This window comes from Pseudonaja textilis, chromosome 1 (genome assembly GCF_049901715.1).
Source record: "Pseudonaja textilis isolate UNSWEBS1 chromosome 1, rPseTex1.2, whole genome shotgun sequence".
In the NCBI taxonomy this organism is placed as follows: Eukaryota; Metazoa; Chordata; class Lepidosauria; order Squamata; family Elapidae; genus Pseudonaja; species Pseudonaja textilis.
The window spans coordinates 17,961,589-18,194,625 of record NC_141990.1 but is presented as its reverse complement, the minus strand read 5'-3'; the positions used below and the strand labels follow the sequence as shown (position 1 = coordinate 18,194,625).

Genomic DNA, 233,037 nt, shown 5'->3' with positions numbered 1-233,037 from the left:
GGAGGGCAACCGGGGTCGGGGCTGTGGCCAGCCAGAACTTACTACCGGTTAGGTGACCCACACCAAATTCTTGCTACCGGTTTGCCCGATCCGGTGTGAACCGGCTGAATACCACCACTGACACACACACACATGCACACACACACAGCAGAAGTCTTTGGAGGAGAGACGGATCAGTCTGTGGTAGCCAAAATTCAGAAAGGGTCTAGTAGCATCTTTGAAGATGAACACATTTTATCAAAAGGCAGATGCTTTCATAATCTGGAAAGGTGACTGCAGCCTCTTTGAGTTACAGAAGAGGTGAAATCTCCAGATGTCAGGCTTGCCCCAGCTAGGTCCCTAGGAAAGAAAGACCCTCGATCCCATTTGAAGTGATAGGATTAATGGCTGCAAACAAAGCAGGCCAAAGTTCCTGCGCGAAAGACTACAAACTTCCTGGCCCTCCCTCCTGACTGGCTCATCTTCAACCGATGGCATGCAGTATGGGTGTTTTGGGAATCATTTGGATGTTTGGTGCAACTCACATTCCTTTCCTAGGGTCTGTGTCCTTGAAGCCTACAACAGGCTGGCTCTTCACACCTCTGGTTTCTGTCAAGCCACACCCCCCCCCCTTTCCCTATTGATCCCTTAACACCATATATGCCAATTGCCTATTTCCTCTCTCTCCCCGCTTTCTAACTGATGGCAGAATGGCAGTGAAGCCAAAGATGGTAGATCTGACACCAGAGTTGGTTGTCTGGAATTGTTGCAATCCTAGTTTGAATTTGTGGCAGGGGGCACAGGGGTCAGGGACTGAGTATTGTACAAGACTTTGTGTGATTCTTTTGTGTGTGCATTCTTCTTTGGCTGACAGGGATTCTCTTAAAGTCAGATTGGTTTCCCTTTCAAGGAAATAGAATTGTTTCTTTTCCTCTTCATCCGGCCGCCTGCCAAGGAAGGGACAGATCGTTCTTCCCACGTTTCTTCCCAGAAGTCTAAACTGATGGCTTAAAAAGTGCTTTCAAAATGAGATTGAGGACTGTGTGGCATTAAGCCAAAGGCTGTCCTTGCTATTCCTACCTTAAATGGAATAAAGGACCTTGTTCTTTGAGGCCTTCTTTCATTTAATTCAATTTGAGAGGGGTGAGAAGCAAACTGGCTATGCAAAAGTAAATATTTAGCAGTAAATAAATGTATGATTCATCAAATTAGCTTTCCTGCAAAGTGGCTTAGATGGTTTTTCTTCACCGCATTCTCGGAAAGAATAACCGACTGACCCAAGTGTAGCAGCAAGCAGTGAGACTGAGTGAGTGGGTTGAGCCAAATCTAATTATTGGCTCCAGCCTTTAAGACTTATCCTGAAGGCAGGTTAGGGTTATTTGTGTTTACATCTAGAACTATCTTCCCTAGCAAAGAAAAGAAGCAGGGATCCACATTATCTTATGCTAGGGGTGTCAAACTTAAGGATACAGCCTGTGGGGTGCTTAGATCTGGCCCAGGAGGCCACCCGGGAAACAGTGAAAAACCAGCCCGCAGTGCCTCTGCCAGTGAAAACAGGGTCCCAAGCTCTATTTTCAGGTACAACAGCCTCCTGCAATTCTCTACCAGTGAAAATGGAGCTCGAGAGGGCCCAGCACATGATTGATGTTTAGCTGGCCACACCCTCCCTAGCCCCCCCAAGGTCAAACACAACCCTGATGCAGCCCCCAATGAAATCGAGTCTTATACAGTAGAGAGGCCATAAAATGAACTGGGAGCTTTTTACATTATATCACATTTCTTCAGAACCTGATATTTGTCTGGGCGTGCCCTGGAAACCAGTCCATCATCCTCCAGGACCATGATGGCAAACCTATGGCACTAAGGATCTCACACATGGCCAATTATTTTCTCCTCTTAATTAAATTGCATTAAAAGAATGAGAAGGGGAGGGGTGTGTAACCTTTTTGTTTAAACCCACCACCTAGAGGATCAAAGTGCTATCTGAAATCTCAACACTAGTTGGAGCGTAATATCTGTTTCTTTTTAAGATGGTAACTGCAAGGATATGTCATATTCCATTTCCCCGGAACAATGTGGAAGGCATTTGCCCTTGACTTCTGCCAGAAGGGGTTTTGACTTCCTAGCCTAGTTACAAACCTTGATGGTAATCAAGTACTACTATATGTCTGATCTTTCTTGGCTTTTCTGAGATTAGTGAAGTAGTTAAATGCAGACTCTAGCAGTAATAGGCAATTTGGCATCTTTATTATTATTATTTTCTTTTGGGAAGTTGGTATATTGCAGAGCAAACTACAGTAACCACTGTGGCCTAATTTTGCCTTTCAGCAGTATTTCTCAACCTCAGCAGACTTCAGCTGTATGGACTTCAACTCCCAGAATTCCCCAGCCAGCATGCCTCTGGGTTTCAAGTGAATGTTGTGTGTCCAGCTTTGTCCCAAGAAGTTAAAGTAGCTTGGAAGGTCAAGAATATCCTAGAAGGATGAGACCAAAAATAATGGTGTATCCTAGTCTATTGTTTGAAAATAGCTGAAAGCTGAAGGTTGATTGGAATCTATTAGTGCATCTCTGGAGGATTTGTCCTAAACAAAAATGCTCTGTAGATTGAAGATAGTGTCTTAGTGAGGTCACACCAATTAGCACTATGCACAGTTGCCTTGTGTCTTAAACTTACTTAAAACTTTTGTTTTGCAGAACTCAGCTCTAAAAAGATAACAAAGGATATCTAATATGAGAATTGCATCTCCTGCCAAGATTTTTCTGGTGACTATAAAGGTTGCATCTTCTGCCAAACAGGTCCTTCCACTCTAGAAAGCAGGCCTCATAAATCATTCAGACAGCTTGTCCATCCAGCTCCGTACCTAATGTCTTTCCTGGGAAAGAAGCCCTTGAAGATTTAAGACTTGACCTTCAGCATTCCTTCCTTGAGATGTTGGAGATTTGAAACAGAGTCTTCTTGTTGCAAATCGGCTGTCCTAATGCTGAGCTCTCATCTACCCACCTGCTTTCCATCCAGTGTCTGGGGCAGCTAAGAGCCAGGGTGCTTATCCTTGATTGTTGCTGCTCACAAGTCCCTTGGCTTGACTCCAAGACACACAAAGGAAGAACACCATGAGGAACACCATGTCCTGCTGCCAAGGATGGGTAGGTCTGTTCCAGGAACTTCAGGAACTATGACATAAGGCCTGCCAGCAACTCTTTCTCCGCCTACATATCAAATGTTTGGGTGAGGGTCTCCTAGCATGGAATGCAAGCAGCTGTTCTCCTGTGCCTTCCTTCTGTCTCTTTCTTTGTTGATGCCATTTTCTTTTTCAAAACCATTTTTTAAACAAGCATTCCTTACCTGATTTGCCTTAAGACCATTTGCCTCGGCAAATCAGCTAGCTTGGAACAAAACAAGAAATGGACCTGTGCTAATCCTAAATAAATGCATTTCAAACAGATCTTAGCATCCTTTGCTTTCAATGCTGAGATGCAGAAGCAAATCAAACAGAGATACGCAATGCACCCCCATCATTTCTGAATGAACGCATTTTGAGTAAAAAAGCAAATGCAACCCAATGACAAAAATAAGTTTGTCTTCAACCTTTGCGAACAAGAGGACTCCAGAGCCTTGAAATATTGATTTGACCTACACGTTATTCATTATTTTTCTTGGGTGGCTGCCAGGCTGCAGGAGGAAGTACTTGAAAAGGGAAAATGGCAACAGAAACAGATTCAGTTGGACTCAATAAGGAAGTTGTGCCAGTTCAGGGTTGGATAGTTTACTTAGTATAACTCAACAAAAGAACGATAGCATTTGTGCATGTACACACACATTTTCTCTCCTGGAAACTCTTAAGTTTCCATCGTGTTTTTTAAAAATTGCTGTCTTGTTATAACGCTGTCAACATTTTTTGCTAAATATACCTGTACAATTGCTGGAATTCCTCAGGCTGAGGCAGGAGTGTAACTACCGGTTCAGTGATTTACGTTTTGATTTGAAACCATTCTTCTCTTTAGAACTGAGTTGGCTTTTTTTTAATGAGCCAGCCACATGCCAGTCTGTAATCACCTATTGGTGATGTATTTGAACTCACAACCAAACCTAGCCATTTCTCTAGAATTCTGGGAGTTGAAGTCCACCAGGCTGAAAGTCACCAAGGTTGGAGACCCCTGCTCTAGAAAGCTACAGACCTACTGAGTTGGTGGTTGGTGTTAGATCGGGTACAAACGAGATGTGAGACCAGTGTACTTCAAGCTCTTTATTTTATGTTCAGATCTGTACAAGATCTTGGAGCCGTGGCAGCACTTCATATAGAGATTGCTCGCGGCTCACCGGCCAATGACAGGGCTTTGAATCTCCCACGATCGGCTCGGCCAATCGCGGTTGATTCTTAGAAAGCCAATCACGGCTGTTCAGTGGACCAATCGGGAAACGGTCCGTGTGGACCAATCAGATTTCAGCGTTTGGAGTATGTTAATATAGAACAGTTGGTTTTTGTTTTCTCCACACGAGAGACCTTCCGTCAGCCCACTAGCAGTTTTTACTTTCTGTTTTGCTACGAATGGAAGGACATTTTTTATTATTTTTGCATGTGCTGCTACTTAAGGCAGCCCCGTGATTAAACTTTTTGCTCTTAGTATCCGATGTTGCAAAATGGAATATGCAGATTGTCTTTGGACTGCTTTTAAGAGATAGGGGAATAAAAACAGTAGTGATGTAGGAGGGCCTTAATGCAGCCCACTATGTTCCTAAGAATTTTTTTTCCCTTCATTCAATTGTCAACATTGAACATCTCTCTCTCAACAGAGGGAGAGGGATACAAATCATCTACCTCCAATCTACAACACAGTCCTTTCAACAGTTCCAAGAAGGCTCCACACCAATTTGCACCACTCAGGTGTCCCTGATGACTCCAGGTGACCTTAACGGCTCTCTAAAAGGAGGCAAATGGCCAGCTGTCTGCCAGGAATATAAATCCTTCAATTCCCCACCATCCAATCAGAGCCGAAGAAGCTTCTTGGATGAGAAGCAAAATGTCTTCAAAGAAAAACCAGAAAGTCCAGTTGCCTCTTGAAAAAAATACCTTTGGGATCTTCATTCAATTGTTGGAAGAAAAAACTGGTCAAATTCCAAGCTAGGAGAAACAAAATGGTGGCTGGCTACAAGAAAAGAAGATCTCTATTTGGTTTCCAGAAACTTCAGTGACAGCAGCATGTCTCTGAGGTGGCTGACCCCTTGGCTGGATGAGTGAATAGATTTTTATAGGGTTCTGGGGTTTGGTGATTGAGATGCTCCAGGGGATTGTGCAATGTAATGAGCCTTGAATCTTTAACTATTTCAATGGTTGTGGATTAATCCTTTTCTGTCCTGTTCTTAGAATTTGGATGGGGGAGTGTAAATTCTTAATCCCATCAGCTCCAGCCTGGGGGAGCTGTGGCTGAAGAAGTTTTGTTTGTGAATAGTTTCTCAACAGATACAAAAGTATCTCATTCATAAAACTTAACTGTTGGATAGTTTTTCTGATAGAGGAGAGAAGTGAATGATTTGATCCTAGGAAAGCTTTCTTTCTGGGCTTTGTGTGTGTGTGTGTATGTGTGTGTGTTGACTTCCTATACAATCCTGTTCGATTCTCTGAGACTGCCTGGAAAGTATTTTCAGAAGTGGTTTACCATTGCATCCTTCTTCGGCCTGAGAGAAAGCGACTGGCTCAAGGTCACCTAGATGGCTTTGTGTCTAAGGCAGGAGAAGAATTCAGTCTTCTGCTTTCTAACCATTTTTTAAAGCTTTTTTTTTTTTTACAACAAACATACAAAACAACAAATAAAACCTTTTCAGTTATACAGTGTGTCGGTTTGGTACATATATCTTGTGCACAATATCTGTAGTCTTTTCCTCTTAAATTTACATTCATATTGTATTGATTAGCTTTTCATGTCATATTATATTATTAATATACCATCATTAGCTTTTTAATTTCAATTCCATGTTATCCTTAAGAGCAAATCTCAGTTTTTACTAATTTTTATTCATAATATAGCTTATTCAGGAACAATCAGTTATAACATATCATTACTATTATCTTATTCTTCAATTTCCTACTTTTCTATCATTAATAAAATAAATCCCAAATCTTATAGTACTCTTTTTCTTCTTGCTCTCTAATTGCTAATGTTAATCTACTCATTTCTGCACATTCCATTATTTTCTTAATCACTTCCTCCTCTATTGGAATTTTCTCATTTTTCCAATTTTGAGCAGATACAATTCTAGATCTGCTTTCTAACCTGATGCCTTAACCACCCCACCAAACTCTATTTGGGCTATGTTGCATTTGTATATAAGTAAACCTGAAAAATGCATATATATATATATATATATATTGCATTTCTTTCAAGCAAACCAGCTTACTCTTTGAGAATCTTTATTTACCATTAGATACCATACCAGTATATTTATGTTTTCTTCCCTCTTCTTCTTAAAAACCTGCTCTGCAATGGTTATATTTCTATTTTCATGCTCTTTTTTTTATTCCAGTGATGGAATAAAAAAAACCAATGATTTTTTATTCCAGCATAGATAATCCTAAAAGGGTCGTGGTGGCTCAGTGGCTAAGACGCTGAGCTTGTTGATCAGAAAGGTCGGCAGTTTGGTGGTTCGAATCCCTAGTGCCGCATAACGGAGTGAGCTCCGGTTACTTGTCCCAGCTTCTGCCAACCTAGCAGTTCGAAAGCATGTAAAAATGCAAGAAAAATAGGGACCACTTGGGTGGGAAGGTAACAGTGTTCCGTGTGCCTTCGGCATTTAGTCATGCCAGTCGCATAACCACAGAGACGTCTTTGGACAGCGCTGGCTCTTCAGCTTTGTAATGGAGATGAGCATCGCTCCCTAGAGCCGGAAACAACTAGCACGTATGTGCGAGGGGAACCTTTACCTTTACCCTTATAGATAATCCTGCAAGGACTTTGGTCTAGATGCCAAATTCGAGGCCTCTTCTGGCTGTGATTTCACCTCCAATGACCCATTTTGTTTCTTGCTAGGAAAAATGTTTCTTCTTGGCACGGGGAATGGTGACTCACTCCTGTGTGAAACTCCCACTGCCTCTTGCCCTGCTTTTAACAAAATGAGTTGGCAGAGGGGCTCATTTGTTCCTGCTTCACAGGGCTCAGGACCCTAGGGATGCAGAGCGCGGAATAACATTTGGCAAGGGCTCTCCCCTGAACCTCTGTGTCCTTGCCAAAGGAACACAGACAAGCACACTTGATCTTGCAGGGAGATGTGGGAGAGATAGCAAGGCACTGCCAACCCTCCCTAGGTTTACTTGTGGGTGATCCCTAAATACAGCTGAGATTTGCAGGAGAGGGAACAGCAAACAGAATGCGTTGAACAGGAGGCCTTAAGATAAGATAACCTTTACTGTCACTGTTTTCTGTGAACACACGGGCGCACATTTAAAAAATGAAATTTTAGGAGGTATTAAACAGGGTTTTTTTTCGTACGGCTTTTAAGCTTGTATAACAAAATAACAGAGTTGAAAAGGGACCTGGGAGATCTTCTAGTCCAACCCCCAGCTCAAGCAGGCAAAAGCACTTCTGAAAAATGTCCCAAAGGTGCTTTTTCAGGAGGCAACTGGACTTTCTTGTTTTTTCTTTTGAAGACATTTCACTTCTCATCCAAGACGCCTCTTCAGCTCTGACAGGATAGTGGGAAATGGAAGGATTTATATTCCTTGCAGACAGCTGGTCATTTGCATCCTTTTGGAGGGCCATGGAAGCAGTTGGAGGTTTATCTGTCTCCTCAGGGTCACCTGAGTAGTGCTCCTGGTTCCTATAGTCTATGTCATGCCCCTGTCAGAATCTGATTCCGAGGGGGAGGCCAAGCAGCTGACAGGGAGTGGGAGTGTAGCTCTGTTGGCTTTGGAAGAAACTGGGGAAGGGTAAAGTCCGGCTGGACAGAGCAGGGGAGAGGTAAAGCAGGGGAGAGGGAATTCAGAGGAAGACTCAAGGCCAACCCCTCTTCATCCTAGGGCACACAGGGAGGAACAGAGAAAGGAGCAACGTGAGTTGTGTGGCTTACGGGGAAGGAAAGGGACCTGATTCCCTTCCTTAGCTGCAGCTGGGAACACAGTGTTTAAAAAGGGAAGCTACACACAGCAAAGTTGTTGGAAGCAAATCTGTTATTGTCGAGGCTTATCTGGGTTCCTGGCGTCTTCCCAACTGTGTGTGTTTTGTTGGCCTTTCAAGTCTGCAGTTCCTTATCCTGCCCTGTCAAGTTTATTCCTGCAGTGTGGTTTGTGTGGATTTTTATTTACAGTTTGTATGTACTTTGTTTTTGGACATTTCTTTGCTAACCTGAGGAGGATCAGGGAGAAGAAAGAGGGAAAGCGGCAGAGGTGGTATTCAGCAGGTTCTGACCACTTCTGGAGAACCAGTAGCAGAAATTTTGAGTAGTTGAATCCAGTGGTGGATTCAAAAAATTTTACTATTACTTCTGTGGGCATGGCTTGGTGGGCGTGGCAGAGGAAGGATACTGTAAAATCCCCATTCCCTCTTCACCTTACTAACCTGCTTTCCAGCTCCGTTCTCCTGTGCAGGGCAACCAAAGAAGACCCAGCTGATCATCTGGGACTCGGAAGGCAGAGAATAGATGGGGGTGGGGCCAGTCAGAGGTGGTATTTGCTTGTTCTCCAAACTACTCAAAATTTCCACTACCAGTTCTCCAGAACCGGTCAGAACCTGCTGAATACCACCTCTGCTCGTCCCACATGTACAGCAGAGGTGGGGATGGGCCACGCCTTCTCCTCTCGACCCCCCCAGTGTATACGATGCCCCTCCATTTTCAAGTAAATTTTAAAGAAAAAGTAGTGTCTTATACATGGAAAAATACGGTACTTGTTTTTGTTAAGAATCCTTCAGTCTATGTGACCCTCACAGCACTCAACACTCAACACTTTTCGATTTGGAGAGTGTGGGCTGTTTATGGGAATTTGCAGAGAGTTGAAGTCCACCCATCTTAAATTTGCTGAAATAGAGAAATACCGATAAGAAATCAGCAATTTGTGACTCACTGCAGTTACTATTAGTGTATTTAGTGATGAGTATACCTACTCAATATTCATGACTGCCCTTTGAGGTTATTCAATTCTGCATAAATATATTTATTTCAGTGAACAGTTTTATGCTCCTTCCCTCCCTTTCATTGGGTTAAAATATTATCATTTTTGACTCCTAGCAATTGCATTGATACTGTAGGAAGTTAGCACCCACCCCTCTCCTAGAAAATTGAAATAGCCTGGGAAATATTAAAAAGGCAGAATATTTCCTCTAAAAAGAGTAGAAACTCAGAAGCAGAAACTCACCTCAGAAGCAGAAACTCACCCCCACCTTTGTTAATCATCATCCAGCAAGGCTCAACCAATCCTGGAACTCAGGACAGCCTACAGAGTTGCCCCTGCATGGCCTCATGGGAGTCTGACAACCAATTAGAAACAAGCTTCAATTCAAATCCCAACAAAGGATATAAAACTCTGGTACTCTCAGCATATCAGCCTTTTCTTGAAGTATGTGATCATCCTTCCTTCTTTGGCGCTCCAGGCCATGTGGTCCTCCTGTCCACCATTAAACGTCCCAAACAGCCTCCATATTTCCAGTGTCTTTTTCCCCATTTGGAACTGCACCCAGACAGATATTTCTTCCAACAATACTATAATAATTATATCATGTTGTGTATATAATAATAATAAAATTCAAACAGACGAGCACCTACCAGAAAACATCTCAAACTTAACAATTGTTGGTAAGATAACAATCTGGATAATGAACATTGAAATACTTGGAGATAGCAGAACAGAAGACAAAGAACTGGGGCGGGGGGAAATCACAAAACACAAAAGCCTGCAGACAGAAATAGAATGACTGTGACAAAAAAAGCAAAGGTAGTACCATACATATTGCCTTGGTTGCAATCCCACAACACCTGGAGCATCACTTGAACACCACCGGCATTGACAGTCACCATCAGTCAATTGCAAAAGTCAGCTTTACTTGGAACAGCTTACATCCTGTGACGATACCTTGAGCACTGTCAAACAACCTCTGTCTACCACAGGTCCTTGGGAAGGACTCGATAGGTGGATAAAAGTGCCAAACGCACTCTAAACATTTGGCAAACTATACAACCCATCATCATAATATAGATAAAATACTGTACAGTATGTTGGAATAGAATACTGCAATACATACAATTTGGCACTAGGGGGAGCTTTTGTGCTTCCTGGATAGCTCTAAGCCTTTAATGCTGGCAGGGTTGTCTTGAAAAACTGCCTTTATTTCGTTCTGTCTCTATGATAGAAAGTCAAGGGTGTCTATTGAGTTGCACTCCAGAGGAACGTAAAAATGTTGTCTTATAGAAAAGGATTAAAAAGAGAAGGGCTCGGGGATGGTGCAGGTTTCTATAGTTAATTTAGGTTTGAATCAAAAATCCCCAAATTTTGAAAGAAAAAAAAAATCAGAAATACACTTGCCGTGTATTTTCCCCACTTAAATTCTCCTCTTGGATTTTATACATATCCAAAATTTTATAGAAATCCTATATAAATAACTAAATCCAAATAAATATTGAATAATTGTGCATAGGATGGTTTAATATGAGGTTTTCATAATAATCTCTGATCTTCTGCTTTCTATAATTCAAATTGGAATAAATATATGCAAGTAGACAAAAGCCAATATTCTCTTGCTTGATTTGCTTTGGTACTGTGGGAAGTTAGCACCCACCCATCTCCTAGAAAAATGAAATATCCTAGGAAATATTAAGAAGACAGAATATTTCCCCTAAAAAGAGTAGAAACTCAGAAGCAGAAACTCACCTCAGAGAGACAGAAACTCAGTCCCCACATTTTGCTAATGGGCCATTAAGGCCTAGGCCAGAGAATTCTACATAATGCCCATCTCGCCACCTGGCCTGGGAATATTGTATCAGCCAACACTCAGGTGAAGCCATGTGATTCAGACAAAGCCTACAAAGTTAGTTACGACCCCCACCCCTGGGAGTCTGACAGCCAATGGGATACATTTCTTGCACAGCAACAGAAAACACTAAGGTGGAGCCCAACAGAGGGTATATAAGGGTCTCCCAGCATCTTGGCCTTCCCTTCTCTTCTCAGCTTGAAGCATGTGATCATCTTTTTCACTTTGGAGCTCCAAGCCATGTGATCCTGTCCACCATTAAACCATCTTTCCAAACAGCCTTCATGTTTCTGAACCTAGAAGTATAATTCTTTCAACAGTACAATGTCAGCTTTCTCCACCAGACCAGCCTTTACCAGTTTCTCCCCCAGTAATAGTGACTAGAGCTGGGAATTCGGAAGACCAGAACAGCTGGAAAACTACACTAAACACAAATGCATTGAACACGGTTTTTCAAACTTGGCAACTTTAGGATGTGTGAATTTCAATTCCCAGAATTCCCTGGCCAGCTTGGAGACTATGGCTTCCCTCACTCCACTGGTTTTTGTTTTTTTATGACAAAGCTTGTACAAAGATACACGTCCTTTCCATGTTTCCTTGATGGACAGGCTTGTGCATACATAGCATCCCAATATTCTGATTATAACGGGCATTGATATAGCACTATCTTTTCACTTGAAGTTGGATAGCTTTCTCCAAATGCTGTAGGCTGTATTGGGTTGGTCCAGCTCTTCTGCAGAAACAAATAAGGATGCTGATCTGAACAGTTTAACCAGAAAGGAAAGATAGAGCGATACGCTGGTGGTGAATACCAAAATGAGGCAATAATGACAATAGCTGAACCCCCAGAAAAAGGAGCAGGCTACTTGAATCTGGGCAAGATCCTGTCAAGAACATCAGCTCAAGGCTCAGTGAGTTATGGGTCTTGGAATTCAGCACATCTGAGTGGCACCAGAAGAGAGAAAATTGGACTAAATTCACCCCACTGCTGATAATACTGCCTTATGGTTATATTGGCAAGGGTGACTTTTCCAAAGAGTGCTATCAAGGACTGTGGTCTTCCTGTTCAAAAAAGAAAAAATATCTGAGAAAACAATGCTATACAAGGCAAGCTTACAATTATTTTGGCCAGCTGACTTTAAAATAATGTTGCATTGTGGAACAATTTCTGCAGAATAATGCGCAGACCACTGGACGGTTCTGCCCAGTTCCTGTGGAAATGGCTTGCTCAGATTGATTTATGGTTTGTTTAGGTGATCCTTGGGAGCAAATGTACCAAAGTGGAAAGCTGAAGCATCCAGCAATATCCTGTAGGTGTCAAATTGTTTTTTAGATAAGGGTAATAATTTCCAAGTAGCCTGCCAAGACATTTTTGTCTATATCACACACACACACACACCAGGTTTAATGTCAATATTGAAACTTAAAGTCTTAGCTGTATCTAAAGATGACTGAAGAGGGGGTCAAAATCTGCTGTTTGGGACAGGAACGTTCCACCCACCCTTTTGGTTCATGCAGAAGTTCCACATATATAGAAGAGATGAGGCTTATATCGTGATGTGCCCACATCTTGCAAATTTGATTCTCTCACACACACATACAGGTGTCCTTGCTCTAGATATATCTGTTTCCATTCAGAAACCCTGTTCTCTCCCACCCCCAGCAATAAATAAAGCCTCTTCTACTTGGGGAAGGGATATGCTCAAGATTTCACATTCCAGAAGGCAACTTCTCAATGTATCAGGAATATCGACTTCCTCTCTCTTCTGCATGTAGGCTGTTCTGGACACTTAGGAAGGGATACTGGGATCCGAAATGTGTCCGGAAGAGAGCCACTAAGATGGTAAATGCTCTGGAAGGTAAAACAGATAAGCAGCATTCCTCAACCATGGCCACTTTAAGACATGGGGACTTCACCTGCCAGAAGTCTCCAGCCAGTCTGTTAATAATTGACAATGATGGGTATGTTTAGCCTGCAGGGATCAATCATGGTAGCTCTCTTAAAGTATCAGAAGGGTTGTCATTGTAGAAAGTGGGGCAGAACCATTTTCCAAGGCAAGACAAGAAACAAAAGGGTTCAAATGCCATGGAAGTAGGTTACACAAAAACAAATACCAGAAAATGGTTCCTATTCTTAAACTAAATTAAGAATAGTTTAGCAGTGGAGCTGTCCCAGGAGGCGAGGGCCTATTTTTTGCTGGAGGTTCTTAAATAGAGGCTGGAAAACCATTTGTCAGGGATGCAATGGTAGGATTCCAGCTCAGGGAAAGGGTTGAGCTAAATCAGGGCTGCCAAACTCTTGCCCCACAGGCCAGATGGGTCACGTGCTGGCCATGCCCACACCTGGTTTTGCGAAGGGGGGGGGAAAGTCCCGATACGTCACATGATAGAATAGAATAGAATAGAATTCTTTATTGGCCAAGTGTGATTGGGCACACAAGGAATTTGTCTTGGTGCAAATGCTCTCAGTGTACATAAAAGAAAAGATACATTAGTCAAGAGTCATAAGGTACAACACTTAATAATAGTCATAGGGTACAATAAGCAATCAAATCATACTGGTCAATATAGATTGTAAGGATACAAGCAACAAAGTTACAGTCATACAGTCACAAGTGGGAGGGGATGGGTGATAAAGAGTAATGAGAAGATTAACAGTAATAGTAGTGCAGACTTTGAAAATAGTTGGACAGTGATGAGAAAAGTATTTGTTTAGCAGAGTGATGGAGTTTGGGAAAAAACTGTCCTTGTGTCTAGTTGTTCTGGTGTGCAGTGCTCTATAGCGTCATTTTGAGGGAAGGAGTTGAAACAGTTTATGTCCGGGATGTGAGGGGTCTGTAAGTATTTTCACAGCCCTCTTTTTGACTTGGGCAGTATACAGGTCCTCGATTGAAGGCAGGCGGGTAGTAATTGTTTGTTTCTGCAGGCCTAATTATCCTCTGAAGTCTGTGTTTGTCTTGTTGGGTTGCAGAACCAGACGGTTATAGAAGTGCAGATGACAGACTCAATAATTCCTCTGTACAACTGTAATGTAGAACTGATTAATGTAGAATTGTGATGCTGCCATGACAACATGAGTTTGACACCCCTGGGCAGCTGGGCTAAATGATCTCCCAGGCTCCCTCCAACTCTTCTGTGGGAATAGAACAGGATTGTGAACAGAGAGAGGAAATATTTTCAAAACCAATGGGTTTCTGTTTTCACACACATGCATATGGATCTGTATACACACACACACACAAACACACACACACACACAATCCTTTCCTGCCTCCCTAATATTGTACAGATCAAATACTACTCTCCCCCACCCCCTTAATCTGGTCTTCCTGGAAAGTGTTATGCTCAGCAATCATAAAGTCCCCTGGATTCATAGGTGAAAATACAAGCTGTTAGATCTGGGAGGATGGGTCCAAGAATGGAGACAAGACTCAGATAGCAACAACAGCTCTTTATTAGTGACTTCAGATCTGAGCGAAATATCCCAGCCGCAGCAGCCCCTTATATAGGGCTGGCTGCGGCTAGGCAGCCAATGACGGTGATTTGAGTTTGCCGCGCTTGGTTAGACCAATCGCGGCAGCCCGTTAACTAGCCAATCAGATCAGTCTGAGGTGACCAATCACGATCCGCTGCCAGCGGGCCAATCCGAGTTGCAGGTTTTCAAGCCTGCTAGTCCGGAACATAAGCTATATGGCTTCTCTTCTGAGAGGGCTCTATGGAAGGCTAATCTCATGAAAGACCTTGTTCTTTGCAGTTTGAGGAATTCTGCTAGTTGGTGTTCATTCATCTTAAAGTTACTGATCAAATACTTCGGCCACCTAATGAGAAGGAAGGACTCACTGGAGAAGAGCCTAATGCTGGGTATGATTGAGGGCAATAGAAGGGGATGACAGAGAATGAGGTGGCTGGATGGAGTCACTGAAGCAGTAGGTATGAGCTTAAATGGACTCCAGAAGATGGTAAAGGACAGGAAGGACTGGAGGAACATTGTCCATGGGGTCGCAATGGGTCGGACACGACTTTGCAACTAACAACAACAACAAAGTTGCTACTGACTAATGACTAGTGACTTCTTAAGAGAAGTTAATTCTCTTACCAACTTCATAATAGCTGCCCCTAACAGAAATGGGGCCCCTGTTGAGATATTCCTAGTAAGTCAGGAGTAGGGAATGAGGATTAGAAGTTATCTGAGAGTTCATTAAGAGCCCTGGAGAATTGTCTACCTGTAATGTACAAAGAGCTTGCCAATGCTTGATAGTTCTGGAACAGGGCAGGAGTTAATGATATCATTTTAATTCAAGGAGAAAAATGTTGACCTACCAAACTATTGTACAGGACATACAGGAAATCCCAACTAAGGGTGATGGAAGTGATAGTAATACCTCCTCACTTTCCCCCTCTTCTTTGAACACTAGTTTGGGCTCGATGGTGGGTGTGGATTCTATTCCATTGTGGCCAGTGATTTAGGCACTGGTTTATTCAAAACTAAACCACATGTGGAGTAGGCATGAGCACCAGAGGTGGTATTCAGCAGGTTCTGACCAGTTCTGGAGAACCGGTATTGGAAATCTTGAGTAGTTTGGAATACCACCTCTGACTGGCCCCGCCCCTATCTATTCTCTGCCTCCCGAGTCCCAGCTGATCTGCTGGGTCTTCTTTTGTTGCCCTGCATAGGAGAACGGAGCTGGAAAGCAGGTTAGTGGGGTGGGGAGGGAAGGCAGATTTTACAGTATCCTTCCTCTGGAGTGGGGTGGGAATGGAGATTTTACAGTGTCCTTCCCCTACCATGCCCACCAAGCTACGCCCTTCAAGCCACACCCATAGACCTGGTAGTAAGTTTTTTTGAATCCCACCACTGATGAGCACCTATGAAGGAGAACGTGGATCAAACCTGAGGCCTGCTAAAACCTTTGCTTCTACATATAGACGTAGGTATGCTTACCTCTCTTTTTATGTACAAAACCTGGCCCATGGAAACGACTTGTTAATAATTCAGATAGTACTACATGTTTATTCTTACTGAGGGTAAGAATGCCCTTAGATCAGTGTTTCTCAACCTTGGCAACTTGAAGCTGTGTGGACTTCAGTTCCCAGAATTCATGTTACCTAGGGAATTCTCATCCTGGGAGTTGAAGTCCACACAATTTAATCAATCAGAATAGAACTGGGAGGGACCTTGGAGGTCTTCTAGTCCAGTCTCCTCTGCTCAAGCAGGAGACTCTATATCAGGGGTGTCAAACTCGTGTCGTCACGGCATCGTCACTTGACGTATCGGGACTTCCCCCCCCCCTTCGCTAAACCAGGTGGGGGCAGGGCCAGCACATGACACACTCAGCTTGCGGGATGCTCTATATTATTTCAGACAAGTGACTGTCCAATCTCTTCTTTAAAACCTTCAGAGATGAAGCACCCACAATTTCTGATGACAAACTGTTCCACTGGTTAATTGTCCTGTTAGAAAGTTTCTCCTTAATTCCAGGTTGCTTCTCTCCTTGATTAGTTTCCATCATTGTTTCTTTTTCTTTTTTTTGTAAATTTTATTTGAGTTTTCACAAAGAGAAAAAAAATACAAATAAAACATCTTTTTTGAAAGCAGCTTAATCCCGGGTTACATTTCTTCGTACAGACACAAATTCAGGTTCATGCTCATTTTTATATTCTATTCCATATCTTATTACTATTTTACATTTTCTGCATAGCTTCTCCCCTCTTTTAATTTTCTCAATTTTATTTTAATTATCTCATCTCAATTCAAATCATTGTATTTATATTTTTTGTCTGTCCTGTTTCAATTATCTATTATCTTTTCTCATTAAACAAAATTTCTCCTGTAGTTACTGATTGGAGTATGACACCTTTATCTCTTTTCCCTAAAGTTGTAACATTCAATATAATACATAACTTCCATTCGGATTCTGCTTGGTACATTCTTAAAATACACACTGTATTCTTAAAAAAAGAAAAAAATTATAAATGTATATAATTAAAACAACATTCCATTCCAATTCAATTCTATCATTAATATTAATATTCATTAAAGCCTTAGCATCTTTAACATTTCTTTTCAATTAAATATCATATTTCTATGGGAACAATTATAAGCTTTCCATAGTTAATTCCCCCCCTTCACTTATATTTTATAAAACATTAACTAATTAAAATGTTCCCATTCCTTCCTACTTCAATTTTCTCATTTATTTTATTTCACTTATTTTATTCACAAACATTTCACTAAATTACACTATTTTATCCCTCATTTTAATCATATGTTGTTTCCAATTTTCTAAAGTTATTCCTATTACTAATATAACAATACAATCTTATGTACCTTTACAGAATCCCCTTTTCAGTTAGATTTTCACCCATTATCTCTAAATAGGTCCTGTTTCTCTATATCTTGCTCCGGTTCTTTGTAACTTCTTTTCCTTTCCTTCTTCCCCCTCTTCTTCTCTCTCCCCTTTTTACCCCCTTGTCTCTCTACCTCTGTTTCTCTCTTCTGTATTCCCCTTTTCTGTTGCTTTCCAGTATTATACTTATTTTTTGAATTATTTTTCTTTTCTTTGGTTGTTTTTTTAAGTCTTAAATTCTCCATTCTCTTTCCCCCATTTCCTTTTTCTTCCCCACATAAAATTGCTTGTTCATTAAAGATGGCTTCTTCTTTGTCCCAGTCTTCTTGTTTTGCAGTCTTTTCTTGTTGTTTCTCATAGTTCCAAATCTCCATTTCTAAGAATTGAAAAACGAAGCCAAAAGAACCCTTCCCTTCTTGTGCATCTTCTTTGTACTTTTTAAGTTCCATTTTCAATTCATCCAGAAGTGGTGCCATTGTATACATTTTTAAACAACCACCTGATTGATTTTAGTCATTCAAATATAATAACCAAGAATACAAAGATCACCAAATAATCCAAATACACGCAAGCTGTTTCTTTTTTGCTCTTTTTTTCACTTTCTCTTCCTGGGGTTACTATTTAGTTGCAAAGTTTCAGTTAAAATGTATCTTTTAGAAGTCTTGTTGAAGTTTTACTATAGATTATTTTTAATTTCAGGCAGTCTCCTCCCTCTTCCAGATCCTCCCCTTATTCTTTTTCTCTCCCTTCCTGCTTATGAAAAAGAAAGTTTTTAATGTCCAGAAATCTTTATTATCCCTTTGGCATTTTATTTTATTTTCAGCTTAATTGCCTATTGATGTCAAAGTGGATTTTTCCAATTTCTTATTTAAGTCTCTTAGTTGTCAGTATAGGGAAGGAGAGAGAAGGAAAAAAAAAAAGCCAAATCTTTCTCTTTTCACTTTCCTTTGCTGCTTCTGACTCTTCTTTGGGAACAATGTTATTTTTTGTAAGTTTAAATTCCAGGGTACCTTGGTTGTTGCTTTTACAATTTAACCCGGTCAGCCAAACTTTCACTTCTTATCTTCCTCCTGCACATTCTTTTCCGGTCAAGTTCTTCTTTGTGGTGGCCATTTCTGACCACTGCTGCAACCGCCTTCGGGAAAGGGAGTAATGGCCAGCTGAGGAGGAGAGATGCGGCTCTCCTCGACCCTGCTGGCAGTCTCCCCACTCTTCACCACCTCTACGGGGTAGCTTAGCCCTGAAACCAGACGACTTGGGGTGCTCCAGCAGCGAGCCCAGACAGAAACCGTGCACGATCGCGGATTTCTGTCTGTTGCCGAAGCCCTTCAAACCGGAAGTCCAGTTTCCATCCATTGTTTCTTGTCCTGCCCTCAGGGGCTTTGGAAAATATATTGATCCCTTCCTCTTTGTGGCTGCCTCTCAAATACTGGAATACTGCTATCATGTCCCTCCTAGTCCTTCTTTTCTCTAGACTAGCCAAACCTAAGTCCTGCAATTGTTCTTCATATGTTTTAGTGTAAGGCTTTTAATCATCTTAATTGCTCTTCTTTGCACTTTCCCCCCCCAAAGTCTCAACATCTTTTTTACAACGTGGTGACCAAAAATGGATGCAGTATTCCGAGTGTGGCTTAATTAAGGCTTTATAAAGCCGTACTTCACAGTGATTTTAAAGATTAAAGCTGCCAAGGTTGAGAAGAACTGCATTAGACCAAAGAAGCATGCCCAGCCTGCATTCTCCATCCTGCTGACCTTCACAAAGGAAAGTTGGCAGCTTTCCCTTCTATTGTGAAGGCCCTGGTTCTAATAAAGAGCTGAGATGAAGAGACCTTATCAGGGCTAACATGCTCTTGGAAAAGAATGAAAAATCTCTTCCCGCCAAGTGTTTCAAAGTCTCCTGTAAACAATGGTTCCAGGGAAAAGTAACCCACCTTCTTTCATAATGGCCCTTCCAGAGTCCACAGGGACAGCTTCAGGGGAACAAAAGCCACCCTGATCATGGCTCCCCCCTGTGTACAGAACCTACTGTACCATCATTTACAAAGCACACGCTAAGCTAAACGGTTGAGAGCCACTGGGAGCCCTTCGAGGTAGTCCAGACATGAAACCAGAACCATAAGTACTAACTAACTCTACGGTATTGTAAGGTTACAGTAACAGAATTGTGGGAGTCTGAAAGCATTCCTCTTCCTTCTTGCCTTTACCTGCCAGGGAACTGCAGAGGGTCCTTTTTGAGACTTTTCTCACACCTTTTTCCCTTCTGTAGTATGAGATATCTTTTATCAAGACTGCAGCTCAGGGGTCTTCAAACTTGGCAAGTTTAAGACTTGTGGACTTCAACTCCCAGAATTCCTCCAGTCCAGTCACGTTAGCTCAGGAATTCTGGGAACTGAAATCCACAAGTCTTAAACTTGCCAAGTTTGAAGACCCTTGATGTAGCTCCTCGGTTTCCTCTTGCCTCCCAAGATTATTCTCCTTGCCCAGAGTTATTCAAAAAGATAAATCAGTGGTGCGATTCAACCGGTGTAACAACTGGTTTGGTGAGTGCGGGCAAAGCGCTCACACCCACTCCATGTTTTAAAAAGTCCATTTTCATCTCTAATACTTACCTTCTATTGCGGCCTCTGTGAATAAAACAGCTGAGGCATGGCAAACCTCTCTGCCGCGCGAATCAGCTGTGCTCTAAAACAAGGAAATAAAGCACAGGAAAGAGCAGGGAAGGGTGAGTGGGGCCAAATGCACACCAGTCCGAACTGGTAGAATCCCATCCCTGGATGTAAGATAAGGAGAGGAGAGGAGAGAAGATGATAAGATAACCTTTATTGTCATTTTTTTTCTGTGGGCACTCCGGCACCCATTAAAAATGACATTCTGTTGCCTGCTCTCAAAAGTGTACACATATCACACATATAAATATGCTATATACATACATATGTATCTACCTTCACCCTAATATATAAATAAATATAAATACTAATCGCTGTCCATTTTGAATACATAGCAGAAAGAGGAAGGTTGAGAGTTCACAAGGTTGATATTATATGGAACAAAACTGTGGCTGAATCTGGATGTTTTGCTTTGGATACTATGAAGCCTCCTCCCAGAAGGTAACAAGGCAAACAGGTCGTGAAGAGGATGTAGGGCATCCCAGACAATCCTGAGGACCCTGCTCAAGCAACGCTTATATGCCATGTCCTGGGTGGAAGGGAGTGAACTGCCAATAATCTTTTCTGCTGTCCTCACCACTCTCTGCTCCGCCTTCCTGTCTGAAACAGGAATGCTTCCAAACCAGACTTGAATGCCATAGGACAGGATGCTCTCGATTGTCCCTCTATAGAAAGTGGTAAGGACAGGGGGAGGAAGAGAAACTTTAGGTGAGATTGGCTGCGAGGCAAAATCACATAAATCAATGCATCAAAAACGTAACCAATTCTATTTGGTATATTGTGTGAGCTCAGCCAAAAGCAGCTTTGGGGATGGGACGAGGGAGCAGCAACACTGAAGGGGAGGGGTTGGGGTCACTCACCTGGGATTCCTGCCTCCCTCTCCTTTCTTGGTTGCATCATCAGAATAGAGGTGCAATTGAGATCAAAGAATACAGGGTACAGGGAGCAGTTAATTTCTCCCGCCACCTCTTGCGAAGTCTAAGCAGTAGTGGGGGAGTCAAAAGATCTAATTGCCCCTTGGAGGAGGAGGAGGATGATGATGATTTGGCCTCTTGTGGAAGTGGTTAGGAAGATCTGACTGAGGAACTTGCCAGCCATGCCACTAAGCATCTGGTTGATTTGCTAAACTTTTGGTATGTTGGTCTGTTCTCCCCACCTGTTAATTTGGCTGCTTCCTCCCTTAGCCCAGCTCTCAGGAAAAAACTTCCGCTGGAATTGCTGCGTTGCCCTAATGTGACAAGATGGTTGCCAAGGTAACAATTTCATTAAAGAAAACGGCAGGGTTTGGAGTCTGTCTTATTTTTCCAAAGTGAAGCACAAAGGATGCTCTGAGGTGGCAGCTTCCAGGGCTGTAGCGTTGGCCTGCTGCTTTGATGTTTTTTCCCCCCAGCTGTGGTCTCCTGCCAGCCAGACTCTGAACTTGGGTTGCCTCGTTTGCTTTTCTCTTTTCTCTGATACCTTGAGAAAGTTAGCAAAATTGCAGTGCAAAGCCTTCTCCAAGGGATGCTTTTAGGCAAGCTCTCCTCCTCTGCTTCTAAAGTACTGTACATAAAATCATCATCATCACTGTCTTCATGTAGCTGCCCATCTCATGAGTGTGATGTGTAATATTCAAGAAGTGGACAACACCTGATTCTGTTGCCTTCAGGACCCCGCTTTTTTCTGCCCCCCCAAACCATGCCTTCTCAGGATGCACATATTCCTCCTTTTTAATGATGTCTTTAATGCTACATACATGCTTCCCTTCAGAGTAAACAGAGTTATGCCAAACAGAGGAAAAGGAGTAAGAAATAAGAAGATGGAGAAATTAAGAGATAAGAAAAAGAGAAAGCAATTCAGCTAAATCTAACTGATGCCAACGTGATTCAGTAGCCAGCATCATTCAGTATAACTTCCTCCCCAGCCTTTCTGTCCTTGCATTCTATCTTTCCTTCCATAGTGACCACCTACCACTTCCTATGTTACCTGTTGCCCTTTAAACTTCTCCACGTTGTCTTCTTTAGGATTGCATCTGGCCCATCCAATCATAACTTTCTCCATCTTTTCCTTCCTCTTGAACTTTTCCCTTTTCTTTTCTTTCTCTCTCTCTTTCTTCTTCCTTCCTTCCCTTCCCCCTCCCTCCCCCTCTCTCCCTCCCTCTCTCTTTCTTACACACGCACACACACACACACACACACAGATTTTTAGTTTGATCTCCATTCACTCATTCTCTATTACTTAATCACCTTTACAGATTTCTTCCTGGTCATTTAAGAAAATGGATTTGTATAAATATTCTGCTATGTGACCCTACATCTTTACCATCTATATATAATGTGTAGCATGAACCCTGTTCTCCCTGTCAAACATGACCATTTGGTCTTTGACTCATTGATGAAATGATGAATTATTGCATTATACAGTCTATATCTAACATTCACTGCAAACCATTTGGATTGTCAGCCAGTGACAATATTATTGCATGCATTCATATCTCCAGCTAAGATAATATACATCAAATTTTAACACAAGCATTCCTTACATGTCTTCATAAATGCATTAAACACTCAAGGGATGTCATATATATTTATTTTATTCTTCATTCCTTCTAAATTTTCAAGCTGACTTCATATCCAGCCAGCTTACTCATGGAAAATTCTTTAAATAAAGAATTTAAGAATGCTATGTAAGAATGTTTTTTAGGACTACTTTGCAAACTATAATACAGTAGCCGATGTTCCACATCCCACTAATATGGAGTTGCAACTAGTGCTAAGGTACTGAAGACATTTAGAAAAATTATCTTTCTTTCCCCATCCTCTTTTGCTTGGACAGGATTAAGTGGTCATACTACTTCCAGAGAGATATTTTCTTCCTTCTGTTCATGTCAGAATGCCATTGTTGTGGAACTGCTGTGAAAATTGTGATGACAGCTGCAACATGTGGCTACTGGTGGCCTTGAGGGACATCAGCAAAGCCACTTGGTACCCATTCAACTATTCTGCTTTTGGTTCTTTCTGCAAATGAAAATACAGAGTGAGGAAATGTATAAATAAATAACATGTATAAATAAATAACAGGCCGTGGAACTACCAATTGTCTGTCTTCTATGCTGGATGCCTTCCACAAATGTCCAATCTATTCTCTCTCTCTTTTTAAAATCCTACCCAATATGATTGTTGGCCATGCTGACCAGAGATAGTCAGAGTCAGAATCCAAATGATGATAAAATTAGGCAGCAAATTATAAGTCTACTATGTACACCTAGTGCCAACCATTGTATTTGGTGGTTGGGGTTTTCTGAAGACAGTGGCAGGGTGGCCATTGTCTTCAGCTCTGGAGGGGTAACATCTTTGAACTCTTTGATGATTTCTTGACTAATAAAGATCAATTTGACTAACACCTCCCACTGCAGCTGTTGAGAACAGAAATAGCTGTGTGGCATATGAGTAGCAGTGCGTTTCTGGGAATAACAGGGCAGCTATCATGCAGCAGTTACTTTTTTCCATAAATATTTATACTTTAATGTGGTTGTTTTAGAAACACTTCTTATAGTGATTTTGCTGAAGATTGCAATTGCAACAATAAAAGCTAATGCAAATTAAAAAGAAGAAAGAGAAAAATAGAAGAAAAATAACAATGAAGAAAAATGAAAGAAATATATAAACAAGCAAATTCCCACTTGATCGCAATAAGTACAAGTAGTCCTTAACTTACTTTGTTGTTGTTAGTTGAGAAGTTGTGTCCGACCCGTCGTGATCTCATGGACAACGTTCCTCCAGGCCTTCCTGTCCTCTACCATCCTCCAGAATCCATTTAGGCACACACCTCCTGCTTCAGTGACTCCATCCAGCCACCTCATTCTCTGTCATCCCATTCTTCTTTTGCCCTCAATCTTTCCCAGCATTATGCTTGTTAGATCTGGGAGGATGGTTCAAGAATGGAGGCAAAACTCAGACAGCAACAACAGCTCTTTATTAGTGACTTCAGATCTGAGCAAACTATCCCAGCCGCAGCAGCCCCTTATATAGGGCTGGCTGCGGCTAGGCAGCCAATGAAGGCGATTTGAGTTTGCTGCTCTTGGCAGGGCCAAGAGCGGCAGCCCGTTTACTGGCCAATCGCATCAGTCTATGGCGACCAATCACGATCGGCTATTCGCGGGCCAATCGGAGTTGCAGGCTTTCGAGCCTGCTAGTCCAGAACAATGCTCTTCTCCAGTGAGTCCCTCCTTCTCATTAGGTGGCCAAAGTATTTGAGTTTCATCTTCAGGATCTGGCCTTCTAAAGAGCAGTCAGGGTTGATCTCCTCTAGGACTGACCAGTTTGATCGCTTTGCAGTCCAAGGGGCTTGCAGGAGTCTTCTCTAGCACCATAGTTCAAAGGCCTTAATTCTTTGGCACTTAGCCTTCCTTATGGTCCAACTTTCACAGCCATACATTGCAACTAGGAAAACCGTAACCTTGACTATGCACACTTTTGTTGGCAGGGTGATGTCTCTGCTTTTTAGTATGCTGTCTAGATTTGTCATAGCTTTCCTCCCCAGGAGAAAGCATCTATTAATTTCTTGGCTGTAGTCCCCATCTACGGTGATTTTGGAGCCCAGGAAAATAAAATCTCTGACTACCTCCATTTCCCCTTAACTTACCCTTAACTTACTACCATTCGTTTAGTGACCATTCAAAGTTACAATGGCAGTGAAAAAAGTGCCTTATGACCATTTTTCACACTTATGATCGTTGCAGCATCTTGTTGTCAGCATTCCAAGAAACGCACCAAAAGAAATCAAAACTCCAAGGCAGGCAAAGAACATGTTTATTGGATACGTCATATTGGCACAGCTAGTGAAAACCAATTCTGAAGTTTCCTGTATTAATAGCATAATTAAAAGAGTAACTGGTTCCCTTCCCAATTGTCCCAAGTCACATTGTCCAATTAAAACAATTAGCAGGCTCCTCAATCACTCCTTTCCTCTTTCAACTGCCACCTATTGGAATGACCTTGATTCCCATGGGAAGGCTTGTTGTTTTGTCTGTGAGACAGTCTCCCTACTTCTCCCCACCACCCCCAAGAGTGCATGGCAACTATGAAGCAGCAAAATATGGCTTCAGCCAGGTTCTATTCAGAGTTGACACCCTTTGCATGATCAAAATTTGGACACTTGGCAACTAGCTCATATTTATGATGGTTGCAGTATCCCAGGAATCTTACAATCACCTTTTGTAACCTTCTGATAAGTTAATGGGGAAGTCAGATTCACTTAACAACCATGTTACTAACTAAACAATTGCAGTGATTCACTTAACAATTGTGGTAAGAAAGGTCATAAAATGGGGCAAAACTAACTTAACAACTGTCTCTCTTAGCAACAGAAATTTTGGGCTCAATTGTGGTCGTAAGTCAAGGACTACTGTTTAAATAATTTTAGTAATGTATTTTGTATTCTCTTAAAATACAACAGAATGTCTGTTCTTCCCATATCCCATATTTTATCTATGAACAAGTCCTTAAAAATTTGTCATTTCCATCCTGATGTCAGCAAAATTCTATCAAGGATTACCAGAGATAACAGCATACTTACTTTAATTTTGATCAAATTAACCAATTCTATATTCCTTCCTTTTACTTGGAACAATCTTGAACTTTAGTCCCTTCAAATAATGTCCCTAAACTTGATCTTTTTTTCTGATTTTCTTTGTCCTTTCTCAAAAAAAGTTCTTCAAAATTTTAACAAGTTTCTTTTATAAATCCAGTATATGAAAATCTCTTCTGGTTTGTTATTTGTACAACCCGTTTAATTATTAAGACATCAAATAGTTTCTTCTGTATGTCTAGTGTAACAACTTTTTCCATGACATTCTTGTAGCCTGTTATTTGTAAATCCACTTTCAAATCAACTTCAGTCTTGTCAAGTAAAACTAATTCCTCTTCCACAGCATCTTTGAAACATAGTCTGTCTAATAGTCAGACACTCTGAAAATTAACTTCTGGGTCTGTGCTGTCCCAGCCAGTCTATGGGAATTGGATAATTACTTAGGAATTAAGACCTGCCCCTTAAGGAAGTGCATCATGGTAAATGTAGTTAAAGGTATCTTGGAAAATGTAGTTCATGTCATGTGGCCACATCTTTAATCCAGATTGGTCACTAATTTGACCCTCAATGGTTGGGGGTTTTCCTCACTTTTGCCTGAACTCTCTAACTCATGGCAGCTGCTTTCTATCACTACAAGATGGGTTAGGAGATAACCATCTTTTACTACAAGGCAGATATGCAAAGGATTGGTCATTAAAAAAGAACTTCGTCACAAATGTGAGTTATGAGGATACCTGATGAACCAATAAATGTACTTTGTTATGGACGTCTTGTTGAGTTTATATATCTGCATCTTCACAGCTTAAAAATCCACTACTGTGCAGAAGACAGAAAAGGGTCCATTGTTCAAAATACCCATCAATATTTATTTATTTAACTTATATGCTGCCCATCTTATCAAAGGTGACAATAGGTCTAATGTTAAACTATTTTGCTTCATTCTATAATTGTGTGTTGAGTTTGAATGTTCTTCTAATTTAATTATAATCTTTAGTTCCCTCTAGTGTCCAACTGTTAAAATCTTATCATTTCCATTGCAAAGAATTCATTATTATTAATTCCAAAATTGTACTTCAAATTTTTCTGGACCCTTAATTCCTTTGTGACTTTCTAAAATCAAATGTTTAATTGTTCTTTTGCTATTTATTCCATTTTTTAAAAAAAATCAAAGAACAAATAGTTAGTTTTGATGAATTAAATTAAAGTCTTTGGAAAGTGTAGAACTAAAACACTTTTGCTCAGAATAATCATAAACAGGCATGTGTTTTAACAGGAAGAATGACAAAGCCCTTGGGGCAATATTGCTGCATCTATCTCCCACTTTCCTTCCTATCAAGGAATGAATATGATAAACAGTTCCTGCAAAAATGTTTCCCAAGTCATTTGAAATGCACTCAGGTTTATAGCTGGTGGCTTGTATACCAGGCAAGGAATAACTGAAGGTCCAATCAAGGAATCCCAATGAATATCCCAAACATGTGTAGAATGCTTTTTGTTGACTCAGTGCTGAGTAACATAATTGGCACTCCTAGTTCTGTGATAATTTTTTATTATTTCTGTTTCAGCAAGGGCTCATGTTTGTCTGTATAATGAACTTTATATACCAATAGTATATTAGTATGTAAATGATTTGATTGCTTATTGTAGCCTATGACTATTATTAAGTGTTGTACCTTATGATTCTGGACTCTTGACGAATGTATCTTTTCTTTTATGTACACTGAGAGCATTTGCATCAAGACAAATTCCTTGTATGTCCAATCACACTTGGCCAATAAAGAATTCTATTCTATTCTATTCTATTCTATTCTATTCTATTCCAGTATCAGCATTTTACAATGTGCGTTCTCTCACAATACCCCACAGCCTTCCTGCCTTCTCATTTGGGTAGTCCTCATTTAGTAACCACAGTTAGAACCAGCAATTTGGTCATGAAGCAAAGTGGTTGCTAAGTGAAACTGCCACTGTAGGAGATGACCAGGCTGAGTCCAAGGGAAGGGTCATTTTGTGACTGTTCAAAATTGCAACAGCACTGAAAAATGTGACATGGCCATTTTTCACAGTTATGACCTTTGCAGCATCCCCGTGGTCATATGATGAAAATTCAATTTGACAATTGGTTCACATTTATGACCATCTCAAGGTCATGTGATCACTTTTTGAAACCTCCTGACAAGCAAAGTCAATGTGGAAGTCAGATTCACTTGACCATTCTGTTATTAACTTACCAACTGCAGCGATTCACTTAATAATTGTGGTAAGAGAGGTTATAAAATGGGGCAAAACTAACTTAATAATTGTCTCTCTTAGCAACAGAAATTTTGGGCTCAATTGTGGTTATAAATAGAACACTACCTTTATTTTATTTTTTTATTATTTTTCATTTCATTTCATTATTTTATTTCCTATCTATTATTACAAGTAATTCAAGGTGACGAACATATCCAATACACCCCCCTCTTCCTATTATTCCAACAACAACAACCCTGTGAGGCAGGTTGTGCTGAGAGAGAGTGACTGGCTCAAAGTCATCTTGGTGGCTTGTTTGTAAAAGGGGACTCCTATTTCATTCTGAACTCAGAGTTTAATCTACCTTCCAGTATTACTAATAATTACTGTTCCTAGAAAGCATGTCTCTTTTACTCCCAGGAAGGAATAGAAGATATTTTCCTTTCAAAAAAGTAATACCCTTCCCCTTCCTCATTGTAGCGGTATTCACTGAATATGTGGATGCATGAAGCAAACTATCAACTATAAGCATCCATGGCGTACTTAATGTATTATTATTGCTTTATTTAATTTTCCGTTCCTTGGATGTGGCCATATTGCAGAGTTCTAGGTCGCCTGCAAATCTAAGCCATTAAACAGTAAAACCATTAAACCCTAAACCATGATCCTGATTAAAATGAAGGATAGCGTACAGCCAGGGATAGATGGCAGACAAAGTGCAAATAATTAATCACAAAGGGCTTGTTAGAATTAGCCACGTCTGAACAGCTTTCCAGAAGACGACTGAGGCAGAACCCTTTGTATATTGGTGACTCACTAGGACAGGGGTGTCAAATTCAATTTAATTGAGGGCATCATCAGGGTTGTGTTTCACCTCAGGGTGGGGGTGAGATTGGTCTGGTTGGGGTGGGCGTGGGCGTGGCCAGCTTGACATCACTCATGTCGGGGGTGCCATTTTTGACTGTGACGGCTTCCTGAAACCCTCTGTCAGTGAAAACAGGAGGACATCGCAGCCAAAAACGGAGCTCAGGAGCCCATTTTTGCTACAGAGGCACCATGGGCTGGTCCTTCACTCTTTCCAGGGCAGCCCTACGGGCCAGATCTAAGAACCACTGGGCTGGAACCAGATCCCAGGCCTTGAGTTTGATACCCCTGCACTAAGAGATCCACATCAATATGATGGCCCCACAGTTATCACAAACTTGATTTGAAGTTGTAGAATATGCTTCAGAGAAGGCTAATGGAGAAAAGTAAAGCCAGAGTCATGCAGGGATACATTGGGCAACCTCCTTTCTGAGCTAGTCCTTTGGGCCTTCAGGAACATTTAATTAATTGGCTAATTTAATTCTTTCTTGGCAGCCTCTCTCTCTCACAGCCAACTAGAGAATTCTGGCATATGTTCCAGGAATTAACTGGCTTGTGAATGTCTTCACTTTAAAGACCAACTTGATAAAGTGAATGCTTGCAGCAAGATGTTCTAACATTTCCTTGGCCTTTGAAGGAATTTATCCATTTAGAAGGTTTGGAACGGAACTGAAGTTAGTTGCAGGAGATATCCAGACATACCGGATCCAACACGGGCAAAAGTAGTTATAATGGCCTCTGGCAATTAAATGAAAGAATGACCCACAAAGGACAATTACCCTGACTAGCGCCAACTGAATTCAATCCAGAAGCTAGCAACAGACTTTTTTTTTACGCAGCCTGTGCCTATGTAATGGTTAAGAGGACTAAGGCAAATTCCAGAGCAAAGGAAATAGTTATATATTGTAGAATAGAGCTGTACTTCTCAAGTGTAGCAATTTGTGGACTTCAACCAGGGGTGGGATGCAAATATTGTAACAACCAGTTCTGTGGGCATGGCTAGGTGGATGTAGCCATGTGACTGGGTGGGCGTGGCTTCTTTTTTTTGCAGCACACCCCATTTTTTGGGCCTTCTGGGCCTCAGGGAAGCCTCCTAGGGGGGCGTTTTTGCTCCCAGAAGGCTTTCCTGGGACTCAGGAAGGAAAAAATCTGAGCATGAGGGCAAAGCCTCCTGGGCAAAGCAGTAAGAAAGTGAGGGGAATCCTGGCACAGCTGATCATAGGAACAGCTGATGGGCAGGAAGGAGAAAAAAAAACCTTAAGGAGTAAATGGGCAGGGGAGAACACAGTCAGCAATGTCAGGCATGCGTCCAATGTTGTGCATGCGTGACAAGGACTGACTGGAAGGGAGAGGCGGGGCAGGTGGAAAGGGGCGGGGCCAGCCAGGGGCACGATTTGCCGGTTCTCCAAGTGGCGCAGAATCATAACAACCGGTTCTAAAGAACCAGTCCAAACCGGTAGAATCCCACCCCTGACTTCAACTCCCAGAATTCCCCAGCCAGCCTTCTGGGAGTTGGCCCACAAATCTTCCAGTTGCCATAGTTGGGAAACACTGCAGTGCAAGACTCAAGGGCAACCTAGAAGCCTACAGAATCACAAGTACACCTAGCTCCGTACGGCTGCTCTGCCAAAGTAGCTCATCCAGGAGATTTCCCCAGCCACACCTGGAGAGATCCTGGAGATTAAATCTGCATCTTCCCAGAAAAAGTCCAGGCACTGAGTTAGTGTTCTTTCTTAAGCAGTAGAAAATGGAATCAAATTTTAGACAGGTCAAGAAAGGGAAATTCCAATTGTCTAGCCAGAAACCCAAGTGGAAATTCAAGTCCATCCATGCTTTATTTGATGACCCATCTCAGGAGCCACCATCTCAGGGTCTCACTTATTTTGACATGTTGGAAAAATGATTGCAAAATTGGAAATAACACCAGTGAAGATGAAGCTGCTACTCTGTATTTTCCATGAAAGATGTACAATAAAAGCTGACTATAATAACATGTGGACCAACCCTTCCTAAGCTGCTATCCCTTCTAAGTGGGGGAGTCTCTGCAGATTTCAGTCCACTAGTCATTGCAGACTCCATGGGGTGATGCTCAACTACTTTTCAAGGGCTGTTGGGCCAGCGCTGTCTGAAGACATTTCTACAGTCATGTGGCCAGCATGATGTTACAGAATGCTGTTACCTTCCCACCAAAGTGGTACCTATTTACCTATTCACATTTGTATGCTTCTGAACTGTTAGGTGGGCAGGAGCTAGGACAGGGATGGGAACTCATCCCGTTGTGTGACACTCAGGTCTCAAACCTGGGTTGTTGGTTTTCCAGCCGACAAGCCTAGTGTCTTAATTGCTGAGCCATCCTACCACCCAGCCCTTCTAAGAAGTATTGGAATTGCAATATCTATCTTCCTTACTTAGCACTGCTAACTCTTGTCTACATTTTAGCCTGAGAGGGTGAATCTATCTGCTCTCTGCCTGCTCAGGTTTGTTCAGAGTACTTGTGATTGGATAGCAGTGATCCAGCTCACTATAGAAAAATTCTATGGGCCAGGTCCATGCATTTAGACATTCATCCAACATGCTCTTGGTAGAACATAGGGACTATTTACAATACAGGTATTCCTTGACTCATTAGTTTAGTGACTGTTTAAAGTTACAATGGTATTGAAAAGTGACTTATCACAGTTTTTCACACCTACAGCTATTGCAGCATCCCCATGGTCACATAATCAAAATTCAAACACTTGGCAACTGGCATATATATTTATGACTGATCAACTGTCTTGCTTAGCAAGAGACATTTTGGGCTCAGTTGTGGTTGTAAGTTGAGGACCACCTGTATAGCCTGTGTTTTCTTGGTTTTGTGCTCTCTCTGTAAACTCTCTCCTCCAGATTCATTATAGATCTCAGTATAAGAAAAAAAACATATTCAAGGGGAGAACAAAATTGCATCTCATTATAATCATTATGAGAAACCAGATATTATAAGCAAAAGGCAAAGGAATTATTGTGCATCGTTATTTTGGAGAATTCAGTATAATGATCAAATCCTTGTGAAGTGTTGAAAGGGGGTTTAATCCAGATGGCAGAGATTCATCAGGGTCTGGGAGAGACCTAAATTGAACTGGATGCTGCCTTGACAACAGCTAGAGCCTAAATGAGCACTCAGAAAAAAAGCAAAAGTGGTATTTGCAGGAATATAAAGCTTCAGATCTCCTCAGCCAAAGCAGCTTTCACCAATTAAGGTGAAAAACTTCCAAGTGGGGTTGACTACAGCTCCTACAATGCTCAGCTAGCTTGTAAATAAAATTGATGCAAGGGTTGCCTTTCTAATTATATGCATTTGTGGTACATACCTGTACATGGGAAAATTGCACCACAAAATTTAAAAGTATGTATTTCAAGGAATAATTCTCATTCGAAGAGTGCAAAGCTCATCTACTATGAAAGATTGCTGCAGCTAGGCCAAAAGGAGGGCCTTGTCTGTGGTGGCTCCCTTCCTTTGGAATGTCATCCCAGCAAAGATTAGGTTGGCCTCCACTTGGACAGTATTTCACAAGGCTTTGAAGACCTAGGGAATCCAGAATGGGATGAAGCCCATCAAGCGGCTCCATAGCCAGCCATGGAGTTGAAGCCCACAAGTCTTAAAAGTTGTCAAATTTGGAGACCTCTGTGTCAAGGTTCCAAGTAATGCACCCATAGCAAACAAAACTCCAAGGCAGGTAGATTCCTCAAAAAATAGTTTTATTGGATATATCATATTGGCACAGTTTGGGTGAAAACCAACTCTGAAGATTCCCACCGTTTTCACCTAATTAAATGTTTTTTTTTCCTTTCCCCAAACAATCAGTCACATAGTCCAATCGAGGTGCTGTCTGGTTTCCGGGTAACTTCATTCCTCCTCTCTCTGACCAGATATGAGTGTCAGCCTCAGCTGGGTACTGGTTAGTCTTGCAAACAAACCACGTTACTCACAGTTTTGTTGGTGAATATTATAGGTTTATTTTCACAAATCCACTCCCGATAAGTAACAACGGAGATCCCAAGTAAAGTTAGTGCTGAGAGCAACTGCCTCTCTCGCTCTTTATAACAACATCCCACCACCTTCACCAAATCTAACATCCACCCATTAACCTAATGATCCCCCATGCCTCCTCCCCATGCATATGTACTCCTCATAATCACAGCTCCAAACTAGTCCACCTCCCCCCCTCAGCAAACATGTGTCAAAAACAGTGTCAAAAACTCAATGCCTAATGTTAAACATAGCTAATACGCTGTTCTCCAACTCCTGTCAGCTTTGAAAATGCCGCGGAGCAGATAATTCATCCCCCACCCATTAGCTGGCTGTAGAAGAGACTGGACAAGTGCTGAACAGCTGACCGGTGTAGTGGAGCGATGCGGAAGACATTTAGCACTCCGATAATGTGCCAGGCTGCAGGCACATCCCACGGAGCTGGCATGCTGCCTGAGCCCGACAGTGAGAATGTCCTTGGTTCCCAGGAGAAAGTATTTTGTTTTGGCTACAAAACTCCAGCTATCTCTAATCCCCACTCCCTTTCAGTGGAAACATTGAAGCTTCAAAATGGCTTCCGACAAGTCAGCTTCAGGGTATGAACATTCTGATCTAATGTTGCTCAGATATTTTACAGCCCATAAGTCCTGGTTGTTGCCTATAACAGCCAGACCTGCTGGAGGTATATATCCCATCAATATCCAAGAACATCAAGTTACCTACCTTCCTTCTGACAACTTTTCAAACAAATCTGCCTTTTGTAAGGTAGGATACAAGGTGACCATCATAAACAGCATCAGGGTAGCTCGCAAAAGCAGCAAAACAGATACTTAATCAGCAAATCAATCGTGGCCTGATTCCTATCAGGGCCAGAGTTCAACCAAACCTCAGATCTGTTCGGAACTATAACTCGATTTCCTTTGTCAAACCCTGACTCATTCTGAAGGAGGCCCAGAGTTTTGAACAAGCAGTGCATTCCTGAATTTTAACAGGTGGACTGTTCAAGAGATCTGGGGCATTTCAGGTCAAGGAGAAGATCAGAAACAAATTCAGGAAACTTGATGGGCTGTGGCACTTTAAAGGCTGTATAAAATTAACATCCATAACTGGGCTTGGATTCAATTGAGTTTGTTATCTATGTTGCCAAACAAATATAGGGTGTTATATGCTAACCATTAGAGAGAGTGTGCCAGTGCCAAAGGCAGAGAGATGGTCTTTACAAATTCGAAGACACAGCAATTTTCTTAAATAGGCTTCATTGTTACTTGATAAATATATTTTTATCCCACCCTTCCCCCCAAGAAGGCAAGGCAGCATATTCTCATCACCTTTCTCCCTTGAAAAAGAGCTTTGGGTGGCAAAGGTGGGTTGAGAAAGGCTGTTCATTTCTATTCGTTGTGTCCTGCTGTTGGCGACCAATTCTCAGCATTTTTGGTTGGATGACTTAAGCACTGTTAAAATCAATTAATATGGATTAGAGACAGGGGTAGGGTTCAAATTTTTAACAACTGGTTCTGTGGGCATGGCTTAAATGATGGGCATGGCTTGGTGGTCATGTGACTGAGTGGACATGGCTTGGTGGTCATGTTATTTGGCTGGGTGTGGCCGACTCAATATCACTCACATCAAGGCACGCATCTCCTCGCCTGGCTTCTCATGACTGTGGGAATGCTGCAACAGTCGTAAGTGTGAAAAATGGTCATAAGTCACTTTTTTCAGTGCCATTGTAACTTTGAATGGTCACTCCACACAAGCAAAAGTACCAGCAAAGGAGGGGAAAAAAACTCCAGAGACGTTCCTGAGACAGGAAGTCTAGTCCTGCCAAGAATGTAATAAGGGTTAACGGAGAGGCAGTTTCTGTAAGCAACACCAGAATGTTTCCTTCCTGCCTTTCTTACAGGATTAGGCCAGTAATTTCTTCTAACAACTGATTTTCCAAACTGCTTGGAATGTTAACAACTGATTCTAGAGAATAGGTGCAAACTAGTAGAATCCCACCCCTGATTAGAGACCAGGACATTTGCCTTATATCATGAGTCACAGAAGACTGCCAGCTGGGGGTTTTGGACCACCCAAAATGTTTGATGTGACTCATAGCAATCAAAGGCATTCTTCTTCTGCAATGAACGCAATGCCCACAAAGAGCATAGCTGAGTCCAAGTTGACTCTTCTTCGTCTTCTCTCCCAAGTCATGTTAGCTTCTTGTACATAATAGTTTATAGTTAATTTTAGTTAATAATCTTATACTTTTAACAAATAATTTTATATAATTAGTCAAAAAAATGCCCCCAAAAGGCAAAGCGGTATAAATACTACAGGTAGTCCTCTACTTACTACCACAATTGCTAAGCAAGGTAGTTGTTAAGTCGGTCAGGCCAGATTTTATAGCCTTTTTTGTCATTTTTTTAGTCCTTGTCATGGTTAAGTGAATGGAATGGAATGGAATGGAATGGAATAACAGAGTTGGAAGGGACCTTGAACATCTTCTAGAGGAAAGTTGTTCCACTGCTTGATCGTTCTGACTGTCGGGAAATGTCTCCTTAGTTCTAGGTTGCTTCTCTCCTTGATTAGTTTCCACCCATTGCTTCCTGTCTTGCCTCCAAGTGCTTTGGAGAACAGCTTGACTCCCTCTTCTTTGTGGCAGTTTGATCCGGACAGGCTCAAGGTTGACTCAGCCTTCCATCCTTCTGAGGTAGGTAAAACGAGGACCCAGATTATTGGGGGCAATATGTTGACTCTGTAAGCCATTTAGAGATGGCTGTAAAGCACTATGAAGCAGTGTATAAGTCTAATTGCTCTTGCTATTTTAGGACAGCTTTCTTTTTCAATTCTCTGATTTGACTTAGTGATGACCGGGGGATTGGATAATGAATATAACATAAATCAGCTGCTATCTGATCCCAACACCCCGAGCTTCCTAAACCAGTGGCCAAAATCTCACAGATTGGGTGGAAAACTGAGAGTTGCAGTCTATCAGAGAGGAGTTCTAATCTTACAACATCTGGCAATCTCAGTTCAGAAGACTTGGGCTCCCATCTGTGAAATGAACATGAGATTTTGTTTTTCTTGTGAACCGTTTGAAGATTGGAATTCCCACCGAATCCAAAGATCTCCACTTTGAAGTCTGAAACCTAAACTGGCCTCTTATGCTAGCCTCCCCCCACCCACTTTTCCTTAAATTGTTCTTTCAGATCTCCCTGCCGCTAACAGTTCTTCTTGCTTTCCCACAGCAACATAAACACTACGGGACAAATTTATCACAAAGAAAAATGTGCAAGACATAAATCAGCCTCAGTCAGGAACTGAAGAGTTGATCATAGTAGAGGAACAAGCAATCTAATTACAGCACTCAGGGATGTGAACAGTTGGAGGTGGGTGTCCCATGCTGAGTAGCTGGATATCCAGCCATGTGGACATGTTTCATATGGTACTTTGTCCTTTTGTTTCTAAATGCCTAACTTGCAACCCATGCTGTGAACCTACATCATGTAACCTGGTGCTTTTGAGACTCCAGCTCCCAGAATTCCCAGTCACCAAGGGCACTGGCTTGGCTTTCTGGGAGATGTAGTCTCTCAGAACCTAAAAGTCTGGAAAGGCTGTTAATAACGAAGTACGCATTTTCAGAACATTTTGAAATACATACAATCCCTATGCCATCCTCAACTCCTCACCTCATCCTTCCCACCAAAGAAGAATAATAATTAAAAAAAAAAACTACTAGAAATGAGAGAGTGGAAAAAATTAAAGAGAAAAACACTCCTTGCAGATTTTTTTTTTTTTTTTTGGCCAAGTGGTGTCTGGAGTTCATTCAAATGTAATCCATTTTCTGCCTTCTTGCCTGCATCCTAGTATTTGCTGACTCATTTTGAAGGAACTTCCTATGCTCTGCATGGTTTAATTAACTGTGTGGAATCTTTCAAACAGCCTTTCGAGGACTAACAAGATTACAGCACCCTGAATCCCAAACTGTAGGTCAACTTCCATGGCAATAGAAATTCTATTTCTAACCCTTCTGGAGGACACCACCAGGCTGCAGAAAACCAGTTCGTTATTAACTCCTCAGAACCTGAGGAACGTTGGGAAGGACCATAGCAGAATGTAGGGTTGAGAATATCGGGGAGGAACACAACAGAACATAGAGCAGAAAGTGATCCAGAGGTGGTATTCAGCCGGTTCTAACAGTATTAGAGAACCGGTAGCGGAAATTTTGAGTAGTTCGGAGAACCGGCAAATCCCACCTCTGACTGGCCCCGCCCATCTATTCCCTGCCTCCCAAGTCCCAGCTGATTGTCTGGGTCTTCTTTTGTTGCCCTGCACAGGAGAACAGAGCTGGAAAGTAGGTTAGTGGGATGGAGAGGGATTTTTCAGTAACCTTCCCCTGCCATGCCCACCAATCCATGCCCACAGAACCAGTAGTAAAAAAATTTGAATCCCATCACGGAAGTAACCCACTTCAAGATACCTCAAGTGCTGTGGAAAATTTGTATATGAGAACTCAGCCATGTAAGCATTGATGCACCTGCAGATATAACATCTCCATGTTAGAATACCAGATGCCCTGGAGTAATTGTGAAGAAGAACTACCGTTTCTTTTCTTGCTTCACAGGTAGTCCTTGACTTAAAACAGTTCTGGGAGTTGGCGTCCACACATCTTAAAGTTGATGAGGTTCAGAAACATTGGGCTAGTGGCAAAACACAGCTGGACTTTTTGAGCAATCCTGCAGGTTTTCCAGTAGAAGATGGGCCTGTGATCTGATCCATACCTGGTCAATCATGGCCTATTTGAAATGTACCTTCCCTACTTTGGTGAAACTCTGCACTTTTCGCTCTTCAGAGACGTATCATGTCCCAAATGGTGCTTTTCTCCTCCCCACCCGTGTCTCAGACTGACCTCCAACTGGCTGCTGCTTCCTACAACACTCACCCACCATCTTCTGTGCAGCAAAGGCCAGGGTCGTGCAGCACAACCAAAATGGCTTCTCTTAGTAAAAGATTGGGGAACCTAGCAACATTGTTTTCTATATTTGCATCAGTTTTAAAGGATGAGAGAAAGGATGACACACTCTTCCGACAAGTGTGTAAATTCAGTACTGAGGCCATCTGAGCCTCCCACTCACCCTGTTAAAATTGTTTTTCCCCTCCCCTTTCCTTTTTAACTGTTTACTTTTGAGTGTCTCTATCATTGCCAGTGCTTCAGCCTCTAAAGCAGCCAGGGAAGATATGAGCCATGGCAATCCCTGGCAAAAATCAACATTTTTTAGATGAGCAAATAGAATCAGCAGCAAGGAAATCAAGGAAGATTCACATTCTTGTGGTTTTATGTCACAAGAATAGCCCATAGTCTTCCTCAAAAATTTCATCCAGATGGGTGTCAGGGCATTATCTTTAAACAGGACCCCTAGTGCAGAAGTGGGAGAATAGGTAGGCTTCTCCAAGTTCTTGCTCAGGTTGAAGGAAATTGTAAACCAGCTCATCTGTTTTATAGTATTTATGATAAGATTTCTCATCTCATGCAAATTATAATTTGACTGTTACTTTTGGAAGACTTCTGGGGATCTCTCCCAAGGCTTCTGGAGACAATGGGCCCTCCCAAGGCCCTCAGATGGCTTTGACGGTGGCGCAGTGGTTAGAATGCAGTATTGCAGCCTTATTCTGCCCACCGCCAGGGGTTTGATCCTGACCGGCTCAAGGTTGACTCAGCCTTCTAGCCTACCGTGGTCAGTAAAAGGAGGAGGACCCAGATTGTTGGGGGCAATAGGCTGACTCTGTAAACCCCTTAGAGAGGGCTGTGAAGCACCGTGAAGCAGTATAAAAATCTAAGGGCGATTGCTTAATAGCAACTCCACTGCATTTACCTCTGTCTGACAAGTCTCCCCATCTAGACTTTATCAAGATGTTAAGTGCATGGGGTTGAATCAGGGGTGGTGTTCAGCAGGTTCTGACCAGTTCTGGAGAGCAGGTGGTGGAAATTTTGAGTAGTTCAGAGAACTGGCAAATATCACCTCTGACTGGCCCCGCCCCCATCTATTCTCTGCCTCCTGATTGGCTGGGTCTTCTTTTGTTGCCCTGCACAGGAGAACGGAGCTGGAAAGCAGGTTAGTGGGGTGGGGAGGGAATAGGGATTTTGCAGTAACCTTCTCCTACCACACCCACCAAGCCACACCCACAGAACCAGTAGTAAAAAAATTTGAATCCCGCCGCTGGGTTGAATGGCTGGCGACATAAAGCACAGGTTGGGGAACAGAAGGAGAATGATGGAACTCCACTAGAAGAATGGTGTTCTCAATTTGCTAAGGAAAGTCTGGAATTTGTCATGGAGCGTGTCCCCTGTTTCATTTCTGCTATTGCTAAGTCAAAAATCAGCCTGAAATGGTGGAAAGCCATTGCCAGAATCCCTTACTTCACGACAATCCAACAAGACTCAGACTGTTGCACAGAACACTGCAGGTAGCAGAAACCCCCTGGGGTCATTAAACTCAATCCCAGTTCAGTGCAGGAATGCAGATAAAAGCATCTTAGTCAGACGATTGCTGAGCTTCTGTGCGAACACATCCAGTGAAGAGGAAACAACAATTTAATTGGGAAATCTTATATGTTTAGAATGAAGTTTTGTTATCGAAACAGTATGCTAAGCAAAAGTTTCTTCTGAACAGAATGCAGAATAACAGAGTTGAAAGGGACCTTGAAGGTCTTCTAGTCCAACCGCTGCCCATACTAGAGACTCTATACCAGGGCTGTCAAACTCAATTTCATTGAGGGCTGCATCAGGGTTGTATTTATCAGGGTGGGCATGGCCAGGGTGGGCACAGCCAGCTTGACATCACTCATGTCAGGGGTGTCTGAGGTCGCCCAAGTGCTCTGCCAGTGAAAATGGGCTCCCAATCTCCGTTTTTGGCTAGGATGGCCTCCTGCAACCCTCTGCCAGCAAAAATGGAGCTCGGAAGGGCTGTATGCAGCCCTCCCAAGCTCCGTTTTCTCTGAAAGAAGGTTGCAAGTGGATGTTCCAGCCAAAAGCAGAGATTGGGAGCCCATATTCACTGGCAGAGGCAGTGCTGGCCATTCCTTTGCTGTTTCCATGGTGGCCTCACGAGACAGATCTAAGCACCTGAGTTTGACACTCCTGCTCTATACCATTCTGGACAAATGGCTGTCCAATTTCTTCTTAAACATCTCCGTTGATGGAGCACCCACAACTTCTTGAGGCAAGCCGTTCCACTGATTAATTGTTCTCACTGTCAGGAAATTTCTCCTTAATTCTAGGCTATAGCAGCTGTAGCATGGAACTAGTTGAGCCTCTGCCATCTGAGCAGCACTTATCCAGCAAATGAGAAAGATGGGCGGCTATATGTTTCAAATAAATAAATAAGTTCCTCCAAAATGCTATGTTGTTCTTGGAAAGAGCCACTTCATGGCTTCATCATCATCGCTGCCCATGCAGAAAAATGCAGATGTTGGTTTGTGACACTGAATAGGAGCAAAAAGTCCTAGGCAAGCAGGAGAAGGAATTAGGAAGCAGCAGATACGGTCAGACTAATTGCCATGGAGAAAGCATCAGAGAATGCCGCAGCTAGGCAATTTGAGACCCAGGACAAGATCTCTTTGGGAAGAAATGTTCAAAGCCATTTTTCTTCAACCTTGGCAACTTGGAAGATGTGTGGACTTCAACTCCCAGAATTCCCCAGCCAGCTGACTGGCTAGGGAATTCTAGGAGTTGAAGTCCATAGACTTTCCAGTTATGAAGTTTGAGAAACAATTGATTTTAGAGAAACAAAAGGAAAAAAAATGGTAGCCCTTTTATCAAAGTAGCCATGACATGTTTGCAGAAACCCAAGTAGATTTGGTGGTACAAAAGGATGCCTACTTTGGCCAAGGGATCATCTCTCCTAATGTTCAATTTGGATTTATTCTCTTCTATTTTAAGGCCAATTGGGTCCTGTCCTGTCCTTTTGGGGCAGTAGAAAATCTTCTCGGTGCAATCTAGTTAGAGAACCCACACTGAGATGGTGTAACATCTTTCGTATCCTGGAAGGAAAGATTTGTATGGCAGTCCATTCCTCTCCATTGTTGATTATTTTATTGTCCTGAATGGTTTTTTTAAAGTAGGTTGCTTCCCATGTTTTCTCAAAACTAAAAAAAAAGTTATTTTAATGGTCTCAGGATTCTTTGGGGGGAAATCTCCTTTAACCGATGACAGACAATTAATTTTGGTAAATCCATATGCTATTCCTACAAAACACATGCACAATTCCCCACCTGTTTTTGCTGTCCACCAGGCAGGTTGTTTTTCTTTCTGTGTTGTGGGAAGGAACACTGAGAAAAAAAAGACCCACCTCCACTCTTTTGCCAAGCCTGAGCTGAGTCAACTCTTTTTCTAAGGGGGGAAAAAATCTTCCTACTTTTCCTCTAAGCTATCCATCATCCTTTCAGCACCGATGCTTCATGGCTCTGTGCAGCCAGAGGCTTTCCCGCAATCTAACCGCAGCCTCTGACTGGTGCCATTGCATCGGAAGCCCTTAATTCACCCTGGAAGCTGTGTGGGCTGGCATGAAGGTGAAGCAAAGGACAGGGTTTTCTCTTCCTTCGGTGCAACATGAGTGCAAGCTGCAGCATCAATTTATGTATTTTATTTATTATTATTCTTTTTTATTTGTCAATTGCTTACAAGATAATAGGTATAAGTAAAAACATAGTTATGAATACATGGATACATATAAGAAAAATTAAAAATAAAATAAAAGAAACAATAGGACAGGGATGGTAGGCACGTTGGTGCGTTTATGCACGCCCCCTACAGACCTCTTAGGAAAGCGGTGAGGTCAATAGTAGACAGTCTAAGGTTAAAGTTTTTGGGGTTTGGGGAAAAAAACCACAGAGTCAGGTAGAGTATTCCAGACATTGACTAATCTGTTGCTGAAGTCGTATTTCCTGCAATCAAGTTTGGTGCGATTAACCTTGAGTTTGTATCTATTGTTTGCTCTTGTGTTCTTATGGTTGAAGCTGAAGTATTCATTGACTGGTAGGACATTGCAGTGTATGATTTTATATACTATACTTAGATTGGACCGAAAGCAGCGTAGTTCTAGGTTTTCTAGGTCTAGAATTTTGAGTCTGGTGGCATAAGGTATTCTGCAATGAGTAGAGGAGTGGAGAACTCTTCTTGTGAAATATTTCTGGACTTTCTCAACTGTGTTATATCAGATACGTAATGTGGGTTCCACACTGATGAGCTGTATTCGAGTATTGGTCTAGCAAATGTTTTGTATGCTCTAGTTATTAGTGTAATATTACCAGAGAAAAAGCTACGTAGGATTAGGTTAACAACTCTTAATGCCTTTTTGGCTATGTAGTTACAGTGGGCTCTAGCACTTAGGTCATTTGAGATGAGTACTCCAAGATCCTTGACAGAGTTTGGATCATCAACAAGGTCTTGACTATTCAGCCTGTATTTTATTTTCAGATTTATTTATTTTTTGCCAATATGTAAGACAGAGCATTTATTTGTTGAGATTTGAAGTTACCATTTGTTTGGCCATTCTGATACATAGTTAAGGTCTTTTTGAAGGGTAGCAGTATTGTCTGTGGTGTTGAATAGCTTTACATCATCAGAGAAGAGAACACAGTTGCTCTTGATATGATCACAGAGGTCATTTATGTAGAGTATAAAAAGAGTTGATCCTAGAACACTGCCTTGGGGGACACCACTGTTGATAGGTACAGAATTTGATAGGATGCTCCCAATTTTGACCATTTGTTGTCTGTTTGACAGGAATGTTTCTATCCAGTTATGCAGGTGTCCAGAGATACCGTAAGATTTTAGTTTTAGGAGTAGTTTGTCATGTACCACAGAATCAAAGGCTATGTAGATTGCGTCTATTGCTTTGCCCTGATCGAGTTGTGTAGTCCATATGTTTTTGCAGTGTAAGAGTTGCAGATTACAGGATAGTTTTTTCCTGAAACCAAATTGTTTATTAGAGAGTAGGTTGTTTGTTTCTAAGTAGAGGATGATGGATAGGTTAATAATTGATTCCATGACTTCACAGGTGACGCAGCATAAAGAGATTGGTCTGTAATTTTCAACTAGACTGGGGTATCCCTTTTTGAAGATGGGGATGGCCGTGGCTTATGACCATAGTTTTGGCAAGGAGCTGGTCCTGAAAGATTTTTCAAAGATTATGCTTAGAGGTTCGACTATGGCAGTGGATAGCTTTTTTAAGAAGTAGGCACATTTTCCATCCGGTCCAATAGCTAGGGATGGTTTTAGATTGCATAGTGCTTTTTCAACATTGTCCTCTGTAAAATCGATATGTATTAGATCATTGTAGTTGTCTGTGGTTCGGCTAGGAAATACTGGGCATGATCCATTGGTGTTTACAAATACTGAGTCAAACAATGTGTTAAAGAGGTTGACTTTAATAGTGTCGTCATTGCAGTCTTTACCATTAGGTCCTTTCAGGGGTGGGATGGACCTTGAGTCTTTTAGTTTGTTGTTTACAAAATTGTAGAAAGCACAGGTGGAATTTGTGCGTAGAAGGTTTTCTTCTTGTTTAGTGTGATAATTGGTGCATTCAGTTTTTATCTGGTGGCATAAATTTTTGTATCGGCTTTTGAAGTTGACAACATGACCAGATTTGTTTTTCCGCCAAAGTGATTTCTGTTTGGATTGAAGCTTCCTTATTGTTTTGAGTAATTTGTTTTTTTCTGGTTTTGGGAGATGTTAATGGTACATATATTTTGATGACTCTTTTGACTTCAAGTGAAAATATGTTGTAATGGTCTTCTACAGTATTGCATCCAGTGAATAGAGATTGCCAATCAAGGGAAGAGAGATCATTGATTATAAGATCATAGTTGCCTTTTTTGAAGTTATAATTGGGGATTTTGTCATTGTGATGATTTTTGTGTGGACATATGTTGAGACAAAAGTCAATCATGTTGTGGTCACTGTTGGAAAAGGGTTCTTTAATTTGTATTCTGTAAATTGAATTCAAACTATTTCAGAAGATGAGATCGAGATAGTTGTTAAGTCTAGTGTTGGTTACTAGTTGTTCTAGTCCCAGATTTGTTACTGCATTGTAGAAGGTTGCGTGTATGGATTCAGTTTTACATTCATTTAGGGTCCAGTTAACATGAGGTAGATTGAAGTCGCCAAGAAAGATAAAGGTGTGTGGGCAGGATGCTGCCGTGTTAGTAGTGTATTTAGCTTGTTTGCATGTTTGATGTCATAATCAGGGGATCTGTAACATAGTAAGAACCGAAATGTGATATTTAAGGACAGTTCACAGACGATGGTCTCAGGAATAGCAAGCTCTTGGGTACCTTGGATGTTTTTTAGATGTAGGGACTTTTTATAGAAGATAGCAACACCACCTCCTCTATGAATTTCATGATCTGATCGGTAAGCATGATAGTCTCTTACTGTGGTAATGGAGTCAGGGAGAGATGCGTCATGTTTCACAGACAAATATAATGTTGAATTTAGCTGTATTTAGTAAGAGGAGAAATTCAGGTATTTTATTTACAAGGCTTCTTGCATTGAGTAGCTTGCATTTAAGGGCAGTTGTGGTTGGAATAGAGGTAACTGGGCATGGTGTTCCTGATATGGATGGTGGGACAAAACAACACCAGTATCCTGTTCCCAGCGATGGTCAGCCAAATGCATCATCCTTGTTTGAAAGGTTCCTTTAAAAAAAAAAACTACTTTGATGTTTCTTAACTTTGGCAACGTTAAGATATGTGGACTTCAACTTCCAAAATTCCCCAGGGCCAAATGATCCTTCCATCAAGAAACTCTTCTTGGAGGTTTATGGAAATTATGAATCTGTTAAAATGCACATACATCTTGGATTCTGGTATTCCTTCACTTTTAGTTAAGGTTAATAGGAATTACAGGTAATCCTCAACTTACACCCACTGGTGGGATTCAGCCGGTTTGCACTGCTTCAGGTGAACTGGTTGTTAAATTACCCACCCACCCCATTATCAAAGTGGATCCTGTTGGGCTCAACAGCTTACCCTGGTCCCAGAGCCTGACATTACACCCGGAAGACTCACGGAGCATGTCGGCAGGTCCGTTATCATGGTTTCGGTTTCAGAGCAGAGCCATGTTGTTGCCGACATCTCTCAGCCCTGCTGCTCATCAGTGCAGCCGGAGGTATCGCAAAACTCGCCTGTGGGTCTGGGGTTAATGTCAGCTTCAGAGACTTTATGATGCTGGTGGCTAGGGGGTGTGTCAGCTGTAGCGCGGGTCTGTGACATCTTTGTTTATTGATTAATATAACGATATGGGAACAGCTTGTAGAGGGGTGGGACGTGAATGCTGGATTACTGGTTGGGTGTAGTTAATTAAGGGTGAGGTAATGACACAGAGGATTAGGATGGGACGAATGGGGAAACTGGATATGCGTGGTTAATTAGGCATGGGTGGTAGTGTGGGGAATTAGGAAGGGGTCGGATACTAGGTACAGGAGTGGGGAGGGATAAAGCAGCGTTGGGAGTTACCCACTGTCAGCGCTGAGTTTTCATGGACATCCGTTGTTGAAGCTTTTAGCCACGATTGGAAATACAGCAATAAACTCTACCATTTCAAAACTGTAAGTGTGAGTACATGGTTTATTGATCAAAGTATCCAGTTCTTGGCAGAGACCGACCATCCTGGGCACTGTGCTGCAATGGAGAAATGGGCAATAGAGCAGCCGGCATGAGGGAAGGAGAAGGCTGCTTTCCCTCTTTCTTCTCCCTGTTCCTCCTCCTCCCCTCGTGCTGGCTGTTCTGTTGCCCATTTCTCCATTGAAGCAGCACCCAGAATCCACTTTGATAGCAGGAGAGGGGGGTAATTTAACGAGTTTGCCCAGGGACAGGTTGAGACACACGTCCCAAGACAGCCAACATGATGCTGGGCGAACCGGTTGTTAAATCATTTGAATCCCAGCACTGCTTACAACCGCAACTGAGTGCAACATTTATGCTGCTAGGCCAGTTGTTAAATGAGTTTTGCTCCACTTTACAATCTTTCTTGCTACAATTGTTAAGTGCATCACCGCAATTGTTAAGGTATTAAGATGGTTGTTAAGTGAATCTGGCTTCCCCATTGACTTTGCTGATCAGAAGGTCACAAAAGGGGATCCTGTTAAGTTCGGAAGGTCGGGCTCATAAAGACGAGAGACTCCAGTTCAGTAACAATAGCTCTTTATTTATCGGCTAGAACAAGCTTAAAAGAATAGCAGCCACGGCGGCTCTTTTATAAAGCTTGCCGGGGCTTGGCGGCCAATGACACTGCTTTAAGTCTCCCGTGCTTGGTTTCGACCAATTGCGGCAGACTCTTAGTGAGCCAATCAGAACTGCCCTAGTTGTCCAATCAGGTAGCAGTTAAAACGGACCAATGGGAATGCAAGGTTTCAAGTCTGCTAATGTGGAACAGATCCCATGACTCTGGGACACTGCAACTGTCATAAATACAAGTCAGTTGCCAAGCATCTAAATTTGGATCACCTGACCATGGGGATACTGCAACAATCCTAAGTATGAAAAGTCGTCATAAGTCACTTTATTCAGTGCTGTTGTGACTTTGAATGGTCACTAAATGATCTGTTGTAAGTCAAGGACTATTTGTAGAATATGGCACTGGGAAAAGTGGTTGCAGAAATAAGCACAATATAAATCCAATGTATCCTTGTGGGATTTGACAGTAATCCGCTCCTCCTTGGATGCAATCACTCCATTCCGCACTATAGAAGTCAATTGAACTAACATGATTCCCAGAAAAAGAAGCCTAAGGTGTCAAAAGCTATAAAAAGGGTGATTAAGGTTTCTTTGCTGGCAAAAAGCATCTAGCAATAGCGGGCTGCAGCCAGTCTGTTTTCAGCCAATAATTTGGAATTGCCAATAGAAAACAAGCCGGCTCAGCTGCCAGGTCTGTTTTTGGCCAGTAAAAAAGGAACAAAATGTGCTTTTGCAGGGTTTGAGCTTGTGCAGTGATGCCACTATGGAAGCCCTGCTAATGCTGCATCACATGACACAGGCGTGTAAAGAAGGAGGTTACAGGATGGTGTCACTGCAAAGCTTACTATAGCTCAGTGTTTCCCAATCTTGACCACTTGAAGATGTATGGAGTTCAACTCCCAGAATTCCTCAGCCAATAGGAGAGGGGGAGAGGGAGGGAGAGGGAGAGAGAGGGAGGGAGGGAGAGGGAATGAGGGAGGGAGAGGGTAATTTTATTTACCACTTTGCAAAGAGGGTTCACCACGCATACGCAGATACAGTGGAGACTCCTTAAGCCATCAATATACCTTCTTTATATTCCCTATCACTATCGCAGGTTTACCTCCCACCTTTTCCTCATTGGCTGAATACTCAGGCCGTCACAATCAATCTGAGGCGCCTAAATTAAACACATTTTCCCCTGCCCGTTATTTTCAATTTATCTCTAATAACTATTAGTTTCTAGGGTTTCTTTCTAGTTGCCAACAAATTCCCTCTAAAACCAGTTTTGAACATAACAAAGGCCTCTCATCCCTCCATTCCTACGTCCAGTTTTAAGCTCAAGCAACTTTTATGAGATTAGTTAATACACCAGTGTATTTTTTTTTCAAAGGTTAGTATGTCCTTCTCCAATTTCTGTAAAAGCAACACTCTTTTCTCCTTTCCCACACATCAGCCCTGAAAAAAAGTGACTTATGACCATTTTTCACACTTATAAACGTTGCATGGTCACGTGATCAAAATTCAGACTCATATTTATGACAGTGGCTGTGTCCCAAGGTCACGTGATCCCCTTTTGCGACCTTCTGACAAGCAAAGTCAATGGGGAAGCCAGATTCACTTAACAACCAAGTTACTAACTTAACAACTGCAGGGATTCGCTTAACAACGATGGCAGGAAAGGTCATAAAAGAGGGCAAATCTCATTTAAAACACTCAGCAATAGAACCTTTGGGCTGAATTGTGGTCGTGTAATTTGAGGACAACCTGCAATGCAACTTTCAAGGAGGCTCCTTTGATGTCCCCTGACCTCACGGGTAGCAGCAGGGAAAGATTTGTATAAAATGTGCAGGTGCAAATTTGCACAGGGATGCAAATACAGAAATATTTACAGTCTTTCCAGAAGAGTCCAAAAGAAGGCATACACACTTTTGAATATGCAAATATGAGCAATTAATGAAAAATTGAATATGTTGCATTTGACTTACCTGGGTATGGAACCATTTAAGAATCCTACATTTTCAGGTAGGAGTTATGGTAAGATATAACTGTGTGAATAATGATGTAAATAATTATGTGAATGTATATATGTATATATTACATTGAATGTAACAATAACCTACACATTTCAAAGTATGTCAATGTGAGCGAACACTGTTATGAACACACTGTAATAGGTGGAAATGTGTTTTTAATTGTGAAAATATGTTCAATAATGAGTATTATTAAAAAAAAATTTAAAAAAGAATCCTACATTTTCCAGCCAGCTTAATACAGGAAAAAGTATTTTCTCTCTCCTCCATATATGTATACAAACTTTATGAATCCTATCCATTTTGTTTCTAATTTTATTTTTTCTACAATTTCCTTTGACCATAGAGTTGACATTAGAGACATTAGTATGAGACAGTCTAGCTCCATCTGGAGAAGACTCAATGGTTACTGCAATTTGCAGGAAGATTTTCTAATATAAGATTATAAGTACAGTGGTGGTTTCACTTATCAACCGCTTCGCTTAACAACTGTGATACCAATCTCAACTATGGTCTCTAAATGACGACTACTCTATAGACCAGTGGCGGATAACCTTTTTTGGCTCCCATAGCGATAATTGCACATGCGCTCGCTTGCACATGCGTGCATGCCAGCACCCAGAAAGCAATGTGTGCTGGGCTCCACTATGCCCCCTGCGCATGTGCATGTGACCCAGGGGTGGGATTCTACCAGTTCGCACCTATTTGCTAGAACCGGTTGTTAACATTCTAAGCAGTTTGGAGAACCGGTTGTTAAAAGAAATTGCTGGCCTAATCCAGTAAGAAAGGCAGGAAGGAAATATTCTGGTGTTGCTTACAGAAACTGCCTCTCCGTTAACCCTTATTACATTCTTGGCAGGACTAGACTTCCTGTCTCAGGAACGTCTCTGGAGTTTTTTTCCCCTCCTTTGCTGGTACTTTGCTTGTGTGGAGTGGCCATTCAAAGTTACAATGGCACTGAAAAAAGTGACTGATGACCATTTTTCACACTTACGACTGTTGCAGCATCCCCACAGTCATGAGAGGCCAGGCGAGGAGATGCGTGCCTCGATGTGAGTGATATTGAGTTGGCCATGCCCAGCCAATAACATGACCACCAAGCCACGCCCACCAACTTAGCCATGCCCACAGAACCAGTTGTTAAAAAAATTGAATTCCACCTCTGGTGTGACCCGCCCACACACACCGCGCATCTGCTCATGCAATTCCCCCCTTGCGTGCAACATGTCCCTGCGCATGCACGTGCATCTCCTGCGCACCCCCCCACCCCCCCCCCCCCTGCGCATGCATGCCAGATATCCGACAATCAGCTGTTGAGTAGCGGCACTTTCAAATGCACAGTGGGGCTCTTCTGGGCAACCTCTTGTGTGCCGGGGGAAATGGCTCTGCGTGCCACTACCGGCACGCATGGCATAAGTTCGCTAACATGGCTATAGACTCTCCTCAGGATTTATTTCTTCTTGGTTAGCTCCTGCTTTTTCAAAAGGAAGGGTTAGTTAAGGAGCGCCAAATAGAACACATTTATTAACATAAAGATGGTTTGGGGTCTCATCAGTCCATGACCCTAAGACCAGCCCTATAGGAAATTACTGTACATCAAATTCTATTCAATTATAAATAGAAACAACAGCTTCATCCTTAGTCCACTTTAATGTGCTCCTCATAGTGATCGTGGAGGGGAAATTGAGGCAACCTATTTTTGCCCTTACAGTCCTGCAGCCCTTCAACATTTTTATTCTCAATTTTACAGCTTTCTGATATCCACTTTCACCTCATTTAATAACAAAGTTCTCCATCCATTTGGCTATTTTTATTTAAATTATTCATTCTCTGACAGATCTCCAACCATTTCCCTCCAGACAGCATGTTTTTGCTTTGCAGTCTGTTATATTTGGCAAGGGTTAACGAGTTAATAATCTTCTTGCTCTTAGAGTAGTTGTGCTTGATCAATAACTATAACAAAGAGCATTCATTAAATAGATTCATTCATATATTCATTCATTCAAAACACTTGCATAGCTGCCCATCATATATGAAACTCTGGGCTGCTCCCAATCAACAGCTAAAAACAAGGTTAATGTATCATTAATGTTTACATACACTTTATCTATTAAACCCACCAACATTAACATAGTTATGAAAAACATTTATTACAAACTATTCAAAAGAAACAGATCTAACAAAAGAAAACCTCCTGGAATCCATATGGGTCAATATAAAGGGGGAAAACGACATTGCTTGGCCAACCAACCAAGCAGAAGAAATAGATGAATTCTTTGCTAATCAATTAACAAATGTATGTAGGAAACATACCACAGTAATAGTGGGGGACTAACTATCCTATTGTCAACTGGGAGACAAACTCTGCAGCAAGGGGGAGATCAAACATATTCCTAACCAACTTAGCGGACTACTTGGTCATCCAAAAGGTAGAGGACGTGTTATGTCCTCGGGGCTGACACCAGTTCTCCATCAGGTCCGCTCTTCCTGCGGGGGCGTTTACACCCCCCATTGGTTGGCTCCCTTCGACAGCCGGCTATAAAAGCCGGCTGCTAGGTTGAGCCAACCGCTGTTCGCTGGCAAGTCTGCTGTTAGCAATGCAGACGCGACAGCCCCCTTTATTTCCGAATAAAGCGTGTTTTGAGAAATGCTCTGGTGTGGCCTCCCTCCTTTTCGAGATCTAACAGGACGGAACTAGGCGAAAAGCTATACTGGACCTAATTCTTACTAATAGAGAAATGATAGAAGGAGTTGAAGTTGCTAGAACCTTTGGTGAGAGTGACCACATCATATAAGTGAGAGTGACCACATCATACTGGAATTCAATATAATGCAAACACAAGCAATAGACTATAATCCAACCAGTGTCTTAAACTTTAAAAGGGTTGATTTTAACAAACTGAGAAAGACTCTAAGAAAAAATTCATAGATAAAAATCCTAAAGGAGAAAACAACTCAAGAAGCATGGGAAACTCTGAAAAATATTATTATAAAAGCCCGATCCAACACGATGCCATTGAAAAAGAAATCCAAGAAGAAACTAGAATGGTTGCACCAAGATCTTTCTGATAAACTGAAAGACAAAAAGGATAAGTACAAAAAATGGAAAGAGCCCGATTAGGTTGGTCTGTGATTCTGAGGAAAAATGAGCCAGAGGACATTCCCTGAATAGAACCAAGCACAGTAATTAAAATTCGCAAGGAAGGAAGATATTCTCTCAATTTTTCTAAAAAATGGCCTATAGGTAAGCTTTCCAGATCTTTCCAATTAAACATAGCTTTCAGAACTTGGCTTTTGTACTACAGCTGAGCTGATGATGTTCTCAGGCATACGAAATGCTGTTAATATTTTAGATCAGAATTTAAATTGATCATATTTAGATAATTAATAAAATGCTGGAGGCACTTTCTATTAATAAATTATGGGGGTTTTATGTGCCAGTTCAAACTTGCATTTTTTTTTCATTTAGAAAAAATGCATGAATACATTCACAGAACATAATCAGCCTAATTACTGAATTAACCCATTTTCAGCATTTGTGTAATTTGTTGAAGCATGAATTAGCTAAACAGTAGAGTTTGCATAACATCCTGAACCATAAGAAAACTAAATTTAATACCAACCTTCCTAGATTTTTCTCCTCTCTTCTTCATTTCTCTTTAAGTTTTCTTGTCATTTTTAAAAGCTTCAGTAACATTTTACCCACCATTCCAACATCTTTATTTCATTTAATCTGCATTGCAGAGATTTTACCCATAACTAGTTAGAAAGTTGGTTATTCAACGTGAAAGGGAGATTGAACAGCCTTTGGAAGGATTAGGAGATTAATTTGCCTCAGTCTGCCAAAGATTTAGTGTTTGTGCAATCTTGACTGAGATTAGATATCGATCATCAATACATTTCTAATTGTTTGAGACTTCAACACTGTACAGAACAGACAGAATAGAATAACAGAGTTGGAAGGGATCTTGGAGGTCTTTTACTCCAACTTCCTACTCAAACAGGAAACCATATACCCATTTCAGACAAATGGCTGTCCAATCTCTTCTTAAAAGCCTCCATTATTGGAGCATTCACAATTTCTGGAGGCAAGTTGTTTCACTGATTAATTGTTCTAACTGTCAGGAAATGTCTCCTTAGTTCTAGGTTGATTCTCTCCTTGATTAGTTTCCATCCATTGCTTCTTGTCTTGCCTTCAAGTACTTTGGAGAATAGCTTGACTCCCTCTTCTTTGTGGCAGCCCCTGAGATATTGGAACACTGCTATCATGTCACCCCTAGTCCTTTTCATTAAACTAGACAGTATTTTTCCAATTTCTGTTTGTTTCAAATTTGTTTTTTGAAAGTTTACATTGTTTAGTATATATAATTGTACATGCAATATATATTTCACTGTTCTATTTCTTTAGTAAAAAATTCTGTAATGAATTGTGTTATAGTATTAGTGCAAAACTATGAATTTTTAAAGGATAATTGGCTTGGTGTTTAAAAACTATGAAATAATAATATCGCTTATTTTAATTTATCTTCTCGGAGATGGTTGAGTTATTAATGTTTTAATGAATTGGGATTAAGAGACATGGATCAGAGGATTATGCCTGAAATGAAATAAAATAAAAGACACACCATTGGAAACAATGGAAACACAAAACAAGCTCTTTTTCTTCTAAGACTGTAGAGGTTGGAGACAGCAGCCCAACTTGAGTGCCACACAATGCAAGCTACAGAAAAATTGGCCAAGGAGATTAATTTTTTAAAAGATAACCATAAAAATTTCCATTAAAAATAGGTAGCAGGCTACAAATACAGCCAAATTGAGATCTGGCTCAAAAATGGTAACTGTGGGAAGGACCTTGGAGTACTAGTAGATGATCCAGCCATGTGCAGCAGCAGCAGCTGAAAAAGCTAATACAATCCTGGATTGTATAAACAGAGGCATAGAATCAAGATCACATGAAGTATTAGCACCGCTTTATAAAGGCCTCGTAAGATCACACCTGGAATACTGCAACCAATTTTGGTCACCACGCTACAAAAAAAGATGTTGACTTGAGAGTTTGGAAAAATTTAGAGAAGAACAGCTAAAACGATTAAAGGCCTGGAGACCAAAACATATGAAGAACGGCTGCCGAATTTGGGTTTGGCTAGTCTAGAGAAAAGAAGAATTAGGGGTGACATGACAGCAGTATTCCAATATTTGAAGGGCTGCCACAAAGAAGGGGGGGTCAAATTATTCTCCAAAGCACCAGAGAGCAGGACAAGAAACAATGGTTGCAAACTGATCAATGAGAGAAGCAAATATTGAGGAATGGAACCCCCTGCCTTCAGACACTGCGGGTGCTGCATCACTGGAGGTTTTTCAGAAGAGACTGGATAGCCACCTGTCTGTCTCCTGCTTGAGCTGGGGGTTGGACTAAAAGACCTCCAAAGTCCCTTCCAGCTCCTGTCCTGTCCTGTCCTATCCCACCCCATCCCATCCCATTCATTTTCTATTAAATAAATATTCCTTTCAAAGATTGCTATAGGAATTTTTCTCACTGCCTAAACTGAGGAACTGTTGATCTGGACTTTTTAGTGAGAAGGGCCAAAGCCAGAGATGGCAAACCTTTTTGTTGTGTTGTGCCGAAAGTGCATGTACAATATCGCGTGTGCCTGCATGCACAATGCAATGCGTACCCCCTGTGCATGCGCATGCAACAGCCCCACCCCTTTACCTGCACTGCGCATGCCTCCCAGCTGATTTTCGGCCCATTTGAGGCCGTTTTCACCCTCCTGGAGGCTCGACGAAGCCTTTGAGGCCTTGGGAGGCTGAAAACGGGACTGTTTTGGCACTTTTCCGGAAGGCCCATTTTTCGGCCTCCCGAGGCTGCAGAGGCTTCCCTCAAGCCTCCGGGAGGGCGAAAACAGCCTCAAATGGGCCAAAAATCAGCTGGGAGGCGCGCACATACTCAATGCAGTAAGTTTGGCTGGGGCTCGCGTGCCCACACAAATGGCTCTGTGTGCCACCTGTGGCACGTGTGCCATAGGTTCACCATCATGGACCTAAGCCAACACTGGTCTGGGGAAGCTTGGCATACCTTTATCCTCTCAGCAATGTTAAGCAGTTGGATCAAGCCATCCTTTTCCCTCCCACAAAATCCAAAGTAATGCATTGCCAAAGTAGGACAGTAGTACTTTTGAATAACTACATTGCAATTCAAAATATCAGGGTTTGGGGATGAAACTGATGCCAACTTTGCTGAATATAGAGAGCCACCTGAGCAAATAAGCAACTTAGTTCCATAGGAAGTTAATATAATCTATCTCCCCTGCATTGACTAATTTCTATCAGACCAGAAATTACAATTTGGCAGCAAATTTTGAAAGAACTATGAGACTGCTCACCCAATACTCAGTTCACCTGAGATCCTGGGTTCTCAAGTTGTATCAAACATAGACATCCTGTTGTGGTTCACCGGCAGCAGGTGCGCATGGCTGAGGTCTTGGAGAGCGAGAACTCAGGCTTGCGTGTGATGCAGGGATGCGGCCAGGACCATCAGGGAGTGGAATGTTGCCTTCGGAGATTGTGGAGGCTGGCAGCAGTGATGCAGAGGACCCCAAGGAGCCTGTGCCCAGTGCGTATGCACACAGGGCTCCTCATAGGAAAGAACAGCTGCAGCAGCACGGGTGACTCGGGAGTAAGGCTGCAAGGTAATGGCCCCTCCCTTAAGAGATAAAAGCCAGCCTGAGAGACCGGTATTCTTTGCAGGAAGCAAAGAAGTTCTTGCACTTCAAGCCTTGTGCAAGTTTGGACTATCTTGGTTTGTGCTTGAAGACTTTTTGTTTGGAATATTTCTTGGCAACTTAATCTAGTGCTTTCGGCAGCCTTGCACAACCTTGGCAAGGCTTGTTCTTATCAGAGACAATTAGTTTTAATAGCCTCTTAACCGTGAATTAACGGAATTCACAGAGAAGCATTAAAAGTTTTGCTTTTATCTCTGTTTGGTGTTTGTTTCCTTGGAACAAGGTTTGGGTCAGAACACATCCACACAACACACTAAATCAAAACCCAATGGAATAGACTGCAGCACAATAGGATATTGTGTTTGAACTCAGTCAAGGACTCCAATGTTACTTAAAGCACATCGTTCAAGTGGCTGGTCACATTGCCAAACTAGTGCATATCTCCGCCCCCCCCTCCCCCAAAAGGACTAAACTGGTCTCACAAAACTGCAAATCTGACTGCTATTCAGAGGGTGACAAAATATGAGGTGAGGACTTCTAAGCAATTCTTCAACAGGCACTGGTAGAACTCATGCGAAATCTGCCAGGAGAGATGTAACACCTTGAGAGTTAATTACCTGTATTAATAGGAGATTAAACAGTGCTGTCACTATGGGTAGGTAGAAAGTGGCACAGAACTGTTTTGTGTTATTGCATTTATTTCTTGATGATTTTTGCATGGCTGGCTGTGCTTCGAGTAGAATGGACATTTAAAAACAAAAGAGTTTGCTTCATTGTGAAAAAGGCCTGAAGTCAGATTTGGTTCAAAAGTGGTTCAAATCTCTCCGGATGTAGCTTTGATCTTTTAGCAGCCAAGTATCTTTTTCTTCCCCAATTCTGCAGCATCCAAGTAGTCACCCATTCTCCTTGTAGCCTCTCCACTGAGACAGCCCAACAAGAGGTTGAGTGTTTCAATGATCTGTTTGCGGATCTCACAGCTGGTCGCTAATTTCCGATTCAAATGTCCCCACCATTTTAATGAGGTATGCTTCCTGTTGAGTCAGACTTTGGGGTATAGCAACCAACCTACTGTTCTTAATCTCACTGTAATTCTATCTTAGAAATGAAAGGAAGAGGAAGAAGAAGGTGGCGGAGAAAGAGACATGACACAATAGTTTTCTTGAGCCATTGTTGGCTTGCAGGGAAAGAGGTGGGGAGAGAGAGAGAGAGAGAGAGAGATCTCAGGGGATGTAGAACTATAAATTATGTTCAGAAACCCTGCTTAAGGGGGTTGTTGACAGCAATGACTAAAAACCCTTTGGCAGGTTTCCTCTGCCAAACAATGTGCATCAGCCAAATTTTTCACACCACCCACCTTTGACCACCCACAGGGAAAGAAAGCAACAGTAGAAAAGGGGAAATGGGGGCAGACTTCTGGATTGGTCAGAATTGAGGTGCACAATGGTGGCAGAAGATATAGGGTACATGGCCTCCTGCTGCCCCAGTGTGATCTCATCAAGAGGCAGATGCAGAGACACAAAGGGAAAGCATGAAGGAAAATAACACTCTACAGATCAGCCTTCCAACCTTCTGGAGAACTTGTTGATGATGTCCTCAGATGGGGCACAGCTGATGATATCATCAGATGGACCCAGCCATTTGTCTGGAATAATAATAGGGTCTCCTGTTTGAGCAGGAAATTGGATTAGAAGACCTCCAAGGTCCCTTCCACCTCTGTTATTTTGTTAATCGTGGTCAACTTTCAGGTCTTATGGGGTGGGTTCTGGGAAGCACAACATTCTCACTCTTCCCCCTCCCTTCTGCTGCCAGCAAAATGAAGCAATTTGAGCACCAAATATCAGTAGCACAAGTTCATTGGCTCCCTGGCCTTCCCTGTCCTTGGGTCTCTGCAACATTCCTTTCTGGCTGTGACCATGAAACCGAGTTTTTCCAAGTAGAAATTGTGCAAATATTTACCCAAGTTAGAAAGCCAGGAGATTTTCTTGGTCTCGGAAAGAAGAAAGCATTATGCAATTGTTAAATCCATCTCTGTTATGTGCCTTATTATTTTTGCTTTCATTATTTTTTGCAGCTATCTCGTTAAACCTAGCTGATCATCCTTCCTTCTTCAGCTCCTTTCTCAGAAAATCTTAAGCAATTAATTTTTGGTGAATGCAAATATTTTTCCATATGTGTGCGTGGACTCAACATCATTGTTCAGAGCAAGCCTGTTGTTTCAGGCCGAGGAGCAGGCCTAGTGCTTATTTTTAATTTTATTTATCGTATACCACCAGACTTTAGAAATAGTGGTTTGGTTTGAATATTGTAAAATTGAACAGAAATGTCTCAGACTATGGCATTTCAATACATCCCTGAGATTATTATTTATTATTTAAAGGACTTCTCTTCTACTTGTCACCCAGGAAAGCTTTTGGAATATCTTACAGATAATAAAAATTGAAGTTTACCCTGTATAGAATTTCATACTCTCAATTTAATGAGACCTGTCATAAAAAAGAGACATGGATAGGTTAAAAAAGGCAATGTGGTTACCAATTGTTAAGGTCGTACAAGTCCTAAGGCATCTAGCAGAAAGTTTTTCTTTATTTATACATTTAATCAAATTTCTAGAACCATCCAAGTCAATAGTGTCTGGCAGTCTACAACAAAAAACAGCCAATCAAACCTCCCCAATAAGATTTGTCCTTTTTTTTCACTGCTGAAAACCAATTTCTTCTCCCACCCCCAATACCCCAAGAAAAAAAAATCTGGAACAAAGAAAATCAAGGTATAATTTGTGGATCATATATATTGGTGGACAGAATTTAAGAGAGAGGGAGTTTAGCTATTTTGAAGGAAGACAGGATTGTAAGGTTTTTGTCCTTCTCTGTAAACCTTGGGAAGAATAATGTGTGCCCTCCATCACCAACCCACCCCAACAATTCATTTGCAGCCCTCTAAATTTCTTTCAGAGTAAGTGGGGGTCAAGGGGCAGAATGCGTGTTCAAGTCCCATCTTACCCTTGGTGATTTGAGCAGTTACTCTGCCTGAGTGCAACCCACCTCACAAAATTGTTTTTGTGGGAAAAATAGAAGGAAAATAATAAAGGCAGAGTACAAATAAATAAAATAAATAAATATTTTTCACTCTATTTTTATTACACGTAGTCCTCGACTTACGACCACAATTGATCCTAAAGTTTCTGTGAATTTTACTTCATTTTACGACCTTTCTTTTCACAGTTGGTAAATGAATTACTGCAGTTATTAAATTAATAACACGGTTGTTAAGTGAATCTGGCTTCCCCATTGACTTTTCTCATCAGAAGGTTGAAAAAAGTGATCACATGACCCCAGGACACTGCAACTGTCATAAATGAGTCTGCTCCCAAATGTCTGAATTTTGATCATGTGACCATGAGGATGCTATATTGATCATGTGAAAAATGGTCATAAGTCACTTTTTTCAGGGCTATTGTAACTTCAAATGGTCAGTTATTTACTTCTTAACAAACCTGAGAAAATTGAACTGTCTATCTGGATGGATAAATACATCAGTTTTTCTCTTTCTTTCTTTCTCTCTTTCTTTTTCTTTCTTTCTTTCTTTCTTTCTTTCTTTCTTTCTTTCTTTCTTTCTTTCTTTCTTTCTTTCTTTCTTTCTTTCTTTCTTTCTTTCTTTCACCAACTACAATTGTGTTCTTGCATAGACATGTTGGATCCAAGGAAAACTTTACCTAGGCTTTTATCCTATTATTCATTATAAAAAAATCTTAAAGCCGTTGACAGCAATATAGACACACAATTACAAGATAAAAATAGCCCATTTGAAAGACAAGAAGCCAAACAAAAAGATTTTTAAAAGACATCAGAGTTGGGGCCATAAAAAGAGGGAAAGGTTTTTGCAAAGATCATAGCCAGCTAGAAAGTACCACACAGCGTAGGATCTAGGGACCTCTTCGGGGTAGTGAAATTGTGTTTAAAAAAAAAGTCAAGATGGCAACCACTGGTGCAATCATAAAAAGAATACAGAACATAAGCATTAGAACATAATTGAATTGGGTGGCCAATAAATTTAAATAAAGCCATCATTATTCATCCTTATCCTTTTGGATTGGATCCCAAGCCTATCTAATCCAGTTATCTGTTCCACTAGAACCGTGTCAAAGTCATGGTGTCACGGTGTCATCATATGAGGTATCAGGACTTCCCCCTCCTGCACTAAACTGGGCGTGGGCTGTGGGTGTGGCCATCTCATGACGCATCTGACCCGTGGGCCAGGAATTTGACAGCTCTCTCCTAGAGTTCAGCAACTGCGCAAGGAAGCCTACTAGACTCCAGCAGATGGCCTTCAGAAGCAGTCTGCCATTAAAATTAATGTCGATGGAATCTGAGGATTGCATGAATTGATCTAACCCTTTTTCAAAACTGGGAAAACTGGAAGCCAACACTAATCTTTTTTTTAATATACACAATGCAACACACATAAAAGTGGGTAGGCCTTAATTTTTTTAATCCCTTCTCCAGGTGTCCTTGGTAGGACTTGATAGTTTCCAAGTGAAGAAGTAAATATTATGGCATCCTTTATGTGCAGCTTATGGATGGCTTACCATACAAGTGGTTAGATCAGAAATCCATATATATATAAATTTAATAGGCTTTTTTTTAATGGCTGTAATCTCACAAATTGCCAAATCTTGTGAGATGTTGATATTTTTACATATCCCTTGGGTTTTGGAGTGAGAATTTGCAAGATGTTAATGGTGAGATCACTGAAATTACATGGGAATTAGAAAGAATGGGTGACCAAAGCATCTGGGGAAACTATATTGCATTTGAAAAGATGGTCAACTCCTGTCAAAGCTGGTTAATATAACTGCAGATAGTCTGTAAAGCTACCATACAGCAACAGTAACTCATGCTTTCATTACCATATGGTTGAAATATCACAATATGGTTTACATAGGGCTACTCTTGAAAACCACCTGGAAGCGTCAAATGATCTAAAATACAGTGATTCATTTATTGGCTGGTACTTGCCACTGTGATATATTTTATCTTGCCTTAATTTTCAATTAATTTCTGAATGCAAATGAGACATTGGATGTTAGGAATGATAGTCACCTAACAGTTGGGTTGGCAATATATAAATCAGGATAGTCATTTAATACTGTTGTATCTTTAAGAGAATGCTGTAATTGTGATTGGCTGAGGCTCCTCCAACAGCCATAAGATGGAGCCAGAAACCTGGTTTGTTCTTTTTGCATCTCCTTTGCTTCCCTTTTGCCTTTTGCCTGATCGTCATTCTACTTGAATTGCTGTGAGTCTTGCAACTGTTCGCAAACTCTCTTTACTGAACTTTGTTTATAATACTGGTAAAGAAAAGAACTTCGTTTTTGGATTATCCCTGGACTGATTGTGTTGAACACTAACTACTTTAACTGTGTATGATTTGGACTGTTTGTTGGACTTTGTTTACCCGTTTACTGGAAGTAAAACTTACATTTTACTATTCAGTGTATCTGTGTGCTGGTTGTGTGTTATTCATCACTACTCTCACTATGTTTCCCTGAGTGTATTCATTCTCCTAATGGGAAATACCTCAACATGGGCCGTTATTTACAAAACCCCACATGGGTTGGCACCAAAGTATTTCCAAGAACCTTCTCCAGCTGGAATTGACCTTCCAGAGGTGCTGGTAGTCCATGATTTCCTCAACAGGTTACACCGCTACAGAGACTTGTTAGGTGCTGCTCTTCTGTTTGAACTGATGATGGTCCCTACAACTCTGGCCTTCCAATAACCCTTGAAAGCAGAGGTGTACCAGAAGGCCTTACATTGAAGTTTATGCCTGAGATGGTGACTGCACTATGGTTGTTAGGTTTTATGGTTCTCTATGTCATTTTAATTCTTTACAGTGGATGGCCTTTTAATGTTTCATAACTTCTGACTCTAGATTGCCCGAGGTGGTAAATCTAATACATAAATCAGTAAGATAGCCCCGTCTCCGGAGGGTCTCAAAAACCTGAATCATATTCCCCCCCATCTCAGTTAGAAGCATTTCCTTGTTTTTGTAGCTATGAGTGACTTACACTTTCCATAACATTAAAGAAGGCAGGAAGAATTTAGCAGCTAGATTTGGGCTAGATTTGGGCTAGATGGGCTTCAGGAGGTTGACCTTTACAGAGTGTGAGATCTCCCTGTGAAAGTACAGTATGTTTCTATTTTTGATTCTGTATCTGGCTTGGTAACATTTACTTCCTTCCTCTTTTTCTTGCTGGTGCAGTACGCAGAGAGGGTAAAGGGAGACAGGAGGGAGACAATTGTTCTTAAGAGGTTGAGCAGACGCATGCAAAGTCATTTGAAATGCATCATTTAAACTGGGTGCCACGGGCAGCTTTTTCTGGTTGTCTGCAGGCAATTCTGATCAAGCCGAAAACTCACCAGGACTCTTCTGCTTGCAAAGTTCACTTTCATATAGAGGGAAGAACCCCCCCTTCTCCTAGAAGAATGAAATATTTTGAGAAATATTAAAAAGGCAGAATATCGTATTTCCCTAAAGAAGCAATGGAGAAACATGCTCTTGGAAAGCAACCCCCACCTTTCTTAATAGCCCCTAGCAGATATTTTTTGCCCATTAAGAAAGACTGGGCTATCCTATCTACAAAACACAAGACCTTCAGCTCCTGGGTGATGGGATTAAGAAATGACCCTCCAGGACATAATAGGATTAACCCATCTAGCAGCAGAACTCACTACATTTCACCATCTCCTAAAGACATTGCATCAGAGTCCAAACTTCAACCAAACCTGGGAGCTCAGACAACCTACAGCTGTGACTCCTACAACAGCGGATAGAATACATGCACAAGGAACAGGAAGTTCAAGTGCAAAGCCCAAGAGAAGCTATAAAAACCCCTCACTACTCCATGTGGTCAACTGCCCAGAACCCATGTGGTTCTGCTTCATCATTAAACCCTCTTTCCAATTAGCCTCCATGTTTCCAGTGTCTTTCTCCCAGCTTGGAACTGAACCAGATATTTCTTCTCACATTATAAAAAAACTCGAAGGTTCTGAGCTACCCATTACCTCTGAAAGCATTGGGCATGGTCCCCGGAGCCTCTTGGGAGTTTATGCACACAGGTAGTCCTTGACTTACCAGCAGAACTGGGACCAGAATTCTTGTCATTGAGCAAGATGGTCATTGAGTCATGACCGATTTTACAGTGTTCTTTTGCTGTGGTTATTAAGCGAATCCAGCTGCTCCCGTTGGCTTTGCTTGTTGGAACCAGTTGAGAAGGTCACAAATGGCACCCATGTGATCCTGGGATGCCACAACCTTACTTAAATAAATGCTGGTTACCAAGCGCCCAAATTTTGATCACATGACCATGGAGGGGCTGCAAATGTCTAAGTGTTAGGTCACTTTTTTCACTGCCATTGTAACTTCAAAATGAATGTAAGTTGAGGGCCTTCTGTATCTAGGTTTCCGTTTCTGTCTTCCACTGTTCCTGCATCACTCAGGATTCTGAAATATCAATTGTAGGATGATTTTCCCAAAGGCATGCTTGAACCATAGACCACGACATATTACCAGAAGGTTTAACTGGTAATATCAGCATTGTGTTATTTCTCTGTGTCATATATGTGGCTATATACATAATTTTGAATTTATTTATTTGTTTATGTACTATATATTGGAGATGGTGACCTTTGAGAGCAGTCTTCTTCTTCTTCTTCTTCTTCTTCTTCTTCTTCTTCTTCTTCTTCTTCTTCTTCTTCTTCTTCTTCTTCTCCTCCTCCTCCTCCTCCTCCTCCTCCTCCTCCTCCTCCTCCTCCTCCTCTTCCTCCTTCCTCCTCCTCCTTCTCCTCCTCCTTCTCCTCTTCCTCCTCCTTCTTCATCTTGTGCCATATCCATCATCGGACGTTGGCGATCCTGTTGGCAATCCTATTTTTTATCAACAGTTGCATGAAAAAGTGCTGCTGAGTTTTGACCAAGCCAGTCCCTTAGATTTTGAAACCATGGTGTTCTTCTTCTGCCTGGACCTCATTTGCCTTCAATCTTTCCCTGGAGGATTAAGTGAAGCATGGCATATTTTTCTGGGTGTTGCGTTACATGTCCAAAATATTCTTTCACTTTTTTTGGAGAGCTGCATGCAACGAAATTTCATTTTAATGTATGCCAATTAGTGTACATTCAAAGGGACAATAAAGTCATTATTCTATTATTCTATTCATGGCAGTTAATGTTGGATCTAAAGAGGGGTGGGGTGGTTCATAGTCCTTCTTTACAGTCTTATGCAAATTAGAGCATTTATCTCATTGGGTACAGCAGCAGGGCATTTGACTGGATAGATCCCAAGCAAGTATTTGATTGGATGTAGCTCATCATGTCCCTAGTGAGGTCAGTGAGGTCATTAGGCTGTCTTTGTGAGGCAAATGGGGCAGGAGCAGTGGTGGGGTTTGAAAATTTTTACTACTGGTTCTGTGGGCATGGCTTGGTGGGTATGACATTGATTGGTGGGCGTGGCATGGTGGGCCCGGCAGGGGAAGGTTACTGCAAAATCCCCATTTCCTCCCCACCCCACTAACCTGCTTTCCAGCTCCGTTCTCCTGTGCAGGGCAGCAAAAGAAGACCCAGCAGATCAGCTGGGACTCGGGAGGCAGAGAATAGATGGGGGGAGGCCAGTCAGAGGTGGTATTCCAAACTACTCAAAATTTCCGCTACCGGTTCTCCAGAACGGGTCAGAACCTGCTGAATATCACCTCTGGGCAGGAGGACTCCAAAGACAATGGGGCATAGAAAGAACAAAGAGGCAGTTATTCCTTGGACATAATTTCTTTTGAAGGAGTCGCTTTCCATTGCTTTCTCAAAGCTCTGATCGCTTTCCAGAATATTTTCTCAACTTGTCCTTATTCCTTAGCCTTTTATGGCAGAGCTGACAGGGTGGTTTTCCCCGGAAAGTGGGTTTTTTTTTTTGCAAATGGGGCAACTGCACAATTTGACACCATAGAGTTGCTGACCCTGTGCTTTGTTTTCCTCCGGAAGATGCAATTGAGTTAGGATCTTTATCCTGACCTCTTTTCCCCACCCCCCCACCCCAAGTTGTCTCATTTCACAGCTTTGCAGCAAACCAGGAGTAACAATTAACCTTAAGGACAATCCTATTAACATAAATTAAATCTCCTTGGCTTTGGTCCAGCCACATTTTCACAATTTCTCTCTCTCTCTTTTTAAAATGGCCCTATTTTTAATGTGGGGCAAACCTGGGCACTATTCAAAAGGAGTAAATGCAGCCTCACACTCTGAAATGTTGCACAGCCCAAGGTTTTCTGACTATGAGGAAGTTGTAGAGAAGTGCATCAAAAGAGTTCATGTTAAGGACAGAACCTCTCTCTCTCTGTGTGTGTGTGTGTGAGAGAGAGAGAGACAGAGACAGAGACAGACAGAGAGAGAGACAGACAGAGATAGAGAGAGAAAGAAAAGAAAAGAGAAAGAAAGAAAGAAAGAAAGAAAGAAAGAAAGAAAGAAAGAAAGAAAGAAAGAAAGAAAGAAAGAGGAAGTTAAGTTTGTGTCTACAACAGCATGATCAAAGCTCTGTCATTGGACTGAACCATATTAGGGCCGAACAGTTCATAAGTGAGACTTGCTTGAATGCAAGGGCATAACTGGTCATTCTTTCACTTAGATTCTTTCTTAAAGCTTGGTATTGGTTATCTGTGAACTAACACACTTTTCTTGCCTGGTTTGAAAAATGTGGCCTGCTTAGTAACCTTATGTTATCAACTTCCTCCAGATCTGGTAACCATGTCACCCAACGAGTTCTGCAGCTCCATAAAAAGCCCATCAAGACTCATGGGAATATATATCTCTATATTTTAGAAGTGTGCTTGTCCTTATCAGCTGTATGGAACAGATATAACAGATAAAAATATAACTTTCCTTTAGCTATCGCACTCTTTCAGCCACAGGAACAATTTTCTTCATCTTTTACTTCTTCTATTCCTATTGCTGCTCATATTTGTATCCCCGCTCCTCAATACCCTGCCCCCCCCCCCCCGCCCTCAGCTGCAGCAGAAATATCAGGGAAAAGAAACAGCATGAAATGTATGTTTGATCAGGCAAATGATAGCTGGCCAACCATCCTCCTTTTGATGGATGTTGATGGTGAGTTTACCAATTACACACACGCATACTTAAACACACACAAAATATCCATGTCCCACTGAGTCGGTGTTATTTCCTTACCTGAGTAAAACAAGGAAAGTTATTTCCTTACCTGAACAGAATGATCAAGGAAGGGCAAGAAAACAATGGCTCAGGAACAACTTCCGACTTCCTGTTGGTTTCTCCCCATTAAGTTTATTTGTAGGAATCTGGCAAGGAGCGTTGGAAATCTTTCTTTTCTTCTTCCTTCCTTCCTTCCTTCCTTCCTTCCTTCCTTCCTTCCTTCCTTCCTTCCTTCCTTCCTTCCTTCCTTCCTTCCTTCCTTCCTTCCCCTCCCCCTCCTTTTCTCCTTCCCCTTACCTTTCTTCTTCCCTTCCCCCTTCTTTCTTCCCTTCCCCTTCCGCCTCTCTTTCTTCCTCCCCTTCCCCTTCCTTTCCCCTTCTCCCTCCCTTTCCCTTTCCCTTTCCTGGCAGGAATGTAAGTGGCTGCTGTGCTACTGGGTTGGAAAGGAAGAGAAGGATTGTGAGACTGTCTGGGAAACTATCACAGAACAATGAAAATAAAGATCACATGACTGCAGCAACAACAGCCCAACAGCAACCAGTAACAGTGAAGCAGCCACAACTTCCCCAAATTTCATTCCCTCAAGTTCACAATATGGTAGCCCATATATTACATGGCAACTGCTTTGAAGTTGAGGGAAATGTTAGAGAGCCCAGATAGGGAACGCTTTTGAACCCAGATAGGGAACGCTTTTGAACTACCATCACCCTCAGACAAACCTTTGCCTTGAAGATAGCACTTTCCCTGGCCTCCAAGAATCAAGCTATCATGCTGTCTAAAAAAAGAAGTCCCTGTCACTTTCTCTAATGCATGTATTTTTTTAAAAAAAATTAACTATTTTAAAAATATAGCAGTAGCACTATAGGTATGTATATTGCCTACTTTGGACTAACTGTTAACTCTTGCCTTGCTTGAACGAGCCCTGTGCCTGTTGCCCAATCTATGATTTGAAGCCTATCAGGATCCATTTGATGATGTGCCATCGAATTCGTGGCAGTTCTTTACGACTGTGTCAGCAGACCTTCTCCGGGACGAACTGTCCCCAACCTGGTCCTTCAGCTCTTCCAAAAGTGCACTCATCACTGCTATAATTAACTTCATCCCCCTGGATGTGATGGTCTCTTGAGAGTAGATCTTTCCATAATGTATCCCAAATATGATAATTTGAATCTGGCCCTTTGTCCCTTGGGACCTCTGGGCTCTTTTCTTCTGCAATCCATTTCTTTGCTTCCTTGGCTATCCAGGGTATTTCCAGGAATCTTCTGGAACATTCCAAACTTCCTTTCCCAATCTGAAGAGATTGCAAATTCTGGCCTTCTAACAAGAGAATTCTTGGACCTACAGTGTTTGAATGTATCTGGAGGGAGCCAGCTTAGGAAAGTCTACATTATAAACCTTCCCTTTGTCTTGGAAATTGGAATAAACTTCATCCCAAAGTTAAGCCCTTTACGTGAAGTCAGAATCGATTGAAGAAGCCAGCTGGGTCTATGTGTGTCAGCTCTTCTGCATTTCCTTATCCGGGCTCAGAATTCTCCCTTCAGTGTTATGCATTTATTTGCATGCTGTCAGGCCAGTTTTCTGCTGTTTCCACCATAAAATACATTAATGAAAGTAAAATAAACCTTTGAGGTTGACAAAAATACTTTCTGCATGTGATAAGTTATGTATAATGAAACTTGATCACTTTGGTGGCTGCTGACTGAGAGGGTTCAACACCTTGTAAGACAAACGGTTGGCTGCTTGTGAACTGCAGGTGTTTGCCAAACAAAACCTCTGTCCCCCACTGCCCCCGGTGCTCGAACGGAGCTGCGTAAAGGCACAGCAAACTATCAGGATATATAGAGGCAAAACAAACAACCCAAATAGAAATTGTTCATCAAATGTATTGTCAGCAGTGGACCTGAAAGGCCTTGAAATGAAATGGAAGCACGCAGGGAATTTTATGCAACTCCATTTCCCTTGAAACTAGCTGGAGACAATGTGCGTGTGCAAAATTATGTTCGTTGCAATTTAATAATTTGTCACGCCAAATGGCTTCCGCAGATCTTTTCAAGTGGGAGTGAACTGATGAATGTGTACCTGATAGGGATCTTATGCACATATTCAAGAACAGTTATGGGTTTATATGCTGTGTTGCAGGTCGTCCTCACTTTACAACCAATCACTTAATGACCATTTGATGGACCTCCCCTAAGTTACTTATGGCCCAGTTTGGCAGTTCCACTGGACTGCTGTGGTTTGCCAGCAGCAGGTGCGGATGGCTGAGGGCTCGGAGAGCGAAGATTCAGATGAGGGGCCTGTGTGTGATGCAAGGATGGGGCCAGGACCATCAGGGAGTGGAATGCTGCCTTCGGAGATTGTGGAGGCTGGCAGCAGTGATGAAGAGGTTCCCGAGGAGCCTGTGCCCAGTGTGTGCACACAGGGCTGCTCGTAGGAAAGAGCAGCTGTAGCAGCATAGGCAACTCAGGAGTAAGGGTGCAAGGTAATGGCCCCTCCCTTAAGAGATAAAAGCCAGCTGAGAAACCAGAGTGCTTTGTAGGAAGCAAAGAAGTTTTTGCACTCAAGCCTTGTGGACGTTCAGAATATCTTGGTTGGTGTCTGGAGAATCTTTGTATTTGAAATATTTCTTAGTAACTTTATCTGGTGTTCATAGCAGCCTTGCACAACCTTAGCAAGGCTCGTTCTTATCAGAGACAATTAGTTTGAAACAGCCTTTTAACCGTGAAAGAATGAAATTTGTAAAGAATCATTAAAAGGTTTTGCTGTTACCTCTGTTTCATGTTTGTTTCCTTGGAACAAGGTTTGGGTCAGAACATGGACACACAATACATACACACCAGTCAATGATCGCATTGTGGGTGCTTGGCAACCAACTCACATTTACAGCTGTTCACTGCATCCTGTGATCACATGATTACGATTTTCGGCATTTTTTGCTGGGTTCTGTTTTTTGGTCAAAAATGCCCATTGAAGAAAAGAGGCTTGTTTAACCACCACAGCATTCACTTATCAACTGCTATGAAGAAGGTCACATAATCCAGGGCAGCCATGTGGTGGCCCACTTAATGATGACCATGAATTACGGCCCTAGCTTATAAGTGCCGGCAATTACCATTGTAAGTCAAGGACTACCTGTACTTTCATCGTATCAGGTGAAAGCAGAACGCTGATCCGGACTTACATCAAGCTCCTTTTCACAATTTGCATTTCTCCACAATATGAAATGGAGGAGTTGACAGTAGTAAAAGTGTTTGAGAGATCAGGCAAATATGTTCACACGGGGCAGAAGGAGCAGCCCAAACAGTCATGGGTGCTTCTCATTCTGCCTGTATAACACCATGACTCTGGGAACTGGAATGGTTACCAGCTGGCTTTGGATGCAATCCAAGTGTGGGTTATCCAGGCCTTGGCTATCTGCAGGACCACACATGCCCTTAATAACATCTGCTGGCTGGGATAAGGTCAAATAGGACACGCTGTCTTCTCTTCCAGGGACTTCCCCCCAAACAGGGTCCATAGAAAGACACCTTCTGCATTGCTGTTTCTCTCCCTTGAAATCTCCATTGAGAAAACTTGGTTCCTCAAAACACATTTGGGGAGGCTAAAGGATATGCTTGTCCTTCTGCTAACAGAAAGGGTTTTTTTAAAAAAATGGGTATAAGACTGAAACTATTTATAGAATCTGGATTTCTGACAATCCTGGGGACTAAACCAGAGACCTTTGGTGTATAAAATAAATGTACTTCCACTGAGAGCTGGACAATTTCCAGTTCATACTCCAGACTTATGAAACTAAAGGCACAAACAGAAAGATTTTTCTTCAAATTTATCTCAGCTGAAAGATCACTTTTGTTTTACATTCACCATTTGAAATGTGTACCTTCCTTAAAGGTCAGCATATTGCCCATAACTGTTGCAGGAGAAGTCAGTGCCTTTTAGTATCCATCTAACCAGCTCTGTTACCATTTTTCTTCTTGGAGCGGAAAAAAATGAACATCAATTAAATCACACAGACTGCAAACTCTGTTAGTTTGAAACACTGAGCAAGGAGGAACTCATGAAATTGATGAGCGTTGACTTGTCACTTTCAATCAGACACATGGAGCTATGGAAAGTGATCAGACCTACTCATCTTAGGCAGAAGATGATTAAAAGACGGGTACTAAATAACCAAGTTAATTATTTTCTATGAATGCAGCCCGTGTATCTGCAGAGAGTAGAAAAAGCCATTTCCAAATGGTTACAATTCTAAGGAAAAAATGTTGGCATTTATTTAAAATGCTTTATAGGTAAAATATGCAGATTAACAGGTGGGAACATAATACTGGAAGATAGAAACATTATTATATAGTCACCAAAAATACTGAATTAAAGTTTGGTGACATCAGACTTTGATTTCTTGATTTTGCTATGCATGTGTGCAAGAGGACTTCTTCAAGTGCTTAAAGAGATGGGTGAAATCTGTCTGTCTTATTGGGACATCCACCTCAAGGTTGAATTCACAAAACACTCTTAATCAACCTCAATTAACCCATTTTCTTGGGTTCATACAATCCTAAACCAAAAAAACTTAACTAAGATTAAAGTTAACCTATGTTAGCATCCGGTAGGTTTTTACCTGATATGGTAAAGCATACAGGTAGTCCCCAACTTACAATAGGTTGTTTAGTGATTGTTCAAAGTTACGATGGGCATCCCTGAAACCCTAAAAGTTTCAGTGGTCAGGCCCTGTTGTCACAAGACTACATGTTGGATGCTTGGCAATTGGCCCACATTTGTGGTCATTTGTAATACCCTATGGTCATGTGACTGTGGTTTATGACAATTTTCCTGAAAACTGATATTTATTTCCATGTTTGGCAAAACCAGCTCATAGCAAATCATTGGTTCACTTAAGGATTGCTGCATTCACTAAATAATCACTACAAAAAAGGTCATAAAATCAGGTTGGTCATGTGGGTGACGTGATTTTTGAACATAATGACTTACAACCAAAATGGGCAGGTTCTGTTATGGTCATCGGTCTATTACTACCTGTATCAGGTGAATGTACCCTTAATCCTTAGACGCATCATTTAAATGCACCCTTTAATCCTTGGATGCTTCCAAACTCAAAGGGGTCACCTTGCCTCATAGGGCATCATTTCAAATCATATCATGGACATGACTGGGTAGTGCTGTAGGCACAACTAGTCTCTCTCGCGGGATCTTCATTAGTTGTTTCCCCATCTTTTTCTAACCACTGGAGGATTAAGATGAAGGAGGATAGGTCAGAAAAATTGCCAAGTGCCAGATAGGACCTTACAAATCTGGTCAATATAATTTTTGCATTGCATGCAAATTGGAGCGTGATACTTTCCACACACATCATTTCTACTCCATATAGTCTATCTAATTTGATTAATTTCCACCAGGTGCTTGGCCTCCACTCCTGATTTCAATTAGGAATAGCATCTGAAGAGATATGGCTACAACTTAAAAGACTTTGCATACTGAAACTTTCATTTTGACACAATCTACAGGCAGTTACAGGTTAAGAACATCCCACTTAAGGATAACACATAGCTATAACACATAAATACGAATGTGCTGCCTAGTAATAGAAGTGGCATATGGCATTCTCCTTAAAGCCAACAAACCACTGAAGCTGTGCAATGCTTTCAAGAACCCCTGAACATGTGTGTTTTTAATACCAATATATAGCCTGTTTTCAGCACTTTTCAACAGCTCCTGATAGCACTGTGTGGTTCATCAACTCAAGGAAGGACAATGCCGTCTGCCATTTTTAATGATGGACAGTCCATTTGTAAGCATGAGTTCCAACTTAAATACAAATGGAAGTTAAAGACAGAATTAGGGAATGGAACTTATTTTTAATCCAGAGACTCCCTGTACTTAGATCTCAGCAGACAAGAATTGAGGAACACCTCTTTGTTGGACCATCCAGTTATGGAATGAATCACAGCGCGCTGCACCCTTAAAGGCAATATCCTGGAGAAGAAAACTAGATGTGAGTTGCAACTAACGATGCAACTTACTATCACCTAGAAAAACAGATGAGCAAACCAATCCTTGGCCCATACATTCCATATTTTCTGTGCCCCTGGGCTAGATATCAAGGATAAGGCCAGAAACAAAGTACTGTTTCCTTTACATCTTCTCGTTCCAAAGGATCCATTTAACATGCCTGGAGTTTTAAGCTGTCTATGCCACCCACCATCATAGAGAGCAAGGGGTATCGTGAAGGAACATGTGTAGATGCTTATAGCCCCCACCCTGACCTATTAGACCAGAGGTGTCAAACTCGATTTTATTGAGGGCCGTGTGTTTGTGTTTGACCTTGCAGGGCCAGGGTGAGAGTGGCTGGGATGGGAATGGCCAGCTTGATGTTACTCGTGTTGGGGATGCCTGTGGGGGCCCAAGCACTCTGCCAGAGAAAACAGACTCCCAAGCTCCATTTCAGCTCGGATGGCCTCCTGCAAACCTCTGCCAGAGAAAATGGAGCTCGGGAAAGCCGCACACAACCCTCCCTAGTTCCGTTTTTGCTGGCAGAGTCACTGTGGGCCGGTCCTTTGCTGTTTCCAGAGCGGCCCCCCAGGCCAGATCTAAGCACCCTGTGGGCTGGATCCGCCCCCCAGGCCTTGAGTTTGACACCCCTGTATTACATCAACTAAGCTGTTGTTTTTTTAGTCTTGCAATGCTGCCACCAACAGTCCCACCTTGCAGACGGGGGGGTGGGGGGGGTGTTAACGATTTCTGGAATAATGTTTTACCTGAAGTTCCTTGCAGCAATCAAAATAAACATTGAGTGCCATAATTCCGTTCCTGTCACCCCAGCTGTTCTGCGTGTATGGGAAACCCTTGGGCCAAGATGGTAAGAAAACAAGTCTAACAACACAAATATCGTTGCGTTATGCAACATCTCTATGCAGAATTGTCACAGATGCTGATCACTGACAGATAAAACTCAAAACATTGCCGGGGACAATGCTGCTCACTGCCCCATCCTCCTCCCCTGCCTTCATCTCAGCTTTCCAGAGGCTCCGAACCTTCCTCCCACTTTTCATATGAAAATAGAAACGCAAGGTGTGGGGCAGAGAACAAGTACAGGAAAACAAATTGTGTTCTTTGAAGGAAAGCGTTCGCACATCATCTGTACTTCCAGCTCAAATTAAAATAAGGGGGTGTAGATGCTCTAATATTTATGGAACCATCTCAATCAGGTGTCATCATTCTTCCTGGACAGGGGCTATTACTTCTGTTCAACTACAAAACATCACACTGTTTATAGTTTTGCCTTGCTTAGACAGGGATGGCTTCCTTGCTCCAAAAATAAATAGCATGCCGAGGGGGGAAAATGCTGAAATAATTAAGCAGAATTGTACAGGCGAACTGACTTCTCAGATCAAACAGGAGCTCGGTTACTTCAGCTTTACGTCTCCAGCGGTGACCAACCATGTGTCCTTTGGAAGCCCATAAAAAGGCATGAAAGCAACAGCCCCCAAGTGTGAAAGCTTTAAGGAAGGATGTCTGTGAATATATGCATGCTTTCTAAAATCATAGGTAATAAAAACATACCAGCCTTCTGCAACGCTCAGAAGGAAGATATACTCTGCCTATATAAGGAGATTTTAAAAAGAGACACACCTTAGGGGTCTGGCTGCAGGTCAAAAGTTGCAACCTGTGACTTGCAGAGCAGATGTGGTTCCCCCAGTCCTGTTTTATTTTATGTTGTTTTCATCTGCCACGCCATTGAAGTTTGGTGTGAAGAGTGAAATGAAAGCCCTGCAATTTTCCACTGATTTTCAGCAGAAAACAAAAAAGGCACATTAACTCTCTTTTCTTTTTACAGCTCCTAATGCCTCTTCAGAGTGTTGAAAGCTGATAGCAGTTTCCTAATATTTTCAGATGAAAAACATTGGAATTTGCAGCACAAAGCCTTAAAACAATTTTGTTTTTTTAAAACAGGCACAATAAAAAAATTAAAAAATAAAGATACCCCTATACTAATGCCTGCTCTGGTCTTTTCAAAAAAGTTTTTAGCTATCCATATGTTGGTAGGAAAATCCATCTGGTTCAGTTCCAAGACGGGAGAAAGGCGCTGGAGGTAAAATGGAGGTTGGAGGCTGATTGGAAAAAAAAGGTTTTCATTATTGATGAAGCAGAAACTACCAACCACATGTGATTCTGGGCAGCTGACAAAATGGAGTTTGGAGCAGGTGGATTTTTATACCTTCTGGATTCCTATGGGGGTCATGTAGGGGTTATGTAGGGGTCATAGCTGGCTCTATAGGCAAAAGAGGAAATGCATGAGCTAATTTTGTCAGCCTTTTGTTTGTTGCTTATCTGAGTTTCTGTCTTGATCCAGTCTTTCTGAATGGACTAACAAATCTGCATATCTAAAAGCTGGCCTCCTCAGTTTCTGCTTGGAGCAGGGAAACTGGGGGTGGTTTCTACCTCCCTTAAGATTTTTTTCATTTCTCCTTTAGGGGAAATGTTTTATTCTGTCTTTTTAATATTTCCCAAATATTTCATTCTTTGAGGGGGGGCTTCCTACACATAGGTTGTGAAGTCAAATGAAGAACAAACTCCAGATTAAAGCAAGGTCAACATTAAAAGGTCTGGAGCAGGCATCCACCAAGCAAGACGATGGTAGCAACTGAAGCCATGCCACTTTTTAATGTGAGATGCACATAAAAACAGGCTAGGGCTTTGATCATGTGGTCAATGTTTTGACTTTTTAGACCTCTCCCCCTGTGGTTGCCTTGGATTGGAAGACTATAAAGCTTCTTTCTGGTCCTCTTCCTCACTTATTGTGGAAAGCACTTCACTCCTGCTAAACAAGAAAGGCCCTTCCTCTATCTTGCTTCCGGAAAAGGACAGCTCAGAAAAAGGATCCCATACAGAAAAAAAGCTATTTTGCAGAGATCCTGGCCTCTATACTAAGACTACCTTAATTGAGAATGGCTCCAACAACAGAATCTTGCAAATCTGTGTGTACTGTGTCTCCTCCTCTTCTTATGCCTCTGTGAATTAAGGAGGTGTCTTCCTGAGCCACTTACACTACAGTACTTTCTGCTTATTTTGGACTTAAGCTATGTTTTCTTCCCCATTACTTGGTTACTGATCTAACCTATCTTCCTTACACTCTATAAATATGTTGAAGGTTCCCCCCCCAGCCCCACACAAATGGCTGCCACAATACTAGTATTTCTGACATTCAAGTCTCACAACAAGTGAACAACAAGAAGATAAAGACCAGAAAGATAAAGAAGAAAATCTTCGCTTTAATGGACTCCATATTGGCGAACTTCATATGCAATAGACAAAATTTGCATCCGGACTTCAAAATACAGGTAGTGCTGTATCTGTATTTGACAAAGTTTTTTTAGTGACTGTTCAAAATTACAAGGGCATTGAAAAAAGTGAGTTATGATTGTTTTTCATACTTATGACCATTGCAGCCTCACCATGATCATGTGATCAAAATTCAGATATTTGGCAACTGGTTCACATTTATGACCGTTGCTGTTGCCCCAGGGTCAACTGATCCCCTTTTGAGACCACCTGACAAGCAAAGTCAAGGGGGGAAACCAGATTCACTTAACAACCGGGTTACTCAACTTATCAACTGCAGTGATTCACTTAACGACCGTGGCAAGAAAAGTTGTAAAATGGGGCAAAACTCACTTAACAAATGTCTCCTTTAGCAACATACATTTTGGGCTCGATTGTGGTTGGAGGTCGAGGACTAATGGACAAATCCCTTGCATCCAAAGTTGACTGGGCAATTCATTTAAGTTATAAGCATTTGCCTTCATTTGTGTAAATACATACTTACACAAATGATGGCATTTATATTCTTTGTATCAATTTACATAATTAATTCAAAACAGGATAGACTGATGCAAATGATATCCATTTGGATTTAACAGACATATGGGTATAAGACAGACCCCTCCTCCAGTGGTGGGCTTCAGCCAGTTCACACCACTTCGGGAGAATCGATTGTTAACTTCCTGAGCAGTTTGATGAACTGGTTGTTGGAAGAAATCATTAGGGCAGAGAACCGGTTGTTAAATTATTTGAATCCCACCACTGCCGCCCTCCCTTCAAATGGGTCGTTAAATGAATCAGTCTACATAGGGAGTAACTCACTAGCTTTTCTCAAATGAGTTAATATTAATTTAGAATAGAATAGAATAGAATTCTTTATAGGCCAAATGTGGTTGGACACACAAAGAATTTGTCTTGGTGCACATAATTAAAACTGTATATTAAATTACATGTAGACTTGGTTCACAGGATACCAATTTCTTTGTGTCACTTAAACTGATGAAGCAAATAAGAAAAAAAAAATCCTCACTCAGTTTTGTCAGATTATTTTCCTATTAAAAAGAAAAATGTATACAAACATCCGTGACATTATAAGGGAAAGGGATGAGTTTTATTTGTTTTATCACAGCAAAAGTCTTTATTATGCCTTCTAGTGAATTACCCATAGCCTTCATTTCTTCATATGGACTCAGATATGACTGGAAATATATATTTCTCAGCTAGATGTCTCACACTAATTTATGCTTTTCATCTGTCTTGTCTCCCAAACCATTATCAACCAATCAATATTATTGGCAAGCTAAAAGGATTGATAGCTGAGCTATAGCTATTGCCAAAATTGCATCCAGAAATCTGGCTGACAGATGATCTCCACTGCTGGAGAATATTTTCCAAAACAGAAAAATTGGATCCAAGGCAATCTTCAAAAAAGTTTGCTATATTCAGAACTTCCATAATAATTGAATTTATTTATTTATTATATTTGTTTGCCGGATTAAATTGGGGCCATTACATTTCCCCACAGAAAATCTCTTTAGTCTGTTCAAATGAGAGCAGTTATGATGGAAGAAAGCTATTCAACCTTAAGAATTAGCTCCCAAATTTTCTTTATTTCCTCTGCTTTCCCATTATTTTTCCCTTTCCAGTGTGTGTATTGGTGCTAAGCAGCACACCTTTCTGTGGCTGTTTGTGAAAACAATGAGTTTAGTGGAAGCTTAACAAAGGGTGTTAAGCTTCCACTAAGTTAAATGTTCCTCATTTGTTTTGTCTTATAAGAAAACATTGCTAGACCAATACTTGAATACAACTCATCAGTCTGGAACCCACACTACATATCGGATATTAATACAGTCAAGAGAGTCCAGAGATATTTCATGAGAAGAATCCTCCACCCAGGGGTGGGATGTGACAGGGTTAACTACCGGTTCAGGATTTATGAGCTTTGCTGCACGCTGTGAGCCGCGCGCCTGTAAATCGTCATCATTATGTTGTGTGCAGAGACGCAGCCTTTGAAACAGCCCTCTTTTCCCGCTTTTTTAACTGCAGCTGTGGCTCGTTCGGCAGCTTAAGTTGAAAAAATCAGGAAATAAAGATCAGGTAAGAGCCCGGGTCGGCTAGTGGGCAAAACCATCAGCAGACATAGAACCAGTTCTATGTCTGCTGCTCTTCAGAGCTACCAGTTCTACAGAGGTGGACAGAACCGGTAGAAACCCACCCCTGCCTCCACCCCTCTACTCGCAACAGAATAGCTTATGCCACCAGACTTGAAATTTTAGGCTTACACAACCTAGAACTACGCCTGCTTCGGTCCAACCTAAGCGTAATACATAAAATTATCTATTGTAATGTCCTACCCGTCAATGACTACTTCAGCTTCAACCACAACAATACAAGAGCACATAACAGATACAAATGCAAGGTAAACTGCACCAAATTTGATTGCAGGAGATACGACATCAGCAACAGAGTGGTCAATGTCTGGAATACACTACCTGACTCTGGTTTCTTCCCCAAACCCCCAAAACTTTAAACTTAGACTGTCTACTGTTGACCTCACCCCTTTCCTAAGAGGTCTGTAGGGGGCGTGCATAAGCATACCAACGGGCCTACCATCCCTGTCCTAATGTTCCTTTTTATTCATATCTGTTTCATGTATTCATAATCATGTTTATACTTATACCTGTTGTCTAATACTTGTTTTACAAATAAATAAAATAAAATAAATAAATAAATAAAAGAACTAACATTTTCACTCCTTTGGTGACATTTCTATGGCCCTGAAATTTTGCCCACGAAAAAGACTGCAGAAAAAGTCAGCTGGGGTAATTTATAGAAAGTGGCTGTGGTTTTGGAGAATATAGGATGATTATAAATGTCAGCCTTAAAGATCTTCTACTACTGCTTTGCATCTTTTGGCTGCCATAAGTAACAGGGGGAGGAGGGGGTAAAGTCTGGGAAGTGAGCTGGAGGTGTTACATTCTAGTGTTGTGTAAAATGAGGAGCGGGGAATATAAATTCTTGCTTAGCTTTCTTTTCTCTGCGCAACTGCAAACTTTTATCAAAATATGCCAAGGTCAACAGACAGAGGCCTCATCACCACCTGAAGATGTCCACATGATCATATCCACAACTTTTAATTGGAAGAATCATTTGAACTATTGGGGGTGGGAACATTTCCATCACTTTGTATATGTGATTTGCGCGCCTAATTTCCCAGATTAAGAATTCTATGGTTGCTACCACTTCAATTTCAGTAAAAGATATCTTTTCTCTAATCAAAAGAGCCTAAGTATTTCTTTCTTGAATTTTGAATGGAGCTCCACCTGACAATAAAGGTCATTTAGTCCAGCCTCATTAACTTGACCCAGGACATCCAACTACAGTACAGGTAGTCCTCAACTTACAACAGTTCATTGAGGGACTGTTCGAAGTTACAAGGGCACTGAAAAAAGTGAACTATAACATTTTTCACACTTATGACCATTGTAGCATCCCTATAATCACATGATTTACATTCAGATGCTTGACAATTGACTCACATTTATAATGGTTGCAGTGTCCTAGAGTCATGTGATCTCCTTTTGCAACCTCCTGACAAGCAAAGACAATGGGGAAACTAGGATCACCTAACAAATGTGTTACTAATTTAACAACTGCAGTGATTCACTTAACAAATGTGGTGAGTAAAGTTGTAAAACTCACTTAACAAATTTCTCACTTAATAATTTTGGGCTCAGTTGTGGACGTAAGTTGAGGACTACTTATATAGTATTCAGGATAGGCAGTTACCCCTAGAAGGAATTGTAAGTTGCCTTTATATATTTTCTTCCGCCATTTAGTTCTGCTTTGAACTTTTAACTGGGGCAATACGATGGCTGCACTCAGATAACAAGAGAATGTATAAAAGTTTGTGAAATTGCCATGTGGTGATTCATTTGCAAACAACCAAACTACATGTCTCGTTCGTGTGAATTGTGTGTCCAGGGTCACTCCTCAAAAGCTTCTCAGCACATTTTTAAATGGATGAGCTAGAATGAACTAGAATATCACACAGATTTATCTCTTATCTCTTATTTATTATTATTTATTTCAGTTTTTAGAATAGAAGAAAACTTTTAACAGGAACTAAATCTTAGCTACCTCAAAGTTACGAGTGACTCCACAAAAACTTCTGAGCCTTGCCAATCCAGATGTCTCCATGACTAGCCTTAGGGAGGCTATTACCTCAGCCCAGTACAGGAAAAAAAGTTGTTTGTGGAACTTTGACACAATGCCAAAATCAACTCATCCTGTCTCACAGTGGAAACTCATAAGTCAGGGAGGAATTCTACCAACTGTATCAGATGTTGGTATGTCTTGGCTCACTGTCTGATCAGCACGTGGAATTCAGAGGTATATAGAGGCACTTTGGTCTAGTGGTTAAGAAACCAGGCTAGAAAGCAGGAGAGGGTGAGTTCAAGGCCCGCCTTAGTCATGAAAGCCATCTGGGTGACTTTGGGCCAATCATTCTGAGCCCAATTCACCTCCCAGGGTTGTTGTTGCTGTTGTGGGGGAAATTAGGAGGAAAGTGAGTCGGTTATGTTCACCTCCTTGAGCTATTTGTAAAGTAATAAAAGTGGGAAATACATTCATACACATACGTACACATATTGCCTATGGGCATGGAAGTTCCATTCTTACCAATTATGGCTCCTAAGAACAGTCCCTGAGGTATCAAATCTAATGCTCATCTGTGTTTCTCAACTTGGCAACTTTAAGCTGTGTGGACTTCAACTCCCAGAATTCCCCAGCCAGCTGGAGAATTCTAGGAGTTGAAATCCACACAGCTTAATGTTATCAAGATTGACAAACACTGGAACTATTTTTAAAAAAAAGATTTTGTCTGAGACATTTATCAGCTCAATGTATATACCCAGCCATTTTAGCTTCTTTCAACAACATTTAAGCCTAGCAACAGATCGCACACATCTACCTTTCTGTCAGCATTTACATATCTTTAAATTACTATGCCCATTTCCCCTTTCTCTTAGGCAAACATGCTAGAAAGGCACACAAATCCATCTGCTTGCTCTAATGTTTCACCAGTGTTAACAACAAATGCGATGGCAATTGCTCACTCCAACTCCTCTGCCACACATTATCATTTTGTCTTTAATGCTGTAATTGTCAGATCCATAATCTTTGTTGTATCACATAACCAATCTAACATTCATGGCAAATCATTTGGGTCCTCAATTTGCAGCATATGGAATCACCCTCATGAAAAAAAAAATACAGAGACTGTCAATACTAACAAACAAACATTCCCAATGCATTTCTGCATTATAGAATATCACATATGAATAATCTTATGCTTAAAACTGTGTTCAATACCAACCTGTTCCTAAGGAGATACTCACCAATTATATTACTGTGGTACCTTGGTACCAGAGATGGTATTCAGCAGGTTCTGACCAGTTCTGGAAAACTGGTAGCAGAAATTTTGAGTAGTTTGGAGAACCGGCAGATACCACCTCTGACTGGCCCCGCCCCCATCTCTTCTCTGCCTCCCAAGTCCCAGCTGATTGGCTGGGTCTTCTTTTGTTGCCCTGCACAGGAGAACGGGGCTGGAAAGCAGGTTAGTGGGGTGGGGAGGGGAGGGAATGAGATATTGCAGTATCCTTCTCACAGGAGTGGGGAGGGAATGGAGATTTTACAGTATTCTTCCCCTGCCACGCCCACCAAGCCACACCCACCAAGCCACACCATGCCCACCAAGCCACGCCCACAGAACCAGTAGTAAAAAAAATTGAATCCCACCACTGCTCGCTCGGTACTCATTGTTAATTGGTTATGGGGGGTGCAACTAGTACCAAAAACAATGAGTACCAAATACATTTTTCCCACGGGGAATTACATATTGAGTCACAAGGCCAACGACACTGACAAGTTCTAGTTTGATTACCAAACAAACAATGAGTGCCAGGACAAAATTTTCGCATCAAAATGTATTGAGTACCAAATTCAATGAGTTTCAAAGTAGTTGAGTATCCAGGTACCACTATAATTCTCATTAATTATAGGGTCTTTGAATAGTCTGACCTTTTCCTTGTTCTTCTCTGTCCCTTCTTGTTACTTAGTGGACTTTTGTTTCCTAATGCCACTTCTTATTACTTTTGTTCACAATGTTGTACGCTTTTCCCTAAACAAACCTCTAGTTCCTTCATTGTGACTATTCGTTATTAAAATGCAACTATTTTCACACCCAGCCATAACAAACTAGATGCACTGCAGTTTTCTAGGATACATTTTAGCCTTTTCATTCATTAGAAAACTTTGCCTCTCCATACATTCATCAACTCCATTCTATAGGATCAGGTCACATCATTTGTATATTTTACATCGTTCCTCCTTCTCTTAGTTGCACATTCACACAACTGTTTACATTTCAAATCAGAGTCTTGATATGGCACCAATGTCCCCAGATAGGGCCATAACAGGTTAGCTAATTAAGGCTTTTACATAATACATTTTTAGTAACACAGAGAAGTGTAGATTAATATCCCAGATTAATCTGTATTTGGGACAAATGCTGGATTCCATGCTAACAACAAGCACAGGGCCATTCAGTTTTGGCACAATGTGGCCATAAAACTATAAGATAAATCAAAGCCCAGTTTTACCCCCGCGGTTTTATTCCATTCTACCTTCAAGTTATCTTTCTTTTCATATGAATCTTTTTTACTTTGCTTCTGTTCTGTGCTAGTTAATTACTTGGAATGAGACTATTTTACAAGACAACATACAATCACCTGCACCCCCACTAGAAAGCAGATGTAGTGCAGAAATACTTGAGATACAGATACACATACACACACACGTCCGCAAAAAGAGTTCGTTTTGTCCAGGGGGAAAAAAATGCCCCTTTGGTCCAGATCCAAGGGAACAAAATGTGTTGTGTTACCCGAAATTCTCCAGATCGCACCAACGTTACTCTCCCTTGCTGCAACGACTGGAGATTCCTCCCCCCGCACACACACCCTGAAATAAAGGTCCAGGTGAGCGGGCATTATAAACAACAACCAAAAAAGTGAACGTTCAAAAGCAAAACATGTTCCCGGTTCGGTCCGAAAAGGGGGAAAAAAAAAAAGACCATATAACAAATAAGAACTCCCGCTTTGGCCAATGGCAGCAGGGCAGGAAGGTATCAAGGGCGTCAGGGAACCAATCAGAGGAAGGCAGGTAGCTTGTGAATGGGGAAGGCCGGAGAGGGAGTAGCCGCACGGCGATCCCGCTTCAGCCCTTTCAGTGCGGGGGTCATTAATAAAGACGCAACGCGTTCCGTCGAAGGCCATCGAGGTTGTCGATCAAGGCGGGACCCGGCGAAGATCTTTGGCGAGCCTGGCGGTGGAAGGCGAGAAGGCAGAGAGCCGAGCGAAGGAAGTGGTGGGAGGGGCGCGTTGTCAGGCAGTTCTGCTGCAGCAGCAGCCGAGGAGAAAGTAACTTTGCAAAGGCGAGGCATGGCCGCAGTAAGAAACCCGGGGATGGTCCGTCTCTGCGGCCCGGCGCGCCGGGTTTGAGTCTCTCCCCGATTTGCAAAGCGGGCGATCGCAGGCGGCTCCCCAAAGGAAAAGGGACGGCCGCGGCACAACAGCACGGCTGCCCCCCTCCGTAAAGCGCAGCCTTTTTCCGCGCGTCGGCGGATCCGGTGGGGAGCGGAGACGCTCCGCTCGAGCGGCGAAAGGGAGCTCCGAGCGCGGGAGGCGCAGCGCCGTCGAGGAGCTTCGCCCCCCGCCGCCCCCTTTTTTTGCAACCTTTGCTGGCGAGGGACGTCCGGTTCGGGCTGGGTGTGCGAGTCGTTCCGTCAAGCGAGCGCAGCAAAGGCTTCCGCCTCTCGGGAGTTCGGTCCGACGCCAGCACAAGGCAGGGAAGGGAGCGCCGAGGAGCGCTTCCAGCCGCTCCGGGAGAAGGCACGATGGAGAGCGCGCACAGCCAGACCGCCGAAGAAGTCCTGCGGCGTTTCGGGGTGCGGGAGAGTTGCGGGCTCAGCGCCGAGCAGGTCCGACGGCAGCGGGAGAAGTACGGCGCCAACGGTAAGGGGGCTCCCAACCCTGCCTATATGCGCCCCAAGCTCGCCGCCCTGCGTGGAACAGCCAGGGGGGGCTGGCGGAGCCAAGGGGGGAGGGAGGGAGGGTCGCTTCGGACAGTGCCGGCGGTGTGGGGGGTTAGTCGGGCGCCGGTGGTGGTCGTGGTCGCCCTCAACGGTTGCCGGTTGGGTCGGCACGCGTGGTGCATGGAGCTCAACCGGCTTAGGCGGGAAAAGGAAACGGATCGCCCCCAAATTTGTTTTTTTAAAAAAGAAGAGGCTTGCCGATCCGTGTCGAACAACCCAGGGTCAGGCAGCATCACTTTTCCCACGGTGGCCGGCCGGCCGGCAACAGAAATCCCACGGGCACGCGAGGGCTGGAGCGGGGGGGAAAGGAGGCAGGAAGCTGCCGCTCTTTGGCATTCGGAGAGAAATTGACCTTTAACGCCGGTTTCTGTTCTCAGTCGCATCGCATCTCCGAGCCGGTTCGCTTGTTAAGTCTGGCCTCGTGAATTTGGGCAGAGGGGTCCCTTTCTAGGTCACCTCGAGACAGTTCAAGGGCCGTTTAAACAGGACTTAGCAGGTCACGGCCATGGTAGCCGGCCGAATGTGTTCTGGAAGCAGACAGAGACGATCGTGGGTCTCCCCTGTGCCTCACGTTTAAAGATACACTGTCTCTGTCCACGGAGGTTCCCTTTTCGATAATGGATTGGAGGGATGCTGGGGTTAAGCCACTATTCAGTCTCATGGGCTTAATGAATTGTGTGAATCTAATCCTTGTTCTTTAAAAACCACCCTTTGGGACTTTACCCAACTCACTGCTGTTGACTTGGGAAACCATAACAAAGCCAAGTATGACTTAGTGCAAAATGTGAATTGAGAAGCCTGAGAGGTCAGGGCTCATGAGAGATTTATTTATTTAATTGTTTGTTTGTTTGTTTAGAAGATTTACAGAATTAAGAGAAAATGGAAGAGGTGAACAGACCTCCTCTAGCAGAGAGTGAGTCAGGACATTGAATGAGAAGAATATGCAGGTAGCAAATGTGGGTAGCAAGATGGTTTTAACACTTGCCTTGTAAATAAATTGAAGGTTGCTGACTCAAAACCCAGAAGAAACTTTGAAATGCCATTGTGGTTAAAGGAGTTGGTCTAGAAGTGGATCCATAGAAACTCCCTGCATAACTTTGGGCCAGGATCTTCTCTTGGCCCATCCTTCCCCACAGGGTTGTTATGGGGAAACATAGATATTGTGTGGTGCTTAGATAGAAGTACATACCAAATACTAATATTTAAGAATGATGCAGAAAAAAGATAATCCTGACCCTGGCATTTGAGGCAGCATTTCATAAACTAAGATGTTTCCCAGCTACTAAACCCTTTTTAACTGGAGAAGAATAGAATTAAACCCTTTGGTCTTCTGTAGATAGAATTGCTCCCTGAGCCTTCAAGTTATCCTACCATTGCTACAAGTGCCCATCTCTGGTCTGTTTTTGGAATTGTAGGTTGCTAAGAGAAGTAAGCTTTCTCTTCTTTTTTGCATGACCTAAGTGCAAACCCATCCAGCAGCTGCTTGCAAGATACTGCAGCATGGACTATGATCTCTGCCAACCCTCCCAATCTAAGTGCTTCAATATGTTGGGGAACTACACTTCCCAGAGTCCTACATGGGTTGTCTGGGGATTATGGGTATTGTAGTTCCAACACATCTGAAAAGCTGGGCAGCGAGCTTCGGTGCTGCAAAAGCTATCCGCTTTTCTTTTCTGAGATCAGTGAAGATGAGTTTGTTTTTGGACGAAACGAACAAGATTGGTGGAGTGGCCATATTTTTCCTCAAAGTCAAGGGGGAGGCTCATTGACAAGCTGAATGATGTGTCTGGAGGTTCAGTGGATGCGAAGAAGCTAACTTTCACCTCAGTATGCAAAATGGGTTAATGAACAACAGAGTTGGAAAGGACCTTGGGAGGTCTTCTAGTCCAATCCTCTGCTCAGGCAGGAAATCCTATACCGTTTCAGACAGATTGTTGTCAATCTCTTCTTAAAAACTTCCAGCGTTGGAGCACCAACAACTTCTGGAAGAAAGTTGTTCCATTGATTTAATTTTTCTAACTTTCAGGAAATTTCTCCTTAGTTCTGAGTTGCTTTTCTCTTTGATTAGTTTCCATCCATTGCTTCTTGTCCTGACCTCAGGTGCTTTGGAAAATAGGTGACCTCTTCTTCTTTGTGGGAGCCACTGAGATATCGGAACACTGCTATCATGTCACCCTAGTCCTTCTTTTCATCCAACTAGACATACCCAATTCCAGCAACCGTTCTTTATATGTTTTAGCCTCCAGTCCCCTCATCATCTTTGATGCTTTTCTCTGTACACTATTCTCTAAAGAAATTGAGGGAAGTTTGGTGAGGCTCTTTGCAGTGGGGTAAATCAGATCATCAACCCATTCTGGTCCTATATTATTTACCTTGATGTAACAGCAGTCGAGACAGCAGGCTTTCCAACTCTTTCCATGTCAAGCCTTTTCATTGCTTCTTTTGCAACATTCCCCTCTGAATTTGCACCTCCAAATTATGACAATGCATTACCAGTCTCTCCCCCCCCCCACCTATTCCTCTGCCGTTGTGCCTTCATTCTGCCAAAATAAAAAGTCAGTGCAGAAGATTATGATCTCTCCCCCATTTAAGCCTATCATCAATCCTGTTCTTCAAAGTGGGCTAAAACTGTATGGCTGACATTTGATTAAAAATGTTGAGTAAATATGTTCGAATGTGGATGCTATAACTTCAATCCCTTTTTTTTCCTGGAGGCGAAGAAGTGATTTCTCTCCCTGCACTTCCTTGCCTTTAACCTCCACAACTCTCTTGGATATTCTCTGAAAGCTGAAATGATTCCCCTCTCCCAACACACACTTCTTGTCACATATGACCCTCGATACAAGGATTGTTAGGATTAGATTTGAGATCAAGTCCTGTCTTAGTTATGAAAGTCAGCTGGGTGATCTTGGGCCAGTAACTCTCCCTCAGCTCAATTTACCTCATAAAGTTGTTTGCTGTGAGGAAAATAGGAGGAGAAAGGTGTGTTGGATACATTCTCCGCTTTGAGTTATTTGTACAAATAATAAAGACAGAATACAAATACAAATTTTAAAAATGTCCTTTTTTTCAGACCTTACGAATTTGGGCAGCACCTAAATTTCATATACCGCATTTTTCGCACTATAAGATGCACCTAGGTTTAGAAAAGAAAAACAGGCAGTGACAAAGACAGAAGAGGCCAGGTTCAGCATTGTAAAAGGACCCTGCTGCTGCAGCCTGTATTTTCACTCCATAAGATGAACAGACATTTCCACCCACTTTTTGTGGGTGAGAAAAGTGCATCTTATGGAGCAAAATATGGTATATACCACTATATAAAAAGCTGAAAATTCTGTCTGGTTATCCTCTCTTCTGTGACCCAAAAAGTGTCCTAGGAAAGCAGTTTCAAAAATCTTTGAAGGAAATTCTTTAATAGACATGGCACTGACATTTTTCTGTTTTTACAAAACTTTCTTGCATAAAGTTTTCAACAAAAGTTCCCTTTTCCTTCCTATGAAACCTCAACTTCCTTGTTGGTTCCATGCTTCTTTTAATCTAAGAATGCTTCAATGCGTCTTTGGCCCCTGCTGGATTTCATTGGCATATTTCATTGCCACATTTAAGCCATCTTATTTCTCTCTTGGCAAGACTTCTCCCAAGCCAACCATTTTAGGGCAGTATTTTATTTCAGCTACATTCTAGCTGGTCAAGAAAACCTCAGTTGCCCTCCCCAGCTATCAGCAAGCATTCAGCTGAAGGAAAGTTGGTTCCTCAGCAACCATCATAATATAATTAGAATATTTATAATGTGTCTAAATTAGGCTTCCTTAAACCCATGATGGTCCATAGGAGAAAAAAGAAAAATAGGTGCGTAATATCTACACTTCTCAAAACTCTTTCTGCAAAGTTTTGGAGAATTCAGAAACTTGCATACCTGGTTTCTAGAAATCAGCTGTAGTGGACTTCTTCAGGTGGGGTGGTGGTGCAATGGCTGTTATGATGCCTTAAAAATCAGCTAATTTTTAAATTATGTATGTGTGAACCCTGGAATTTATATAATTTCTGTACAAGTCCGAATCTTAGACCAAGCTGGAAATACCTTTTTGAATTTAAAGTATAATTTTTCATTATGTAAATTCAGAATGCTGGGGATTCAGTAAGTGTAGAGAAGCAATTTATTTTCCCCTGTCTTGATCTTCAGGGAAAAAAGGGGAAAAAAAACTTCTAGTAACACTGGAATTTTAATTGAAAAGAAATTCCCCCTCCCTCCCATTTTCTAACTGATGTTTGGGGATAAAAGTTAAACCACAACAAAGCCTTTTCATTGATAAAAAAAACTACTCTTGTTGGATTTGTGTATCAATACTTGCCATAAAAATCATACTTTATCTATTTAATGAAGTTCATATTTAATGTTTTGGTCAATTAACAAAGGTTTTATGGAGGCGCAGAATTGGTCAAGTGGCTCATCATAGTTTTAATTGCTGCTTTTTGAATGCATTCTTGAATATAAATCAGGAATCTTCTGAACACTTTTTCCCCTGTGTCCTTAAATGCCTGAGTACTTTTATAAGTTTAATAAATAAATAAACAACTATTTTTTTCTGATGTATTTTAAAGAGTTATAGATGTGTAGAAACCCTATTCTCATTTCCTAGATATTCCTCTTGAGCAGTCTTCAGCAGGGTTTTTCAAGTTATGCTGTGTGAGAGCTTCGGGGTTGAATTAGAGATTAAGGAGAAAGAGAGAGAGAGAGAAAAATAATCACTCAAATGCAGCCCTATTTCTACTACCGGAGTTTTGCCTCATGATCAGAAGTTTTTGATTTTCCCCCTTTTTAACTAATAGGTTCCAATACCTGGAAAAGTGAAAACCCCTGTGTCAGCTTTAGAAGCCATATTAGCACTGGAAGCTTCCACGCTGCCACATTCTTGAGCCTGGGAAAATGGGAGGGGGGAAATTTCTTGGAGAGTCTGTGGTTAGATATAACAGCATTCTTCTTCTAAGTCAAGGTCATGTTATTCCTCCACCTGGACGAGGAGTGGTTGAGGGAATGTCTGAAGTTGGGACGGATGGTGATTGGGGCATGTAATGGAATGATGGGTGCAGGGGGTGAATTTGTAACTTTTTACTTACTGGAGGGAAACCCAAAACTTTCAGATTCGGGATTTCCCAGATGTGCCAGTTTACTGCTCTAATAAAAGGAAACTTTGAGAACATGTCTGTCTCAGAGTTATTTATTGGAGTTGAGGTTTGCTGGAACGCTGACACCCTGATCTACAGCAATGATACCTCTACAGTTAAAAAAAAGTGGGATTTAGGCTGCTATCTAGCATAACATGATTTTTATACAGTATTAGTTTCCCAATCTGGCAATTTAAGGTATGTTTAACGTGCATGGACTTCAGCTCTCAGAATTCTGCAGCTGACTTTCCACCATTCCCAGATATCAGTGGAAACAATGATGTTTCAGCATATTTGCATACAAAATTAGGGACATCTTCACTGACAGGCAGATGTTTTCTGCAGTCTTTACTAGGAGATTAGGGATGCAAAGGATTAGTTCTGTTCTTTTTGCATGCAAAGCAAGTGTTATATTATGGGGTATCCTTGAGGACTAGAAACTTCTGAGCTTTATTTTTCTCAATGCCAAACTGCATCTATACTGCTTGGTGTAGTGGTTAAGACACCAGTCTAGAAACTGGAAGACTGAGTTCTATTCCTTCAGACACAAAGCCAGCTGGGTGACCTTGGGCCTGTCACTCTCTCAGCCCTAAGGAGGAGGCAATGGTAAGTCATTCCTAAAAAACTTTCCAACAAAATTGCAGGGATTTGTCCAGGCAGTCTCTGAGAATTGAACACAATTGAACAAAAGCAAACAACAACAAACCAACCTGCATCTCAGTTCTAAATGTCCTTATGTGTGCCCAGCCCTGATCAGTGTGTGAAGCTATGATTTGTTTCGCCATGCTATGATAAATTAATTGCAAATAGGAGGATTTACATAATAGGTAGATTAATATATCATTTTAAGTTAACCATTGCATATGCATTTCATAATAAATGAAATTGGGTTTTTTTTCCTCATTAGGGTTTTGTCTGTATGTGCTTGCCATGTTAGGTGAATGTTAGGCCAATCTTGACATGGTTTGGAGAGTCAGTTTGGTATAGTGATTTGCGTGCTGGCCTAAAAATCAGGAGGCTTGAGTACTAGTCCTGCCTTAGACGTGGAAGCTGCCTTGGTGACTTTGGGCCAATCAGTTTCACTCAGCCCAACCTACTTCACATGATTGTTATGAGACAAATAGGAGGAAGAAAAAGTATTGTGTATGTTCTCCACCTTGAATTATTTAGAAAAAAAAAAGAAAGAAAAATAAAGTAAAATAAATAAAGTAGAGTGGAGCTAACTTAATACTTGAATGGGAGATCACGGGGAATTCTATTTACCCTACACTGAAAAATCAACAAAATGCTCCAGAAGTCAGTGGCCAATCACTTCTGTTTCCTGGCAAAATAGAACAAGGATGTGTCCTTTATGTCACTGGGAGTGTCTTTTAAGTCACACAGCTTAAAGGACACTTTTAAAATAAATAAGTGTACATACTATTAAGTTGTCCAGTTTGAAGGTAGTTTGGTGTGGTGAAATGGATATTATTGGAGTATTTGCCCCCTGTTTGATCTTCCAGGCTTCCTCCTTGGTGTGCCAATTTCCCACCCACAGGAAAAAAAAAAAAAACAAGTTGTGGCTTAGGTGGCATTCTTCGATTCCTCCCACACCAGTGGTTTTCATTCTTGGTGACTTTAAGATGTATGAACTTCAGAATTCCCTAACCAGGAATTGTGGGAGTTGAAGTCTGCACATCTTAAAGTTGCTAAGGTTGAGAAGCACTGTCCTAGATACTGAACATATTGATCCAGATGCAAGTTGGGCTGAGGGACATAATTTATTTCAGATGAGCAGGAAAGCATTGTTTTACCTGCAGGGAAATCCACCCTCAACCACCCACCCCATCCTGTCCTGGATATCTCTATGTCCCATCTGAAACCCAGAAAAGCTGCTGTTTTTCCAATATCAGACTAAAACATGCTGAGTTATCAGGGTACCAGGTAATCCTTGACTTACAACAGTTCATTTAGTGACTATTCAAATTTACAACATCCCTGAAAAAAGTGAATTACGCTTGGCAACTGTCATGCCTGTTGGAGTCTGAATCCAAGGAGGAAGATGAACAGCTGACAGGTATTGGGAGTGTGGCTCCATTGGCTGTGGAGGAAACTGGGGAAGGGGAAAGTCCAGCTGGGCAGAGCAGGGAAGAGGTAGAACAAGGGAGAGGGAGTTCAGAGGAAGACCCAGGCCCACTCCTCTTCATCCTAGGGCACGCAGGGAGGAATGGAGAAGAGAGCAACGTGGGTTGCGTGGCTTACAGGGGAGGAAAGGGCCCTGATTCCCTTCATTAGCCACACCTGGGAATGAGAGCTTAAAAGAAATGCATGCTGAGTGGGAGCAAACTGCTGGGAACAAATCTGAGTTTATCTTGTGTTGACTTTAATTATCTGTGTTCCTGGCATCCTCCCAACCGTGTTGAGTTATTGCCATGCCTTCATGTCTGGAATTCTTGCTCCTGCCCTGCTGGACTAATGACCTCATTTTGCCTTGATTGGACTTAAAGTTACAGTTTTTGTTGACCATGTTTTGGACTTGATTCTCTACAGCCAAAGGCTGTTCCTGGGAGAGTTTTTCTCCAGCCAGAAGGTAACCAGGGCATTAGGGGGCAAAGTTGGAGCTAATAAAGGGACTCTTATTGCTTATTTGATTGTGTTGCCTTTGTGGCATGCCCCAGATCATCACAGCAACTGACTCATATTTATGACGGTTGCAGTGTCCCGAGGTCATGTGATAGCCTTATGCGACCTTCTGACAAGCAAAGTCAATGGGGAAGCCAGATTCACTTCACAACCGTATTACTAACTTAACAACCACAGTGATTCACTTCACAACTGTGGCAAGAGAAGCCTTAAAATGAGGCAAAACTCACTTAATAGTTTTATCACCTAGCAACAGATTTTATGCTCAATTGTGGCAATAGGTTGAGGACTACCTGTATTTGAAGTTTGATCGTTCAACCCTGCAAGTTTTGGGAATGATGCCTTTTTGATTATTTCATAATCAATTCTAAGTTAGGATACTCAGTAGTTGGAATGAACAGAGTTCAGCTTCGTATCCATTCCTGATTTTCGCTTAGTAAACTGCTACCAGTAGTCTTTGATTTAATAATCATGATTTTAGCAACCATTCGAAGTTACAGTGGAGGAAGTAACTTACAACTGGTCCTCATTCTTATGACCATCACAGATCGGCACAATCGTGTGATCAAAATCTGGGCAGTTGGCAACTGGCAGGTATTTACAGGTAACGACAAGGTCATTGATTGCTATTTGTGATTTTTGTTCTGATAAGCAAAGTCAATGAGGAAAGTTGGATTCACTTAATGACTGCATGATTCACTTAAAAGCTGCAAGGATTTGCTTAACAACTGTGACAAAAATGCTCATAAAATTGGGTGTGACTGACTTAACAACTGCCTCGTTTAGCAACAGAAGTTCTGATCCCAACTGTGGTCGTAAATAGGAGGATTACCTGTATTCTATAAGAGATTTTTTTTTTCCACAGGTAACTCCATTGAGAATGGATGGCTGCAGTTTCCTTCCTTCTCTTCTTTTTATTCCCTCCCCATCCTTTTTCCTTGTTTGTCTTGGTGGGCAGGAAATATCTCCCTGCTCATCTCTGCAAGCCACCTGAATATCATTTTGGCAAAAGGATATGACAAGGGAGTCCTAATAAATCCATTTGTGAAGCATGTATAGAGCCAAGGATAAAAGCAGGGATATTTTCATGCTGAGACTAATTCTAAAACTGTAATTATTTATGCAGGTGTTCAGTGTTTAATGGCTTGCTGATTTTTGATAAACACGTTTATTTTTGCGGCCACTGCTATTTTTACAGTTCTTGTATTGTTTTAAAACGAAACAATATCCAGCTTTCTTAAAAAAAATTAAAGAAGGGGCATTGAGTAGCATTCTAATTTAAACTTTAAGTGGTTCAGATGAACACACAGAGAGGTAAGGAGCAGGGTTTTGCTCCCAGGATATTTTCAGGAGCAATATAAGTCCCCTTTTTTCTAGAGTCCTCTGGAAAGGGAATGGAGCCCTTCCTGAGCTGGTGCTCCCCAAAAGTGTGAATTACAGCTCCCATCATCCTCAGCCAGTATAACCAATGATTTGATAAGCTAGGGAAAAGGGGAAATACTATTTTAGCTAACTTCTGATATTCAGGAAAGCTACTCCAAAGATAGACAAGGATGGAACTTGCTCATTGGGGAGAAAAGTGCAAATTTCCACCTGAGTCAATATTTGTCTCATTTCAAAAATTTTTGGGAAGGGCCCTTTCTACCCAAGTCATATTTAGAATATGCAAATAGCTTTGATGAAGCCAAAGTAAGATGGGTAGGTTAGAAGATGAAAGAAGGGAAGTGGTAGGATGTGCTCTGTAGCCTAAATGGCACTTTGAAAGCCTTTTTGGGGCGTGTGTGTGATCATCTGTGAATCCTTTTTTTAGCATGCCTAATTTATGTGTGTGTGTGCTTTGTGTGTTCCTTTTAAAGGACGCAGACTATATATTGTCTGTAGGTAGAAGGGAGAGGCATCTGCCTCATTGGCCTTCCTGGAGCTTACAGGATGCCTTCTGCTTTTTGCTTAACTTTTGGGTACCCAGAGTTTGTGGAGTCTTGGAAGATATTAAGAAACAATGGTAGGATTCCTGCTTAGGAAATAGGAACTGGCTCTACTTTGACTGGGGCTGTGTGATACGGTGAATTTAGTACAGCACGACTATGGCAAAAAACTGACCTATCATAGATAATCAACCACCCCAACAAGGTCCCTCTGCAATTGTGTGGCTTACTGCTACCTGCCTTCCCCTTTTCATTTTCCCACAAGGTAGGCTTCAGATGACATGTTACAATCATGCCACTCCATTTCTATATAGAAATTCCACTGATTGAAATGGGATTTTATTTGAATACCGGTCACTTGAGTTGGCATTGGGTTGTGAAGATCCTGGATTTGACAGGGAAGAAAGAAAGGAATTGCCACATTTTACATATTGTGCTTAAAAGTTCCTCTGGTGGGATGAGAAATATCACACATTTTCATGATACTCATAATGTTACCAAGGCTTATTTTGCACCAAAGCTTACTTTACACCAAGGCACAATGTGGTTACTTGATTGTCATATTACCAGGGGTGGGATGCTACCAGTTCAGCCCGGTTCTATAGAACCGGTAGCTCTGAAAAGCAGCAGACACTGAATCGGTTCTGTGTTTGCTGCTGTCTGGCCTACACACCCACCCGGGCTCTTACCTGTCCTTTATTTCCTGCTTTTTCAACCTCAGCTGCTTTGCGCGGCACAGCTGAGGTTGCAAAAGCAAGAAAAAAGAGGCTTTTCAAACAGTGCACACCCGAGTGCAGCGCTTGCCAGCTGTCCGGGCAGCACAGCTAAAGGTTTTTTTACATGCGCACGCGGCGTAGTCACCGAACCAATAGTAACACCAGTTGAATCCTACCACTGCATATTATGGATTGTGTAAAACCATGCAATATGTCTTATACATTAGGATTTATAAAACATACTATAGGGCAGTGTTTCTTAATCTTTGCAACTTTAAGACGTGTGGATTCCCAGAATTTCCCAGCCACAGCTATCTTGGTATAATACAGGTAATCTTCAACTTATGACTGCAATTGAGTCCAAAATTTATGTTGTTAAACAAGAAATTTGTTAAGGGAATTTTGCCCCATTTTAAACTTTTCCTGCCACATTTATTAAGTGAATCACTGCAGTGGTTAAATTAGTAACATGGTTGTTAAGTGAATCTGGCTTTCCCATTGACTTTGCTCGTCAGAAGGTTGCAAAAAGTGATCACATGATCCTGGGACACCGCAACAGTCATAAATGTAAGTCAGCTGTCAAGCACTGAAATGTAAATCACGTGACCATGGAAATAGCGATAGCACGTAGACTTATATACTGCTTCACAGTTCTTTACAGCCCTCTCTAAGCGGTTTACAGAGTCAGCCTATTGCCTCCAACAATCTGGGTCCTCATTTTACCCACCTCTGAAGGATGGAAGGCTGAGTCAACCTTGAGCCTGGTGGGATTTGAACTACCAAATTTTAGGCAGCTGGCTGCAGAAGTAGCTTGCAGTACTGCACTCTAACCACTGCGCCACAGAGGCTCAAAATGCTGGAAAAATGGTTATAAGTTGCTTTTTTCAGTGCTGTTATAACGTTGAATGGTCACTAAATGAACTGTTGTAAGTTGAGGACTTCCTGTACAGCAGTCTTTGGCTCTGCTTTCTTCTGGATTATTTCTCTCTTTGTCAGACTAGTCTGCAGTCCTGGACTTGAATGAGATGCTTCCTATTCAAATACCACCCAGCTGCTAATCCTGCTTAGCTTTCCTTCTGAGCCAAGGTTGCCAAGTTACTACCTCCTAACAGGTCGTGTCCTTTCAATAAATCATAGTGAAGTAAACCATAGCTTATATTGCTGTGCAGTCCAGTCACTACGTAATCCCAGCAGCCCCAATGAAAGATGGCTTGTTTATGATGAATGAATGTTGTTAAAGTGGAGCCCTTTTTATAAACTACTGGCACGCTTGTAAAAATAAAATTGAAAAAAGGTTTCTTTAGCATGGCATGAATTTATAGTGAGCAATTGAAGGCTGCATTCGGCTACGTCTTTGGAAAACTTTCAAAGAGCAAAGGGAGACAACCTAAAATAAATCATTGTTTGGTTAATGCTCTCATAGAGGCTAGAATCTTTGCAGAAAGCCCAGTTGGTGGCGATTTTTCACATTTCCTAGGGGTGGAGGAATAGCTCCAGTTCCTGTCGGGGGTCCGCTGGTAAATAATGGGAACAGTAGCTGTGGAAACCCCGGTTATTCTCTTGCATTGTCTGCCATCTCCTGGACCCAACCATTGCCCATGTGAGAAACAAAGCTGCTGCCACCCCCACCCACCCCTACATAAGTGACAAAGAACATTGGAGGAAATTTGTTAATTTTGTACAAAGGAAATAACACCGAACAGATCCAAAAGTCAAGATTGTAATGAAGGGTTTTCACCTTATTTTACATTTGGAAGGGAAAACAGACTTGTGCAGTAGCTTTGATTCATTTAATTAATTTAAAGCTGCTTTTGGTTTATAAGTAGCCCTTGGTGTCAGGGCTCCAACAATCCACCCCCATTCAAATCACGAGTCTCCAGCCACATCTCTCAGAGTTAAAAACATATATCATTTATTAGGAGTGAACAGGCTGGCGTTACCTGGGTGCAGACAACTCTGAGACACATCATTCATCTCACCCTTGACCCTGGTCTTCCTCCACCCCCTGGATGTATATTCTCCAATGGGACACGTCCATAGCTAAGCGTCATCAATCATGCTCTAGAGCAGGGGTGTCCAACCTTGGCAACTTTAAGACTTGTGGACTTCAACTCCCAGAGTTCCTCAGCCAGCTTTGCTGGCTGAGGAACTTTGGGAGTTGAAGTCCACAAGTCTTAAAGTTGCCATGGTTGGATACCCCTGCTCTAGAGTAATAATCTTGCTGCCAGAAGCTTCGGCTGCCTAGCAATTATCTATGAAAACATTTAAGGAATGCACTACTTTTCCCACTCCCTTTCTGCTGACAACTCTTAAAAAGCCAGAGAAATATTTCTTAAGGGAGGTGCAGCCATTATTATTTATTTGCCATGTTAAATGAACCACTGCAGTGGTTACGTGAATCGTCTTGTTGTTATTGAGTAAATCTGGCTTCTCCCATTGACTTTGCTTGTCGGAAGGCAGCTGGGAAGGTTGCAAAGGGTGATCACGGGGATGTTGCAATTGTCATAACTACATGTCATAACTACCAAGTGCCCGAATTTTGATCACGTGACCATGGAGATGCTGTAATGGCTATACGTGCCAGTTAGAAAACATAAGATAAAGGAGGCCTGTGGAAAGGAAAATCAAGTTATGCCGGAAGCACATGTTTTCTTCTTAGCAACCGTTTTATCACTGCGAGGACTGGCTTTAGGTCGTTTGTTTCAGTGCTGTTGTAATAATGGTCTGTCGTGCCTGCCATTTTGACTTGCTTGCCCTTCCTGCCAATGTCAGCCCCGAAGTTGACCTAACCGAAGCCATTTTGAAGTTTCAGTGTTTTCCTGTGGGTGTATTACTTGAAACCCTGGCAGCCAGTGCATGCAGAAGCCAAAGACTGGAAGGCAAGGCTGATGGAAGCTTTCACTTGCAAGGTTGCCTGATTGTTTGCTTGCGATTTTAATGTTCCTCTATCCATCCAACAGGGAGGGCTCCAGTTTTTCCACTCCTCTCCCCTAAAAATGTCAGTCTGCCAAAACCAGAATTAGTCAAAGGCTCTCTATGTAAAATGGAGCTGAAACGGTAGCTGGGCCTGTCCTTTAATTTACCGACAGGTGTAAAATGGAGGAAATGAAAGACTCTTTATTTGTGAGCTGAAGGCAAGCTGAGAATTCCTCAAAAGGAAAAAAAAAAACGCAGAGGTATTTTGATTTACTCCTGAGTTTTGTTCCCTTTTTCATTGCCCTGCGGGTGTCTGCTCAGAAGGGAGGCCCCTTGTACAGGTAGTCCTCAACTTACAACCACAATTGAGCCCAAAATTTATGTTGCTAAGTGAGATGTTTGTTGGGAGTTTGGTCCCATTTTACAACCTTTCTTGCTGCAGTTGTTAAGTGAATCACTGCAGTTAGTAATATGGTTGTTAAGTGAATCTGGGATCCCCATTGCCTTTGCTCATCAAAAGGTGATCACATGGCCCTGGAATAATGCAACCATCATAAACATGAGTCAGTTGCCAGGTATCTGAATTTTGATCACCCTGGGGATGCTGCAATGGTTTTGTCAAAAAATGGTCATAAGTCACTTTTTTCAGTGTGGTTGTAACTTTGAATGGTCACTAGATGAACCATTGTAAGTCAAGGGTTTGTGTTCTATGAAAAAGAAAGTTTTCCCTCTGATCCGCCTATTAGGTGGGAAAATACTAAAAGCGATTGGTTGGCCCGTCTGACAGCTCCCATAAAAGGAGAACTGTCAGACGGGGCTTTTGCTGGTTGTTGCTGTTATTTGAATCAAGAAGTTCTTATTGTTACCTGGCATCCATGTCTTCCTTTCACCCATGATACAACAGAGGACCACCACCTGTAATAGATTTTGCTGAGATGTGGCCAATTGTGGCAGAGTGGTTCAAGAATTGGACTAGGACAGGGAAGACTCTGGTTCATATTCACCCACGGCCTTGGAAGCTACATAATATTGGACCAGCTGCTCCATTTTAGTCCAAACTACCTCACGGGATTATGGTTGTTCTGGGAATAAAATAAAGGGAGAACCCCATGTAAGGTGCCTTGAATTTCCAGAGTGGATGCATTATTAATTATTATTAAATTGCATTTCTCAGATAAAGGGCAGTAGGATGGGAAACTAACTTCTCCTTTTGGCCACAGAAGTTACATTAGTTTGGGAGAAGAGACAGTGCTTCCTTCCTGATGTTTGGGGCTCCATCTCCTCTTTAAGTTTTTCTAGGATGTCAAGTTTTCTCTCCTGTGACTTAACTTCCATTAACTTCAGTTAAATTTAAATTAAATCATGTTTCTACCTATTTCACCCCAAGATAATTGCCTCCACGCTGCCAATGAGAAAAGGAGTTTAGAAGCTGATCTCATTGCTTTGAAGGAGTTGATGACTTGGCAGTTGAACTTTAAAGATATAGATTTATTATTTAAAAGAAGTGATAAAATAGTTGCTAAGAAGAAAGCATGTGCTTCTCACATAACTGTATGTTGATTTTTCTTTCCCCAGCCCTTCTTTATCTTATGTTTTTTAACTGGCAGCTAAGCTAAGTTGGCAGAAGATGCACTGCGGTAGACAAAGCTAGATTTCCCAAGGTTTTTTTGTGAAGTTCCCAGGTAATATTTCTCTGAAATATTTTCTGGGCCAGACTTCCCCTGAAGAATTGTGCCTTGTAGCAGCACAAGAGACTAATCATTAGTCACCCATAAACCACCCATTGTGGTTTATTAGAGTACTATATGATCCCCAACAATGTTTACTGGTTCATCTCCCACCAAAGGAAATAGCGTCCTGCTGTGATGTATGACCCATGACAGTATATCCTGGGCAAGTAATGCATTTTTGTGGGAATTATTTTGCTTGATATGGGGTTAATAACTAAAAGGGCTTTAAAGTGTTTTGGGTGGTGATCTGTTGCTTATGTACACATCCCATAAGTTGATCCGCCCTTGCAGGGATGTGGAGCATGGGAACAAAGGCCAACATGTTTAGAGGACAAAAGACTGCCATCTATGATATTGTGAAATCCTTATTTTATAGTATTTAAGCTTTTTGGTTGGTGGAGAAAGGCAAAGGGAAGGGAAGGGGAAGGGGAAGGAGAAGGGAAGGGAGGGAGGAAAGGGAAAGGAAAGGAGAAGGGGAAGGAAGGGAAGGGGAAGGAGAAAGGGATAGGAACGGAGAAAGGAAAGGGGAAGGGGAAGGAAAGGAAGGGAGGGAAAGGGAAGGGAAGTAGAAAGGAAAGGAAGGAAAAGGAATAAGGAAAGGAGAAGGGAAGGGAAGGGAAGGGAAGGGAAGGAAAGGAAAGGAAAGGAAAGGACTTCCTGACTCATCTAACTCAGCTCTCTGTTCTTTTGCACATCGCCCACCTGCCAGCCTCCCAATATACACACTTAAACTGTCTGATTCATAAACATTCACGTCTCTGCTCCCTACCTTTCCCCCTTCCTTTCAGTCTCTTTCTTTGAAAAAAAAAACTGTTTGTTTCAGTGGTTGGAAGGTTTCTGAATCAGAAAAAAGAGCCATGCTGAATTTATTTGTGGCTGCCTTCTCAGGACCGCTGCCTTTGGACATTTAAGGTGTTGGTACATCATGCAAATTGGAGGAGCAGGTGTTAGCCGTGGCTAGGAGGGCCTTTGTACACCTGCCCATTGTGCACCATTTATGGACCAATGTGCCCTTCTCACAGTCACCCACACCTTGGTCACCTCTTGTTTGGACTATTGTGGTGCACTCTACATTGGACTCCCCTTGAAGAGTGTCTGGAAGGTTCACATAGTTCAAAATCCTGCACAGTTTTTAACAATGTCTGCATGTGTCATCTCTTTTGCGAAAGCTACATTGGTTGCCAATTTGCTTTTGAGTGCAGTTCAAGTTGCTGAGTCTCACCTTTAAAGTCTTACATGGCTCGGGATTATTTTTAGTATTTATTTGATTTGTCAGTTGCTTACAAGATACAGGTATAAGAATAAATATAGTTTTGAATACATGAGATAAATACTTATAAGAAAAATAAAAAGAAACAATAGGACAGGGAAGGTAGGCACGATTGGTGCGCTTATGCACGCCCCCTACAGGCCCCTTAGGAAGAGGGTGAGGTCAATAGTAGACAGTCTAAGGTTAAAGTTTTTGGGGTTTGGGGAAGAAACCACAGAGTCAGGTAGAGTATTCTAAACATTGACCACTCTGTTGCTGAAGTCGTATTTTCTGAAGTCAAGTTTGGTGCGATTAACCTTGAGTTTGTATCTATTGTGTGCTCTTGTATTGTTATGATTGAAGCTGAAGTATTAATTTGCAGGTAGGCCATTGCAATGTATGATTTTATATACTATTTTTAGATTGGACCGGAGGCGGCATAGTTCTAGGTTTTCTAGGTCTAGAGTTTCAAGTCTGGCAGCATAAGGTATTCTACAATGAGCAGAGGAGCAGAGAACTCTTCTTGTGAAATATTTCTGAACTTTTAAAATTGTGTTAATATCAGATACATGATATGGGTTCCAGACTGGTGAGCTGTATTCAAGTATAGGTCTAGCAAATGTTTTGTATACTTCCTTAATAGAGATGACCTGTCACATGCCCTAAACAAATGTACAACTGAACCCATACATGCAACCTTCTACAATGCTGTAACAAATCTGGGACTGGAACAACTAGTAACCAACAATACTAGGCTTAACAACTGCCTCGATCTCATCTTCTGAAATAGTTCGAATTCAATTTACGGAATACAAATTAAAGAACCCTTTTCCAACAGTGACCACAACATGATTGACTTTTGTCTCAACATACGTCCACACAAAAATCATTCACAATGACAAAATCCCCAATGATAACTTCAAAAAAGGCAACTATGATCTTATCATCAATGATCTCTCTTCCCTTGATTGGCAATTTCTATTCACTGGATGCAATACTGTTGAAGACCATTACAACATATTCTTACTAGAAATCAAAAGAGGCGTCAAACTATATGTACCAATAACAACTCCCCAAACCAGGAAAAACAGATTACCCATAACAATAAGGAAACTTCAATCCAAAAAGAGATCACTCTGGTGAAAAAACAAATCTGGTCACATTGCCAACTTCAAAAGTCGATACAAAAATCTATGCCACCAGATGAATGCACTAATTATCACATTAAACAAGAGGAAAACCTTCTACACACAAATTCCACCTGTGCTTTCTACAACTTTGTAAACAACGAACTAAAAGACTCAAGGTCCATCCCATCCCTGAAAGGACCTAATGGCAAAGACTGCAACAACGACACCATCAAAGCCAACCTCTTTAATGCATTCTTTGGTTCAGTATTTGTAAACAGCAATGGATCAAGCCCAATACTTCCTAGTTGAACCACATACAACTACAATGATCGAATACTTATTGACTTTACAGAAGACATTGTTGAAAAAGCACTGTGCAATCTAAAACCATTTCTATCTATTGGACTGGACAGAATATGTGCCTACTTCTTAAAAAAGCTATCCACTGCCATAGCCGAACCTCTAAGCATAATCTTTGAAAAATCTTTCAGGACCAGCTCCTTGCCAAAACTATGGTCACAAGCCACGGTCATCCCCATCTTCAAAAAGGGAGACTCCAGCCTAGTTGAAAATTACAGACCAATCTCTTTATGCTGCATCACCTGTAAAGTCATGGAATCAATTATTAACCAATCCATTATCCTCCACTTTAGAGACAAACAACCTACTCTCTATTAAACAATTTGGTTTTAGGAAAAACCTATCATGTAATCTGCAACTCTTACACTGCAAAAACATATGGACTACAGTCCAGTGGTCCCCAACCTCTTTTGTACCACGGCCCAGTACCGGCATCACAAAAGCATCCGTGGCCCGGTACCAACATCAGCACGCATGGCAAGGCTAGCCGAGTGACCGGCCAGCCAGCCGACCCCTGCTTCTCCCCGCCATCTTCAACTCCTCCTTTGTACCTGTGTCGATGGGCTTCGCGACGGCTTCGGGATGGTCGCTCAGTTCGCCTTGCCATGCGTGTTGTTGAGCAGACTCATCTTGGACTGATATATTCTTTGCCAGCTGCCCTTAAAAGATAGATGGTTTGCACGGATTTTTGTGCTAAGATGCACCCATTCACGCATTCCTACAGTAAACCTCATTTGTTATTTCAAAACTGTTTCACTAAGCTCAGATAGATTCTTTTAGAGCTCTTTGTAATCTTCTTGTAATCTGGAATTGCTGGTAAATTGGGGTAGTTCACTTTTTCTGCCTAATTCTAGGTCCTTTAGAAACGAATTAAAAGCATCGGGCCTTGTACGGCTCCTGAAAGGGGCTCTGCGTAGCTCCATTCTGAAAATTACCCATTTTTCCTCCTTTTTGCTTCTTATGCCTTTATATGAATTAGGTAAGAAAAAGGTATTTTTAAACCCCCTTTTTAAAAAAAGAGGCTGTGTTGAAGCTAAAAACAGGAAGTTGGATCAGGTGGAATAAGTTCTTCCCTCCCCGTTGCACTGCAAAACATTGTTTAGGAACATACGAAGGGTAATCGTTGCTCATGTCTTGGAGATGGCTGTTGAATTTCACTTTAAAAATAATTTGGAAAACATCTTGCTACTCTCTACAAATAGTTTGCATCATTTTAGACATTTCTCTGCTCGTTTTACAGCAAAGTAATCCCCAACCAGCTTATATAAACAGGTAGTCTTTACTTAAGGATGGTAATTGGGGCAGGGCTATCAGTTGCCAAGTGATGCAGTCATGAAGCATGAAGTCACATGGCCACATTGCTTAGCAATAGCATTTAGACTTATATACTCCTTCACAATGCTTTGCAGCCCTCTTTTAGCAGTTTACAGAGTCAGCATATTGCCCCCAACAATCTGGGTCCTCATTTTACCGACCTTGAAAGGCTGAGTCAACCTTGAGCCTGGTGAGATTTGAACTGCCAAATTGCAGGCAGGCAGCAGGCAGCAGAACTAGCCTGCAGTACTGCACTCTAACCACTGCGCCACCACGGCAATTCTGGTACTTCCCAGTTCCTGTTGCTAACTGAATGTCACCTAGGCCTTAGCAAGGATTCCTTGATAAGATAAGGGCCTGACACCTTAGCCGTCCCTGCCATTCTGGCTTCAAGCTTTGTGAGAAGGCTATGTGTGATTTGAATAAGTTGACCTTGGAAAGAAGACCTGGTCTGGCCATCAGATGCCTTGTAAACGGTGAGGCCAGATCAGCAGCAGGCTTACCACCATCTTCCTCCTCATCAGCAGCAGCAGGAGGAAGAAGATGGCAGCCAGCTGAGGGTTGCAGGACAGCAGAGTGTAGAACAGCCAAAAGAACAGCAATGGCGGGGGAGATAGATAGATGCCCCTGGACCCTTGTGGTTGTAGATGTGAGGGGGTTGCGAAGCACTGGACTTCTGATCACATGACAGCTGGGCCATTGCAGTGGTCATAACTTCAGAAACTGGACATAACTACCATTTGAAATATCTTTGAACATTAGTAGTTCAGGTCAGTAGTTATGTTGTTGGTTTGGGCTCCAAGCTTGGCTATTTGGTTGCAAACATTTTGTCCACATTCGAGGAGATGTCTTCAGTGGGCTTTGGATTTAAAGGCCAGTGCTCCCCCAGGCAAGCACACTCCAAAGCAGACTGAAGATGTCTCCTCAAATAGGGATGAAACATTTGCAACTAAATTGCCAAGCTAGGAGCTCAAACCAACAACATCATTACTATTTGTTCAGTTCTGCTGTCATTTGGTACAGTCACTGGATGAAAAGTTGTTAATTGATGACAAACAAATATTTTATAAAAACTTATTAAGTGCATACACCCTGTCTATATCTATATCTATGGATAGATATAGATAGATATAGATATACTGGTAGATATATGTGTGACACAACAATTAGAATGATTGTCCAGGATTGTTTTCTGCAAAATGGTTTTAAACTGGCAGCATAAGAGTTAGAAGGTCAGTCTAGCCACTGAATGGAAAGGTATCTTGGAGCAACAAATGGATTTTCCTCTAAATCCTTTTAAAAACAAATACAGTACACAAATATTCAAATGTCACAATGTGACTGTATCTACAAAGATCAGAATTGTGCAAGTGATACTTTATGGAAGCAAAGACTGGACTTTGAAAAAGTTGGATAGAAACAGTATTGACGTCTTTGAACTTCGCTGTCAGGCTGAGAATATCAAGGACAGCCAAGAAAGCAAACAAATGGATCATCAAAGCAATCGATCCAGAACTCTTCCTAGAAGCACAAATAACCCAAGCACCAATTATACTACTTTGGACATGTTATGTGAATACCCAGCTCCCTGGGAAGCATTCTAATGCTGGGAAAGAGAAGAGGAGAACCAGCAGCAAATTGGATGGACTCAAGTTATAGTGGCTATAAGTGCATTGTTGGGAGACATGGAAGACCAACCTAGGGGGGTCATTATCAGGAAAATCTATCTGCTTCATTTTTAATATATTTTAATTACTTTTCTGTTTGTTTTATAGTCTATAAGATGCCCAGAATCACCTTAGAGGGGAGATGGATGGGGATAAATAAATAAAATTAAATAAATAAACAAACAAACAAATATCACTAGGAGTTGAAAACAACTTAAATAGCACATAACTGACAGGTGCATATCATGTGTGAATTCCACAGTCTGTCCCTAATGTTTGGTCATCTGGTTGATCTTGTACATGGGTCATAAATATGACCTCTGGCACAAATCTAAAGGAGTTAGGTTCACCCAAATGCAATTAGTCCTTCTGAAAGTAAGATTCTTGGAATAGTTTACGTCCCTTTGACAAACGTGTTTACCCAAAGAGCTTTCCTTTTTCTCTTTTGCCTGGAATTCCTTCCCAAATCTTCAGCAGTGTCCTTGTCCTTTAAGTTGCCCTGTCATTTTCTATCTTGCAACCCATTGGGCCTGAAACCACCTCCTGGAGTAATCTGATTTTCTGCTTTCAAACACATCATCAGAACCCAACTTTTCTTTAACCTCAAGTCTCTCTTAGAGCAATCTAGATTCTATTTGACACTAGAGGTTGGTTAAGTGGTTTAAGGCACCAGGCTAGAAACTAGAAAAATGTGGGTTTAGTCCCGCCCTAAGTCTGAAAGTGAGCTGGGTAGCTTTAGGCTTGTCATTCTCTCTCAGCCCAACTCACCTCACAGGCTGTCCCAAAAGGGCTTTTTCAGGAGGCAACTGGACTTTCTTGTTTTTTTCTTTGAAGACATTTTGCTTCTCATCCAAGAAGCAGCCAAGAAGGCTCAACACTCATTTGCACTACACAGGTGACCCTCTGGACATAGATAAACCTCCAAGTGGCCTCAACAACTCTCTGAAAGACCGCAAATGACCCGCTGTCTGCAAGGAGTAGAAATCCTTCCATTCCCCACCATCTAGTCAGAGTGGAGAAGCTTCTTGGATGAGAAGTGAAACATCTTCAAAGAAAAAACAAGAAAGTCCAGTTGCTTCCTGGAAAAAGTACCTTTGGGGCAACTATGACCTGGATGACTGAAAAGCTCCATAGACTCTCACCTCACAGGGTTATTGTTGTAGGGAATATAAGAGGAGAAAGGAGTATAAGAGATGTTTGTTACCTTGAGGTATTTATTAAAAAAATGAAAGTGGGCTATAGATAAATAAAATAAATATAACTGGAATGATTATTTTCCTTTGTTGAGCTCTAGCATGTAAGTCCCTTGGGGCAAGAACTTTTTATTATTAGTAACGGTCACTTTGTAGAATCTCATTATATAAATAGTACAAAATAGTAACAATTCAATAACACCAAGACAGCTCAACAAAGTAGAGCAGAAAAAGTTCCAAACTTCCTTCTTATTAAGGGAGCCAGTGTGTGGGAGAAAGCCAGAGACTTTCTGTATTCCTGAAATAACCAAAATTTAATCTTGGTCTGCAGTTGTTTCACTTTATTAATACATATTTGTCTTATTCTAAGCTAACAAAAAAAAGCATGGTTAAGGGTAGTACGCATCAGAGGTGGTATTCAGCAGGTTCTGACCAGTTCTGGAGAACCGGTAGCGGAAATTTTAAGTAGTTTGGAGAACCGGCAAATCCCACCTTTGACTGGCCCCACTCCCATCTATTCTCTGCCTCCCGAGTCGCAGCTGATTTGCTGGGTTTTCTTTTGTTGCCCTGCGCAGGAGAATGGAGCTGGAAAGCAGGTAAGCGGGGTGGGAGAGAAAGGAATTTTGCAGTAACCTTCCCCGAGAAATAGCATGGGAATGGAGATTTTGCGGTATCCTTCCCTTGCCACACCTGCCACACCACACCACGCCCACCAAGCCAAGCCACGCCCACCAAGCCAAGCCACGCCCACCGAACTAGTAGTAAAGATTTTGAATCCCACCATTGGTATGCATCATCCCAAGTAAAAGAGACAGGTTTATATTTAATTGCATGCGCTGATTTCTATTTTTTAAAAAAAATCTGTAAATTGAATAAAAACACCTCTCATCTTAGTGGGGAAGCCTAATCAGATGAACAGCAAGGCTGTGCTCTATCCTTGTGGTTCTGGGTGTTTTAATGAAACCTGGACTGGATAACTCTTCCAAGAGAAAGCGTAGAATCTCCCACCCATGCAATTTTCTTGGAAGCAATATGAAATTAGTCTACTATTGCCTTCTTCTGAAATGATGGAGGATATAAACCCAGAAGGTTGAAAGCCCAGATAGACTGGCTTTCAAGTAAGGGCTACTTGGGAGTAGTGGTTTATTCCGTCCCCTTTGATGAACTGAGTTGTTGGTTAACAGATGAGCAGTTGGTTCTGGGTGGAGGTTCCCTAAATGCAGAGCTATAGAAGTCTTCGCTTAAAAACTGGCCAGTGTTGAAATAATATTGTTGTTGCATTTAGTTGCTTGGGCTCTTGATCTTGGACCTATTCAAGTCTCATTCCTTGAAGTTCAGATGGTGGCTTTATAGGATTCACCCAACCATTGCACAGATCCAGATGCTGAATGTCAGTCTATCTATGTGCTTCCCTGCCTTTGGCCAAGGACAGAACTATGCTATCACAATAGCTAACCAATGCAGACCCAATCTGCTTATTGGACAATAGTTTGCTTGCTGTTCGCTTAGCGGGGTTTGCAAACTCAACTCTGCAAAAATTGGCTAATAAAAATTAATGTGAACTTGCACGAACACTTTTTTTTGCCCATTCTTTCTTGTTTTAAAAATGTCAAACTGATGCTAGTGTCAAATAAAACATATTTCAGTTTGCCATTAAAAATGACCCTTGGTATATGTGTAGTCTTGTTTCATCATGTTCTTTTTGACCCTTCCTATATATTGGTAGGAGAAATCCCTAATGCTGTGCCCACAACACCTTCTGTGAACGGAAAACTGACATTCTGCAAACCTATTTGCCAATCTCCTTCCACATCTTGATTCAAAGTATACTGCAATTCTCCAGAATCCCACCAGGCATTCTGAGAAAATAAGCAGTTGAAAGCTGCAGCCCCATATTGGAGATATTTGTACCTGCCTACCCCAAAAGAAGTAGGGAAAAAGCAGGCTAGGAGTTATAGCTGACAGACTTGCCTTTTTTGTAAATGGATGCTTTGTATCTGGTGGTATTATCAACGCAGCCATTTGTGAGGGTGCCTATGACATACTCTCTGAATTAGAAACGCAGAGAACCTTGCATGAAAAAAATCTTCTAAAAGCACAACAGCTTGACAAGAACCCACTTTTAGAGATGGCTAAATGCTGGAAAAAAACCAGGTAATTCAAATTTTATTGATTAGATTTCTATTCTGTCTTTCAGGAATTTAAGGAAGCATGCACGGTATTTCTATTTTTTTCTCTCCATAACATGAACATTGTGAGGTAGACAGGGCTGAGAAATCACCCAGTGTCGGCCTCACCAAGAAGACCAGACAAGAAACTGGATCATATGAGTTAAATTCTACTTTATTGTAAAGCTACATTAACAGAATCTTGCAAGACTGAAAATACATTTCTCCTGCCATCACCTTTACAACCTGATAACTTAGGGAGGTTCCCTCCTGAGCTTCTTGCTCTGCCTACTATGCAGCTGTGGGCTATGCTCCTCCTTATCTGACTGTTCCCTTGGCATTCATCCAGTCTCTCAAGTTCATTCCCACATATCGTTACACCTAATGAGCTCCCATGGCTAAAGGTAGTCTAGAATCCAGGTCTTCCCACCTCTAATCCAACATTTTAACCCAGTGTTTTTCAAGCTTGGCAACTTTTTAGATGTGTGAACTTCCAACTCATAAAACTCTCCAATGAGGGCTGGCTGGGGAATTCTGAGAGTTGAAGTCGACACATCTTAAAAGTTGCCAAGGTTGAAAAACACTGGCTTAACAACTCTTAACAATTTGTCTTTTATACAGAGGTCCTGAGTGCCTACCTCTAACTCTGGTTCCCTGTGTCCTTTTTTAAACCATTGCTAATAAAAGCATTGTATTTAAAGTACGTTAAGAGTGTAACTTCCCCAAGGCTCCAGCAAAAGTTTGAAGTGTTTGAATTGAAATGGTTGTGAATTGTCGTGTTGTTCAGAGCAGCTGAAACATTGTGGTTTCTTGAGTTTTCTTGAGTATTTCCATGACGTACTTGACGTGTGTTAAGATTCATTCTTCCATAGGATTAAAACTGAAGAGAGAAAAAAATGCTAGAGCCAAACTGGAAATTTGCCCGTTGTTTCTTATGCCTGGGGATTGCAGTGGTAGGGAAAAGAGATTGTCAAGCCACATTCATTTCCTTTTGTTTTGGAATAATCAATGTAGCTTGGAAAACAAAGGAAGACTGAGCTTAACGATTGAACCAACGGCAGCTAATGAAAACTTTAACATTTTCCAATTGTTTTGCACTGTGTTGAAATGCACTGGAAAAGAGCAATGGCTTTTGTGATTTCCACCCTCTCCCCCTTCCTCCTCTCCCCCCTCCCCTACACCCGCCATTGAATTACAGAAATAATCTTTCAGCCCAGGATTTTTGATGAAGGATTTCCATTGTTCTATTTATAGAGCAAGTGAAAACATAAGTCTGCTGAGTTCCCATTTCAAAAGGGAAGTAATTCTTTCTTTATCCTACCCAAACCCTCTTAATCGACACAATCCATGAATAGAGAAAACAAGTGAATAACACTTAAAACTGGCCCAGAGCGAGAAGTGAGAAATCTGCAGGGAAAGCTCAGGTCTTTTTACTTTCCTGAAACCACCTGATTTCCTACATTAAGCCAGGATTGTCTAACCCTGGCTTTGGAGCATACCACAAGATGTTGAATCATAAATGGTGATGTTCAAGCCACACTGGCTAAGTTTGGGCAGCACACTATGCTCAAATCAAACTCATCTGCAAGGTATGGGTGAACCTTGCCAGTGCCTTTAGTTTCACTTTCAGACCACACACACACACACACACACACACACACACACACCACACCATACCACAAACAAGCTTCATATAATTTCCTAATGCTTTGCTCTTTGGCTCTCATTTTCCCTCTCCTCTCCTCTTTTTTTTTTGTAAATGATTTTTATTGTTTACCAAATCGTATTTACATTTTCAACAGCATTGACATACAATTTTATCATATATTTTCTATCATCTATTCATATATATCACCAATAATTATCTTTACTTATCCCTCTCCTCTTTTTCAAAGCAGCCTGTAGCGGTTCACCATTGAAATTCACTTGGCAACCTGTTCATTCACTCTAAATACAGATAGTCCTCGACTTGCAGCGGTTCCCTTCGTGATCATTAGAAGTAACGTCACTGAAAAAAAGTGACTTCGGGCCATTTTTCACACATGACTGAAATTCAGACAGTTGGAAATGGACTCATATTTATGACGGCTGCATTGGCCCAGGATCAGGCCATCACCTTTTGGTGACCTTCTGACCAGCAAAGTCAATGAGGAAACCAGATGCACTTAACAACCGTGTTACAAACTTTTAATAACTGCAGCAGTTCACTGAACATCTGTGGCAAGAAAAATCATACAACGGGGCAAAACTCACTTAACAAATGTCTTGCTTAGCAATATAAATGTTGGGCTCAATTGTGGTTGTACGTCGAGGACTACCTGCAATATTTCATCCTTTACATTTCATCTCATGTTGGCTAGTTTTCAGGCTAATCTTAAATCCAAGCTTGGGGTTAATCCAGAATAGCACTATACTAGAATAGAATGGAATAGAATAGAATGGAACAGAACAGAACAGAATAGAATTCTTTATTGGCCAAGTGTTATTGGACACACAAAGAATTTGTCTTGGTGCAAATACTCTCAGTATACATAAAAGAAAAAATACATTCGTCAAGAGTCAAGAATCATAAGGTACAACACTTAATGATAGTCATAGGGTATAATAAGCAATCGAATCATACTAGGAAACAGTCAATATAAATTGTAAGGATACAAGCAACAAAGTTACAGTCATGGGCTTGAAGCCAAGAAACACAAGCGTTTTTCATGAGGGCACAACCCATTTGTGCAAAACGGAGCAAAATTTGACACTAGGTAAACCCTCTCATCTTGCCACCTGTCAGAACTCGCCTCCTCCCCAGCCTGTGTTCAGGAGAACAGTTGCTGGATGTTTTTCCTCCTGGCTGGTCACAGACAAAGCTCAGGGAATCCAACAATCCCTTTCTTTTGCTTGTCCCGTATTAAATTTGCCAAGACTGCTTCATTTCCTGGCCTCTTTCTTGGGACAGAATAGGGGTCAGCAATGAGGGCAAGGCAAAGCATGCCAGTGTACTTTCGGTCACCTCAGAGGCAGGAAAAAAGCACTTCGAGGTGACCTTGAGGAAGAACCCAACCCGTCAGAGGTGGGATAGTCCTTGTAAAGGCATAGAGTGAAAGGAAGACAAAAGACATGGGAGACTGAGCATTAAACAAAATTGGCATAAGTTCTTATGGCAATTATCATGGTGAACTAGTATCAAGCCTGGCTGTGTCTCTTTACAGATTTTACATTGCAATTTTGTTAGCTGGGTGAAAAAGACCAGATGGTTTTATACCAGTGTTTTTCAAACTTGGCAACTTTGAGATTGGTGGATTTCATCTCCAAGAAGTGGGGGGATTATGGCAGTTGAAATCCACATGTTTTAAAGTTGTCAGATTTGGAAAAACTCGAGTTTATATCTTTCTGGAATCCCATTTTGGAGCAATGAAAGAGGGAAGAGAATTTAATCCTGATTTACTTCCCAAAATGGGAAATGTCACATCCATCCATATAGTCTGACCCATCTTCATTCTCCTATAATCCTTTTTTGTGCCAGCTGTGTGCATGAACATGGCATGAGATGTGCAGATCTCAGGCAATACGGCTGCAGTGGGCAACAGCAATAGGGGCATGGCCAGCCACACACATTCATGGTAGGGAGCAAAGTCAGCAACTGGCAACATGTAGCAATCGCAATGGCACTTAGACTTATATACCACTTTACAGTGCTTTGCAGCCCTCTTTCTAAGCAGTTTACAGAGTCAGCATATTGCCCCGAAGAATCTGGGTCCTTGTTTTACCCACCTTGGAAGGATGGAAGGCTGGGTCAACTTTGAGCTGGTCAGGGTTGAACTCCAAGCTGTGGGAATGCAGTTAGCCTGCAATATACATTTTAACCACTGTGCCACTGGGGCAATTGTACATCATGCCATCATCATTCAAACTTACCTGCTTGCATTAGACATGACATTAACACTAAATTGGGTCCTTTGTGCAGTAATATGGTGATTCTTTTTGATATCTTGTTTCAGGCACCAGTGGGGCCACGGGTGTTCAAAAGTATGGTAAAAAGTGAAGATGACAGTTGTGAGGTATATAAAAAGCAAAATTTCCACATCTGCTGACTTCTTCACTTTTTGGATTACTGCTGCCTGGGACAGGCTCTTTGATCCCAAATGGATCCTTACACATCCTTTTGGAATATGAATATTGTCATATTTCTGTTATGTACCAAGCAGAATACAAAGATGCCCCAGATGCTCTACTGAAAAAGAAATGGAAGTGAAGCACATTCTTTTCTCCACTCCAGGAGCTTCTAGGTTTTTAATTTCTCTGAGGTGGAGACCAATGTTTTCAACCTTGGTATCTTTAAAGATGTGTGGACTTCAACTCCCAGAATTCACTAGCCAGACTGAAGAACACTGGTGGAGATGATTTATCTGTACTTTATGGCTGTATTTGTACAGGGTGCTAAGCCACAGTTTATTTAACTATGTTTTATTGACTCAACCATAGTTGATTGTTATACCAAAACCAGAAAGAAACTCCATGCAGTTTTAGCAGGTTATCCAAACAAGCTGTTAAATCATTCTGCATGTTGATTAAAAAAAAACCATTACTTTGGGTTTCTTTTTTTCTAAACGACACAAGTGGCAATTCTCAAATCTTTTTGAGATAACATGACATATCAGCCCATGCTAGATGAATTTTGAAGGAAGAACATGGAATATTATTAGTAGGTTATCTTCTTTCACCTTTGTTGTTGTTAGTTGCAAAGTCATGCCCAACACATCGTGACCCCATGGACAACGTTCCTCCAGGCCTTCCTGTCCTCTACCATCTTCTGGAGTCCATTTAAGCTCACTCCTACTGCTTCAGTGACTCCATCCAGCCACCTTATTCTCTGTCATCCCCTTCTCCAGCGTTAGGCTCTTCTCCAGTGAGTCTTTCCTTCTCATTAGGTGACCAAAATATTTGAGCTTCATCTTCAGGATCTGGCCGCCTAAAGAGCAGTCAGGGTTGATCTCCTCTAGGACTGACTGGTTTGATCAGCTTGCAGTCCAGGGGACTTGCAGGAGTCTTCTCTAGCACCATAGTTCAAAGGCCTCAATTCTTTGGTGCTCAGCCTTTCTTCTGGTCCAACTCTTTCACCTTAATGAATGGTAAAATCCTGCTTCCGTAAAATTGTTCCTTGTATTGTTCTGGTCCAGACTACCTGGGTGTGAGTTCTGATGTTTTGATTGTTCTGTCAGTTACTTTCAGAAAGGAAATCTGTTTTTCTTGCCCTCTTGAGCCCTCTTACTTTTCAGTTTAACTCCCCTGATTCCTGTTGCTGATTCTAGCTGGCTTATAATAGTTCTAAGCCTTCTGTTTCCTGGCCATTCAGAGTTTTTTTTATATGTGTATCTTTATGTGTATATTTTTAATCCCATCTAAAGAGGGCAAGATATGGGATGAAAATAAGTCTAAAGGAGTAGGACATTATTGGAGTGGGAGGAAGGAACTTTTGATGTGTGGCTTTTCGGGTAGTAGTAAATGTGCGAAAGGATAAAGTCTTCTTGGCAGTTGGTGACTGGGGTTCCACACTGCACTAAGATTGAATGCCAATAATTTGAAGCCTACAAGCTAGTATTGCATTCATGATAGTTCTACAGGAAAGCAATAGGGAAGCATTTCTCAGCTGGGGCCCCATGTTGGTATTGCAACTTTCAGAATTCACTGCCACACTAAGGAAAGCTAGCAGTCATCTTGGGTGCCAGTGGGAAAGCAATGGTCATCAGCCCAAGTTGATGTGGTCCTTAGATTAAGTTTTCACTTCTCTGAGAGTCATTTGTTCAGATCACAAACGAGCAGCATGTGGCAGTAGATTTGGCATGAAGAAAAAGGATGCAATAGAATTAAATGGGAAGTGTGGGGGGGGGGAGAAGCAAACCTGACTCCTTTTGTGTCTCATTAAAACACCATCACCACACAAAGAAGATACATCTGGCAGGAAAAGTCAAGTCCATAATAGCTCTTTCGCTCATGGCTCATGAATTAGACCAGGGGTCTTCAAACTTGACAGCTTTAAGACTTGTGGACTTCAACTCCCAGAATTCCTCCTCTAGTCCTGTTAGATCAGGAATTCTGGGAGTTGAAGTCCACAAGTCTTAAACTTGTCAAGTTTGAAGACCCTTGGATTAAACCATTGTAAGACATGGTTTATTTATTTAGAAAATATATACAGCTGGCTGGCCATTTCACAAATGGCTTCTATATGGGCTAACTCAACATAGCCGTTTATTGCTTAGCATATTATCAACTTATGATAATACTTGGAACCAGAAATTCCATCACTAAGCAAGGTGGCCATTAAGTGAGTTGTGCCTGATTTTATGACCTTTTTTGCTATGGCCATTAAGCAAATCATCATGATTGTTAAGTGCATCACATGGTTATTAAGCTTTCTCCATTGACTGTGCTTGTGAAGGTCGTAAATGGAGATCAAATGGCAACCATTGTAAATATGTGATGGTTGCCAAGTGTCTAAATTTTGATCACATGTTCATGGAGGTGCTGCAGTAGTGGTAAGTACAAGGACCGGTTCTAAGTCACTATTTTCAGTGCCGTCGTAACTTCAAAGTCACTAGATGAATACCTGTAAATTGAGAATGAATGTGTGAACTCAGCTAATTATGGTTTGTTAGGTAAATTGTGGTGTAGTACAGTTCATATTGAAGGGTTTCACATATCGGTTTCTGCTGTCTCCAGTGAAATGCAAGGCAGTTGTAGGAGTGGCAGAGCCTGGGGATGGAGTCAAAAGAGGAATCAGCCTAGAGTCTTTAGTTGCCACAAAAGTCCAACCTCTCTTGAATTCCATTAACTCTTATCTAGTGTCAAAATAATGCTAACTGTTAGTCCAGGAGACTCCAACCATGGCAACTTTAAGACTTGTGTACTTCAACACCCAGAATTCTCCAGCCATTCATGCTGGTTGGGGAATTCTGGGAGTTGAAGTCCCCAAGTCTTAAAGTTGCCAAGGTTGAAGACCCTGTGTTAGTTGACTAGATTTCTGTGCATAGGCATGAGCAATAAGTCAGTTTAATTGGAACTTTACTTGCGGATCTAGATTTTTGCACCTGACTGCAGTTGAGCCTATGCTGAGCTAGATATATCTAAGCAGAGACTGGATAGCCATCTGTCATGAAAGCTGTAATTCAGGGTTGGCAACGTATGACTTTTTAAAGATTGTTAAACTAAACTGCCTTGCCATTTACTGTACTTTCTAGGGATGCTGGATGTTGTAATTCAAAATGGTCTGGTGTGCCACAGATTGAATGTCCCATTGCAGCTGAGTCTTGCCCTGAGCATTTGGTTAGACTAAGGTTGTACGTCATAACATTATGATTCAATAAGGCAGTAGAGACAGGAGACCTTTGGTTCCCCAGATAGAGTTCCTAGCAGTTCTGTTTAACATGGCCCATGGTGAGGGATGGTAGCCATTGTAATTCAGCAGCGTCTGGAAGGCCACATGTTCTTTACCTCAGAACAATGTGGCAAATGGTCTACTTCATTATAAACTATCTTCCTATGTTTCATTGGTGGGATTCAAAAAAAAATTATTACCAGTTCTGTGGGCATCACTTAGTAGGTGTGGTGTGGCTTGGTGGGTGCGGCAGGGGAAGGTTACTGCAAAATCCCCTTCCCTCCCCACCCCACTAACCTGCTTTCCAGCTCCGTTTTCCTGTGCAGGGCAACAAAAGAAGACCCAGACGATCAGCTGGGACTTGGGAGGTAGAGAATAGATGGGGCCAGGGCCAGTCAGAGGTGGTATTTGCCGGTTCTCCAAACTACTCAAAATTTCCGCTACCGGTTCTCCAGAACTGGTCAGAACCTGCTGAATACCACCTCTGCTAAGTTTTCAGCTTTATAACCAGGGGCAATTATCTGGATCTCCTAATTTACAACTATAATTTTAAAGGATAAATGCAGCGTACTCATTCTTTAGAAAAGGCTGGTGCAGAAATTTGTCCGCTAGGCTGTGACTGGAAAGATGTCAATATAGGATGAGGGTGTCTGGCCAGAATGCGAATCTGCTTGACACTTGCCCATATCCGATAATTGCCTCCACTGAACAATCTGTTGGTTGTGGTTTGTTTGTTTTTAAAAAAAGAACTGCTTTTTGTAAAGGAGCAAAATGCCACATTGCCTGAGGGATAGGCACAGGAATGAAGCAGAGAGGGACTGGGCTTCTGCCATCTGTGAAAAGTTGTGTAGGAGAGAGAATTTTTGCAGGTGTTAGCTTGGTATTATGCTGGCACTGAAACAAGCTGCAAGTCAGAGTGCCTTTGCTTTAGAACAGGGGTGGGAAACCATGGCCCTTTTATGACTTGTGGACTTCAACTCCCAGAATTCCTGAGCCAGCAGGAATTCTCAACAAGCTTTGAGAAGCCATTGATTGTCAATCCCTGAACTACAGCTTTCATGACAAATGGTTATCCAATCTCTGCTTAGATACATCTAGCTCAACTGCTACCAGGGCTACAAGTAAAGCTCCAGTTAAACTGATTTATTGCTCATGCATGCCTATGCAAAGAAACCAAGTGAACACAGGGGTCTCCAACATGGCTGGCTCGGGAATTCTGGGAGTTGAAGTCCACAAGTCATAAAAGGGCCATGGTTCCCCAGTCCTGCTTTAGAAGACCATGTTGTGACCATGTTGTGGCCTTCTTTCATTGCATGAGGATTTTCTTAGCCATCTCTTTGGCCATCTCTAGTCCAGCCATGTGGCAGAACACCTGTGGAAGGACTTTAAAAATAAAAAGGAGAAGGTAGCACTGTGTGTGTTTGCACCCTTGAGTTATTTATAAAAATACCTGTAATAAAGGTGAGATGTAAACAATAGAAGGGGGCAGGATATACGCTATTAGAATAATAATTATAGATTAAATTTTCTATCGGTGGAATCTTGGGACAGGATGGCATTAATTTTTAAGAAAAACCAACGAAAGATATTCTTTTGAAACCTCTTTTCTTAATCTACAGTTGCATTAATACAAGAGGTCTCTGCACATCTCATGGACAGTTGTATGTAAGGAATGCAGTTCACAAAGTAGACACATTCCATAAACATTAATCCAGTGCCTCCTAATCTCAAATCTGGAAGGACAGTACCTAAATTTCCATTGATTTGAAAAGACAGGAAGAAAAAGCTTAGAATATAAATCTTGGAATACACAAATACACACACACACACTCACACACACACAGATATGAAGACATATTTTAATTTCTATATACTGCAGAAGGTGATTCTTCTCTCTCTCTCTCTCTCTCTCTCTGTGTAGTGTGTGTGTGTGTGTATAGCTTCTTTTCTGCAATGAAGCATTATGATTTTAGCCATATCACGTCTTGGAATTTCTGCTGCAAGCAAATCCTATTTGCATAGTTCAGCATTGGAAAGTCACTTGGTATGAAGTCTATCTGACATCATCAGCCAATCTGTATCTTTCCTTTCTGGCCAACAGCTGAGTGCCAAGAATTGCTTGCTTACTGGTCAGTCATCAAGTGCCTTGCTCATCCAGTCAGGTTTCCCTGGGTTCATGCCTTTTAAAAAATTCCTCCCTTATTTTCTCAGAATTTTTTTTTTGCTAGATTCACTTAACAACTGTGTTGTTAATTTAACATTTGCAGTGATTCGCTTAACAAATATGACAAGAAAAATTGCAAAATGGGGCAAAACTCACTTAACAAATTTCTCACTTAGCAACATAAATTTGGTCTCAGTTGTGGTTGTAAATTGAGAACTACCTGAACTGCACACATGAGAGGAAAAATCTCTAGCGGAACTACCAGATTCTATAACACGTTTGTTCCCTATGCCATCCATCTGGTAAACTCGCAAGATTTGTTTCTCTAGCCATGTACATGTATACATCCAAACTAAACTGTGTTGTTTCTCTGTGTCATATAATATATGTGGGTATATGCATAATTTTATATTTATTTATTTATTTTGTCTTGTTTATGTAGTGTATACAGGGGTGGGATTCAAATTTTTTAACAACTGGTTCTGTGGGTTTGGCTTAGTTGGTGGGTGTGGCTTGGTGGTCATGTGAGTGGGTGGACATGGTTTGGTGGTCATGTTATTGGCTGGGTATGGTCAACTCAATATCACTCACATCGAGGCACGCATCTCCTCACCTGGCCTCTCATGACTGTGGGGATGCTGCAACAGTAGTAAGTGTGAAAAATGATCATAAGTCACTATTTTCAGTGCCATTGTAACTTTGAATGGTCACTCCACACAAGCCAAGTACCAGCAAAGGAGGGAAAAAAACTCCAGAGAAGTTACAGAGACAGGAAATCCAGTCCTGCCAAGAATGTAATAAGGGTTAATGGAGAGGCAGTTTCTGTAAGCAACACCAGAATGTTTCCTTCCTGCCTTCCTTACAGGATTAGGCCAGTGATTTCTTCTAACAACCGGTTCTCCAAACTGCTTAGAATGTTAACAGGTTCTAGCGAATAGGTGCGAACTGGTAGAATCCTACTCCTGAGTGTATATTAGAGGTGTAGACCCTTTGAGATCTATATGCAACAAAATTTCATTTTAATGTATGGTGATTAGTGTACATTCAAAGGGACAATAAAGTTATTCTAAGTCTAAGTTCTCTAAGTCTAAACAAAAAGTCTGCTCTTTAAGGAACTGTTGTGTATGTTAACCAAGAGTCATACTATAGCTTGTTCTGACTTTCTCCATCTCATGGTCTCTGTATGAATTTGGGTGTAATCTCCATTGTGAAGTTCTTCATGCTCTCTTAACTTGGTTGTTTGCTTACTTGCAAATATTTCATTACTCAACCATGTAATATTGTCAATGCTAAAGAAGGTGGGGTTTGCTGCCATGCCCTTGCCTTGCTACTATATACAGAGTCCTCCAGTTACGACTGTAATTGAGCAAGAATTATAGTTGTAAGTCATGCTGGTTGTTAAGTTGGTTATCATGTGACCAACCCAATTTCACAACATTTTTTTTCTATTGATTGTTAAGCAAATCTGTGGTTGTTAAGCAAATCCATTGTCCGCTACGAGTGTTGTTTGCCAGGAACCAGAAGTGAATGCCAATTTCTGGCAAAAAGCATAAAACATACTATAGTTACATGGTGGTGGGATGCTGCAAAAAAAACCCTGTAAATGCAGTACCGTTGCCCAGCAACCAAAATGTGATCATGTGACCATGGGTGGGGGCAGCCATTGGAATTTTGAATCCCACTCATAAGTGGCTTTTGTGGTATCTGTCCTAACTTCAAACTGTTGTTAAGCAATCAGTTTAAGTTGAGGACTACTTGTATAAAAAGGCAGCACCTTATCTGGATCAATATCTTATATAATTCCAAGTACAAAAAGTGGGAAAATGCCTTATTGGAAGACTTTGAAAACAGCTTTCTCCATTAGAAGCTGATAATCTGTTGCATAAGGTCACTCCCTCTCTGTAAAGTACATTTGAGGGAGATTTTGTTACTCAGGATGAACATAGCAGGATTTTCATTTTGCATCCTTAATAATACTCTCTTTTTTAAAGGAGTGCTGCCTCAATCTTGCAGCATCTTCATAAAGAATGGAAACCTTGAAATAGATTTTTTTATATTTTCAAATATGTTTGAATCACAGCTGACTAATTCTCCCCCTCCCCCCTTACACCTCGCATTTTCTGATTCAATCTCTGTCAAGGCCTACTTAACATTATCATTTGAGAAAAGGAAAACACTGACTCTGCTCGTGTGGGGGAATAATATGTTGGATTGTTCTATTCCCCACCCCCAACGTCATGTCAAAAGATATAGAAAACTAGCATGCATTGGCATGGAAGATTTGGCAAGATTTTTCTTCTTGATATCTCAAAGGTGCTTTTTCACCTGGCAACTGGACTTTTTTTGTTTGTATTTATTTGAAGATGTTTTGCTTCTCATCAGAAGCTTCATCAGTTCTGACAGGATAGTGGAGGAGATGGAAGGCTTAGTTCTGATAGGGATGAGCAGGAGGGGGGGAAATGGAAGGACCACATTTCTTTATTTCTAAGCCTTCCATTTCCCCCTGCTACCTTGCCAAGACTGATGAAGCTTCTTAAATGAGAAATGAAATGTCTTCAAATAAAAATAAAGAAAGAATATCCAGTTGCCTTTTGAAAAAGCACCTTTGAGACAACCATGAATGGGATGACTGAGAATCTCCGTAGACCCTTCTTGATATCTGTTTTTGTATGTCTATAAAATCCTTGCTTGGTAAAATTCAGTCCACAATCTGCCTACAGTAGTATCTACTATGTAGAGTAGAAAGTGGTAGAATCCAGAAACGATTTGTCTTCCTATGTTTATCTATAACAGGCCCAATTTTTAATGTGTGTCCATGAATTCAGCGGAACTGTTGACACTAGCAGAGAAAGATCTCTAATGGGAGAAGACCAAGTGCAAAACCAGTGCTTAATATGTTTATCTTGGAGACTTTTACTGCTAAATCAATTTTACTTGATTTAGTTCTGGTCAAAAGGAGTGTCATGTAAAAGATGAAGCAATGATATGATCCTTACTGCTCACAAGGACAAAGCTGGAATTAATTTATGGAAATTGCAAGGAAACAAGTTTAGGCCAGCAGCCAGGAAAACCTCTAAAAGTGAGAACAATTGACAGTGAACTTAAACAGATGATATTGTACATTTCTACTGCTAGAAATCCAAACTGAGTATGGTAGATGATAACAGAATAACAGAATTGGAAGGGACCTTGAAGGTCTTCTAATCTAACCCCCTGCCTAGGCAGGAAACCCTACATCACTTCAGACAAATGATCGTCCAATCTCTTTAAAACTTCCAATGTTGAAGCACCCACAACTTCTGAAGGCAAGTTGTTCCACTGATTAATTGTTCTCACTGTCAGGAAATTTCCCCTTTTTTTCTAGGTTGCTTCTCTCCTTGTTTAGTTTCCATCCATTGCTTCTTGTCCTGCCTTCAGCTACTTTGGAGAAAAGGTTGACCCCCTCTTCTTCGTAACGGCCCCTTTGATACTGCAACATCGTTATCATGTCACCCCCCTAGCCCTTTTCATTAATTTCTAAGAGTTTCCCCCCCTCCCCTCTCGACTTATGTGAGTCAAGGTTTTTTGTTGTTCTTAAATCGGTTCTGTGCTCAGAAATTCTGCAGGAAGAATGCCAACCAAACTTCAGTCATTTGAGCGTGCATGTTAAAAGAAACAAGTATGTGAATGAAGCATCTTTCAGATACCAATAATAGGCTACTCCAATGGAGCTCTTAGGCAAGGAACCCATGAAAGGTGCAAAGAAGAGCAGATGTGATACCCAGGAGAATGGGAGATCCTATTTATGGTTGTCAGGCTCCACATATCATATTAAGCCATAATGTGGCTGGGCTTCTTTGAATGAAAGGGTCATCTGAATCCATTGCGCTAAATCAGACAAAGCCAGCAAGCCATGGTCCAGAGTGCTGTGACTGTGTGAACCATATCTCTTTCTTATTAGTTGCATCAAAACCTTGGGGCTGAAGTTGGAATAGGACCATGGACAGGCCTCAATTGACAACCACAAGTAAGCCCAAAATTTCTGTTGCTAAGTGAGACATTTGTTAAGTGAATTTTGTCCAATTTTACGACCTTTCTTTCTACAGTTGTTAAGTGAATCACTGCAGTTGTTAAGTCAGTAACACGATTGTTAGGTGAATCTGGCTTCCCCATTGACTTTGCTTGTCAGAAGGTTGCAAAAGCTGATCACATATCCCTGGGATACTGCAACCATCATAAGTATGAATTGGTTGCCAAGTGTCTGAATTTTGATCACATGACCATGGGGATGCTATAACAGTTGTCAGTTTGAAGAACAATCGTAAATCACTTTTTTCAGAGCTATTGTAACGGTGAACAGTCATTAAAAGAACTCTGGTAACTCAAGGACTACTTGTATTTATTGCCCAAAACACATTTCTACTTGTTAGTTGGAAAAGATGCTACAAGATTCCTTCTGATTTTTTTTTGCTCCCATTTTTTCCAAGAGTACTTAACTGCAGTTTTCTTAGCTCCTCCTGCTGCCAGGATGATACATTTTAACTGATAAAAGATAATTGCTTTTAAAAATTTTGAAGCAAGAATTATTTATTTATAACATCTCCAATCCAGTCATCCTTTTTACCTAACACTTTAATCCTTATCACTGTCCTGTGAGCTAACACTCTTAGAAAAATGTTGGTGTCAGTTCTGCATATTTTTCTTCATTATTCCATTTTGTTCCCAAATTGATCTCCAAGGTATGTATTTTTACATTATTAAAATAGATATTTTCTCTTACAATCTGGATCGCTTTCATATCTGAAGAAAGCATGCATACCTCCATTTTCCAAAATATGTCTGGACGTGGGACACAATGATTTAATGGCAATTGAATAAAACTGATTAAATGTACTCTTTAATAATTCTAACACAACTAATTAGCTTCTCTGTCACCATATTAAATATTTCAATTCAGTATTAAAATTTTGGAGGGGCTGCACTGGAGAGGATTTTGTGGATAAAAATTGTGCATCCCTCAATTCGGCAGCTCTAAAATGCATTTTTTCTTCTTCTCCAGACATTCTATAGGGAAAACATACGTTTTAAGAGAATTTCCATATTGCTGCAACCATCACCTCCATCACCACCAAAAGCTGCAGAGTAATCCAGGCACAGAACAGAATTAGTGCCAAACAGACCCGGATGAAAAAGGGGGCATGAACAGAACCAAAAATAAGTTAGGCTAAAGTGCTAAGTACATTGATTCTGAAGCCACACCATTAGTCTGTTTCTTCCCATTCTTGGCAGCTGCCCGAGCCAAGAATTTCTTTCCTAAACATCCTCATTTGAAAGTGGCTGGTTGAGAAAAGTTTCCCTTTGTGACGTAACGTGATTCATATTCTCTTTGGTTACAGATGGGAAGTGTAATAAAATGAACTCTACCCCCCCCATAATGTGAACTTCCTTTTGAAGAGCCATTGATTATTTTCCATTGCAAATTCAATTTAAGCAAATCATCAGCTAATCCTAAATATCTCCGTGCATTGTGTACATCACGAGCATTGGTGGATATTCAAATTTAATACATATTTTTATTCAAACAACAATACAACTCTGTTTCAGTGCATGTCTCCCCTTTCCTCCGATTCTTACATCACGAGCAGCCAAATTGTAAGAACTGTTCTCCTTCTCATATTCCTAGATTTCCTGGGATTCACAGTACCTTTCACGACTGATAGTATGGGATGGTAGGAGCAAAGCCAGCTATGCTTGGAGCAGAGGTCGCCAACCTTTTGGACCTCAGAGACCACCAAACTCATAATTTTAGATCCCAGGGACCACTCACTGGTTCTGTGGGTGTGGCCCAATTTGTGGGTGTAGCTTGGTGGTCATGTGACTGGCTGGGCATGGCTTGTATGCAAATATTATAAATATTTATATAAATGTTGAATTTTTTATAAAAACAGAGCAACTTTTACCCAAAATCAAGCAAAGCAGGCAGGCAGATTGAGTTGCTCACAGAATCACAGATTCATTCAGAAATCTATCTGCCATCGGCTAGCTCAGTCTGTCACATAAAATTTGCTTGCAAGCAAACTCATAAAATTTGCTAGCAAGCAAACTCACAAAATTAACTCACAACATACCATGCATGTAAATATTGAATTTATTTTTTTAAAAGAATAACTTTTACCCAAAATCAGGCAAAGCAGGCAGATTGAGTTGCTCACAGAATCATTCAGTGATCTATCTATCTGCCATCGGCTAGCTCAAGTCTCTCAAATTTGCTTGCGGTGAGTCTGCATTGAATTTACTTGCAAGCAAACCTTCAGTCCTAAGGGAGGTTCTGCTGTACTTAAAAACGGAGCCGAAATCTAAAGATTAGCTAGAAAGCAAGAAATCCAACCATTTCCTGCTTCCTAGCTAATCTAAATCTCCCAGCACAGCAGAACATCTGATGGTCAGCAAAAAGAAAAATAGCAATTTAGCAGGCAAATTTACCGGGTAAGGAGGGAGTGGGCTGGGAGATTTCCTGTGGGTCATGTGGGCGGCACAGCCTTATGTTTCTGTGCAGTCTGGATTAATTGCTTTGGGGGGGGGTGCTCTGGGGGTGAGATTTCTCTGCGGCCCACCAAAATTTTCTCACGGCCCACCAGTTGGCGACCGCTGGCTTGAAGAGTACCAGATGTTGTGATCTGGTCCTTATTTTTAGTTGTTTTGCTTGTTTCCCTGCAGTTTTCCTGGCAACGTTTTTGGAAGTAGTTTTTCATTGCCTCCTTCCTAGGGCAGAGTAGGAGTGACTGACCTAAAATCACCCGGCTGGCTTTGCGCCTAAGGCAGGACTAGAATTCACAATCTCCGAGTTTCTTGCCTGATGCCATAGACTTTATGCCAAAATGGCTCTTGTTCTCTAAAATATCAAATATTTAATGCATGTACTTGACACCACACTGACTCTCTCTCTATTCCTTCCCATGTCCAACTACCTATAGTGATTAACCACATAAATGATATTTTAATAAATAGGCATTGTTCTTCCCTTTGGATCCCCTCTCATCTTCCAACATGCTTTAGTCAGTATGTACCTCATTTTATCTTTACAAAATAGCTGATAGCTTAGACCAGGGGTCTCCAACCTTAGCAACCCAGGCTGTAGAATTCTGGCAGTTGAAGTCCACAAGTCTTAAAGTTGCCAAGGTTGGAGAGTTCTGGCTTTGACTGAGTCTGCATAGTCCCTTCACAAGAGAAAAGTTCGTAAAATGCCCCCCTATTGTTTGAATAATCATAAAGATCCCGCTGGTCTAAGCAATACCACAGGGAAGCTGGTAATCAAGTTAGGAAGAAGATGAAGTCTTCTTCCCTGTTACTGCCTCAAACCTGGAAGATATAATGCCTCTGAGCAATGAGGTTCTATTTAAAACTGCAGTTGAGTACATAATAGATCTGTATCCTGGATCTTCAATGGGGTGAGCCTACCCTCTGGAATGAAGGCCCGCCCCAGAGATTTGAACATCTCTCACCTTGTTGATGTTTCAAAGGGTTTTAAAGAGTTGACTCCAGGTCTTCAAAAAAAAAGGACTGATGTCCGTCCTTCCTTCCTTCCTTCCTTCCTTCCTTCCTTCCTTCCTTCCTTCCTTCCTTCCTTCCTTCTTTCCTTCCTTCCTTCCCTCCCTCCCTCCTTCCTTCCTTTCTTTCCCCCCAGCTGGGTTTATTTTACTTTGTCTTGTGTTGATTTGTTCCCCCACCCCCACTGTCCTTTGTTTTAAAATATTTTAATGATAGTAAGCTGCCCGGAGTCATTGGGATTCAGGTGACATATATTTAAATACATTTAAATTATTATTATTATATAATTGGTTGCTGCACAGCAAGCCAAATGTTTAGTTCGATTTGAAATTTTTATCCACCTCTTGAGTCCTTCCCATGAGTCTGGCATAGGCAGATGTGGTTATTTGATGGTGTTAAAGGTATCATTGCAGGATGTAAGCTATTTCAAGAATGGCTGCATTTTGCAATTGATCGATGGGGATTTTGTCAATGTCGATGCTGTTCAAATGGTGCTAAAGATCTTTTGGGATTGCACTCCCAGTGCCTATTACTATTAGGTACTATTGCCACAGTCATTCTACTTCTATTTTCAGGTCTTGGTATTCATTCTAATCATCATCATCATTACCTAATAAATAATCATTTATCAAAAAAATAAGATTGATGGGTAACATAGTTGCTTGCTTCACTTGAAAAGATGCCCCTCTTTAGTTGGGAAAAAATAGGTGGGTAAGTTTTGACAGACCACAGCACCCAGGTAGCCATTTTGTGAAAGGAATCATATCTTGGTCTCAAAATTTGAATCATACCCACTGGACAAAAAGGCTGAACCCCTTAATCTGTATCTCTGATTGGTTTTATTTCTCTGGGGAAAGTGTTTCTAGTCTAGTATCTGGTCCACTTCTATTGTCTTTATGTTTTCCACAGCATGATGGGGCAAGAAGCTGGTTTATGTTTTCCTCTTTGGTAAGCTGATTAATTCCTTTGTGTAATTTGGCATTTAATTTGAAGTACGTTATTTTTCTATGTAGTTGTGATGCAACAAAGAATTTGAAGTTGAGTGAATTAGGAGAATTCCAGTATTCGGAAAGAGAGAGAGAAAAAATGTGTTTAATTATTCTCTTTTTTTCCATGATGGAGGTTTATATGAAGAGGAACCTCGTGTCAACAGTTTTGTTCTATTTCTGAGCTTTTCAAGCTTTGAGGTTTTTTTTATTTCCACTTTTAATCTTTGGATTGCTATCAAAGAGTTCCAGACAGCCTTGAAGCTGAGTTAGACAAAGAAATTCCCTTTTTAGGTTCAGTTCCATTTTCTGGGGATCCTTTGGCCAAATGAAGGGCTGGCTGGCAGCAGAGAGGGCCAGGATTGTACCAGGCTGATATTCAAGATGAGTGACAGAAGAGGCCAGAGAAGGAAGCAGCTCATAATTTCTCAACTTACTCTGGTGGCAAACAAAGGTGAAAGGATTTCAAAACAAAAGGCCAGGGTGTATGTATAAACAAGGGCAGGGATGGAAAATACCTCTTAAGGGAGACCTCTCTTTAAGTTCACCAGCCCAATAACAGGGGAAGTGCTGTGGTTTCCTGTAAGTAAGTTGAAACATTTGGTGCCATGTTCCAGTTGTAGGTTTGCAGCTGCAGCTGCAGCTTTTGCTAACATTTATCTTGGTCTTATTAAATAAGCACAGCAAACAGGTAGTTTTCTGTTTGGCATGAGAATCAACAACTGGGACTTTAGAGCGCCGGATGGACAGGAAATAGAGCCTTTGATCTCAATGAACAGAATGCTTCTTGCTCAAACCTACATTATTTAGAACCACATCATTGGTTCGTAAGCAGTGCCTTCTCTACACCAGCCAAGCCATCATGGTCTTAGTGTAATGTGCAAAGCCTACCATACAGATTACAGGTAATCCTTGTTTGGTAAGCACAGTTAGGACCAGCAACTCGGTTGTTAAGCAAAATGGTTGCTAAGTGAAACCTGACTTCAATTTCCCTTTGCTTTATAGACCTGTGAAGGTCACAACTGCAAGGATTGTTTGCAGAATTGCTTCTTTTTATCACCATTGTAACTGCGAATGGCTCCCACCAAATGAGCTGGTTTGTTAAGTGAAACCGCAACTGGTCTTGCAATCTGACTTCAGCTTTCTTTTGCTTTACAGACCTGTGAAGGTCATAAATACATGAACTGCTTGCAAAGTTATTACCACTGTAACTGCAAACTGTTATTAAACAAGTCTGTTGCTAAATGAGAATTACCTGTATAAAATCCAGTTTTATGGATTAGAATCATTTTGCCCAAATCATAGAGTAATAAAATCATGGATTGATATTATATTATATATGAGAAGTTCAGAAGCAGGAGTTTGAAAGCAGATGGTTTCAAAGATGTGCCTGGGCAGGCCATGATTAAACTATTGTTGTACTGGGGTTGAAACAAACCACAATCTCAAGCTCAAATTGGGTTGTCTTTACCATTTTGAAAACACCCTTTTGTTTAAAATAGCTGTTTTGAGTTTGAAGTGCTCCCTTTCAAATTTGAAACACTTCCAAAATGATCCAAACATCCTATTGGAAGCAATTCAGATTTATAATGCTTTATCCACACCAGCCAGTGACCACTGATCAACATGTCCACCATGAATTGGCCTAAGCCCCCTTTAATTAATTTAAACTAGAAAAGGATTGACAAAGGAGGAGGAAAAAATAAGGGGCCAGTGGTTTAGTTGTCAAAGTTGAAGGAATATAACTTGAAGGCAAGTAGATAAATTCTGACTGTTTTTCTTCTTTCTGTCCTTAAAATTAAAGTTAACATTTTCCTTCACTTGAGACATAGTAGATTTGCAGAAACATTGTTAATAGTTATCTATTTATTTAATCTACTTATCTATCTTGGGCCGGAGGGTGGAGGCAGAATGTTCAATTGAATCATAGACTCCACTTCACCCAACCTCAGAGGGACCCAGATTTTCTTTAGAAGCAGTGGGGTCAGAGTTTTAAAACAGTATCAGAGTTTTAAAACAGTACCTCCACCCCCTTTAAGCTACATAGGGGTAAATAAATTAAATGTAAAATGTCAAAAAAAAAATCCTGTGACCTTGCAGGGGGAATGAATGAGCAAACATTGCAACCCCAGAAAAATCCTCACCATTTGGTGGTAAGTAAGGGTGGGGATCAATAATAATATGTTCAATTTCAGTTTCAATTTATTTTTGTGTTTGTTTTTCCCTCAAATCTACTGTGATATTCTCATATTCTCTGTCTCTCCTTTTCTCCTTTAATTGCAGAATCTTTTTATTTAATCCCAGGGATTGATTTGGGAGTTCCTTTTGTTGTGTTTTTGCTGCTGTGACATGGAGCTAGACAAAACCTGGATTCCAGCATCCAGTTTTGATCATCAGAATAAGAAAAAGATGTTGAGACTCTGGAAAGAGTGCAGAGAAGAACCACAAGGATGATTGGGGGGCTGGAGGCTAAAATATATGAAAAACAGTTGCAGGAATTGCGTATGTCTAGTGAGAAGAAGGAGCAGGGGAGACATGATAGCAGTGTTCCAACATTTGAGGGGTTGCCACAAAGAGAAAGGGATCAGAATATTTTCCAAAGCACCAGAAGGCAAGACAAGAAATGATGGATGGAAACTAATCAAGGAGAGAAGCAACTTAGAACTAAGAAATTCCCTAAGGGTGAGAACGATCAACCAGTGGAACGGCTTGCCTTCAGATGCTGTGGGTGCCCCATCACTGGAGGCTTTCAAGAAGAGATTGGACAGCCATTTGTCTGAAATGGTATAGGTTCTCAAGTAGGAGGTCGGGTTAGATGAGCTCCAAGGTCCCTTCTATAATGCTTACCCCTCCTTTTAAAACATTTTTCAATAAATCTGTTGCTGGGTTGCTATCATCACGATTTCAGAATTTGCATCTTTGACTTTGTACAATTCTGGAAGGAGGGAATGGACTGAAGCTGAAAAAGAGCAGCCAAATCCTGCATTTGCATGGACAAGACAAAGTTCAAGGGAAGGCATACGTTGATGACTGTGCAATCTCTTTCCCATTCTGGCCCCATCGCCTGAACATCTGTGCTATTGGTTTTGGTTTTCTTATCTCTCATGTCAAGTGAGGAGCTGAGGAAATACTGTCTCCTCCATAGGTCTCATCCACTTCCACTCCTGCTGCAACTTTGTCTGGCTTCAGAGTTGTCTGGCTATTTAAGGATATTCCTTGGTTATAACTTACACGCAGGGAAATCCCGACCTTTTTTGGCGTATCGCTTTTCTGTGGGGAAGCAGAGAAGGTTCACACCCTGGTTGGCATGCCAACTTGCAAATGCAACAGGAAAAAACAGGGCAGGGAGGTAGTTTTTTTTTTTAAAAAAAAGCAAGCACGGGAGACCTAGTACAGGAAGACCTCATTCATTGCTATGGTTTATTGCTGAGAGTTTATTGCTTTGAATAAGAAATAATTCTTTTGCAACTATCTGCAGGTTTTTTTTGTTTCTGCTGTTAGCCCTTAGTCTGAATAGTTTGATTGCTTCATTTTAGTGTCAGTAGATTAATTTGAAATGCTATTAATGAAGAATAACATTTTTATTAATAGGCCAGTGAATAAATTTGGAAGCTCAGAGCTTCCAAAGGTATTCTTGAGGCTTAAAGTTGAGGTTCTTCTAAGCTGGTCAAAGAAATACTGCAGATAAGTTTGACATGTCAAGCAACAGTGTAATGTGGTTGTTTGATTAGGATGTTACGTGTATCTGAAGTTGATGAGTTTGTGAAAGCTAATAAAATTAAAGGAATAAATTTGTTCTTGCTCCAAGTGGCCTGTCTGAAATAAGGAGAGGAGAGCCTTGCCTTGTTTGGTTACCTTGTAGATCTTGTTCCAAACGTGGGAACAGATAAAACTGAAGGGCTGTTATATTCTTAAACGCATTACTTGCTTGATGCTAGATAAGAACTAAAAATCCAGAGGAACAATTGTAATACCCTGAAAGACAATCACATATTGGTTACAACAAAATGACAGAATATGTTCTTTGCAATGAGGAAGTCCTCTCCTTGGCATCACCAATTTAAAAAAAAAGAAGAAGAAACTATGAAGGAGCTCTTTTCCACTTTGTTCTGCTTAAAAGTTTTTAAACCTACAATAGTGTGTTTGTGTGTGTGTGTGTGTGGTTTCCAAGAAAAGTTTTAAAGTTGCAAGTGTTCCCACCTCTTCATGACGAGCATCAAACCACACAATTATGCCTGAGCATATGCACACACACATACACCACCACCTCCACTTTCTTATAGATGTGTGCATGCGCTATGAGCCATATAACTTATCTTGCACTTCCCGCATCACTCCTGTTTTCTTTTCTTGTGGAATAATTTCTAATTATTACTCATAAAGTAAAACAAATTCTTTATATTGGGATCAATTCAAACGGCACAAGTTGTGGGCCAACTTTTGCAATCTCTTTATCAGGCAGCAAGTTGGTCGAAAAACAACAGGGGGACTGTGAAGAGGGGAAAGAGTTTATGTTGAAGTCTGTATGGCCAAGTTCTTAAAAATAAAAATATTTTCTTTCACGTTGACCTTGACTTGATAAATACATAGGTAGGCCCTTCTGTTTTTCTTGGCAACACTATGGATATGGATGGCCATTGCTGCCTTAAGTGTTGTTTTTCAACATCTCAGTCTAGACTAAAATTGTGGGATTTCCTGGGGTTTTCCCATCTATGTACCAACCTGACTTAACATTAACATGTTTAGCTTCTGAGCCCATTTCAAGGTTGAGAAAAGGAGGCAGACAAAGCACAAACGAACAGGGCTAATTTACAGTCCCATTTTAGAAATATATAAGAAGATTCACTGGTTACTTCTGTCATTCTACAAAGCACCGGGAAACAACCATTGCTTTTGCTGGAGGAAAACTTACCTTTTGGCTCTTCCAAACTAATATCTGGTCAACAACCATTTCCTTAGGCCAGTAGTTCTCAACTAGTTTGTATCTGGCCAAGCCCAGTTCTGAAACTGTTCTTCATATGCTTTAGTTTCCAGTCCCTTAATCATCCTGGTTACTCTTCTCTGTACTTTTTTTAGAGTCTCAACATCTTTTTTATAATTTGGTGAACAAAACTGAATGCAGTACTCTAGGTGTGGTCTTACTAAGGCTTTATAGAGTGGTATTAGTACTTCCCTTGATCTTCATTGTATCCCTCTGTTAACACAATTTAGGATTGCATTAACTTTTTTGGCTGCTGCTGCACACTACTGTACACTACTGGCTCATATTTAGCTGGTTGTCCACTAAGACTCCAAGATCCCTAAATAAATTTTAGTGGCACAAATTTGTTGGTGTGACTTTATTAATTTATTGACTCGATTCATAACTTACAAGATATTTAAGGAATAAAAATTATTTTGCGCCTTCCGATTATTTTGCATTTTCCTATGTCCTATCCAGATTAGAATGAAAGTTTTGAACAAAGCTGACCTTTAATACTTCTGATGGGAGACATCAAATTTACACTAAGCCCTCTTTTCTGAAGCAGCATTCATTCAGAAAAAAGGTCTTGCATCACTTTGAAGCCAATGCCAGGTGTTTGAATGAAATGGTGGCTGGGCATAAACATGGCAAGATGAAACATTTTCAGTCTTTGGGCTAAATCGCAGAGACAGATTGTGGCACAAAGATGCTCCACTTAATAGTTGCTGAGGACGTATCATCAGAAGAGAGCCTCCATCTTACAGGCAGCTGAGTACAGAGAGTCCTTGATGTATGAGCACAATTGAGCTCCAAATTTCTGTTGCTAAGCAAGACATGCCCCATTTTATAACCTTTTTTATCATGGTTGTTAAGCGAATCCCTAAAGTTGTTAAGTAAATTGTGTGGCTGTTAAGCAATTCTGGCTTCCTCCATTGACTTTGCTTATCAGAAGTTCTGATAAAAGGTTGCAGATGACAATCCCAGGACTCCAGGATGCTGCAACCATCATAAATGCATGCCAGTTAACAAGGATTCAAAGGTTCATCATGTGACTGCAGGGATGCTGCAGTGGTGATAAGTGTGAAAATTGGTCCGAAGTCACTTTTTTCAGTGCCATAACTTTGAATAGTCATTAAACGAATGGTTGTAAGTCTAAGACCACCTGTACTAAGGTAGTCCAAAGCCAAGGTTTTATGGCATAAAAGTAGAACAGAAGAAGACCTCACATAGGGACAGTCCATAGTACATATGGGAGAAAGTTTGAAGTAACACAGGATAGACATCTGCTCAGTTACAACTGGCCCAACACCTCTTCCTGTCTAAGTTCCTGGACTCATCATCTATTCTGAGGTGTTATTTTGGCTGCAAGAGAGCTAAAACTCTGGTTTCCACAACCTCCCACATCTCACCTCCACTTGTTTTTAAAATGGTTTGGTCCACTAGTCGATCTGGAACAGTTTCCAACCTCAGCAACTTTAACATGTCTGAATTGGTCTAGAGAATTGGAATTCCTGAAATTATGAGTTGAGAGAGCACTTGCCCAAAGTCACTCAGCTGGCTTTCATGTCTGAGACAGGACTAGAGTTCAGTCTCCTAGTTTCTAGCCTGGTGCTTTAACCAGTAGGCCAGACTGTCTCTCTAGCTCATCTGCAGCTTAACAGATGTAATTAAAACTGTAGTTAACAAGAATCAGGTCGTGGGCTTTTGTAGGCTTAAGCCCTTCCAAAGGAATCCTTCAAATCCCCATCTCTTTAAAAGAGGAATGTTCTTTTAAAATGTTCTCTTTGTTATTGAATGTAACCTGTTAAAGATGGCTTTAACAAATAGGTACATTTTTCCTCTGTTTTATTTATCCGAGGTTTATTTTTGCTGTGATTTCACATGAGAATCAATGAGTGATTTCTCTCACTCTAGCTCTTCAGCACATCAAATGGTTAGATTTTGGATGCAGGAATCCAATTGACCACAAGTTGGCAGCAAACACTCTTCACTGCCACCTAGTTGCTTATTGGTTGCTGATCAAATAATCATTTTGGAAAAATAATGTAACTGGGCTTGAGAGCATCCCACAGCTGAACATGTCTTTTACACACACTGAAACCCTTTTCTTGAACTCCAGCTTCGTGAATGCAGTGACTGAATTAGGTGCACAAATTCGAACTATCTGCTTCTTAAGAGAGAAGGGAGAGAGGATGGCTCAGTGGCTAAGATGCTGAGCTTGTTGATCAGAGAGGTCAGCAGTTCGGATGTTCGAATCCCTAGCACCACTTAATGGTGTGAACTCCCATTACTTGTCCCAGCTTCTGCCAACTTAGCAGTTCAAAAGCATGTAAAAATGCAGGTAGAAAAGTAGGGACCACTTTGGTGGGAAGGTAACAGTGTTCCGTGTGCCTTCGGCGTTTAGTCATGCCGGCCACATGACCACGGAGACGTCTTTGGACAGTCTCTTCGGCTTTGTAACGGAGATGAGCACTGCCCGCTAGAGCCAGAAATGACTAGCACATATGTGCAAGGGGAACCTTTACCTTTACCGTCTTAAGAGAGAAACAAACTCTTTGATGCCCTCTAGTGATTGGTAGGTGGAGAGGTCAAAATTGGAAAAATTTAGAAATGGGTGGATGGAGTGCTCAAAACTTTTAGAAATTATCTTAGCACAAATGTTCTGTGTACGACCATTGGTGACAGCTTTTTTTCCAGATTTCAGCCAGGAAAAAAACAACAACCATTGGTTGTTACCCTTTACAGTGTCACACATGTATTCTAGGTGCTTATTAAGGGCATACTGGGAGGTCACTGCAATTTATGCTGGCAAGGTTTCTTCCTGGTTTCAGGTTGGGAGGAAAGCACAACAAAATTGCTAGGTGGCTGAGTTGCTTACTTACCCATCTGTACCAAATGAAATTATTTTTGTCTTTTCTGAATTTCACACATGTCCACCTACTTGACTATCTTTTACAGAGATCCCGGCCACTCTTCTGATCTTTTCTTCAACTGTTGCATCTCCCACCATCATTTAGAAAGGTGTAAATCCATGTGCCATGAGCTTTTGTTCTCTACTTTACATGCTGTAATGGAATGTGGGAAAGGCCTTGGAGAGAGAAAGCAAATTGTACTTCCAGATGCGCAAGATTTTGTCCATGTAGCATTATTATGCAGGTAGTCCTCGACTTGCGACCGTAATTAAGCCCACATTTCTGTTGCTAAGTGAGACATTTGTTAAGTGAGCTTTGCCCCATTTTACAACTTTTATGGCATAGTTGTTAAGTGAATCATTGTGGTTGTTAAAAGAATAACCCAGTTGTTAAGTGAATCTGGCTTCCCCATTGTCTTTGCTTGTCAGAAGGTTGCAAAAGGGGATCACATGTTATGGGGACACTGCAACCTTCATAAATATGAAGCAGTTGCCAAGCATCCAAATATTGGTCACATGACCATGAGGATGCTGCAATGATCATAAATGTGAAAAATGGTCATAAGTCTCTTTTTTCAGTGATATAACTTCATGTTAATGTAAAATTTCATTTTAATGTATGTCAATTAGTGTACATTCAAAGTGACAATAAAGTTATTATTCTATTCTATTCTATATGAATTGTTGTAATTTGAAGACTACCTGTAATAAAGTAGAATTAACTCACCTGGTTCTGATTCCTGTTTGGTTTACCTGCCAGGCCAACAGCCAATCTTGCCAGTCTGAAAGTACAATTTGCCCTCCTGTCCTTTTTACTCTGCCCCCTGACAGGGAGGGAGGGTCTCTTATGATCTATTTGTCCCTCCCAAAGACCAGCTATGGGCTGTGTTGTGACTAAATTAGTAGACCAGCAAAATACTGTGGACATAATATATTTAGATTTCAGCAAGGCATTCGACAAAGCAGACCACAACCTATTTCTTAGTAAGCTAGAAAAAGGTGGAATAGATAGCACCACCACTAGATGGACTCGCAACTGGCTGGCAAACCGTACTCAACGAGTAGTCCTTAATGGATCTAAGTCTACATGGAGGGAAGTAAGCAATGGGGTGCCACAAGGTTCCGTCTTGGGCCCAATACTCTTCAATATCTTCATTAACAACTTAGATGAGGGAATAGAAGGGGAACTTACCAAATTTGCAGATGATACTAAGCTGGCAGGAATAGCTAACACCCAAGAAGATAGGCTCAAGATCCAGATGGATCTTGACAGACTAGAATACTGGGCCGTATTGAACACAATGAAATTCAATGTAGAGAAAAGTAAAGTCCTATACTTAGGCAAGAAAAACCAAAAGTACACATATAGACTAGGTAAAACCAGACTCTAGCAGTAACTGTGGGATCTTGGAGTCCTAGCCGACAACCAGCTAAATATGAGCCAGCAGTGTGCAGCAGCAGCCAAAAAAGCTAATGCAATCCTAAGTTGTATTAACAGAGGGATACAATCAAGATCAAGAGAAGTACTAATACCCCTCTATAAAGCCTTAGTAAGATCACATCTAGAGTACTGCATCCAGTTTTGGTCACCACACTATAAAAAAGATGTTGAGACTCTAGAAAAAGTTTAGAGAAGATCAACCAGGATGATTAGGGGACTGGAGACTAAGGCATATGAAGAACGGTTATAGGAACTGGGTTTGGCTAGTCTAGTGAAGAGAAGGAGCAGGGGAGACATGATAGCGGTCTTCCAATATCGGAGGGGCTGCTATAGAGAGGAAGGGGTCAAGCAATTTTCTAAATCACCCAAAGGCCAGATAAGGAATAATGGATGGAAACTGAACAAGGAGAGATTTAACCTGGAAATAAGGAGAAACTTTCTGACAGTAAGAACAATCAATCAATGGAACACCTTTCCCTTGGAAGTTGGGGGAGCACCATCACTTGAGACTTTCAAGAAGAGATTGGACTGCCATCTGTCAGAAATGGTGTAGGGTCTCCTGGTTGGGCGGGGGTTGTACTAGGTGACCTATAAGGTCCCTTCCAACTCTGATTATCTGTTATCTGGTTGTTTGAACAGCTGAGAAGGCAGAGAAGAAACAAAGGGCCTTTATTTCTGTATTGCTTGTGTTTTTTCTTGAATTGTTACTTGGCTGTTCTGCTGATGTCTAAAAATCAGAATCTTTAAGATTTGGAAAGATGCAAAGCTTGAGAAGACTGATTTGTGGTAGCAATCATAATATCTATGTATAAAATGTCTAAAATAAAGACTCATTAATTAGAATGATTAAAGTTTGGAAACTTTTCTGAGGAATCAGTGCAGTGTTACGGTTAGATTGTTAGGCTATGAGCTCCAGGATCAAATATCCATTTTATATGGGAGAATTAATGTCCAAATTGGAATACGTTTCTTTTGTACAGGTGCTTACTCAAAGCTTGCAACTCCTCTTTTTAACTTTAAAAGCATTCCAAAATGCTTAGAAAATGATGATATTAAATTGAAATGTACATTTCTTCTTCACCTATGTATAAATAAGAATAGATCTTCATGCAAAATATATAAAGCAAAATCCACATTAATACAGAAAGGGAGTAAAGTGGTTTTAACAATCAACACCTTAGAAACTGAGACAGATTTTTAAAAACCCTTCTTTTTCTTCAACCAAATTCTTCAATTGCAAGTGCCCACTTTTAAAATTAAAAAATCAAAGTATACATTTTTTAATGAGCTGGGCATTAGCGATTTCCCATGGAAAGATGCATTTTACTCTTCTTGGTGTTAAATGCATACAGAAATCTTGGCCATGATGAGTTAATTAGTTGTTGATGGTGGCCTGTACCATAACCATGGCAACAGTACAATTTGTTGGCTTGTCGTGACTGAAGAAAAAGGAGAAATATTTGATAGTTTCAAACTTTTTTTTAAAAAAAATCAATGCATCTAAGTCTAACATTTCTGATATTTCAATGACAGCAGCAGCACCGAGTTTCAATCACAGCTGTTAGGATCCAATCCTAGCTCTTTCATATATCCAGGCCCAGGTACTCTCTGGATGTCTCTAGAAGCACCTCCTATAGTGTCCCTACCGCCCAAAAGCCAGATGGTGGGTACAACTGGCAGGGACTTTTCAGTTATAAGTCCGTGCTCCATCAAAAGAGCAACACGTGTTTAGAACAATATGGTTTTTATAAAGACCAACAGGAATTAGACAAAATATTATAGGGGATGGGGGAGAGAGGAAATGATTACCAAAATGTACAACTATCTTTTAAGATTTAAAATGGCGGAAGAAACAGTTAAGGAGACTATGATAACCTGGGCCAAAATTTTGGATATAGTATTGAATTGGAACATTGGGAAAAATTAGGGGAGATAAATTACAAACTAACAATGTCAGCAGCCTACAAAGAAAACCTATATAAAGTCAGGGGTGGAATTCTACAGGTTTGCACCTATTCACTAGAACTGGTTGTTAACATTCTAAGCAGTTCGGAGAAGCGTTTGTTAGAAGAAATTACTGGCCTAATCCTGTAAGGAAGGCAGGAAGGAAACATTATGGTGTTGCTTACAGAAACTGCCTCTCCGTTAATCCTTATTACATTCTTGGCAGGACTAGACTTCCTGTCTCAGGAACTTCTCTGGAGTTTTTTCCCCCTCCTTTGCTGGTACTTTGCTTGTGTGAAGGGACCATTCAAAGTTACAATGGCACTGAAAACAGTGACTTATGACCATTTTTCACACTTACGACTGTTGCAGCATCCCCACAGTCATGAGAGGCCAGGCAAGGAGATGCGTGCCTCGATGTGAGTGATGTTGAGTTGGCCACACCCAGCCAGTCACATTACCACCAAGCCACGCCCACCAACTAAGCCACGCCCACAGAACCATTTGTTAAAAAAATTGAATCCCACCCCTGTATAAAGTGTTCTATCACTGCATCTACTCCCGGCAAGATTGGCTAAAATATTCCCTAACAAGTTGGTGAAATGATGGTAATGTGACCAGAAACAAGGAACCTTCTTCCATATGTGTTGGACCTGCCCCAAAGCTAAGAAATATTGGCTCAAAATTAAGAATTGGCTAGAAGAAATTATGAATCAAAAAACTGAGATGAGACCAGAGATATTTTTATTGGGTATATTAAGATATAATATCTGTAAAAAAAACCTCCCAATACATAATACTTCATATAATAACCGCAGCCAGAATTGCCTTTGCCTAGAACTGGAAACAAGACAATACTCCTTCCGACATAATGATAATAAAAAGGGTGTTAGAATGTCCAGAGATGGATAGGTTATCGATGAAATTAAAAGACAGAGAAGAAACCGAGTACTATGAGATTTGAAATTTATGGTACAATTGGTTGGAAGATAGACGCAAAGCTGATAGATGAAGGGTATGTAGGAGCTATAGTAAGTTGAGATAAATACTCTTTGTAAGCTTGTAAATATTCGGTTTATGTTGAATGCTGAAACAAATATGTAATATATAGTAGCAACTTCCATTATTAGAAAGTATGTCAATGTGAGTGAACATCAATACTGAAACACTGTAAATGAGTGGAAATATGTTTTTATGATGAAAATAGGATTAATAAAATTTATTTTTAATAATTAAAAAAAGAGCAACACATGGCACCTATGTAATTTTTTTTCAGCATCAAGCAATGACATGCCTTCTTACAGGAATGTCCCCAGACATTTTTTCCCGTTCCATTTTGATTTTAACCCCTTTACTTTGAATGATCATTAAACTGGGGTGCTCACATTGCAGCCCTGGTCAAAATGGCCCAGCAGAGATTATATTACCTGGGACTTCTCAGAAAACAACAACTGAATGAAAAACTTCTGGTGACCTTCTACCTCTGCACCATAGAGAGCATTTTAACTTACTGCATCTCTGTATGGTTTGCCAATTGCACAGTGGCAGATAGGACAGCACTCCAGAGGGTTAATGTCATTGCCCCGGAAGATCATTGGTTGCCCTCTCCCTTCTTTGGAAGAGTTTATCACTCCCACTGCCTTAAAAAAGTTCAAAACATTCTCAAAGATCCATCTCATCCTGGGAACCCTTTTTTTGAACTATTACCATCTGGCAGATGGTACAGAATAATAAAAACAAGGACAAATAGGCTGAAAAACAGCTTCTATCCCAAGGCAGTAGCTCTGTTGAATTCTACTGTATAGTGCAGTGTTGGTGCAGTGTTGGGGGTTTTCAGTTCAATGTGTGGAGGGTGAAGGATGTGTATTTGTGTTTATTTTCATGGTCATGATGTGCGCTGAAGATGGTGTTTGATTTTGTTGTACGAAGTGCAATGATAATTAAAGTAAAGTAAAGTAAAGTAAACTAAACTAAACTAAACTAAACTAAACTAAACTAATGCTTGTAAGTTGAGGACTATATCATTCAAAGTTACAACAGCACTGGAAAAAGTGACTTACAACTTGGTCCTTATAATCATGACAGCATCCCCACAGTCATGTGATCAAAATTTGGCTCTTGGCAACTGCTGTGTGTTTACAATGGTTGCAGTGTTTCGATTATATAATTGCAATTTGTGACCTCACAAGCTGCCTTCCAACAAGCAATGGGGAGAAGCAAGATTTGCTTAACGACCGCATGATTCACTTAACAACTGCAGTGATTTGCTTAACAATCATGGCAAAAAAGATCATAAAATTGGGCATACTTTACTTAACAATCCCCTTGCTTAACAACAAAAATTCTTGTCACAATTACAGTACTAAGTCAAGGACTACCTGTACTCAGCATAAGCTTTTTTTTAATATAATTTTTATTTTCCCTTATTTTCTTCCCACGTTCAGAATGTATTATGTCTTTATTCATTTAATTTTTATCCTGCCCATTCTGATGTATAAGATGACACTGTATGGCTAACAGGTGGCTTAGAAAGATAAATAGAAAAGTAATTAAAATATTAAAACTATGTAAATTTAAAAAAATTAAGCTATACAGAAAAAAAAACAGAACTAAAGGACAGATTGCACCGGAATGTGGCTTCCAATCCTGTCAACCAATGAGTCCAGGACAACTTGCGCCGGCCAACTCTCCTTGGGACAATTCAAGATGGATAACTGGAGGGACAAGTCAATTGCAATGGGCCTTGGCTTGGCTTTAGGTCTAACTTGCTCCTCAAGTTAGAAGTTCTCAAAGTTGGGGTGAGCTGCAATTCTACTTGTCCATCTCTTGAGATATCCCATATTAAATTGTACAGTGATGAGTTGTTCTGTGATGAGTTGAGCACAGTGAGTTGGCTGCAGCAAATTGTCCCCTTCCATTAACCAGCTCCGGCAGTAAGCACTTCCTTAGGGCCCTAAGCCAACTGGCATAATCAAGTTATCCTTCTTGGCCCAAAGGGTGGGAACTAATCTCACCTCTTCAAAGAATCCCCAAAACCTGGTTTGAGAATTTTGATTTTGGGGAGACCAAAACTAATAGTCATCATCTTTCTCTTCTTACCATAGTAGGTAAGAATTCTAAGAGTTACAATCCTAGGATTCTCAAAATGGTGCAAGATTGAGAGCGGTAGTTGTAGTGCAGAGGTGGTATTCAGCAGGTTTGGACCAGTTCTGGAGAACTGGTAGCAGAAATTTTGAGTAGTTTGGAGAACCGGCAAATACCACCTCTGACTGGTCTACCCATCTATTCTCTGCCTCCCAAGTCCCAGCTGATCGGCTGGGTCTTCTTTCGTTGCCCTGCACAGGAGAATGGAGCTGGAAAGCAGTGGGGGGAATGTGGGGTGGGGGGGAATGGGATTTTGCAGTAACCTTCCCTCTGAAGTGGGGAGGGAATGGAGATTTTACAGTATCCTTCCCGCGCCATGCCCACCTAGCCACACAATGCCCACCAAGCCACGCCGCCCACAGAACCGGTAGTAAAAATTTTTGAATCCCACTACTGTTGTAGTGTAACATTACTACTTATCTGATGCTGCTCTACATTCATATTTAGGTGAGGGTGACTGATGCCTAGGTGGAAAAACACGATTTACTTAAGAATGCAAAACCTATAAAGAGTAAAGCAGAATGGGGAAAAAAAAAGAAAGAAGAACAATGGCTTGGAGACAAATTGCAAACCTACTTTCAAAATCTAGATAAAAAATATATTTTTTTAACTTGGTGTTGGAAGAATGTCAATGAGAGAACACAGATTTTTTGCTGTTTTTACAAGCTGGGGACTATAACAGTTAAAACCACTCCCTTCTTTGAAAAAAAAAAAAGTACCCAGAGCAAGACTTCCACAGGTGTTTTTAAATGGACAGGTTTCTGCAGAAATCCTGTCCCCAAATTACAAGGAAGTGTAAAGCACAGTGGAGCTGTGTTTCTGATAATAATTAGTTCATACTTCAGCTTTCTTGTTCACATTCTTGCTGGGTAAAAACATGATGGTTTTAAGATGCATTTGTTAAGATTTAAAATAATAGCTCACCCTCACAATAGAATCAGTGGGTGGAAATTTCAGGGAAAGCAGATTTCAGATAACAGTAGAAAAAATACTTCCTGGTTAACTTTAGAACAGTCTGCTTGGAAATATGGGGCTATTTAAGTAGCTTCATCTTTCAGGGAAGGTATGGGTTCTGCCCCCATTTATCTGTATATGTGGGTGTATCTCCCCCTGAGACTTTCAACTGAAAAAAAAAATCTTGGTAAAGGAGCTTTAAGTCCCCTTCTGTGCTGTAGGAGCCTCAATTCCAATAGGCCCTACCACAATTAAACCAGAGCGAATTGTTGATTCTTGGACACACAGATTCATACAATCACAGAGCTAGAAGTAACCTTAGAGGTCGTCCAGTCCCACCCACCCCTGCCCAAGGCAGGAGATATTATTGCACCCTGGAAAATGGCTGTCCAATCTTTTCTTGATGACTTCCAGTGATTCACAACTCCGGGAGGCAAGAACTTGTAAAATATGCCCTCCAGAACAGTTTAAACAGTTTGTATAGTTTAAACCCTAAAAGTTCAGGTTTGGATCCTTTAAACCTTTGAAAATGAGAGCAGTGGGGTGCATGTGCACATATAAAGATGTGGTACAATAAGCCTAGCTGTATCCTATGAAGGTGATTTCTAAATTCTGCACCCATAATCCTGCTCCTAGAAACTTCTGTAAAAATCCAATTTGGTGGATATGTGAATGTATGTCCCTTATTCATTGAGAATTCAAGTCTTTATTGGGTTGATCAAGCTCCAAAAACTAGAAGGAAGTTAAAAATCATAGAAGGAGGAAAGTGCTGTTGCTTCTCAAGATACTGATCTCAACTATCTATTCTCTCAATTGAGATCTTCTGCAACACCCCACGCTTAGAACTAAGTCCTAACTCAAATTATATTTCCTAAACTACAGTAATTAAACACTTTATACATCTAGTTCTACCGGTCTCAAGTTTGCAGTCTGGTTCCCTGATCTCCAACTGAGGTTTTTACAGATTGGGGTTTCTTTCCTGAATTATCTTCCAGCCAACCCTAAATAAGAGCTTTGATGGGAACAAAGGCAAAAGGTATAAGCAACATAGATACCTCTTTTTAAAAGCCCTGCCATGAGAAAAAAACTCCCAGTCCCACGCTATTTTGATGGACTTCAGTTGTGCAGATTGTTCATAAAAGATGTCTCAACAGCTCTGGGCCAAGGGAAAATCCCACTCAACATTTCTGTTCTGGATAACATAGAATAAGAGCACTTTTTTCAGTGCAATTGATCACTGTGTTGCAACGCAGTGCACTGTGTTTGTTGTTGGGGTTCAGTTGCTAAGTCATGTCCAACTCTTTGTGACCCCATGGACCACAGCACTCCAGGACCGTCTGTCCTCCATGTCTCACTGACTTTGCCTAAATTCATTTTCATTGCATTGATTGCACTATTTAACCATCTCATCCTTTGCTATCTTTTGTCTTTGACCTTTCCCAACATCAAGATCTTTTCCATTGAATCCTCTCTTCTCATTAGGTGGCCAAAGTATTTGAGCTTCTGTCCTTCTAAAGAACAGTTAGGGTTTCTTTTAAGATTGACAGATTTGATCTCCTTGCACCCAAGGGACTCTCAAGAGTCTTCTCCAATAACCACAATTCAAATTGTGTTGAATATATATATCAGGGGTGTCAAACGCAAGACCCGCGGGCCAGGTCTGGCTCATGATGTGGTTGGATCTGGCCTACAAGGCCATCCTGGAAAATGTAAGGGACCGGCCCATGTCACTTCAGCCCCAACTATCCAATGCGAAGGGGAAACATCGGGCCAGTGTGGCGTTAGACTGATCTACCCAATGAGAACAGGAAACATCGAACTAGCATGGCTTCGGCCCAGTCTACCCAGTGTGAAGTGACAACATGCCAGTAGTTTGGGGAGTGGAGTTACACTGGCCATGCCCACCCAGCCGGCCACACCCAGTGAGTGGCATCAAGTTGGCCATGCCCACCTAATCGGCCACACCTACCCAATCGGCCATGCACGCCCACCCAGCCCCCCGAGGTCAACTACAGCCCTGATGTGGCCCTCAATGAAGTTGAGTTTGACACCCCTGATATATGTTATAGTACCTGATAGCCTTCCAAAGAAGTTCCCCAACTCCATTCAGCACTCAGAGACAAAGTCCATCCAAGTAAGAATTTATTAAAGAAGTCGTGTTGGCACATCTGGGAAAATCCGAATCTGAAACTTCCAGGTTTTCCCTTCCCCAAGTGAAAATCAAAGATCCATCCCCTGCTCCCATCAGTCCATCAAATGTTGTTCTATCCGAAGCCAAACTTTCACCCACTCCCATCCAGGTGTAGAATGACATGTCCTTGACTTTTGAGGAGAACGTTGTTGAGTCTAATCTACTATTCGCCAAGAATTCCCCCCTCCCAAATTCCCAGGCACTAACTGTGGCAGCCTCAAAGCTTCTAAGAAAATATATGGCTAATACAAATATGGCTTCCATGGCTGACAGGACCATCGAATCTACATTTATCACAAGGATATTGGGAGAATCTTTGTCATGTGCTTTTCAGAGTGTGAGGCATTCCCTTGTTAGGCCAATCTGGTCATAAAAAAGAAATAAGGCTAGATCCAATGTAGGTCAGTCACTGGGACCAGAGGTTTACTGTTCAGAAGAAGAGTAACCTTTGGTCTTGGTGACTGACCCACATTGGATCTTGAAATATTATCCTGGGGGCGCACATATTTACCTTCATTCGTGAGAGTTTAGGCTAGACTCATTTGACTTAGTCATGAAAAACCTTCATGGCTCTTGGTAATGATAGCAATAACAGACTTATATACCACACCTTGGTGGTTTACAGCCCTCTCCAAGCAGTCTTACAGAGTCAGCATATTGCCCCCAACAATTTGGATCCTCATTTTACCAACCTTCAGAAGAATGGAAAGCTGAGTCAATCTCGAGTTGGTCAGGATTGAACTCCTGGCGGTGGGAAAAGTCAGCCTGCATTGTAAACACTGTAGCACCACAGCTCCTCATGATAGCATTTTTTCCTAAGTACAGGTTGGGTCTGACATAGTTTAGCCCGTTAATCAATATACCTGTATAACAACTAACATCAGTTGTTATACAGGTATATTGTTGTTCAACTAACTGATGTCTGCTTTCCCAAGTCTCTTCCTTTTTGAGGACGGGACTAGAGTTGCTTGATTCTAATCATCCAGCACTTCATCTGTTCTCCAGGACTTTCCAGCATTGAATTCCGTTTGTCATCTATTTGTAAAAACCTCAAGGATTGTTCACCTTTCTTTTGTGTTGCTGGAGCAGCTCATCTTGTCCCCTTTAAAAAAGACATGGTTGTGAAAACAAAATGAAGAGAAAGGAAGAACGCCATCAAACACATCCTGATGAAAATTGGGAATGAGGAACTGAAAGAAAAGTTGGCAGTATGAAATTTTGCATTAAGCTCTCAACTGTGGTTGAGAAATGACAGGTATCCCCTCGCTCCTCCCCCGAGATACATGCACCATGCACACACATACACGCACACATTATTTAGCAGGTATAAGATGTGGTTTTTCTCATCAATGTGTGGGCTGAAATGTAGCTGGTTAAAGTAACAGTTTATTTTTTAAAAATGTCTTGGCGAGAAGCAGTGTCCCCAAAACGATATTGTCAGGGAGTTACTGTTCTTTGTCTTGCTTGCATCTGACAACTGTGGTTCTTCCTGTTCCATAATAAATTTCATTAGAGAGAAAGAGAGAGAGAGAGGGAGGGAGGGAGGGAGGGGGAGGTATCCGCTTGCTAGAAAGATAGAAATGAACGTCCCTCCCGCTCCGTTTACTTTTCTTTTTAACATCCCCTTTTGCCCTACCTCTGTTTCCCTTCCTTCTCACTTCATTTGGGATGGCAATTTGCTTTCTACTCACCTTGGAAGAATGTCCTCAATTTACAACAGTTGATTTAGTGACTGTTTAAAGTTACAGTGGCCCTGAAAAAAATTGACATATGACCATTTTTTCCACGCTTATGACTGTTGCAACATTCCCGTGATCACACAATCAAAATTCAGGTGCTTGGCAACTGGCATGTACTTATGACGGTTGCAGTGTCCCGGAGTCATGTGACTATCTTTTGCGACCCTCTGACAAGCAAAGTCAGTAGAGAAGCCAGATTCACTTAGCAACTGTGTTACTAATTTAACCACTGCAGTGATTCACTTAACAAATGTGGCACCAAGTGCTTTATAGGACCTAAACAAATTTTCCACATGTTTTTCATTGTCATCTTCCTTGCTGTTCTCAAAGTGAAGATAAATTTATACACTTCCATGTGGTACAATTTTTTTGAATATAAATTTTTATTGAACAAACATAAACAAAACAAAAAAAATACATTAAAAACATTGAACGTGGTATAATCCTCCTAACCCACATATTTGTCTTACATTGCTAGATCACATATAAAAATAATACACACTTGTTTTCTATATTCTATATTCTATATATACACACATTTAGTAATTTCTTATTGTCTTGATCCTTCCTCTTTTCTAACCAACCATAAAACTTATCCCATATTTTGTAGTAATCCGATTCATCCTTTTTAAAAATTCTTTTGTCAATTTGTCCATTTCTGCGCACATCCAAATTTTCCTAATTATTTCTGATTCGTTTGGAGTTTCTTTATCTTTCCATAAAGATTGGCATAAGCCAATCTCACAGCCGTAATTATATGAATTGTTAAATATACATTATCCTTATCATATTTCCCCACATTAATCCCTAACAGAAAAAACTCTGGTCTATATTCTATTTTAATTCTACATATTACCTCTAGCCATTTCTGTATTTTTTGCCAAAATTTTTGGGCTTTTTTGCAGTTCCACATGTGGTACAATTTTCATTGTTCTATCGTACATGAAGCATCATGATCATTAGACAACTCCTTCCCTTGTAGGCAAATACACTCACCTGTGTATAAATCTTTATTATGAAATATCTTGAAAACTTTAGCCAACCAGCAGCTTTATCACGTGTTTTCTAATTCATCCAATCAAAATATATATAATTAACACATGTTATCTCAGAGGTTGATTATTTGTAGACCAGATCTGTGTATCTGCCATTCTTCAGTGGAAGAAAGGGGGGGAGTTGGTACAGGTAATCCTTTTTGATGTAACCTGAATATATTAACTCTTATATTGACTCTGTATAACTTGCACATGATATACAACTGGAGGACTGGAGCCAGATGTCTAGAAATTTGTCACCTCTTGGAAAGATAGCAAGAGGAGAAGGGGCCATAAAAATTCCAGCTCTGGAAGGTACCCCTGGAAACTCTTCTAAGATACTATCCCAGAGAAGGGGAGGGGGGAATTAACATATTGGTTCTTTGTTTGACTAAATCCACATCTACTAAATAAGAGGAGGGGTTCTAACTCCCTTTATCTATTATTGTATGCCTGGAAGCATCTTAGATTCTGCTTTGACTAGTAATGGATTCACTTCCTTTCAATAAAGAATTCCTTTTGAAATACCTAGCTTTCAGAAGTTCATTCTTTTCGGTTGTGGGGGGAAAGTCCACGGCTTACAGTAATGGATGCTTGCCAAAGACAAACCAAGATGGCAAGCGCTTGTCTTGACAGTTACCTAGAATTGAGCTGGACTTAATGGCACATAATTCATTCCTATCTCATAGATCCCTGGATCATTTTTATCTCCAAGAATACCTTCGAGGCCCACTTGCTCTTAGAAAGTTAAAATAGTGGGTGGATAAAGCTCAGGATTTTATTAAAAAGGATACTTTCCTAGAAAAAAGGCAAAGATCAATAAGGATGGGAGAAACATCCTAGCTTGGGTGGTCATTTTGTGAGAACACCCACGACAGCGTCACTCTAGGAGCAGAGTCCCCAATAGTCACAAAAGGAACTTCTTGCACACTTCCAACATATATCAAGTTCAGAGGTGGTATTCAGCAGGTTCTGACCAGTTCAGGAGAACCTGTAGCTGAAATTCTGAGTAGTTCGGAGAACCAGCAAATGCCACCTCTGACTGGCCCCGCCCCCATCTATTCTCTACCTCCCGAGGCCCAGCTGATCAGCTGGGTCTTCTTTTATTGCCCTGCACAGGAGAACAGAGCTAGAAAGCAGGTTAGTGGGGTGCGGAGGGAATGGAGATTTTGCAGTATTTCCCCTGCCACGCCCACCAAGCCACGCCCACAGAACCAGTAGTAAAAATATTTTGAATCCCATCACTGATCAAGTCGCTCTTGGTAGCGAGGTGGGTGGCATGTGAATTAAACAAACAAACAAATCCTCTAAGAAGGCTAGTGTCAAAAATGCAAAACCAGATTTCTTATCTAAAACAAATTCTATGATTTTAGTGTTACATACTGCATGAAAACAGTTATCTTCAAACAGAAAGAAGTATTGTGAACTCAAAGGAAGTAGGCAGGTGATATTGGGAAAACATTATAAGAGTTGAGCAACTGGTACAATCCACACAGCAGCAAATTTGTGGCTTTAGGACTGCTTCCCCCGACAACCTGGTTCCCTCACCCCCAGCTAGTAACAGCAACTGTCATTTGCTGCAATGCCATCTCCTTCTTCAGTTTTTCCCACCAGCCATCTGCAGCCTGCTTTTTCTGACTCTAAAAGAGCAAGGATCTTGCCACCTTCTTTCGGTAAATCAGCAGAGATCGGTGCTTAACACCCAACTGTTTTCCTGAGCTGTAGCTTCCTTTTGCAGCTACTTGGGTATGTTGTGAAACATTTCCAAAATGAATTAAACTGCAAGATTCATTTGGTTTTGAATCTGTCTTAAGGTTTTGTCTCCAAAGAGTGTTCTTGGTCTTTTTTTCAACTTGCATCTGGGTTTGAAAAAAAGCAAGATTATTAGTTTTCTTCTTCTTATTTACTTCCTCTTCCATTTCCTGAATTTTTCTGGGAATATAAACTTTATTGTCTTATTTTACTCTTGTAACCAAGTTTCTTACATGCCTAACTGAAGGAATCTTGCTTGGTGTATGCTCAAGGAACTGAGATATTTGTAGATTTCAACTGTAGTTTGGTACTCAATACTGTTTTCTGCATTTCTAATAAAAGGGAATGTCTGTAGCTCAGGGTTGATCTGTGGAGTTCTTAGTTGCTCCTTTGCTGATGTTTTGTTAATCAACTAGATAACCTTATTCAGTGCAAGAGAGTGTGGGGTTTCCTGCCTATTTATATGCTTGCTCTGCCAGATTTGGTGGGAGTAGTTCCTCCTTGATGGTTTCTTGATTATTGTTTTCTGCCTGATTGTTTGTCTTGTATTGATCCCTGCTTCTCTGAGTCTTAGATGTTGGAGGAACTGTGTTCCAGTCTTCCTGTTTCCTTTCCTAAGTTTTTGTTCTTTTGTTTCTCTAAAATGGAAATACACCTGGTTGGGTAATGAAATATCTGCAAGCAAACAATTGAGCTTAGAGAGCTCCAAGAACAGCATGGTACTTATTTCTATTCTTTGTGTCTCTTTAATCATACAGCATTGGAAGAGGAGGCCAACCCAAAATTCTATTTGATAGATAATACAGGTTTGAAGATATCATTACATATTCAAGCTACACTGAGTTGCCTATGAAGCTCTTTTTTCCCTGATTCAAGGAAATATTCATGGGTTCTTAGCAGCTGCTGGGGAAAGCATCTGCCCCCCCCTCCTAATTTTCAGCACCAGAGAATGCAAAATCTATGGAGCAAAACCAATTATGAGCCTGCATATTAAAAAATTGAAAGGATTAGGCATTCAATTTCTACTCAGACTGCTCAATTAACGCATTTTTTCCTTGATTCATATAATACTATTATATTAACTCAAACAATGGGTTGAATTTGCCCAACAGAATAAGACAGAATAAACTAACCAATATTTAGAAGTCGCAAAAGTGTTGCTGCTGGATCTATGACCCTCCTGTTTGGCTGTATGATGAGAATGCAAGTGTTATTGTTTTCCCTGAAAAGTTTGTATTTGAAATACTGCATCAGATGGTTCCACAACTTAAGAAAGTTCTGAGTTGAGCATCATAGTTTCCATTCCAAAAAGCAATTTTCACTGATAACTAAAGATTCTAGTCCCTATGATTGCAGAGATCAGTCTGGCAATATCTGTGTACTGTGTTGCTGTTGATTCAACAGAATGTCCTGTGGTCAGGCTGAAGTTCCTGTTCTTTTTTGTTGTTGTGACAAATAGGAACATATACTTATAGCTTAGTTCTATAAACAAATGTTTTTAAATATTCAATATTTGTACCGTAGGTAATTGTGCTGTTTGATTTACTAAGAGTGAGTTTTGAAGGATAAACATCCCCACCCATATTTATCAACTTCTCTGTCACCTGCCTGCTGTATGTTGTTTGTAAGAGATGCCAGTGTGAGGTTTCCCTTCGCAAAAGGATGTTTGAATTGGCAATAGCCGAAATGTCAGTGCTAGTCAAATAGCAGATGTACTTGGATGTCAAGTTTCCCTGGTGATCTTTTTTTTCCCAGATTAATCTCAGACAGACTTGACCTATGCACAGCTCTGGCAGATTTCACCAAATTCGTTCGAAGTTAAAATAACATTTATTGAATGATCTAAAATGATGATTAAATAAGAAAAGCAGTTTTTAATGAAAAAAAAAGCATATTTCCAAATGATTAAGCAATGTTGGTTTAATTTGGAAAGCATTGACCTTTTCCTGGGTTCATTTATCAGGCTACGCAAACAAAGTGAGTTCATTGTGGTTTATAAGCTAAGTTTATGGTAGTGGAGCACAAATTAGAACTCTCCAAAACTACATGCAACTTGCAAGCTGCTGACAGTGTGTGTAATAAATACATAACTGGAAAATTGTTGCCTCGTTCACTAATGTTTGGAATGGAGCCTCCTGTCGGTATAGTATTTGTAAACCAAATGCGGTTCTTAGTCCAGAAAAAAAATGAGCATCTCTACTTTATAGCTAAGTACAAAATCCGACAAAGTGATCTAACGCACAAGCCCCTTACAAATTTCCATGCAACATCACAATGCAAGTATAGAAGAGGCAGAATTTGTATTGCAACACAAAAAAAGCATGCTTTGCCTCCCCTTATATGTCCCCACCCACAAGGCCCAGGAACCAGGTCACTGCAGGTAACCCTCAAGGTACGACCGCAATTGGGTTCAGAATTTTCATTGCTAAACAAGGCAGATGTTAAAGGAGTCACACCTGTCTTTATTACCTTTTTTGCCATGGTTCACAATAAGTGAATCATACTGTCATTAAGTGAATTGGTTGCTAAATGAACAGTTGTAAGTTGAGGACAAGTTACTTCTCTCCTTGATTAGTTTCCATCCATTGCTTCTTCTCTTGCCTTCTGGTGCTTTGGAAAATAGGTTGAAACCCCACCCCCCCTTCTTTGTGGCAGCCCCTTAAATATTGGAACAGTGCCATCATGTCACCCTAGTCCTTTTCATTAAACTAAACATATCCAGTTCCTGCAACTGTTCTTCATATGTTTTAACCTCCAGTTCCTTACTGTTCTTCTCTGCACACTTTCTAAAGTCTCGACATCTGTTTTATATTGTAGCGACCAAAGCTGGATGCAGTATTCCAAATGTGCTCTTACCGAGGCATTATAAAGTGGTACTAAGACTTCAAGTGACCGTGATTCTATCTAAGCACAGCTTTTCTGGTAACTAAAGAGACGATGAAGTCAAGCTTATTTTTGGCTCAAAAACAGTAACAACAGTAACAACAACAGAGGCATAGAATCAAAATCATGTGAAGTATTAGTGCCACTTTATAAAGCCTTAGTAAAGCTACACCTGGAATACTGCATCCAGTTTTGGTCACCAGATTACAAAAAAGATGTTGAGACTTTGGAAAAAGTGCAAAGAAGAGCAACTAAGATGATTAAAGGCCTGGAGACTAAAACATATGAAGAATGGTTGCAGGATTTGGGTTTGGCTAGTCTAGAGAAAAGGACTAGGGCGGACCCTTTGGCAGTATTCCAGTATTTGAGAGGCTGCCACAAAGAGGAGGAGGTCAATTTATTTTCCAGAGTATCAGAGTGCAAGATGAGGAACAATGGATAGAAATTAATTAAGGAGAGAAACAACCTGGAATAAAGGAGAAACTTCTTAGCAGTGAGGATAATTAACTAGTGGAACAACTTGCCTTCAAAAGTTGTGGGTGCTTCATCACTGGGTTTTTTTAAAGAAGAGACTGGAGAGCCATTTGTCTGAAATGGTATAGGGTCTCTTGCTTGAGCAGGGGGCTGGACTAGGTGACCTCCAAGGTCCCTTCCAATTTATTCTGATTGATTGAAATTCCCCCCCCAGCCCATCAGTTTCCAAGAGACCGCAGCATTGCAAACTAAACTGTTTGAAACTGATTTTCTTAATAACAGTATTTAAATTGTGATTGAGATCTTCCTCCTGCTTGAGAATGGACAGAAAAGGCCTTTGCTGATATGACATATAAGACATGTGATCCCACAGATACAAACAGTGTTTTTTTTTTCTGTTAGGGATTTCCCATCCTGAACCCTACCATTGTTCACAATCTTGTACGTTCTATTTATTTTGCTCCCATTTCAACCTTACCCTAACAGCACTTAGGACAGCTACCAACAATAACATTGCAGTTCAGTTGATTATGTGTCATCAAGTCCTTTTTGACTCCTAGCAACCACACAGATAGAGTTTCTCCATGGCGATCTATCCTTCACCTGGACTTTTGGCTCTTCCAACTGTGCACTTAGTGTCACCGTAACGGAGGCCATCCACTTTGTTGGCTGGGGATTTCTGGGAGTTGAACTCCAAGCATTTTAAAAGTTGGTAAGGTTGAGAAGATCCATGCTATACTAACAGTGCTGCCCCCTTAAAATGCTTTCCTGATCTGCAAGTCGTCTTGTCTGATGCTTTCCTAATCCAAGCCTAACAGATTTCCTTTCTCTTTTGCTTCCCTTTATGGAAGATATCTCAACTTTCTATCCCATACTGCTGTGTATATTCAGCTTTAAACTCCAGCTGTCAGAATCTATACAGAGGGAATACCAGTTGAGGCAGGCGGACCTGAGCTTTCTGGCTCTGTGTGAGTGAGGTAGATATTTCCCCTGTTGAAAGTTTTGATTCCTTCTAACCTCCGCTGGTTTTTTGCCAACACGAGAAAATTAAAATTTCAATAGAAATGAGAAACTGTTTGTTTCTCCTTTGCACAAACCAGGCCTCTTCAGTGAGATTGAAGCTTGCCTGTCCTAACACTTGGGGGCACACCTATCTCACACCTATCCCAACATTACTTTTCCAAAAGGCAACTGGACTTTCTTGGTTTTTTTTTTTTTCTTGAAAACATTTTGCTTCTCACCCAAGAAGTTCTTTGGTTCTAACTGAATGTGGAAAACGGAAGGATTTATCTTCTTTGCAGTCATTTAGTCATTAGCATTCTGTGGATTGGTCATTAGTGCTCTGCTTTCAATACAGTCCAGCTGCCTTTTGGAAAAGCACTGTTGGGGCAACCATGATTTGAATGAATCTCCATAGGCTCCTCACGTCTATGTGACTAGAGAGGATGGGAGTTTATTTCAATGCATATGAAAAGTAGAGACTAGGCAAAGGATCTAGTTCTCTGCTTGCCTACAAGGATCCTTGCTGAGTAATTACACTTAGAGGAAGGGTATCAAACTTAAGGGCCGGAGGCCAGATCCGGGATGCTAAGTCGGATGCTCAGATCTGCCCCGCAGGGCTACCCTGGAAACAGCAAAGGACTCTGCCAGTGAAACGGAGCTCAGGAGGGCTACGCACAGCCCTCTCAGGCTCTTTTCAGCCATGATGCCCTCCTGCAGCTCTCTGCTAGTGAAAATTGAGCTCCGTTTTCATGGCAGAGGACTGCAGGAGGCTGTTGTAGCCAAAAATGGGCTGGCGGGGGGCGGGGGACACTTGTAGCCCATTCAAGCTCTGTTTTCACTGGCAGAGGGCTGCAGGAGGGCATCACGGCTGAAAAAGGAGCTCGGGAGCCCGTTTTCACTGGCAAAGCGTTTGGGCCAACTCAGGAGCCACCGATATGAGTGACGTCAAGCTGGCCACACCCACCCCAGCCCCTGAGGTCAAACACAACTCTGATGCGGCCTTCATTAAAATTGAGTTTGACAGCCCTGACTTAGAGCTACAGAGTTAGTATCTGCCAAGTGTCCCATGGGTTATCAGCCTTGGTGCTCTCACTTCCACTGCAGAAAATCAAATTGATCCCTAACCGCAGTGAAATGCTTTATTCTGTAGTTTCTCTGCAGTTGTGAGTCACTTGGGGGCCTGTTATGAATAGTGAATTCATTTACTGAATGTTAATCAAAATGTGTGTGTGTTGGGTGGGTGGGTTGTCCACGTGTATGTGAATGTTTTAAAAGTGCAAATGAGCAGCTTTGTGGAACTCAGAGTTTTTAATTCCTCCCCTCCTGTTGAATTACATTTTTCCAACGCTCTGCATGAAATATTTACTGTCACTTAAGAGTAACATGAGAGTGGGTGAATCTGATGAGTATCATCCCATAATGCTTTTGAGCATTCTTATCTCTTCTGTTGTGTTTCTGTAGCAATCTAAAGGTTTTCTTGAAAAAAGCTCAAAACACTGTATTTAAAATGTCAGTTCCTCTCTCCCCTCCCCCCAAAATGTCATATTTAAGAGTTTTATCTCAAATCAAACTCATGCATAATTATGATGCATTTAAATCACCAAGACTTGTGTTGTTGGCATGGTTTTGTAGTTAACAGTGGGAAACTAGGACAGAGAAGAAGGTTCTAGGTTCAAATTGTACCTCAGCCATCAAGCTCACTGGCTAAATTTAGATGTGTGTGGATTCATCCATTGTGCTAAGATGTGATATGGTATGTTTAATTTTAGCTTAGTATGATGTTACAGCATGTAACCTATGGAGTGTATATATGCTTACTTCTCTTCTGTCACATTCTCATCATACGCTAAATAATAATAATAAATCCAATATATATGCTTAGAGTTCTATGGAACACCCAGGCTTATGACTTAACAAATAATACTTTAAAAAACAACTAAGATTACTAATTCATAAGGCTACTAGGAGGATTAAAAATGGGGGAAGAAATATTTTGAAGGATATTGTTGTTCTCTTCATTCATTCATTCATTTGTTCATTCATTTGTTTGTTCATTCAATTTCTATTTCTATAACCATCCAACTCAATCAATGATTCTGGGCAGCTTACAATACCGAAACAATAAAAACAATAAAAAGCATTTAAAAGCAATAGCAAAGGACTGACTCTTACAAAAAGCCAGCTTGGTTGGGGTGAGTAGATCCCTGAAGTTTAACATTCACCCTTACATGTCCAAAATGATATGGAAAATTCCTACAACAAGGGTAGAAGGACGTCGAAATTTGAAATAAGTAAATGCAAAGCTTTCAAAACAATCCTATTATATTACAAGTCAGCCAGATATAATCTTTGCTTTTGCCAATAAACACAAAACTATAGAACAAAGGCTCTTATTAGTTTATTATGAATTCTCTTATGGTTTTCAAGGAGGGGAAAATATGCTTGGGAAAATCCAGTTGAAAAGTTGTCCGTGTTATAATTATTTCAACTCTGGCTGCAGTTGTTGGATTAGATGGGTTAGATTGATAATCTTTTGTAACATTTTTAGTAGATGCCAAAAAGAAGATTATAGTAACAAGTCATGTGGGATGATTTCTTGATCCAAATCTGCGTGTATTCACTTGATGGGAAATAGAAAAGTTTTTTCTGACCTCCAACCAGCTTCCCACCATACATCCAGGGCTCTTGGACATCAAAGATGGCATTTGGTAAAGCCTGTGATCATGATGATTGTTATCCATTCACTCTTGGCAATTCTATGGGACAGGTCTCTCCACATCTTCTGATCTTGTGCTACTTCTTTGAGTTTTTCCATGCTATGCTGAAAAATTATGCCGAAAAGGTTACGTGGAGGCCAATTTCATGCTGTAATTTCTCTTTTATTCATGTGGCATGGGTTTATGGGCATTGGATGGCATATCATTACAGGTAGTCCTCGGCTTACAACAGTTTGTTTAGTGACCATTCAAAGTTGCAATGGCACTGAAAAATGTGACATAACTGTTTTTCAGAGTTATGATCTTTGCAGCAGCCCCTGATCATGCAATCAAAATTCAGATGCTTGGCAACTGGTTCATATTTATGACCGTTGCTGTGTGCCAAGGTCATGTGGCCACCTTTTGCAACCTTCTGACAAGCAAAGTCAATGGGGAAGCCAGATTCACTTAACAATCAGATAACAGACCATCAGAGTTGGGAGGCACCTTGTAGTTCATCTAATCCAACCCCCTACCCAAGCGGGAGACCCTACACCATTTCTGACAAATGGCAGTCCAATCTCTTCTTGAAAGTCTCAAGTGATGGCGCTCCCACAACTTCCGAGGGCAAGCTGTTCCATTGGTTGATTATTCACACCGTCAGAAAGTTTCTCCTTATTTCCAGGTTGAATCTCTCTCCTTGTTCAGTTTCCATCCATTATTCCTCAATCTCTAGTAATCAGATTACTAATCTATCAACTACAGTGATTCACTTAACAAGCGTGGCAAGGAAGGTCGTAAAATGGGGCAAAAATCACTTAACAAATGTCTCACTTAATGATAGAAATTTGGGGATGGTAAGTCAAGGACTACTGATTCACATTTTGAAATTGTCAGATCCATTTGCTAGTATCCAGTGACACTAAAGTGAGTTCGGTGAATGTATATTTATTTATTTATTAAATTTGTTTGCCGCTCATCTCACTGCAAGGCAACTCTGGGGGATGGCGGAAAAGTTGGATTGTTTTTTTCTCCATTTTAGCACTTGCAAAATCATTAATTATTTGGAGACTAAAACACGGAGCTTCTGAAAGTGGATAAAGTCAGTATCTCTGCAAATCAACATTATTTTATTCTTTTTCCTTCTTTCCCATTGGCTGCGCTTTGTGGATCCCCCCCAATGGAAACCTATAGAACTTCCAGCTGAAGAAGGTAAGCTTGATTCCTATTTGCAATCATTTGATTATCTCTTTATTTATTTAACTTCTATGTGTCCCCCATCTTACCTAGGCAACTCTAGGCAGTTTACAATTATATAATATTTTAATAAAGACGGGATGATTCATGGACTATGTGGGAGATGAAGAGAAAGTTGAGTTCAAATCAGAGGCCATTCATGAGCTTCTTTGGACTGACCTAGGGGTCACTGCTGCCTTTTAAATAATCTACAATGCCACTCATGGGATGAATAAAGTAATAATATTTAAGATACCCACCAGTGTGATCTGGATGGGAATGCTTCATGTAGTCAATCTGAGAGGATGATCATGTTTATCATGATATCACCAGTGTACTGATGATGACACCTAGTTTGGGTAATGAAATATCTGCAAGAAAACAACCAAGCTCAGAGAGCACCAACGACTCATCATTTCATCCCCAAGCTACAAATATTCTCCTTGATTGGTATTCTGTTTATCATGAATTATATCTTTATATGGTGGGCATGATTACCATAAAACGAGTGGTTCTTGCACTAATGTCCCAAGTTGTGACAAAAGGGCTTACTATACTTTGTATTCCTCCATTGGTGTTACTCCTCTGCATAAAAAAATGAAACAAGTATTAGTGATTACATTATAGTTTTCTCCCTGACCTTTACATTATAGTTTTCATTACATTACATTATAGTTTTCTTCCTGATTTTTGCTGTTCCAGGGTTTTTATTGGTGTTCATGTTGGTTTAAATATATTTAAAAATACCATCCAAGAACAATTCCTTGCTTTTGAAGATCAAACATAAGTCTCTTATTGTCAGAGGGAGTTAGAAGCATATCTAAGTTTGCATTTCCCCCACTTTTTGACAGAATTAGTTTCATCTATAGTTTTTTTTAATGCATCCTACTTTTTAAATAGATCTCTAAGGGGTATTTCTAGGATAGAAACATAAAAAAATGATGGCAGAATAAAATCTAATGTTCCATTGAGTCTGCCCTTTGTCTTTATAATGTCTTTTTGATTAAGTTTGTAATTGTTATTTTAAAATTTTATTAATCTTTGTTTTATTTTTTTTATTTTTGTCGGATGATGGATATGTGTTTATCCCAAGCATGTTCAGACAAAGTTACTGATAATTGAATCAGCAGCTGAAGTTGGTTCCAAGTTTTTGCCATTCTCTTTGTGAAGAAATACTTTCCAACAACACTTTTGAACTTCCCCTGTTTGAGGTTATGACCCCATGTTCTTGATTTTTACTCATTTTCTGCTGATTTTTTTTTATTATTCTAACAAGAGATTTAAATTAACTTTGTAGGAAAATCACTTCTGGAGCTAATACTGGAGCAGTTTGAAGATCTCCTAGTACGCATCCTTCTCTTGGCTGCTTTTGTTTCCTTTGTAAGTATGGTTACCTCAGCTGAGATTTGTTTTATTTATTTATCAAATTTCTAGATGGCCCATCTCACTTGGGTGTCTATGTGGTTAATAGATCAAACATTAAAATGATGTAATAGCTATAGTCAAAAGCAAAGTTTTAAAAACTAACAAATGAAGCTCTTCAAATGATTTCTTAGTAACTAAATGTTCAACTCACAGAACATGAGTACAAATACGGATGCTGACCTGGTGGACTCCTATCCAGGAGACAAATTGCTGATCTCACAGAAAAAGCTTGTTTTTTTCTAGTTGGCTTAGGAGTGAAATATCATAGCAGCACAGAAAATTGCCAGATATCAAGTCAGATTATAGTCCTCTAGCTCAGTCCCATTTGTACAGATTTCTATGGCTGGACTGAGTGGAAACTTTTATTTTATTTATTTGTATCCCGCCTTTATTATTTTTACAAATAATTCAAGGTGGCAAACATATCCAACATACATTCCTTTTTCTATTTTCCCCACAGCAACAGCCTTGTGAGAAAGGGTTGGGCTGAGAGAGAGTGACTGGCCTAAAGTAACCCAGCTGACTTTCATGCTTAAGGTGGGACTTGAACTCACAGTCTCCTACTTTCTATTCTGGTGCCTTAACTACTAGACCAAACTGGCTCTCAGCTCTATCCTTTTCAGAAGTTCTTAACATAGATATATTATGGGGAGAAGCGGGGGTGTCTTTGAACTTGGATTAAAACAAAATTAGTTTTCATTTGTAGCTGAAATTTAGCTTCTTGTTCAAAAATGTATATGGGCAACAATTTAATATATGGCTGCCAGACTTCAAAAATTTTCTGAAATCTCACATTATATTTTTAAAGGGTACTATCTTTTTATTGATTAATGAAAGATTAATAAAGAAGCACAATTAATAATGTATGTGTCATTTTTGAATAATGATAGTTGTATTTGAATATGATAACTTTCCTCTACTGATATAAAACAATCTATATTTATGTATTTTATTTTATGTGTTTAAATTTAAAAACATTTTTTTTAGAAGAGACTATAGGTTTCACCAAATTCTCAAATACATGATACAAAAAAATTGAGAATCTTGGTTTTAATTGGATTTGCTGAGCAACCTCACATGTAAATAACCAAAATCTTGTTTAGAGTAAGATAACCTTGTCATTTTTTTTACTCTGAGCACACTGGCCCATATTAAAAATGAAATTCTGTTGTCTGCTCTCAAAACAAAGTATATTCTATACATACATAACACATATGCTACATACACATGCAGGGGGGGAAGGAAGGAAGGATAAATAACCTATCCTGAAAATATACATAGGCTGCAAGTTATAGAAAGTACGTGCCTCCAGTTTTTTGTTCTAACATTTCATATACCTCATAATAGCAACGGGAAATTCTGTTAACCACACAAGTACATAAGTAGACCTTATAAGCAGTTCTCATTTAGTGACAAGCAGACAACGGAGGAAAAAGCAGAAATGGAGGCCAGGAAAAGAGGAAATTGCATGCACTGAATAATTTCAGTTATGTATTGTTGTGGGCAGAATGCCTGCTTAAATAAGAAATGAAAGTGTTTGGATAAAGTTGCATCAAAGTAGCTTTTGCTGGCACGTATAGCTGTAGGGTGTCCTTGCCAGAGGACTGGAGAAAAGCCCCCAAACCCTCAAAGTTTTCAGGTTAGGCACCCTGTTAAATGATGTAGAAGACTTAGAAATGTAATGTAAATTATAACATGATCTGATGCAAGATCTGAATACAACATGAGGTGACCTTACTGTGGGCTGATTCAGTGCCTCAGCATTCTGCTCTTCTCAAGATAGTCATCTGTTGGGGATGGAGTAATGAATCCTACAGTGTGCAGAGCATTGGAGATCTTGTGAGGTCCTAACAACTCTTTGATTCTAAAGAGCCTGCCCTTTGATCTGAACTACCACTTTCACATACATACATACATACATACATACATGGTATTCAGCTTTGTTCGGGTATTTTCCCACTTCATTATAGTTGTGCTTTTAAAGTTGTAGCAACGTTTTGGAAATGATCAAAGATCTACACGTGGAACAAGAAGATCTGCTTGTAAGTTTCGACGTGGTTTCACTATTCACTCAAGTCCCGATAAAAGAAACTCTTGAAATCATCAAAAATAAATACCAACCAGCTAAACACCTCATGGAACTAACAGAACACTGCTTAACCAACACATATTTCATATACAAAGGACAAAGATACAAGCAAATTGAAGGAGACCCTGTGGGATCACCACTGTCACCTGTCATTGCAAACCTGTGGAAGAATTCGAATCCAGAGCCCTGGCTAATGCCACCCACAAACCCAAACTATGGTTAAGATACATCGATGACACATTTGTGATTTGGCCCCATGGAAAAGAAAACCTAAACAATTTCCTAACACACCTAAACAGCACACACCCCCAAATCAAGTTCACCATGGAAACGGAAACAAACAAACAACTACCATTCCTAGATGTACTAATCTACAAAAAAAAACAGATGGCACACTAGGACACACCATATACCAGAAGAAAACACACACCAACCGCTACCTCAACGCACAATCCCACCACCACCCAGCACAGATAAACTCCGTGGCCAAAACACTAATTGCTAGACCCAAACGCCTGGCAGACAAGACACACATAAAGACTGAACTATGCACCCTGACTAAAGTACTGACAGCCAACGGCTTCCACAAAAGCAAAACCACTGGCTTGATCCACAAAAACACACTGAGACATAATGGAGACCTAAAAGATGAACAGACCTATGGAACAGCTGTCCTGCCCTACATAAGAGGTACTACAGACAAAATCAGTAAGATACTACACAGGCATCACATCAAGACTGCCTTCAAAACAGACAGAAAAATAGCTGCCATCCTTAGAAACCCCAAAGATAAAATTGACCTGGAAAACCAAGGCATATATGAAGTCCCCTGTGCATCATGCCCGGCCACATACATTGGACAGACCGATAGAAGAATAAGTACCCGCCTGGATGAACACAAAAATGCAGTAAAAAAGCTGGAACACACTTCCTCACTAGTCCAACACATGAAAGCCACAGGTCATAGCATCAACTTCAATGGCACCAAAACCCTAGCCACTATAGAAAACCTCAGCCACAGAATTATCAGAGAAGCCATAGAGATTGAAAAAAGACCTGAAAGCATGAATAAAGAGATGATTCCACCAGACTGTAAATTATTTGGAAGTCTGCACTCACAAACAAAAAAATCTCCACACCACTAGCCAGACAAACACCTGGGCACAAACAGATCCCCCCTGATACCTCCAGCTCAAACACACCCCAACCAGGCACCCAGATGAAACCTAGCTTCCTAACAAATGATAGCCGTCCATTTACTCAGAACCAAGCTGCACTAAAAGCTTCCAATACAGGAACACAATGTTGCCAGCCAATCAAGACACACAAAAAAGCCACAAAACAGACAGAAGGTATTAGAAACACCAATCAAGCAGAACGCAGCAAACTCCAAGACCAATAAACACAGACCAAGACTCCCAACCAATCAGGATGAAGAAAAAACCATTCTGGCACAGCAGTAGGCTAGCCCTAAATTTAAAACTGAAACAACTGTAAAAGTCTGACTCACAGATGAACACTATACAGAAGCCTGATGATGGCAGATGAGATTCTGCTGAAACGTCGTTACAACTTTAAAAGCACAACTATAGTGACGTGGGAAAATATCCGAACAAAGCTGAATGACATACATACATACATACATACATACATACATACATACATACATATCGCTTAGCCTTATGTACCGCTTCACAGTGCTTTACAGCCCTCTCTAAACGGTTTACAGAGTTAGCATATTGTTCCCAATAATCTGGGTCCTTATTTTACCAACCTTGGAAGGATGGAAGGCTAAGTCAACCTTGAGCTGGGGAGAATTGAACTGCTGACAGTGGGCAGAGTTAGCCTGCAATTCTGTATTCTGTATGCAGTGGTTACTGCACCACCACGGCTCATATGGTCTGTTATTGTACCCATATATTGAGTCCCTTCATGCCACAGAAGACAACTTGTTTTTTGCGGTCTGTCACCTGCTCTTCCATGGTTATTTGGCAGCTTCAGCTTGCCTGCATGGTCTTCCATATAGTTTAGCATCATGTATGCAAGGAGAACATTATTTGTCCTCCACAATATACTTCAAGTTGTTTAAATATGGCATGGAACTCGGGAGTGTGGAAAGAGATGCCATGCTAGGAATAGAAGATGCACCAGCTAGACTGCAACACGTAGTTGTATTTGGCTGATTCCAGCAAGCAAAGCAAAATCAGATGTGACTGGTACTTAAATGGGAGATCACTTAAGAAACCCAGTGCAGTAAATTTAATTGAAAATATGTCTTGGAAGACGGCAGTAGTAAATTATTGCCCTATTGCTGTCAAGAAAACTATGTAGAGGCCAGGAGTCAAGTTCAATTCAGAGAAGGTTAGGAAGCTTTGTCATAAATTGTATTGGAAATATCAGGTGGTATTTTTTTCTTATCATGATTTCTTTGTGTAGGAGCCCTTAGAAGAATGAGCTATATTTTGTGCCTATTTTTAATTTCACAACTGCCTGCTTTTTATTAGCTTAAATAATTTGCATTTCTGTAATGGAATTTGCAAGGTAATTTACGAAAAGAAATCCCTTAAATGTAATCCACCTGCTAAAATCAGGAATAGAAGAAAGAAATAAAGACTTTTATTTTATTTTTGAGCAGTGGCAGAGGGGTTACCTGTGCCTTTTAGTTCCTCCCTGGACAAAAATAACTTTCAGGCCTCTTTTTCCTAGTTTTTTTTAGTTTTTTGTTACTTGTATGGATTTTTTTAGGCTCTAGAACAGCCAACAAACCTATTATCTTTAATTACTCCCTCTCCCTCAAAAAATAAACAATATGCTATCAAATTAAAACAAAGCCACACAAGCTTGGTGAGCTCCAATCGTGCACAAAAAATGTGTAATCCTGCCATAAAGCATAAGGAAAGATGATGTCCCATCCCCTTCTTGTTTGAGGAAGCATTTTGCATCTCCTTTAAAGATTAAAAAAAAAGAGATTCTTTTTTGTTTGGGAGGTTCTTCCAAGAATGCTGCTACTTCCATCTACTGGTAGTCCTTGACTTACAACCATTTGTTTAGTGACCATTTGAAGTGACAGTGGCACTGAAAAAAAAAAACAACTTACAAAAGGTCCTCACGCTTAGAACCTTTGCAGCATTTCCCCCCTGTCATGTGATCAGAATTCAGATGTTTGGCAACTGACATATATTTACGATGGTTGTAGCCTCCTGGGGCCATGTGATTGCCATTTGTGACCCTCCCAGTTGGCTTCTAACAAGCAAAGTCAATGGGGAAAGCTGGATTCGCTTAACAACTGCATGATTCACTTAACAACCGCAGCTTAACAACTGTGGCAGAAAAAGAGCAGAAAATCTGGCACAACTCACTTAACAACCACCTTAGCAAATAAGTTGAGGACTATCTGTATTTTATAAAGGCCATCTTGGGTCTCATCAATCCTCATCCTTAGTTTTGTATTAGAGTGAGTTAAGGGCCTCTGAAGAGAAGCAGTGGATCAATAAGGTTTATTATGGGCAGTCAAAGAAAGAAGGATTAAAGATTAAACTGCCAATATAATATCATGTCAGCCTGTGGCATTGCGTATCATTGTAGCCATCCTATCTGACAAAGATAATTTAGTAGTATCTTTTTCCTGATCCCACCATCTCTAATTCAGCAAGGATATACCAAGAAGTGGACAGCCATGTCATAATCAAGTGTGTAATATCAGAGATGGGCTCCTTTTTCAAACAATGGGATGCAAAGTCTGAAATAATATTTTCCTTTCTATTTTCCTCCCTCCTGTTCTGCAGGATTATAATAAGTTGAATAAGTGTGCATCCTGTTGGGTTTCTGTTCTCTCACCTCAACTTTATTTTCTTATGAACATCAAAGGCACAATCCAATAGAAAGTGAAAAAAAATGTGGATCTAGATCAGTGGGGATTCAACAACCTGTTTAATTCAGTCTGTGCTGTTTTCAAATATAGCATTAACTCAATAGGGACCAGCTTCTTTGTCTTTTGAGCTAGCTTTCCATCAGAAGAAGGAAAATTAAAACTTTGCAGCTAGGTAACTGAGAAATATTGTCCAGGAATGTTTGGCTGAGAGCAAAAGAGTGGGGAAAAAATCCACAAATTAATGTTAGAGTATTGAGGAAGTTTCTATTTAGTCACCACTGCTTTGAAGTATTTCTTTTGATGTCAGATGTGTAGCTACAGGAGATTCCAATTATTTCCCTCCACTTGAGAAAATTATTTGTTGGAAGAAGTTCGTTTATTTTTACTGTCCATCACTTTTTTTAAAAAAAACACCAATTTTCAGATTACGTTTTCTAAGCTTCTTCTGTCTCAACAGCAGTCAATGGAAGCTGCAACACATGGTAGACTACATCTGGATAGGCAATAGTCTTGTGGGCACTACATCTCCCAGCATGCATCACTGTGCACTCTACTAGTTGAGACTATAGGAAGCCACAACAAGAATCATTTCCTGGTGTAGATCACAGGGTGGTGACTAAATGGAAGAATGTTATTTTATTTTGATTTTTTTTTTCAATGTGGATAGCTACACACATCTCACATGGGTAGGAGCCTCACAACAATTAAAACATCAATAAAAATGCAAATAAAATCAAAAGATACACTGCAACCATACTCACTTTCAATATGGCAGCTGCTTTGTATTGTCATGAATACTACACTCCTCAAAACCTTTCTCTGTTACCTGGTACAATGTTTCTCAATCTTGGCAACTTTTAGATGGTTGGATTCAATCCCAGAGTTCCTCAGGCAGCACTGAATTGAAATCCACCCAAGTTGAAGCATTAGCTTAAGAGAAAACAAGAAAACTTGCTGTTGAATGAATGAACGAACGAACGAATGAATGAATTCTTTATTGGCCAAGTGTGATTAGACACACAAGGAATTTGTCTTGGTGCATATGCTCTCAGTGTACATAAAAAGAAAAAATACATTCATCCAGAATCACGAAGTACAACACTTAATAATAGTCATAGGGTACAAATAAGCAATCAAATCATACTAGGAAACAGTCAATGTAATAATAGGGATACAAGCCACAAAGTTACAGTCATACTAGTCACAAGTGGGAGGGGATGGGTGATAAGGAGTGATGAGAAGATTAATAGTAATAGTAGTGCAGACTTTGTAAATAGTTGGACAATGTGGAAGGAATTATTTGTTTGGCAGAGTGATGGCATTCAGGAAAAAACTGTCTTTGTGTCTAGTTGTTCTGGTGTGCAGTGCTCTATAGCTTTGTTTTGAGGGTAGGTGTTGAAACAGTTGATGTCCAGGATGTGAAGGATCTAAATATTTTCACAGTCCTCTTTTTGACTCATGCAGTATACAGGTCCTCTTGCAGTATACTGGTCCTCGATGGAAGGCAGGTTGATAGTAATTGTTTTTTCTGCAGTCCTAATTATCCTCGGAAGTCATTGCTGATTCCTGTACTTCTTCTCTTTCCTGTAATAGACTGTCATTAGACTTCTATAAAGTAGTGGCATCTGCACAGGGATGGCGGGGAGGCAAGATGGTGGATGTGGTAATATTGATACTTGTAGTCTTTGACTTAAAACCACAGTTGGGATTGGATATTTTATCACTAAGCGATGTGATTATTAAATGACCGCACTAGATTTTACAATCTTTTTTATTGCAATTATTAAGCATATCCAGTGGTCTTTTCAGATCCAGCTTCTATTTTGGTACTAGGAAAAAAAGTTGTCCTGAAAAATCAAAACGAGGTGCAGTAGAGCTGCTAGGGAAGGAAATCTTGTTCCAGGAACCAGTTTCAATTGATTTAATTTAGAACCCTAATGTGTGGCAGGTCCCTTCTGATGTTATTCCTCAGCCCACTTCCTTCAACATCTAGAGTGGCATTTAGGGGATTGAAGGTGTCTTTGAGATTGGGGGAGGAAAGGTGATTGGAAACTTTCCTTCTATGAAGTTCTCCAGTCTGATTCATATGAAAATTCAAGATGATGGTTTTAAAGTATAAGCTGATCTCTCTGTGTGTTTGTGCATTTCAAAAATAACTACAAGCAAAATCACACTTTTTTAAAGTGGAACAGCAGGTAAGAACTCTAAAAGTTGCACCTCTTCCACAGGCAACATAAGTTTGTTTTTATACTGTACCATTCCATATGTATGGATGTATATATTCAAGCATTCTCTCCTCATCGTAGGAGGAGATGTTCTATCTTCTCAAACAAACTTGCTAATGACTAACAACAATTTCTCATAAAAAACACCTGAAATTTGTTTTGGTCAGTTCTCCTTTTGGATGGAATGAAGCCTTCAGGCATGGCTGCCTTTCCTCTGGTTTGTTTTTTGAGATGGTTGTCTAAATGTCCCCTCTTCGTCTCCTCCCTGTTCCCTCCTTCTCCTTCCCTCTGCAGATTCTGGCCTGGTTTGAGGAAGGAGATGAAACCACCACAGCCTTTGTGGAGCCTGTTGTGATCATTATGATCCTCATAGCTAATGCAGTGGTAGGAGTCTGGCAGGTATGTTAAGGGGTTGGTCACCTAGCTGCTTTGTCTTCAGGTGGGAGGGAGGAAACAAGTAGCCAATTCATATCAGCTTCAGGTGTGTTTTAGGAGTTATTTGATATAATTGCAAGTCTGAATCCAGTCCGTGTCAGTTTCACATATTTCTTTTCCAACAATATCTACCAAATGGAGGAGAAAAATCTCCCTCAACCCCCCCCCCCATTTTCTGTGAACTGGAGGTATTTATCATAGAAGTTGTTTTTCAAAAGAAATTAACAGTCAGTTGGTGGAAACGGCTAAAGACATCTGATGGAAAGCACGGATTCCTTTGAAAATTGGCCAGCTTCCCTCTTAATGATTTTTTTATAATGATTAAATAAGATTGTTTGATTTTCTTTTATTTCCCCCTCTCTTAATCTCCATCCAGATGATTCTCTTCTCTTCTCTTCTCTTCTCTTCTCTTCTCTTCCCTTCCCTTCCCTTCCCTCCCCTCCCCTCCCCTCTACTTCTTTGACTTACACATCTCCATAATTCCTCCTCCTCCTTTCTATTTCTGCTGGTGTGGGTGCACATGTGAGCAATTAATTTTAATCAGGAATTATTAATTCAGTTATATGACTTCTGGGTATCCCCAGGAGCTTTCTGCTTTTATTAGAATGATGGTAATAGCATCATGATGTCCTGATACAATCTCCACACTATGGGATATTACTTTCATTAAGAAAAAGGGTGGGATTTGCATCACAATGATACAATGCATTCTCCCCTTGGTCCCTGTAGTTTCCACTGAGGTGTATTGCCTGGACAGGTGTATTTGAGGGGAGAAATGTTCAGGTTTCAGCTGGTGGTGAGGACCATATGTTGACAAAAGGAAAAAGGTTAATCCAAACAATTTTTTCCTAATTATTCCTCCTATTGGGGAGGATTGTATTAAATGTAAGGTTAACTTCCTTTTATAAAATACAACATTTATTGGAGCCTTTCATTTATCAGTTGATGGGGGTCAATCTGTTTACCTCCTCTCCTTTGTAGTTTCATATCTATAACGGAATACAGAATAACAGAGTTGGAAGGGAGCTTGAAAGTCTTCAACACCCCCCACCCCCACCCCCAAGGCTCAGGGCCTATACCATTCCAGACAAATGGCTATCCAATCCCTTCTTAAAAACCTCCAGTAAAAGTCAGCTTTGCTGGCTGAGGAATTCTGGGAGTTGAAGTCCACAAGTCTTAAAGTTGCCAAGTTTGGGGACCCCTGCTCTAGAGACAAGCCGTTCCACTGACAAGAAACTTCTCCTTAGTTCTAGGTTGGATTTCTCCTTAATAAGTTTCTATTTGTTACTTCTTATCCTGCCCTCAGGTGCTTGGGAGAATAGTTTGACCCAGTCTTCTCTATGACAGCCCTTCAAATAAATCATTCATCTTTTCCATTCTGTTCCTGCATAATTCTGCATTTTTAGAAGACGTGCACAGATTTGTATTTAACTTTATGCCAGTTTCCTTTGCATAGTTTGTGTATAATATTTAAGCTAAGAGATGCCCTGTACTGTTTTGGATGTTACAGTCTGAAAAAATAAATGTTGATCTAGATATTAATCCGAGTAGTTTAATTTAGGGAAGTTAATTTAAAAACAAAGATCCTTTTCAGCTCTAGCCTTGCATACCATTCTCTCTCCTTACAAAGTGATACAAACATAGAAGAGAATGCAATTTTTTATTGAACACATGCCAAATTGACATTGGCTGGAAATATATTTTTGAAAGTAAATGAGGTTACAAAAATAGCTGGGGCAACTTTTTAAAGAAGGCAATTGAGGACAGATTGGTTCCAAATGCACATACACTAATGTTTCCAAAATAATCATTTAAAAGAAATAAAAGAATTATCAAAATAATCCAATATGATATAATACCACCAGAACAGAAGGAACCTGGTTGAACAACCCAACACATCAAGTGGACATTTTTTATCTGCAGAATTGCACCACAATACTAGTCCGTAGAGTTGCAAAACAAGATATGCAGCAGCGCTCCTGGGCAGTGACCGAAAAGGCCTCGCGCGTGGTAGATACCATCTGTATCTGGATGGGGTAGTTCTTTTATTTTAATCTCAACTGAAAAAACGTTCTCCTCTGAGACATTCAGATTGTTCAGGGGGACTTCTAAGTTGGAAAAGTTCCAGTTTTAAAAAGCTGCCTGGTTTTTTTGCAGGAGAGGAATGCTGAGAGTGCAATTGAGGCACTAAAAGAATATGAACCAGAAATGGGAAAGGTGATCAGAGCAGACAGGAACGGAGTGCAGCGGATCCGAGCTCGAGACATTGTCCCAGGAGATATTGTGGAGGTAGCAGGTACAATCTCAGCCATTGGCTTGCCTTGTGTGTCTAATGTAGACCGATGTTCTTATATCATGAGATAATAAGAGGCCTTCTGCTTATTTGCCTTCAAATGTCAGCTGCTGTACTTTACTTATGGTGTCATAAAGGTTTATTAGTTATTGGAGAACTTTTCTTCCTCTGAGAAGTTTACCCATGCTAGTCTGTGGCAGCAAACATAACAAATCATCTTGTAGCATCTTGGATGGCACAGTGGCATAAGCTTTCATGGACTTGCAAACTAAAAGAATAATCAAAAGAACCATTCCCAATACTAAAACTTATAAAAATAGACATCAAGAACATTTACTAGTGTTGGAGAACTTAATGACGAGGATGATTTGTTAATATTGTACTGTTTGTGTGTTTTAGAAAGGATATGACAGATATTTGTTTTAAAGAATTTAGAATGTAAAAGACAAAGAAAAAAGGGTGGAGGCAAAAATATGTCATTATTCTAACAATGTATACATTGCTTAAGTACATATTGCACCTAAGATATAGTATTAGTCAGACAAAGGTGAAATATGTGTAGTAATAAATAGCACTTAAACAGAAGCTAGTAACTTTTTCAGGTCCAAGTCTGGAAAATAAATAATAGAGAGAAGAGAGACAGACAGGCAGACAGACAGACATCCATTTTATATAATATCCTGGGCACTCAAACAAAGAGTTGATTTCAGTGAGAATGAATAAGATTTTGACATCATCTTGCCTGATCTCAGGAAATTTCAATATTCTCATTAGAGACCTGTATAAGATTTCAGTGGTCTTTATTTTTATTTGGGGGAGATATCAGGCTCCAGAATCCAAGAAAGCACATTGTAATTCTTCTAAACAGCTTTCTTTATTATTCCTCTCCTGTAGACAGAATCCTATCGTGTTTCTCATATAATAAGGCCGGGTCTTATTTTTTTTTGAGCCCCGAAAAAACGGCTAGGCCCTCTTTTCGGGGGTGACTTAATTTCCTCCCCCCGCTTGCATCTTAGGGCGGGTAGCAACGGCTTGGATGTTGACCTCGGCGTTGGTGGGGCACTTTGTATCAGGGTCAACGCAGGCAGCACCATATCCGGGTGTGCAACAAAAGTACTTCCTAACAGCAAGCCCCCCCCCCGCCATTTCCCCCCCATTTCACATGTTTTAATATAGGCCTTAATTTGGGGGGAGGGGCTTAATTTCATGCCTATAAAACATTTCCTATTGGGGAAGGCCGTATTGTTGGAGAAACAGGGTACCAAAAAAAGTAGACTACAGCCCCATAAAACATATATTGGGAACTATAAAGAAGGAACCTGTCTTCTCCCTCTTTGTGTCACAGAAACAGTGTTGTCTCTTGCCCCTCAGGCATTCATTCCCTCCCTCCTGGAAATCCGGACAATGTTCCATCACAGGAGATGTGGTATATGGATAGCTGAGTTAAAATAAAAGCAAAACATTATTTGAATTAGAAATGAGCTAAACTTTTTCAGAATACCGTTTTCTTGGGGGTGGGGGAGTCTGTGATCTTAGATTAGAATTTTCTAAGAATAGTTCTATCAGAGTTTGTGAAACCATCGTTTTCTACTTTCAGTGCCAAGGAGGAAAAATCTAGAATCTTGCAAGGCTGTTAAAACAATTGCTGTTGCAACCATTTGTGGCAATGTTAAAAAAAAATAATCAAAGACCTTAGGAAAAAGAAGCAATATATGGCCAATACTACCTCATCTGCACCACCACCACCACCCCCCGCAAAGTAATGAAAAGTATTTCATCTCTTTTAGAAAAATTGGACAATTTTGAATGGATATGGTAATAATTTGTAGTGCTATTTTTGACAAAAAAAATATATATTTTAAAATTGCAGAAGTATTGATCTGGAAAAGAAATGCCATTCCACATGGTATGCAATGATATTTTTTTAAAAAAAACAAAGTTTTTGTCCCTATCAGGTCTGTTCCTAATCCAAATTCCACTGTCCACAAATTTATCTTTAAGGAAAACAAACCTGTTGGAAGATAAATGCCCCATTTGCAGTAAACATTCGACTGCTTCAAATTCAGAGTGCATGGGAGTGTGATATAGGACCTGTCTGCAGCTCTTTAAAGCAGCTGCATCATTTCTTGGGAATGCAGTGGTGGTATCTCTTGGGAGAGGGAGCAAAAAATAACTTACAGCAGAGTTGTAAACAGGTGTCACATGTCCACATTCTCTGAAGCATCTTTTTGGAACCAAATTCAAAGCATTGCAAATACTGATTAAACATTGCTTTGTAAATCTCTCATTATTTTGTAAATGACTGAAGCTGGATTTCAGACATACATCCTTTTTAATAGCAAACTGTCCTGTTATTTTTCCATCTTTTAGTTGGTGACAAAGTGCCTGCTGACATCCGAATCATTGAGATCAAGTCCACAACGCTGAGGGTAGATCAATCCATTCTTACAGGTAGGCATTTCTATTCCACAAGGGGGAAAGTATTTCTGAACATAGGTAGAGATGAAATTTGGAAAGTCCTACATGAAGGTTAAAATGAAACCAGTAAAATCCTAACAAGGTCATCATCATTTGCATGGCATGCTTTTCCATAGGTTAAAATAAGATACGAATTAAGGCAAATATACATGTCCCAGGAAAATGTTGTAGAATCCAATCTGGGTCAATGATTTTGGACTCGTGCTGGAGCCCATCCCCAGAAAACTTATCTCTCACCAGAATGTCTCTCTCACATTCTGGTGAGAGAAACCCATCCCTGAAGATGGGTTCTAGCATGAGTTCAAAAGGTCTGGTCTCAATGACCAACCCAGCTTTGATTCTAAAGTTAGAAAGGCATATTTGTGGCCTCCAGGTGCCATGCTTGTTGATGCAGGTGGAATCTATGGTCTAAAGCATCTTGTGAATACTAGAGACCTTATCCTAGTAAGCAGTAGAAATGAGGAAAAATCTGTTCTCCTTGCATTTCCTGGTCTTGCCCTGCCTCTTATCTCAGTGTTGAGTAGCATTTGTATGTGTGATTTGTAACTCAAATTAATTCCAAACTTGAAAGGTCTTGTTAGACAAATCATTCTTAACTTTTGAAGGAAAAGTGAATTTCAATGTTCTCTTTTTTTCTGCAGGCGAATCTGTCTCTGTCATTAAACATACTGATCCAATTCCAGACCCAAGGGCTGTTAACCAAGATAAAAAGAACATGCTTTTTTCTGTAAGTGTCCTCAGCTTATTTTATAAGCCTGCCCTGCTTCTGGGATGAAGCTTCTCTGTCCACATGTCTCTGGGGAATCACCCTGTATGATTGACAAATGGTAGAAACCTAAGTAGATTATATTATGTTAGGCTATAAATAGGTAAATAAGATTCACTGCATTTTTGAATGCAACCCAATAAAAAAGCAGCACAGTCAAGAATAATTTATATCTGATGTTCTACATATTTTTTGTTGGATGTTTGTTTTGGAGAAATAATACCTCCCTTCCTCTTCCCTGCAACTGCTGTCCAGTGTGTAGCAAATTCTTTGGATTGTCCCTTCTCCTTCGGTTAGTACAGATAGTTCTCAACTTACTTGAAGTTTCAATGGACCTCCCAAAAAGTATTTATGATCCAGCTCCAAAGTTCCAACTGCCTCCCTCCATGCAGGCACATGACTGCATTTCGTTCATTTATGACTGCTTGCCACATCCTGTGGTCATGTAACTGCCATTTATGACATTTTTGTTGAAAACCCGAACACGGCAATGGGTTTGGTTACTAACTGCAGCATTTGCTTAATGATCATGGATTTACTTAACAACCATATTGATTTGCTGAACAAGTGCCATAAATAAGGTCACAAAATCAGATCGGTCATGTGGGTGACCTTTTTAGGGCTGTCACCACTTAAAACCGTAATGGGCTGACTCCATTATAGTTGTAAGTTGTGGTCTACCTGTACATGAAGGCCAGCCAACCTTTTTAATGCTCAGGATTGCATTGCTCTGGAGGTGATCAATTGGAGAGTGGGCAAAATTGAAGCCAGCGATGGGTGTTGTCACAGACCAAAAAGAAATTAGATGAAATTTAGAGATATAGCCTATAGACAAACAAATGTGGTTGGGAGGTAAGTAACCCCTTTTCTCTCTGATGCTGTCCTTTTCGCCTTCTGTTACCTGTTGTGCAGCTTCATAGAAGGGCTGAACTGTTTTGTAGATAGATTATGAAGTTAATCTAAGGGTTACATATAGCCCTATGGTCATCATTCCGATAGTCCAATCTTTCTGGTTGCATACCTTTTGATTATTGTCAGGTTATATTAGGGGACCCAAACTGGGCCAGTAACTTCTGAAACTTCTCCTGTAACTTCTGAAAAGTTGAAATGTGGGGGGCAGTATCAGGACTCATCTGAAATTGGGGCAATCTCCTGAATGGAAAAGTGGCAGAAAATATAAACAAGTGTCCATAATCAGTGAATAATCTGAGCTTTTAAAGAAGAGGAAATTCAATTCTTCTGAGAGATTAGCCCTGCAAGAGAATATGAAGAGTTTGAGAGCTGAGTGGATATAAATCTGGACTTCCATTGTTGTTCATTCAGAGATTGTCAACTGTCTTTTAAGGATATTATTTCTTGTAGTATTGTACATACAAGATGTAGTTTTTAGTAATGTTCATCCATGACTTCATGATAGTCCAATATCTAGAGAATTCTAAAAGTTGCTACCATAGAATATGGTATACTTCTATAGGACACTTCTTAGATCCTTAACTGGAGAATTGTCATATTAACAATGTTTTTTTTTTTTAAATATAAATGAAAATGAAAAAGTTTGGCTGGTTTCTTGGCCCACTACCTACTCATCTCCTGTTTTTGTGGGAAACCCTCAAAAGCCACTGTCAGGCCACAGGTAGCCCTGGTCTGTCAAAAGTTGTTGTTCAGAAGCTGAATTTAGGCTTCAGTGAGAGAACTTCTGTCAGCTTTGGAAGCCATATTAGTACCAGAAGCTTCCACGCTGCCACATTCCTGTGCCTGGGAAAGTAGGAGGGGGGATTTTTAAAGTGTTGGTAGTTAGACATAATAGCATTCTTCTTTGTGGTCAAGGTCATGTTATTCCTGCACCTGGAGGAGGAGTGGTTGAAGGGATGTTTCAAGTTGGGATGGTTGGCAATTGGACCATGTGATGGATTGATGGGTGCAGGAGTTGGGTTTTGACTTTTGAATTACTAAGGGAAAACCTGGAACTCTCAGATTCGGGTTTTCCCAGATGTGACAGTATAAGTACTCTAATAAAAGGAAACTTTGAGAAAATGCCTGTCTCGGAGTTTTTAATTGGAGTTAGGTATTTCTGGAACCCTGACAGCTTCATCTAAAAGGTTATCTGAGGGACTGCCTCTTGCCAGTCACATCTATCCCAACCAGAGGTGGGATTCAACTGGCATTACTACTGGCATAATAACCTTTAGCTGTGCCACCCGGACAGCTGAAAAGCGCTGCGCGCAGGTGCGCAGTGTTCAAAAAGCCTCTTTTCCCCTGATTTTTCAACCTCAGCTGTGCTGCGCAAACCAGATGAGGTTGAAAAAGCAAGGAAATAAAGGACAGGTAAGAGCCCGGGCAGACGGGTGAGCCAAACAGCAGCAAATGCAGAACCAGTACTGTGTCTGCTACTCTTCAGAGCTACCGGTTCTATAGAGCCGGGCTGAACCGGTAGCATCCCACCCCTGATCCTGACCCAATCCCTAGATCGGGGAAGGCAAGGAATGTTGCAGGTCCCATCCCTGAGGGAGATACACCTGGTGGGACCCAGAAGAAGGGCCTTCTCCATGGTGGCTCCCTCTCTCTAGAACATAATTCCCCCAGAGATTAGAATGGCCTCCACTCTAATACTCTTCTGGAAGGTGCTGAAGATCTGGTTCTTCCAGCGGGCCTGGGAAACACAGAGCAGGATGGAGCCATTAAATGCTCATGTAATGTGTTGTCGCTGGTGGGAGGGGAAAGAGTGGGGGGCTATTATATTATTTTATTTGATTATTTGATTATTTTCTTTTTATTAGTTTTATTTTTATATATATATGGTGTTTTATACCCCTGTAAGCCTCCTTTAGTCGCCAAGTGTGAATAGGTGGCAATATAAATGTTCTAATAATAATAAAATAATTTAAATATGTATATATTTTCTCATCCTAAGGGAACCAACATCGCTGCGGGCAAAGCTGTTGGTGTTGTCATTGCCACTGGAGTGTACACAGAGATTGGGAAAATCAGGAATCAGATGGTGGCCACGGAGCCCGAGAAGACCCCTCTGCAACAGAAGCTGGATGAATTCAGCCAGCAGCTTTCCAAGGTCATCTCCCTTGTCTGTATTGCAGTCTGGGTCATCAACATCAGCCACTTCAGCGACCCCGTGCATGGCGGCTCCTGGTTTCGTGGTGCCATTTACTATTTCAAGATTGCTGTGGCTTTGGCAGTGGCTGCCATCCCTGAAGGACTTCCTGCAGTTATCACCACTTGCCTGGCATTGGGCACCCGCCGGATGGCCAAGAAGAATGCCATTGTAAGGAGCCTCCCCTCTGTGGAAACCCTGGGATGCACTTCAGTCATTTGCTCTGACAAGACAGGCACCCTGACAACCAACCAGATGTCCGTCTGCAGGGTGAGTCCTGCAAATCGAGTTGTGTGGGATAGTAGACCTCAGCGCCAAATTAATTTCTGCATTCTCAGCTTGTTGCAAGTCTTCTAGTTCAGTTAAGGAGCTTGATTATTTGAAGGGGTCGCATTTATTTGTGCTGTATTTTTTGGTGTGCTTTGCCAGCAAAACCAAGAAGTTGGAGTAGCCAACTAGGTTTTCTACAGCAACATTTCTGAACATCCACATTTATAAAACAGATGTAAAAGTGGAGGTAGCATAGCCCCAGTAGAAGAGCTGTGCCACCAGGACAATGCTTGAATTATTGGGGTAGAGGAAGACAAGCCCTATGTCCATAGCATTTATTTACTCAATTTTATTCCAACTTTATAACTCAAGGCAGTGAATGTACATAATACTCCTTTTTTTCCTATTTTCCCCACAATAACCCTGTGAGGTGAGTTGGGCTGAAGAAAGAGTGATTGGCCAAAGTCACTCAGCTGGTTTTTCATGCCTAAAGCTGGACTAAAACTTAAAATCTCCTGTTTTCTAGACCAACACGTTTAGCACTGTACAAAACTAGCTTTCTGGTATCACAACAGTATTACAGAATTGGAAAGGGACACTTGGGTCTTGGGTCCAAACTACCACTGAGGGCAGGAATTTAAATTATCCATCCAAAGCAGGACATATTAAATGGATTTATTTGGAAACTCTCGTTTCCACCATTGATCCACAAATACTCCAGGAGCAGCTTATAGTTCAATATCAAACAATATCGTCTTTGTTCTTATCCTAATACAGTACACACAAGGAAAAAGAATGGGGAAAGAAAAAAAGAGAAGGCTTCTCAGCCACCAGATTTTAAAACTTCAGAATTCTTTCTTATAAGAATCAACTAAGACGAAAAGAGAAGGAAAAGTCAAAAAGAGCTTTAAGGTTTGGGAGATAGTTTTGGATTCATAAGTCAGGTCTGGAAGCAGCTTTTTGCTGATTAAAATGATCATGTTTGCCATGTAATGGATAATCTACTTGGATTTATTAAACATATGTGTTTATACTTTTCTCTCTTTCCTGCCAAGCTGGCCAGGAATTTTAAATTGAAAGGCTGAATTTATACCTAAATCTAAAAGGTTAATGTTGTGTCTTGAACTGTGTATGTGTGATCAAGTGCATTGTGTTTATAGAGTGTAAAGGAGAACAAGTTAACTTGGTGTTTACTGTTAAATTCCATATTCCCCACCTTAAAAGTTTCTTGTCTGGGTGCACATAGTGTAACTCTGAATTCTAGGTAACAAAGAAGGAACCTTGACATGTGTTTGCCAAGAGGAAAATGAAAGTGCAGATCTTAGAGCTGCTTAGATCACCTGTGTGTCCCTGGTAGCTAATGTGTGAAAAAAGGAAATGCCTATGTATTTCACATAAAAAAAGATGTTGAGACTAGAAGAAGTGAAGAGGAGAGCAACCAGGATGATTAGGGGATTGAAGACTAAAACATATGAAGAACGGTTATAGGAACTGGGCTTGGCTAGTCTAGAGAAGAGAAGGACCAGGGGAGACATGATAGCAGTCTTCCAATACCACAGGGGCTGCCACAGAGGGGAAGGGGTCAAGCACCTGAAGGCCAGACAAGGAATAATGGATGGAAATGACCAAGGAGAGAATCAACCTGGAAATAAGGAGAAATTTTCTGATAGTGAGAACAATCAACCAATGGAACAAAGGTTGCCCTCGGAAGTTGTGGGAGCTTCATCAACTGGAAGCTTTCAAGGGGAGATTGGATTGCCATTTGTCAGAAATGGTGTAGGGTCTCCTGCTTGGATGAGGGGTTGGACTAGATGACCTACAAGGTCCCTACCATCTCTGCTAATCTATGTTACATATTCTCACAAACAGTCCTCAAAATTCTTCTCGCTTAAAAGTCTCCGGGTCTGGCTTAGGTTCACCGAAAGGCAAATTGTATGCACGATCAGAGACACTTTTGATATGTCCTTGTTATCCATCCATTATCCTAGAAAACCACCACGTACATTATCGAAAACTAAATGTATATATATTTGCACTGCTTTCTAAATTAGGATGTGTGTAACCATGGTTTTATGAATCATGGATTCTCATCTGGTTTGCAAATCACTAAATCTCCAAACAGAACAAATTGTAATATGGTGTAGAACAACGTGCAGCCGAGCCTGTTTATCCACCACTGCTTACTTTAACCAGCGATAGTTCTCAAGAAGGAATTGCGAAACCATCAGAGGCTTCTGCTTTTGGAAATCCAGGAGAAAAGGTGAACCAGCTAACCAGACAATAGCTGTGCATGTTCTGAGAAGGCTAGCTTCCATGTTGCCCTAATCTTCCAGAAAGTCATAAGATGCCTGATGCAGTTGCAAAAAGGTTGCACACAAACAAAACGGAAGGTTGGAGTTCCCTTTTAAAGCATACCTTGGTTATCATTCTTTCTCGTTTTGTTTTTGTTCCAGACGGCAAATGAAGTATTTGCATAATGCTTTTCTCTCTGGGTTCAGGAGGCAAATTAATGCCTGGACTTGGGGGAAGGGGGTGGACTCTTCACTGTTTCCTTAGCAATGGAGCCTCGTGAATGGTCTGCAGTAATTTTGTGTATCCAGTGTGGGGGAGGCAGCAAGCCGTTGGATGATAAGCTGATGGGGGTCATACCCAGCAATGGAAGCATCACTTACTAATGAGGTGGTGGGAGGAATAGCTCATCTCTCGAGGAACCTGTTTTTAGCCCTTGCGTGCTGGGGTGGTATTTTCCTGGATCTAGTATGACTGGCAAGTAGCAAAATCAGTGCCTTGTCTCCCCAAAAATCATAGGGATGAGTGTTGGATGCTGCATGTTTAAAACAAAAATCAAACACATTTATACTGTTTATTTGCTTGTTCTTATTTACTACATTTATATGATACAAGTCCCATGGATGATAAATAAAAGAACGTTCAGAAGCAATGTATAAAAGAATAAAAGCATAATTGGATTATTTTAGATTATAGGATCAAGTTGACAAATGTGACTGACAGAGAAGAAAATAAGGGCACGTATGAGTTTTTAGAAATGTTCCATTTTCAGTTTATTATACTCAAAGCAGCCGTGTGACTTTGGCACTGAAATAGGAAATCCCACAAGTGTTCATTCCTTCCAAGATGGTCATAATGCAGTACCGGTACATTAATCATTATTAAATATATTATAGTAATATTACAGTAGTTATAACAGTTCCATTTTCAGGACTCTGATGGTTGCTAAATATAATTCTTCCCCCTTCCTAACCACAGACCCCCTGCCTGGGAAAAAGGCAGCCTGAAAATATGTTTACAATAGCAATCCATGACCCATTGGCTCATCATTTCACAAATATTTTCTACGTAAACAGAGAAACAGAGAAATCAAGGGCAAAAAAACATTGGGAGCAGGAGCGATTTCCAACTTCCTGCTGGCCTGACCACGGCTCTGCAATTGATGGTGGGACTGGTCTACCAAATCTCTGGAGAACTAGGGCAGGACCAATCCACCTGATCTCCAGTAGCAGAAAGAGGGGATAGTCTATGTTCTGTACAGACATTTGCATACTCGAAATCCGGCAGCCCGGATTGGCTAAAGCGCACGGCCACCGGATTGGCTGAGTGCGCGGCACTGATTGGTCGTTCGGAATCGGCTGCGATTGGCTGAGCCGATCGCGGGCGATTCAAAACGACCTGATTGGCCGCAGCACTCGGCAGAAAATGCTTTTAAGCCGCGCTTCTTCCCCACTCACCCCACTTGTGTTTTACCCCGAATAAAGAGCTGAACCAAGTCACTGCCTCGTGTCCTTTGTTCGTATGAGAGATACGACACTGGCGACGAGGATGGGATTTTAAAACAAGTCCCACACCGCACGTGGCTCACGGAACCGCAATCGGCAACATGGCCAGCGGCAACGTGCCACTCGCTCCCTTCAACCAAGCTACGGAAGACTGGGAATCGTACATAGACAGATTCCTCATGTTCTTGGAGAGTAGCAACCTCAAGGACGCGAACGGGCAGAGAAAACGAGCCGTCTTCCTCACGCACTGCGGGCCCGCAGTGTTTAAAATGGCAAAAGCCCTCGCCAAACCTCTCGACGTGAAAGCCATCGACTGGGCCGATCTCGAACCGCTGCTGAGAAGCCACTACGCGCCCGCCGTGCCCACCCTCATCCGCCGGCACGAATTCTACCGCCGCGACCAGAAGCAAGGTGAGAGTGTCAGCAACTTTGTGGCTGACCTCAGGGACCTCGGGGACTGTGCGGGTTCACCGATCTCGATGAAGCCTTGCGGGACCGCGTCGTCCTCGGCCTCAGGGACCCCGTCCTACAGAGTTGGATCATGGCAAAGGGCGACATCTCCTCGCCGACGCCCTTGCCAAAGCCACCGCAGCAGAGGCGACCCGGAAATCAGCGGCCCAATTGCGGCAGGCCAGCACCGCGGAGCGGCCCGCCATGGCCGAGACGACACTGCGACCCCCGAGAATCGGGCCGAAATCAACCACCGAGCGGCCGCATCCACGCACCACGGCGACTCGAATCCCCTCCGACTCGGAAGACGACGAGGAAGACATCCACCGGCTGCAGACGGGCGCGACCGGCGCGAACCACGGAACTGAAAATCAAAGTTCCAGTGCGCTGGCTGCGGCGGCGAACACCCGCGGTCGGAATGCCAGTTCTTCGATGCAATATGCCGGCATTGCGACAAGTGGGGCCACATCGCCAAGGTCTGCCGTTTCAAACGAAACCACAGCCCCCGCCACCGAGACAGCAGCCCACGGAGACGCGACAATGCCAGGCGCGACAACACCCCCGAGGAACCGCGACCGGGACAGTGAGAGCCGTTGGAGCCGGGAAGCAAGGAGCCGCCGCTTTCAGCGAAAACCGCCAGCGCGAGAAACGCACCAGACGATCATCGTCGGCCATTCCTCCAACTGGGATGGCCGGAAGGTCCACGTGAGGTCGCCATCGAAGACCGCCCATGCAAGATGGAAGTGGACTCCGGGTCCTACCTATCCATGGTCACGTGGCGGGAAATTAAGCGGCTAGTACCCTCCATGAAGCGGCACGAGCTGGAGAGCCAGAAGCTCATCCTCAAGGACTACCAGGGGAATCGCATCCCCGTGGTAGGGACCGGGCACTTCAAGGTCACATTTAAAGGGCGCACCGAAATACTCCCCTGACCATCGCCGAGCGAGACCGCCCCAGCCTCCTGGGACTCCAATGGTTCGCGCCGCTGGGAATAGAAGTGACCGGCACCAACCACGTCGCCGAGGCAGACTGGGAGGAGCAGCTCGTGCGCGACTTCCAAGAGGTCTTCGACGGCAACCTAGGCAAGTACCGGGGCCCCCAATATCGTTCAGCCTGGACCCCACCATTGCCCCCATCCCCTCAAACCCCGGCAAGTGCCTTTGCCCTCCGCCCAAAATCGATGAGCAATTAAATAAGCTCGTCGAGCAGGGAGTTCTCGAGCCAACGGACCATGCCCGTGGGAGACCCCTATAGTCACCCGATAAAACCAGATGGGTCAGTGAGAATCTGCGGGGACTATAAGGCCACCCTGAACCGCGCGCTCCAACAAAGCGCCTACCCCGTCCCAGTAGTGCAGCACCTCCTACACTCACTGGGGGAGGGGGCAGGGTTTTCGCCAACTCGACCTGGCCCAAGCCTATCAGCAACTGCTGGTCGACGAGGCAACCGCAGAAGCGCAGACCATAGTCACACACCGAGGGGCATTCCGCTGCAAGAGACTCCAGTTCGGAGTCAGCGTAGCCCCGGGGGTGTTTCAAAGCCTAATGGAAAGACTTCTCCGGGGCATAAGAGGGGTAGTACCCTATTTTGACGACGTGCTGGTAGCCGCGGCCGACCAGAAACAATTGGAAGGCCGCCTAAGGGAGGTACTGCAAAGATTCCAAAGTGCAGGGCTAAAAGTTAAGAGGGAGAAATGCCAACTGCGCACGGCACGGGTTGAATTCCTGGGATATCTCCTAGATCAGCACGGAATCCACCCCACTGAGGGCAAAATCAAAGCCGTCAAGGAAGCCCCAAGACCCAGTAACAAAACTGAGTTACAAGCGTTTCTGGGGTTGATTAATTTCTACAATGTTTTCCTGCCCCAAAAGGCAACCGTGGCGGAACCGTTGCATAGGCTGCCACCTGGACGTGGGGAAGACAAGAAGAGGACGCGTTCAACAAAACCAAGGACCTTCTCACATCGGACGCTGTCCTCATCCAGTACAGCGAGACACTCCCCATCACGGTAACATGCGATGCATCACCCTTCGGCATAGGAGCCGTCCTCAGCCACACCCTCGCCGACGGAAAAGAAGCCCCCATCGCCTTTTTCTCGAGGACCCTTTCAAAACCCGAAAGAAACTACAGCCAATTGGACAAAGAGGCTCTAGCAATCGTCGCAGCCGTAAAGAAATTCCACGAATACCTTTACGGCAGGACTTTCTCCATAATCACGGACCACAAGCCGCTGCTGGGAATACTGGCAGGAGACCAGGCCACCCCAATCATCCTCTCCCCAAGGATGACAAGGTGGTCGAATTTCTCGCCGCCTACAATTACCGGCTAATCCACCGCCCCGGTAAGTCAATCCCGCACGTGGATGCCCTCAGCCGCACACCATTGCCAACCCTGAACGCTGACCTGGCACCCACCACATCTACCCTGAGCATCGAGACTTTACCCAACCTACCCTGACCGCGTCAGACATTGCCCTAGCAACCAATAAAGACAAACATCTGGCACAGGTCCTAAGATGGGTGGGAAAAGGGTGGCGGAAAAGGACGTGGACAACGAGTTCAAAGCTTACCGGAGCCGACAAACAGAGCTATCAACGCAAAAGGCTGTCTACTGTGGGGGACAGAGTCATAGTTCCAGAAAAACTGCAAAAAAAAGTCCTGAGCATGCTGCACGAAGGGCACCCTGGCATCGTTAGGACAAAAGCCCTGGCCAGAAGTCACGCCTGGTGGCCAGGGATGGACAAGGAGATCGAAGCCTGGGTGGCCTCCTGCAAGCAGTGCCAGGAATCAAGACCAACCCCCCCGCCGCCCGATCCTAGAATGGGAAACCCCAGGGGGCCATGGTCCCGGATCCACGTAGATTTCGCGGGACCAACCAGAGGACACACCTTCCTGGTAACCGTGAGACGCTTACTCCAATTGGCTGGAGGTAAGCAACATGAAGACAACAACCACAGACACCGTCATCAGAGAACTCAGTAAGCTTTTCGCAACCCACGGCCTTCCCGATGTCATCGTGTCAGACAACGGGCCCCAGTTCACCGCGTTGCCCTTTGAGAAATTCCTGGCAGAACGAGGGATCCGGCACGCATTAACGGCACCGGCGCACCCGGCGGCGAACGGAAGGGCGGAGAAAATGGTCCAATTCACGAAGAAGACCATTCAAAAGATCGAAACCGGGGACATACAAGACAAAATAAACCGGATGCTGCTAATACAGCACATAACCCCGAGCACTACAACGAACAAGAGCCCAGCGGAGCTACTAATGGGGAGGAAACTGCGATCACCGCCGACCGCCTGCACCCCACATACAACCCAGAGAAACCCCTGACTCCACCAGCAAACGCAGAACATTCGCACCAGGAGACAGGGTCTACGCAAAAAACCTTACCGGGACCCCCTCTGGATACCAGCAACGATCACCCAAGCAACAGGCCCACACTCGTACCGCCTTCAAACTACCGACGGACGAGCGTGGAAACGCCACATCGACCAACTGAGATCAAGAACCACCGCGGGAAATACAACCGACACGCAAACACCAGACACTGAAAGGAACCGGCAAAACACCAACCAAGAGGGGAGGGAAGGCCCCAAAGAACAAGAAGGACAAACCCACCCAAAAAGAAACCAGCAGTACTCACCACCTGAAGAACCGGAGAGTGATCCACTCGAAGCCTCACCTGGAAGGAGCAGCCGAGCCAGCTCAACCGGCCCCGGAAGCCCGGCGGGAGCAGCCAAGCCAGCTCAACCAGCCCGGAAAAGCCGGCGGGAGCAGCGAAGCCAGCAGCTCGACCAACCCGGAGAGACCAGGAGGGAGCGCGGCGAGAGGCCTGACTCACCCTTCCAGGCGGTTCCATCAACGAGGCGGAGAGCGACAGGAGTCCCACCCGAACCGGCCGACAGCCAGGAGACAACTGACCAGCGCAAGTCCAGTCGGAAAATACGGAGCCCGCCTACTTACGGGACTACGTCACGTGGACCAAACCAAGAGGGGAGGGGTGTTCTGTACAGACATTTGCATACTCAAATCCGCAGCCCGGATTGGCTAAAGCGCACGGCCACCGGATTGGCTGAGTGCGCGGCACTGATTGGTCGTTCGGAATCGGCCGCGATTGGCTGAGCCGATCGCGGGCGATTCAAAACGACCCGATTGGCCGCAGCACTCGGCAGAAAATGCTTTTAAGCCGCGCTTCTTCCCACTCACCCCACTTGTGTTTTACCCGAATAAAGAGCTGAACCAAGTCACTGCCTCGCGTCCTTTGTTCGTATGAGAGATACGACAGTCTACCTAGTGTACTGAGGGCTAGGGCAAGTTCTACTGAACTTCTGAGTGGTGGCATGGCAGCATAGCATCATTGAAGCAACCATAAATTTGCCAATTTTCAATCCCACAGAAGTTAGGAGTCCCAGATTTTGGACACATCTGGTAAGTTAGCCCATTTGAGGTACTTTGGTTCAAAAATTGTTGTCCTATGATACATCGTTTCATCCAGTTAAAGGTAACAGACAATAAGAGTTTCAATAGTATATGCAGTAGGTAAGTTCAGGATTCTGAGTACATTACAATTTTAGCATTTTAGACTATGTTTAAAATTAATAGCTTGAAAGCTCCATCGGTCTTCAAAAATTTTAGCAACTGGTTCTCTGCCTGGTTGCTGGGTAGGCATGGCCATGGTGGGTGTGGCCTGATCAGTCTCCTGCACCATGGCGGGAGAGGGGTGCTTTCACGCTCCCTGGGCTCCGGAAGCTTTCCTTGAGCCTCTGGGAGGATGAAAATAGCCTCCCTAGGCTCCGGAGGCCCTCTGGAAGCCTGAAATGGGCCTGTTTCTGGCCTTCTGCAACTTCTAGGAGGCCCGTTTTTCACCTTCCCCGGGCTCTGGAGGCCTTCTGTTTCCAGCCTTCCAGAGCTTCCAGGAGGCCTGTTTTTTGCCCTCCCTGAGCCTCTGCACAGGCCCTGTACTTGCCTGGGATCCAAAACAGGCCGTGTGGGGACTCCTGGGAGGGGAAGGGCAGGGTGGGCAGGGCCAGCCAGGGATGGGATTTGCCGGTTCACCGAATCAGTCATAAATTTAGCTACCAGTTAGCTGCCAGTTTGCTTGAACCAGGGAGAACCAGTAGCAGCCCACCCTTGCATAGAGCTCACTAGAGATGCCGGGCCAGTCAAAATCTTTCAGTCCAGACTCCAGACCATTTCACAGGGGTACTTTGGGAGGAGTAAAAATAAATAAAACCCTCCTACTAACCACCCCAAGTTTTCAAGAAGAAAGCTACAATATTTACTTGATTTATTGATGTGGATAATTGCTTTTCCGGGAGAACAAGAAGTCTGTCTAGATGACTAATTGCATGTGGTGCATTGTGGTGGGTGTCTCTCTGTGTGTGTGGGTTGGTTGATTATTATGTAGGTTGTTATCAGGAGAGGTCAAGGTAGTATAACTCTGGTTGTGACAGACTGAGGGAGACATGGGGGTGCTGGGGAGGTCTTACGAGGGAAAGGAAGTCAGTAGTTTAATATTATCTATGTTTCTAGCCTGCTGACTCAATCCTGGGTCCTTATAGTTGAATTCCTGGTGAACTTTAGCTCATGTTGCTATTGATCTGTTAACCCTGAAACTGATCTCGCTGTAGGGGGGGATCTTTTTTCTTTTTGCCTCTTCTATAGTTTTCTCTCGGGTTTCTTTCATGTGGCTTCTGGCTTGACACAACTGGGAGCTGAAGGGGGCAGGAGTTTGTGACTAAAACAAACTGGCTTACTCCTGGGTCAAGGACAGCCTAATGGTTGGCTGGCTGGAGGTGAAGGAAGGAGTTGCCAGGCAACCAGCCAGCACCTGGATTGGACCATGTGATTTATTGTCTTGTGGGAAAGTGAAACTTTTGATTTTATTTAGGTGGAAAGCCCAGGAAATCTCATAGCTGGCTTTCCACCAATTGATACCAAGATGATGTCTCCAAAATAAGAACTGTTCTTTGAGAATCTGCTTTGGAGTTCTCTTTTGAAATGGGGTCATTTCTTGGAACCCTGACAAGATCCATCATGAATAGCCATACATGTGATGTGTATTCCTGAGAATTCCTGGTGGGTAAAAACAGGATATTACCCACTTGGGGATCTGCCCTTCTGGTCTTCAGATCCTGCAGTAACCATGAGCTTGAAGCAATAGGGCGGCATTGATCTTATGGGATAACTTCTTAGCGACCAGGAGCTCTGCTCTTCATTTGGCTGGATGTTAAGTGCCCGCACATTAAGTCTGGTGGTAGAGGCAAAGGCAAATTGGGCAATCTTCCGATGTACTGCCTGACCTGTTGTCCATCTGGACCCCTCACTGGATCCCTTGATCTAGTTTCTGGGCTGGTTTGAAATTGTCATACCAATCTTCTTAGCCTCAGTTGAACTTCTGTGGCCTCAACATGAGGCTGCCTTTGAAGATCATCCAGAAAGTGCAACTGATTCAGAAGCCTGGATATTGCTGCCACCATGGTCTTATTCATCTGCTTTGTGTGTCCTGCATAAACCACAAGTCGAATTGCATTAGCAACCTTATTGTTCCTAGTTTTGATTACAAAGTCCTTATATTGCTTGGCATCTAGGTATTTGCAAGATAGCCTGCTCCAACCTGAGCCAATCTGAGTTGATCCTTCTGAAGCTGTGAATAATAGCTCAATTTTGAAAAATTAGGGAGTTAAGGCCAAAAAGCTCTGCCTTTCTGTCATGGTGCCTGTTCTCTGGAAAAGCCTCCTCCTACAAATAATACTGACCTCATCAGGGATTGGATTTCACCAGCAATATGTTGTTGATACTGTATAAATTGTAATGAGTATTATTTATTTCTTTAAATACTAAAAAACATTCTAAATACCACTGATCTGAATAGCCTGGCAGCCTATTTAATAAGGGCTGAGTTGGCTGGGAGTATACAGTAATTCCTTGCATAATCTATACATCAAGAAGACATATTTTATGGTTTCATGTCAACAAGGGCAGAGAGGTGTTTGCATTTTCCATCTGTGATTGCAGAGAGAAGAGCATTGAAGCATCTTTAGAGGAAAATATCTCAGAGGCTGCCACAAAAAAGAGGGAATCAAGCTATTCTCCAAAGCACCTGAGGGTAGGATAAGAAGCAGTGGATGGAAATTAATCAAGGAGAGAAGCAACCTAGAACTAAGGAGAAATTTCCTGACCGTGAGAACAATTAATCAGTAGAACAACTTAACTCCAGAAGCTGTGAATACTCCAACACTGGAAGTTTTTCAGAAGAGTTTGGATAACCACTTGTCTGAAGTGGTGTAGAGTTTCCTGCAGAAGGTTGGATTAGCAGACCTTCAAGGTCCCTTCCAACTCTGTTATTCTATTCTATTTTAAAACTTGGCTACATTTGGGTCATATTAATTTGTGTAAGTATTGTGTAGATTGTAGTTTCCTTCTTTCATTATAAAGTCAGCATAACCTTGGGGAAGCTACAAATTTATTCCTGAGCTTCCTATCTTTGCTTGATAACCACTTTATCCAATCAGAGACATTGCCAAATGGAGAAATTTGCTGGCTACAGTTCTGGACCATTCAGGCTGCAAGATATTTTGCACTAAAAAGAACAGTAGCCCTAGAGAAGATTGATTTTGAGCCAGTAAGATGTTATTGCCAATTTCAATGATAAGTAGTTGAGTCTTCAATCTAAGTAAAGCATTAAGAAGTTATCTTAGTATAGAAAACATGGCTGTCAAAAATGTGACTGAATTATTTCATATAAATGAAGTTTATACAGTGTAAGGCTGCAGTTCTACATTCTTAAGCTTTCCACTGTAATTTTTCTTCGGACAATCTACCATTTTATTAGATTGTATTCATAAAGTGTGACTTCTTTATTTAGAGTAAATGTTCTAGTGTCAGTTAATTAATCATGTGCATTTTGATTAATAGGCACATCAGTACTTCTTTAATTAGGTGTTAATGAACTAAAAACCCTGACACCTTGGAAAAGAACCAGTACCGTATTCAGAGTCTAGGCCAAAACTAAGAATAACTGACTTGCTAAAATAAAATAAAAAAGTTGATGGTTGGATTTTAGTGAGTCAAATAATGGCTCTGTTAGCTAAATATTTATTACTCCAGGCACTAAACAATCCTAGGATTGTTTAACCCTCAGGAGTTCCCTTATTAAACAGAGGCAAACATTTGATGGGAAGGAATATAGCAGTTGTTCATAAATTTGCAAACATAAGAAGGTTAAATATTTGCTTGGGTGCCATGGAACAGTCCCTTCACCATGGGAGATTATATTTATTGCTAAACATGTTAGCTTCTGCCCTGCCCTCAACACTGTATAACATGAGGCAAACTTGAAAATAATGTTTAGTTTAGTCTTGTTCTAGACAAGGTAAGGCAGGGATAGGCAACCGATGTCCCCATTTATTTCTTTTTTCCAAAGCTTTCCATCTTACAAGCTCATTGTCTTAACCGCTGAGCCACCACACCTTCTTTAATATGGTAAATATTGACATTATATTTAAGCCATACAGACAAATACTTGTTTGGTGTTCTCCATAATTTTTTAAAGTGGGAAAAGGTCCCAAAAGAAAGAAGGTTAAGAAACACTGATCTAGCCCATGCTAAGGCATTCAGTTCAGCAACATAAGAAGCCCATCAATTTCCCATTGCTGTTCTAAAGCAATGTTGACAAGAACAGCCTGAAAATCTTAGAATCACTCCTCTTCCCCATAGTCCATGGGTCTCCTTGGCAACAGCAAGACAAGTCATAGCAATGTTTCATCATTTGAAGTGATACTCCAAAAGACTGGAGGCAGAAATGGTTCAGGAAACCGTAAGGAGAAACTGTCCAAGATTTTGACACAAGATTTTGTCCTGGAATGCTGCCCTCTTTCTCAGAGTAGGTGTGGCATGTTAACTGACCCTAACAAACACTCATGATGGCAGTAAATGTTTTTTGTCCACAATAAGTTTTAAAAACAAGGGTATTTCAGAGGAGTTAGTAGTAGATCTCAGAAGCAATGGCAAACAGAGGTAGTGGTGGTGCGTGATGTATTGGCGGATTATGTGAGCAGATCCCAGTAAGGTGGCCTTCTGCAGCTGGCCAATGGTGATTTTGTCAGCGCCAATTGTTTTTAAGTGCTTGCCTAGGTCTTTAGGCATAGCACCCAGTGTGCCGAGTACCACTGGAATCACCTGCACTGGTTTATGCCAGAGTCTTTGCAGTTCGATTCTCTAGCCCTGATATCTGGTGATTTTTTCAAGTTGTTTCTCGTCGATTCTGCTGTCACCAGGTATGGCAATGTCGATGATCCACAATTTTTTCTTCTCTAGTTGATATCTGGGGTATTGTGTTCCAAAAGTTTGTCAGTCTGTATTTGGAAGTCCCACAGTAGTTTTGCATGCTCATTATCAACCACATTTTCAGGCTTATGATCCCACCAGTTCTTTGCTACAGGCAGATACTAGTTGTGACACAAGTTCCTGTGTTGTGATGTTGTTTGTAGTCAGTTTGAGCGATTGTCTTGCAACAGCTCAGTATGTGATCGATGGTTTCATCCGCTTCTTTGCAGAGTCTGCATTTGGGTCATCAGCAGATTTTTCTATTCTGGCTTTGATTACATTTGTTCTGATGGCTTGTTCTTGGGCTGCAAGAATCAGGCTTTCTGTCTCTTTCTTCGGTGTTCCGTTGGTCAGCCATAACCAGGTCTTTTCCTTATCTACTTTTCCTTGGATCTTTTCAAGGAATTGTCCATGCAGTGCTATGTTACACCAGCTCTCAGCCCGAGTTTGCATCACTGTTTTCCTGTATTGATTCTTGGTTTGCTGTACTTTGAGCAGCTTCTTATTGTTGACCTCCATCAAAGCTGGTTCAACAGCGTCTTTCACATAATCTGCCAGAGCATGCTTCTCTTCTTCAACTGTCTGCTTCACTTGCAAAAGTCCTCTGCCGCCTGCTTTTTTGGGCAAATATAGCCTGTCAACGTCACTAAGCGGGTTTTCTTGTTTTCCTAGCCAGGCTGTCCAGCTCTGCCTGTGTTGTTGTTGTTGTTGTTGTTAAAATTTGTATGCTGCCTGAGTCTGGGCAGCTCATAAATACTATAGATATGGCATGTATGCAGCCTATGCCTCAAAAGTTAACACATCAGCCCGTCTTCCTTCTAAGGAAACACTTTACATAGATGCTAAAATAAACTTCAGTAACTCATCCAGAATGGAGGGAAGGCATCCTGAGTTTCAGTGCTTCATATCTGTATCTGGACATCACATCTTTTCTGACAGAAACCCAGAAGCATAATAAAGATCAGAATAATAGCGTGTTGCTATTGTGGTTTGTGGTTTTGATGATTTTAAGGTTTAAATTATACACCATTCAATAACTGTTGTACGTGACTGGAAAAAAAAAATTTTGGCCAGGTGATGAAACTTGCAGATACAGTATTGAATACTTTCATTTCAACCAAATCACTGAGTAAAAGCAAAGACTTACTGAGAACATTTTAGCAAATTACCATTTTATTTTTCAGAAAACCCTATGTGCTTTTGGTTTCTTGGGTTTTGCCTTTAAGGATATAGTCTCTGATTTATCAAGCTGAACTTTGCAATCTTAATATTGTCTCAAGTTATTAATAGTATTGAGGATGATCAATTTTGACTTTAATTTGTCCCTGTATTTATAAATTCTCTTTGTCAGAAATATTGACTCAAAGGGGCAGAGAATCATTACCAAGAAAATAAAATATAAATCCCTTATAGTTTAAATATGACTCCTCCAACAATTTCAAATTACAGCTTCCACCACCCTCTCTTGCCACTGATTGGTTGATTGGAATTGAAGTCCAAAACAATGGGAGAGCTACAAGAAGCATAGTCCAAAATAAGCAACTTGTTAATGCATTCAGTAAGAGAGGGGAGGGCCAAAATAATGTGTTTTGTATTGTCATGGCTCCATCATTCAAGCAAGTCATTCTATTTCTCTGTTTCCCCCTTAATTTTGAGTGTAATTGTTGAAAACTGATAGCATGATTTCCCATATATGGGCAATGGTGGGTCTGAGGACCAGAATGAAAAAAAAACCACCTTGCACTACAGGCTGCCCATCTCTGTATAAAAATGTATTTAATTGTATGAATAGCAATACCAATGTCAACTATCTGACTAGTGAACCCAAAATAAGGAAACATTCTCGGGAGCTTTGTATCCCCAAAAGTAAAACTTTATTGGATACACCATCTTGGTACTAAAGAATCAAAACCAGTTCTGTTTTTCCCACACAAAGGCTTGTCTAGTTAAACAATAGCTTCCCTTTCTCCCCACCCCTGGGTGATCAAATTGTCCAATTATGAGACATCCTTTTGTTATGGGAACTGCCCATCTCTTTCTCAAGCATTTGCAGTGGTGACCTTGATGGTTGCCAGGCTTTCACGGTCCATGTGCCCATTCTCAGCATTCTATTTCCCCCTTCCTTCTCTCCTTCCAGTTTGTTGGCAAGTTGAAAAGTGTTATGGCTTGAAAGAAGCAAACCGGTTCAACCTTGATAAGATTTATACTATTTCATAGTGCTTTACAACCCCCAGTCCGTGGCCCAAAGCTGGGCCACAGCCTGTTCAGAACCAGACGGTGGAAGTGGTAGGTGAGCATGCATGCACGCGAAGCTGCATTAGTGAAAGTGGTGCATGCGGACGAAACCATCCTGCCACTGCCATGGCTTCCACCAAGCCAGAAAGTTGGAGACCTCTACTTTATAGAATTCTTCAAGTGGTCTACAGAGTCAGCATATTGCCCCCAACAATAATGGTTAGTTATTAGCAAACTAGTGATAGTGATTAGATTGGACAACCCATGAAGACAAGGACTTAATAAGCCACTTATTTGAATGCCTTTTGTTTTTTATTGATCCTGGGCATTAGACAAGAGTAATGCTTGATTAAAATAGAGTTATGTGTAGTGTTTTTCTTGACATCTCCCCAAGACAAAAAGCTAGAATCTTAAATGTATATTGAAGATTTTGAGGGATGTGGGGGTTTCCATGGGGTATGATCAGAAATGGCAAGGGGATGGCCATGATGGTGCACATGGAAATAGTTGAAGCTTGGTCTCTACCTTTTGCATCTTTCTTTTTACCAGACTCTCCAGACATCCACGGGGAGATGTCTTCAAGGTTTTTGGCTGCAAAGTCCTGGGTATCCTATATAGGTTGACCTTAGAGGTTTTTCTTCTTGTGAAACTACAGCTTCCTTTTTAATATAAGAAACTACGTCCTTGGATGTAAATAATTAAAAGGCTATTTAATGGCCAAACTTGTAGGTCACCTTTCAGGGTGTGCTCTGCTTGGTCAATCAGTTTAATTCTTCTTCTTCCCAGCTTAGCTGCTGCAGGAATGTGTAGGTTGTGGTCAGAAACGTGATTCAACGTGATTCATCCTCCCGCTCCCGCTTCTTCTCTAATTTTATAGACAAGACTATTTTTATTTTGCTTTGCTTTGTCAAGGAGACAATCTAAAGGTATGTTGAGAAAAACCACATGGTACCACATTCCTAGACATACCAACTTTAAGAGTCAAGGGAAGAACTTCATTTTGTTTCAGTTTCTACCTATTGGGAACTCCTTGTCTCCTGCCTCTGGCAAATGCAAAATGCTTTGTTTACATTCTGTCTGTGCAAGATGTTGGTGATGGTCATCCAGTAATTCTTCTGCTCTATCTTCCAAATTTCTCAAACAAGGATGAGTATCCTCAGCTCTCTAAATTAAAAACCGTTTGGTACCCCAATTGGTTGAGAATACCAGCTCATCTGCTGTGCTGCCCTTCCCTGTCAGCCTAATTCCTTGACCCATATGACATATTTCAGAGACAGCAGTAAGCACATTACGCATACACACCAAATAACCTGTCAATGATTCTGGGTCCACCCACTCTCACTAAAAAAATATACTTAAAGGAATGTAATCTTCAGTGAAAACAACTGCAGAAAAGGTCTTCACCCCTGTTCTATTATAGCATACTTCGTTCCTTTCCCTTAAAAAAATAAAACTTTCCCAAAGCTGCTTTTCAGAGCACAGCCCTCCTTAGGAATTTCACAGAGATGCTGTAAAAGTCAGATGAACTATTTACCAGGCACGCTTCCTAATTAATGAGCAGAAATAAAAACTTTTTAAAAAAGACTTCAAAAAAACTGTATCCACCTATGGGAATCAGACATGTTGAAGAAGTCGTCCGCATCCTTTTGAAATCAGTGAGCATTGCCTTGTTGAAAGAATTTCTAAGATGTCAAAAAAAAAAAAATCCTATTTCACTGAATAGTACAGTAGATAATAAATAGCGAGCTTCAGAACCAGGCCTCTAAAATTGATCTTAAAATTAGAGCAAAGTTTTAGTTAGAATCTATGATGGTTCAGACCATTTTTCCTAGTATATATAATATATTGGAATTAAAACAGGGCCTGATATTTGATTTTATGATTTTGAAAAAGCATCAAAAGCCACGAGTCCCAATCTAAAAGTAAATGCTTGCTTTAAAAATTCTCGCCCATCGTATTCCTGCATAACAACCTGTTCTTCTGTTGACCAGCTCATACTTTTGAGTCTCTTCTGAATGCCAAGTTCCTGCTTCCTGCTCCACCTAAACCTTTATTTGTTTAAGAAAAATGTTTTCATTTTTTTAAAATGGAAACTTACCTTAAATGTTTAAATATTGTATTTATAAAATTGGCATTCTGCCCTGAAAAGCAGGTTTTCCAAGGCAGCTCATAGCAAGCTAAAATCATCAAATAAAATGAAGTCTCTTTGCTTACACGCAGTCATTAGAAATGCGTATTGTGGAGCAATAAAAGCTAGCATGCTGCAAAGAAAAACATTAGCTTCCAATATCATCTGTATTTCCAAGAATGCTTCTAGGACTAAATAGTTCCCAAAACTATTTTAGGATATCAAAATAATGGACAGATGTATTCCAGGGCTTTTTTTGAAGACGTTCACACATGTCTGGGAAAAAGTGGGTCAGTAGGGCACATCCTTGGGGAAAAATGCTAAGCTTATGACAAAGTGATGCTTTATAACTAGATACATTCTTCATTGTACAGATAGTTCTTGACTTGAGCCCAGAATTACAGTTGTAAGTCGTGGCAATGGTTAAGTGGTTAAGCCTTGGTAAGACCACACTTAGAGTATTGCATCCAGTTTTGTTCACCACACTATAAAAAAGATGTTGAGACTCTAGAAAAAGTACAGAGAAGAGCAACCAGGATGATTAGGGGATTGGAGACTAAATATGAAGAACGGTTACGGGAACTGGGCTTGGCTAGCCTAGTGAAGAGGACCAGAGGAGACACGATAGCAGGACTCCAATATTTGAGGGGCTGCCACAGAGAGGAAGGGGTAAAGCTATTTTCTAAAGTACCCGAAGGTCAGACAAGGAACAATGGATGGAAACTGAACAAGGAAAGATTCAACCTAGAAATAAGGAGAAACTTTTTGACAGTGAGAACAATCAACCAATGGCTTGCCCTCAGAAGTTGTGGGAGTGCCATCACTTGAAATTTTCAAGAAGAGATTGGGCTTCCATCTGTCAGAAATGGTGTAGGGTCTTCTGCTTGGGCAGCGGGTTGGACTAGATGACCTACAAGGTCCCTTCCAACTCTGATTATCTGTTATCTGTTAAATGGATTGCCACATGACTATATCTGATTTTACTTCTGTTTTTACAGGAGTCATTAAGCAAACCCATTTTTCACCAAAGGTGATATTTTTAGCTGAAAACTAGAACTAAACACAAAAATCACAGTCACATGACCTCAGCTCCTGCAAACCATAAATGCAAGCCAGTTGCCAAAGACCTGAAATGTAATCATGTGACTATGAGGGGAGAGGGTTGCAGACTTTGAAAATGGGTTGTAACTAGTTCTAGAGAGGTCCGTCATAACTTTGAATGGTCGCTAAGTGACCGGTCATTAAACAAGAACTACCTGTACATAAATATCAACTCTGAACTGCCAAAATCTGAATAACCAACGGAAGGCAGCTTAGGAATTCTCTTTCCTGCCATCTAACGATCATCTGGATACTTGCAGCCCAGACATGGTGGCCCTGTCATGATCGCCATTTGATGAACTGATGAGATTTCATCTCCTAGCAGTTATGTTAAGTGAGAGCAAAGAAATCATTCTCAATTTCCAAACGCAGCAATCTCAAGGTATCAAAAGAGAATCTATTGCCATTGATTACATCAACTTTCTCACCTCTGTTGGGTGAGGTATCAGCTCCCACAATCCCTGGAAACATGGCTGTACTGGCTGGGGATTGTGGGGGCTGAAATCCAATATATATATCTACTCAACCAAATCCCTCTGAGGGGGATGGGACCCAGATTTGGGGGGCAATATGCTGACTCTGTAAATTGCTTAGAGAGTTCTGTAAAACACTATAAAGCAGTATGTAAGTCTATGTGCTGTTGTTATTGCTATTGCTACATGGCACTGTTTGGAGGAAGACTGGTCTAAATTCTTGTGGTTGGAATTAGAACTGGTTGTTGGTTTGGGGCAGTGTTTTTCAACTTTGGCAGCTTGAAGATGGACTTGAATTCCTAGAAATCCCCAGCCAGCATGCTTTCCATTTTTGCTCAGGAGAATTGAAAAAGCTATGTGTTAGCCATGTCCCTCACCCTGGGTTGGGTGCCACATTCTTAGCCAATATTTCTAGGCATTATTTGTGTTTTTGACTATGTAACTGACTTAACCCTCTTCCTTCTTATCTTTTAATCTGTCCTGGGTGGGAAGGAATAAGGGAGCTTTTGTGTCTAGGTGCCTCCTGGCGGCCTTTTCGATTAAGCAAATTGCTTTTTATCTTTCTATTGGAATCCTCAGATAATTAGCAAGGTGTTCACCGCATTGCTCTAAAAAAGGTGATGCTGCTGAATTGAAGTCAATTCAACCCCAAACGAAATAAAAATCAGAAAAAGAAGTATAGACATGGACAAGAATCTTTCCTACTTCCTGACTTTATACTTCCCTATTCATTAACCTTTGCCAATGCCAGTTAAATTCCTCTCCCCATAATAAATGAGTACATTTGGCACACTTACACAAATGTGTAGATACACACTCACACAGAGAGACACATGCACAAACACATATATTTTCCCAAGAAGTTATACTAAAAATAAACCTTAAAGTAGAATTAAATGAATTAATGACTCTCAATTAAAATCAATTGCTCGTAAAATAAGCTACCCACTGACAAAATTAATGCATCCTTATCTGTTCGTACTAATTATTCTCTTTTATGCACAAAGAAAAATACATGGCAAAGAAGGGGAAGGGAAGGCGTGAACTGTGGGGAGACATGATAGCTGTCTTCCAATACTTGAAGGGCTGTCACAGGGAAGAGGAGGTTGTTCTTCATAGCTCTTGAGGGCAGGACAAGCAATGGGTGGAAGCTTCTCAGAGCAGGAAATAAGGAGGAATTTCCTGACAGAGAGAACGCTTTATTTATTTATTAAACTTCTGTGCTTCCCATCTCGCCAGAATGACTCTAGGCGTCTTACAGTTCAATAAAAATTACTATATACAACATAAAAATGATAAAGAACATACATTTAAAATTCAGCTAAAATTCAGTTGACCAAGATGGAGAGGAAGGGATGCATGGGGAGGGAGTGAGGTCTGTCTATTTCATTAGCAATAGCAATAGGCTTATATAACACCCCGTAGTGCTTTACAACACTGTGTAAGCATTATTTGCATATTGCCCCCAACAATCTTAGTTCTCATTTTACTGGCTTTGGAAGGATGGAAGGATGGGTAGATACATATTAGATTTCAGCCCCCATGATCTTTGAGCCCTGTTACGGTCGATCTCCAGTTTGCTTGCAATACTGCACTTTAACCACTATACCAGTGGTGGCTAACCTTTTCGGGCTCCTGTGCCAAAAATTGTGCACACGCTTGCACCCTCATGCTCGTGTGCCAATACCCAGAAGGCAATGCGCCTCCTCCCACGCCCCTACGCATACACACACAATCACCCACCCACCCACCCCCCGCTGCCCCTTTACCTGCACTGTGCCTCACAGCTGATTTTCAGCCGGTTTGAGGCTTTTTTGGTCTCCTAAAGGCTTGAGGAAGGCTTCTGCAGGCTTCTGCAAGCTTTGTAGGCTGAAAACTAGCCCCGTTTCATCACTTCCTGTTTTTCTGAAAATACCAGAAGTGACAAAACGGGGTTAGTTTTCGTCCTACAAAGCTTGCAGAAGCTTGCAGAAGCATTCCTCAAGCCTTTGGGAGGCTGATTAAGGCCTCAAACTGGCTGAAAATCAGCTGTAAGTTGCATACGTGCGCAGTGAGGTAAGTTTGCCTGCAGCTCCCATACCAGCACAAATGGGTCTGCATGCCACCTGTGGCATGCATGCATGCCATAAATTCGCCGTCATGGCACTATACCATCAAGGATCTTTAACCCTCATTAATCATCTCCAAGATGCTACCCTCCATTGGGGCCCCAGATCAGTTGACAGAACCCTTCAAGCCCTTTAAGAAGGCCAAAATGGTAAGTGTGGATCTCACCTGGGGGGAATGAGGGTGGGTGCTGTTGAGGTAATTCCCCGTTAGGAGAATGAGCGCATACAGGGAGACGTATTTGAGAGAAGTGTTTGAATAATACACACAGAGCACACAGATACACTGTACAGTAAATGTAGGTTTTTACTTCCAGAAAGGTTTAAGCAAAAGTCCAAAATAGGCAGTCCAAAAGTCATTCACCGATAAATCAGTCAGTTTTTCAATCCAGGGATAATCCAAATATCAAATTCCAGTGTCAAGAACAGTTCAGTATCAGACTTACATTAAATCCAGTAATATCAGTCAATTAGAAGAAATGGAGCAACGGCAATACTTTCCAACAGAAGGAAACAGAGATTTCACTCTCTACTGAGACTAAGACTAAACAACCCAGGTTTCTGGCTCCATCTTATGGCTGTTTGAGAAACCACACCCAATTGCATGCTCTTGCATTCCCTTAAAGATATAGTACTAAAATGTTTATCCTGGTTTAAATACCTGTTAGGTGACTTATATTCCTAACAGGTGCCATGGCACTGGACCTTGCCAGGAGAAATTCCTTGACTGGTAGGATCTGCAACATATCTCTTTTTAAAGCGCGAGTGGGATGCATGGGGGCAGTCCTTTCTATGAAGATGGTTAAATAAAGCAGAGTTTCTGCCTGCGTTAAGCAAGGATCACCCTTGTTCAGAGAGCCTTTGGTGGTATAATGAAAGCCACTTTAAATGAAACTGCAGCTTCTGGGTTCTTTAAAATTGCGAGAACAATCATCTCTGGATAGTGGGCAGTTTGGTTCTTGGCCAGTAGAGCTTTGGAGCAGGTGCAGCGTGCACCCATACACCTTTTCAGTTAAATAGGCCCTTGTGTGTATACAAAAGCTGCATGTGGATGGCTAAGCTCCAAATCTCTTTCAGAAGAGCTCTTGGAATCAAATACTTTCCTATCCGGTTTGGGGATTAGCCGTCTGCTATTTCCGCCACTCTGTTTACCTGAGAATGAAACCACACACAAAAGGACACAGACGGGAGAACATGATCAGATCTCTCCAAGGTGAACCCTCAGCCTCATCCTTGCTTGCATTTGGGCTTTGTTCATAGAAGAAATAGCATGCCAAGCTTGGTTGCTATAGGATACCAAACTTCTTTCCATATGTGGCAGGCCGAAGCCTGAACTAGGGTTGACTTTAACATGCCCAGACGGGTGCAGGAATAACCACAGCCAAGAAAATACAGGGAGGGCTACATGGTCAGGAAAGGAGATGGGTTTACAGAAGTGGGAAATCCCACCTGTTGGAAAAAAAACAATTATTCCAAAATTGTGTGGCATAGGTTGGAATAAGATAGATTAAGAAAGAAGCACGTGCCTATAAATAATGCTACTATGTGAGCAAATATACAAAAAAATGTAACATTTTTAAATTCACCAAGTGCTCTGTGTTTATTTTAAATTATGGAAATGCTTTTGTGATATTCCCGTTTATTTATAACTGATATGCTCAGCCAGCCTCACCTGCCAGAGATCATATAAATCCTTAGCCTTGCCATTTGCTCCAAAAAAACACAGTATTTGAGCACTTGTGGCAACCTCATTAAAAGCCACACACAGACACAATGAGTTCAGAAACAAATCAACAGGATGAACATGCAACATTCAAAACAGGAAACTTTTAAAATACCTAAGAGAGCTGTCTTTGCCTGGACAGTAGATAAGCATTTATGCAGAAGGAAGCCCATTTCTGAAAGGCTAAAGAGACCAGAACATGGCCGTAGCATCAATTCATTCAGGAACCAGAGTTTGAAATGTCTTTCTATCACATCCCCCTTGTAGATTCAATTCCCATTGCTTCCAAGAAGGATAAATATATACAGGTGGTTCTCGACTTATGACTTGCTTAAGGACCATTTGAAGTTATGACAGGCCCGAAAAAGAATACTTACAACCTGGGTTTGAAATTCTGACTGAAGTCTCCACATTGCAGTCACATGAGCACATTTGGGGCACTTGGCATCTGGTCCACATTTATGGCTATTTGCAAATGTAACTGCCAGAAACTGGTTTTACTTCCAGTTTCCAGCAAAAAAAACACACCCCGTAGAAAACAATGGACCCCAGTATTCACTTTACAACTGCACATTCACTTAATGACCACTGCAACAAAAGATTGTAAAATTAAGCGTAGTGCTGTGGTGAGCCACTGAGCAACTATCCTAATTGCACGGTCAGTTAAGGTTGTATGTCAACCAAAAGCTGTTTCCTTTCCTTTTCCAACTGTTTAATGTGATTTTGCTTTTAATTAATGAACAGATATACTTTGGCAAGCCAGAACATCATCTCATTTGGTCAAAAGCTACTATTTTGAGAGGGAACCCCCACTTTGCTTGCAAGTGGATGGTATACAATCATCTGAATCCACTATTAAAAGGCTGGATATTGAGAAGAACAAATAAGGAAGAGCAGGAGTGAATCTCTCTCTGCAGGCAACTAAATCCCAATTTCCAGCAACTCAAGTCATAGGCCATATGTGAAATAGGCTGGGACCCTTAATTCAGCAATATCAGGTAGTATAGTAGGAGATTATAGAGCAGGAGTTGGGACCTTCTTTGGATTGCTTTGTGTTTCTTTTTCTTTTCTTTTACATGTTTTAAAAAATTGCAGTGCTGGTTTTTGTTTGTAGCAACTAAGCACTACCGTGCTTTCCCCTATTCATCATATTACCTTCACTGCTTTCTCATTGTTTGGAAAGTTAATCAGGTTTCAGCAACAGCATTTTCACTAAACAAAACCTCCACAGGGATCTCAGAAATCTATGGGATAGGACAGGCAAGATGTGCTCTCCAAAAATATAGAGTTGTTAAAAGTTTGCTTTTAGCTGATTACTTGGCTGGGTCATTTCATTGTCTTCTGGGCCAGATCAACAGAAATCCAAACTTGTGGTTGAAGGATCTTCAGGCCCTAGAACGACCTGGTAGCCAAACGTTTAACCAAAGGCTGTTTCCTTTCCCTTTCCACATCTCAGTTCTGTTTCTGTTTTCTGAGGCAGAAAGTGATTCACTACTCATCCTCACACTTATGACCATTGCAGCATTCTCTTAGTCAACTGAATCAGACTTCGGGCACTTGGCAACCAGTGTGTGTTTACAACCGTTGCAATGTCTGGGGACATGTGATCTCCATTTGTGACCTTCCCAGTCAGCTTCTGACAAGCAATTTTTAAAGTCACTTAATGACCTCGTGATTCATTTCATAACTGCAGCAATTTTTTACAGGTTGTAAAATCAGACACAACTCAACAATTGCCTTGATTAGTAATGAAAATTCTAATCCCAATTGTGGTTGTAAATTGAGGACTATCTATTATAATCACTAGATTTTGCATTTCCCCCAAACGCTGCATCTCAACACTGGACACTATCCAGTGGACAGCACATCAACTCATGAATTTAAGATGTTGTGTTGGGAGATCACAAGCATTTTAGATGATGGTTTTACATTGTAAAACTATAAACAGCAGTAGAAATTGTTATTGTGGATATACCGTAGTTAACAGCCCTAAATCAGAGGAGACCAGGAGAGAAAATTAAAAGACCAGTTCTTTCCTAGTTACTCAAGAATTAGACAAATGTGGGAACTCAACAGTGAAAGATCTCATGTGCTGGGAATTGCTTAAGACTCTGATAAAAGCAGAATGAATTTTGACATGAACAGGAATCAGATTGCATTTAGTTGCAGTGACATCATCCCTTTCTGCTCCCTTGGTGCAATGTGGGAGCAGGCCAAGGCTCTGTTTCCACCCTCCCGCTGATTGTCCCCTGTTAACCTGCCCTTGGGTCTCATCTCTCAGTACAGCAAGCTGAGTTTTAAAGGGCACAGAGGGGCCAGTTCTAAGCCTAGGCAATCTAGACAGTAGCCTATGTACCAATTTTAAGGGGTGCCAAAATGGAAAAGACTTCCGAAATATGCCATACAAGTCTGTAATCGTATGTGGGAATACTGGGCCCAGAGATACTGCCTAGGGTACAGTAAGTTAAGAAACAATGTAGTCTATAGCTGGATAGTGGGTAGGACAAGAGGCCCAGAAGAGACCCACCTAATTTCTCAGAATGTAAAGGAAATTAGAGTGGTGTGGTGGCCTAGTGTGGAAGATGCTCACCTCCCACTTGGGAGGTTGAAAGTTCAATCCAGTGATGGTATTCTACCGGTTCAGCCCAGTTCTGCTGAGCCGATAGTGGCGATGAGAAATGGAGACCAAACCGGTTCTCTCTACCACTCTGCTGTTGGGCCCACCTGCCTGCCTGGGCTCTCATACTCACCTTCATCTTCTGCTTTTGAAGCACAGCTGCTTTGCGCGGCACAGAAGACTGCTGTGCAGCAGCTGCTGAAGCAACCAGGAGAGTGCAAGCTTGCAGGAGGTGAGTTGGAATGCCTCTGCACCTGCGCAAAGGCCTCTGTGCCTGCGCAAAGTGCGTGTTTGGCACATGCATGCACGTAAATGCACCCACTAAGTCACACCCACCAAAATGGTGGTGAATCCCACCCCTGGTTCATCCTAGGTAGCAACAGATGCTTCTCAGGGTGCAGATATCTGCTGCAAACTCATGTAGGCATCAGGAAGGACATCTGGCCAGTAAACGCTCAACTCCATCCAATTGTCCTAACTGTACCCCGAATTAAGGGATTACAATGTCATGAAAAGGGAAAAAAAGGATGTTAGAGGGAGATTTTCACTTTCCAACTTGCAAGAATTATGTCAGCCTTACCAAGTGGCTCAGACAAGAAATACCATCAGATTAGTCATTCTACTTCATTGCAATAATTTTAACATAGTCTTTGTTACATTATATTATATAGTTATATTAACATAGTCTTTGTTACAGGTGGTCCTCAACTTACAACCAGAATTGAGACTGAAATTTTTATTATAAAAGTCACTGCAGTCATAAGTTCAATCATATCTGATTTTACAACAATTTTTCCTCTAGTTGTTAAGTGAATCACACAATCACGATGCAAATCCAGGTTCCCTGATGGTCATTTTTTGCTGAAATTGGCAAAAAAAGGTCACAGATTATGATTACATGACCGCAAGACACCATAACAGGTTGTAAATGCGAGCAAGTTGCCAAGTGCCCCAGTTGTGATTACATGACTGCAGGGGTACTATAACAGTCATAATGTGAGTACAGGTCACTTCCCTCTAAGACCGTCGTAATTTTGAACCATTGTTAAATGAGCACTGCTTGTTTTATGCCAGACAAGGTAGAGTGAGGGCTGCAAATTTGAACATCATTCATGTAGTGGTTTTATCTGATTGCAGGCTCAAAGGAGAGGTTTTTGTCAAAATTGCCTCCTTTTTCAATAACAAAGCAATGTACTGTACTTTAAAACTACTTGTGACTTGTAACTAGCCCTTCAACAGTGCAGTCTTAATTGTTCCTCTTTTTCTTTCTCCTTTTATTGCAGATGTTCATTGTGGAGAAGACTGAGGACACTCACTGCAGCTTGCACGAGTTCACTATCACTGGATCCACCTACACCCCTGAGGGACAAATGTGAGTATTTCTACTGACCACAAGGAGGCACTGTGACTTGTTGTTGGAACTTGTCAAGCATTGATGTAAAATCTTCCCAATGTTTTAAAAAAAATGATTGATTGAGCCTGTGAATCAGTATTAACCCCTGGCAATATTTTCAGAAGTGGTTTGGCATTTCTTCCTTCCTAGAGCTGAGGGGAACTGACTGACCTAAGTCATGGAGCTGCCTTTGTACCTAAGGCATGTTTGAAACTCACAGTCTTCTGGTTTCTAGCCTAGAGTCTTAACCTCTATACCAAGCGGACTCCCCTTGAAATTATATTTAAAAAATTAATATAAAACTCATTTAAAAAAAGAAAAACAATCCTATCACTGTGTCTGTCAGGTTGATAGCATTGCTGTGCTGTTTTTGCATTTGTTTGCTGAAAGTTTTAAATTGCCAGCTAATTTAGGGTTGATGCCAAAGCAGACAGATATTATTTATTTTATTCATCCAATTTATTGACCACCCATCTTACCACAGGTAACTCTAGGTGGTTTGCAATATTAAAAGAGATTACAGGAGTAAAACAAAAAGCTTCATGTTTGTTTACATTGTATTTATGAATGTATATACGTACATATGTATGTATATCCTTGCCTTTGTAATTTTTACAAATAACTCAAGGTGGTAATTGTCCCCATTACTTAAATGTCTATGGAGATTTTCATCATCCACGTCATGGTTGTCCCAAAGGTACTTTTTAAAGAGGCAACTGGCACTTTCTGGGATTTTTTTCTTTGAAGATGTGTAGCTTCTCATCTAAGAAGCTTCTTCATTTACTTACGTATTGCACCAATGGCCTCTTGCTATCTGCAGTGGTGAACCCAAGAGGTGGGGACAGTCTTGTCAGGCAAGAAGAATCAAGACCCACACATTAAATCCAGTTAAGCTGATTTATTGCTCACATCTTTACCCAGGAATCTAGTCAGCTAGTGGTCAGCACTAAATTGGTGCTAGATAAGAGTTAATGGAATTCAAGAGAGATTGGACTTAGAGCATTTGTGGGAACTTAATGACTTCAGGCTGATTCCTCTCTATTGACTCCACCTGCAAGCTCTGCCTGTCCTTCTCCTGCAAATCTCCAAAATTTGACTCACAAGAGGGTTGCTTTAGTTGAACAAGCTTTAAAACCCTGAAATATCTTTTTCCCCTCCAACCTCAGAGTTATTCAACTTAGGCATCAGCAAAAGTTATACATTAATAAAGACTAAGCATCTCACAGTCATTGGGCACTAGCTACAACAAAAGAGAGAGATAATTATCTGATTGGGATTAGAGTTGGAAGTTTGTTATTTCACAGCTCATAAGACTAAATAAGAAGATCTAACTTGTCTAAGCAATTTCTGTTCCAGGTGTTAATTGAAAAATGCAGGTCAATCACAGGACAACATCTTTATAGAATTTTGAAACCTTGCATGAACACACAAGTAAATCTACAAATACAGCAAACTAATACGATATAGCCAGCAGCTGCACTATTTATTTATGGCCATGTTTAGCCTACTTTTTATTAAAGACAACCCCAAAACAGGGTGCAATAAAAGAAGCCAGGAAAACTATATATAATTATAAAGTGAAAACCATAAAATGGGAACTGTTAACAATCCCAAGATCTTCAGCTCAGCCCAAAACTTTAAGCAAACAGGTAGGACTTTACTGAGCCCCAAAAGCGAATTAGTCTCAGCAGCAACCAGAAGTGGAAAGGGATGGTGTTCCATAATTGTGATGCTATATAACCCACAAAGTATGTGAATCATGTTTAAAAGAAAACAAAATGAAGTAGGGTCATCCCCAGGGAATGAATTCAACTAAATAATGGCATGGGGGCACAGAATTAAAACATGTGTTCCACTGTACCCACCATAAATTTCCACCCATCACACTTGCTTATCTATAAAATAGTTTTGGACGTAACATGTTAATTTAAGAGATTCATTTTTCATCTCTGTTTTATTTTTGACACAAAATATTCCAATGACATAATTTGGAGACAATGTTTTGAATTCCATGGTGAAATCTCGGCAGCAGTTGCCAGAGTCAGAAACACTTTGCACAGTTCTGAATTATTATTTTGCTGTTATTTAAAGCCCATGGGAAACTATAAGCAGAATAAATTTTCACCAGAGAAAGTATGACAATTTACACATACCCCATGTATTAATTATTAAAAAGTTGAACTGACTATGTTTCTCTCTATCTCTGTTCCCTGGATCAGTGGGAATCCACAACTCCTGCCCCAAAGGAATGTAATAATACAAATAATAATTGTAATAGAAAGTTGGATTTACTAGGTTAGTGATGGCTCATTATAGTTGAGAAGTAATTCTTTGGAGCGGGGTCCAGAGAAATTTAAATCTAAGAAACAAGAAACAAATAGTTCTAGAAAACTTCAGTATGCAGTAGATGACCTACTTACATTGTGCCACATCACAGAAAATTAGTTAGGCTCTCTCTATCTTGCCTTTCGTCTCTCTTGACTGTGAGGAAGGACAAATTTATATATTTGTCTGTCTGTCTGCTTTCTTTCTTCAGTTTTAGGTTCAATTTATTCCATTTTTACATCTCCTGTTCAAGGGATTTTGATTTCCCAAAACTGTATACTTGTATTTCTTGTTAAATATACTGTATATTTGGTCTATCTGAGTTTACTCAGGTTTTTTTAAAAAAAAATCCAAACAATTTTCTAAAGCTTCAATACATTTGCATCTTTTTTTTCTCCTCTGATTACCATATACCTGGATAAAAGATTAGAGGACAATCAACTTGCTGGTATCATATGTCAAAGTTATTTTTTTTACTAGTGTATCAGGTGTTTCTATGCTCTGGAAACACCTCACACCAATAGAACACAGATGCTGCTTCTTCAAATATACAGTATGCATTTTATCAACCTATATGGGTATAAAATGGCAAAAAAAGAAGACACATTTTAGAAGTATCTTAGAAGTTGATATCTCTTGGGTTTACTCAGGAGTTGCCAGATATTTAATGATGATTATTCCCATTTTCTCCCACGTTAATCTTGACCATAAAAGCAGAAGGTAATGGACTATTGACTGCTGCAGTTTGGAGCATAGTGCAAATATGTACAGCATTCTTAATTTTCCCATGCTAATGTTTGTTGTGTAATGCGCAAAATGATCTTCATCCCTGATCTAATAGTTGGAAGAGATGGGATGAAATGACCTTCACACACCTTTAGTGATGTCCAGGAAAACACAATCATGTGGGCCACCCACAAGATACTCATATAATAGCCTAAGTCAGCCTTTTTACCAGACGTTCATTGGAATCAATTGGATCCCAGTAGATCCTAAGATTCTCTACTCTGGTACTTTACATCTCAGGATGATATCCATTACCTATCCAAGGTAGTGTCTGATAGGAGAGTATTTAATGAGAACAGAATTTGATAAATCTCCAGTAAAACTAGTCCTCTGAGCTCCTACTGGAGCAAACCAATTGGATATGAAGTGTTACTCTGTCATTTCAACCCCCACATTCCCCCCACCACACCTCAAAGTCCCCAGGGTTCAAAATTCCTTCTATAACTCTGCTTTTGATGGCTGCAGTGGGCAAATGGTGTGATGAAGTGACTCAAATGCTTCAATTGACATCCTTGTGTCAGATATCAGAGTGCAGATGCTCCTCATGGTGTTTGCACGATGCTCCTGTTGTATGATGCTCATGTCGACATTTTGTTGCTGATGCTGCTATCCAGAAAAGACTTAAATAATCTTGCTGAAGCCTTACATAAAATTAGTTGCAATATGCTTTATCCATCTTTCTTTTGAGATGCTAGCAAATAAGGCAAAGCAAAAACTCCCTTATGTCCAGCTTCAGTCTTGGTGATTCTATAGAGACATCCATGTCGCTTTCCTGGCCTCAGTATGATAATAATATCCCATTACATATTTTTTCATTTTTTTTTTATTCAACTCCAGTCCACTGATTTTTTCGTGGTCTCCAATCTGGGTATGTGCTGGGTCTACAATAACACGCCATGGCCAACTCTCTATGGCCAACTTGCTACACAGCCAACTCACCTTAGCCAACTTGCTGCAGGACAACTCACTATAGCAACTCACCACAGGACAAGAGTTACACTAAAGTAACTCTTTAAAGTAACTCTGAAGAAATAGTGGAATAGAATCATTAAATAAAAGATGCCAAAGAAGGAACAAAATGAAATGTGAATGACAAATGAAATGAAAATAATATTTAATTGTTTTTAAAAATTAAATTGAATTGTTGAAGTGCCCCACAGTGAGTTGTCCTGTGGCAAGTTGGCCACGGCCTTGGAGAGTTGGCTGTAGCGAGTTGTCCCATTCCAACTGGCTCCAAATCTTCTTAGTTTTTTGTGAGATACCTAGGCTTTTTAAAAAAAATAATCAAAAAGGCTTAAAAACAGGGGGGAAAAACAGGACTGTGATTCCCCCTCCCCACTTACCACCCTTACTTCTGCTTCTTTAATATCATTTCAGCACCGAAAGGTGTTAATTTGCTTCTTCTTTTGGAAATGTAGACTCTTCTTTCCTGTGAAGATTCTTGTGTGCCTTTAATTAGCAGGTTGCTTTTCCATCACAGCTGTACTTCGTCCAAGACATTGAGGGAAAGGGTACAATTTGTCAGTCTCATAGGAGCCACTCACTGACAGACGGCCTTCTTCCGACATTCCTTTAAAAAGGCTCTTTCACAGGAATTTGTCTGGGCAAATCTGTGTGTGTGCATGCACACGTGCTAATTGGAAGCTGGCCTTCCCATAAGAAGTTGTCAAGAATTGACTGACTTAGGCCTCCCCAACAGCACGGAGCCGAGTCCTCATCCCAATAAACCCCTTTTATTTAATTTACAATGAATTTCCCATCCAGCAAAGTCCCAGCCAACAATCTTTCAAAATAGTTCTCAATTACAGACCTTTATCAGGCTTGGAGAGTACCCAGGCCGATATCTTTCAGATGCCGCAATACTTGGCAAGCATGCCGGAATAAACTAATTGTCTCCTGCAAAGCCCCACTCCCCTTTCACTCCTCTTTTATTCTCTATGGGAGGGGCCATTCACTGTCCACCTGTGGCTTTACTCCCAAGTTGGCCCTTGTTCTTCAGCTGTTCCTTTCTCCTGGTAGCTCTACGCATGCGCACACTGGGAACAGGCTCCAGCTGTTCTTCTGCCTCACTGATGTCCAACTCCGAAGGCAGCTGATAACTGTCAGATGGCCCTGGCCCCATGTCTGCCTCCAATGCAGAGCACTCGTCAGAGCCTTCCCCAGACTCCAGGATTGGCCCATATTCCTCCCCAACCTCCTCACTGTCTGAATCTGCTGCCAGCTCCTCTGGCCGCTGTCGGGACACAACACTAGCCTACAATATGGGCAAAGCTCCTTTTATGCAGCAGCCACATTTCCAAATTGGAGCATGTGCTTTGCAGAAGAAAAGTCCCTGCAACCTTTAGATGGAAAAGATGAGAAGGCCATCCAAAAGCTTAGAGAGCTGTTGACAATCAGCAGTGTGCCTGTGAGAAGACCTGTAAACATATGTAAAGGGCATTGGTGATGGAAAGGTTTCAAAATAATTAGAAACTAGTGATGCTTAGGAAGGAGATACCTAATTGTTGATCCATCTAGTTTGATTGTCACTAAATACCTGAAGTTTCGGTGAAGGGATGTCTTTAAACCAGCCTTCTCTAACCTGCTGTTCTCTATGTTATTCCTCAAATCCTAGAATGTCCAACATTATCATCAGCTATGATCATATTGGCCAAGAATCCTGGGAGTTTTAGTTCTTACACATTTGGAGGACAGGAAGATGGTACTTGTTGTCAATGGCCTTCAGATTGGAACTTTCTCCCATATGAAGGTGCTGCCATCATCTTCTCTTTGCATTGCTTGTGCTCCACCATTATGCAATTGTTGCTTTTCTATAAAATTCCTTTACCTTGAATTAGGATCCATCTAGGTCAGTTCTGTCTGCTCTGACTTTGGCAACAGCTCTCCAAATCATCAAAAATATTCTTCTCACTCTTGTTACCTCACATGCCTTTTGGATCCCTATGTCTTACCTCCCCCTCACTTATGGTTTCACAGTGTCCTAGAGAATCAAATGTTGTAGCGTTAGCCAGTTGGTGGCATTTTAGAATTCAGACCTGTAATTTGGAATGGTTCCTTCTTTCCCCTGTTAACAAAAAAAAAAGCAAATAAATAAATATCACAGAAAAGTAGGTATGTTTGGAAATAAAGTAATTTCAGAATATTTCTTTCTAACTCTTAAGTGATCCAGTTATTTTGAGATACTTCTTTTGAAACAGAAGGTAGCATGCATCCCTTGTCTTATCTATAGGTAGAAAAGGTAAAATGATATTTAGTCATGACTGACTCAAGGGGGGCATGGTGCACACCTCCGTTTCTTAGCCAAGGGAGCCAGCATTGTCCAAAGACCCTTCTGTAGTTATGTGACCAGCATGAGAATACACCGAGGCGCATGGAACACTGTTAAGTTCCCACCAAAGTAGTACCTATTTATGTACTTACATTTGCATGCTTTCAAACTGCTAGGTTGGCAGGGGCTGGGGCAGGAACAAGAACACACCCCATCACATAATGGGGTTGGGTTTCCAACTGCCAACCTTCTGGCGACAAGCTCAGCACCTTAACCACTAGACCACCTAGAAGCATAACAAAAGTCCTTCTCAATCAGACTCCAGGGTCTATGCTGAGCTTGGAGAAGCAGCACCCAGCCAATGGCACTGGGAAGAAGATTTCATAGCTCTGTTGAAATAATTGTTCTGGATCTCCATTGCTTCTGCTGTTTCGAACATTTTCATAAGCCCCACCATTCTGTTAAAGCTTTTGTCTCTTGAATTCAGATTCACAGTCAGGGCTAAGGATCTGTAACTGGCTGAGACAGACAAAAGTTTAAAACTGTATTTTGCAGAAATACGTTACTGAATGACTGCAGGAACAGGTTACCTGCCAGTTATGCAACTTGTCCTAAATCTCTTTGACAATTTTCTTCTAGGAAAGCTATGGTAAGATATATTGCTATTAATAAATAATTTTTAAAATCAAGGTACAGTACCACCCTGTTATATTGATTATTGCATTTGGGTTGCAAAATATATAAGTTTCTTCATTGCCGGTCAAATAAAATTTTACTTTGTTTCCCCTATTCTCCTTTTAAAATGCCAGCTTAAAGAATGATCACCCTGTTAATTGTGGAGAATTTGATGGCCTAGTAGAACTTGCAACCATTTGTGCCCTTTGCAATGATTCCTCGCTGGATTATAATGAGGTAATTTTTTTTGTTATTAGTATTAGCAATAGCAATAGCAATCTTATATAGACTTTACAGCACTCTCTGAGTGGTTTACAATGCCAGCACAGTGTCCCCAACAATCTGTGTCCTTATTTTACCCACCTTGGAAGGATGGAAGGCCGAGTCAACCTTCAGCCCATCAGGATTAACTCCAGATAGTGGGCTGAGTTATCCTGCAATGCATTCTAACCACTGCGCCACCAGTGCTCATATATTATATATCAAATCAGGAAGAAAGTCATACAGTAGCTCAGCCTACAGTTCCTAGAAGAGCATTCTCCAGTTTGAACTGCGAAGTCTGGCTGGAGCTGAAGGAAATTGTGATTCAGATTGAAGAATGCTTCACTTTTAAAATAATTTTGTCATTTCTTTTGATGTACAAAAATGACTATGTTATAAGTATCAATCTTAATTTTCAGGGAAAAGATAGCGTGCAAAAAAGTATATCCTACTTGAATAATTTTCTTGAAGTTTAAAAATAGAAAGATAAAAGTCCTACAAATTAAGATAAAAGAAAAAGTGCAAAAAAGAAAAAAAGGGGGGGAAGGGAAAAAAAATAGGTAAAAGGAAAAAAGAAATATATCCTGTTGTATTGTAAAACCTTTTAATTTGAAAAGTTAATTTAAAGTTTAAAGTTTGTTTAATTTAAAACCTTTTGTTTTAAAAAGGTCTTTTTAAAAGAATTTTGCAGTGAAGATTACAATCTCTTTCAATGCAAGTTTTAGAACTAGGATGGGGCATTTCTTTACTGTTCCAAACCAGGGATGTCAAACTCATGGCCTGCAGGCTGGATGTGTCACGTGCTGGCCACGCATACCCCGGTTTAGCGAAGAGAAAAAGGTCACGATACGTCACGTGATGATGTGACACCGCGAGTTTGATACCCCTGCTTAAAGGAAGCCCTCATATATTCCATAAAATTTACAGCACTCCTGTGGAAATAAGTCACAAGTTAGTGAGGTTGATTGGTTTCCCCTTGATTTCCAGGGAAACAATTCAAATGTTTTGGTTTCGGAAAAATATCTGACAGTATTAGTAGAGTAATGAGCACAATATCCAAAGCCTTTTGCTAGTGGTCACTCCAGTGTAAGGGCCCAAGGCAAAGACAAGGGGGAAGCAGAGAACGAAAGCAGCATCTCTCCATCCCGACACAAGCTCTGCCCCTTTTGTGTAGGCTTTATGACATGCACAAAACGGGGGTTGCTTATGGTGCAAGACTGTTGGATGAAAGCTTTTGATCCTACTCGGGCCTTTGAGTTCCAGTTGTTTGTCCTTGGCCAGCAGAATAAAGGGGAAAAAGAATATGCATCCCTTACTACAGGTAGTCCTCGACTTACAACAGCTCATTTAGCGACTCTTCAAAGTTACAACGGCACTGAACAAAGTGACTTATGACCGTTTTTCACACTTACAACCATTGCAGCATACCCATGGTCACGTGGTCAAAATTCAGAGGCTTGGCAACTGATTCATACTTATGATGGTTGCAGTGTCTCGGGCCCCCTTTGCAAACTTCTGATAAGCAAAGTCAATGGGGAAGCCAGATTCGCTTAACAACTGTGGTACTAACTTAACAACTGTGGTGATTCATTTAACAGTGGTGACAAGAAAGGTCGTAAAATGGGACAAAATGCACTTAAGAAATGTTTCACTCAGCTACAGGAATGTTGGGCTCAATTGTGGTCATAAGTTGAGGACTACCTGTACTGTTTTTGTATCTGGTCCTGGGTAGAGCGGATATGTAGACTCACAAGAGATGATTTCTAGGAATGAAATTGATTTTGGGAGGAAAATAAAAGACTTGTTTATACTGATTAGAGATTGTTGTTTTTTCTGCCTACATGTTAAGCAGACATAATTGGACTCTGTATTTTACTGTTTTCGGCTTTTAACATGAGATTTGAACATCCTTCCTCACCAAACTAGCATAATTGTTTCTAACAAATTAGACTGCAGTGCCTACCACTGTGGGAGAAGTATTTTGGCTGTGTCTTAACTGCACCTTCCTTTTCTGTTTCTAGTCCAAGAAAGTTTATGAAAAAGTGGGCGAAGCAACAGAAACAGCCTTGATCTGCCTTGTAGAGAAGATGAATGTTTTCAATACAGACACCAGCAGTTTTTCCAAAGTAGAAAGAGCCAGTGCCTGCAATACAGTGAGTAAAGGGTTAATTTCTCCAGGGTAGAAACAGAAGAAATTTTAGCACAGCATTTGCAATCTTTAAATGGGGACTTGCAGGCCATGTTTAACTGTGGTTTGCCCCCAAAAAGCCTCTTCCTAGCTGTTGGGTATATTGATACACCAACTAGGTTTGGGTGAATAAATATATAAACCTAGGTTTAAGTGTTTGTAGCTTTAAGCACAAAAACTGCAATGTAATGTGATAATTAAGGGTGGGGTTGCAAGCAGCAGTAATAAGGCAGTGAGAGACGTAACACTTCCTGGTTACTGCTCCCTGGTGTTACTGGTTGCTGGTTTCTGGTTCCTGGTCTCTACTGGTCTCTCTGCTATCTGCTGCCTGCTGTTTTACTCTTGTATGAGACGTTTGCTTGTTGGCTACTGTGCAAGATACCTTTTTCTACTGAACAAAAGGACTGTTTACTTGGTGAGCTGTGCATACTCAGCGTTGTCTTGAAGAGAAAGGTATCGGAAGGAGAAGATTTACAAGCAGATAAAGACATTGTATTTACTGTTAATGGACTAGGTAACTGGATGGATATACTGGATAATGACATATGGACTGAATGACACTTCTTAATCTCTGTGTGAATTAAATAACTATTTAAAACTACAAACAGTGTTTTTGTCTCCAGTGTGTGTATACTCTTGGGCCCAGCCTCCCTCTCATTTGGCTGCCTGGCTTGACTGCTGCTGTGCACTCTGCTTGGGGGTTTGTCCCCAAACACTAACACTAGCCATAAACCATTGCTGCAGTAATTTCTGCAGGGGAGAAATAAGACAATTCCAGAGCACTAAGGCATTGCCAGTCGCTGTGTTAATTGTTGGAAGCTGCCTTGAGGATTTGCATAATGGAAAAGCTGGACATAAATCCAATAACTCCACAAATATCTAAATATTAAATTTGGTGATTTCTTGACATTCGTTGGTGACCCATTTGTGTAGTTATGCATACAGTAGCCTTGTAAATATATCCAGAATTGTTTTTAACTTGCAAATTCTTTATTGTCTGTTAAATAATAAACAGATAGACCTCTGCTGGGTGCAAAATATTTCCAGGCTATGTAACCAAATCTCTATTTCAATGCCATAATACTTTGGCCTGGCAAGAAAGGTCTGGAGTTGGAATTGGCAACTAATGAACCATGGAGGCATTCCAGAACCAGCCACTAAACTTTGACGACAAAGTACCTTCAGATCATGGTATTTTCATGAAATAAAAAGCAGAAGAGAGGGGTATTAAATTTTTAAAAGGCTTAATGTAGCTTTTTTCAACAACCACAAAAAAATTGCACACTCAAAAGGAACAGACAAATGCAACATTGTTTTTGGCAACAACCAGCATTTTCTGTAAGATATCCTTTCGCCCAGACAGAGAAAACAAAGTGGCCCTTTCATTTATTTTTCCTTCTGATCTTTTAGGGCTGAGAACAAATATAATACTTGGAAAAGAACATGCATGGCTTAGGCAATATATTTTGCATTCCAGGCCAGTGGTGGAATTCAAATTTTTTTTTACTACCGGTTCTGTGGGTGTGGCTTGGTGGGCGTGGCTCAGAGGTGTGATTCAACCGGTGTAACAATCGGTTTGGTGAGCACACGCTTTGTGTGCATGCACAGAGGGTTTGCTACTGACCTTCTCCTGCAATCCTGCAGTCTCCCAGTGTGTTAAATAGTTGATGAGTGGCATTCCGCTGTGCCGTGCAAAGCAGCTGAGCTTGAAAACCAGGAAGGTCAGAATAGAGCTGGGGCCGGTGGGAGGGCCCAGCAGCTGATCGTCAGAACAAACTGGTTCATCACAGATGATCCTTGGAGCTACCATTTCGGGCTGATTCGGGCCGAACCAGTAGAATACCACCACTGTTCCAGGCGCTACTCTGCATTTGTAATTTATGTATCTAGAATGTTTTTTTAAAAATTTTTTATTTTAACAACAAAACAACATAGACATACCACATAAAACATAAAAATATCATCCTTCTTCATAAATTTACAAACAGTGCATCGGTTGGTTTACCACTTTTTTTTGTGCATCCATTTCCTAGTCACTAATATAATTATATTACATAATAGCTCATATTATCAATCAATAATTGTATAACCTAATATCATCACTAAAAAAATCATTTATAATTTTGTTAATTCATATTTTAACAAGATAACTATAGTTTACTTAGTTTATTTTGCAATAAATCATAAGATCCTTGTAAAGATCCTGAGTCATTCAAATGAGTAAGAAAACTTTACCTTCTGGCAGTTCAACTTCTGCTCCTGCTTCTCCATCAACTGGAGGACGACTATCAATAATGGCAAAGCAAGATAAAGTACAAATGGACCTAGCGACGATTATACAAGGAATACAAGAACTCAAAACGAGTATTGACCAAAGAACAGAGAGTATTGAACAAAGAATTGCGAAGACTGACGAAAAAATTGAAAATTTTCAACAAATGATGGCGAAACATGAGGAGAGACTCCAAAAAATTGAGGAGAAAGACAAACAAAGAGATGAGACAATTGGAAATATTGTTAGCAAATTAACAACGGTGCAACAAGATATAACTGGGATGTTGAAGTGGGAGATGGATAGGTCAGAATTTTATCTCAGATTTCAAAATATAGAGGAAGAAAAAGGACAAGATTTGGCGGCTGTAATGATAGAAATTCTGGCTGGAGCTTTGGAGATAACAGAGGAAAAGATGATGGACGGAGTAGATGAGATATACCGTGTCTTCACAAGATATGCAATGAGGAATAAGCTACCAAGGGAGATTCATGTCAGATTTACTAAAAAGACTATTAAAACACAAATATTACAAGTCGCAAGAGATAAGGTGTTGAAATACAAAGGTAAAGAGATTGTGGTTTTAAAACAAGTGCCCAGAAGAGTGAGAGAGATGAGAAGAGAATATCGATTTTTGACCAAAAAGTTATTGGAAAAAGAGGTGAATTATAGATGGTTGATCCCAGAAGGATTAATGTTTATATGGCAAGAACAGAGACATAGAATTGACTCAATTGAGAAAGCAGAAACATTCTACAATGAATTTTTTGGAAGAAGAGAAATAGAAAAAGAGACCATCTCAACTGAACCTCAAGAAGACCAGATGGGAACGGGGAAAGAAGAAGGTGCGGTAGGTGGACAAATGGAGACCAAAGAACAACGTGAAGTAAGATCTACAAGAACTGTTAGACCTAAATACAAAACATAACCATGGAGGAAAAAAAATTGATTTCTATGAATATAAATGGATTGAACTCAGCTATTAAAAGAAGAAAAATCTTTCATAAATTAGAGAAGTTAAGATTTGATATAATTTGCCTACAAGAAGTACATATTAAAAAACAACATCAACGATTATTGGCACGACCAAAACTGGGGAAAATTTTTACTTCCTTGACTAACTGTAAGAAAAGAGGAGTGGTCTTGTACATTAAAGAAACTATTGTAGCAAAATTGATTTATACTGATGAAGATGGAAGAGTATTAATGGTTGAAATAGTGGATAACAATATAAAAACACTGCTTGTTGCAATTTATGCTCCGAACGATATCTAGAATGTTTTATTTGTATCCGTACACTTAAAAATTGCTTAAGAAAAATATTACTTGATATTCAAGGACAATTCCTATGGCAGAGACTCTGATAGCTTCCTACAGTCATTTCCCTTTCCCTCCTTACAGGTAATCAAAAAGCTGATGAAGAAGGAATGCACCCTTGAATTTTCCCGCGACCGCAAGTCCATGTCTGTGTATTGCACACCTGTGGCCTCCAGTCACAATTCCTCGAGCGCCAAGCTCTTTGTCAAGGTAACAGCTGGCACCAGGTCCTGCTGTGGTGAAGGCCCAGTTAGAGGTGCCACTGCCATGGCTTTCTCTATGCATTGGACTTGACAAGTCAAATGGCAGTGTGGTTATGGGGGTGCTTCACTTTTCAATGGGAGACACATTGGCTTGTCAAGGATTGCTGCTGCTATGGACTTTTTGATGGCATGGATCTTAGCAAAACATTACAGGGCATTATCCCTGTCCAGGATTTCAGCCCAAAGGCCATACTTCTTTTCTCCAGGATGCTCCATTCCATCTCTGTGTTTTCCATTTTTTCTTCTTCTTCTTCTTCTTCTTCTTCTTCTTCTTCTTCTTCTTCTTCTTCTTCTTCTTCTTCTTCTTCTTCTTCTTCTTCTTCTTCTTCTTCTTCTTCTTCTTCTTCTTCTTCTTCTTCTTCTTCTTCTTCTTCTTCTTCTTCTTCTTCTCCTCCTCCTCCTCCTCCTCCTCCTCCTCCTCCTCCTCCTCCTCCTCCTCCTCCTCCTCCTCCTCCTCCTCTCAGTCCTCATTACATTTCTCATTTCTCTCTTCATTTCCTGGATAGTTTTCTTTATTCCTAAAATACTTAATATTTTTAGAATTTACATTCCCCTCAGATTCCTCAGCCCTTCCATCTAATGTATCGATGAGTTTGCTGTGATGTGTCAAGAGGAGGAACTCCTTTAGGGACTAGAGCAGCATTTTTCAACTTGGCAACTTTAAGATGCGTGGACCAACTCTCAGAATTCTCCAGCCAGAATGGGAATTCTGGGAATTGAAGCCCAGGCTTCTTAGAGTTACCAAGTTTGAAAAACACTGCTCTAGAATGCCATGGGGTGGGCAATCATGGACCCTTTATGACCTGTGGACTTCAATTTCCAGAATTCCTCAGCCAGCCAGTCATGCTAGCTTAGGAATTCTGGGAGTTGAAATTCACAGGTTGTAAAGGAGTGTTACCCATTTTGATCCAGAGCAGGACTGTCAAACTTCCAGCCCACAGGCTGGATGCATCATGCGCTGGCCACACCCATGCCCGGTTTAGCAAAGGGGGGGAAAGTCCCTATATGTCTTGTGATGCCACAATGACAACGTGAGTTTGACACCCCTGCTCTAGAGGATTGAACTCTGTCTCTTTAGTAGCAAAATGGTTTTGCTTTAAGCAAGGAAATGATGTGTGCCTATCAGATTTTCCCCCATTCTTTCTTCCCTTTCCCTGATAAGTTTGACACATCTTGAAAAAGAATGAGTGTATGCGTTTCAAAATAAATTTTGACTGAATCTCCTAGAGATTCCCTTAAAGTCCTGCGTTTCCACTAGGGGGTGGTCTTTGATTAGTTTTCAATGCATAACTTATTTGGAGAGAGAAAATAGGCATTCTGACCTAATAAATTAAGTACTCTTTGCAAGAAGAAACATTTTAGCAATGGCCTTTGGCCTTTGAGTAGTGAGCACAGACATCACATCCTCAAATGTAAGCTAATCAGATCACAGACATAAATTTGAACTAAAATAAACTCCTAAGTATGTTAAATGCCCTTCATTTCTTTACTACTCAAGTGTTTACTAATTTCTTCTTTGACTAGATGAATAAATGACATTAGGCTAAAACTTTTGGAGAGAAGGCAAAGCTTCACCCAACTCAAGATTTACAGGGTTTAAAATCACACACACACTTTCCATAAGTCTCCAAGAGTTTACCTACTTGATCATCTGGGTCAGTTTAGAAATTTCATTTCTTTTCTTTCTCTTTTTTTTAATAAAAATACTTTATTAAACGAATTTATACAAATACAATAAACCAAACATTCCACTTATCACAATGTGAGCAAGACAGTGTTCACTCAATCTGACATCTCTCAAATTATGTAGCATAATCATTTACACTTATGACATTAATATATAACACAAAGTTTCATCTAATTATATATTACCTGTAATGTTCACCTCTTTTCTTTCTCAAGGGCGCTCCAGAAAGTGTCATTGAGCGCTGCAGTTATGTTCGTGTTGGCAGAAACCAAGTCCCTTTGACTTCTTCCATCAAAGAGAAGATCCTCTCCAGGATCCGGGAATGGGGTACCGGCATCGACACTTTACGCTGTCTCGCCTTGGCCACAAGAGACCATCCACCTCGGAAAGAGGACATGCATCTAGATGACTCCAGCCAGTTCATTAACTATGAAGTAAGTGAGGCTGGCTTGAGCAGGGGTGTCAAAGTCGATTTCATTGAGGGCCGCATCAGGGTTATGTTTTACCTTGGGGGGCCAGGGTGGGCGTGGCTGCATTAGTCGTGGCCAGCTCGACGTCATTCTTCTTTTTTTTGTAAAAAGATTTTTATTTTTTTATTTTTACACATCTCTTCACATGAGCAACATGTTTCCAGATTATAACACTTGTACATAGCCATACTTTCATTTCCATTAATCTTGTATAATATCATCTCATATTATTATCCATTTCACTCATCTTTAAATAAATTTGCATTTCATATTTCAGTTCATTAATTCAATATCAATATCATTTTGTCCACACATGTTTCCAATTCTTTATCCCCTATTATTTCCATTTTCAGCTTACCACTTATTTTATTTTACATTACACTTCATTATTATCCTTCATTTTCTCGACGTCATTCTTGTCGGGGGCGCCTGTGGTGGCCAAAGTGCTCTGCCAGAGAAAACGGGCTCCCAAGCTCCATTTTTGGCTGCAACGGCCTCCTGCAACCCTTTGCCAATGAAAACAGAGCTTGGGAGGACCCGAGTTTTGCTGGCAGAGGGTTGCAGCAGGCCGTCACAGCCCAAAACAAAGCTCAGGAGCCCATTTTCTGTGGCCGATCCTTCATCATTTTCAGAGTAGCCCTGCAGACCAGATCTAAGCACCCCACAGGCCAAATCTAGCCTCCGGGCCTTGAGTTTAACACCCCTGGGCTAGCGGGTAAGAGGTTCTTTAAAGGCCCTTACAGGTAGTCCTCAACTTTTACAACCCTTCTTTTAGGGACCATTCGACATTACAACAACACTGAAAAAGTGACATGACCATTTTTCACACTCATGACCCTTGCAGCATCCACATGGTCACGTGATCAAAATTCGGATGTTTGGCATACAACTGGCACATATTTAGGATAGTTGCAATGTCCTGGAGTGAGCCTTAAGCTAAGAGGAGGACAGAAAGTAGGTTTAATTAATTTAGCAAACTAAACTCTAGCCTTTTCCCTGCAGTGCCCCCTAGTGGCACAAATGCACATTTCTCTTATCTGAGAACTGCATTGAGAAGTAGAATAGAATAGAATTCTTTATTGGCCAAGTGTGATTGGGCACACAAGGAATTTGTCTTGGTGTAAATACTCTCAGTATACATAAAAGAAAAGATACATTTGTCAAGTACAATGTTACTTGAATTGTATCCCATGATTACAGATTACTTTTGTTTGTCTTCAGCTGGGAGAACTTGAAATAATTTAAGACTTTACAAAAAGTCTCAGAAAACTTTCATTAAGTGTTTTTATAGTTTAAATACCATGTCATAAATATTTATCATTGGAAAAGAACATATACCACACTCTTTTTTTAAAAAAATTTTTGGAAAACAACAGAAAAAAACTGTTTTCCCCCGAATTTTTCCTTTTTTTTCCCCCAGGCCTTCCCATCTCTGCTGAAGTCATGTAATCGTCTTTTGTAACCTGACAAGCAAAGTCAATGGGGAAGCCAGATTCACTTAACAACCGTGTTACTAACTTAACAACTACAGTGATTCACTTAGCAACTGTGGCAAGAAAGTTATAAAATAGGGTAAAATTCATTTAACAACTATCTTGCTTAGCAACAGAAATTTTGGGCTCAATTGTGGTCAAAGTCAAGGACTACTATATTACAAACAGCTTGTCCTTGACTTATGATAGTCATAGAGCCTGCCCATTATGGTCATAAGTTGTGACAGCTCTAAAGCAATCCTCACGTGACAAACCTGATCTTATGACTTTTTTTGTGGTAGTCGTTAAGGGAGCCCATGGTCCTTAGGCAAATGCCATGGTCAGTAATTGAGCCCATTATTCACTATGGAGCATTTTTGCTAACATAAATCACAGTCACAAGACTATGGGATGCTGCAAATGGCCATAAATGTGAGCTGGCTTCTGAGTATCCGAAATTCAGTTATATGACTTCTGGCGGGGCGGGCGAGAAGACTTTCTGAGTTGTGAGTACCTTTGCCTGGGGGGGTGTCCATCATAACTTCCAACAGTCACTAAGCAATTGGTTATAAATCAAGGACTACCTGTATAAGCCAGTACGGTGACTCAGTTGCTAAAAAGGCAAAACAATTTTGGAGTACATTCATAAGGCATAACATTCAAATCATAGGAAATAATTGTCCCTCTCTACTATGATCAGATCCCATTTGGAGCCGTGGTGGGAGTCAAAAGTTCCCACCACAGGTTCTGTGGGCATGGCTTGGTGGGCGTGGTTACAGGGATGGACTCACGCGATCGCGCACAGGCGTGCCAAACAGTAAAAACTAAGCTACTGCGCCTCTCAGCTGTTTAGCACAGCAATCTGCTCTGCCATGCCAAACAGCTTCAGAGAAGACCTACTAAAAGAATGAAGGTTCTGGAAACTAAGCCTTATGGGTAATGTTCTGTAGAGATTCTCAGTCATCCAGGTCATGGTTGTCCGAAAGGTGCATTTTCAGGAGGCAACTGGAATTTCTTTCTTCTATATTCCTTCTATATAAATCCTTCTATTCCCTACTATCCTGTCAGAGCTAAAAAAGCTTCTTGGATAAGAAGGAAAACATCCTCCAACCCCATCCCACCCCAAGAAAGTTCAGTTACCTCCTGAAGAAGCACCTTTGGGACTTATGGGTAATGGTTAAAACCTCTAGGTAGGATTAGTTTACAGAAAAGATAATTTGGAGGTGAGAATTGATAGCAATCTTCCAATATCTGGAGGTGGGAGAAGGGAGTTGATTTCTTCTCTGTTATCCAGAGGGCAGAACCAGAAGATTAAATTTTCAAGAAAGGAGACTCAAATTAAAAAGCACAAAGAACTTTCTCACTGTTCATGCTGTCAGCCAGTGGAATAAGCTGCCATGTTACTTGGTAGTTTGTCTTTGCTGAGGTCTTAACAGAGACTGGATGACCAACTACCAGAGATGCTTTGGTGGTTCTTACATTGGATTAGATAACCTCTATGGTCTCTTCCAGCTCTGTGGTTTCACGATGGTGGATTATAAGGAATCTTCCAAACGGTGTGTCTTTATACATTTGGAAGAAGGCTGGGTAACCTTTTAGGCAAAGGCTGTTGAGATCACACTCACAAAAAGGAAGGCAAAGTTGCATCCCAAATGTAAAATCAAATATCCTTCCCTTACAAAATCTATCCACCCCTATAAATCTAAACCAGCCATAAATTATACTGAAAAGTTAAGTCTTTTAAAGACTTTTGATACAGTAAAATAAGTTTGTCACTTAAAAATAGGTGACAGCAATACATTTTCCAGAGAAATTGTGCAAGGGGTTCTGAGGTTATTAAGGGGAGGCACATGGTTGTAAGGTTCACCTCTTCTAGGTGCAGTCTGTCAGATTAAAATCAACATGTCAGTAGAGTTGCTACTTTGAGTAGTTTGCTCTGAGGGGAAGTGGCACCATCCAAGTCTGGTTTCTGTTGGTTCAAGAGCAGTTACCTTCTACCTTTTAGGATACAACATTTCCCCTAGATCCAAAGTTCGAGAAAGTAGAAAATTAAACTTTGGAAGGATGTATTCCCTCATTCCCTTTTGCCTGCAGACTAAGTTGACCTTTGTTGGCTGCGTGGGAATGCTGGACCCTCCTCGGAAGGAAGTGGTGTCATCTATCGAAATGTGCAAGAAAGCGGGCATCCGTGTCATCATGATCACTGGAGACAACAAAGGGACAGCCGTGGCTATCTGCCGAAGGATTGGGATCTTCTCAGAGAGTGAGAAGGTGGCCGACAAAGCATACACAGGCCGAGAATTTGACGATCTCTCACCAGACGCCCAAAGCAATGCCTGCCGTTCAGCTCGATGCTTTGCCCGGGTAGAGCCTGCCCATAAGTCCAAGATAGTTGAATACTTACAGTCATTTAATGAAATCACAGCCATGGTGAGTTCAGATTATCCCTCTTCATCCTTTGATGGTCCAGACTTACTTAGAGGTATTGGAAGATAGCATGGCAATGTAGATATAAAAAGCAAGATATAAATCAAATAACTAAGTAAATAGGGTTGCGTGTATTCTTCAGGTTTCTTCCCCCTTTCTTGGATTAGAATGTATCTATAGTCTAGTTCAGTGTTTTTCAACTATGGCAACTTGAAGATTTCAACTTCAGCATGCTAGCTGGGGAATTCTGGGAGCTGAAGTCCATCCAACATCAAACTGCCAAGGTTTAGTCTTTATACCTGGTGCTATCCAGATATGTTGGACTTCAATTCCCAGAATTCTTCTTCATGTTGGTTGGGAATTTGGGAAATTCCTAATCCATTACATCTAGAGAGGACTAGGTAAGGAAAAACTAATATAAAGATATTTAATTTAATAACATATCAAAAGATATAGATAGACTAGTAGAGAATTGTCCATCGTTGCTATTTTGACAGTCTAAACTAGCTTTTAATTTCTGGTTTTCTGGAGGCATCAGGCTGGTCAGTGTTGGAGATACTTCCCAAACATGGCAGTGGCAAATCTATGGGTAAAATTAATTTTATTTTCCCTAGACTGGTGACGGAGTGAACGATGCCCCTGCTTTGAAGAAAGCTGAAATTGGTATCGCAATGGGCTCTGGAACAGCGGTGGCCAAATCAGCTGCAGAGATGGTTTTGTCAGATGATAATTTTTCTACCATTGTGGCTGCTGTGGAGGAGGGCAGAGCTATCTACAACAACATGAAGCAGTTCATCCGCTACCTCATTTCTTCTAATGTTGGAGAAGTTGTGTGGTAAGAGCATTAAGGCAGTCTTGGTCAGAACAGAAAATAATATAGAGAAAGTAGTTATGGGATTTCAGATTTCATCCATCACAAACACTGGACATTCTGTGGAGACCTTGGTGCTTTCTGAGTTTGGTGAAGTCATCAAGGACTCCATGCAACTCTGGGTACATATATTATGTTGGTGATGGACATTTTGGTTGGAGATGGTAGGAGTGGGGTCCTGGAACACTGGGAGGGCTATATGTCCCCACCCCCACATACAGTATAGTCAACTGCAACTTAAGAGGCAATTCTCCAGCACATCTGCTGGAAAATTCAACAGAAATAATAGCAAACTATGTCAAATATTGTTCTTGTGGGGGTCATTCAGTTCAGATCTGGGAACTTATGTTTTCATTCAGTTTTAAAACCAAAAATGTTCCATTTGAGCTGGTGCAAAGTTCAGTGAGGAAAACAGACCCCAGTTGTGGGAGGCCAGATGTGCACTTTATAATCATGAAGAATTTCTCTAGACCCTGTCACAAAATGGCTTTCAAAGTCTACACGTCCATGTACAAATTCACTGTTGTGGCAAGCATGATTAATCACAATGTCCCCATTTCAGAGGAATCAAAGACACTCAGTGAGGTGAGGCAGAGAGCTCCACAACTTGTCCAAAACCTAAGTACAAGGTAGAGGTAGTATCTGGAACTTAGAACGTAAAAATGGGCCTCTGCAGCTCGAACTGAAAATATTGTTCAAAGAAAGTGACTGAGTGACCCCCAGATTATATCTGGACTACTTAATGTTGGCGGGGTGTCTTTGATCTGATGCTTCTATTGTTGGGTTGCATTGTATAATTTGAATTTGCTGGCTTGAAAGTAACAATGTGTTCCATCTGTATATTATGCAAATATTGTGCCAAGGTGCAATAGAGATGTCCGTTGTGGGAAGCAGCTTTTCAGGGTGTGCCAACACTTCTGTTTGGGGTGTGTAGCTCTGTTTCACATTATAAAAATTTGCCCGTGCCCCGTTTTGGCTGGCAAAGTGCTGCAGGAAGCCATGCAGACTGAGAACGGGGGGGGGGGGCTCTCACAGTCCCCCCGCCGCACACTTTTTTGGCCGGCAGAGTGCTGCAGGAAGTGTCCGTCCCATCTCCGTCCCATTCCCACCCACCCCGGCCAGCCTGTGGAGGAGAACTACAATGCTGATCAGGCCCTCAGAGAAATCCAGTTTGACACACCTGCTCTGGACCAATGCCATACTCAAGCAGGAGAACTTTTATCATTCCGGACAAATGATTGTTTAGTCTCTTCTTAAAAAGTTCCAGTGTTGGAACACCCACAACTTCTGAAAGCTAATCGTTCCACCGATTAATAGTTCTAACTGTCAGGAAACGTCTCCTTAGTTCTTGGTTGGTTCTCTCCTTGATTAGTTTCCATCCATTGCTTCTTGTCCTGCCTTTGGAGAATAAGTTGACCCCTTCTTCTTTGTGGTAACTCTTGAAATATTGAAACACTGCTGTCATATCACCCCAGTCCTTAATTTTATTAAACTACACATACCTAGTTCCTGCAACCATTCATTGTACTATTTAGGGTCCAGACTCCTTATTATTTTTGTTGCTGAAGGCCATAATATATATATATTTGTACGATATTCCATTTTCAGCATCTTCTTGACGGCCATCCTGGGCCTTCCTGAAGCTTTGATCCCAGTCCAGTTGCTTTGGGTGAATTTGGTGACTGATGGACTGCCGGCTACAGCCCTTGGCTTTAACCCTCCTGACCTTGACATCATGGATAAATTGCCCCGGAATCCTAGGGAACCTCTCATTAGTGGATGGTTATTCTTCCGCTACCTTGCAATTGGAGGTGAGAACATTTGTAATGCGTATTTTGGGTGACTTCCAGATGAATAGATTTGAAATCCTAGAATGCTCCAGTGGGAGCATCAGAAATTGTTTCCTTTCCTTTTCCTTCCCTTCTCTGAAAGCAGGTGAGTGGCTGCTGCTGGACAGGGGAGGGAATGAGGGATTTCATGGCTGATTGAGAAACCGCCACGGAACATTGAAAATACAAAATGGCAGCAAGAGCCTGGCAGCTACAAGTACTGTTAAATCAGCCACATGTTTCCCTTATTTCATTCGCTCAGGAGTTATGGGTCCCAGATTTGGACACATTCTTTAAGTTAGCCTAATCGAGGTACCTTGGTTCAAAAATTGTCACTGTATAATGCATCATTTCACCCAGTTAAAGGTCATAATAACTAGAGTTTTAGTAGTATATAGATTAAGGAATGAAACAGGTAATGTTTAAGCTGCTTAGATTCTTTGCTGAAGCATTGTATAGACCGAATTAACAATGTCTGATGACTTAGGGCTTTTATTTGAAATGTACCATGTAGTGATGGTGGCTGGAATGTAGTTAGACAGAATGGGTTGGGCTGGTTCCTGATATAAGCATCATAAAACGAAGACCAAAAAGCTGTTTAACTTAGTCCCGTTCCTTTATTTAATTTTCCTTTTCCCTTTGCAGTTTATGTTGGGTTTGCAACTGTAGGTGCAGCTACTTGGTGGTTCTTGTACGATGCTGAAGGACCTCAAGTTACTTTTCACCAACTGGTAAGTTAGAGATCTAAATAGAGAAAAAGCACAGTTTACATCTTTATATCTTGCAGAGAAGAGATGCAATGCATGTTACACCCAGAGCCAAAAACGTGGTTTCAGAGTAAATGTGGATGGCATCAGGGTGAGGCTAAGAACAGATGTAGCTCCTTAAGGATGAGCCACACATCCTTACATACATGTACATACTGTCTCTTATCTTATTGCTTCAAGAAGATGAAGATATTATTGTTAATTTATTTAGAAAGCTGATATTACAGCATTATACTTTAAAAAATTTTTAATTTATCTTATTACGCTTTTCCATAGGAATTCCTTTTCATTTCAAGGGATTCATTCTTCTTTATATCTATTGATTACCACTGGATTGTGGTAACAGCAGGAGTTTCTGTAATGTAGGGAATCATTATGGATATCGAGAGACAAAATTTACTAGTTGCATAAAAAAGGAAAGCCATTAATTCCTACTTTGGCTAATGTCCAGAATGTGATGCTTTAGATTGTTTAACCAATGTGACAAATCTCACACAGAGTAGGAAAGCATCCCTACAGAAAGACATGTAGCATCTAAAAATCAAACATTGACTTTTTTCCTGAGCTTTTGTATTAACACAGAACACGGGAAATACATAATTTTTCTTTATTTAGATTCAGAGAGGCCATTAAACTTTGTTTTTCTATTCCATGTGCTTTCAGAGTTATTTCAGCTTTGTTAAATCTTTAGATTTACAACCTGACTTTCCTGTAGGAGCTGAGTGCAATATAGATGGCAGAATTTCTTACCTTTTGAAATGATTATAGTATTTTCCTATTGCTTGTAATATTTGATGCATGCTGAGGTTTATGTTTTTTTATTTATTATGCTTTATAGATTTCAACTGGTTTGTAATAAAAATGAACAAGATCACAATATAAAATAGTCCAAGTTTTCATTAAAATGATAGTAAAATTCCTCCTGTAATGACTATCCCCAGTGAAATTAGAAGTCTTTATACCACTGCAAACTTTGGAAGACCTTAATCTTCAAGCCACACCTTGCAGCCACTGAGCCTTAGGTTGTGTTTTTCTGCCTACAGAGGAACTTCATGAGATGCACAGAAGACAACCCCATCTTCGAAGGCATTGACTGTGAAATCTTCGAATCCCGTTATCCAACCACCATGGCACTCTCTGTGCTGGTGACAATTGAGATGTGCAACGCACTCAACAGGTACTGTTGGGTGTGTCTTGAAGAAGAAAAGCAATACACTGAGACTACTTTCATTTTTTAAAAAAGGGATCGATAATATTGAGTGCAGGATTTAGAGTGCTGTTCTTCCAAGAAATCTTGATGCTGACACCTATTTTGTGGTTGCATCTGCAGTATGCGGGTGTCTACTGTTAATGAAGAAAAAGCTTGCCTAGATAATTTTCTTCCACGGCATAAATTCTTGAAATCGCTGCCTGTCCATAGTCATGTCACTAGCATGCTAGGGAGTGCAGTAGAGGACAACAAACATTTATTTCATTTGTGCTTGTCTCTTGGTTTATCTCTTGGGTATTTTACTGCCAGGAACGGAGTGAGATGCTGTGGTGGGGTTTTCTGCCCAGTTAACTTGCCAGAATATTGAACATGTCTTGTAGGAACAATGGAATTTGTTACCCCTTTTTAGGCTGCAACATAGGTTGGATGACTACTGACATGGTAACCTTTTTTAAAACAATTATGAAGCATCTGTGTGCTTTCTATGGTTGTAGGTGTTGAGCTATCAACTTTGGATAGCATACAGGTAGTCTTTAACTTACAACCACAATTTCCTTTCCTAAGCAAAATAGTTCTTAAGTGAGACATGCCCAATTTTATGACCTTTTTTGCCATGGTTATTAAATTAATCACTACAGTTGTTAGATGAATCATGTGGTCAATAAGTAAATCCAGCTTGCTCCATTGGCTTTCCTTATCACAAGCTGGCTGGGAAGGTGAATATAATAGAATAGGATAAGGATAGAGTTAGAATTATTAGAAATAGAACTAGAATTAAATTTCTTTATTTGGCCAAGTGTGATTATACACACAAGTAATTAATTTGTCTCCAGTCAGAGGCTCTCAGTGTACATACAAAACAACAGAGTAATAATAATCTTAATAATGATACCAATAAGAGGAGGTAGTAGAGAAGATGAGAAGGATAATAATAATACAGCCTTACCACATGGGTAAATAGGCATAAGAGTACTGTGGGAATTAGGTGTTCAGCAGACTGATGGCCCAAGGGAAAAAAACTGTCTCTGTGTTTAGTTGTTTTGACATGCAGTGCCCTATAGCAGCATCCCAAGGGAAGGAGTTTATGTCCAGGATGTGAGTAGTCTGTAGATATTTTCTCAGCCCTTCATGTAATATACAAGTCCTCAATGAAAAGCAGGCTGGTTGCAGATATTTTTTTTTTTTTTTGCTACAGTCCTATAACTATCTGTTAAAGTCTGTAGCTGTCCTGTTTGGTTGTTTTACCACGCCAGACAGTTGCTGAAGTAGGGATGGCAGACTCAATAATTCCTCCGTAGAATTGTATCAACAGCTCCTGGAGGAGGGGGGTGAACTTTCTGAGTTGACCCAGAAACAATATTCTTTGCTGTGCCTTTTTAATGATGGTTTTAATGTTAGGTGTCCACTTCAAATCCCTGGAGGAGATTATAGAACCTCCAAACTTGAAGGACTCTTACAAATGGTGATCACAAAACCTGGGACACTGCAACCATTGCATTTAAGTTGCCAAGCCTTTGAATTTTGATCACATGACCGTGGGGATGCTGTAGTAGACATAAGTGTGAGGACTGGTCATAAGTCACTTTTTCCAGTGCCACTGTAACTTCAAACTGTCAGTAAACAAATGGTTCCGCCTGTAATTGTCATTGCTTAGAACTGTGTCCCTTGCCTCAAATGACACAGAGCAGTGGTTCCCAACCATTCTGGCTCCATGGACTGGCAGCAGAAGCAGCATCAGGGAAGGGGAAGAGATAGTTTCGCACATACAACCTATATCCCATGCTTGCGCAGCCTGGTTCCTAACAGGCCGTGAACAAGTACCAGTCTGCAGACCACCCATGACATGGAGCGAAAACCAGGGGTTTGCAGGAATGAAGGAATGTAGATGCCTTCAGAAAACTAAGGAATTGGGGATGCATGATTAGCTTTTGTCTTCCCTACAGTGTGTCTGAAAACCAGTCGCTGCTCAGGATGCCTCCCTGGCTGAACATCTGGCTCCTGGGAGCCATTGTCATGTCTATGGCTCTGCATTTCCTGATTCTGTACGTGAAGCCATTGCCTGTAAGTAGTGTCTTTTGCACCCAAATTGGATTTAGAAGGATGTCACTGAGCCACACCCTGTCTCCACTGCCCTCTTTGGATTCCTGGTAGCAATGATGGGCAATGTTGGTTTCAGGATCCCAGAATCCCAGGATGTCAGAGTTTGTGGCAGAAATCAAATCCAGAAAGCACACACAGATACTGATTCAGCAGGATTCATTAACTTCTTTATATACATGATAAGACATGAAGTAAATTCACAATACCAACAGCAGATTCTTCCAACTTGAGCAGAGGAGAGAACAGCAGAGAACAGTTTCAGTTTTGAATCAGAGTTGCAAAGTAGACTTGTAGCTTCAGAGCTCAGAGATCAATATAGAGCCACGCCCATACTACTTCCAGTTTCAGTTTGCAAACAGTCCTCATTGGCTGACCTTGTTACCATGCCTCTGCCAGGTTGTGAATATCCTGACACAGGATTTCAGATCACAGTTGGGGGAATTCAGATACCAACATTGCAAAAAATCAGCAGTAGGGTTCCCTCCCTTTTTGAAGCAGCAAATACACAGAAACAAGAACCTAAAGCAATATTTCTCAATCTTTGCAAATTTAAGACTCTAGGCTTCTTTGTAGAAAAACAGAATGGCTGCCTGGGGAATTTTGGGAGTGAAGTCCCCCAGTCTTAAAGTTGGTAAGGTTGAAAAACATTGGTCTGAAACAACAAAAGAATGTAAAAATACAAATGAGCAGCAGCTACACCTGGTTTTGGGAAGGCCCACACCTCTTCCTCAAAAGTTAGGTGTGGTTCCAGATTCCAAAATGTTGCCCATCCTGAAATTTCTTGGTACTTCAGCAAGTCTGAGTGTCCTTCAGGTTTTTCTCTTCGGAACACTATAGAAGCAACAGCATCCCCAGATTTAAGCTTTGAAAGTAGCAATAGCAGTAGCCCTTAGACTCATATACCACTCCCCAGTGCTTTACAGCCCTCTCTAAGCAGCTTACAGAGTCAGCATATTGCCCCCAACAATCGTGGGTCCTCATCTTACCCAACTCGGAAGGATGGAAGGCTGAGTCAACCTTGAACCAGTGAGAATCAAACTGCTAGCCGTCGGCAGAATTAGCCTGCAATATTGCATTCTAACCACTGCGTCACCACGGCTCTTGACCTAACCCACTTCATTTTCTTATCTTGCAGCTGATCTTTCAGGTGATCCCACTTAGCTGGCCTCAATGGGGAAAAGTACTGCAAATCTCTTTGCCGGTTATCATGCTGGATGAAGGCTTGAAGTATCTCTCCCGTAATCATTTAGATGGTGAGTGCCCTTGCAGCAGGATTGCCCATCAGTTTTGTGGTTTGTTAATTGTGTTGATATAAGGCACAGCTTGAATTGCAAAAGTAGAAGACACGATGTAAAATAAATACCAAAGCCCAGGCCTTCCCGATTTAATTAAGATAATATTTTAAATTATGGCCTTCTTCTGCCAGCATCATTTTCTAGAGCTGTTGTGAACAAGCACTTAAATTTATGTACTTACTTACTTACTTACAAAATTTATTTACTTATTAATGAAATTTATTTGCAGCCCACCTCATATCCAACGACTAGAATGAGTGGCTTAAAACATTACAGCATTAAAAAACATTAACATCATCAGTCATAGAAACACAGCGGATAAAGTTGTTAACAAATACCAACCACCAACACCAGATGAGAAAGGAAGAAGCCAGGCACACAGGGGGTGGGGAGATGGGATTAAGTCTTAGTTAGTCAACAGCCTCCAGTATGAAGTTCCTCCATGGTGTCTCCAAGACATCTGGCAGAGCCAGGTCTTAAAGCCCTTATGAAACATCAGGAGGGTGAGAGCCAATCTCACCAGTGGTGGGATTCAAAATATTTTACTACCGGTTCTGTGGGCATGGCTTGGTGGGCATGGCAGGGGAAGGATACTGTAAAATCTCCATTCTCTCCCCATCCCACTAACCTGCTTTCCAGCTCCATTTTCCTGTGTGGGAAACAAAAGAAGACCCAGCCAATCAGCTGGGACTTGAGAGGCAGAGAATAGATGGGGGCGGGGTCAGTCATAGGTGGTATTCTGAACTACTCAAAATTACCACTACTGGTTCTCCAAAACTGGTCAAAACCTGCTGAAAACCACCTCTGAATCTCATCTCAGGGGGAAATTTGTTCCAGAGCAGGGGACTCCAATCTTGGCAACGTTAAGACTTGTGGACTTCAATTCCCAGAGTTCATCAGCCAACAAAGCTCTGGGAGTTGAAGTCCACAAGTCTTAAAGTTGCCAAGGTTGGAGATCCCTGATCCAGAGGACACTGCAAGCATCATAAATAAGAACCAGTTGCCAAGTGTCTGAATTTTGATCACATGACCATGGAGATGCTGCAATGGTCATAAAACTAGGCATAACTCACTTTTGTCAGGGCCATTGTAACTTACGAATGTCACTAAATGAACTGCTGTAAGTCGAGGACTATCTGTATGAGATGTGTTTGTGTGTGGTACATATGGAAGAGTTCTGTAAATCTCCCAGATATACAGATCGAAGATCCCCAGACTGAGAACAATCCAGCCATCAAAATCTTAGTCTTTGCATTTTAGCCATGCATGACAGGTAGTCCTCAACTTACGATCACAACGGAGCTCAACATTTATGTTGTTTAAGTGAGAAATTAGTTAAGTGAGTTTTTATCCCATTTGATGACTTTTCTTGCTACCGTTGCCAAGTGAATCATTGCAGTTGTTAAATCCTTTCTCCATTGAATTGGCTTATCAGAAGGTCGCAAAATGGTATCGCATGACTTCGAGATACTGCAGCCGTCATAAATATGAGTCAGTTGTCAAGCATCTGAATGTAAATCACATGACCATAGGGAGGCTGCAATGGTCATAAATGTGAGCAACAGTCATAAGTGTGAAAAATGGTCATGTCACTATTTTCAAGGCTGTTGTAACTTTGAACGGTTCGCTAACCAAAATGTTGTAAGTCAAGGACTACCTGTACTTTTGCCCCATTTGTAGAACCAAATTAAGAAAGAATTTAGATCACTTTCCAGCAGCAGAAGAGGGTTCTGGCCCTTAATGTTTGCCATCCTTATCAAGTTAGTTATCTTGAGGTCATGACTGCTTCATCTGTCGATAAAGCCATGATTTGCTCAACCATAATCGACCGAGCAAACAAAAGTAGCTAGGTACACAGCATACATTAATCCAAAGTGAAACAAACCATGTTATGGCATAATACAATGCTTGAATCCCTTTAAGATGATAAAAATGTTTTCTGCAACGAAAATCCTTTTTGTCAGGATTCCAACAATCAATCTAATTGAACTAATAAATCATGATTCTCAAGCCAAGCTTTAAAAAACTTCAAAGGGTTTATTAGAGGCGACATACTGGCACTGCCCTGTAGGAAGCCAACTCTGGCATATGTAATTTACAGTCACTTGTGAACCTGTTTCCCCTCTTCCCCCTGGGTGTCTCATAAACCAGATTCTCCAATTGAGCACGTTCACGGGCTGGGTGTCTTCATTCACGTTCTCCAATTAAATACATTTGCAAGCAAAGCTCTGGTATTTTAGTTACAATCTTTTAAAGATAAGAGTTGGGATATGCTTTCGCTTTCAAACTGTTGCACTGCTCTTCCAGATTTTTTCCTTCCCCCCCCCCCTTTTTTTTTAATGACAACTACTAAAACAGGCATAGGAATGTTTTGTGAGTTGACGCTTTTCTTTTGTTATTAAATTGTGTCCAGTTAAGGAAAGGTGAGCACAAATGTAATTTATTTATTTATTTTAAAATGTTGCTTCCTGTGTCCCTATCCCCAGGCAAAGAAAGCAAGAAATGACCAGCACAAAAGAAACTCCACTTCTCCGCAAAATGAATCGTAAACTCTTACCTGGGACTGAAGAAATTGCATGCTTGAACATTTCCAAAAGACATCAAGGAATATGCATGTTTTTGAAGTCTCGGACTTAATGCGGGTGAATTGTCAAAAGAAATGAAAAACTGATATTTTTGTTTTGTTTTTCTTTTTACTTTTGTTATGTAGCTGGGTTTTTTTTCCTGTATATAGTTGTGCAAATACTGGACAGTTAAATTATGGCTGGGGAGGGAGGGTAAAGTTTGCTCTTTAATGGAGGCAAAGCTTTAGAGATCTGCTTCTGAAGATTTGATTTCTTTTTTTTTATCTCTTTTTTTGCACCCTAAGAACTGCATTGTTCTCTTGAAACAAGCAATTGTTTGTGAGATATTCTATGGTTCTTGTCAGAAGTAGCCCCTGGTAGGATGAATCTATCCTTCACCCACAAGACCCTCTTTGACACAGTCCTGTCAGGTTTTATGAGACAGAAAATACCACATGACTTGAGGTAGCCAATCAGAATTTTTTGAGAAATATGTTTGACCACCTGATTGGCTACTGTATATTCATCATATTTTACTGGAGACTGGCTGCTGAAACCATGCTTGGCTTTGCGTAGATGCCTAAATTCTAGAATTAGAAGAGGGCTGCAATGCTTATGCTTGCAGGCTTATGAGAAAGAGGGTAGAAAAGTTCAACATACCCTTAACCATCTACTTCTGCCATGTTTTGTTCTTGTGTGGGAAACCTTTTCTCCCATCTTTGTTTCTTAGCCTCCAGCTTCTATACCAGAAAGCTGAATTCACTAGTAAAGATTTAGTGTGGAAAGCTGGTATTTTGAAAGAAAGATTCAAAAGATTTTAGTTTTGCCATTTCTCTCTTATATCAATTCTTTATTCAAAGAATAATTGCCTGGAGACATATCTATCCAAGTTTGTATAACTGTAGACCATAAATGTATAGAGAAATGTCTCATTAGAAGTCAACTCATTGATCCGTTTAGCACAGGTGTGTCCATTCTGCGGCCCATAGGCTGCATGCAGCCCTGGATAGGTAGTAATACAGCCAATAAGATTGTAAACCTTTAACATTACTATGTGATTTTTAGCAATATTTTATAAACAGTAACTATATTACATGTTTTGTATGCAGCCCAAGACAATTCCACTTCATTCAGTGTGGCTAAGGCAAGCCAAAAGGTTGGACATCCATAATTTAGCCTGTCTGACTGGTGGGCTATCGTTTTTCTCACTTGCTGCCTGAAATCTTTGTAATTGGTGGTATTATAGACTGATTCTGTGTACTTCTACAAAAAAAACAACAACCCTGAAATATTTTGCCACAAAGCTATTTTTGTGTAAACCACCGGTATTAATTCATCTTGGTTAGTATTCGTTTCTGTGTGAACTGTCCAGAGTGGCCTTCAAAGATATAATTGGGGGTGCCATAAGAGCAGAATAATCATAATAGTTACTTCCTAACAATGGGACAGCATGATTTAAGTGTCAACCTTCCCTCTGTATAGTTTATTCTTAATACCCCAAAGGTGCTTTTTTCAAGAGGCAACTGGACTTTCTGTTTTTTCTTTGAAGACGTTTCGCTTCTCATCAAAGAAGCTTCTTTAGCTCTGGATGAGAAGAGAAACGTCTTCAAAGAAAAAACAGAAAGTCCAGTTGCCTCTTGAAAAAAGCACCTTTGGGACAACCAGGATCTGGATGACTGAGAATCTCCATAGACATTTATTCTTAATAGATCTCTCAAGAAGAAAATAAAGAGGATCCAGATAAAATTCATGAGTGATATAGTAAAAGAGAGAGCAATTCTGTCTCTCCATATCCTAAGAGACATGGGACATTTACGCAATTTAGTTTGTGGTCCTTGAAGATTTAAGGAGTGCAAATGTCG

The 233,037-nt window shown here is 41.2% G+C and overlaps 2 protein-coding genes across 4 annotated transcripts; one reads left to right on the top strand and one right to left on the bottom strand.

Moving 5' to 3' along the window:
* The first annotated feature begins 81,332 nt into the window (after positions 1-81,332).
* ATP2A3 (ATPase sarcoplasmic/endoplasmic reticulum Ca2+ transporting 3) lies at positions 81,333-232,717 on the top strand. 3 transcript variants are annotated; one of them, XM_026708550.2, is made up of 21 exons: positions 81,333-82,178; positions 154,780-154,797; positions 156,119-156,201; positions 164,726-164,830; positions 167,024-167,162; positions 169,530-169,610; positions 170,279-170,364; positions 173,315-173,779; positions 201,019-201,107; positions 208,317-208,419; positions 210,465-210,596; positions 214,305-214,430; positions 216,386-216,604; positions 220,207-220,542; positions 221,154-221,374; positions 223,019-223,221; positions 223,885-223,970; positions 225,050-225,183; positions 227,160-227,277; positions 228,452-228,569; positions 231,098-232,717. In XM_026708550.2, the coding sequence occupies exons 1-21, from the start codon at positions 82,061-82,063 to the stop codon at positions 231,115-231,117; spliced, it is 3,000 nt and encodes a 999-aa protein (XP_026564335.1). In that variant the 5' UTR covers positions 81,333-82,060; the 3' UTR covers positions 231,118-232,717. The 3 variants fall into 3 exon arrangements, with proteins under 3 accessions (XP_026564335.1, XP_087783135.1, XP_087783141.1); XM_087927009.1 differs by lacking the exons at positions 81,333-82,178; positions 154,780-154,797; positions 156,119-156,201; positions 164,726-164,830 and adding an exon at positions 166,616-166,876; XM_087927015.1 differs by lacking the exons at positions 81,333-82,178; positions 154,780-154,797; positions 156,119-156,201; positions 164,726-164,830 and adding an exon at positions 166,616-166,902.
* Positions 184,392-189,655, bottom strand: LOC148127509 (uncharacterized). Its single transcript, XM_087923426.1, is given in 4 exon segments — positions 184,392-184,672; positions 187,477-187,593; positions 187,596-188,044; positions 189,579-189,655. Coding segments are annotated over 4 exon segments (924 nt in total).
* Positions 232,718-233,037: the final 320 nt, after the last annotated feature.

Coding starts and splice junctions, on each gene's coding strand:
- ATP2A3 (XM_026708550.2), top strand. CDS start 82,061: ATGGAGAGCGCGCACAGCCAGACCGCCGAAGAAGTCCTGCGGCGTTTC. Junction 173,780..201,018: donor ACCAGATGTCCGTCTGCAGG/GTGAGTCCTGCA, acceptor CTTTTATTGCAG/ATGTTCATTGTGGAGAAGAC. Junction 223,971..225,049: donor AAGTTACTTTTCACCAACTG/GTAAGTTAGAGA, acceptor TTCTGCCTACAG/AGGAACTTCATGAGATGCAC.